At 33.2% G+C, this 288,358-nt stretch overlaps 5 protein-coding genes and 1 long non-coding RNA gene across 13 annotated transcripts; 3 read left to right on the plus strand and 3 right to left on the minus strand.

The window, feature by feature from the left end:
* Nucleotides 1-28,185: 28,185 nt before the first annotated feature.
* LOC127700919 (small conductance calcium-activated potassium channel protein 2-like) lies at nucleotides 28,186-103,615 on the minus strand. 4 transcript variants are annotated; one of them, XM_052204641.1, is made up of 2 exons: nucleotides 103,387-103,615; nucleotides 28,186-32,835 (listed from the first exon to the last, which is right to left on the minus strand). In XM_052204641.1, exons 1-2 carry the CDS (start codon nucleotides 103,438-103,440, stop codon nucleotides 31,447-31,449), a joined length of 1,443 nt encoding a protein of 480 aa, XP_052060601.1. In that variant the 5' UTR covers nucleotides 103,441-103,615; the 3' UTR covers nucleotides 28,186-31,446. The 4 variants fall into 4 exon arrangements, with proteins under 4 accessions (XP_052060601.1, XP_052060602.1, XP_052060603.1 ...); XM_052204642.1 differs by lacking the exon at nucleotides 103,387-103,615 and adding an exon at nucleotides 51,443-51,572; XM_052204643.1 differs by lacking the exon at nucleotides 103,387-103,615 and adding an exon at nucleotides 48,564-48,639.
* Nucleotides 103,616-106,770: 3,155 nt separating this feature from the next.
* Nucleotides 106,771-163,691, plus strand: LOC127700920 (WD repeat-containing protein 89-like). Its single transcript, XM_052204645.1, has 13 exons — nucleotides 106,771-106,977; nucleotides 109,369-109,454; nucleotides 110,355-110,439; nucleotides 111,733-111,782; nucleotides 114,314-114,428; nucleotides 117,479-117,542; nucleotides 118,379-118,510; nucleotides 121,744-121,821; nucleotides 123,855-123,905; nucleotides 155,537-155,613; nucleotides 157,449-157,548; nucleotides 160,493-160,576; nucleotides 163,213-163,691. The coding sequence occupies exons 1-13, from the start codon at nucleotides 106,862-106,864 to the stop codon at nucleotides 163,261-163,263; spliced, it is 1,089 nt and encodes a 362-aa protein (XP_052060605.1). The 5' UTR covers nucleotides 106,771-106,861; the 3' UTR covers nucleotides 163,264-163,691.
* A 10,267-nt stretch (nucleotides 163,692-173,958) lies between these two features.
* LOC127700924 (serine/threonine-protein kinase H1 homolog) lies at nucleotides 173,959-189,772 on the plus strand. 5 transcript variants are annotated; one of them, XR_007981772.1, is made up of 3 exons: nucleotides 173,959-175,182; nucleotides 182,167-188,692; nucleotides 188,740-189,772. XR_007981772.1 is itself a non-coding variant. In XM_052204653.1 (2 exons), exons 1-2 carry the CDS (start codon nucleotides 174,316-174,318, stop codon nucleotides 182,512-182,514), a joined length of 1,215 nt encoding a protein of 404 aa, XP_052060613.1. In that variant the 5' UTR covers nucleotides 173,959-174,315; the 3' UTR covers nucleotides 182,515-189,772. The 5 variants fall into 5 exon arrangements, 1 of the variants encoding a protein (XP_052060613.1); XR_007981773.1 differs by having other exon boundaries at nucleotides 182,167-188,645; XR_007981774.1 differs by having other exon boundaries at nucleotides 182,167-188,598.
* Nucleotides 189,773-193,429: 3,657 nt separating this feature from the next.
* Nucleotides 193,430-241,893, minus strand: LOC127700922 (probable ATP-dependent RNA helicase DDX27). The gene is made up of 21 exons (XM_052204651.1): nucleotides 241,775-241,893; nucleotides 239,966-240,046; nucleotides 236,818-236,934; nucleotides 233,770-233,866; nucleotides 233,315-233,385; nucleotides 228,163-228,255; nucleotides 227,432-227,537; nucleotides 226,635-226,808; nucleotides 226,351-226,501; nucleotides 224,978-225,077; nucleotides 222,678-222,819; nucleotides 204,258-204,394; nucleotides 203,673-203,771; nucleotides 202,524-202,606; nucleotides 201,768-201,862; nucleotides 200,638-200,835; nucleotides 199,674-199,744; nucleotides 198,553-198,661; nucleotides 196,901-197,000; nucleotides 195,858-195,920; nucleotides 193,430-193,626 (listed from the first exon to the last, which is right to left on the minus strand). The coding sequence occupies exons 1-21, from the start codon at nucleotides 241,865-241,867 to the stop codon at nucleotides 193,614-193,616; spliced, it is 2,193 nt and encodes a 730-aa protein (XP_052060611.1). The 5' UTR covers nucleotides 241,868-241,893; the 3' UTR covers nucleotides 193,430-193,613.
* On the minus strand, nucleotides 216,542-219,559 carry LOC127700931 (uncharacterized). The gene is made up of 2 exons (XR_007981777.1): nucleotides 219,281-219,559; nucleotides 216,542-217,791 (listed from the first exon to the last, which is right to left on the minus strand). It is a non-coding gene; the product is annotated as an uncharacterized LOC127700931 (long non-coding RNA).
* Nucleotides 241,894-248,704: 6,811 nt separating the features above from the next.
* On the plus strand, nucleotides 248,705-271,141 carry LOC127700925 (flap endonuclease 1-like). Its single transcript, XM_052204654.1, has 13 exons — nucleotides 248,705-248,868; nucleotides 258,769-258,871; nucleotides 259,481-259,583; nucleotides 261,089-261,152; nucleotides 261,866-261,975; nucleotides 263,269-263,405; nucleotides 264,133-264,199; nucleotides 264,456-264,587; nucleotides 267,282-267,314; nucleotides 267,692-267,745; nucleotides 268,984-269,048; nucleotides 269,707-269,821; nucleotides 270,447-271,141. The coding sequence occupies exons 1-13, from the start codon at nucleotides 248,787-248,789 to the stop codon at nucleotides 270,507-270,509; spliced, it is 1,128 nt and encodes a 375-aa protein (XP_052060614.1). The 5' UTR covers nucleotides 248,705-248,786; the 3' UTR covers nucleotides 270,510-271,141.
* The last annotated feature ends 17,217 nt before the right edge of the window (nucleotides 271,142-288,358 follow it).

Consider the following 288,358-nt stretch of genomic DNA (forward strand, 5'->3'; position numbering starts at 1 on the left):
TGTCAATGCTTTAATTGTTTAAAGCGACATTGGTACGAACTAATATATCTGTTATAGTTGATAATTTAATATTGGATAATTTGATTTTAAAGGCAAGCCTAAAGAACTTATTTTACTTCGGAACGAAACACATACTGAACTCGGGAAAGAATGGGTTGTGCAGTTATCTGTTGTATCTAATCCGAAACCAAACGTCACATGGGTCAACAGAACCGGCAATCTATGGGAAATAATAGAGATGGAAGATTTCAGATTCAATTTTACTTCAGTTTTAAAGGCTAACCAGCTGTCAGATTACGGAGTGTATGAAATAAAAATCTGCAACATTATTGGATGTATCGAAAAATATGTCGTTTTAAAACCAAAAGGTAAGAAGAAAAACGAAATTTCAGGTAGGCATCAATGAAATATGCTTCGAGATACATATCGCAAAATTGATCAAATCGAGTAATGTTCAATGCGACAGAATAAAATGTACCTTCCAAGCAATGAGTATTCGAAAGAATAACATGTTGAAGTCATTGAAAAACAAAAGAGTACCACATTACAATGATTGATTTAAAGATCGGGACAATATGAGCTTAAATTACAAGCGGTTATAAAGGGATCAGGGGTTGATATTGATATTTCATACATATTTTGACGTGTGCAGCAGAATATGTATGAAATATCAATATAAAGGGATCAGGGGTTGATATTGACATTTCATACATATTCTGCTGCACACGTCAAAATTGGTTTGAAAATTAGGAGACGTTCATTTGATATTCGAGGGAGGAGAAGAAGGATTTTGTGAATGGATATTCTATGGTAAGATGGTATTAACTAAGAAAAAAATCGTGATTGCCTAAAACAGGATGTCAAAATGAATCCAAGTCCGCCCAAAAATAATAAGACAAACTCACAATGGCGGAAATGACTATAATGTTAGAAAAAAAAATCCCCCCCCCCCTTCCGAAAATTAATTGGTCGTCCCCTTATTGAAGTTATCACGAAAAAAGCAAAACGCATTCACTTTTACAAGATAAATCCTAAGTATAAAAGTAGGAATGGTGTAGTTTAGAAATTAACAATGTGACCGAAGCTATCGTTCTAACAAATTACTAGGTCTTCTGGTTAAAAAACAGTACCCTTATTCAACTTTATTTCTTCAGATCGACTACCGAATCAGACATTGACAACCGTGCACTTCGGAAAATATGAGGCAAAACTATAAATTTTCTAAAAAATAAAAAAAATAATAATTTTATTTTCTTAGTTATCTAATTATAACACGTGATATCTTTGATGAGTTTTATAACACCATTTTCGAAAATTAATATACACCGTAACAATATCCAAGTGTTTCTAATGATCCGCTTTACATTTTCAGAAAAGATAAAATATCTAGTGTATGCAGTTTCTGGTGGTGTAGCAGTACTGCTCTTCATATGTTTAGCCACATGCTGGTTTTGCTGTAGAAACAGACGACAGAAAAGCAAAGCAACCAAACCGCAGGCTAAAAACATCCGAGAGAATGATGACCACGAAAATAGTGAACATTTATACGACGACAATATTATCCCTCCTAGCTATTTTCCGAATGTACATTACGTTAATTCAGGACATGAAGACACCAACGCATTCACTAATCTGGGATATGTAAACTTACAACATCTAAAGCAAGAAGTGGCTAATCGTAATAACAAATACGACCCATTGCCAAGAAATTATGTGAATAAAAAATAGTAAAAACAGTTAGCTTACATGGAACAGAACAGCAGTGTAAGCTATGTAGTCACTATACATTTTCCCAACTATTTTGTATTTGTGGTTATACCTTAGTTTGGTACGATTTGATTTGTCTATTGCTTTATTTTTTTTTTAGCTTTTATCATTGAGCAGTAAACATACAAATGACGAAGCAAAGTGGTTGAAACAAATCTGAGAGAAAACCTGCAGAATTACAAATGTAAGCATAAGGATATATGTTACTATTGCCAATAAGACATCTATACACCAGGAGTCGGTTTCACAAAAAAACTTACGACTAAGATTGATCTCAAGTATACTGAATTGTTCATGACTTACGATCAATCTTAGTCGTGAGTTATTTATTTTTGTGAAACCGACTCAAGAGTCCAAATGACGTAGATGTAAGCAACTATAGGTGACCGTACGGTCTTCAACAATGAGCGAAACACATACTGTATATTAAGCTATAAAAGGCCGATATGTGAAACAATTCATAACAAAAAAACAAACGGCCTGATTTATGCTAAAACGATAAACGAAAAACACCACATATGGTAGACAGCAACAAACGACCACAACTGGAATATCGGTATAGGTTACGCACTTAGGACAGGCATATAAAGAATGTAACAGTATTCAGCATATTTGTGAGCGTCCAATTGCCCCCCCCCCCCCCCCCCCCACCACAATTGGGACAGACGTGAAAATGAACAGCACAACTTAAGAACAAACTGTAAAAATTGGATGGCTTAATATGTTTAGTTTTATTATTTCTTTTTTATTTCACATTCCTCTAAATTGAGCCACAAAATTTCATCAGTACTTAGTATTTGAATTAATGCAAAGGAAACATACATAATAGTCTATGTTCTGATATTTAATTAGATAATACAAGGTCAATGAGACCGCCAACTAACAACACACAACCAAAAGACATATCTGGACATTTTTTAGTGTGGTGTAGGAGTAAGTTAAGGGGACAACATAAGCCATATGTACATAAATGACTTACCAAATTATTTTGATACATCATGTGACCCAGTTTAATTATTATCAAAATCTATTAACGCTTTATTATATGCTGGTGATGTTGTCTTATTATCGAGATCAGCAAAGGGGCTGCAAAACTATATTGATAAACTAGCAGACTTTTCCAATGAATGAAAGATAAATGTAAATCTTTAAGAAAACAAAAGTCCTAGTTTTTAACAAAGCTGGACGTAAATCAGACATTCAAATTAAAAAAAAAATGAAATTATTGAAAATGTTCAACAAAATAAATATTTAGGAATTATATTAACTGCACCTGGAACTTTTTTCTGCAGCTAAAGTTATTTGTACACAAAAAGACTTCAAAGTATTATTTTAGGTTAGAAAATCATTTAATAATGTCACTCCAAATGCAAAAATTCTATTACATATTTTTAACCACACTATTAAACCAATTACATTATATGGTTCTGAGATATGGGGCTATTCCCCTCCAAATAAATGTGTATAATGTAGAAAAATATATTAATAAAGAGACTGATTCACTTGTTTTAGAAAAGCTTCACACTAGATTTTGTAAATAGATATAGGAAGATGTGGTATGAGTGCCAATGAGACAACTCTCCATCCAAGTTACAATTTATAAAAGTAAACCATTATAGGTATGTATTAGGTCCTCAAATGTTGGATGTAGAGGAGAATTAGGTAGCCTACATATATTACTCTGTTTTAATTGATTTGATAAAATATTGGTGTCATATAGTTAAATCTGTTCTTTGCTACTTGAAGCTTTTAATGTGTCTAGTTCAATGGCAAACGAAAATAAAAACCAAAGGGTGGATATGTGAACGCAATATTTAAATATTTTAACATGGAATTTCTATCTAAAAATCCAGAAAAATTCAAAATCAATTATATTATTAATAAAGTGAAATTTAATCTACGTTCTAAATTTGTTAACATATGGGAAAATAACTTAGTCAGTGATAAAGGAAAGTCTTTGAACTCTGGAATCAAGTTAAGACCATATAAAACTTTTTAAAGTAACTTTGCTTTTGAAGGAAAGGAATACTGGAGAACAAAAAATCAAAAACTCCAGATATACCAAATACTGTTTAGTTTGACTATTTCAAAGATTTAAATAAGGGAGAAAATGTAGAGAACGAAAATCCTACAGAAAGCCATGTTGATGTAAATAGTTTGAATGTATATATTAACTCTGTAACTACTGGGGATGAAGTTGAGAATGCTTTAAAGGGTCTTAAGAATAATAAAGCATCTGCTAATGATATAATTGTTAATGAATATCTTAAGCATTCATTTAGTGTTATGTCTGATATTTATGTAAAACTTTTTAATGTTATTTTTGATACAGGTATCATACCCGAAGAATGGCTCTGAGGCGATATAATTCCAGTGTATAAAAATAAAGGGTATAAATTTGATCCAATTTTTTTTTATTTATTGATAGATCTATCACCATAATAAGCTGCTTTGTGAAATTTTTCACATCTGTATTAAATAACAGATTAAATAAATAGTCGAAAGAATATAGCTTGATATTCGAAAACCAAGGAGGCTTCCGGAAAGGAAACTTCACCACTGATAATTTATTCATTTCATATTCTCTCATTAAGACGATGAAAAACTTAAAGACGAAACTTTTTTGTGCTTTTATCGATTTTGCTAAAGCTTTTGATACCGTTTGGAGAAATGGCCTGTGGCAAAAATTACTATTAAATGATATAAATGGTAAAATGTATAATGTTATTTTTAACATGTATAGTGATATTAAATCTCGAATTCATTTAATGGTGAAACTAACGAATACTTTCCATGTAATATTGGTGTTAGACAGGGAGAAAATTTATCCCCTTTTCTTTTTTCTTTGTATCTGAATGACTTGGAAGATTTTTTTCATAGAAAAGATGTATTAGGTCTTAACACAGTAACAAATGAAATAGAAAAACAAATTAATTATATTTACTTGAAAGTTTATGTAATACTTTATGCAAATGATACTGTTTTATTTTCTGAAATTGCACAAGATCTTCAGCAGCAGCAGCTAAATACATTTTATGAATACTGTGAAATATGGAAACATAAGGTTAATCCAACCAAAACAAAAACTGTTATTTTTGGTATGGTAGATTGTCAAACAATCTAAATTTTACACTTAATGGTAATGATTTAGAAATTGTCAAGGATATATCATATTTAGGCATTATTTTTTCCAAAACGGGTAGTTTCACAAATGATTAAAATCAACTCGTTAGTAAATCCATCAAAGCTATGTATGAATTCCTAAAAAAAAGGCCGTTTACATAACCCGATAATTAAATGTCAGTACTATTTTTTTGATACAATCGTTAGACCAATATTGCTATACGGCTGTGAGTTCGAAATTTGGGGATTTAGTTATATATATGTTAGTTCATTCTGAGTTTCTACTGAGTCCTGATTTTCTGAATAACGTTTGTTTCTTATACGTTTTCTTTCCTTAACAAGCTTCCTAAAATTGTCCAACGCAATAAATAGCCAACTAGTTATTTTCTTCAGTTTCTTCCATTCTGAGAAAAGAGACAACAGTCTATCTAACCCATGATGTTCGTTTGACAATATTGTAGTGTTTACAACTCGTTTCACTTCTTTATCTTCATCAATAATAGTCTTGTCTATGTGCCATTCTGGCCATTCTATTTCTGGTTTCTAAAGGCACTTTGGTCCATTGAACCAGTCTGGATTTGATTCAAACTTTGAAACCGACATTCCTCTAGATGCATAATCGGCCGGATTAAGCTTTGTATTAATATACTTCCATTGATCAACATTTGTAGCTTCATGAATGACTTCTAAGCTGTTTGCAACGAAAGTATGGAAACGTATATTCTGATTGCTGATATAGCGTAATACTGACATACTGTCTGTCAAAAAGAATGTTTTGGCTAAGTTTTACTGCACGTGTTGCGGCTGTAAGCTCCATCCTAGGTATAGTTACCTTTTTCAATGGTGCTACTCTAGACTTGCCAAGTACAAAAGAACAATGAATCATTCCTTCATCATCAACAAGGCGTAAATAAAATACCATTCAGTAGCAAATCTCACTAGCATCCATAAACAATGAAGTTGAGCTGAAACAACTTTTCCAAAGTTTAAAGGTTTATAGCACCTGTCGATTCTCACGTTCTCAAGGTCGGAGAGCTGATCTAACCAATCGTTCCACTTCTTTAAATCAGTTCCTGTAAGTTCTTTATCCCAACTTAATCCTTGTCTGCACAAACCTTGTAGAAGAGATTTAGCATTCAGCAAGTACGGCGATATAATTCCTAAAGGATCGTATACTGAACTAGTAATTGAAAGAATACTTCGTCTAGTCGCTACCTTTTTTGCAATTAATTCTGAATTCAAGAGTGTCAGTCTCTATAAACCATTGCACACCTAATGCACGTTCAACTGGGAGGTCATCTTTAAGACTCCACTGCTTGACCTCTTTTGCACGTTCTTCCTCTGGTATCGATTTAATTACGAGTGGGCTGTTACTGATCCATTTTGTCATGTGAAATCCACCCTTTTCACATAAAGAAGTTACGTTCTTTATCAACTATATGGCTTCATCGTCAGTTGATAACGAAGAAAGACAATCATCAACATACATGCTCTTAGTTTTTGTATGTGCTACTACTTTGTTATAATGTTCACCGAAGTCTTCAGCTGTTCGTTTCAGTGCATAATTACAGCAACTTGGTGATGACGTGGCACCGAACAAATGTACGGCCATTCTATACTGTTCAGGTTCATTCTCAAAGTTACCGTTCGGCCACCAAAAGAATCTAAAACAGTCTCAATCAAGTGACGGTACTTTCACCTGGTGAAACATAGCTTCTATATCTCCCAAAATTGCAACTTTCTCTTCACGGAATCTTATAAGAACACCTAGAAGGTTATTAGTGAGATCTGGTCCCTGTAAGAGTTGTTTATTCAGAGACACTCCCATATATGTTGCTGAACAGTCAAACACAATTCTAATTTTGTCTGGTTTCTGACTGTGGTAAACACCATGATGTGGGATATACCATACTCCTCCATCGTTTCAGTCGAACTGTTCCTTTGGGACGTGTTCCATGTAACCTTTTTCTAACAGTTTGTTCATAATATCAGAATAATTCTGTTTGAACCTAGGATTCTTAATAAACTTGTTCTTAAGACTTCTCAATCGCTGCAGGCCCGGAGAAGCATTATTAGGCAGTTTCACATTGTTGTCACGGAAGGGTAGTGGAATATAATACTGTCCCTTTTCAAAATGAATATTTTTATTCACATAATCTAAGAAAGTATTGTCATCTACTGAGTTTTCATTCTTATCGTCAATAATGCGTTCAGGGAAATCAAAGTTCATAGATTTGTCAACTAGCTCGTTAAGCCTTGAATACTCTTCTTTGTGAATCGCAGACATCTGTACTCGATTAACGACTTTATTAGTTTCTGGACATTCTCGAATCATATTCCATATAATCCATCCCAATCTAGTGCGTGTGGCACGTGGGGATCCACTGGGTCATGTTGCTACTTCAAATGGTGTGTAGGCATCTGGGACATTATTGCCTATCATAAGTCTAATACTAGCATCGAGCTTAGGCCATTTAATTCCCGACAAGTGACCCCATTTTGAGATTTCTTCTTCTTTCGGAATGTGAGCCACTGAAACTGGCATCTCATCTTTTGTGTAGACTTTTGGGAGTTCTACAATATCATTCATTTCTAGGTCCAATACTTGTAATCCAAAAAACGGCATAAGTAGTCATCTTGTACGGTTCTCCCAATGGTATTCAGTGTAATCTGCATTCTTTTACGATTTCCACCGAGCTTATGTAACAGATTTTCTATACAGAGTGACACGCTACTTCAAGAATACATATGCCTCTACACAAGGTGCTTTATTCTTCAGTTTTACCATTACTGGTATTATAGCCATCGCACATGACATATTTCCGGCCCCTAATTGGCTGTTAGTATCTGATAAATAGCTTGTGAATGCGCTGGTCTTGTTTTCAACCTCTGTCGAACTTTCACTCTGTTTCATTGGTGTAATATCTCTTGGTACTTTGTCTTTGTCGTGAAGTAAAGTTGGTTGTCTATTGTTACAAATGAGGCATGTGGGTCGCATTCTACAGTTAACTGTCCTGTGTCCTATTTTGAGACAACCAAAACAATGACATTTGCTCTTTAAATGTTCATAACGGTTTTGAATATTCAAAGATAGTATGCCTTTGCAATCTTCCAATTTGTGACTACAACTTCCACAGAAGGTACATTTCAGTTCATTTACATTCTTTGCATGTTCGTTTGTAACATCTGTGGCAAAACTCATCCTTTGGGTTTGTTTCGATTTATTATCAGTCACGTTTTTAGCCTGTTGGCCTCTTGAATTATTCTGTTTTGTAGAAACTGCTAAATTTCCATAAGTTGGATCGTTGGCCTTTTTAGCTTCCTGTTTCACAAACTGCACAAAGTGTGTAAATGTTACTGACTCTTTCTTTTCCTTTGTTCGCATAACTACATTAATTTTCTCCATCGATCATGAAAGTAAAATGGTAATTGAATCATAAGCCGTTTAATGTTCTCAGAGTATTCTAGAATACGCATAGCTTCCATGTTTTCACATTCAATCAAAAATAAAGAGAAATCCTCAAGTGACTTTGAATCTCCAGCTTGTATGGTAGGCCACTCCAGTGCTCTTTTAATGAATGCATTTGCAATAACTTCTCTATCTCCATATCTTTCTTCTTATTGTTTTATTGCTGCACTATATGCATGTTCGCCTAATAATTGAATGAATCCACTTACTACTTTGCTTGCTTCGCCATATGTAAATTGTTCCAAATGAGTAATTTTCTCCTCTTCGTTATCCGTATTTACAACTATAATTGCCTGAAATTGTCTATAAAATGTTCTGTATTCTAAAGGATTTCCTCCAAATTTCTTAATATCAGGTGCAGGTTTTCGTAAATGTTTCACTACTGCTGACATACTATTTTCCACTGTATTCATATTATCGTCATGTTTTATGCTAGATATCATAGTCATATTAGGTTCATTTATAGGTTCTTGCAAATTCGTGTTGTTTGAGGTAGTAACAATTTTATTGACCTTAACTGGTTGAACAGGTCTAATATCGAGTACTTCATTCATGTCGTTCTGAGGAAACAATGGTTTTGCATTTACATTATAATTCGCTGGTTGGTTTTGAACAATTTCAGATTTCTTTCGTTTTGATTCTTCTTTGGAAACGTGTGTACTATTTGTTTCTAATTTGAGGTTTTCATACTTGTCCAATATCTTTGTTTTAGCATCTGCTATTGCTATATCTGTGTCTAATTGCAGTTCGTCTTCGTCTATTTTATTTTTGGCTTAGCTAACTCCTTTTTTCTTTTTAGTGCTGCCAATTTTGTTTCTAATTCAACTCCTTTTTGTTCTTCTTTTATCCTTTGCGATGACAAACTTGATCTTGATAGTAGTGATGATCTTTTACTAGTGACGCTTTTTGACCTCTGTCTATGTTTTTTTTTTCTTCGCAAATAGCGTTAAAATAATTTTCTATTGATCTCTTTATATCGCGTAAAGATTCATCTTATCATATATGATTCTTTGTCGTCCTCGTGACCTATCTTAGGCATAATGTTTTGGTGTTGTTCAATGAACATCTCATATTTGTCCATCCACATTGAATACTTTCCTTTGATGGTAACATATGGTGCCTTGTTCGATATTATATCAATTATGTTTTCAGAAAGACGATTTAAGCCAACGTAACTCTGGGATAGTTTATCAAATTCGTATTGTTGTCCCCTTTCTGATAATATTCTTGCTCTGGCACCATCTGTATGATCTGATTCAGAACAAGTTATACTGGTCGTTTCTTTCTTTACATTCGTGTTTATTATATTTGCACTTTCTTCATCTGCAATATCTTTGGTGTCGCTTGACGTTATGAAATCTATGTCAATATGTTAATGATATGATGTGTATACCAAAAAATACTAATTCCTTCCGTTCAAATCATTTTATTCAGGACCGAAAAGATTAACTACAAAATAAAAGATAAAACACACTAAATTCTACTATCAAAACTAACAATTTTCTGAAGTATAATGTTATACAAAAGTGCAATTATTAGAACATTTACGGTAGTAACATACACGTGTTCTCTTTCGAAATAGTAATATTATGAAGATTTACTGTAAATAATTGCCAAAATATCAATTTCCAACTTTTAACATGTAAGATAATTAATCTGTAATAAATAAAAGAAACATACCATATTGGTTGACTGTGGTATTCCTTATTTTCATCATAATCAAAGATTTTCAGCAATCACATTTCGTGCAAATTCCATAAGGGGGTTCATTAAGGTAAAGGGAGAGTAACTTACACCTTATCTATTAATAGAATATAACTAATTACTAGTACCAAAACATACAATAATAGGCAACAATGTTTTTGTTCTCAAATTTGGCCGCTACATTGATCTCCTTCAATATACGTCAGAACTTAAAGGAAAAAAGACAAATTTGAAAAATATGATTTGTTGTATTTTATCGTAATTGTAAAGCCTTGTCATACATTAAAGTTTTTGTTAGAAGAACGGAAAAAACTGTTATCGTAGCCAACAATAGCTGCTTTTTGACACATTAAGATTCGAATAAAAACAAATTTTCTGATCGAAACTCTGTTAAAATTAAATTTGTTCTAGTTTTAAATATGTTCCATTCGTGACCTATACACTGTCCTGTATTTCGTGACATTTAATAAAGAAATCTCATTGTGCATAGAATGTATTAACACATGTACTATATATTTCTATTTTGAAACTTATTATAATTGCTCTGTGAATTTTGGGAATGTTTTAAGGTGACTTTAGTCAATCAGTTTGATGAAAAAAATTGTTTTTATGGTTAAAATGGCACTGTTTGAGGCCACTAGAAGAAAATAGAATAGAGAATGAAAACCGGGAATGTGTCAAAGAGACAACAACAGGACCAAAGAGCAGAAAACATCACAAGCCCACCAATGGGACTTCAACGCAGCGAGAAAATCTCGCAACCGGAGGCGGGCTTCAGCTGGCCCCTATAAAATAATATATACTAGTTCAGTGAAATGGACGCCATACTAAACTCCGAAACATACAAATGAACCAAAATTAAAAAAAAAACACACAAGACTTACAAAGGGTTGAGGTACCTGACCTAGAACAGGGGCAAAAAATACGACGGGGTTAAACATGTTTTGTGAGATCTCAACCCCTCCCCTTATACCTCTAGCCAATGTGAAATAAACAAACATACAGCAATATGCACAGTTTAACTCAGTTTTAAAGAAGTCTGAGTCAGATGTTAGAATAGGTAACGTAAGAAACTAAGCAAAATGACCATGATCCCTCCCGTAAGGAGTTTATTATCATGCCATCATAAATTATACGAAAAGAACATAACCCTTATCATGCCAACATGGTTTTAGAATAAATGTGTTTATTTTCAATGCAAAGACCCTATGAGTGAATAAATATTAATTCCAAAAAATGCCATCTTAAAAGACTTGACAACAGTATCGTAACTATATCTCTTGTGAATAAGTCTGTTTAAAGGTTTGGTTAGCTTATGAGGTGATTGAAGAAATTGTTGTGCTTTGTTTAGAATATAACCATAAATGTATGATCTGAAATACCTCAACGTACAAGATGTCTGCACGTTGATTTATATTAATAAATTATGTCCTTGTACCGATGATCAAATTTAAATAAAAGTTTGTCATATCGATAACCCTGGTGTAATAATTTTTCAGTCATGCAGAAATATACATTAATGCCCATGATCCTTAAACCTCATCAAGTACTAATCTGGCTCATGACAAGTACTGATCAGGCTCATGAAAACTACTGATCGGACTCATGACAAGTACTAACCAGGCTCAAGACAATTACTGATCAGGCCCATGACGCGTACTAATCTGGCTCATGACAAGTACAGATTAGACTCATGGCAAGTACTGATCAGACTCATGATACGTACTAACCAGGCCCATGACAAGTACTGATCAGACTCATGACAAGAACTGATCAGGCTCATGACAAGTACTGATCAGACTCATGACAAGTACTGATCAGGCTCATTACAAATACTGATCAGGCTCATGACAAGTAATTATCAGACTTGTAACAAGTACTGATCAGACTCATGGCAAGTACTGATCAGACTCATTACAAATACTGATCAGACTCATAACAAGTACTGATCAGGCTCATGACAAGTACTGATCAGATTCATGACAAGTACTGATTAGGCTCATGACAAGTACTGATCAGGCTCATGACAAGTATTGATCAGACTCATGACAAGTACTGATCAGACTCATGACAAGTTTCAATCACTTATAACAAGTAAAGAAAGTATCGTTAGGATATTACTGATATTACTGATCAGGCTCATAACAAGTACTGATCAGGCTTATAACAAGTACTGCTCAGACTCATTAAAAGTACTGATCGGACTCATGACAAGTACTCATCAGACTCATCACAAGTACTGATCCGACTCATAACAAGTACTGATCAGATTCATGACAAGTTTTGATCACTCATAACAAGTAAAGACATGTATCGTTAGGATATTACTAATATTACTGATTAGGCTCATAACAAATACTGATCAGGCTCATAACAGGTACTGATCAGGCTCATAATAAGTACTGATAAGACTCATGACAAGTACTGATCAGACTCATGACAAGTACTGATCAGACTCATCACAAGTACTGATTAGACTCATAAAAAGTACTGATCAGACTCATGACAAGTACTGATCAGACTCATCACAAGTACTGATCCGACTCATAACAAGTACTGATCAGATTCATGACAAGTTTTGATCACTCATAACAAGTAAAGACAAGTATCGTTAGGATATTACTGATATAACTGATAAGGCTCATAACAAGTACTGATCAGGCTCATGACAAGAATTGATCAGACTCATAACAAGTACTGATCAGACTCATTACATGTACTGATCAGACTCATGACAAGTACTGATCAGGCTCATGACAAGTACTGATCAGACTCATGACAAGTACAGATTAAACTCATTACAAGTACTGATCAGACTCATGACAAATATTGATCAGGCTCATGACAAGTACTTACCACACTCATAACAAGTACTGATCAGACTCATGGCAAATACTGATCAGACTCATTACAAATACTGATCAGACTCATAGCAAGTACTGATCAGGCTCATGACAAGTACTGATCAGATTCATGACAAGTACTGATCAGGCTCATTACAAGTACTGATCAGGCTCATGACAAGTATTGATCAGACTCATTACAAGTACTGATCAGACTCATGACAAGTACTGATCATGCTCATGACGAGTACTAAACAGGGTCATGACAAGTACTGATCAAGCTCATGACAAGTATTGATCAGACTCATGACAAGTGCTGATCAGACTCATGACAACTACTGATCAGGCTCATAACAAGTACTGATTCGGTTCATTACAACTACTGCTCAGACTCATGACAAGTAATGATCAGACTCTGAACAAGTACTGATCAGACTCATGACAAGTGCTGATCAGACTCATGACAAGTACTGATCAGACTCATGACAAGACTCATGACAACTACTGATGAGACCATGACAAGTACTGATCAGACTCATGACAAGTACTGACCAGGCTCATGACAAGTACTGATCAGACTCATGACAAGTACTGATCAGACTCATAACAAGTACTTATCAGACTCATGACAACTACTGATCAGGCTCATGACAAGTACTCATCAGACTCATGACAAGTATTGATCAGACTCCTGACAACTACTGATCAGACACATAACAAGTACTGATCAGACTCATAACAAGTACTTATCAGACTCATGACAACTACTGATCAGGCTCATGACAAGTACTGATCAGACTCATGACAAGTACTGATCAGACTCATGACAAGTACTAACCAGGCTCATGACAAGTACTGATCACATTCATAACAAGTACTGATCAGACTCATTACAAGTACTGATCAGACTCATGACAAGTACTGATCAGACTCATGACAAGTACTGATCATGCTCATGACAAGTACTAAACAGGCTCATGACAAGTACTAATCAGACTCATGACAAGTACTGATCAGACTCATGACAAGTGCTGATTAGACTCATGACATGTGTTGATCAGGCTAATGACAAGTACTGATCACATTCATAACAAGTACTGATCAGACTCATGACAAGTACTGATCAGACTCATGACAAGTACTGATCAGGCTCATGACAAGTACTAAACAGGCTCATGACAAGTACTAATCAGACTCATGACAAGTACTGATCAGACTCATGACAAGTGCTGATTAGACTCATGACATGTGTTGATCAGGCTCATAACAAGTACTGATCAGACTCATTACAAGTACTGACCAGACTTATCACAATTACTGATCAGGCTCATGACAAGTACTGATCAGACTCATGACAAGTGCTGATTAGACTCCTTACAAGTACTGATCAGACTCATGACAAGTACTGATCAGGCTCATTACAAATACTGATCAGACTCATGACAAGTACTTATCAGACTCACAACAAGTACTGGTCAGACTCATGGCAAGTACTGATCAGACTCATTACAAATACTCATCAGACTCATAACAAGTACTGATCAGACTCATGACAAGTACTGATCAGAATCATGACAAGTACTTAACAGGCTCATGACAAGTATTGATCAGACTCATGACAAGTTCTGATCAAGCTCATGACAAGTATTGATCAGACTCATAACAAATACTGATCAGACTCATTACGAGTACTGGTCAGACTTATGACAAGTGCTGATTAGACTCATGACAAGTACTGATCAGGCTCATAACAAGTATTCATCAGACACATGACAACTACTGATCAGACTCATAACAAGTACTGATCAGACTCAAAACATGTACTGATCAGACTCATGACAAGTGCTGATTAGACTCATGACATATACTGATCAGGCTCATAACAAGTACTGATCAGACTCATTACATGTACTGATCAGACTCATGACAAGTACTGATCAGACTCATGACAAGTACTGATCAGGCTCATGACAAGTACTAAACAGGCTCATGACAAGTACTAATCAGACTCATGACAAGTGCTGATTAGACTCATGACATGTGTTGATCAGGCTCATAACAAGTACTGATCAGACTCATTACAAGTACTGATCAGACTCATGACAAGTACTGATCATGCTCATGACGAGTACTAAACAGGGTCATGACAAGTACTGATCAGACTCATGACAAGTGCTGATTTGACTCATGACATGTGTTGATCAGGCTCATAACAAGTACTGATCAGACTCATTACAAGTACTGATCAGACTCATGACAAGTACTGATCATGCTCATGACGAGTACTAAACAGGGTCATAACAAGTACTGATCAGGCTCATGACAAGTATTGATCAGACTCATGACAAGTGCTGATCAGACTCATGACAACTGCTGATCAGGCTCATGACAAGAACTGATCAGACTCATGACAAGTAATGATCAGACTCTGAACAGGTACTGATCAGACTCATGACAAATGCTGATCAGACTCATGACAAGTACTGATCAGACTTATGACAAGACTCATGACAACTACTGATGAGACCATGACAAGTACTGATCAGACTCATCACAAGTACTGATCAGACTCATGACAAGTACTGATCAGACTCATAACAAGTACTTATCAGACTCATGACAACTACTGATCAGGCTCATGACAAGTACTGATCACTGATGACAAGTACTGATCAGACTCCTGACAACTACTGATCAGACTCATAACAAGTACTGATCAGACTCATAACAAGTACTGATCAGACTCATGACAACTACTGATCAGGCTCATGACAAGTACTGATCAGACTCATGACAAGTACTGATCAGACTCATGACAACTACTGATCAGACTCATAACAAGTACTGATCGGACTCATGACAAGTACTGATCAGGCTCATGACAAGTACTAACCAGGCTCATGACAAGTACTGATCACATTCATAACAAGTACTGATCAGACTCATGACAAGTACTGATCAGGCTCATGACAAGTACTGATCAGGATCATGACAAGTACTAAACAGGCTCATGACAAGTACTGATCAGACTCATGACAAGTACTGATCAGGCTCATGACAAGTATTGATCAGACTCATGACAAATACTAATCAGACTCATTACGAGTACTGGTCAGACTTATGACAAGTGCTGATTAGACTCATGACAAGTACTGATCAGGCTCATAACAAGTACTCATCAGACTCAAGACAACTACTGATCAGACTCATAATAAGTACTGATCAGACTCAAAACATGTACTGATCAGACGCCTGACAAGTACTGATCAGACTCGTAACAAGTACTGATCAGACTCATAACAAGTACTGATCAAACTCATGACAAGTACTGATCAGACTCATAACAAGTACTGATCAGACTGATGACAAGTGCTGATCGGACTCAGGACAAGTACTGATCAGGCTCTTGACAAGTACTGATCAGACGCATGACAAGTACTGATCAGACTCTGAACAAGTACTGATCAGACTCATAACAAGTACTGATCAGGCTCATGACAAGTACTGATCAGATTCATGACAAATACTGATCAGGCTCATGACAAGTATTGATCAGACTCATGACAAGTACTGATCAGACTCATGACAAGTACTGATTAGACTCATGACAATTACTGATCAGACTCTGAACAAGTACTGATCAGACTCATGACAAGTACTGATAAGACTCATGACAAGTACTGATCAGACGCATAGCAAGTACTGATCAGACTCATGACAACTACTGATCAGACTCATGACAAGTACTGATAAGACTCATGACAAGTACTGATAAGACTCATGACTAGTACTGATCAGACTCATGACAAGTACCTGAAAGCTTTATACCTCCATCTTTGGATAACATAGAGCCACCTATAATTTCTTATTCGTATAAAAAAAAAGTAAAAGTTTAATTTTTATATGAAACGTCCGTTACATCAGACGTCAGAATATAAAATAATGCTCCGTCAACAAGAGACTGTGAAACATCGAAGTTTAAATATGATCCTTATGGTTATGTAATTATAGGGGACCTCAACATCCTTCAAGACTGAAAGGTTAAAAGCTTTCTGAAAAAGGACCAAAATATCGTCCAACGATCGAAAATAAATTGCGTAATGTTCGTTTTATTTTGTCTGTATCTTCGTCTTTTATGTTTTGTTTAACCATGGCATTGTCTGGCGTTCATATTGTGATATTTGTTCTCCCTTAGTATATTCCTACTTTTCCAACTGTACGTTTAAAAGGAGAGTAAGGGTATCCGCCAATTTGACAGCAACCCAATGCTAAAAAAAAAGTTATACTCACGAAATGCTGATACTGTATGACGATTTCAAGCATTGATTATTTTTTCCAATTGAACTTTTGTGGTCTAGTTCATATTTTAGTTTGTTATAAATTAAATTAAACAGATAAAAAGTTTAAGTCAGTAATGAATATGGCTGCTACTGCCCCTTTGAAATTATTGAAATTCTTCAAACGATTACCAAGCACTCTGCTGACCATTATTTGAAGCAAATAGTTAAATGATTGTTAAACAAGACTAAATTTTCGTTACTCTTCCTATTGGGTTCCATACTAGATGATTATTTGCTATAAATTATTAATTGAATATAAGAGACGTTTATAACAGCACATTTCTGCCACTCTCTTGAGAGAAAAGAGCCGTTACAGCAATGCATGTCGTTTCTTTGGCATTGTGAAATGTGAAAAAAAGCCATGGTTTTTTTTTTTTTTTTTTTTGCTTAAATATTTAGTTTACGTGTTTTATTGCAGTCCAATTATTTTTTTCACTCTGTATATTCGTATATTCGGAGCTTGAATTCTGAACCTAATGCAGTTGCGCTGTATCTTCTAAAAGAGAGGCGAAAGATACCAAAGGGACATTCAAATTCATAAGTCGAAAATAAACTGACAACGCCATGGCAAAAGAAGAAAACGAACAAAAGATAAACAACAGTATACAACAAAACACAACATAGAAAACTAAAGGCTGAGCAACACAAACCCCCACCAAAAACCGGAAGTGATCTCAGGTGTTCAGAAAGGGTAAGCAGATCTGGTTCAACATGTGGCAAGTATAAACCCGGTGATAAGTCTAATTCGGTATGTCACGTTCGGGAAAGGAGGACGGGATTGTGGATACGACGACTGGAACATATCTGTTGTCATCTGTGAAACAGATATTCAAAAACAAACAATCAACTCGTTTTGGCATCCGTAAAATTTTCGAAGGGATGATTTCAATTTCACCACTTGGAACTCTTGGTTTAATAGCTTCTTTGTGAGCAACAACCCATTATTAAGGTAATCATGATATTGTTATTGTTATTTTCTTGCTGTAGGACTAGGCATTGGTGTAGTTAGATTTATCGAGATTTTCTTTTGTCTCAATTTCTATAATGGTGATATTAGAACATAAACCAGAACCTAATCTGACAACCTTTCCTAGAAAATGTGAATTATTAATAAACACATGTCTGACATAGGGAATTGTACACCATTAATTGTGTTGACATTATTACGTGTCAGTGATTGGTATAATTGACACTGTCTTTTTAGTTAAATTCTATCTTCACAATCCGTGTTCTTTGACTATAAATAAACACGCACACACTGTGCAGGGCATTTTATTTTTATCATATGGCTGTATCGAGAGATTGTATTAGAACATAAATTATCTGCACTGCTTGCTTGATTAAAATATCTGACAGCCCTTATAGGAAAATGTAATATTATTAATACAATATGTCTGGTATAGAAAATTATACTTGAGCAGACGGTTAAATGTCTGACATTATTTACGTAATATGCCTCTTTACAACATGCCTCAACACCATATTATTGCTATTTCTGATTAATTCCTACCCGTTTCATTTAACTTTAATTAGCCAAGAATTCAAACTTAACAAACAAGCATAACGGTATAATACTAAACCCCTAACAGTAGGGATTGTGCCTGATATTCATATGATGAAGACATAATCTTTCAATCAGTTTAATTGAGGTCTGGAGCTGGCATGTCAGTTACTGCTAGTAGTCTGTTGTTATTTATGTATTATTGTCATTTTGTTTATTTTCTTTTGTTTCCTATTCTGACATCGGACTCGGACTTCTCTTAAACTGAGTTTTACTGTGCGTACTGTTGTACGTTTGTTTTTCTACATTGGCTAGAGGTATAGGGGGAGGGTTGAGATCTCAAAAAACATGTTTAACCCCGCCGCATTTTTGCGCCTGTCCCAAGTCAGGAGCCTCTGGCCTTTGTTAGTCTTGTATCATTTTAAATTTTAGTTTCTTGTGGAGTTTAGTATGACGTCTATTATCACTGAACTAGTATACATATTTGTTAAGGGGCCAGCTGAAGGACGCCTCCGGGAGCGGGAGTTTCTCGCTGCATTGAAGACCCATTGGTGGCCTTCGGCTGTTGTCTGCTCTATGGTCGGGTTGTTGTCTCTTTGACACATTCCCCATTTCCATTCTCAATTTTATTAGACTTTTCCCCCTTTTTTCGTGATTTACACCAATGAAAACAAAATTATGTAAAATTCAAAACACAAGTCAAAAGAGTAGCGTTGAGTCCTTAAAAACTACTTTTAAAATTTCCCGCAATATTTTCACGTACCTGTTCAAGTCACGATTTTGTCTTTAGATATAATTTAAACGATAGAGTCATTAAAAATAATGGACAAATTAATCAAATCAATACCCTTATTGATGTATTTTAGTTTAAGAAAATACTTTTTAAGATCGTTAGTATAAAGATAAGGAGATATGGTATGATTGCCAATGAGACAACTGTATGTGATGTCTTGTCTATATGTACGTTCAGTATTATTTCAATGGCTGTATGTGATGTCTTGTCTATATGTATGTTCAGTATTATGTCACTGGCTGTATCTGTATTCTTGTCTATATATATGTTCAGTATTATTTCACAGGCTGTATGTGTAGTCTTGTCTATATGTATGTTCAGTATTATTTCACTGGCTGTATGTGTAGTCTTGTCTATATGTATGTTCAGTATTTTTTCACTGGCTGTATGTGTAGTCTTGTCTATATGTATGTTCAGTATTATTTCACTGGCTGTATGTGATGTCTTGTCTATATGTATGTTCAGTATTATTTCACTGGCTGTATGTGTAGTCTTGTCTATATGTATGTTCAGTATTATTTCACTGGCTGTATGTGTAGTCTTGTCTATATGTATGTTCAGTATTTTTTCACTGGCTGTATGTGTAGTCTTGTCTATATGTATGTTCAGTATTATTTCACTGGCTGTATGTGTAGTCTTGTCTATATGTATGTTCAGTATTATTTCACTGGCTGTATGTGTAGTCTTGTCTATATGTATGTTCAGTATTTTTTCACTGGCTGTATGTGTAGTCTTGTCTATATGTATGTTCAGTATTATTTCACTGGCTGTATGTGTAGTCTTGTCTATATGTATGTTCAGTATTTTTTCACTGGCTGTATGTGTAGTCTTGTCTATATGTATGTTCAGTATTATTTCACTGGCTGTATGTGTAGTCTTGTCTATATGTATGTTCAGTATTATTTCACTGGCTGTATGTGATGTCTTGTCTATATGTATGTTCAGTATTATTTCACTGGCTGTATGTGTAGTCTTGTCTATATGTATGTTCAGTATTATTTCACTGGCTGTATGTGATGTCTTGTCTATATGTATGTTCAGTATTATTTCACTGGCTGTATGTGTAGTCTTGTCTATATGTATGTTCAGTATTATTTCACTGGCTGTATGTGTAGTCTTGTCTATATGTATGTTCAGTATTATTTCACTGGCTGTATGTGATGTCTTGTCTATATGTATGTTCAGTATTATTTCACTGGCTGTATGTGTAGTCTTGTCTATATGTATGTTCAGTATTATTTCACTGGCTGTATGTGATGTCTTGTCTATATGTATGTTCAGTATTTTTTCACTGGCTGTATGTGTAGTCTTGTCTATATGTATGTTCAGTATTATTTCACTGGCTGTATGTGTAGTCTTGTCTATATGTATGTTCAGTATTTTTTCACTGGCTGTATGTGTAGTCTTGTCTATATGTATGTTCAGTATTATTTCACTGGCTGTATGTGTAGTCTTGTCTATATGTATGTTCAGTATTTTTTCACTGGCTGTATGTGTAGTCTTGTCTATATGTATGTTCAGTATTATTTCACTGGCTGTATGTGATGTCTTGTCTATATGTATGTTCAGTATTTTTTCACTGGCTGTATGTGTAGTCTTGTCTATATGTATGTTCAGTATTATTTCACTGGCTGTATGTGTAGTCTTGTCTATATGTATGTTCAGTATTTTTTCACTGGCTGTATGTGTAGTCTTGTCTATATGTATGTTCAGTATTATTTCACTGGCTGTATGTGTAGTCTTGTCTATATGTATGTTCAGTATTATTTCACTGGCTGTATGTGATGTCTTGTCTATATGTATGTTCAGTATTATTTCACTGGCTGTATGTGTAGTCTTGTCTATATGTATGTTCAGTATTATTTCACTGGCTGTATGTGTAGTCTTGTCTATATGTATGTTCAGTATTTTTTCACTGGCTGTATGTGTAGTCTTGTCTATATGTATGTTCAGTATTATTTCACTGGCTGTATGTGATGTCTTGTCTATATGTATGTTCAGTATTATTTCACTGGCTGTATGTGATGTCTTGTCTATATGTATGTTCAGTATTATTTCACTGGCTGTATGTGTAGTCTTGTCTATATGTATGTTCAGTATTATTTCACTGGCTGTATGTGATATCATGTCACTGGCTGTTTGTGATGTCTTGTTTGTATGTATGTTCAGTATTATTTCACTGGCTGTATGTGATGTCTTGTCTATATGTATGTTCAGTATTATTTCACTGGCTGTATGTGATGTCTTGTTTATATGTATGTTCAGTCTTATTTCAATGGCTGTATGTGATGTCTGGTCTATAAATTGTGTTAATGGACTGATTGCAAGGTTATGGTTTTTAATTGATTGGGAATCATTTCCTGAGAAGTATTAATGACAGTGCGAATTAATCTCTCCACGAATGATTTCATTTTTCATTTCCAATTTCAGACACCTTATCAAACAAACAGACGTTACATTCTGCACTAAAGATGGATGATAACTGGTAGAACTATATAATTAATCTGTCTAAAAAAATACAATCAAACAAAAAGTTAGAGAATAAAACTTAATGGATAACTAGAAATAATAACACCCACAGACATCCAACAAAAATGGATTTAACTACATCAAATAAGAATGTGTCTCAATACAACAGAGGTGGAACTATTTTTAAGAACACAAGGTTCCGATCAAGGATTTCAATATAGTCCGATCTGATTACTTAAAAAAAATACAAATTACTGCTGTTAAATGATGCTTGTCATAATGAGTCATTGCTGTCTTTCCAAACATCCCCTTCTATCAGGTGTGTGTTAAATAGAAGATGGCAAACATTCCAATAAGACGCCTCCTGTCGTCTGTAACGTAACACTTCTTGTATTTGTTCAAATAAATCACTTTCGTTTAGACTGAAATAAATCTTTGGTTGTAGACTGTTAAAATCATTTTGTAGGTGGAATGATTGTCTGATGAACGGAAGATCACACATTTTTCATCTTTGATCTAACCGGAATAAATAAACGAAATTTGAATTCCCAGTTGTCCATCGATTCTTCAGTCTGTGTGGACAGTAAATATATATATATAGAATCTGACATTTACAGAGATTGTCTGAAGAAGGAGAAACGTCCCATCATCACCGTTACAGCAGTGAACATTGATTTGATATGTACTTTTATCTTCAGCTGTATACGATACATATTTTAACTCAGGTAACGTAAAAAGCTGTATACATTGGTAGAGTATGTAATTTTTGATGACATAGCCACAGTAGATGTAATCATTGACGGGTTATATAGTTTTACCTGACGCAACCTCTTCTGGTGTATTATATAAGGGAGCTACCATTTGATTTTTATGGGGGGGGCTAGGATGAAATTTGAAAAAAATAGGCAGGACAGGAGTTTTGAGTAAAAAAAAAGGCAGGATGAGATTATTTGTAAAAAAAAAAATGCAGGATGACAATTTATGTAAAACAAAAAAGTCAGGATAAACTAAAAAAAAAAAGGCAGGACCGAATAGAGTGAAAAATAAAAAGGCAGGACCGAATAGAGGGAAAAATAAAAAGGCAGGACAAAATTTTTCATCCTAGCCCCCCCCATAAAAATCAAATGGTAGCTCCCTAATTATGTTATTCAATATGCATTTTCACCTGATGCTACTTTATGACGTAGCTGTAAACATTGATGTGATGTGTGGTTTACCATTAATTACACTGCAGTAGGATAAAATTTGAAAAAAGGCAGGACAGGAGTTTTGAGTAAGAAAAGGGCAGAATGAGTAACTTTGCAAAAAAAAGGCAGGTTGACAATTTATGTAAAAAAGTCAGGATAAACTTATAAAAAAAGGCAGGACCGAATAGAGTGAAAAATAAAAAGGCAGGAGAGAGATTACAACTAACAAAAATGCAGGACAACATTTTTCATCCTAGCCCATCCCAACCTGCAGCTGTATACATTCATCTAATGTGTGTCTTACTATTTATTAACGTGCAACTGTAAACATTCATCTGATGTGTTTTACCTGTTATTACCCTGCAGCTCTTTACATTCATCTGATGTGTGAATTACCAATTATTAACCTTTGCAGCTATCTGCATTCATCTGATATGTGTTCTACTATTTATAATCCTGCAGCTGTTAGCATTCATCTGATGTGTGTTTTATCATTTATTACATGGCAGCTGTTAACATTAATCTGATGTGTGGTTTACCAATTACAACCCTGCAGCTGTTTACATCATCTGATGTGTCTTTTACTATTTATTACTCTGCAGCTGTTTACATTCATCTGATATGTGTTTTGCCATTTACAACCCTTCAGCTGTTAACATTCATCAGATTTGCGTTTTACCATTTTTTTACCTACAGATGTTAACATTTATCTGATGTGTTTTTTACCATTTATTACCCCGCAGCTGTTAATATTCATCTGTTGTGTTTTACCTGTTATTACCCTGCCGCTGTTTACATTCATCTGATGTGTTTTACCTGTAATTAACCTCTGCAGCTGTTTATATTCACCTAATGTGTGGTTTATCATTTATTACCCTACAGCTGTTTATATTCAACTAATGTGTGGTTAACCATTTATCACCCTAAAGCTGTTAAAGTTTATCTGATGTATGTTTTACCATTTATAACCCTGCAGCTGTTAACATACATCTGATGTGTGTTTTACCATTTATTACCATGCAGCTGTTAACATTCATCTGGTGTGTGTTTTATTATTCATTACCCTATAACTGTTTACATTTATCTGATGTGTGTTTTACCATTTATTACCCTGTAGCTGTTTACATTCATCTGATGTGTGTTCTACCATTTATTACCTTGCAGCTGTTTTAATTCATCTGCTGGATTTTACCTATCATTACCCTACAGCTGTTTACATTCATCTGATGTGTGTTTTACCATTCATTACCATGCAGCTGTTAACATTCATCTGGTGTGTGTTTTATAATTCATTACCCTACAACTCTTTACATTCACCGCATGTGTGTTTTACCATTTATTACCCTGCAGCTGTTCACATTCATCTGATGTGTGTTCTACCATTTATTACCTTGCAGCTGTTTAAATTTATCTCCTTTGTTTTACCTGTCATTACCCTACAGTTGATAACATTCATCTGATGTGTGTTTTACCATTTATTACCCTGCAGCTGTTAACATTCATCTGATGTGTGTTTTACCATTTATTACCCTGCAGCTGTTTAAATTTATCTGATGTGTGTTTTACCTGTCATTACCCTACAGCTGATTACATTCATCTGATGTGTGTTTTACCATTTATTACCCTGCAGCTGTTAACATTCATCTGATGTGTGTTTTACCATTTATTACCCTGCAGCTGTTACCATTGATCTGGTGTGTGTTCTACCATTTATTATGCTGCAGTTGTTTACATACATCTAATGTGTGTTTTACCATTTATTACCCTGCAGCTGTTTACATTCATTTGATGTGTTTTACCTGTCATTACCCTACAGCTATTTACATTTATCTGATGTGTGTTTTACCATTTATTACCCTGCAGCTGTTTAAATTCATCTGATATGTGTTTTACCATTTATTACCCTGCAGCTGTTTACATTCATCTTGCGTGTAATCTACCATTTATTACCCTGCAGCTGTTTACATGCATCTGATGTGTGGTTTACCATTTATTACCCTGCAGCTGTTAACACTGGCATGTGTTTTATCATTCATTAACCTGCAGCTGTTTACATTCACCTAATGTGTGTTTTACCAGTTATTACCCTGCAGTTGTTTACATTCATCTAATGTGCATTTTATCAATTATTACCCTATAGCTGTTTACATACATCTAATGTGTGTTCTACCATTTATTATCCTGCAGCTGTTAACATTCATCTGATGTGTGTTTTACCATTTATTAACCTGCAGCTGTTTACATTCACTTGATGTGCGTTTTAGCATTCATTACCCTGCAGCTGTTAACATACATCTGATGTGTGTTTTTTTACCATTTATTACCCTGCAGCTGTTTACATTCATCTGCTGGATTTTACCTGTTATTACACTACAACTGTTTACATTCATCTGATATGTGCTTTACCATTTATTACCCTGCAGCTGTTAACATTCATCTGATATGTGTTTAACCTGTTATTACCTTGCAGGTGTTAACATTCATCTGAACTGTGGTTATCATTTATTATCCTACAGCTGTTAACATACATTTGATGTGTGTTTTACCATTTATTCTCTTCAGCTGTTAACATTCATCTGATGTGTGTTTTATCGTTTAGTAACCTGAAGCTGTTAACATTCATCTGGTATGCGTTTTATCATTCATTAACCTGCAGCTGTTTACATTCACTTGATGTGTGTTTTACCTGTTATTACCCTGCAGCTGTTTACATTAATCTGATATCTGTTTAACCTGTTATTACCCTGCAGTTGTTTACATTAATTTGATATCTGTTTAACCTGTTATTACCCTGCAGCTGTTTACATTAATCTGATATCTGTTTAACCTGTTATTACCTTGCAGTTGTTTACATTAATCTGATATCTGTTTAACCTGTTATTACCCTGCAGCTGTTTACATTAATCAGATATCTGTTTAACCTGTTATCACCCTGCAGCTGTTTACATTAATCTGATATCTGTTTAACCTGTTATTACCTTGCAGTTGTTTACATTCGTCTTATGTGTGTTTTACCATTAATAACCTATATAACTCATTCCATTTCCTTATTTACTGTGGATTCATTTATTTTCGTGGGTATCAATTTTCGTGGATAGAGAAAAAAGACGTTTCGTGGTTTACGTAAATTCGTGGATCGCTGATTACAAAAAAAAATTCAGATACGTAATTCGTGGATTTCTTTTTCATTTAGGAGATCATATAACCTCCTTGATTTGATCAATAATAAAACAAACAAAAAAGAAGGAATTCATTGAAAAAGTTTTGAATCGTCAAAATCCTTGCTTGGTCATTCTAGGTTACAGTGTTCATTGAAAACTTCTATTGAAACAATGGACAGAGACAACTAATTATTTGTTTGTTTTACAATTTATAAAATCTTGTCGACATTTTATAAGGCGTTCAAAACTTTATGATTGAAAGCTCATTTCCGTAATCACAATATTATAAACAGTCATATAAGTAAAAGGTGTGAAAATAAATGTTCCTGTCATAAACAATATTACATACGGGCTGTATATACACGTACTTAATCCTATTGATTTTTAATCACCAGTAAACCAAACTATGACACGGTAATTGACAACTTGCAGTTATTTTCCATGAACAGTTTTAATCAATTTTAAAAAGTAAATTATCACTGATATTCAACATATTTATTATTGATTTAATCAAAATACTTGTATCTTCTTTCAATAAAAACATGTGTTATGTTACAATGTATATCGCTAGTCAACACTATACTAGAACTGCATGACATAACCGGAAATAAACGCGCGACTCTATACACATTTCTCGCGATTATTCTTCGTTGAATTCTTAAATTCGTGGTTCGCTGTGACCCATGAAACCCACGAAAATTGGTATACCACGAATAAAAATGAATCCAGTAGATACTTTTTATGTTTATTTGAGGGAAGTCGTGTTGTCTGTTATTACCTTGTAGGTGTTAACATTCATCTGATGTGTGGTTTATCATTTATTATCCTGCAGCTGTTTACATACATTTGATGTGTGTTTAACATTTATTCTCTGCAGCTGTTAACATTTATCTGATATGTGTTTTATCGTTTAGTAACCTGCAGTTGTTAACATTCATCTGGTATGCGTTTTATCATCTCTAACCTGCAGCTGTTTACATTCACTTGATGTGAATTTTACCATTTATTACCCTGCAGCTGTTAACATACATCTGATGTATGTTTTACAATTTATTACCCTGCTGCTGTTTACATTCATCTGCTGGGTTTTACCTGTCATTACCCTACAGCTGTTTACATTCATCTGCTATTAGATTTAAGGGAGTACAGAACACTTAAGTGAGTTTACTCTCTAAAAATCAGCTGAACGCTTTAATCTACTTTTATCATTTAAGAGAAATCAAGCTTCTCAATGATCAAAATTAGTGTAATTCAAATTGCAATATATCCAATGAAATTATTCCTGTACATTGTGTGGTTCAATTGTCTTGATTTTTTTAAAATTTTTGCAACAGGTCAAAATAAATGTTTTGTCAAAATTAAATTGAAATTAAACGAGCCAAATCTATTTTAGTAAAAGTGTTGTAAAAATCTAACTAAGAATATATCTTTTTTTTAATATGTATTGTAAATGGTACACGTTTGTATGTATTTTTTATTGTTTATTAAATTATCTCATGTATTTGGTAGCAATTCCATTGTTTGGATTTTACTCTAATAAATATCTCTATCGTTGGGTTTTTAGTAAAATTTAACAGACAATAGTTATTATTGGGTTTTTATGAACATTCATAGATTGAAAATTGAATTTGAATGCAGATATTTGATATTTAAATTTGAATCGATTCAAAACTTTTGTAGACTTGTAAACCGTATGTTTTAGTTGTTGGGTCGATGCCTTAGTAAAGTCTTCCTATTTATTCCTGAATATCTATAAATCAAGATTTCCAAAAGTTAGTTATTTGTTCAAGGTTGCCTAGGAAACGCTGGAAACAACAACAACAACAAATTAATAAAATATTTTCAATTTTATTTTTTTAACATTTATGTGACCATTTGAGCATAATAACCAACAAACTATAATTAACAGTAATTGACATACAAACATACATACCACGAATTTAAGAACGCAAACTTAACAGTTCAGCATAGCTTAAACTTAAAAGATTTCATGTGGGATCCCTGATTTTCCAAAGACAAGACATAATTATGCACAAAGAAATCTTACTATTTTCAGACATGCTTACAATACGGAACAATATTGCCTGACAAGAGTGCAGATTTTCTAAATATATATCTTTTTTTTATATTAATGAAGTATGAAAAACTTCCGCCATCTTGTATGGTTAAAATAGCAGAAAACAATCGGTCCAGATTTTTAATGAAGACTGCAATTTTTTAGACAGGAAGGCTTTCTTTTATTAGATTTTCATTAAAAGAAGAAAATTGTGTGATTTTATAGTATTGTTACGATTGTTTTTACAAATAAAGAATATTGTTTGACTGATTAAAAAATCAAAACTTAGAGAAGGGCGATGACTCGAATAATAATTTTTTCCAGGAATGTAGAGTAAGTTTTTCTATTTTGTAGTATCCAGGAATGTAGAGTAAGTTTTTCTATTTTGTAGTATAGAACTATTAAAAGCATGGTGATAACACTTTACTCCCTTAAAAATATTTTATAAGAGCCATTTTCTTATATTTTATTCAAAAATTCTGTCATTTTGTCTTTTTCTTTTCACACAATAGTGTTTTTTCCTGTATATTAAATACAAAATGTGACCATTTATCCCCACCTTTAGCTTGAAAACAAGCTGAGTGCCCTATGACTTTTATTATATTTTTTGGGGGGAAAAACAAACGATGTAAACAACATTGTGATAAGGTATGAAATAATTCAGTCATTCCCATACTACTTTAATATTTACCGCTTATAAGGTTTTCTCCATATTGATACTGTCAAATATCAGCAGCAAATTACAAAGTGAAGCTTTCAATAGAGTGAGAGCAGCGTTCAAAAAGGCTTTATATTGTGTCTAGCAGCTAATATTTTACAATATCATTATTATGAAAATCTGAAAATCGATTTTTCGGATTGTATTTAAGTGTTTCGTGATAGAACCAATAGTTTTTCTTTGCTTTACATGCAAACGGGAAGTTGACTTGATAAAGTCTTGCCAATTATTTTGACGTCGGTGATAAGACCAGGGTGAAGTTGTTAAGGCTGGGCCATGTGTATTTGTAGTCACAAAGCCATGATATGCAATTTGATGTAAGGTGATTTAGATACAGGGAAACCAACAAATCAAAGTTGTTACTTTTAAATTATATACATACGTTGATTTGTCTTTCGCAGGACATTACATATTATGCACAATATCCAATCTAATTACATACATACAGAGCTATATGCAACAATGTAACATTATATCAAATACAGCGGTAGTAAGACTTCAAGTCATCCATTACTGTAAAAACAGTAAAAATAAATTTCCATTACCGCAGCGACAAAAAACTTTTTTAACTGTAGCATAATTTGCATGATTGCCAAATAAATAGTGGTCATAAATAGACATTACAATTCCAACAATGACAGTTGGTCTGTGGCTCTATGTTAATTGTCTAAACCTAGAATTAATCCACAGACAGAAATCCTATTCTATACTTATTTCACACAATATTTGTTATATAGGGATGATTAATTGCTCAGAACGTTTCGGCAGTAAGGAATTTTGAAAAATGGTGATTTGCTATAGCTTTCTGACAAATCAAATTATAGATTTTTTTTTTTTTTATTATTTTTAGCCTTATCTGATTAACAAGTGTTAACAACGACAAATTTACATGGGCGGAACTAAGTAGTTCAAAAATTTTCCAGCAAGATTTAATTTGTGACATTATTTAAAAAAATCAATCAATTTGTTTTGTCGTCAACTACGACCATTTAAATATAAAAAAAGCATGTTAGTGTACAAAGAATTAATTATAGAAAACAAATATTATTTGAATTGATTTGTTATTTTGTATTAATTTGAGGTAAAATAAGAATATATTTGTTATTTTGTATGTTGTTTTTTTTAATTTGAGGTAAAATATAACTATAAAAGCATTTCTTATAGTTAACTGTTCTATATTTGTATTACTAGTCTATACAATGATACTCATGGTTCTTTTTATCTATTTGCACTTATAACTGTTATTGTTTTAATGAATCTATTAATTCTTGGTGTTGCATGAAAGATACCAAGTATGTAAATACGAAATATATTGGATAAGTTCAATGTTTATGTCGCATATCTGTCTTTCACTACAAATTCTACCCGCATTATCCAATCCTATATCTAACCTTCACCGAAATTAAGTAGACCTATGTTGATTAGAACTCGGAAGCTCAATCATTATAATGCTGAAGTTCTAAAGAAGTAAATATTGTAAACCATCATCTGGATGTTAACCTGGTCGATAAGTCCCGACTACTCTTTGTGATCGATAAGTTATGACTTATTTTTGTGGTCGATAAGTTTTTTTGGTCGATAAGTTTCGACTACTCTTTGTGATCGATAGGTTATGACTTCTATTTGTGGTCGATAAGTTTTTTGTGGTCGATAAATTCCGACTACTTTTTGTGGTCGATAAGTTCCGACTACATTTTGATGTCCCAATGATATTTATACAAACTAAATGACTCTGTGAACATACCATAATAATGAGGATCCCAACTTGGTGAGAATGTTTACTTAAAATGTTTCACTAATACCGGTGCATCGAAAAAAGAAGAATTAAATGTCTGCTGATTAATTTAACAGATGTTCGTCATAAAAGCCTTTCTTCATTTCAGGTCTCGAACTGCTTATTTGTTTCCCTGTTCCTTTCGTCCAACTAATTTCCATCAAGTTGCAATTTATCTGCTGCAGTTCTATACATATTACATACATGTATGTTAGTTTAAGATAAAGATTAGGGACTAGGTTTGATGAATCCATCCTTTTTACAACTGGAAAATGTTGCAAAACAGTTCAATTCGACTACAAGATTTTCAAAATTTCCATATACAAAAATTAGTTCTATCTTTGCCACTTGACAATTCAATTGTTCTTTTTACAGGAAACAGAATGGCGATTTAGGTCTTAGCCATTTCATTTGACGCATGTTATATTTCACCTGAATGGTATTTGGTGATATTGATAAACGGTATTTGGCGAGATATGTATGATTATGTTTATGATTCTAATGCAATGAGTTACAATCTCAAATCGTTCAGATAACTTTATTATTTTCTCATCATGGCTGTAAATAAGGCGTCCATTTTAGTTGACATTTCTGAAAGTTTTGATTCCATATTGTTAACTTGATCTTTCAGTTCTTTGTTCGAATCCTCCATTTTTTCCACGATATCATAGACGTCATTGACAGATTTGGATATTTCTATAACACCTATAGCACTCTCGCCAATGGATGATTTCTCATTTTTAGCTTCTCTCATATTGGAAATAGCTTGCAACAGTTTTCCATGTAATCGAATTCTTTTTCTGTCGCTAACTTCGCTGTGTTTTTTCATTCGCCATAACTGTATGACGTATTTAATAACATCTGATGCCGCGTGTTTTCTTTCTTTATCTAACTGAGCCCTATAAACAAAATTGTGTACATATTTTTCAGCTCTAGATTGTTCTAATTTCTGAGCTAGGACAGCAACTAACAGCGCAGTTGTTCCTACGCCCATTAATCCAGTCGATACAGCGACAAACCTGCCACAGTAAGAGTTGGGGTAAATATCACCATATCCAACTGTTAAAAAGGTAATGGCGATCATCCACATGCAGTTGAAAAATGTTGAGTGCTCTGGGTCAGGATGGTAGTATATTTCGCAGGTGCGCATTGCCCACGTGCTAGAAAGAAGAATTGCAAGCATAATAAATATTAGGATCGTACCTGGCATTGTTGACATTAACGCTTTAAAAATAAAAACTGTATTAATCTTGACTTTGTTTAATGCTCCCAGACTTTGTGTAGCCGTATTGGTAAGAAGTCGACTGTGCACCACCAGAAATTTCCCTACTAAATAAAATCTCATCAGCATGAGAATTGATAAAATAGCATCTATAGATACATCATGTCCTTCACTCTTAGGATCGGTCACGTGAGTTGTTATATTGCCTGGAATTGGATGAATGGCACAAACCATCAGCTCTATTAAGATTTTCACAAATGTAGCCGGAAAGTTTACTGCTAGTCGCCAGTCTTCTAGACTATTGTCAGTCATGTGCAGTTGTATGCCAATCACGTGATATCCAATTACAGCCATTAAGAGTAAAAGGGTCGATACAGATATACCACTCTTTAAAAATATTGATACGGCATCTGATTTTGTTATCTTATGTGCAAATATAAGTTCATTTTCTACTAGCATGACAATCATTCCTATCAATGCCAGTGTGCATTCTATATTTACACAAATCCGACGTCGTTTGATTAGTGACTTTCGTCGACTAAGTCGATAACTAATATTATCAAATTTTCCAGGAGGTCCAAGTGCTGATAAATCTGCATGACTTCCGTTCTGACTGTCATCTTGCACGTATTTATTATATTTCCCGTTCCGGCGGTCTACTAGGGGAATTCCCGGATCTTCCACCACAGTACTACCACTCATTTTATTCTGAAAGACAAAAAAAAAAGAAAATAAAGAAAAAAAGAAAAAGAGCTTTCAATTTGAAACGTGTAATAAACAAAATATAAGATCATGTTACAGCTTAGTTTTTTTCCATCAAAACAATTGACAGTTTTTTTAAATTTTAGTTCATTTATATGTTTTGGAGTTTAGTGTGACGTCCCTTTTCTTTGAACTATAAAAAAGAAGATGTGGTATGATTGCCAATGAGACAACTCTCCACAAGAGACCAAATGACACAGAAATTAACAACTATAGGTCACCGTACGGCCTTCAACAATGAGCAAAGCCCATACCGCACAGTCAGCTATAAAAGGCCCCGAAATGACAATGTAAAACAATTCAAACGAGAAAACTAATGGCCTAATTTATGTACAAAAAATGAACGAATAACAAATATGTAACACATAAACAAACGACAACCACTGAATTACAGGCTCCTGACTTGGGACAGGCACATACACAAGTACACATTTTTGTTTAGGAGCCAGCTGAAGCCCGCCTTCGGGTGCGGGATTTTCTCGCTGTATTGATTGGTGGCCTTCAACTGTTTTCTGCTCTTTGGTCGGGTTGGTGTCTCTTTGACACATTCCCCATTTCCATTCTCAATTTTAATATAAGAACAAATTATGAATATTTCCTATTTCAGTTGACACACTCAAAACGTCTTATTTCTTTTATTTAGTCACTGCAATACACACATACCTATGTAGCAGTTAAATAAATTTATTCTTTTATTGACCGTTATCATTTAAAGGCACGTGACACCATTGATACACAGTAAATAGCAGATGAATATGAAGGAATGTCAATAATATTGATAATTTACTATAATCAATAAATTGTTTTAATATTATCTACTAATTCAACAACTGAATTAATTTTGGTCCATATCTAAAATCAATAAGAGAGCAATTGAAGAGACACACTTATAAGTACGCTCGTTGCGCTTCGTGCAAAGTGTCTTCATAATATGTGCTAGCTAGGACACTTCATTTCAGATGTCTTAGAATCACCATCGATACATATATCAAATCTACTATATTTATGCCATAATGGTGTACAATTATATTTTCTAAATTTAAAAAAATAAATCCAATTTTGTAAATGAGTATTATATACCAAAATAAATTCAAAACATCATAAATCATACTAACTACGTCATTTTTTTATATTTAAAATCTGCTTGTTCAGCATTTACTAATCTGTAACAGCTGTATCAGTTCAATATTTTAATCTATATTAGAAAACTGTTATAACGTGGATGTAAATGTCAAATTAATTCCCCTGTCATGAAAACCTATTCGATCTCCAATTTGAACTGGTATAAAACTGCTTTTGATACACAGTAAGAATTCTATATTCACATTAATCTGTCTTAACAATTCCTGTCGTTTATTTACATTTTATTTTCTATATTTTTCCTTGTGTGCATATGAATTGTGTTCAACTTAAATCTTTGTTATTTTGTACTTAATATCATCCTTAGAAAACGAATGCTGAACTCCATGCTCCTTCGTATGAATAATTGTACTCTGCATCAAATCATCCATGCGGAACAGAATTAGTAGATGTCAGGACAGCATGTAGTCTTCAGATTCTCAAGAAACATAGACATATTATATACATAGAAATAAGGAAATAGCGACATACTCTTTGAAAACCTGTATCTATTGTTTCAATGACACCAGAAAGTATGTCCTTTTTCAAATTCACAGTATCAATTTCACAATACAACAGGATAATAATTTTGGTTCCGGGGAGGTTCAATTTCATCACTTGTTTACAAAGGATCCTCTGTCCATAGAGAACCAAACATTACCATAATTTATACAAGGTTATTTTCTAAACTGCGATACAATATTTTGAAACAGAGAGATATTTCATTTTCTTGTGTCTTCAACAAGGGTCAAATAACTCTCGTCTGTTCAGGAGTAAAGTGATAAATATCACGGGCACATGATGTCTTAATTATTTTATTATAACTGTATGTTTGGATAAACAATAAGAATACGGCTTATGATTTTACATGATACGTCCATTGGGTATTTGTGTTGACCCTGTCAATTATTGACAATAGTGCGAAAACAAAAGTGCAATAAGAATTTATCAGCACATAAGGTTAACTATAAATTTTCATTCAAATAGGAGATGTGGATATACATCAAGGAGAGAGCAACCTTATAGTACAAAAACTAAGGTTGTTTCTTAAATTCTTTCTAAACTAGGTTAATTTTTGTTATTCAGTATTTATTATCATCACTAGTATTACATGTATAATCTATAATGGTTTACTTTTATAAATTGTAACTTGGATGGAGAGTTGTCTCATTGGCACTCATACCACATCTTCCTATATCTACATAAGTAGTAATACAGGAGGATCATCACTAGTATTACATGTATAAGTAGTAATACAGGAGGATCATCACTAGTATTACATGTATAAGTAGTAATACAGGAGGATCATCACTAGTATTACATGTATAAGTAGTAATACAGGAGGAGTAGGAAGAGTAGTGGGAGTAGAAATAGGTGGTAAATGAAAATGATTAGATGGAGGAGAGGGAGTTGGAGTAGTTAAAGGATACACTACAAACCAGTAAAAGTCTGAAATGGCCTATATCTGTACTCGACTGTACTAATTTTTACTCGACCAGTTTGAATTGGTCTGAAATTTACTTGATAATACTCGACTGTAGTCTGAACCATACTTAACAGTCTGAACTTGTACTCGACCCTTACTCGACCAGTACTTAACCATTTTATACGCGTCTGAACCATGCTCGACCTAGTCTGAACCATGCTCGACCTAGTCTGAACCATACTCGACCTAGTCTGAACCATACTCGACCTAGTCTGAACCATACTCGACCAAGTCTTAACCAATCTAGACCTATTTTTTGTATATATCTTTTGTATTTCATCAATTTAGGAACTGTTTTTAACAACAGCTATTCCCCCTAACTAGAAATTTGAACAACAATTTGAAATTAAAAATGTATTCAATATAGCATTGAAACCAAAATTTCACAATAAACATAATATAACTTCATCACCATTTTCATCAACACTAATCTTATATACATACATATATATCTATCACCTTTAAAATAAAAATATAACAAGCTGATCAAATAATCTCAAAACTGAATTGTGACTAATATTTTCAATGTTATTCAAAATTTTTTGAATGTTTCAGACATATTTTATGGTTACTGGACAATTTTCACCATTAACTTAAGCCTTGTATAGATTTATGGTGTCACTTGAGTTTAGTTAGTAATGCAGTGAACATTTTTTTTATTAAAATATATATAAAATAGCATATAAAGCAACTTAATAAATTTAAAAAATGACACCTTTGTTTTGTTAAACCAAGAATTTAATATAATCATGATAATAGAACTTCCATAGTAATCCTGTGATAAACTTTTAAAAAAGGAAATGTGTTCCAAAGTTACAGTAAAAATTTATTTCAATTAAATTTAAATAATTTTTGTCAAAATTAAAGACATGGCATACAAGAAGCACTTTAATAAGGTTTAATTACCTCAGTACATGTGTGTTTTACAGGTAAAAAGAAAGCCCTATTTTTCTTAAACTCGTGTATTACTTATCTAGTGAATTCAAAAGGCCTTGCGATTTAAGTTTCACAGGATGTTGCAATTTTGAATGAATGTTATTTAGAATTTAATACTCTCTGACCAGGTGTGATCTTTTTCATGAGTTTGCCAAAAGCAGGAGGTATTACTTTATACTTCACCACTAATCAGAAGAACAATTTTTTTAATTTCTTTAATTTTTATCCCTTTTTGCTTTATATTGTATATAATATATCCCAAATTATAATAATAGATATATTTCTAATAAACAATTTCAGTGATTTTGTTGGCTGTTGTTATCTCATTAAAAAGATAATTATATAACTATTGTACATTTTTTGTATGTAACCATGAAACCTATGTAGTTTTTATTTAGGAATTTAGGAAAATTAATTTTTTTTAAAAACACATGCCAAACAAGAAGCACCTTAATAAGGTTTAATTACCCTCAGTATAGGTGTGGTTTTTAGGTAAAAGAAAATCTTTTTTAAAAAAAAACTCTAAAACTTAAAATTAATATAATTAAATTATTATATAAGATAATTTGATTTAACTATCTCATCGATAAATCTGAGAATCATGTAAGAATGTAAAAAAACTGTTTTTATAATATATCTTTATTTTATTGTGGCAGTTGTCATGTCAGTTAAAAAGAAATTTATTTTAACAGTTAAAATTTAGAAAAAGTAGAGGTTATTTGGTCAAGTATGGTTCAGACTGGTCGAGTATTGTTCAGACCTTTGGTCGAGTATGGTTTAGACTGAAAAAAATAGGTCGAGTACAGGTCGAGAATGGGTTAAGACTGTTTCAGACTGGTCGAGTATGGTTCAGACTATTTTCAATGGCAAAGATAAGGGTCAAGTACAAATCAGTACAGTCGAGTATGGTTAAGACTGGGGTCTAGTTATGTCAAGTAAAATTCAGACCAATTCAGACTGGTCGAGTAAAAATCAGTACAGTCGAGTACAGATATAGGCCATTTCAGACTTTTACTGGTTTGTAGTGATAGTAGTAGTAGACGGCGAAGGATTGTGATTACATTAAAGTAAGGAACTCATCAAAAACAGTTTATAGGATATCAAAGTACTTTCACTATGTGTTAAAGTACAGTAAAATAATTTCTCAATTATTTTGAAAACTAGAATATTTTGATTATATAGTACTTTATATTATTACTATCATCACTAGTATTGTTATTACAGTAGTGGTAGTTGTAGAAGTAGTAGTAGAAGGAGAAGGGGTAAGAGAATGAACAGCAGTAAGGAAATGGAGAAGTTTTGTTCAGTGTATGTTCACTGGTGTTAATATGTCTTTTGATTGAGTTAAGCCATTTCAATTGATATTTTATAGTGTGTCTTTCTATGTTGTGATGTTACACTATTGTTTCAGATAAGAGTGAAGGTTTGGTACCATTAAAACGTTTAAACCCGCTGCATTTGTTTGCACCTGTCCTAAGTCAGAAATCTGATGTTCAGTAGTTGTCGTTTGTTGATGTGGTTCGTAGTGTTTCTCGTTACTCGTTTTTTATATGGATTAGACCGTTGGTTTTCCCGTTTGAATGGTTTTACACTAGTAATTTTTGGGGCCCTTTATAGCTTGCTGTTCGGTGTGAACCAAGGTTCCGTGTTGAAGACCGTACTTTGACCTATATTGGTTTACTTTTATAAATTTTGACTTTGATGGAGAGTTGTCTCATTGGCACTCATACCACATCTTCTTATATCTTAGTAGTAGTAGATGAATGTACAGTAGAAGGAGTATACGAAAGCTGAAAACAATTAGTAGAGACAGGAACCCATCAAAAACAGTTTATCGTTCATCAAAGTAGTGCGTAGTCTGCTTTCACTTGTACAGTAAACTAAATTAACATTGATGTGAATTATTATTCTAAAACAGATTACTTCCAGGGGAATTTAGAGTATGATATAGCTTTAATCTTTTAGTTCTTGTTTTACATAATCATAACGGGTGTGATTAGATAATACTAGAGGAAGTTAATTCATGTAAAAGTACCAGTCATAATACTAATGCATACCAGGTTAATTGCAGCATATAAAATGTTATCAAAGCTTTCATGATTTAATTTAAGCTGGTTATATCAAATGCAGGCCAACGGTTGATGGTGGTATATACAAGATGTTAAATCGGAACTGAAATGTCAACTGAAAAACAATTTTATTTCCATTCGTTGATCTGAAAAGCTATTATATTTTGAAATATGTCTCCAACAAACAATCTCTGTCAGAATTTAGCATGTTACATGACTAAATGACTACAGCTATTAACTTGCATGTCAAATATGGCTAAAAAGTAATATGTGCTGAATAATTGATCCTGACTTTCGATTGTTATTACTATTAGTTTTAAACGAAAACTCCTTTAATGTATAGTTCTGGACATAACGCTATAATAACTTATGTTAGAAAATCCAAACTTACATTATATTATAACAAAATCTTCCCAATCATTCTGTTGTGTTTTTTCCACTTCTTTTTTGTTTAATAGACAATATTTTCTTCAATTACATGTGAAATAAAAATCTTGAAGAAACAAACCTATTACCCCTAGTATGCACCTATTTTGACATCGGACTCGGACTTCTTTTAAACTGAGTTTTACTGTGCGTATTGCTTTGTGTTTCTTTATTCTACATTGGCTAGAGGTATAGGGGGAGGGTTGAGATCTCACAAAACATGTTTAACCCCGCCGAATTTTTGCGCCTGTCCCAAGTCAGGAGCCCCTGGCCTTTGTTAGTCTAGTATGTTTTTTAATTTTAGTTCATTTATATGTTTTGGAGTTTAGTGTGACGTCCATTTTCACTGAACTAGCACACGATTTTAGTTAGGGGCCAGCTGAGGACCACCTCCGGGTGCGGGATTTTCTCGCTACATTGAAGACCCATTGGTGGCCTTCAGCTGTTGTCTGCTCTTTGGTCGGGTTGTTGTCTCTTTGACATATTCCCCATTTCCATTCTCAATTTTACCTAATGAGGCATTGTGAAAGCTTTCTATGTCTCATCGTTGCGGTTGTTTTAATTATTTGTTTTTGTCTGTCACATCCTAAATGCCTTTTAAATATGTGAAATTTCATTTATTATAAAAATAACTAAAGTTCTCGTCCTTCGCATGGAATATGCCTTTCATAAAAATTCTTCATTCAAAGATTTCCGTAAGCTAAATGGAGTTTTACCCTCTTATAAGCAAACTGGTCCATTGATAAGGGGGCGACCATTTGATATTCTGGTGGGGACCGGAGGATTTAGAAAATGGATATTCTGGACTGGTAAGAACTAAAGTGAAAATAAATTTTCACGCGACAAGCCCACGCAAAAAAAAAATATCCGAGACACGCTAAAGGTGGGGATGTATATTCTGTCAGATAAAACTCCCCCCTTTTTATACTGGTGTAGAAGGATTTTTCATACGAGTACACCCTTTTTATCTATCGAGAGCTCCGTTTACTGATATATGATAAACTCGTCCAATATTTACGATTTTATCGGGGACCTAGTCTAATACTTGAATTGTCGTCTTTTAAAAAGGTCATAAGCTACGAGATAAAAAAAATAAAGTATGATTTTTTTGTTCAATCATTAATGGAAGTGAAATAGTGAAATACTAATTCGCTTTTAGCAGCAGGTTTGGATCAATTTTGTCAAAATAAGCTAAGAAACATCTCTGATGAATTATTCACTTGCAAGTGAATAATTCGACCTCATTAAATCCGTATTCATGTGACCTTCAATTTAACCCCTTAGCTAGAGATGGGTTACGCGTGAATTAGGTGTGTTCAGTTATTAAAAGGAAAATAATGTCAACATTGAAAGTGAAAGAAGAGTAAACCATTTGATGGACTGATTCGATCCACAAAAAAACTCATTCTTATACAGGTAAAAACGGTGATTAACATATATTTTTGACCTATAATATGAAATCAATCAGACCTAGAAAAATCTAATTGCACGATTCGCTATCTATTTATATCTATATTCATGTTTATATCGAGTTATATGACCGTCAGCAGTCTTCGGAGGTCACCTCGATGGTTTATTAGATGGCGTCTAGACTAAAATACATACGAAATGCCGATACATTTTATCGAGCCCATGCATTGTAAATTGTTTATTTTAGACTTTTTATAATTTGGATATACGTTTTAGTATGTTATATATCAAATATGAGAGTTTGAGTCAAATCAGTGAACATGAATTTGACAGCTAATGCCCCTTTAAGTAATTTTATAAAATGTTATAAACCGAACATTTATTGTTTGTAGTTTCCGTTTGATAATTAGTTACGATTTTTTGATATGACGTCATGTTTAGTACATCGTCACAGCACCTTTTTAAAATATATATATTCTAGGTATTGAAACCATATGATTCTTCAGTTATTCGCGATATACTTTTTTCTTATTTGAATCGACCGCAGGCACTTGTCTCTGTATGTTTTTCCCCATTTATACCACTTTAATATGTTATAAGAAGGTATATATGATTTTTTTTTCAGAGACAAGTGCCTGTGCGCTCAATCCCTACACATTCACTAAAACATCAGGTTTGGACATGAAATCTATGTAAATACTTGTAACCTCCACGCTTCGACACATTTACCAGCAGAAAGTCGGCATCACGAAGTACATTTTTAAGAAGGAAGGGCTTGCTTGTTTTAACTCACGACGGCATTTCAGGTGGCTCACGCCAAAAAGGGGCGTTCACAAATTATGTAGATCTTTTTTATGCTGAATCCAAAAATGCAAAGAAAAAAGGGGATCATAAGGCTCGTTTTTTTTTCTCAAAGCGAAACGAAAGCAATTTTGACCATATTTTCAAACATTCCCAGCCTTTTGATCTCTCATTTGAATTATGTTTGATTAATCACCTGAGTGTCGTCAACAATGGAGTACTTCAACATTACTAGAATTGCAAATTTTGTTACCCTTAAAATCCTTTAAAGATTGTATGAGAAATAACTTTTAACTTCTTTGTTTAAAGACGACAATTCATGTATTAAATGGCATTGTTATGACTCTATCTCCAATAATCAACATAAAAAGTAAAAGTTAATAGTCGTGTTTATTTATTCCCATCATAATTACGAGATGTAATGTTATCTAACGAAAGTCAAAATTAATAGTCCTAAATAGATCTTCGAGGCAAGACTATTAATAGTCCTAAATAGATCTTCGAGGCTAGACTATTTCGTAAGACGATGTTTAAATAATTAAATGGCAATATCAGAGCTTTAGAGATATGGAATATACATTTACGAACTTTTCAAAGACAATATTTAGACTATACCTGAGTCGTTGGAAAAGAGAAGGAACAGGAACAATTATTTCTTAAAGAATACGGGGTAGACCGTATAGGAATCTTTATTTTTTAAGATTTGAAACACGTGATATTTATTGATATTTTCATTGATAAATGCATGCGTTCTTATTCATCAACGTTTAGACGATGTCGGAGCTACATGTAAATTAGAATAAAAAATGCAGCTCTTACATCAACTTCGTTTGAACTCTGGTGAATAGTTGTCTCACGGGCAATCATACCAAATCTCCGTATTTTTTATATTCCTCACATACGCAATATCTATATCATTACCATGATTACCTGTCATTTGTAAAAATAAAAAAAAAACAAACAAACAAAAAAAAAACAAGAAACTCTTTTAGCTTTTATCGCTCACCAGGTATTTCTGCATGAATACAATGCAGAAGCATTTCTGTTGAATGGAAATTGTGTGGGTCAATATCTAGTTGTTTTGGGTTTTTCATAGGAGCAAAAAAAGGAGTTCGTCCTTTGTCAAGCAAATTTCAGATAACATTTTTTTGGATTGTTTGAAGTGCTGCCATTCTCTCTGGACTGTTTAAAAAGTTCTGGATGTTGCGAACATTCAGTCAGATATCAAAGCTTTTAATGTCTTTGTAGGTCCCTGTTTTCTGGGTTGTTTTTTTGTAGGTAACAAGGTATCACTCTAAATTAATAAGCAAGTACAAGTCATTGTTGACGTTATCCGTCACACACATTTGTTGTGACAAACTTTCTTGACTTTTATATGGTGTAACTGGTTGGATCTAGTTGCCAAAGGCTTGTCTTGCTAATCATTTTTGCTAATATCTACTTCTACGGGAGTGTTTAACTATCTTCACTACCCAGAATCATATAAGGCCCTTTTCAGGACCGTCCAAATATAATATAACACAAATAATCATAAATCGTTCAATTCGTTATTTCTGTTTATCTATTACAGTTTCAATATATTAGTCATTTAAATTGGTCAAAATCATGATTTAAGTGCAATACATCCTATAAGGAATCGGTTGAAAGTTTCAGTTACTTGAATTATTTGTAGATCATGTCTTAATGACCATTTTTTGCTGCTTTGAGTTCTTCTCTATTTACTATAGTTTTAACCAAAAACACAAAATTGGAAAAACCACTTTTGAAGGTAGATAACCCCAAAAGGAGACGATTTCGGCCTTTTTGACTTGTTTGTATAGATCTTGTTTTGCTGGGATAAAAATTCCCTTCGACCTACTATTGGAAAAATGAATAAAAGGTGTCATTAAAAAGCAATAATGCCTATAAATTGTTGTGTGACAATTTTAATCAAATGAGACAGTAGGGAGATTTTGAAATTCTGAACATTTTGCTTCTGCAAGATTTTCTTTATCTATAACTGTTTTCTAGATATGAGTTTTAGTCTCATTTCCCTCAGTGTTCTATGTTATGTTTGTCTGCAGGCAGAAGCATTGCATATCTATTTCATACTAGATATCCCAAGGATAATTTAGACTAGATATCCCAAGGATAATTTAGACTAGGAATCCCAAGGATAATTTAGACAAGATATCAAAGGATAATTTAGACTAGATATCCCAAGGATAATATAGACTAGATATCCCCAGGATAATTTGGCTAACTTTGGTTCTACTGTGAATTGGCCTATATATATATAAAAAAAGAAGATGTGGTATGATTGCCAATGAGACAACTCTCCACAAGAGACCAAATGACACAGAAATTAACAACTATAGGTCACCGTACGGCCTTCAACAATGAGCAAAGCCCATACCGCACAATCAGCTATAAAAGGCCCCGAAATGACAATGTAAAACAATTCAAACGATAAAACTAACGGCCTAATTTATGTACAAAAAATGAACGAAAAACAAATATGTAACACATAAACAAACGACAATCACTGAATTACAGACTCCTGACTTGGGACAGGCACATACATACAGAATGTGGCGGTGTTAAACATGTTAGCGGGATCCCAACCCTACCCCTAACCTGGGACAGTGGTGTAACAGTACAACATAAGAACGAACTAAAAAATATCAGTTGAAAAAGGCTTAACTTATCAGATGGATACAAATACAAATAATACAAATACAGTGTGGACGTGGCAGGGTTCTTCTACATCCAAACAATAAAAAGACACTAAGTACAGATCTGAGAGTACTCGCAGTTACTGACAGCTAGTTCGAAGCCACTAACAACTAATAAAAAAAAAACATGCATCAAAGACTAAATTATCAATCCGTACACATCCAACATCCAATGGATTTAGTGTAAAGACGTCATAAACAGTCAGAGAAAAACATGACCTTGTGCAATGCCAAGATACAGGTATCGACAGATTGTAGATCAATAAATGTGTATATGTATATAACAATAATATTTAGTTTGCTTTTAATTTACTGATAACAAAATCAATATTAGTACCAATAAAAACAATATTTAATGATCTAATTACAGTGTTGAATTGGTAACCTTTTAGAATAAATTTATTGAAAGGATCGATAAGTTTACAAGGATCGTTTCTAAATTTCCGAACACGGTAAACAATATTGCCGTAAAAATGAGGATGTGCAATCCCGTTTGAAATAAGTTTTCTACATGTACAACCAAACTTCAAAACCAAATCTTTATATCTGTGGAAGAATTTAGGAAAGGTTTTAAGTAATTTGTGGTAACGAAATCCCTGTCTTAATAATTTACCAGTAATACATAGATTACGTTCGTTAAAATCAAAAACGTCACAACACACACGGGCATAGCGAACGAGTTGTGAAATATAAACACCGTAAGATGGTGCCAAAGGAACATCACCATCCAAAAAGGAAAATTAACAATAGGGAACGAAAAATCGTCCCTTTTGTCGTAAATTTTAGTGTGGAGTTTTCCGTGTAAAACCGAAATATCTAAATCTAGGAAAGGAAAGTTGTTTCCGTTTAAATTTGATTTATTTAAAGTAAGTTCCTTTGGGTAAATTTCGGCAGTATATTGAGAAAATTCTTGATTATTTAACGAAAAAATATCATCAAGATAACGGTAAGTGTTGTTGAATTTATCAATTAAATGCAATTTAGACGGGTCTTTACTGAGTTTGGTCATAAACTGTGATTCATAACAGTACAAAAACAAGTCTGTTATTAAAGGGGCGCAATTAGTGCCCATAAGAATACCTACAACCTGTCGATAAACTTTGCTGCCGAAACGTACATGAATATTATCAAGGAGAAAATTAACAGCTTCAATCATCTCATCACACCTCCAGTAAGTATATCTAGCATATTTACCTTTCTCATTAGAGAAGAAGGCTTTAAATGAGTTACAGCAAATATATTTGCATTCAGATTTACCAAACGATCATTTAATTAAATAGTCAAATTTTTGTTTGATAAGATTGTGTTGAAGTGTAGTGTAAAGAGTAGAAAAGTCAAAACTGTCAACAGAATCAAAAGGACCATCAAAAGCACGTCATTTATCTAAAACATCCAAAGAATTTTTTACACTCCAAAAATAGTTAATTCAACTATTTTCATATATTTTATTACAATAGTTTATGATAAGCTCTTTTACTAACTTTAAGAGGAGCACAGTTTAGAAAGTCGACGGACGACAGATGCGAAAAAAAAGGCAATAGTTCAAACTGGTCCTTATGACCAGGTGAGCTCAAATTAAACGACCATCATATTGCAGGTTGTTGGTTAATGTAACCTTTAATTGATTTGATATAACGACTAAAACAGGTTAATGATTTATGTACTGTGATGGGATTTTCTGGAGTACAATGTAATAATAATTGTCTACTTGGTAAATATTTGGTTATTTCAATTATTTCATCAGAAATATAAAGGAGAGTATTTAGACAATCAAATGTAAACAATATTGAAGTAACATGATTGATTTTCTGACGTTTATAGAACATAACAAACGAATCAAAAGTTATCAATGGAAGGCCATAAACACAATCGTTCCTGATAACACACCTTTTATGGACACATTTACTGGATATTAATTAAGACTGCAGTGATTATTGTAGCTTAGAAATGCCATTATCTGCATTTATTTCAACAAATTTGATTTTTGCATGACGTAAACTTTAAACGTTTTTCTTCTAATTTATGTCTTTTTTTTTTTTTGTAGATTGGTTGTCGTCTCATTTACGTTTACTCCATTTATACTTTTATTGCTATTAACATTCAGAGAGCACTAAATTGTTCAAAATCTCATTTTCTGTAAATGTAAATTTTAAATTTCAGATGAAGTTAATTTCACGATATGATAGATGAGTTTATGAACTACCCTTAAAAGAATCAGATGTAACATCAGTGGAAATACTTTGTTAATAAAGAAATCGTTGACCACAATTCCTGATAATATTGGACATCATAGTGAATCACAACCACACTGCCTAAAAGTATCAGAACTTCTCAAAGATCATATATTTTTTTTTAAATTGTCAACATTTTCAGATTTAATAGAGATAACAGGAATAGTAGCGGGACTAGATGTGGTTCAATGGTAGCGGGACAGGGTGGTAGTGAAATGTGGTTCAATGGTAGCGGGACAGGGTGGTAGTGAAATGTGGTTCAATGGTAGCGGGACAGGGTGGTAGTGAAATGTGGTTCAATGGTAGCGGGACAGGGTGGTAGTGAAATGTGGTTCAATGGTAGCGGTACTGGGTGGTGTTTAAATGTGGTTCAATGGTAGCTGGACTGTGTAGTGGTTAGATGTGGTTCAATGGTAGCGGGACTGGGTGGTGGTTAAATGTGGTTCAATGGTAGCGGGACAGGGTGGTAGTGAAATGTGGTTCAATGGTAGCGGGACTGGTTGGTGTTTAAATGTGGTTCAATGGTAGCTGGACTGTGTAGTGGTTAGATGTGGTTCAATGGTAGCGGGACTGGGTGGTGGTTAAATGTGGTTCAATGGTAGCGGGACAGGGTGGTAGTGAAATGTGGTTCAATGGTAGCGGTACTGGGTGGTGTTTAAATGTGGTTCAATGGTAGCTGGACTGTGTAGTGGTTAGATGTGGTTCAATGGTAGCGGGACTGTGTGGTGGTTAAATGTGGTTCAATGGTAGCGGGACAGGGTGGTAGTGAAATGTGGTTCAATGGTAGCGGGACTGGTTGGTGTTTAAATGTGGTTCAATGGTAGCTGGACTGTGTAGTGGTTAATTGTGGTTCAATGGTAGCGGGACTGGGTGGTGGTTAAATGTGGTTCAATGGTAGCTGGGCTGTGTAGTGGTTAGTTGTGGTTAAATGGTAGCAGGACTGGGTGGTGGTTAAATGTGGTTCAATGGTAGCTGGACTGTGTAGTGGTTAGATGTGGTTAAATGGTAGCGGGACTGTGTGGTGGTTAAATGTGGTTCAATGGTAGCGGGACTGGGTGGTGGTTAAATGTGGTTTAATGGTAGCGGGACTGGGTGGTGGTTAAATGTGGTTCAATGGTAGCTGGACTGTGTAGTGGTTAGATGTGGTTCAATGGTAGCGGGACTGGGTGGTGGTTAAATGTGGTTCAATGGTAGCTGGACTGTGTAGTGGTTAGATGTGGTTCAATGGTAGCGGGACTGGGTGGTGGTTAAATGTGGTTCAATGGTAGCGGGACAGGGTGGTAGTGAAATGTGGTTCAATGGTAGCGGGACTGGTTGGTGTTTAAATGTGGTTCAATGGTAGCTGGACTGTGTAGTGGTTAGATGTGGTTCAATGGTAGCGGGACTGGTTGGTGTTTAAATGTGGTTCAATGGTAGCTGGACTGTGTAGTGGTTAGATGTGGTTCAATGGTAGCGGGACTGGGTGGTGGTTAAATGTGGTTCAATGGTAGCTGGACTGTGTAGTGGTTAGATGTGGTTCAATGTTAGTAGGACTGGGTGGTGGTTAAATGTGGTTCAATGGTAGATGGAGTTGGTAGTGGATAGATGTGGTTCAATGGTAGCGGGACTGGGTGGTGGTTAAATGTGGTTCAATGGTAGCGGGACTGGGTGGTGGTTAAATGTGGTTTAATGGTAGCGGGACTGGGTGGTGGTTAAATGTGGTTCTTTGGTAGCGGGACTGGGTGGTGGTTAAATGTGGTTCAATGGTAGCGGGACTGGGTGGTGGTAAAATGTGGTTCATTGGTAGCTGGACTGGGTAGTGGTTAGGTGTGGTTTAATGGTAGCGGGACTGGGTGGTGGTTAAATGTGGTTCAATGGTAGCGGGACTGGGTAGTGGTTTGATGTGGTTCAATAGTAGCGGGACTGGGTGGTGGTTAAATGTGGTTCAATGGTAGCTGGACTGGGTAGTGGTTAGAAGTGGTTCAATGGTTGCGGGACTGGGTGGTGGTTGAATGTGGTTCAATGTAAATGACGCCAGAATTATTTGTAATGTTTAAAAATAATCATAAAACAAAACCACATATCTTAATTTGCAGTTTTATTTAAATCTTGAAGGTTGTAATGTTCCATAGTCTCAACACATTACGATAAGACCGTTCAGTGAATGAGAATAGCGTTTGTAGCACGTTTTGAAATTCGTCAACTGTATAATATATTTGGATAAACATGTACATATTACATCTATTAGTAAAAAAAAATCCAGAAACAATATTGACGGGACTTCATACAAATTCTCTCATTCGTTGATCGTAAATACACATTACTGTTTATATATTATTATTATCATATTAGCTAAAACCGATATGGATATTCACGAAGTAAGTCTAATTTATCAAAGGGAAATAAGGACTACACAATTCATTCAATTAACTTACGACCAACTTAAACAGTTAAAACCATTGTAATCTTCAGTAAGGCATGTCTAAAGCTATAACTTGCTTACCACGTCACGGGCGGACATCTTTTTCCTGACGATAAATGAAAATCTTTAATGAATTTACATAGTGTCATCGTGGTGATTTTTCTATGATGAAAATCTAACTAACTATCTATCGTATGTAACAGCTGTATATTCCTTTAAAAAGTTTACATACATAATAAAAAACATTGTATTGAACATATGGTGGAAAGGAAAGAACATTTATTTTTAGAAGGCGGGCCCAATCTTAAAAGTTATCAATTATTGATTGATTGATTTATTGTTTGATTGATTGATTAATTGATAAATTAATTGATTGATTGATTGGTTGGTGTTTAAAAACGCCACATTCAGCACTATTGGCTATTTCTTTGCCGTCTGTTTTATTGGTGGAGGAAGCCGGAGTGCCCGAAGATAATCACAGACCTTCGGCAGGAAAACTGACAAACCTAGTCAATTAAGATTGGAGTCGAACGCACCTGCCACATCCGGTGTTCGAACTCACAACCTCAGTGTTGACAGGCTAGTGATACAGGGGCGTGTTTTATTGGTCTCTTCTGTACATCTCCAGAATGTCTACTGGTGAAGAGTCAAAAAAAAAAAGGAATCTGGACATCTGGAGATATTTTGTAGAAGAAGCAATAAAACAAGAATTAAATTTGTCATCTAATATAGCAGATTTTTTTATGCTGGATGACATAAATGAAGTTTACGATGATAATAAGAAAATTAAGATACGTCAGTTCCGATTCGGTAGACATGACTCTAATAGTGTGCTCTGTTTTTGGCATTTGGTGTAATTAAACAATAAGTGTAAAAACAAAGTAAATTGGTCTGAAGAAATCGCTGTGTTCATGACATTTTTATGTCCCACCTACGATAGGTCCATTCGTCCGTCTGTCCCGCTTCAGGTTAAAGTTGTTTTTGGTCAAGGTAGTTTTTGATGAAGTTGAAGTTCAATCAACTTGAAACTTAGTACACATGTTCCCTATGATATGATCTTTCAAATTTAATGCCAAATTAGAGTTTTGACCCCAATTTCACGGTCCACTGAACATAGAAAATGATAGTGGGAGTGGGGCATCCGTGTATTATGGACACATTCGTTTTTCTTTATGCTTTCCTAACTCAATTTTGCTAACAAATCGAACTTAAATAAAGCCCCGACCATTTAATTTTCAGGAATAATCTTAAACTGCACAATAATTTGTCGATGTTTGTCTGGTATATGATCGAAAAGGACATCTTGTCTATCAAATTATTTTTAGCAACCAAACTGGATTATTTTTGTTTAAAGCAAAGATATCGCAGAGTTCTCAAAATCTTTTTTCCCTGGTGGTCCTTGAAGAAACTCTGCTAGTCCTAACTATTATTTCTATTGCAAAATTTTAATGGTCAGAACCTTCGGACCACCACTTTTCGAATACCTGAATTGTAGGTGCTTGTATATAAAGTGTACAAGGTCATGGCGTTTTTCAAACAGTTTATAACTAAATCTGTTGGTTGTGTACTGATTGATACTTGAGTCTGAGAGAACAAGATTAATTTCAGTTTTAGTGTAATTAGCTTTGAACAAACTTTCAGTAACTGCAAATACTCTTATTTCGGTGCTGTGTGTCTATTGTCTAAATGTAAGTAGTTATTTATTAGTGTCTCGTACCGATCTTTTGAGTTAATCTAATTGCAACTGATTTTTACAGTTTGTTCGTATGTTGTACTGTTACACTACTGTCCGAGTTTAGGGGAGGTTTCAGCGCTCACAAACATGTTTTATAGTTCGTTCTTATGTTGTACTGTTACACCACTGTCCCAGGTTAGGGGGAGGGTTGGGATCCCACTAACATGTCTAACCCCGCCACATTCTGTATGTATGTGCCTGTCCCAAGTCAGGAGCCTGTAATTTAGTGGTTGTCGTTTGTTTATGTGTTACATATTTGTTATTCGTTCATTTTTTTGTACATAAATTAGGTCGTTAGTTTGCTCGTTTGAATTGTTTTACATTGTCATTTCGGGGCCTTTATAGCTGACTGTGCGGTATGGGCTTTGCTCATTGTTGAAGGCCGTACGGTGACCTATAGTTGTTAATTTCTGTGTAATTTGGTCTCTTGTGGAGAGTTGTCTCATTGGCAATCATACCACATCTTCTTTTTTATATTAACTCTGCCATATTCTGTATGTTCCTGCCCCAAATCAGAAGACTATAGTTTTTTTTTTGTATATAATTAGGCCGTAATTTTTTTAAATATGAACCTGGTGGCCTTGTAAGAGCTGAAAAAATAGACATCCACTTCATATGAACTTTGGTGGATAGTTGTCTCATTGGAAATCATACCACAACTCCTTATTTTTATAATGATTAGCGACAGATTAAAATGAATAATAAATCCGCAAAAAATCCGTTTGTCCCCCTCCTCCTCCCAAGAATATCAAATAGTCGTCCCCTTACTGTTATTGTCCGTGTATTCTTATACATGTATTTATCCAGCTTATCGTCCCTACAGTGATGTCGTACTAAGGCTGCCATACCATAAAAACGTTTATCACACAGCTCACTATCTATTATTTCTACATTCATAAAATTAATGTCATTAAGACTAAACGACGCCATCTTTGTTATGTGCCTCTGCCGTCTAAGCTCCTATTTAAAAAGAAGAGGTAGAAGAGAGCCAGAAGATCTTCCCAATGGAAAAAACAGAAATGGACCTCTTCTGGCTCACTACCGAAGAACAAAAAAAAAAAACACACCCCTGTAGTTGAATTACTCAGACCATTCTGCCACCGAAGTCCCAGTTATCAATCAAAAGTGGTTAAAAAACCATAAACCATACAAAAAAACCCTACCTATTTACACTGAATATGAACAGATCTGTTGTCTTACAAACTTTATGTTGAAAAATTCTTACCACTAAGACTTGTTCTACACATTTGTACATAGCAACAGCTTTTATCCATGGAGAAGTCCTGGGCAGTATCAGTGATGTTCGAAGAGTATAACTGACAAAATGTAACCAGACTCAAGCTAGCGACCAATACTATATCATGCACTGTTTGGTCGAGTGCGCCTTCTGTAAATGATAGATCAGAGACCCGAAATCCTACCAAAATGATTATAATATAAGGTAATCGGTGCAGGTATATATCGGTTATTAACCTATATACTAGTTACTTGGTCGCTTCCCTTTCGTTAAATGTGTGACCAGTACAAACCAGTATTCCAATACATCTTATAGGGTGCGCTCGACTTTCGTGACGCTGCATGAGGGTTTAGTTTTATTATAAAGGTCTATAAAGTATTTTAGCACTTTCATTGATCATGAATAAGCAAGTGAGTAAGCTATATTCAAAGTTTTTAATAGAGAATAATCCCTGTAATAAAGTTTGTTGTTTTCTACAAAGTCCACAATTCCGATTAAATGAACCAAAAACAGAATCTTGCTGTGAATGTTGTTTCTTCATGGTATATGTTCCATGGACGCATGAGCCTGGTGGCTTGTTTCCTCTTGATATATGAACCTTTGACGTAGGAGCCTGGGGGCTATGTTTTTGTTTCCCAAATGTTTTGCCAAAAAAAGGACTTGAAAATAAAAAAAATGAAAATGGTAGAGGACACTAATTGACTGGTAAACTATCAAACTATGGATTTCTTTTTTTGCTTGGCACTTTCAGTAGCCCCTCCCCCCCCCCCCTCCAAGATAACTTTGCTTGGCACTTTCAGTAGCCTCCCCCTCCAAGATAACTTTGTTTGGCACTTTCAGTAGCCTCCCCCCTCCAAGATAACTTTGCTTGCCACTTTCAGTAATTTCGATAACAGTATAATTCCTTAAATGTTAAATAAAGGGGGTTAGTTTAAACAGTATTTATTATTGAAAAATTATAACAATTTACATAGCGGTCAAATATGGGATTTGGAAACAAGTTTAAAAGGGGTTAAAGGGGATACACTATATTTCCTATCAACTGAATATTCTTGAACATTTTTAATTATATTATTATCTAAATGGCAGATAACACTCACGTTAATCGTACGGATGTGGCACAACAGTTAAACGACGCGACGTCAATGTGCTTAATAAAGTCGCCGAAAAGTAACAGAATTTTCTTATGAAATCCAAACTTCCATAGGATTTAGCTTGAAAACTAGCACGGTTGCTAGTGACTTTCTTTGCACAAATAGATTCGTCATTCATTTTTATATCATATATCAATTAAAGAAAAATTGTGGACCAATAAATTAGAAAATGCTTATAATGTATAAAAGATATCTACAGATTTTGATTATTTTCCTTTTATATCATTTGTATCTGAAGCCTATCCAAGCTTTTAATTTCAAGAGCTCGTATCTCAAAAACTATTTGCATGCATCTGGCGTAAATTTGTAAGCACTTTTCATAATATGTAATTTTTTAAAAATCTGTGGAGTTCATCACTGTCACTTTACCTTATTCTATAAAAACAATCGTCATAAAAAATAATTCATCAACCACAGATTAAAACCTGAGAGGGAAGAAATTTTCTGTTTCCGGTTTTCATCATGCTAAGGTTTACTCTAATTAAATAAAACTTCACGGTTTTCTAAAGTGTTTTAGGTGTGTATATATTTGTTCTAGTTGTTTCGGTTAATTGTTCTGTTATTACGAATTGATTATGTGGTAGATACTAATTGATTATGTGGTAGATACTAATTGATTATGTGGTAGAATCATCAAAGTCAATTTATTTCACTCAATATCATGTTTATATAGGCATCACTGTTTATTGTTAGGGAGTGTGTATATGTCGGTGGGTACAAACTGTACCCCATTAATAACAAAAAGATTTTTACAATTATGCATTGCAGTTTACTCCTACCCAATATGCTAATCCAAGGGAACCTCACTTTATAGATATTTTAACAATTTCGGTTATAACTGTATCCTATTATAATAATCCCCAGTTGTCTAAATATACTCATATCAACGTTAACGTTAACCATATAAGGAAAGCCTCAAGAGAACTGTCAAATATACCTACTCTTCGGTAACACCTGCCTGAAGGAGGAATTAATCAATAGTGTAGATGAAATTCCTTTATTTAGACACTGCATTTTTACATAAACATATCTTTTAAGCATGTCAGTGCTAATTGGACGATCAACACTGGATATGTTTGGTTAGTCTTAATAACTTGTAAAACACACTTTTATAAAAGTAAACACAACAAAGGTTTGTGCTGCTCGATCTTTTATTTTTTTAAACATTGCAAATATTGACTGTTGTCTTTTTGTTCGTTTTGTGTGTTGTATTTTTGTTGGTGCCATGGAATTATCCATAGGATATAGTACCCCTCTCGCACTACCACATTTTCTGTTGGTGCCATGGAATTATCCATAGGATATAGTACCCCTCTCTCACTACCACATTTTCTGTTGGTGCCATGGAATTATCCATAGGATATAGTACCCCTCGACACTAGCTACCACATTTTCTGTTGGTGCCATGGAATTATCCATAGGATATAGTACCCCTCTCCACTACCACATTTTCTGTTGGTGTCATGGAATTATCCATAGGATATAGTACCCCTCTCTCACTACCACATTTTCTGTTGGTGCCATGGAATTATCCATAGGATATAGTACCTCTCTCCACTACCACATTTTCTGTTGGTGTCATGGAATTTTCCATAGGATATAGTACCCCTCTCGCACTAACACATTTTCAAGTTCAGTCAACATGAGATCAAAACATTATTTAGCATATGTTTTTAAAAGATTACACCATAATGTACATATATATTAAATTTATATTGACCCCTCTCCACTACCACATTTTCAAGGACAAAGAAGTTGCAATCGCTATGATCCAAAGAGATGACAATCCTTGTCATGGACAAAGAAGTTTCAATCGCTATATTCCAAAGGGGAGACAATCCTTGTCAAGCACAAATAAGTTGCAATCGCTATATTTCAAAGGGGAGACAATCCTTGTCAAAGACAAAGTTGCAATCGATATATTTCAAAGGGGAAGCAATCCTTGTCAAGGAAAAAGAAGTTGCAATCGCTATGATCCAAAGGGGAGACTATCATTGTCAAGGAAAAAGAAGTTGTAATCGGTATAATCCAAAGGGAAGACAATCCTTGTCAAGGACAAAGAAATTGCAATCGTTATATTCCAATAGGGGGAAAATCCTTGTCAAAGACAAAGAAGTTGCAATCTCTATATTCCAAGGGATGACAATCCTTGTCAAGGACAAAGTTGCAATCGCTGTATTCCAAAGGGGAGACAATCCTTGTCAAGGAAAAAGAAGATGCAATCGCTATAATCCAAAAATAGAATTTGCAATCGCTATAATCCAAAGGGGAGAAGCAAGTCAGTAAACCTCTATTCGCTATGTTAAATCAAGTCAATTTATACTGTCATAGTGAACAGTAAATTTCAAACCGACTTCGTGCAATGGCCTTTTTGTACAGTTAAGCGAACCATGATCATGAAATAAAGAGATACAAATTAAGTTGTTAAATGGACATGCATAGTTTCGTGTGGAAACCTAAACTTCTGTGTGTATTTCAATGTCCCAGTCACAATTACTATTCCTGGTAGACACGTTTGTCTGAGAAACTACATCTTGTCTTGTCATATTAACATTTCTGTCTCGTTCAAGCCAACGTAAGTAACATTTATTGAGAAAAAATTTGCCATATAAGTAATTACTTCTTAAGACATAAGCTGAATATTTTCTGACAATTAATTTAACATATAATACCATCGAACCATTTAACTTTATCTATTCTAGAAACTTGGATGATTACATCACTGGACTGAGATGGTAATAAACAAAACACTTGTATATGAAGAACGGGTGCTTGATTGATAAATGTATTAATTGTTGAGAACTAATGACTGATTAAGACTTAAAGTTTGAAAAATTAAGTGTTTTTAAAGTTTTTTTGTTGAACGCCGTCGGTAACCTACAGTTGTTAACTTCTAGGTCATTTGGTCTCTAGTGGAGGGTTGTCATTGGCAATCATACCACATCTTCTTATTTTTGCATCTTCTTTTTTCACTGGTACATAAAATAAGAAGAATGGGTTTGATTTCCAATGGGACAACAATCCACAAAGGTTCAGAAGATGTGTAATTGGGCCACTATAGGTCACTGTATACAAATCAATATACGAGTTGTTTTCTGTTGTGTTGTAGGTTTGTGTGTGTGTTTCTCTCGGGTTACTGTCTGATTGATAATAACGTATACACCACATTTCCATTTAATCATAATAGGTACCAGGTAAAGCTTAGAACTATGGGATAATGCAAATGGGTTTTTATCTTATTGTAGAAGTCCTGGTGGTGACTTATTGTAGAAGTCCTGGTGGTGACTTATTGTAGAAGTCCTGGTGGTGACTTATTGTAGAAGTCCTAGTGGTGAATTATTGTAGAAGTCCTGGTGGTGACTTATTGTAGAAGTCCTTGTGGTGACTTATTGTAGAAGTCCTAGTGGTGAATTATTGTAGAAGTCCTGGTGGTGCCTTATTGTAGAAGTCCTTGTGGTGACTTATTGTAGAAGTCCTCGTGGTGACTTATTGTAGAAGTCCTCGTAGTGACTTGTAGTTATTCACATCTTATAATGGATATTTGTCTCGTTGGAAAGCATACCACATCTCGTTTTTCATATTCAAACTTATGTATTTAAAATTATAACTACTTGCAATTACCCTCCTTTCTCCAAATCTTTCTAAAAAATGACGACCTTCAGCAAAAGATACGAAGGTGCTAAAACTCCTCGTTTTCATCAATGAATTTTCCATATTGCGTACTGACACTAAAATCATTAATTCAATCTTTATCAAAAAGTTTACACTAAAGGAATCAAAATGAAATAGAAATAGTAATGTAGTGCTGAAAATATGAATTAAAAGATAACTACATTGAAAGAAACAAAAATGTATTATCTATCATCAGATTTAGAATGGTAAAAGACAATCAAACACACCTAAGTACAGAGAAGTATGCGTGCACTCAATAGAATAAGCCAGAAGCTAATGCCAGAATACAAGTGGATAATACAGCTTGCACATCAAAAATGATTTATGGTAAAAGGAAATTGATTTTGTCAAAAGAACATAGTCGGTGATTAACTCGGTGACAATCAAAATAACCATTACCATAAGTGTCGCATTTTCTATGGAATCAATATCCGGATTATCATCATATAGTTCAAGTCATTTTGAAGGATCGAGTATAAACACCCTTAAAGGAGAAAAAAAACTTCCCACGTCTCGCGAGAAAACAAACAATGTTTGGCTAACTCATTAAGGCACCACTATTTAAGTAGGTAAAAATTTAACGACACACACTTATACGTTCTTGATAACCATTGGAAGAGACTAAGTCAGACATTAAATCTTAATTGTCAAAAAGGGGATAGTTATCCCGATCAAGCTTCTGACACCAGTAAAACTCAAATGCGTTTTTGTTCAATCGAAAATGTTACTTTGTCCAATAGCCAATGCTTTAATGCTGATAAAGTATATTACATCTAGCAAGAGGAGATATGCCATATACGTCAATTTAGTTTATGACTATTTTATTTGATCAATGATACAAATAGGATCAGACATACGTCTTAACAACTTATGAAGTCTTCTCCTGTATACGATATGATAACAGTATTAAATTAAATCGAGCATGCACATACCAAACTAATAAGTTCTAACAAGTATATAAGTAAACCTATCATTGGAATGGCTACAGATATTGGTTTTGGAAAGTCGCAAGGTTCAAAAGAAAAAGTGGATGAAAAGTGAAACTTTGGAGGTTGGATGCAGGAAGTATTTTACTGTAGTTGTGAACTAAGAAACCGTTTAGATAATTTTTTTATATTATAAGTTATATGGTTTGCTACTGACCCCCTACAGATCCATAGAGGGTTAGTAAAATCCATAGGGGTGAGGGCGAAGGCCGAATCTCCTATGGATTTTACTAACCCTCTATGGATCCGTAGGGGGGTCAGTCGTGAACCGTATAACGAATTTATCGCACACGGGAAGTTATATATAAAAATACGCAATGAAATACAAAAACATTCATCGATGACGTCACCATTAATAGTAAACGTGACGTCATGAACCCCATATGAAATCTACTGACTCCACACGGATCCATAGTGGTCACCACGTGACGGCGTTAAACCAATCATAACGTCATAATTTATCCGAGGTGCGATAAACGATAATGCGACAGCAAAATAACACACCTATGATTTCTGTATCGGGGTTTTAGCTCTTCCGCGATAGCTATTTTCAGAAATATGTGTGCTCATGGTGTATCGAATTAAATTCTAAACTATGTAATGTGTATTAACATATGACCTAGAATGCAGAGGATACATTTAACACATGACTTAGAACACAGGGTAAACATTTAACACATGACCTTAAACACAGAGTAAACATTTAACACATGACCTTGAACACAGAGCATACATATTAACATATGACCTCAAACACAGTATACATATTAACACATGTCAATAAACACATAGTAAATATATTAACACATGACCTTGAACACAGAGTAAAATTAATAACATGACCTTGAACAGAGTATGCATGTTAACACAAGTCATGACCTCGAACACAGGCTATCCATATTAAGATATGACCTTGAACACTTGGTGTACATATTAAAACACGACCTTGAAAAGAGAGTATACACTTTAACATATGACCTTGAAAACAGTATACATATAACCTTCAACACAGATTATACATATCAAAATATGACTCTGAACACAAAGTATACACATTAACATATGACCTTGAACACCGAGAATGTTTCAATTTCAATTCTATAGCTTTCAAGCTTTATATCAAAACACAAAACTTTCGTAAGAAACCTAAATTTTCACAAACTTTTATTATTATTTAAAAAAATAACAAGAAGTAGGTTGGTTCTTATAATCAAAGATAAATACGATTATCAATAGTCTTAGGTCAATTCAAAAGTGGAAAGATTCGGTAATGGAAAACGCGATATATATTTGATTTCAGTCGCGCAGTGTATGTGAAGGCTATACTGTCACAATAACAGAGAAACTTTAATTTACCATGTAAGCATTTGACAAATTAACAGTGGTTCCTGTGTTCGCATATCAATGGTTAAAAATTTGAGTTTATTCACACTGTACTAAAAGTGTTCTTCATTATTTTATTATGAATGTCATTTTAATTATCTGAAAATCTCATTCAATAAAGAATTTTCCAAGGACAACAGAAGACAATTAAATATTTCTTTCGTTGTTGATAAAGATTGATGGAAGCTTATGCTTAATGTATTGGAAATGACATTATAATGGCGAATTAAAAACTCGCCAGTTAACTGAAGAAATTAAAGACGTTATAGAAATTTTAAGAGGAAACGAGTTCTTCCATCATGTATCCCTTGGGCTGTTTAAAAAATGTTATTTAGATTTTGAATTGAAGCAGAAAATAGAAAAGAAAGAAAATAATAGCCTGCATCAAACTGCATACGATTCTATTGTGTAATCATTTCTCGTGGTGCCTTGGAAATGGCTCAGAAATCGAAATGTGTATTCTTTGGTGGGCGGGGACATCGGATCGATGTTTGTATGGAGTATGCTACGTTATCCAGATATTAACAAGTATCTATTCGATCGCGTTGGATATTTAAACTTTTACTACTTGAGATCGGGGGCTTGTGTTGAATTTTGTCGATTTTGATGTTTTAAGTTCATTTAGATGTAAGTGTTTAAAACTTGTAGTAGTCAAATTGATTTCCAAGCTGTTTGTCGTTACTATAATTAAAAATGGAAATCCATTTTAGTTTTTATCCACTATTTCAACTTTTAGTTGCATTTACAGTTCAAACAACAAGAATATAAGGTTTGGTTAACCATATGCACACAGGTACTATTACCGAGGAAATTCAGGAAGACACGAAATAAACAATCTAGTATATATACTATCATTGAGAACTTGGGTATTTTTTAGTTGTCAAATAATTGAGTGTTAATCGGCAGTTTGTCATTTAATATTATTAATAGTAAAAAACAATATAAAAATAAGGAGATGTGGTATGATTGCCGATGAGACAACTATCCACCAAAGTAAAAAAAAATTATGTAAGCAATTATAAGCAACCGTACGGCCTTCACCAATGAGAAAAAATATGTTTATTCTATAAGAACATCGAAATTCATGGTAAACTGAAAATGTAAAGAATTCAACAGATCGAAATTTCGTGAGAACAACAGGGTGGGATGGGGGTAAATTTCAGACAATATTTGGTAGTCATTATATTGTGTCCAGTATATAGTCTTAAATACCTTGTTAGTGTTAGTAGTTTTTCTAAAACCTAAATTTCATCTACTTAAATCATATATGTCAAGGGTTGAATACAAAATAAAAAGATTCGAGGGTAAAATGTTAATTTAAAGCTATTACACAGAACATTACAGCCAACACTTAAATTTTGTTTCTTGTTAATAGACAGCCTTCGGATAATTCTCAAATGCTTATATTTTATAGTGTGATCTAAATGTGATGCAGTATTCAACAGTATTCTATTACACGTCATAATATTATAATTTAGCTCTGATTCCTTCTCCGGCTTTGGCTATACTTTTTTGTCCTTTTTGGTTTATAGCTCTTCATCTTTTTAATAAGCTTTGGATTTTTAAATATTTTGGCCTCGAGCATCACTGAAGAGACATCGATTGTCGAAATGCGCATCTGGTGCAGAAAAATTGGTACCGTTTATGTTATTAGACATTATTTTTTAAATCAAGAAAACGTAAAAGAAACTCATCTACAGGGTAGAAGTCTTGTGAAGTTGGTATGATAATTTTAAGTAAAATATTATCAAATTAGGTAGTAAGAGAAAAAATGGATGAAATACGAACCTATCAAACATAAAACAGTTATGGTCATAATATATTTAGATGTATCATGCTGTATTTAGTTTTAAAAACTCTGCCAGAAACATGTGGTACAACTATACAATATGTGTAATAGAGCATAAGGATAAAATTTTCACTCCGTGCTAAAGTAAATGTTAGAATTAAAACATGTGACAAATTGGGGAGGATACCACGAAGACAATCAAAAACCATAACCCAATGACCAACAGGCAGCACCAATGTCAGAAGAAAAATTCTACAGATAAACAACAGTCTAAAATACTACACATGAAATTAAAGATTCAGTGACATGAACGTTTTAAAAAAAATCGTGTTAATTTGAACCCATGTGCCCAAGATAAGTCTTGAGCATGTGTCATGCGCATTGACATCGGTATTATACGTTGATACTCAAATTGAAACGTCATTACTCAAATTGATACGTTAAAACTCAAATTGATAGGGACGTTATTGTACCAACGTTATGACTGCAGGTCAACCTATAAAAGTCATGTTCATGACTATTAAGATACAGTAGCTGTTTTATTCACTTCTTCGAAATTATATATTAGTCTTATAAGAAATAACAGTACAGTGACTTACAATTGCATTAATAAAAACTTGTCTGATCCTTAGTCTGACGTCCATATACTTCTCCATAATTAATTTCTGACCAGGAATCCGAGTATCTTGTATATCTTGAAACAATTTATTTAGATTTTCTAGAATTTCCACAACACACTAATGAAATACTGTCGATATGTTTCAAATTCGCCAGAATCAGATAAAAGTTAAGTTAATATAATACTAGGTGTCCCGCAACGTTTATTCCATAATTACAAATTTTGGCACAAATGTTTGAATTAAAGTGTCGATTTCACAAAATTCTGTCATTTTTGTTTATAAATTATGTAAAACTCACTTTAAAAAATATGTCCAAATTCTAAACTGAAGTCGACTTAGATTTCAATTTCAGCACTGTTTTATCAGATTTATGAATGGAAATTGATTTTGATATCGACATAATTCGTGCCATGCGCCTGAGAAAATGCCTCTCAAAAGACCATAATTAGCTAGTAACGGAATCTGAAAACTAAAACCAATACCGATTCTTTGTGACAAATTTAAAATCAAACAAATACTTTATAATTACGAAAATTTCCAATACAAGTTTACGTTAACAAATTGAGTTTTCTAGCAGGTGCTTGTTTTACAGAAACAACATACCTAACTATGAAAATAAAATCAGAGACATGTTATGATTAATATTTAATTGACATATAAGTAGATTAGATATTTCATTGTAGACTATTTTGATCCCCGGATATGTCTTCAGTGAGATATTACTACAGAATATATTCACTTCATAGAAAGATCCAACGGGTAGCTTGATCCTTGAGTAAAACATTCTGATTGTTTCACCTCTATGACATTAATAACTTTTTTGAAGTCTTTAGAAGTAAAAGAGGCGTTAGAGGACAATAGCAAAACATTATTTTTTTCATTTTTTGCAAACAATATACGCCTTTGCAATAAACAATGATATGTTTTCAGAACTAAGAGTTAAAAGTCCCGGTGGGTGCTAGAAAACAGTCAATAGTATTCTATATGTATGTGGACTCTGTGGTCTTTTTTTTTTTGCCATGATGTTTTCTGTTGTCCTTATGATATCTTTTGCATAGTCTTAATTCTTAGGGAGCCACCATTTGATTTTTATGGGGGGGGGGGGGGGGGGGCTAGGATGAAAAATTTGGTCCTGCATTTTTTTTTAGTTGTAATCCCTGTCCTGCCTTTTTATTTTTCGCTCTATTCGGTCCTGCCTTTTTTTTTATTAGTTTATCCTGACTTTTTTTTACGTAAATTGTCATCCTGCCTTTTTTTTGCCAAGTTGCTCATCCCCCCCCCCCCTAAAAATCAAATGGTAGCTCCCTTAACCTTATATGACAGATATTAACCTTGTATGACAGATGTTGTGGTTGTCCAGTGGCGATTTGTGTTATATGATATGGTTTGTTACATATTTAGACGTTTGTTAACAATACTTCATATGTTGGGCACTATTTCTACCTTTACGATATAAACAGCACTGAAAACATGATGAAACGTACGATTATCATGGTAATAGTCAACAGTGTATTGACTCTTGCCACTTATAAGGCATTTCATTATTGAGGCGCATTTTTAGGGTCTATGTGGTCGATTGTGCTAATGCTCATGGATTAATGCATTCGGTATCGACTCTAATGCTCAGGGTTTAATGCATTCGGTATCGACTCTAATGATCAGGGTTTAATGCATTTGGTATCTACTCTAATACTCAGGGTTTAATGCATTCGGTATCGACTCTAATGCTCAGGGTTTAATGCATTCGGTATTGGCTCTTTTGCTCAGGGTTTAATACCAGCAGTATCGTCACTAATGCTCGGTGTTTAATACTTACGGTATCATCAATAATGGTCAGGGTTAAATGACAGAAGTATCGCCACTCATGCTCAAGGTTTAATTCCAGCAGTATCGTCACTAATGCTCAGGGTTTAATGCTTACGGTATCATCAATAATATTCAGGGTTTTTGCCAGCGGTATCGTCACTAATGCTCAGGGTTTAATGCCAGCGGGATCGTCACTGATGCTCAGGCTTTAATGCCAACGATATCGTAACTATTCTCAGGGTTTAATGCCTGTGGTATCGTCACTGATACACAGGGTTAAATGCCAACGGTAACGTCACTAATTTTCAGGGTTAAATGCCAGAAGTATCGCCACTAATGCTCAGTGTTTAATGCTTACGGTATCGTCACTAATGCTCAGGGTTAAATGTCAGAAGTATTGCCACTAATTCTCAGTGTTTAATACTTGCGACATCGTCACTAATGCTGAGTGTAATGCTTACGGTATCGCCATTAATGTTCAGTGTTTACCTTAATGCTTACGGTATCCTCACTACTACTCACGGTTTAATGCCAGCAGTATCGCCACTACTGCTCTCAAGGCACACGACTTACACACGAAATCATTTACTGTGCATATTCAGTAGATTTTGGCCTATTACTATATCGATTGCTCAAAGAGTTTACCAAATTGCAGTTTGAATTCGATCCACAAACTGATCAACTGGTAAAATATTTTAAGTGATTGCATTAGTGATAGGTTGTAAGTGTGAAGTGAGTGCAGTGTTGACATGAATTATAATTCATATGGTCAAAATTTTCTACCCCGGAGGATTCGATTACTTATAAGCATTATTTGGCCAAACCTTTCAGAATTTTGTTTCCTCAATGCTTTTCAACTTCGTAAGTACTTAATTTGGCATTTCAAATTTTGTAATTCAACTTCACTGATGAGTCTTCTGAAGACAAAACTTGCATCTGGCGTACAAAATCATCAGCCTGGTATCTATGATTAATTTTTTTTTCACAAAGACTGAATATAAATTATTCCCCTTTAATGCCAGCAGGTCAGTAATTATTATAGAAAAAAATATCAACTTACAATTACACAATAACTCCCTGTTAGAAAACAAAGCAATAAAGTATTGACTAGCCAAGCAGTTGTAAGAACTAATTATTTATACAATGTCATTAGGATAGAAGTTTTCATGTCAAAATCAGACCTTTTTAAACCAGTTCCTTATATTATACTATAGTTGATTATTTAATTTTCATAAATTTAAACATATAATTAAATAAATGACGTTGGATGGAATACACTAAGGGGACTTTTTTTTTTACCAGAAATGGCTATAGTGGAGATGATACAAAATGTTACTAATCATTGTATTAATGTAAACAGATTTAATATTTTAAAAGTAATTTTGCCTAAAGAATGGACTGAAATTATTCATAAAAATGTTCATAGAAGAAATGTTTCTCGCTCTATAAATATTAATGTTATTTTCAAAGACAAATTGTCAGAGTTTTCTATGTGTTCTACAAAAGAATTTTATTTAGTACTTACTGGTAAATTATGTCAGCATCCTATTTGCTATAAAATGTGGACGGAAGTTTTTGAGATTGAAGAGAATGATCTTTGTAAAGTATGGAAAAATGTCAATTTTTATTGGAAACCATCTATATTAATGGATCTAGATTTCAAAATAGCACATTATTGTATTTTCACTCATTCTAAACTTATGACTATAAAACTTATAACTTGCAATGTATGTGATGTATGTGAAGAGGAAGTAGAAAATATCACTCATTTATTTTTATTATGTTCTGAACTAGTAGAATTTCATCTGTTTCTGCAACAAAAGTTGTCAGTTTTATTTGATAATGTTGATTCTGACAAAATTAATAATGTAATGTATGAAGAGGTATTCATGTTTGGTTTAATCGGATCTTTCAAAGGCGTAAATGTAAGTTTTGTCAATTTCATGTTATCTATAGCGAGATATTGTATCTTCAGAAGAAGGAATTACTTAAAAATTTAAACAGTAATGTTGATCTTATCAGACTATTTAAATACACTGTAAAACATTATATAACTTACCTGTATGAATATTTGTGCGGAGTAAGATGTATGAGAAATGTTTTTGAGAAACACCTTTTAAAGAACAATATTCTGGTGCAAGAGACTGAAGGTGTCATAGCATTTAATTTCTGATTATTGTGTTGATGATATATGTCATTATACTTTAAAACATTTTCTTGTGATATTTTTGTGAAATGTGTAATTTATCTATTGCATATAAATGTTGAATAATTGAATAAAGATAAAAAAAACATTACTTCGATGTTACTGCACTAACTTCATAATAACCTTTCACTGAAGCAATAGGCTAAAATATTATACCAGTTGATCATTATGTGGAGATGAATTCAAACTATAATTTGGTAAACTATTTGAGCAATTGGTATTGTGATAGGCCAAAGCTTTCAGGATAACCACAGTAAATTGAAAAGAATTTAATAAATTGGAGCAGACAAGAAACCAGTTTCTCTACAAAATAGAACAACCCCCCCCCCCACCTCAAAGAAAAACCCCACCAACAGAAATTATTTATTACAAATTTGCACTTTTCCATATTTATGATTGAAATAATCATGATACAATACATTTTTCTATAGCTTGCGTAATATTCTACAGATACTAGTAAAAAATGAAAACAACACGTTATAAATTTTGTGAGTCCGAAACGCTTTTCTGGAGTAACTTGCACTTTTACCGAGTTGATTTAGAAGTCAGATGATAAATTGTAACTATCTAAACCCCAAGGATTTCCCTCTTTTTCACTAGTATCATTAAAGGTTATTAGCAATGCGCACTTGTTCATTATAACGAATTACAACAAAAAGACCTGTAAAAACGTCAGGGAAAAAGATAAAGTATGTCCCTTGTGATCCTGACTTCTAGTTTTAACAACCAATTCTACTCCTGAACAAAAGATGATAATAAAATCAGGCACAATTTGGTAGATTTAAATTGACGAGAGCAGAACCTTGCAATTAAAATACTCAAATTCTTTGGTTTTATAATGTTAAGTTATAATATCGATTACTTTCTTCTCGCCAGACATTTCAATATTTCCGATAATACCCTCAAATAGTTATGAAATATACATCAATTACTGATGTGAAGTTGCCAAAAGAAATATGTACGATCAAATTGTAATTTTACCATTAACCGTTCACGAAGGAAAGTACAGCTGTGTTTGACAATTCATTCATTTCCTCGAAAATAACTATTCTTTATTATGAATTTAAATAATCAAATTATCGAATTAGATTGCAATTCTTTCATTGCTCAGAGCTTAGGCTTAAATTTTCATGTATCTATTTTGAAAAGGGAAAACTAACTTAAACATTATTTAAACATAGTAGGATAAATCGGTTTCCCTAGTTACTATTGTATAGTATTGCTTTTCCCAAGTGACTTTGGTATAGTATCGCTGTAAATTTCGGATTTATTTTCGATATTTTTAACGTTTTGTTTTTGAATTACATTTCTTAATGAAAAATGAGGGAAATAAAATGTTATAAAGCGAAAAAAGGGCAAATAAGACAAAGTACAAGTAAAAAGGACAAAAATGCTACCATCAGACCACAAAACACAACTCCGAAAACATAACACTAAACCGGGTCTGAACTTAGGTTCTCTAGAAAGGTACATTCCTCCTGCTTTACTTGTGGCATCCGTCGTGTTGCTCAAAGCAAGTACAAATCAAATGATCAGTCATGAACAAGGTAAGGAGGACGGGCCTGGGGTTACGACAAAATGGAACTTATCCAACGTCATTACGGCAATCGTAAAACTTCCGAAAATATAACTTCGATGTTCTATTTAAACACTCTAAGTTCAGTAGCTCTCTTTTTAGAAGCATCTCTTTTTAAACAAATTCGTAATAAAGAACACGGGGAATATAGTATCAAGTGTGACATATATAAACCAATTGCAAGCGTTGCGGTGCGTTGCTACATGCAAATGGCAAGTTTACGATTGAAAAATTGAAGTTATCTTTTGTCGTAAAGTTTATTTCTCAATCCCAGTGTTTCTTCTTTTTTTTAAATATAAGTTAGTATACCGATGATAAGCTAATGTATTGAAAATTCAAATATAAACATACAAACAGGGGAGATAACAAGCAGAGATTAGATGCGTCGACACGGTAAGCATCTCCGGCTCCGCATGCAGCACGTGTCAATCAATATCAAAGTCAAAGTCAGGAACATGATGAAACTGGTAATAATGTCAAATGAACCACGATGGATATGTTTCATCTATAACAACGTTTAAAAGTCACTCCACCTCTTGATGACGACTTTTGAAATGGTTGTTTCAGTAGGTCTTCTTTGCCGGATGATTGTCTAAGTAATTTTGAAAGAGTTTTCGTTGGTGTATTAAGCAGATACAATAATAACAATAGATATACACGATATTTTGGGGACATAATCTACAATTATTTGTCAAGGGGTTAAAACAGGTGCCTAGAATCATTTTGGTTTTTGAAGAAGTATTCATAGACCCGTTAAGTTTAATTCTATGGTCTCTTTTATGGTTTTGCCCATTGTTTTGCATTATCCTCACCAGAATCCATTTGGATTTTTAAATTGAGCTCCCGGTTTCTCGATTTAGTCTCGTGGTACTTTGGTTCTTTGCTTCAACGTTTTATATTGACGTAACATTGACGACCAGAAGGTAGCTTCAGTGGATAATTGTGCAGGTTGATAGTTTACCTCCAAATAACACAGCTACACAACAAGGACAATAATGAACAAATTTCTGAACAGAAAACGAAAATTAAAACACACGAAAACAAATATAACAACAAAAGACGTAAAATGAATGTCCAACCAATCTAACGCCAATTAAACTAACATTACTTTATCTTACATATTTAGAATTATCATTACACTGTTTCGTATAAATCAACCACTAACTTTTGGATGAAGTCGACAAGTCAATCAGTAATGGTAAAGACACAGAAGCAGTAATAAAAGTTATAGATACCGAATTCATAATCTTGGTGCTTTTCTGGAATAATCTAATCCTAGATATCTAAATCCTGTACTTGTATGAACTTACAATACCAATTGATCACTTTACTAACGTTTTTGTCTTACACGAACAATTACAGAATATTTCACAACTGGGATTTAGATTTGTGCATGGTCTTTCTGACTGGTGTGTTTTATTCGCTGACCATCGATTTGATTTATGATCGGAACTCATTTTTTGTACTATTATTATAATGAACATGCGAAAGTCACACGGTTTCACCTTATTTAAGATTTGGTGCACTGTCTGTTAATGCGTAACTTTCATGGTAAATAATAAATAAGATAAAATGCTCTTTCTATCATTTCAAAAAAAGACAGCAGTTTCTGTTTTACCTGCATATTAGTATCATGCTTCATATCATTGAGGTACGCCGGGGACGTTTTCTGAACATAAAAAATAAATGTACAGTTATTACATAGTAAAGTAAAAACGGGATAAGTTGAACATTACCAAGTAAATTCTAACCTTATTTTTGGTACATTTACATAATTGAGGGTCTGGATGGAGGGGGGGGGGGGTCCTTCATTTTTAGGCCTTTTTTCTCTATTCTTTATACTTTTTGCCCATTATTCTCTATTCTTCATACATTTTGCCCATTATTCTCTATTCTTTATACTTTTTGCCCATTATTCTCTATTCTTTATACTTTTTGCCCATTTTTCTCTATTCTTCATACTTTTTGCCCATTATTCTCTATTCTTTATACATTTTGCCCATTATTCTCTATTCTTTATACTTTTTGCCCATTATTCTCTATTCTTTATACATTTTGCCCATTATTCTCTATTCTTTATACATTTTGCCCATTATTCTCTATTCTTTATACTTTTTGCCCATTATTCTCTATTCTTTATACATTTTGCCCATTATTCTTTATTCTTTATACATTTTGCCCATTATTCTCTATTCTTTATACTTTTTGCCCATTTTTCTCTATTCTTCATACTTTTTGCCCATTATTCTCTATTCTTTATACATTTTGCCCATTATTCTCTATTCTTTATACTTTTTGCCCATTATTCTCTATTCTTTATACTTTTTGCCCATTATTCTCTATTCTTTATACATTTTGCCCATTATTCTCTATTCTTTATACATTTTGCTCATTATTCTCTATTCTTTATACATTTTGCCCATTATTCTCTATTCTTTATACTTTTTGCCCATTATTCTCTATTCTTTATATTTTAGCACTTCATTATTCTCTATTCTTTATACTTTTTGCCCATTATTCTCTATTCTTTATACTTTTTGCCCATAATTCTCTATTCTTTATACTTTTTGCCCTTTATTCTCTATTCTTTATACTTTTTGCCCATTATTCTCTATTCTTCATACTTTTTGCCCATTATTCTCTATTCTTTATACTTTTTGCCCATTTTTCTCTAATCTTCATACCTTTTGCCCATTATTCTCTATTCTTTATACATTTTGCCCATTATTATTCTCTATTCTTTATACTTTTTGCCCATTTTTCTCTATTCTTTATACTTTTTGCCCATTTTCTCTATTCTTTATACTTTTTGCCCATTTTCTCTATACTTCATACTTTTTGCCCATTATTCTCTATTCTTTATACATTTTGCCCATTATTCTCTATTCTTCATACTTTTTGCCCATTATTCTCTATTCTTTATACATTTTGCTCATTATTCTCTATTCTTTATATTTTAGCACTTCATTATTCTCTATTCTTTATACTTTTTGCCCATTTTTCTCTATTCTTTATACTTTTTGCCCATTTTCTCTATACTTCATACTTTTTGCCCATTATTCTCTATTCTTTATACTTTTTGCCCATTTTCTCTATACTTCATACTTTTGCCCATTATTCTCTATTCTTTATACTTTTTGCCCATTTCTATTCTTTATACTTTTTGCCCATTTTTCTCTATTCTTCATACTTTTTGCCCATTATTCTCTATTCTTCATACATTTTGCCCATTAATCTCTATTCTTTATATTTTAGCACTTCATTATTCTCTATTCTTTATACTTTTTGCCCATTATTCTCTATTCTTTATACTTTTTGCCCATTATTTTCTATTCTTTATACTTTTTGCCCATTTTTCTCTATTCTTTATACCTTTTGCCCATTTTTCTCTATTCTTCATACTTTTTGCCCATTATTCTCTATTCTTTATACATTTTGCCCATTATTCTCTATTCTTTATACATTTTGCTCATTATTCTCTATTCTTTATATTTTATCACTTCTCTATTCTTTATACTTTTTGCCCATTTTTCTCTATTCTTTATACTTTTTGCCCATTTTCTCTATACTTCATACTTTTTGCCCATTATTCTCTATTCTTTATACTTTTTGCCCATTTTCTCTATACTTCATACTTTTTGCCCATTATTCTCTATTCTTTATACTTTTTACCCATTATTCTCTATTCTTTATACTTTTTGCCATTATTCTCTATTCTTTATACTTTTTGCCCATTATTCTCTATTCTTTATACTTTTTGCCCATTTTTCTCTATTCTTAATACTTTTTGCCAATTATTCTCTATTCTTTATACTTGTTGCCCATTTTTCTCTATTCTTCATACTTTATGCCCATTATTTTCTTTTTTTATACATTTTGCCCATTATTCTCTATTCTTTATACATTTTGCCCATTATTCTCTATTCTTTATATTTTAGCACTTCATTATTCTCTATTCTTTATACTTTTTGCCCATTTTTCTCTATTCTTTATACTTTTTGCCCATTATTCTCTAGTCTTTATACATTTTGCCCATTATTCTCTATTCTTTATACATTTTGCCCATTATTCTCTATTCTTTATATTTTAGCACTTCATTATTCTCTATTCTTTATACTTTTTGCCCATTTTTCTCTATTCTTTATATTTTTTGCCCATTATTCTCTATCTTTATACTTTTTACCCATTATTCTCTATTCTTTATACTTTTTGCCCATTATTCTCTATTCTTTATACTTTTTGCCCATTATTCTCTATTCTTTATACTTTTTGCCCATTTTCTCTATACTTCATACTTTTGCCCATTATTCTCTATTCTTTATACTTTTTGCCCATTTCTATTCTTTATATTTTTTGCCCATTTTTCTCTATTCTTCATACTTTTTGCCCATTATTCTCTATTCTTCATACATTTTGCCCATTAATCTCTATTCTTTATATTTTAGCACTTCATTATTCTCTATTCTTTATACTTTTTGCCCATTATTCTCTATTCTTTATACTTTTTGCCCATTATTCTCTATTCTTTATACTTTTTGCCCATTTTTCTCTATTCTTTATACCTTTTGCCCATTTTTCTCTATTCTTCATACTTTTTGCCCATTATTCTCTATTCTTTATACATTTTGCCCATTATTCTCTATTCTTTATACATTTTGCTCATTATTCTCTATTCTTTATATTTTAGCACTTCATTATTCTCTATTCTTTATACTTTTTGCCCATTTTTCTCTATTCTTTATACTTTTTGCCCATTTTCTCTATACTTCATACTTTTTGCCCATTATTCTCTATTCTTTATACTTTTTGCCCATTATTCTCTATTCTTTATATTTTAGCACTTCATTATTCTCTATTCTTTTTGCCCATTTTTCTCTATTCTTTTTACTTTTTGCCCATTATTCTCTATCTTTATACTTTTTGCCCATTTTTCTCTATTCTTTATACTTTTTGCCCATTTTCTCTATACTTCATACTTTTTGCCCATTATTCTCTATTCTTTATACTTTTTACCCATTATTCTCTATTCTTTATACTTTTTGCCATTATTCTCTATTCTTTATACTTTTTGCCCATTATTCTCTATTCTTTATACTTTTTGCCCATTTTTCTCTATTCTTAATACTTTTTGCCAATTATTCTCTATTCTTTATACTTGTTGCCCATTTTTCTCTATTCTTCATACTTTATGCCAATTATTTTCTTTTTTTATACATTTTGCCCATTATTCTCTATTCTTTATACATTTTGCCCATTATTCTCTATTCTTTATATTTTAGCACTTCATTATTCTCTATTCTTTATTCTTTTTGCCCATTTTTCTCTATTCTTTATACTTTTTGCCCATTATTCTCTAGTCTTTATACATTTTGCCCATTATTCTCTATTCTTTATACATTTTGCTCATTATTCTCTATTCTTTATATTTAAGCACTTCATTATTCTCTATTCTTTATACTTTTGCCCACTTTTCTCTATTCTTTATACCTTTTGCCCATTATCCTCTATCTTTATACTTTTTGCCCATTTTTCTCTATTCTTTATACTTTTTGCCCATTTTCTCTATACTTCATACTTTTTGCCCATTATTCTCTATTCTTTATACTTTTTACCCATTATTCTCTATTCTTTATACTTTTTGCCATTATTCTCTATTCTTTATACTTTTTGCCCATTATTCTCTATTCTTTATACTTTTTGCCCATTTTTCTCTATTCTTAATACTTTTTGCCAATTATTCTCTATTCTTTATACTTGTTGCCCATTTTTCTCTATTCTTCATACTTTATGCCCATTATTTTCTTTTTTTATACATTTTGCCCATTATTCTCTATTCTTTATACATTTTGCCCATTATTCTCTATTCTTTATATTTTAGCACTTCATTATTCTCTATTCTTTATACTTTTTGCCCATTTTTCTCTATTCTTTATACTTTTTGCCCATTATTCTCTAGTCTTTATACATTTTGCCCATTATTCTCTATTCTTTATACATTTTGCCCATTATTCTCTATTCTTTATATTTAAGCACTTCATTATTCTCTATTCTTTATACTTTTTGCCCATTTTTCTCTATTCTTTATACTTTTTGCCCATTATTCTCTATCTTTATACTTTTTACCCATTATTCTCTATTCTTTATACTTTTTGCCCATTATTCTCTATTCTTTATACTTTTTGCCCATTATTCTCTATTCTTTATACTTTTTGCCCATTTTCTCTATACTTCATACTTTTGCCCATTATTCTCTATTCTTTATACTTTTTGCCCATTTCTATTCTTTATATTTTTTGCCCATTTTTCTCTATTCTTCATACTTTTTGCCCATTATTCTCTATTCTTCATACATTTTGCCCATTAATCTCTATTCTTTATATTTTAGCACTTCATTATTCTCTATTCTTTATACTTTTTGCCCATTATTCTCTATTCTTTATACTTTTTGCCCATTATTCTCTATTCTTTATACTTTTTGCCCATTTTTCTCTATTCTTTATACCTTTTGCCCATTTTTCTCTATTCTTCATACTTTTTGCCCATTATTCTCTATTCTTTATACATTTTGCCCATTATTCTCTATTCTTTATACATTTTGCTCATTATTCTCTATTCTTTATATTTTAGCACTTCATTATTCTCTATTCTTTATACTTTTTGCCCATTTTTCTCTATTCTTTATACTTTTTGCCCATTTTCTCTATACTTCATACTTTTTGCCCATTATTCTCTATTCTTTATACTTTTTGCCCATTATTCTCTATTCTTTATATTTTAGCACTTCATTATTCTCTATTCTTTTTGCCCATTTTTCTCTATTCTTTTTACTTTTTGCCCATTATTCTCTATCTTTATACTTTTTGCCCATTTTTCTCTATTCTTTATACTTTTTGCCCATTTTCTCTATACTTCATACTTTTTGCCCATTATTCTCTATTCTTTATACTTTTTACCCATTATTCTCTATTCTTTATACTTTTTGCCATTATTCTCTATTCTTTATACTTTTTGCCCATTATTCTCTATTCTTTATACTTTTTGCCCATTTTTCTCTATTCTTAATACTTTTTGCCAATTATTCTCTATTCTTTATACTTGTTGCCCATTTTTCTCTATTCTTCATACTTTATGCCAATTATTTTCTTTTTTTATACATTTTGCCCATTATTCTCTATTCTTTATACATTTTGCCCATTATTCTCTATTCTTTATATTTTAGCACTTCATTATTCTCTATTCTTTATACTTTTTGCCCATTTTTCTCTATTCTTTATACTTTTTGCCCATTATTCTCTAGTCTTTATACATTTTGCCCATTATTCTCTATTCTTTATACATTTTGCTCATTATTCTCTATTCTTTATATTTAAGCACTTCATTATTCTCTATTCTTTATACTTTTTGCCCACTTTTCTCTATTCTTTATACCTTTTGCCCATTATCCTCTATCTTTATACTTTTTGCCCATTTTTCTCTATTCTTTATACTTTTTGCCCATTTTCTCTATACTTCATACTTTTTGCCAATTATTCTCTATTCTTTATACTTTTTGCCCATTTTCTCTATACTTCATACTTTTGCCCATTATTCTCTATTCTTTATACTTTTTGCCCATTATTCTCTATTCTTTATATTTTAGCACTTCATTATTCTCTATTCTTTTTACTTTTTGCCCATTATTCTCTATCTTTATACTTTTTGCCCATTTTTCTCTATTCTTTATACTTTTTGCCCATTTTCTCTATACTTCATACTTTTTGCCCATTATTCTCTATTCTTTATACTTTTTGCCCATTTTCTCTATACTTCATACTTTTGCCCATTATTCTCTATTCTTTATACTTTTTGCCCATTATTCTCTATTCTTTATATTTTAGCACTTCATTATTCTCTATTCTTTTTACTTTTTGCCCATTATTCTCTATCTTTATACTTTTTGCCCATTTTTCTCTATTCTTTATACTTTTTGCCCATATTCTCTATACTTCATACTTTTTGCCCATTATTCTCTATTCTTTATACTTTTTGCCCATTATTCTCTAGTCTTTATACATTTTGCCCATTATTCTCTATTCTGTAAACCCCATCTACACCATAATAATTTAACAAATTATATGTATCCTGTAAGTCATCCCTATACTGATGCATGGGGTAATGAACTTATATCTATCAAATATTTATTTCTATTGTTAACTTATATCTTAGGTAATCAGTTTGAAACATCATGTCGAACAAACATTTCATGGCTCATTTCTTCCGTGACTCACATACAAATTAATCACTTTCTAAATCATATACAGTTTGTCAATATCACTTCTTTACCATTGCTGATTAATTATTAAAATTCAAAGAAATTTAAAACTAATATCAAAGCACGTCTTAAATGTCAAATTTCGTTACAATTGTAAATAGCTAATAAAGACAAAAAAGAAGAAATTGTTCTGCGCTTTCTGACATCCATCATGTTAAACTGCAATATTCCACGAAATCAATATTTTATAATTTATCATGAAATCAGTGATACTATTCCCTGAAAGATCTATGTGTCAAATCAAAGGACTGAATGTTTGAAGGATAGACTTGTATTACATAACCAAGATCTAAATCTATATAGTTTCATCCAAAAAGGTCAATATGTCGTTACTTAATATTAGCGCGATATCATGATTTAGCTGAAGTGGAAACACAAGTTCTCAGCCTTTGAATCGTTTAGTTGGTATAATCTAAAATCCACTGAGTCCGAGAATTCGTACTCAGTGGAATGTGAAAAGAATATACTACATGTATGACTCGGAACTGTTATCGGTTTATTCATGTCCCAACGACAGAGGAAAATCATTTATTAAATAATTTTCAAAATGTGGTATAAAACGAATTCATAACAAAAAAAGTACAAAATATAGTTCATTGCATTTTTCATTTACTGTGACTCTACTGCAATTTATTTATCAAACCAAACTGTTCAACTGGTTAGAAATTTAAACAAACTGCTGTAGAAAAACAGTCCAGTAGAAGAAAGTACAAGGTGATAAATAAAGCATTCTTACAATCCTATTAGACTTTGATTCCACTTCAATCTGTCTAACAATTTCTATGCAAATTTTATTGTAATTGTCATGCAAAAGGTGATAGGTGGTAATTTTTGAATTGCTAAAAAAATGTCCAAATTTAAGTTTTTGAATTATTTCTAATAAAATGGTGTTTTTATATGCACGCTATACCGCTTTTCTTTATCAATTTCTAAAATACTTGGTGAAATATACTTAAAGCTTAAATATATTCTCAAGAAGTTTTAAAGGGAGATAATATCAATATTTCAAAAGATCAATACTTTTTCGATTATCTCCCATGAAAACTTATTAGCAACGTATTGTAATTTCTCACATAAGATTTTTCAATTCAAATGATGTCTGATTCTTATGAATATAGAAGACTTTTCTAAAGAAAAATTGTATGAAAGCTTAGATAGGACATTTTTATAGCAATTCAAAAATTACTATCTATCACAGTTAGCATGATAATTACAATAAAATTTGTATAAAAATTGTTAGACTGATTTTTCATAATACCAATGAAGTGGAATAAAAGTCTTATAGGATTGTAAGTATGCTTTATTTTATCACCTTGCATTCACCACTTGACTGTATTTTTCTATAGCATTTTGTTAAAATTTCTGACCAGTTGAACAGTTTGGTTTGATAAAACAAATTGCAATTTGGTCAGAATTTTATATAGTGAGCAACACTTATAGTCATTAGCTCAATGCCCATTACTAGCTCTCCCAAAACAGAATATCAAGCATATATATATATATATATATATATATATATATATATATATATATATATATATATTGTTTTCAATTTAGACTTGTATATATATATATATATATATATATATAAAAGTCTAGATGGAAAACAACGTTCAAACCTATGATTCCGTTGGATAATAACCGCACTTTTTATACGTGTGCATGCAAAACAAATTTCTTGGTAGAGGGGTCTAAATACAGCACAAACAACATTTTCCAAAAGACCAAAAAAGTGAAAAAGTCTATTTAAACAAAACGCATTTGACTAACAGGTCGAACAACGGATGTTCTTATACCCTGCTGACTGCCATTGGCGATTGCCAAATAAACAGATCACAAGATGTAACAAAATGGATCTTTATTATTAATTTAATACCAAACAGAAAACAATAAACTTGCGGAAAAGATGGTATACCGCAAACATGAGGTGCAAAAATGTGTACATCATATCCAGATTTCGACAATTAATGTCTCTTCAGTGATGTTAGGAATCGAAACGGTATTTGGAAAGCCATATAATTTACCTCAATTTAGGATAGACTCTGGAATTTTAAAGAGTCGAAATAGGATGAACGGATCATATAAATCCGAAGGCAAATATAATACAAGCCCAAACGAAAAAATAAATATATATACAGGAGAAGGCTTCTACAAGCATACCAAAAATATATCAGAATATAAAATGACATCAGGAGTAATGAGAGAACCTTTCATTCGTACAAAAACAAATTGAGAGAAAAAAATATTTTGAGATTCCCAAACTCAGATAGGCGAATACTTATAGACAACAATACGAGGGCTAAATATTTCTTTAAAGATTTTGACAAACGATTAAACTTAAAACTTGGATTATTTAACTTTTGTATTCTACTTTATAACTCCCTATACGAGGTACATTATATCTAGAAGAATTAAACAGTGAGCAATGGTTTCAGTTGTGCCATAGTTATAGCGATTACAATTTCGGCACTTTACACAAATGTACCAGGTTATAAAAATGTACCAGGTTATAACTGTTAATGACTGCATGCTATTCTCCTGGTCGGTAGTAAAGGAAAAAAAGGTACCTAAAATATCTGATTTACTCGTCGTACCGTTGAAGCTATCGTTTATCATTATTGTTTTAAATGTAAAAAATAGTTAAATTCTGACTTAAATCAAATATTTTTAAAGTGATTTAAAGCAAATTATGTAAATGAAACTGGAAATTATATTCAAGTATATAATTAGATATTGATTTCTGGTGTGAAAATGTGTCTTCAATTCCATTCATTTCATTCATATACATATAAAACGAAGACGAATTGTTTTATACTACATAAAAAATTCAACAGACAATTCCGTTTGGGATATATTTAATACCTCTACATTAAAAGAAAATTAAAATCTTTCACGATTTTTAGACGAATAGTAATCGATCCACTTAGTAAATTCAAGAGTAAAACATTATACATTATGCATATTACAATGGGGCGTAGGACATTTTAGCGAAAATAATTTGAACTACTAGGAGACATTTTAGCGCAGACAATATAGCCCATTTAAGCGCAGGATTAATCCGTTCACCTGTATTTTTGATAGCCCATTTTAGCGTAGGATTAATCAGTTCACCTGTATTTTTGATAGCCCATTTTAGCGTAGGATTAATCAGTTCACCTGTATTTTTGATAGCCAATTTTAGCGTAGGATTAATTCGTTCACCTGTATTTTTGATAGCCCAGTTTAGCGTAGGATTAATCCGTTCACCTGTATTTTTGATAGCCTAGTTTAGCAAAAACTTAGCTGATTGAATAATACTCATCATACTAACACCATGGACAGTAACTTATGATGTCGAATAATGCTGACCATACTAACACCATGGACAGTAACTTGTGATGTCGAATAATACTCACCATACTAACACCATGGACAGTTACTTATGATGTCGAATAATACTCACCATACTAACACCATGGACAGTAACTTATGATGTCGAATAATACTCACCATACTAACACCATGGACAGTAACTTGTGATGTCGAATGATACTCACCATACTAACACCATGGACAGTAACTGATGATGTCGAATAATATTCACCATACTTACACCATGGACAGTAATTGATGATGTCGAATAATACTCACCATACTAACACCATGGACAGTAACTTGTGATGTCGAATAATACTAACCATACTAACACCATGGACAGTAACTTGTGATGTCGAATAATACTCACCATACTAACACCATGGACAGTAACTTGTGATGTCGAACAATACTCATCATACTAACACCATGGACAGTTACTGATGATGTCGAATAATACTCACCATACTAACACCATGGACAGTAACTTGTGATGTCGAATAATACTCACCATACTAACACCATGGACAGTTACTGATGATGTCGAATAATACTCACCATACTAACACCATGGACAGTTACTGATGATGTCGAATAATACTCACCATACTAACACCATGGACAGTAACTGATGATGTCGAATAATACTCACTATACTAACACCATGGACAGTAACTGATGATGTCGAATAATACTCACTATACTAACAGATGGACAGTCACTTATGACATCGAATAATACTCACCATACTAACACCATGGACAGTAACTTATGACGTCGAATAATACTCACCATACTAACACCATGGAGATTAACTTATGATGTCGAATAATACTCACCATACTAACACCATGGACAGTAACTTATGATGTCGAATAATACTCACCATTCTAACACCATGGACAGTAACTTATGATGTCACTCACCATACTAACACCATGGACAGTAACTTATGATGTCACTCACCATACTAACACCATGGACAGTAACTTATGATGTCACTCACCATACTAACACCATGGACAGTAACTTATGATGTCACTCACCATACTAACACAATGGACAGTAACCTATGATGTCACTCACCATACAAACACCATGGACAGTAACTGATGATGTCACTCACCATACTAACACCATGGACAGTAACTGATGATGTCACTCACCATACTAACACCATGGACAGTAACTGATGATGTCACTCACCATACTAACACCATGGACAGTAACTTATGATGTCACTCACCATACTAACACCATGGACAGTAACTTATGATGTCACTCACCATACTAACACCATGGACAGTAACTTATGATGTCACTCACCATACTAACACCATGGACAGTAACTGATGATGTCGAATAATACTAACCATACTAACACCACGGACAGTAACTGATGATGTCGAATAATACTAACCATACTAACACCACGGACAGTAACTTATGATGTCACTCACCATACTAACACCATGGACAGTAACTGATGACGTCGAGTAATACTCACCAAACTAACACCATGGACAGTAACTTATGATGTCACTCACCATACTAACACCATGGACAGTAACTTATGATGTCACTCACCATACTAACACCATGGACAGTAACTTATGATGTCACTCACCATACTAACACCATGGACAGTAACTTATGATGTCACTCACCATACTAACACCATGGACAGTAACTGATGATGTCGAATAATACTAACCATACTAACACCACGGACAGTAACTGATGATGTCGAATAATACTAACCATACTAACACCATGGACAGTAACTGATGATGTCGAATAATACTAACCATACTAACACCACGGACAGTAACTGATGATGTCGAATAATACTAACCATACTAACACCACGGACAGTAACTGATGATGTCGAATAATACTAACCATACTAACACCATGGACAGTAACTGATGATGTCGAATAATACTAACCATACTAACACCATGGACAGTAACTGATGACGTCGAATAATACTAACCATACTAACACCATGGACAGTAACTGATGATGTCGAATAATACTAACCATACTAACACCATGGACAGTAACTTGTGATGTCGAATAATACTAACCATACTAACACCACGGACAGTAACTGATGATGTCGAATAATACTAACCATACTAACACCATGGACAGTAACTGATGATGTCGAATAATACTAACCAAACTAACACCATGGACAGTAACTGATGACGTCGAATAATACTAACCATACTAACACCATGGACAGTAACTGATGATGTCGAATAATACTAACCATACTAACACCATGGACAGTAACTTATGATGTCACTAACCATACTAACACCATGGACAGTAACTGATGATGTCACTAACCATACTAACACCATGGACAGTAACTTATGATGTCACTCACCATACTAACACCATGGACAGTAACTTATGATGTCACTCACCATACTAACACCATGGACAGTTACTTATGACGTCGAATAATACTAACCATACTAACACCATGGACAGTAACTTATGATGTCACTAACCATACTAACACCATGGACAGTAACTGATGATGTCACTAACCATACTAACACCATGGACAGTTACTTATGACGTCGAATAATACTAACCATACTAACACCATGGACAGTTACTTATGACGTCGAATAATACTAACCATACTAACACCATGGACAGTAACTGATGATGTCACTAACCATACTAACACCATGGACAGTAACTGATGATGTCACTAACCATACTAACACCATGGACAGTAACTGATGATGTCACTAACCATACTAACACCATGGACAGTAACTGATGATGTCACTAACCATACTAACACCATGGACAGTAACTGATGATGTCACTCACCATACTAACACCATGGACAGTAACTGATGATGTCACTCACCATACTAACACCATGGACAGTAACTGATGATGTCACTAACCATACTAACACCATGGACAGTAACTGATGATGTCACTAACCATACTAACACCATGGACAGTAACTGATGATGTCACTCACCATACTAACACCATGGACAGTAACTGATGATGTCACTCACCATACTAACACCATGGACAGTAACTGATGATGTCACTCACCATACTAACACCATGGACAGTAACTGATGATGTCACTCACCATACTAACACCATGGACAGTAACTGATGATGTCACTAACCATACTAACACCATGGACAGTAACTTATGATGTCACTCACCATACTAACACCATGGACAGTAACTTATGATGTCACTCACCATACTAACACCATGGACAGTAACTGATGATGTCACTCACCATACTAACACCATGGACAGTAACTTATGATGTCACTCACCATACTAACACCATGGACAGTAACTGATGATGTCACTCACCATACTAACACCATGGACAGTAACTGATGATGTCACTCACCATACTAACACCATGGACAGTAACTTATGATGTCACTCACCATACTAACACCATGGACAGTAACTGATGATGTCACTCACCATACTAACACCATGGACAGTAACTGATGATGTCACTCACCATACTAACACCATGGACAGTAACTTATGATGTCACTCACCATACTAACACCATGGACAGTAACTGATGATGTCACTCACCATACTAACACCATGGACAGTAACTGATGATGTCACTCACCATACTAACACCATGGACAGTAACTGATGACGTTATATGTGATTCTATAGTTATAGGATAAACAGAATATAGAAAGACCAGGAAATAGTGTAGAAATAGTGTAGAAATAGTGTAGAAATAGTGTAGAAATAGTGGAGAAATAGTGGAGAAATAGTGTAGAAATAGTGTAGAAATAGTGTAGAAATAGTGGAGAAATAGTGGAGAAATAGTGTAGAAATAGTGTAGAAATAGTGTAGAAAATTCAAAAAAAATGGGTTAAGTGCTGAATACAAAGAGGATGAAACAGATGAAGGCAAATGCATGGCTGAAAGGTTTATTCGGCATAGCATTTGTAGGATATCAAGATGTGTCTGATTGTTAAGTAGAAGATTTCATGTCCATTGCGCCAGCAGATAAGAGACTTGTCGAATTCGCAGATTATCTGACCGAATACTATGAAACTGAAAATTCATTGTTTCTACCTTAGCCTTGGACAGATATTTCATGTAATTCAAAACGAACAAATAATGGTCCAGAGTCTTTCCACATTATAACGAGCAATTTTACAGTTGTTACCCAGTCATTTACGTTTTTCTGGATACATCACCAAATGGCAAACAACAACATATATCAAAATAAGAAGTATAGATGAATGTGGCCTCAATCTAGACAAGATAAAATGAAGGAACAGTTCCTACTTTAACTTTTATGAACAGTATTGTACAAGGAGTATATCAAAAGCCCATTACGTACGTTCTCTATGATATAAATTCTAGGCTAGAATGGGCAATGACAATTTCACTTTTCGCTAATATGGTTAAAAATCTTGCACTAAAATGGGCACTAATAAATTCCTTTTTTTCGCTAAAATGGGTTAAAAATCTTGCGCTAAAATAGGTTATACTTTGGCGCTAAAACGTCCGATTTTTTTCGCTAAAATGTCCTCCGCCGATATAATCACCAAACCTTGCGCTAGGATAGCACAGTAGTTTTTTTTTCTAAAATGGGCGTGCCTAATTTGTTTCAAGCGACGTACTTTCAAAACTGATAATTCAATAATCCATCGTTAAGCTTTATTTCATGGTTTTTTTTCAATTTTAGATAGGGTTCGTTTTGATTTTTATGTTTTTGCGAATTGTTTTGTGAACTTTTCTTTTTGTTATTGTGATGTTGGTTTTTTTTTTGACATTTTCTTTTTCATTGCCCACTTGATATCTTGCATTCCATTCTTTTTTTATATACCTAATCATATAAGTGACATGAAAGATCCAATAAGGAAATATGTCAAAGTATATACATCTGAGCTATTTTTACGCACAAATTGTATTTATAGATATTTCTAAATATAAGAGATGAACATACAAAATCTTAATAACGTTTTTTAATAATCATAGAAGTTCTATTCCAGGGATATTTTTAAAGAGTTACTTCCGTGTTCTACATTACTTATAAAAATAAGAAGCCAATGAGACAACTCTCCACCAAATGACGTAGAATTTTACCTTTATTTTTATTTCTTGCAGGTTTTAATTAGTCAATCGTCAGCTGTTTGTGTGGATCTGTATTGATTAATATATATATATATATAATCTTGTACAGAATGATATATCTTTTATATCGTAAGATGATATTAAAGATCGATATAAACCTTGGATGTCTATGATTGATAGACCAGATGATGATGGTTGTCGGTGGATGGTTTAACGTCCAGTGGCAAACTAAATGCATATTCAGGACCAGAACATGTTAATGTAATATGAATATAAATCCTGCAGTTTACAGGAAGACAAGTATCCCTACTTGGACTCATTATTCGGACTCAGTTTTTGTATTTAAACCTTAATGCTGTATACGCACTTGAATACTTGTAAAACTTTATGAACGAAAGTGACCTTAAAACAATAGCCAATCATCCTAAGGTCAAGGTTGCCTGAGAGAGAGTTGGAACCTTAATTATTCCTAAAATTAGCAACGGAGAAATTAAGAAATGTTTGTAATTAATCGTGTCAGTACCGAATCATGTGTCTACTGGGCTGAGTACACTAGGAAATAAACAGTCCACCACTAGCGGTATCGACACAGCGCTAGAAAATGAAAATAACGATAAAGGTCAAGGAACAGTAAATGGACTATGTCACAGATTTTGTGAGAATTTTGCATACAACTTTTACATGCTGATCTCTTACTGAAAATAGAAAAAACCAAGATATAGATGTAGAGGAAGATGAAAAATCGGGTAAAAATGTTGTCAAAATTGTCTTTAAAAACTCCTTTCTCTGTCCCCATTGCGTAAATTTGTCTTAACGTCGATATGCTGTTGCCAGATAAATTTCCGCTTTAATGATGTAAAATAATTGAAGGTTTCACTGTCTTTGTTTTTGTTTTTGTTTCTGTGGGTGGAGGGGAGTATACTTCAAAGTGTCCTGGTGCAAAAATATCAAATCTAATTCTGCATTCTTGAACACCAACAGGTGTGCATTCAATTTCACGATCCTTCCTTTTTTATACGCCCGTTTACGGGACGTATTATGGTATACCGTTGTCCGTCCGTCCGTCGTCAACATGTCGGACAATAACTCAAAAACGTTTTAACCAATTTGCATGACACTTTGGTGAATTGTTTATATCTATTGACGTGAGCTCCCTTTCGATATTCATAAATTATAGATTTTACGTTTCCGAGTTATGGGGTTTTATTCATTAAAAAAGGGGAATTTTCCAGTTTTCGGACAATATCTCAAAAATACTTTGAGTAGTTTTCATAAAACTTTGGTGAATTGTTTGAATCTATTGACGTGAGCTCCCTTTCGATTTTTATAAATTTTAGATTTTACATTTCCGAGTTATGGGATTTTATTCATTAAAAAAAGGGTATTTTCCAGTTTTCGGACAATGACTCAAAATCACTCTCACCAATTTGCAAGAAACTTTGGTGAATTGTTAATATCTATTGACATGAGCTCCCTTTCTATTTTTATAAATTTTAGATTTTACATTTCCGAGTTATGGGGTTTTATTCATTAAAAAAGGGGAATTGTCCAGTTTTCGGACAATATCTCAAAAATACTTTGAGCAGTTTTCATGAAACTTTGGTGAATTGTTATATCTACTGACGTAACCTCTCTTTCGATTTTTATAAATTTTAGATTTTAGGTTTCCAAGTTATGGGATTTTATTCATAAAAGAGGGGTGGTTTTCCAGTTTTCGGACAATATCTTTAAAAGTGCTTTGAGCAGTTTTCATGAAACTTCGGTGACTGGTTTATATCTATTAAAATAATGTTAATTTGTTTTTTTTTATAAATTTCTGATATGACATTGAGAAGTTATTGAACTTTGTTCTTTGAAAAAACGACGGGTGTATCATGCGCTCATGGCGCAGCTGTTTATTTCACATGTAATAAAATTTACAAACAAAATATTTTTAATCTTATTTTATTTTTCCAATGTTGGTCTTCAAAGCAAATATATAGCTGCCTGTAAATTAGGTAATTTTAAACACATCAAGTTCTATGTAAAAATAAAGAAAAGTGGTACGATTGCCAAGGAGATTTCTGTCCACCAAAGGCCGGGTTTATGGCGAAACTATGAATAAAACACAAATATTACAGTCGGCAACCAACGACAACCACTGAATTATAGATTTCTGTATTTGGTCTATTTTAGGAAGCATATATACTTGCTAATCAATTATCTAAACAAAAAAAAACAAAATCCAAGCTTTTTTCTCCACTATATTTATATTTCTGTGCACAAATTTACCATTGACATTGTCATAAATTGAGATTTTTTTATTTACTATATAGTAGGTTGTAACAACAAATCTATTTACAAGAAGAGTCGTAGGTGTTTGAGTGGAAGATGGCATTGGTGCATAGTCAGTTACTCAAAGTCATTAAATTTACTTTAAACCGCTGCTGGAATTTTTTGTCTTTTTTTATCATCTGTTACACCGATAATTGCCTTTTTGCACTAATTTGTATTGTGTGTTTTTTTTAAACACGTGTTGTCCTACTGGTCGACATTATAGTGGGAATTGGTACTAAAAACTAAAGTTTATGTGCCTGTCCTAAATCAGGAATCTGGTCAGTGGTCGATGTCATTTTCATTTTCATCTAGCTAGAATCTCATATTATTTCCATGCAAAACTTCTCTGAACTCACTTATAAACAGGACAAGAAAGTTTATATTGTCAAAAAATGATTTAGCCCAACAACATGAGTTTAACAGGGGAAAAATACATTTAAAAATCATCATTCGACCTTCAACGATGTAAAATAGCAAGCTCTCAATCAACCTGAATCTAAGAAGTTCAAAAGGAGATAGTAATCTGGTATCAACACTAAATTTAAACTAGACAAAAAATAAAGAGAACGGTAACACCGACAAGGCTCCTGGCTTAGAAATCCATACGAAATAAATAGATTTTTTTTACATTTCCTTTTATTTATGCAAAGAATACACAAGAACATTTCAGTACACACTATCTTAATAAAATTATTAGATTTGTCATATCAGACACTCCTTTTCTTTTATCATTCTGGCGTGATCAGTTTCACCAAAAATCTTACGAGAAAAAATACTCGTAAGTCATGAACATTTCAGTATAACTTAATACGATCGATTATCGTCTTTAATTCCACCCAGATGCCTTCAGAAGAAACGATTAAAAGAATAAAAGACTATTTTGAAGTATTACTTATTTTACCTACGAAAAGTCTCTTTATAGAAGTTATTTAGAAGAAAACTACATTTATAACTTTAAATTTCTTATTTGTTTCTCAGTAAATTCATTTTAGTTGAAATCTAGGGTATATTCGCCGCACTACAAAGCAGAGGTTAGAAATAGTTATATCTTTTCATTGGGTTATATACGTGTTCATTTATATAAACTTTACGGACTTGAGGTTTTTTTACTTACAAATTTAATCCAACCAACATGGATTACAAAGGTGACAAAATATGTATATCAAAGCAAGAAACATTATTAAATATGCATGTCTTCTCCATTACACTTTATTACAGTGAACCAGTATTACGTACAGGGAAGCAACAAAACTGGAATCGGTTTTCATGGTTTTATTATTTTAAAGCGAAACTTGAATTCGTAATTTGGGCAGAATTTTGGAATTTTATGAAAATTCTGATACATTTAGAATATAATAACAAAAACTACATATGTAGCATTATACTTACCTAGATACATCAAAATTACGATGTGTCAAATAGATCGATAACTGTATTGAATGCACATAAAAAGCGCCGCAAAAATTAACTTTTTTTATATCATATTCCTATTTTTTCGAAATTCCGTCAATAGAGTTTTGCTTTGATATAAAAGTCTTCGGACAGTTTTTCGAGAAACGCAATTTAAAAGAAAAGATTTTTTGTAGATTTTTATGTGTATTCTATACGTTTAAAGACTTTGATTCATACATTTTTAATATGATTGTTTATGTCATTTTTCCCGATATTCATACAGATCAACGCGTTCTAGTTGCATACAAAATTTCATAAAAGTACGAAATACGCGACCCAGTAACGTATACTTCGTACTTCGCCTGAAATAATCATAATGATAATTAATAGTAATCCATCTAGCGGTGGACTTTATGAGACTTTATGTTTTCTTTAGGGTTTGACTTTATAAACATCGTTGAAGATATTGTGTGTTTTCACTGTGTAGATTTTTGATATTTTCTTTTGTACTTACACCTCGTAAAATCAGTCTATTTTTATATCAGTTAATAAATTTAAATACTAAACAAAGTCTTAAAATAAACAAGTGCATGCTATTCACATGCAGTACGTGCAAAGGAAAACATATACTAAACAATCACACGAAGAGCTTACCGGCTCGGACATCCCGTCCTTCTTTTTGCCGTCCAGTCCCAGAATACCAGTCATCCTCTGACCAACAGTCAGATAAACATATGTCTAACTTTATGTTATTGTTACATCTCTGGTTGACATTTAACATATACAATTCTCGATCAATTGATATATTTTTCTTAACAACATGTTTTGAGGGTCTTGACGTTTTACAAAAATGAAACAGTTTGAAATTAAAAAAAAATGTGTATATGTATTAACACCATACTGTAATCAAATATAATTTGATATCCTACATTTATCATGCTTTACCATGAAATGATGTTAAATTGCTGATAGACACAATCCTAAATTATTGAAAGTATCAATAATCATTTTTCATTAACCATAATATCATGGGCCACCTGAGATACACGAAATCACATGGGTTATCATCATTTAGTATAATAAGTATTATACAGCATTTAATAACACACATCTTTCTGTTTATTTGAAAAATATATTTTAACAGATAAATATTGTTTATTATATGAATTAAGAATATGCCTGACAGAATCCGTCATTATTAGCTACAAACCGAAGGCATAAAAATTAAAATTTTTATATCTGGTACTCTATTTAACGAAAAGGTTTAAATACATTCTGAAGTACCATTTCTGACGATAATCTAATTTAAACTATAGTAAATTAAATAGTAATACTATTCTATTATTTGTTCTATATTTGATAGTCCTAATTATAATATTGTAAAAAAATTATCTTGACATTACGTAATTATGGGCTTGTTAAATATTTACAGTAAAAGCTAATATAATTTATAAAATATATCAGTCTGTAGTGTTTCAATAAAATAATTGTAGATTGAAAAGGGGTAAAGAAATAGTTATGTAATATTTGGGTATATCTTCAGATATTCCTACCTGTTAGAACTAACGTCCGTAATCGAAAACAGTAATTAGCCATTCCTTTTTCTTCATGTATCCCCATTGTCAAGTTATAACCCATATATCACAGTGCGTTCTTCGCCTATTTGTAAGATGTTGTTAATTTCAGGTCCAATATAACCACAAATAACGTCTCATGGGGACACCGTTTTTGTCGGGTTTGACTACAGCTAATGTAGAAATAATTCTATATTGCATTATAGCGTGTTTTAAGTGTGTTTTATCAATAATTAACTTCTCTGGGCATATTACGTGGGAGATAATGTAATAAGACATTGGACCGATTAAAAGCAATATTACCATATTTTTTATAATATAATAGTCCAAACATCAAAGATTAAAAAAATGATTATTGCTTAACGTCCAGTGGCAATTATTTAATGCATGTTCGAGACGAGAAACCTTGGAACAAATTAAACTAAATAATGTGATATTTTTCAAAAGACAGAAAAGAATCGTATTTACTACAGTCCAAATTACAGTGTTTATGAACAAAAAATATAAAAAGATCAGAACATACTAAGGACCAATCAAAAATAACAAGCAGAAGACGAACCGCACAGACAACATCACAAACAGACGAAAAGACAGACAATAGTCTACAATCTTCCCACAGAAAAGTTAATACGGACTAATTATGAATCCTATAACATGTAATAACTTGGAAATCGATATGACCATCAGTATAACACTTAGATATAAACATTATGTACCAACGTCTAAAAAATTCAAATTCTATGAAACTGATAATATAAACGGTACCAATTTTACTGCACCAGATGCACATTTCGACAATTAATATCTCTTCAGTGAAGCCCGAGGCCAAACTATTTGAATATCCAAAACCTTATAAAAACGTAGAAGAGCTGATCAACCAAAAGGACCTAAAGGATAGCCAACACCGGACAAGGAATCAGTGCTTTAATGAATGTGAGGGAGATATATTCCTAAATTTAAAATGATTTCTTTAATTTTATAACAAGAAATTTCAATCAAAACAATATCCGTATTTTCATGCCAGTACCAAAAAACTTGCTACTGGGCTGGTGATGCCCTCTGGGACTAACAGTCCAACAGCAGAGGTATCGACCCAGTGGTAGTAATAATATAAACGGTAATTTTACTGCACCGATTGTGTCTTTAGTGATGCCAATATAAAAACTAACAAATCTTGATCTTCATCAAAACATTTAAGGGGAACAGAAGTCATATTTCTAACTTGGTTAATACATTTGAGGGGAACAGTGTCATATTTCTAACTTGGTTCATACATTTGAGGGGAACAGTGTCATATTTCTAACTTGGTTTATATATTTGAGGGTTTTAAAAGTGTCAAATTTTTTACTTGGTTCAAATATTTGAGGGCGAAAGTGATATATATCCGACTTGGTTCGAACATATGAGGGGAAAAGTGTCATATTTGTTACTTGGTTCAAACATTTGAGGGAACAGTGTCATATTTCTAACTTGGTTCATATATTTGAGGGTTTTAAAAGTGTCAAATGTTTTACTTGGTTCAAATATTTGAGGGCGAAAGTGATATATATCCGACTTGGTTCGAACATGTGAGGGGAAAAGTGTCATATTTGTTACTTGGTTCAAACATTTGAGGGAACAGTGTCATATTTCTGACTTGGTTCATACATTTGAGGGGAACAGTGTCATATTTCTAACTTGGTTCATATATTTGAGGGTTTTAAAAGTGTCATTTTTTTTACTTGGTTCAAATATTTGAGGGCGAAAGTGTTATATATCCGACTTGGTTCGAACATATGAGGGAAAAGTGTCACATTTCTTACTTGGTTCAAACATTTGAGGGAACAGTTTCATATTTCTGACTTGGTTCAAACATTTGAGGGGAACAGTGTCATATTTCTAACTTGGTTCAAACATTTGAGGGGAACAACTACAACTGTCATATTTCTGACTTGGTTCAAACATTTGAGGGAAACAGTGTCATATTTCTGACTTGGTTCATATATTTGAAGGGAACACTGTCATATTTCTGACTTGGTTCAAACATTTGAGGGGAACAGTGTCATATTTCTGACTTGGTTCAAATATTTGAGGGGAAAGTTTCAAGCTAAACAGGGACAGCCAGAAAAAATATATATAATTAAGTGATTTGACAAATAATAAAACGGCAAACAAATACCATTATAACCAACCAAGATAATACAAAAATTCAAATTGATTTTGTATAGATGAGTTTAACTACCATTTAAATTTGTTAATTGCTTTTTCCTGTTTCTGCACATTTGGTAACACACACAAAAGGGAATTTGCTATAAATACACTGTTTTACAGATGAATTTTAATCTGATTTGAATCATCTGATAGAATGAGTCAAGCTCAATTACACAAACAAGAGGTTTGGACGTCACATTTCTAGCACACTGTCAGAAAATAAAAAGAGTAAAACAATAGGAAGGTTTGCCATTGTTATCTGGGTATATATCATAGGTAACTTAGTTGGGATGTATTGAAAGAAAATGTTTATATATGTATATGGAGACTAATCATTTTATATTCGTAATCAATAAGGGAAAAAATGTTTGGTAGTAAAATTCTGATCAGCTTTGTCATCCTACTTTTACCGTTAAATTATTTCGATTTTTCTGGGTTTTGTTTCCTAAATCGCATAGTATACTGTCGACATGTCAATTGCAATTCCCCATTTGATTGGAACAGCATAATTCCTAAATGAGCAGTAATAACAAAAACAATTGCCATTATACAAGAGCAAAAAAACATTGTATTGCATATCAAAGTGAAAACTGCTAAACAAGAGGCACCAAACTCAGCTCAAAGTATATGCCTAGCAATTTGTGCGAGACAAGAGTCGAATTATCAAGATAGTAAACAAGGGCAACTATCACCGCACATTTCGCTGTTGATTCCTATAGTGCTCTTATTATAACCGAAAATTAATGAAAATACAATTATCAGTTAAAACAAGCTTGTTGTTACATTAGTACTTGCCGGGAAATAATTTGGCATTAATAATTACTAGTACTAGTACTTGATCAGAGATGACAAAGGGCACCAGATGATTTATTGACATTGCATGCAGTTTTACATCGATACAACTATAAAGAAGAATAGGTGGAACTAACTGATTGTAAAACTACATTTACACAAATACAATTTCATTTATGTATCATATTCGTGGATGTACACTTTCATGACATTTATTATATGTGCTTTCAAGTGTTTAGGATAGGTGTATTTCATTTGCTCGCATTTTGTGATTATTTTTTTACGATTGGAAACGCAAACCGTTATAATCGAAAGTTGCGCGCAATTGTAATGATGTTTTCGCTCAAATGTTATTCACCGTTTACAAAGGCCAGTGTTATACTATAAAATTGAGAATGGAAATGGGGAGTGTGTCAACGAGACAATAACCCGACCAAAGAGCAGAAAACAGCCGAAGGCCACCAATGGGTCTTCAACACAGCTAGAAAATCCCGCACCCAGAGGCTGGCTTCAGCTGGCCCTAAACAAAAATGTGTACTAGTTCAATGAAAATGGACGTCACACTAAACCCCAAAACATATAAATGAACTAAAATTAAAAAAACATACAAGACTAACAAAGACCAGAGGCTCCTGACTTGGAACAGGCGCAAAAATGCAGCGGGGTTAAACATGTTTTGTGATATCTCAACCCTCTCCCTCTACCTCTACCCAATGAAGAATAAACAAAACACAGCAATACGCACAGTAAAACTCAGTTTAAAAGAAGTCCGAGTCCGATGTCTGAATAGGTAACAAAAGAAACTACTAGTAAGCAAAATGACAATGATACATAAATTAACAAAGGACTACTACCAGTTACTGACATGCCAGCTCCAGACCTCAATTAAACTGATTGAAAGATGACGTCTTTATCATGTGAATATCAAGCACAATCCCTCCCGTTAGGGGTTTAGTCTCATACCATCATAAAATATATGAGAAGAACATAACCCGTATCATACCAACAACTGGTTTGTGCAATGCTCAAAAGACAAGAAAACAAGTAAAAACATGTGGTTTTGATAAAAATTCATAACATTTAGTACTGATATTAATGTTTTCAATCCATGTAACTTGGAAGTTATATAATAAACACATTGAAAACTGACCATTACGTAGTTTTATATTGCTATTAGACGTGTTACGAAAAGGTATATACTCGACGCTGAGGTTGACAAATTTGACTTTAAATGTGGGGACTGTCAAAACATTGATTATCGATTAAAACAGGTAAAATTCAATTTGCGCGATGGTGACCAGGTATCCTACACACATCTTCCGTTCATTTGAAATTATATTAATTAGAAAGATTATAATCTGATATCATTGCTCATGATTATAGGACGGGAAAGGTGTACGTGCGTTTGTGTGTGTGTGTGTGTGTGTGTGTTTTGGGGAAAAAGGGGGGGGGGTGATGGTAATTCAAGTATACACTTCTAGATTTGACTAAACCTTGTCCTGAAAATGCATTAAAGATTTGTCACTGGACGAGCAACAAACAATAATCAATCGATCTCTACTAAACCCGCACAAAGCTCCACAGTCTGGTCTGGTTGATTTTGAGTTTGAAAGTTTTTAAGCGTCTAACAACATATACCCGAATTCCCGAACTTTTTACATTATATTCTTTCTGCTCTTGGTCTACATGTAGCTCTAAGTTTACGACGCCTAAGTTTACAAGGGTAACGAGCGGAGAACGACATGCGGTATATTTTATTACCTAAAATGACAAAATCCTGGGGGAAATCTAATTCCATACCTGGTCAATTGAAGTCAGTAAATTAAACTGTTGAGCATCATCCTGTTGTCCTATGAAACTACTGCATGTGAATTTTACAAAAATAATGTACATGGTTCCTATATATTGTCCACAAAAACATGCGTATATATGCAATGCCGGTATCTGGAATAAAACTATACCCGAGGCTCCGTGTGTGGTCTGTTAATGACATGACAATTGCTGTCAATTGCCCCTAACGTTTTGGGCATTATATGCCACCAGCCACGTAGTTGTCGCAATTTTTCTACGGTCGACTAAGAAGTATTTAGTGTAGATATTTCACAAAGAATTGGTATCTAAGCATGTATTTGTGCACTTGAAGCATGAACAGAAACCTCAAAGAAAAATATGCTTAAATATGTAATTAGGATGTCAAACAGGCGAAAAACGAGTCACAGAACCCTTGTAAGAGGAATTACAATTTCAGTTTAAACTTTTTTTCCTAAGACTTAGTTAAAGTTTAGTTAAAGATAAAGAAATAAACAAAAAACAAAATGCCTTAGACTTTTCGGACTGTTTGAATGGCTGGTCAAACGGGTAAGACAATTTCAGACCTCAAAACTACAATTCGAAATGTTTTAATACTGTACATAAATATGTATAGGTCTTTTTCTGCATGAAGATTATCATTTCGTTGGGTCGAACCAGTAACATTTTACATGAAAATAATATAAGGGAAATTAAGCTTTTCCTGAGTAGGCGTTAACAGATTATTATATTATAAAATCATTCCCAAGGTATAATAAGGGCAAGCGAAGCTATAGAGGTGTCATGTTGGTCATATGCATGATATGTACAATTGCCAAAAATTCACGAAGGTTCAAACTCCGAAAAACAAGGCAATCTATATCCAAAATGAATCCATAAAAGGAGTTGCACATTTTCTCTGTATATAAATACCGCGGCATTGTACACAGTTTAGAAGCTCCTAGGTTAGGAGTTTATTACCCAAACTGACAGGTACCCTCTTCTCCCGCTCGCCTGTACGTCTGCGCGCCCGCCAGTTGGACTTTCATCATATTATAAAATAAGTCGGTTCTGCATTGTTCACAACACGTCCAAAAGTTCTGACCTCGGGTAAACATACTCTCCGTCGCTGCTGATTTGAAAACTCAAAAAAATAAAAATAGCAAGTAAATATTGATTTAATTTATAAGGGTTGGTAGGGGACGGGATAAGGGTTGTTTCTTTCGTTTATTACTTCTTTTTCTCGGCTTTCTTTCTATCTTTTCTTCTGGATTTTATATTCTTCCTGCAATACTCTTGCCTCCTGTCAGTGTTCCAAAAGGAAGAAATATTATGGGAATCATTTTTATTCCTCAAGGAATTTTTGTTATGGACTTTTTGTTCCATTATGAATATTTATAATGAAATGTCAATAATAAAGAGGTCAACGGGACGTCTGTTATACATGCATTTTAAACACAAAATTCATTTGGTACACTTTATATCATTTTTATGTTTTGATACGATACCCGCATTTAAAGTCGAATTTGTCAACCTCAGCGTCGAGTATATGTATATACCGTTTCGTAATACGCCTATTCCGAACGACAAAAACTTATACACTGTATAACCAAGTTTATATACCCAGAATAGATCAAGCCCATAACACAGGTACCACTCAAAATTTTACTACCACATTCGCTGGCAAAATTATGTCAATGGACTATCGATCATATAAAATGATAGTGAGGAAATCTTTAATCCCGGTTTGTCAGAAATATAATGAAATAATAATATTGTAACCAAAAGAAAAAGAAACATTTTTTTTAATCTATTCCCTGAACGATTATCTAGATACTACAACAACAAAACGACAAAAAGTTGCGAGACTACCCTCGGTGAACTCGCTGTTTTCATTAGTCTCAGCTTTAGCTATAGAGATATTGCTGCCTAGTCTTTCATAAATAAAAAATCATTTATCAGTATCAAACATGAAGTGGATGTCCGGCAGATCTGGACATCAGTTAAACGGTGCAACTCAATATTACTGGCTCTAGACCAAATATAAAACTGTTTCACTGCAGACGAAGAAAACATGGACGAAACTTCCATGCTTAGTGGGTATAATAAGAAATCAAAGCATCGTTAAACAGGAAGTGACCTCCTGGCATATCCTAAAATCAGGAAAAAGGGTATATAGCTCCACTTTATAAAGTTTATGTCCAAATATCCAATCATGCATTCCCTATCAATCATTGTGATTTGTTTATAAACATTCATACAAACAATCATCATACATAACCAAGTCAAAAGCCATTGTAAAAAAGAGGGGTCCATGTTGACTAGGTGAAAAATAGCATGTATGCAAATTTTCGTAATAAAAAAAAACACCGTGGGATCAAAACTGTATCGTATGCCCTTAATAAAGAAGTATAACTAGTAACAAGAAAAAGAACGGACAATAGTGTGATTGATCATTGAGAATATCATCTACTCTGTGGGGGTATAAAGCGTTTGAATATGCTCAGCAAGTCAAAGATAATTGAAGTATGTCTACCATAAAATGCCTCATTTCTAGGAGTTTTATAAAAAGAGCACACGTGTTTAGTATAATGTTAACAATTTAAAAAACGTGCCTGATTACCTCTTCGGAATGTTATATCCTTTTCATTACAAAACATTTCTAAATGTTCATTCAACATTTGATTAAATTAAGTATATAACAATGTATGGAGCCTCATTTGATAATAAAAGCAATACAAAGTTGTGATTTTTTATACAGATGTTACCTTATAGACATTATATAGAGAAACATCAGATGGCTTGGTCAATACACATCACCGTTGACCTTCAATCTTAAGTCATTAATAGAAACTTTAATGATTTTTTTCTGATTTTTTATCCATTTTTAACGACTGCGATGTTATTTAGTTGACCGAAATGTGGTAAAGCACAAAACAAACATACGAAATGAAAATTGACAGAAAATGTCAACGATAAAAAAAATCGGTCATCATTCTAAATAAATACATTACTTGCTTGTACTTCACTATGAATGATGATTGATGCAAATGTGTATGAAAAAATATGCTTTCGTTTTCAATCCCGCAATACCTTTGTGAAGACGTTTTTAAAATGTGGAAATTGCATCCTTTAATTTTGATTAAAATTCAAGCCAGAGATGGGCAACAGCCGTCCGATCCTCTTACTCCGACAATTCGACAAAACGAAGCATCCCCTGGTAATCCGACAATACGAAGTATCCCCTGGCAACCCGACAAAACGAAGTATCCCCTGGTAATCCGACGAAACGAAGCATCTCCCATGGCAACCCGACAAAACGAAGCATCCCCTGGTAATCCGACAATACGAAGTATCCCCTGGTAACCCGACAATACGAAGTATCCCCTGCAACCCGACAAAACGAAGCATCCCCTGGCAATCCGACGAAACGAAGCATCCCCTTGCAATCCGACAAAATGAAGCTTCCCTGGCAATGCGACAAAACGAAGCATCCCTTGGCAATCCGAAAAATTGACCCCTAAAGAAAGTTGAATTAAAGATCAATAAGGATTATTCTACTCCGTAGGGATTCTATTCCTATTATAAAGATTAACAATTTCAAGGCTGAAACGTATGTCTAAACAGTATAGTCACAAACATTACACTGAAGGGTTTTGACCTGGTCCATTGATTTCTACCTTTGACTAGATTGTCTCATGTCTCATTGCTCATAATATAAAGTATAATGAAGTTTACATGCACAAGCGGTTTAGGCTGTGAAATGGTGGCTAGGTTTTAAATCTCTGATCTGGACGTATAGTTTGACCGTTAACCTTAAAAGTCAATAAACTTTTTCAATGATGATAAAAAATGTAATGCTTCATGCTTTACCCTGCAATTTGTTCCGTATCGTTTTGACAATACTTTGACCGCGACCCATGACCTCTTCATAAAACCAAAATAGTTGTTAATTATATACCAAAACTTGCATGACATTAGAAATGTGTGTTTGGATGAATTGGCAGCCCACCTAATAGACCATCGTTACTTCATATTAGTATCAAATGATACTGGACAGAATCTAAGATAGTTCAGTTAGTTCATCGCTAAATACTATGTAAAACATGCGAGAGAGAACAGTAATGAAGGGCTGTACCATTAATATATTTATTTATTCATAGTTCATTCATAGTTCATGATATTTGTTTTCTCATATCTATTTCACTCCGTATCATATAATCTAGATCTTCTTCAAAAGGAATACGAGTACTTTTCCTATGCCATATGTCGTTATTGTCGAATGTAACTATGGACTTCTACTGAATTCCCTTTAAAATATTATCGGATGTAACTATGGGCTGGTACTGAATTTCCACTTAAAGTATTGTTTTATCTACTCATCTTTTTAACAAGTGGTCATTGATGGGGGAACCTTTAACTTGTAATAAAATGTAAAGCAACGCATAAAATATTTTGTCGTTTGATGAGACTGAAGATAATTGACCATGAAAGTAAGTCCTTGTGGAATATATTAAATAATTGTCTGTTTTACATCAGTTAGCCTTTTTGTAATCCACATTTCATTACCAAATATATAATAAGTTTGATTTACATGAAATTGATAACTTAAAGTTCAAAGAAGGTATTTGTTTTCCAATAATCATTATTTACGACAAGGTGATTTATGATAGGAGAAAACTGATTTGTTATTCATAAAATACTTTTATTTCAGTATTTTTAGCACACGTCATTTGCAGATTATATATTTTTGCTTACACTGGATTTTTCTATTTAAGACAAGAATCAAACAAAACTTGTATCTTTTGCAGCAGTGCATCTATAAACGGTAACATCCAGGTTAATGCAATCTGGTTTGCCTATTTGTCAGAAAGGGTTTTAAACTGCTTTTATAATTTTCTTATATTTTGCTCAAACGTACATTTTACTATGCTTTTTTCAATATTACAATAAAAATGTGGGTCCATGCAGTTGCTACTTTTCAGGCTATAAGTCGCGCAAACTTGCCCAATTTTGAATAGATTATTCATGAAAAACCCTTTTTTATGAATAAAAAGAAAAACTTCTCAGAGAGAATTTTTAAATAAAATATGAGTAGATTAGTTTTAAAATATTCTTTAAAAGTATAAAGAAAACGTTGTGTCACCGTACGTGTTTTCTTGCTACAAGTAAAAAATGAAAATTTCATAAACTATAAGAGTTATTTCCCTTTATATTGCTAAGTTAAACCAATAAAGTCTTACACATTACTTTCCATTTTGTCTCAAAATTTTAAGATTTGCAGATTTCAGCAAAGAAGCGATTGTGTACCGCTATTTTATAATACAAGATGGTGGTATACACACATATAGCAGATATTCTATATGAAGTAGTTTTAATCTTGTTGTAAGGGTGAGCACTTGAGTTTGATATTTGTCTCATGAATTAGAGATGGTAAGCCATGAAATACGGTCTAAAACGGTTTACAATCACATAAAGCATGCAATGGAAACAACTGGAAAGTTGACACCTCTCGTCAGACAGTAACCCTTGCTAGGGGACGTTCGGCTGTATAGAGAGGATGTATATGAATCTTACTTCTGTCTATTTTAAACGGGTTCGTTAAATTTGATAATCCGAACTTGAGGAGCGATAGAAGAAACGCTTGTGACACCTTATTGACAGGTCCATGAATAAATTGTTGCAATGCACAATATCTGATCCTACAAAACATTTTTGACCCATTCTTTCATCCCATTCGGCATACTTTGAAGAACATAGCTTACTTCAATACTAGTTATTTGTCATATTGTATATGTCATCATGTATGTTGTACACTTGGATTACGCAATTTATCATATTTGTGCTTTATCTAAATTTGAATTTTGAATTTAAATTTGTAAATCGGATCTCGTCTTGAAATGCATGAAGTATTGGCAACTTTATACGCAAACAACCATGCATAAAGTATTGGCAACTTTATACGCAAACAACCATGCATAAAATATTGGCAACTTTATACGCAACCAACCATGCATAAAGTATTGGCAACTTTATACGCAAACGACCATGTATAAAGTATTGGCAACTTTATACGCAACCAACCATGCATAAAGTATTGGCAACTTTATACGCAACCAACCATGAATAAAGTATTGGCAACTTTATACGCAAACAACCATGCATAAAGTATTGGCAACTTTATACGCAACCAACCATGCATAAAGTATTGGCAACTTTATACGCAAACAACCATTGCATATATCAAGCAGTAAATCAGGATATAATACCCACTGTACAAAATCTTCTGGGTATATTCAAAATCAATGTATAAATATATTGGTCATATTGGGAAATCACCTTTTCAAACGTTTATCTTCGGGTCAATAAGTAACTTGCTTTAGAACAACCTCCGTGCCAATGAAACTGGTGGGTTGATCTAGGCCAGCTTTTCAGGCACCTAACATCCCATGGTTATATCAGTCATTAATGGGGGGAAAAAATCAGTTTTAAACTAATTCACATTACTTCACTTACCATCAAAGATGTCCAGATTCCAACCATTCATTGATACTTCGCTACTCCAAAAACTTATAAACAACAAAGTTGTCCTTTATATTTGAATTTATTATGAATGACATGACTAGTTACATATTATGCTACAATTGCTACGCTTGCATTTATTTCTTTACATTTAATACACCATTTTATTCTGTTTTATGAGATTTGATTACGGATAGGTTGGCATGAATACCAAATATTGCATGCACCAGTGATCTTAATACTATGTTGTATTGATGCTCTTATACTAACATCATTCTGTCTGTGATGCAGAACGTCTCATAATAATACTTTGTGACTAAAACGCTTCAAAAATATTAATGAAAAAAAATATACGGTTGCTCTAACTGAGGGCCGGATTGGACAGCGGTCCCTGATCACCACTTTCCTACCCCCTAACTCCCACTTCCCTCCCCCTTACTCCCAAACAAAAATCGGTAAAAAAAATTTCCTAGATTGCAGAATATCCCAATTTTTCGCCCCCTCTTCCCCAGTTCCCACACCCTGACTCCCACTTCCCTCCCCCCGGACCCCTGCTCTTCCCCTGACTTCCGCTTCCCACCCATTCATTCCCATGTTCCCTAATCCTTGTCCATTCCCTCCTAACTTGTATATGGAGCAATGAAAGAAGTCCCGATTGAAACGATAAAAATCAGAAAACTGTGAAAAAAAATCAAATCGGGCTTCTTTTTCCGTTGTCAGATTGTGATCGTTAAACGTCAAAAGAGATGACTGAGTTTGTCATTTACAAATCTTGCTCAGCAGCTTACCTGTAATCGACGACCTTCTTTCAAGGAAATCGTGATAGTTACTGCATCAACTAAGACATTTACACCAAGATGTCGTTAAATGAAATTAGATACTCTGCATTTAACATGCTTTTCAATAACATATGGTCAAATCGCTGAAAGACCCCCTCCTTAATTATTGAAAACTATCATTCTGCATAGACAATACTAATATTGGTGTAAATTAGACAGGGGCGGATCTAGCCATTTTAAAAAAGGGGGGGGGGTTCCAAAAATAAGATGTGGTATGATTGCCAATGAGACAACTATCCACCAAAGTTCAAATGAAGTGGATGTAAGCAATTATAGGCAACCGTGAGAACAACCAATACCGTATGGTCGGCTAATTTGTTTTTGTTTTTCCCTAATTATGTCACGGAAAAAAGGTTCAGAACGCGTTTTAAAGATGAACGACAACATCTGATTTTTGTTTTATTTGATAAAACTAAATATAACATGAATAGATGTCGTATGATTGCTATCAAGCAAATTTCCATCAAAGACCATAAAAACAGGTCGTATACCGATCGATCGCTACTAGTAATACTTACACCTCCATGTGATATTCTTAACTTGCATACACCTAAATGATCTATTCCTAACTAGCATACACCTCAATGGTCTATTCCTAACTGGCATGCAACTCAATGATCTATTTTTAACTGACATAGACCCCAATATGCTATTCATAACTTGCATTCAACTCAATGTACCATTCATAACTTGCATTCACCTCAATGTGCTATTCCTAACTTGCATTCACCTCAATGTGCTATTCCTAACTTGCATTCACCTCAATGTACTATTCCTAACTTGCATTCACCGCAATGTATTATTCCTAACTTGCATTCACCTCAATGTACTATTCCTAACTTGCATTCACCTAAAAGTACTATTCATAACTTGCATTTACCTCAATGTACTATTCCTAACTTGCATTCACCTAAAAGTACTATTCCTAACTTGCATTCACCTAAAAGTACTATTCATAACTTGCATTTACCTCAATGTACTATTCCTAACTTGCATTCACCTAAAAGTACTATCCCTAACTTGCATTCACCTAAAAGTACTATTCATAACTTGCATTTACCTCAATGTGCTATTCCTAACTTGCATTAACCTCAATGTATTATTCCTAACTTGCATTCACCTCAATGTACTATTCCTAACTGGCATTCACCTCAATGTACTATCCCTAACTTGCATTCACCTCAATGTACTATTCCTAACTTGCATTCACCTCAATGTACTATCCCTAACTTGCATTCACCTCAATGTGCCATTCCTAACTTGCATTCACCTCAATGTGCTATTCCTAACTTGCATTAACCTCAATGTATTATTCCTAACTTGCATTCACCGCAATGTATTATTCCTAACTTGCATTCACCTCATTGTACTATCCCTAACTTGCATTCACCTCAATGTGCTATTCCTAACTTGCATTCACCTAAAAGTACTATTCATAACTTGCATTTACCTCAATGTACCATTCCTAACTTGCATTCACCTCAATTTTAACTTCACCAACGAATTTATTTATTACTTACTTCGTGATCGTATAAACTACATAATCTTTCGGAATTGTTTGTCTTTAATGCTCTTGCACTTCGTACTTTATTTGGCATTTTAACCTTTTTTTTATTCGAGCGAGTAGAATCTTGTAGACGAAACGCGCATCTTGCATACAACATGATAAGCCTGGTATCTTTTGATGAATGTTTAACCACAGATCATCAACCGTGCTACCCATCAATCACAGATCACTAACTGTGCTACCCCGCAATTACGAATTGTGCTTCTCCAAAATTTGATATACTTACTATACACATGTTTCATTTTGCTATTTCGACAATCTCATGTTTTTACACACAGATACTTAGGAGATAAAAGTATTGTATTTGAAGATTCCGGACTTCATTTGCCAAGTTTGATGGTAGCAAATTTACTAAACGGATATTTGCGACCATCAAATCAAAAATGGATACCCGCAAATTGTCAAATTCAATACTGTTAACTTCATTCTAAAGCACCTGATAGAAAACATCGATAAATCATATTTTAAAATCAGTCATTCAATGCACTTCCGTTTAAATTCAGACCATCAATCGTGGAATTAAGGTCTGAAATTTTAATATTTACAATCATAGTTTTATCTCCATTGAATTGCAAATTAATAATCATAATTTTCGACTTTAATCTATCAATTAACTATCATTTTAACCTTCTTCGCTGTAGCGTCATGCTATACATTTTTTTTTAAATATACTATATATTTTCACTTTATAAACTGTATATCAATATGTACTGGTGGAATACAATCACTTATTCATGATGCATTCATCTTAATCCATGTATAAAGGGGAGATATATCTGATATCATTGTGCTTTAAATAGCAATGTCAAAAAACAGGACGAAAGCTGGGCAACATTAAAGTATTACATGCATATAGTATGCTGTAGAAGAGGTCTATAACAATCAGCGAACATTGCTGTACATGTAAGGAAATCTTTCAATACTCGATGAGATCAAAATGTTTGCCTTTAAACTATTTACTACTTACAAAGTCTTCAATATCTGACCATGATCGCCTTTGATCATCCTGTCTTATAGTCATCTCAATGTCCACTTTTCTTCTTTTTTCGTTCACCCCTCTTTTAAGGTTTTCATGACCCAATAAACACTGTTTTTATGATGAATAAAAGTACACGTTTACAATTGTAAAATGTCACTAATCCGAAATAAAAATAAACTGTCCTGGTATTAAATTGTCACCCACAACCTGTTTCTAAATAAAATATAGCATTTTTTAAATAAAGACAACAAAGAAAGTGTGACGTAGAAATGTATCGTTGTCATTGATCATTTTAAATTTACTTTTGCAAAAGAAACGTGATCATTTAATTACGAAATAAGACAGATTTCTCAAGGGTTCTTAAATACTATATTTATAACAACTCATTACATACAATTTAAGCGCTTTATGAAATTTTTGTTGCCAAAGATTTTGGAAAGTTTTGAATTGCTAACATAGGCTATAGCATACATTGAAATAAACCTTGTAGATATTCTTCAAGATGAGAGGAATCATGTTTAACAATCAGTTTTGAAATGTCGTTCATTCAAGTTATGAATTGCAAATTATTACATCCCTTGTTCCTTTTGTCAAAAATTGTGTGAAGTGAGAAATATGAAATAATGTTGCATTTCTTCTTATGCAGTTCGTTACATGTATGCATTACCCTTCGGTTCTTATTTTTGTCGAGCCTTCGACTTTTGTCGAAAAAGCGAGACATAGCGATCCTACATTCCGTGAGCGTCGTCGTCGTCGTCGTCGTCGTCGGCGGCGGCGTCCACAAATATTCACTCTGTGGTTAAAGTTTTTGAAATTTTAATAACTTTCTTAAACTATCCTGGATTACTACCAAACTTGGACAGAAGCTTGTTTGTGATCATAAGATAATATCCAAAAGTAAATTTTGTAAAAAAAAAAATCCATTTTTTCCGTATTTTACTTATAAATGGACTTAGTTTTTCTGCCAGGAAACATTACATTCACTCTGTGGTTAAAGTTTTTTAAATTTTAATAACTTTCTTAAACTATCCTGGATTTCTACCAAACTTGGAAAGAAGCTTGTTTATGATCAGAAGATAGTATCCAGAAGTAAATTTTGTAAAAAAAAAATCATTTTTTCAGTATTTTACTTATAAATGGACTTAGTTTTTCTGCCAGTTAACATTATATTCACTCTGTGGTTAAAGATTTTAAAATTTTAACAACTTTCTTAAACTATCTTGGATTTGTACCAAACTTGGACAGAAGCTTGTTTATGATTGAAAGCTAGTATCTAGAAGGAAATTTTGTTAAAATTTTGTTCCATTTTTTCCGTATTTTACTTATAAATGGATTTAGTTTTTCTTCCAGTTAACATTACATACAGTCTGCAGTTTAAGTTTTTAAAACATTTATTAGATTCATAAACTATCCTGGATTTTTACCAAACTTGGACAGAAGCTACTTACAATCAAAAGATAGTATAGAGAGGAATATTTTTATTAATTTTTTTCCTCTTTTTGGTGAGCCTGTGATTAACAGCAAAAGTAGGCGAGACACTAGGTTCCGCGGAACCCTTACGAATTTTTATAAAATTTGAATGTATGTGTACATGATCGACATGATACTTATCTTTAGAAAATCTAGTGCTAGAACATTACCTCCCCTCTAAACACTAAAAAACGGCACCAGAACATCTACGTAGTTGAATCGCAAGGGGTCTAAGTCCCATCACGCAGGTACTAAGTCAGCCTCGTTCAATATGGTGCCCATTTAAACATATTTACATGCTCAGCTTAGGCGTTTCTTGCGTGGCTGTACTGTTTGAATCTTGATGACGTCTTCCAAGTTATGCCCGTTCTACGTGAGGACGCTACTGACTATAACGTTGTGGTAAATAGTAATAATGAAAAAAATAAAACAAAAACAGAATTACCATATTGTTATCATATCTCTCATAAATAAGCAAGCGATGAGAATAGAAGGCTATATGAGTTTTGTGTAAATTGATTTGAAATGTTGCTTTTGGAATAAATTCATCACGTACAAACCACAACTTATTTTTTACTGCCTGTAGATATCGCTAGAAATGCCAATGCTACAACATGGACAAAATCGTCAATAATTATTAATGTAATAGAAGTAATTGCCCTTAAAAAACGTGTTTACCCATTTTTGCGCGATTTTTTTTTAAAGAAAAATTGGAGAGCAAAATGTTTAGCAAATTAAGAACTACAAATTAGTCAAACAAGCCAGAAATCATTTCATAGAGAAACTTTAAATAGAAAATGTCGAAAAATGTTCAACAAAATGAGTCAACATGGACAAAATCGTCAATTGACCCCTTATAGAAGTTATTGCCCTTGTAAAATTAAGAAGGTTTTAACCATATTTGCATTTATTTTGCAGAAACCGTTATAAAGAGAACTTGATTGTAATTGACAAAGACGTTAAGCATAATACGATCTATAAATAAATCAACATGATCAAAATTTGCCAACTGACTCTGAAAGGAGTTATTGCCTCAGAATGACCATGTTTACCCAACGGTTATGATTATTTTGGCAGAGATTATGGTAGATAGAGAGCAACAATAAAAAGCAAACATGTTCAGCAAAATAAGATCTACAAATAAGTAAACATGTTTGAAATAATAAATTGATCCCTTAGTGGAGTTATTGCTCTTGAAAGATGATTTTACCCATGTTTGTGTAATTTGCAGAAACTATACTTGAAAAGATAGAGAGGAAAGACAGAAGCAAAAATGTACAGCAAAATAATTTCAACAAATAAGTCAGCGTGACCAAAATTATTAACGGGTTCCTTATATGAGTTATTTCCCTTGAGTGGTGATTTTTACCAATTGGCTAAAACTTTAGTGGATAGGGATGCGCTTTAAAAAGCAAAAAATATCCATGAGCAAAATAAGATCTACAAATGTATATTGACCTTAAATGGCGATTTTATTTCTACCAATTCCTACGATTTTGCCAAGTATTTCGAAAACTTTAATAGATAAGTATAAACTGAGACTAGTCTCAGGTATACACTGTTAATAGTAAAAATTATTATCAACAAATGATCTTCAAAACTGCCAATAAAGAAGATTTACAAATAAGTAAACATAACTGATTGTAAATTGCCAACAAATTGTGAGCGATTCAGGAGCGTATACACAATTTTACAAATATGTGCCGTGTAGAATGAAAAACTAAAGCATGTGTGTGTGTGTGGCAGCCAACATTCATCACTCTACTCTTGAATAACTTAAGTTTTAAATTTTATTGAGTGTAAAGAGTGTCTATATGTTTAATAGTTTCATAGACTTTATCAAATTTACACTCAAAGAAAGAAGACATGTGAAATTTTTCGGCAAAGGGGAGATAACTTGATTTCGAACACGTGGGTAAACAAAACAACATTTGAAATATATACAGTAAAATAACATTACAGCATAACAAGTAGGACATTATGGTAAAATAGTATGGCAGACAGTGATATAAGACATTTGTTTGAACAGTTGAATCTGACGGAAAAGACCGCTTTCTCCCTGGAGAAAACCAAAGAGGACTACATATTAGATATCTCTGTGCAAGAAAGGTATTTGGTATCTCTGTATACAAGACTCATAGAAAATTTGTCATTCGTTTAACATTTGAATTCGTGGTTCACCGGTTCCCACGAAACCCACGAAAATTTGTACCCAACGAATAATAATGAATCCACAGTAGTAGGTTTTTCAACTTCATAGCAAGTACAATGTTTTTTTATTTACTTGTCTTATACTTAAAACATGTAAAAATTACGAATTGTCTCCATAACTCCATGAATTAAGCAGACACTGAGACAGTTACTGGTACATGTCTTTATTTACCGGCCTATATGTAAAAAAATATAATAGCCTTTCAAGACGTCATAATTATTTGGACTAACCGGCATATATCCCCGGACAGTAACTGATTACCTTTCTAGAGCACATACCATCACCCCTGGTTTTTGTTGGGGTTAGTATGGCTAATTTTTTAGATTTTAATTTTTATTTGTGGACTTTTCTTTTCGTTGTCTTGCGTTTCTTGCCATGGTGTTGTCCACAGGCACTTGCCTGTGGTGTTGTCGGTTTATTTTTGACTTAAGTTTTGAATGTCAACTAGGTATCTTCCACCTTTGACATGCTTGTTGGCATTTCATTTTTCGAAATATGGTAAATAGTGTTGAACAAAGTTTTGTCATCATTTAAAAGGGTGAAGTGTGAGTCAGACTCTGCTTCATTTCCATCACATTCAATATCAGAATCAACTTTGGCAATGTGTAAATTTTTGTTAATGATATCCATATGTTTAATAAATCAAATCAAATCAAATCAAATATTTTATTGTCTATAAACTTTACAGTTTGTGACCAACATGTATAACACAATAAACATATATACATACATATATCAAACAAACACAATAAAAACAGCAAATTTTTCAGTAATACAGAGGTTTCTTTCGTTAAAATCAAATACGTTGTTACATACTCGAACAAATCGAACAAGTTGAGATATATAAACACCATAAATATGTTTACGAGGGATACAGCTTTGAGCTAGGGACAATTCCACCTGGGACCCAGATCTGCTATTTGATTTAACACTCTAGTTTTATAACAAAAGTAGATTTTCTAATATTACAAAAATAGATTTAATTTTCCGTGACAACAATTTATCGATTAGGGTAAATAACTTCAATGTAACAAAAACAGTTTGAAATTTTCATTCTTTAGCCAAACAAACAAAGTGTGGAATAAACTACCACCTGAAATCTCAAACCAAACCTCCACAGACAACTTTAAGGATGCACTCACTCATGAAGTCCTCCTTAAAACATTCTCTCACCTAAACTAAATGTGCCTATTGTTTTTATCTTTTTACGGAAAAATATATAAAAAAAGTAAAAACTAAAAGTTAAATTAAAATTGTAAATTTTATAAATAAAAAAAAAATTGTAATTAACTTAAAGCAACCTCATACAGGCATGCACCGGAAAGTAATCCTCAAAACGTTGATGGTATTCCGTATATAAAGAAGAAGAGAAGAAAAAGGAGATACCTGTTACCAGGTTACCTATTCTGTTAATTATATCTTTATCAGATGAACCATCTCCAAGTTTAATTCTTGGACTGTGTAGATTCTCTTACTTTAATATCAGTGTCACTAATAGCATTCCTCATACGAATGGTTAAAATATTGCCAAAATATGGTAAACACATTTAAATGGAAGCCTTTAACATGTTTAAGAACAGAGGAAAAGAAATAGATTATGCATGCTATTCAAGATCCAGCATGATCTAATCTACATAGAAGTTAAACAATATCTGACCCCAAACGATCACCTGACAAGAGGTAGAAACTGGTTCTCCAACATGTCCAAAGAAAGAACAACTATAGATGCCTACAGCCAATCTTTCATTCAAAGGACCACCAGGGATTGATATTGGAACAATCAACCAACATTGTTTGTCAACACAGTTGAGGGATTCAGGGGTGCCTTGAAGACATGTCCTGAAACAAACTATGCAACACCAAGATGTGCATAGTTGTAATTGTAAAATATTGCGAACCTTTTTAATGTAAATAGCCAAAAGAGAACTTTCTGGGCAAAGTTTTTGCTTGAAACCAAGTACATTAAAATTTTGAATCCTGTTCCTTACCTGGAAGAAAAAGAACTGAGATTTTCTGATTTTCATATCATACATGTATATATGTATATTCATAATTCCTTTTGGAATTCTGTGTCCAGAGGGATTTTTGATTAGGCTGCCCAATGACCCCCATATCATAGCCACAAAAAGCAGACTGGTGAAAATTCATACAATTTACCATGCCTTGAATTGGTGATTTTTTTCATGGACAGAAACTTACTGTATTACCAAAGCTTGTTGGCACTGAAAAGTTGACAGATTTGCCTTTTAGAGCATGCATGTTAAACTATGTTTTACTGTATTTTTCAGAAGTAACACATTAGCAGCAACAAGCAGTAATAAATTTATCAGATTGTTTTCCTACAGTAACTTAGCTACCAAAGGAAGTATTGATGGTATGATATGAATAAGATGTAATATGGGGTATACATCAACAGAGAGCAACCATATGTAAAATAAAACACAATAGAATGAAGCGGTAAAATAGACAAACATCTATGCAATATGTCAAGCACTACCAAAATCAATACAGGGAATGAATAAATTTAACAGAGACTGTAAAGGAGCCGCCAAAACACCAAATTCCATAAATGACAAAAACATGTAAGATTCAGAAAAAGACAACCACAAACAAGGTTCCAACTTATGGTCTCCAGGGGGCCGTGGCGTGTTGGCAGAATGGTACAAGTAGTCGAACTACTGTATCACTAACCTGTCAACACTGAGACTGTGAGTTTGAATCCCGCACGTGGCAGCTGTGCTCAGATGCAATCTTAATTGACTAGGATTGTCAGTTTTCCTACCGAAGGTCAGTAGTTTCTCAGGACACTTAGACTTCCTCCACCAATAAAAACGGACTGCCACGAAATAGCCCAATAGTGCTGAGAGTGGCATTAAACACCAATCAATCAATCTAAATCTAACACAGTTGTGAATGAATTTATCATAGACTATCAAAGACCTCCAAACCTCACCAAATTCCCCCACTGACCAAAACATTATATAATTAAGATTAAGCAAAGACAACCATTGACATAGTTCCTGACTTGGGACAGGCACAAGTGAAACAAGGTTTTACGGTACATTAGACATGTTAGATGATACATTAAAAAGACTGATCTTAAATGATGCAGTGGTTGACTTGATTTTAACAGGTGGTTACAGTTTAACTAGTTTTTACACGAGTTGACACCTATATTTAAAGACTATTTTGTAGGACACAGTGGCCTAATTACAGGTGGCACAGTTTAAGTAGTTTTTACATGAGTTGACACTAATATAAGACTGTCTTGTAGGTCACAGTGGCCTAATTACTGGTGTGAAGTTTGCCAATACAGAGAGTGATATTTTGTTTTCATCATCTGAAGATAAAACTATTAAGTAAGTACATCCACTTCATTTGAACTTTTGTGGATAGTTGCCTCTATGGCAATCAGACCACATCTCCTTATTTTTAAATTAACCTATATTATTGGAGTTTCATAATTTTCATAAACCTGATCTTATGATAGTTTTAAACTTGTATCACTGAGTCAAAGATCATATGGGCTTTTGTCATCACTTGCAACCTTTTGTCAATCGTAAAAACTATGAAAATTTACAAAATCTGGAAGCAGTTGAGACCAGACTATGTAGAAATGTTCCATAAAACATTTTGGCTGCAGTTTGATAACAAATATGACATAGGCTGCCAATAAAGGAAAGATTGGAAATTCAAAAGACTTTTCTTGAAAACCCCTGAACAAGATTAGACTAAATATCACAGAAAGATACCTTTTATGGGAATTGGGTTAAATAGTTTGTGCCAATAGTCAAACTGAAATGAATGTCAGTGGGGGACTATTTCTACAGTAAAAATGTAGACAAATCTTCTTAATGAAAACTGCTAGCATTGAACATAATGAAAAAGAAAAGATTTACTCTGAAGTCTTTCTTTTAAAACTAAATACGACAGACATGTTTTCTGTATGCTTACTTAGGGTTGTTTCTTTGTAACTAATCAGCCAAATCATTTTCATTTGCAATGGGAATCTTGATTAACATAATGCTAATTGTTTAATTGGAACCTAATAATAGTACATGTATATACAATACAACTTTCTTCTCTAGCAGGAACAACTAAATAAAAGAAAGAGATATGATACAAATGTTTTAGCATGATACCTAGTAATATTAAAACAAAGAGGTGTGGTTTGATTGCAAAGTCTACTTACTAAGGTGTTGATCTACCATCCAATATGGCAACCAGCAGTGACTTTATCTGTTTATGGTTGATAGATAGATAGGAAAGCGTTTAACATTAAGTTTTTATAATAAGTATGTCATTTTCATGTAATTATTAATTAAGCTATATATCTGGTGGTTGATGAAATACCTTTTTATACCCCGCTGTAAAAAAGTGGTGGTATACTGTTTTATCTCTGTCTGTTCATCCATTAGTCCATCTGTCCTTCTGTCCCATGAATATTTTTCGTCGCATCTTTCTCAGGAACTACAATACAAGGATTTCTGAAATTTGGTTTCAGGGTTTATATAAGTTAGCTATACCGTGTGATGCGTTTTCAAATTCATCACTCAACAACTTCCTGTTTACTGAAATATTTGGGCGGGGTATCATCAGTGAACAGTAGCTCGCAGTTTAATTTGTTCTTTTAAATTTTTATTTATTTACAGATGCTGGGATGTGAGAACAGATCTTAAAAAGCCAGTTTCTGTATTTGAAGGTAATATTTAATAGTTGTCCATAGAACAAAGTACATAATATGTACATGTAGTACACCCTTAAAAAGGCTACATATATATATATAGTATGCTGTACATGATAGTTTGATAGATTAATAGTTGATGTTTAATATAACTTTCAGCACCCTTGGCATAATGGAAGCCAATTTTTATTTGTGGAGGAAGCATGAGTACCCTGAGGGAACTACAACCTTCAACAGGAACACTAGCAATCTTGGTCAACAATGATCAGGGTTGAACACCCCTTGCCACCAGTAAGGTTTGAACTCACAACCTCCGTGTTTACAGGCCAGCGATCACTGTAGATGGATTACTTAGACCACTCAGCCACCAAGGTCCTGCTGTACCCGTCAAATAAAATCAAGTCAAAGAAGCTTTATTATATCTATTGTTACAAAGTTGAGGCCAATATAATGTTTTAACCTTTTAAGTCGTTTGTTCTTTACAGGCACTTCTGCTTCCAACACCAATAAAAACTGGCCACCACAATATTGCAAAGAATATTGAAAGTGGTGTTAACCACCAACAATCAATCAGTTAGTCCATCTGTCTTTGTTATTGCATTCAGTAGATGCAGTATGATTGCCATTTTGTTATCACTTCATTATTTACTTGTAATTTCTACCATTTTTGGAGCAAAGACATATTTGTTAGGGACAGAAATTTGGCCTTACAGCAATTCTCCTAGGTACAGGTGCAAGTGTTTAAATATTTTGTCATAATTAAGAGGCCATATAGCATGTATAGTGATATGAATTTGAATAAATCTTTGATTATAGTCAAATACTATACATACAGAAATTATTTTTTTCAAGACATTAAGAAAGGAGAAATCTTTATTTGTGTTGGATTTGAGTGCATTTAGAATTTAAAAAAATAATAGTTCTGAGGATTTGTTAGATAATTATATGCACATTACAGATAGTTTATAAGCCTAAAACTGACTTTCAAGCAGTTCTGTGATTAGATCTTTTTCTTTTGTAATCAATGCAAAAGAACATAAAATGTCAGGTCATTAAAGATTGCATATTTTAGCTTTAATATTGATTCACTCATAGGGTCTTTGCATTGGAAATAAACACATTTATTCTAAAACCAGTTGTTGGCATGACACGGGTTATGTTCTTCTCATATATTTTATGATGGTATAATACTAAAACCCTAACAGGAGGGATTGTGCCTGATATTCATATGATGAAGACATAATCTTTCAATCAGTTTAATTGAGGTCTGGAGCTGGCATGTCAGTAACTGCTAGTAGTCTGTTGTTATTTTTGTATCATTGTCATTTTGTTTATTTTCTTTTGTTTCCTATTCTGACATCGGACTCGGACTTCTCTTAAACTGAGTTTTACTGTGCGTACTGTTGTACGTTTGTTTTTTCTACATTGGCTAGAGGTATAGGGGGAGGGTTGAGATCTCAAAAAACATGTTTAACCCCGCCGCATTTTTGCGCCTGTCCCAAGCCTCTGGCCTTTGTTAGTCTTGTATCATTTTTAATTTTAGTTTCTTGTGTATAATTTGGAGTTTAGTATGACGTCCATTATCACTGAACTAGTATACATATTTGTTTAGGGGCCAGCTGAAGGACGCCTCCGGGTGCGGGAGTTTCTCGCTGCATTAAAGACCCATTGGTGGCCTTCGGCTGTTGTCTGCTCTATGGTTGGGTTGTTGTCTCTTTGACACATTCCCCATTTCCATTCTCAATTTTATTGAGATAAAAAATGTTTTTTGTTGAATATGAAGAAAATAAGATGTAGAGCTCAGTATATATCAATGAGACAGCAACCCAACATTATAAAACATAAAAAAAAACGAAATTGTTTCCAGAACCATTCATGCCAACACACCAGTTCTAGGAGGGAGTCCCTCTTTTTCCTTTTAAAATTTGAAATCTCTTTCTTTTGGTACTGTCTCCTGCAAGGAAGGTCAATAACTCTCTTTGACAAAAAATCACCATATTTTCAGCCGTTTTTATCATTTGAGTGTTTTTGATAATATTTTCTGTGTTTGTTTTTCACTGTATTGTAAAAGCAATGCTTAATTGCTCATTGAAAAGACATCTTAAGTCGTCAAGAATGTTGTTTCAACTATTAATTAAATCCATGTATAGATATTTAAATTTTTGGTGATGAGCTGAAATATTAAAATACTTTGGATTCAATATTATTTGTTGGATACCAATTTTCGTGGATTTCGTGGGTACAGGTGAACCACGAATTTAAATATTCAATGAATTGCAAATTTACTATAGGTTTGTATGCAGGCTTTGACAAAACCACAAAAATCAAATATCCATGAAAATACAGGCATTCCTGAATCCACAAAAAACTGGTACCCATGAAAAATAAATGAATCCATAGTACCGCTACTTCCTATTTTCTTACACATCTTTGAATGAAAAAATGTTGTTGTGCATTATCTCCCCCTTAGAGGAGCTGTAAAGGGGAGATCTTCCATTTTGTAACTCTGAAAGTTTGGCAAGTATGCAGAGCTTTGATTGTATTTTCAGGTTATGAGGAATCTAATAACATATTTACAAGTTTTGATGTAAGCTGTAATGACAGAGTTATATGTGCTGGCTGTGCTCAGAATAAAAAGTCAGAAGATGTACATTTACTGTTTTGGTAAGTGTTTTGATGTAAGCTGTAATGACAGAGTTATATGTGCTGGCTGTGCTCAAAATAAAAAGTCAGAAGATGTACATTTACTGTTTTGGTAAGTGTTTTGATGTAAGCTGTAATGACAGAGTTATATGTGCTGGCTGTGCTCAAAATAAAAAGTCAGAAGATGTACATTTACTGTTTTGGTAAGTGTTTTGATGTAAGCTGTAATGACAGAGTTATATGTGCGGACTGTGCTCAGAATAAAAAGTCAGAAGATGTACATTTACTGTTTTGGTAAGTGTTTTGATGTAAGCTGTAATGACAGAGTTATATGTGCTGGCTGTGCTCAAAATAAAAAGTCAGAAGATGTACATTTACTGTTTTGGTAAGTGTTTTGATGTAAGCTGTAATGACAGAGTTATATGTGCTAGCTGTGCTCAAAATAAAAAGTCAGAAGATGTACATTTACTGTTTTGGTAAGTGTTTTGATGTAAGCTGTAATGACAGAGTTATATGTGCGGACTGTGCTCAGAATAAAAAGTCAGAAGATGTACATTTACTGTTTTGGTAAGTGTTTTGATGTAAGCTGTAATGACAAGAGTTATATGTGCGGACTGTGCTCAGAATAAAAAGTCAGAAGATGTACATTTACTGTTTTGGTAAGTGTTTTGATGTAAGCTGTAATGACAGAGTTATATGTGCTGGCTGTGCTCAGAATAAAAAGTCAGAAGATGTACATTTACTGTTTTGGTAAGTGTTTTGATGTAAGCTGTAATGACAGAGTTATATGTGCTAGCTGTGCTCAGAATAAAAAGTCAGAAGATGTACATTTACTGTTTTGGTAAGTGTTTTGATGTAAGTTGTAATGACAGAGTTATATGTGCTGGCTGTGCTCAAAATAAAAAAGTCAGAAGATGTACATTTACTGTTTTGGTAAGTTATACCTCCCAATGGTGAAAGCAGATCTAGTAACTGCTCGTCTCCATCTGTCCGTCTGCCCTCTGGAATGACCATTGATAGAAACTTTCGTCAAAGTTTTCATGGCTTACATTAAAGGATATGATCAGTTATGCTTCAGTATACATGTTACCTCAATCAATTGCATGCATTGCCCCATGTCCAGACCTGATATTGGTCTTGGTTTAATTTCACACAATATTGTGAAATAGCAATAAAATAAAATGGGAACCCCATTTTCCTTTTAATTTTTTTTAAGTAATTGATCTTAATAATATCTACCCCGAAAATCATAAATTTACAAAGATATTTTTTTCCCCGAAAGAAGGAAATTGCCTTATCATGCTTATATAATCTGTTTAAAATTGTTAAATGTTGAACTCCTTATCTCTTGAAATAAGCAGATTACTCTTTTAGGTCATTTTTTAGTAGCAATAAACAAAAAAACTATGTCAATTGGACATGCTTTGATACTATATATGCCCTTGAATTTTTACTAGATAACATTTTTGTTCGCTTTGGAGATTCCGTATATCGTCAGGTTATCGGAATTCCAATGGGAACTAACTGTGCACCACTTATTGCGGACCTTTTTTTGTATTGCTATGAGTTACAATTTATGACAAAAATCAGCAAAGACCCATCGAAACAACATCTGATACACAAATTTAATAATACTTTTAGATATTTGGATGATATTTTGGCTCTCAATAATGACGACTTCAGTATGTATACTAAAGGAATTTATCCTGTTGAACTTACTTTAAATAAAGCTAATACTAACAATGACCACTGCCCTTTCCTCGATCTTGATATCTATATCATTAACGGAAAGCTTAATACTAAAATATATGATAAAAGAGATGATTTTTCATTTCCTATCGTTAATTATCCATTTTTAGATGGTGACGTTCCCTTGTCACCATCTTACGGTGTTTATATATCTCAACTTGTACGATTCGCTCGTGTATGTAACAATGTTTTAGATTTTAACGAGAGAAATTTATGTATTACTGAAAAATTATTACACCAGGATTTTCGATATCACAAACTAGTCAAAACATTTACTAAATTTTATCATCGGTATAAGGACATCATTCGTAAATATAGCTCAACATGCAGACTTCTTATACGTTCAGGTATTTCACATCCAATTTTTTATGGAAATATTCTTTATAAAGCACAAAAATGTCAGTATTCACCTCTGAAGCTAACAAAACCTTTAAATAGACTTATTAAGAAGGGATATAGTTACGATACTGTTGTCAGGTCATTAAAGATTGCATATTTTGGCGTTAATATTGATTCACTTATAGGGTCTTTGCATCGGCACTAAACACATTTATTTAAAAACCAGTTGTTGGCATGACACGGGTTATGTTCTTCTCATATATGTTATGATGGTATGATACTAAACCCCTAACGGGAAGGATTGTGCCTGATATTCATATGATGAAGACATAATCTTTCAATCAGTTTAATTGAAGTCTGGAGCTGGCATGTCAGTTAACTGCTAGTAGTCTGTTGTTATTTATGTATTATTGTCATTTTGTTTATTTTCTTTGGTTACATCTTCTGACATCAGACTCGGACTTCTCTTGAACTGAATTTTAATGTGCGTATTGTTATGCGTTTACTTTTCTACATTGGCTAGAGGTATAGGGGGAGGGTTGAGATCTCATAAACATGTTTAACCCCGCCGCATTTTTGCGCCTGTCCCAAGTCAGGAGCCTCTAGCCTGTTAGTCTTGTATTATTTTTAATTTTAGTTTCTTGTGTACAATTTGGAGTTTAGTATGGCGTTCATTATCACTGAACTAGTATATATATTTGTTTAGGGGCCAGCTGAAGGACGCCTTGGGTGCGGGAATTTCTCGCTGCATTGAAGACCTGTTGGTGACCTTCTGCTGTTGTCTGTTCTATGGTCGGGTTGTTGTCTCTTTAACACATTCCCCATTTCCATTCTCAATTTTATAACCTATTTTGGATTAACCTTAAGAAATATATATGCATTAAACTCTAAAATTTTTCAAATTCTATAGTTAGTGTCTTAATGCCCAGTGTCTACTGTAGATTTTAAATTGATTGACATTTAGTTTTGTTTGACCATTGTAGGGATAGAAGAGGAAAAGAATTATTAGGATGTTATAGTGATTCACATCAAGATGACATTACACAGGTATATATAGACATATTTTCGTTTGGGGAAAACAGGTATATTGTCTCTGGCTAGTCAGCTATATTTCAATCTCTTTTCTTCCTGTGTTTTGTGAGTATGCACAACATAGTTTAGTGAATGACCATTCTGTAACAATAGAATGATTTTCTTTCAAGACGACCAGCATACCAGCCAGGAATTGAACACAAGATAATTGGCACAATAAGCCACCTCAATACCAATTGAGCTGAAGGTGAACTCCACTAGCACAGCTAATTGAGGGCAGTTATATTTTTACTTGGTCAAGGGTATATACGTAGTACCCCTACACCCCCCCCCCCCCCCCCACTACTTGAGTCATTGTGGGCATATTAGTGGGAGCCCCAGTTGTAATATATCTCAGATATTCTAAATGATTTGTATGTGTATAGCCATACTTTTCAAGAAAACAATATTATTACAAATTACACAAATTGCAGAAAGTAGAGCATGATGAATGGATTGATCTATTCTGCCTTATAATTTTATGGACAAAGGGAAGTAAGAAATATTTCTTTTTATAAGTTAATATTTAAATTGAAAGCAATCTTTGTTCATTAACTTTAAACTGAAAAATATTTAATATGGGTTTACCATGATTTCCTTTTCTGTAATGTATTTGGATGGTACTTACTATCATGCCATAACCAAGTGATAAAACAGGCATTATTACATGTATTCACAACCATCATTCAGGGAGCATTAGTTGACACTTTGAGTTATGTATAATTCCTACTCAAAGATGCTGGCATTATTACTGATTATAATAATATCTGAAAATTGACATAACAAGTATAAGCAGGGTTCTTGTTGTTTAGGTATGTTTCCATCCGACAGAACCTGACACATTATCAACAGGATCAACCGATGGTTTGGTTTGTGTGTTTGATATAGGTCAACCAACTGAAGATGATGCTATAGTTCTTACACTAAATTCAGAATCATCTGTGGTTAGTATTGGTTTGTCAGCTGTTTAGTTTTTTAGGATTGCATAAAAATGAGATTTTTTTAATACTGCTTTCACATGCAGTAAATATAGCCTATAGCATGAAAATAAGAAGATGTGGTTTGATTGTCAATGAGACAACTTTTCATCAGAGACCAAATGATGTAGAAGTTAGCTACTATAGATCACTATATGGCCTTCAACAATGATCAAAACCAATACTGTTCAGCAAGCTATTAAAGGCCCCAAGATGGCAAAATGTAAAACAATACAAAGAGAAAACAAATGGCCTGTACAAAACAATAAACAAAAAACTAATTTTATATACAGCAACAAACAACAACCACTAAATTACAGGGTTCTGTCTGTAGCAGTTAAAAGCAAATAAAAACACAAAAAGACTGTCAAAACTAACTTAAGCCATTCATATTATCTTTAATCATTATTGTTGAATTATTTACAACTGATAACTCGTAAAAACCTGAATAATGTGAAACATGTTTTGAAGGTGTAATACCACCAAATCATAGTACGTCACATCCGGTTGCATACGAAAATAGGTCGAAAAAAAATATTCCCTTGAATTTGACAGTTGTAGGTAATTGATCCTACATTTCATTGCAGTAAAACATTTCTGGGTCATAAACATATATCTTGGGTATTTCAAAGCACCATTATTTTTTTATTTGGGGTTTCTATAGAATATTTTGGAAACTTGAGGTTACATGGTTACTAAAGCTTGTATACAGGTTAAAAAAGGGGGAAAATTTGATTGGTTAACTTCCAGTGATGGTTATTTTCTTATATGCAATGAAATGTTATGTGAAATTTTTTCTATAGTACTGGACAGGATCAAACTTTACTCATGCCAAGTATTTCTTTATTTGAAACAAAGATAAATTCTGCACAATTTTTTGAAAAGTGCAAATTTAACAAAGACTAATAGGGGAAAATCAATGGTGGTATTACACCTAATATAGGAAGCTGTACATGCACCTTTGACCTTGTGAGTACTCTCATGTGTTAAAATTTCTTGCTATTTAAGTGAAATATTACTAATAATGAAATATTCTGAGTGGATTGAGTCTCCAAAACACATTTTATGAGAAAATTTCCTTGAAATAGGACTTTACCATGAATATTAGTTGACAGAATAAGCCATACTTAGAGTTTTGGGGAGCTTTTTCTCCTTTTTTCTTATATTCTGCTATACTAGAAAAAATTTTCCTAAGAAATACTTTAATAAATATATAGTTTTAAGTAAATGAAATTATTTTTAAAGCAGTAACAACAAATTATTCACCAAAAGAGAAGCTTTTTATGTCCCTCTCTGGAACGCGGCGTAAATTTAAGTTTTACGTAAGGACTTATTGAAACCTCCTTGGAGACAGTAAACTTTTATACGGATAGTTCATTCAGCTTGAATACTTCAAAAATCATTTATTATAACATTTCTATCATAAATGAGTGAAAGTTACCCCAAAATTTTTATTTATTGGCCTATAAAGTAGAAATTTTGAGGAAATGAGAGGTATAAATGGACCAGAAGAGACCTTATAAGGAAGACAAAGAGGTCCATTGGTAGTATTTATCATCCTAAAGTCATCTTTTGTATCATATTCAACTGTTTGTAGGCAGATGAGATAAATATTTGATCATTTATTGGTCCACACTATATTCTATCATGATGCGGCTTGGTTTGGATTTTTCGAAGAAATTTAGCTCGAATCGCTGCAGATGTCGTCTTACATTATACTAGATTTTTCTCAAACTATTGAACTGATTATGACAAAACTTGACAGGAATGCTTGAAATAACCAGTATAACAAAGGAAAAAAGTCACATTCAGTTTATTTAACAAAAAAGTCTTCTTTAGGTGTAATACCACCAAATCATAGTACGTCACATCCGGTTGCATACGAAAATAGGTCGAAAAAAAAATATTCCCTTGAATTTGACAGTTGTAGGTAATTGATCCTACATTTCATTGCAGTAAAACATTTCTGGGTCATAAACATATATCTTGGGTATTTCAAAGCACCATTATTTTTTTATTTGGGGTTTCTATAGAATATTTTGGAAACTTGAGGTTACATGGTTACTAAAGCTTGTATACAGGTTAAAAAAGGGGGAAAATTTGATTGGTTAACTTCCAGTGATGGTTATTTTCTTATATGCAATGAAATGTTATGTGAAATTTTTTCTATAGTACTGGACAGGATCAAACTTTACTCATGCCAAGTATTTCTTTATTTGAAACAAAGATAAATTCTGCACAATTTTTTGAAAAGTGCAAATTTAACAAAGACTAATAGGGGAAAATCAATGGTGGTATTACACCTTGAAGCAAGGATGTTGTTTGAGTTGTGGGATTGCTGTGTTATTGACAAATTCTCCCTATCTCTTACAGCTTAGGCCCGAGAACACAGTTATTTCGTAGTGCATTTCTTTTAGACAATAAATTCAAATTAAAAAAATCGCACCTGCTCTATCTCAAAAAGATTTTTACAGTGTAGTGTACTACTATCGATACAAATAATATCAAAATTATAGAAACTTCTACCAGCTCTAACTCAAAATATTGACAATTCTGTGTTAAGGGGGGCTAAAATTCAGTTTGACAGCTTCAGACATTCTAATTTTTGACCTTTTTTAACTGGACCAAATCACTACTTAACATAAAGATTCAGCACCCAAATTTTTTTAACATGTAATTTCATCCCCTTACTTAATATTTCATGCATAAAATATCAAGAAATAAATTGGGAAAGTGTATAAAAAAAAAATGCAAGTTATACACTGTTCACACTAGGGACTATATTTGTAGACAACGAAAACCAAAGGACGATAACTGTGTCCTTGGACCAGCCTTACTTGTACATATTGATCATGAATAAGTAGTGACTCCTTGTACTTGCACTTATGTGTTATTTAAATTACCAGTTATGATTTTTTGTACTGTAAATTCAAATTTCATGGATTTATTATTGTGAATTTTGAAGAATGAACAATAATGCAAAATTAATTATTGCGATTTCAAGAAAATCTTCATATAGATATATGTATCAGATATACAATGCAAGTGCTTATTATTGGTATACTCACCCAGTTGCATTATTCGCATAAATAAAAACTTGCTTTTATATATATAAATTTCTGAATTTACAGTACATTTTATTGTTTATCTGCAACATTCAAATTTGTTTTCTTTGTTTATCGCTTAATCTTTAATTACAGGATAAAATTGGTTGGCATGGTAACAATTTATACTGTGTGACACATATAGATACATTCTACTTATGGGACACAAAAAAGGTAAATATGTGTTCTTTTATTTTTACATGTATATTGGGACCCACATACAAGGAATTGAAATTTTTTCACAACTTGAATTTGTCATCCCTTTGCTGAACATCTTTTTTGTTTCCTACAGGAATTGTTTGAGATTTTTTGGCATGCCATGACATCAAAATTGTATAAATTGCATTTCTGTTTAAAAAGTAAATGATTTATTTGAAGGTCTAGATTTTTTTAAAAGCTGAAAAATATAAATCATTTTAATGAAAAGAGAAGGTATATTAGAGCCCTTTTTGAGTCCTTGTCCTTTGAAAATCACAAAGTATTTTTAAATTTATCAACTAACATCATTCAGATGTTCACAAGGTATATAAGCATTAATATACATGCATTTTGTTTGACAAATTTGCTTCAGGCTTTCAAACTTCTTTCATTTATTAAAGGCAATATTGCTGAACCTTTCTTAATTTAGAGATCATTTTTATGCCCTTGTCACTGCGGAGGGGGCATTAAGTGTTGCCCTTGTCTGTCTGTACATCCCAAAAATGGTTTCTGTTCTGGGGACATCACCTGTATCCCATGGACACATTCTCCATTTATTTAGGTAAGATATCTAAATATTAATGGAAAGCAACAGTCTTACCCAAATTGATATCTTTCTAAAAGATGTTTTATACAAAGATGTTGATGTTTTATCATATTATACCCCACTTATGGAGTCTGTGTTATACTGCAACACTTTGTTTGTCTGTCTGTCCATCAATCTTTTTTGTATCCAGTTTCTGTATGAAGGTATGATTTGATATTTGGTCTTGAAATTCAGAAAACAGTCAAACCTTTTATAATAATATATTAATCAAAAACAAGTTTTATCAGGTCATCCTCTCCTCTTTCTACTGTTATTAATACCAAAGCAGTTTCAACCATTTAAGACAATACAGATCTGCCATGCAGTCACTTCCTGTTTAACAATACTTATTTTATAATTTTGTTTATACCCACTGAGGATGGAATTTGTGTACAATTATGTTACAGTGACATCACAAACGATATTTCTGCTCTAAAGTTATCATCCTGTTCATTTAAAAAGCAAGACTCAGACATACTGTTTCTAGAGAAGGTGGATCCAACAATTGTTAAAGATTGTGATTAGGTCATACGGCAAGACATCTATGTGTTTATCATTGAAAGGAGGAGGGGCATTAAGGGCCGGTTTTGGTCCAAGAAAATAGTTTTTGAGAACTGTTTCAAATATGCAAATAAAATTTGGAAATGCATAAAATCAAGAAATATAAAAGAATTACATAAGATTTTTAATGTTATGACGTCACAATTACGTCATAATATAAATCGTTTTCATGAAAATGAAGAAAACTGCAGAATTTATGCAGTTTTCAGTTGTTATTTCCATTGTGGAAACATCGTGCACATCCAAGAAACAACTAAATAATTTAAGAGAAGTCTTATAACTATTGACATAATCTCACCAAATATAAAGTTGTTTCTTAGGTGCACACATACTTTTCTAATCTAATATATACTTACAAAATTACAGATTTCATCATGGTTTGTTGCCATGGTAACTCGTTAAATGTGAAATTTGTTTTTATTTTCTGAACACCTTGTACTTTAGTGTAGTTTGGACAAATTTCAGAATATGTGTAGAAACTTTTTAATTTGCACTAATATTTGGGCCAAATAAAGGCCTTATTGCCCCTACTCCTTTATTTACAAAGAATTGAAAAATGATGCTGTTTTATTTCAAACATGGCTCTGATTGTGCCACCTGCCTTCCAGTAGCCTTTTCTGCCTACTTGAATAGGTTACTTTTGGAATAGAGATTTGAAAATTGTGTTTCATATTAATAAACAAAGATCAATATTTGTAAACAAACCAGTGTAGTTTTCATCTGACAAAAAATTTCCAAACATTCAAGTACATGTATCATATGTATGGTATCCTTACATTACCATGGATCATAGTTGATATTTTCAGGTGCTTTCCTCAAGGAGTAGGTAATATATTAATAACTTGTGTGTACCTATTTTCAGGAGGAAGATTTATTGGTACTTACAGATATCAAAGACAAAGACAACTTGCAGGTAGAGAGACAGTTTTTTTTTATAAAAATAGTACCCCATAGCTATATTATTGAGCTCTGACAGCTCTGCTGAAAATCTGACAACATGGCTTTGAGACTTTAAAAAGAATTCTGTGCTATGGAATTTTAATGGTTTTCAACCATTTGGAGCATGTCTCAAGATAAATTTTCATCTCACCTGAGCTATTAGTATGATTAGGGTCATGTAAGCTGTTTCCAGGGTTTAAGCTAGGATTTTGAGGGCTTTAGTCACTTTTGCGCGAGATGAAAATCAACATTATTTTGGGTAACAGCAAGGGACCAAGGATGTATGTATATTACTAACTATACATCTTTGTCAGACTTTGAAGGACTAATTGCAGGATTTGACTGATGTGTCACTCAAATATGAAGATTAGGATATAAGATCTGAAAATCTAGTTCAAAATTTTACTTCAATTAGTTTCAGGGGACATTCCTGATCAACAAAAGTTGGGTTCCTTTTTTTTTATAAAAACCAGGAATCACAGTATAAATGAACTTGTTGAACTTTGTAAGACTATTACACTGCATAATCATTATCCTTATAAGACGTTTAAATCGATATTTTGAATTAATTTCTATAAAGTTGGAACCAAGGATTTGTACAAATTCACATGGAACGATTCCAATAACTGTAAATTAATCGAGAATTGATCACGTTTACTTTCGATTTTCATATGAAATGTAAACGGGAAGTGACAAGTAGATAATAAATTCAGAATGAATCCGGATTCATCTACGGATTGGTTCGTGTTTAAAAAAAAGGCAGGAAATTATCATTTTTTTTATTTCAATTTGCTTAGTAAGAACTATATTTGTCTCTCTCATTTATTTTGGCACTAAATTTATTTCGTATTTTACGTTTTAGTGTCTATAAATTCATAGGAATACTTTCACGCAGTATATCGTAAAGAAAGCACCTGTTGGACTCGTTGATGATGATGGAAGTTTTTAACGTGAAAACATTTCTGAACGTTTTGAATAAAGATCTATCTTTTTAATCGAAATTGAATGTTTTATGTCAAAGATGACGAAAATACGATCATCTGACGAAACTACGACGAACGAACTGCAAGTTATGATCGTTTTAGAAATATTGAAATTAAAAAGCGAATTGTCTGGGGGAAAACAATTTTGTTCAAATGACGAAACTATGACAAAAGAAATGCAAATTGTGGTCGTTGGCCTTGAGAAATATTGAAATTAAATTGCAGACTGACTAATTTTACTGGGGAAAATAATTAACCGGATTAGTGACCCATCCGATGGCGATAAGCGGATTAGCTGTAATCACAACTTTATAACACCTGTTGTAAATGTTAATTAGCTGAGGGTCATAAACTTTTCAGAAATATGTAATACAGGTAGAACTATAGTATTTTCATGCGAAAATATTTTTACACTTTCCAAATTTAAGTGACGAAATTGATTTGAAATACTTTCATCATTTTGAAAACAGTTTCGTAAATTACGAAAGTGACGAGCGCTAGAAAAATCACTGCTGTTTCAATCAGTTGTGGTCCTTCATCATCAGAAACTTTAAAATAAAATTCCTCTGAACCCACAATATGACACCAAACTTGGCCACAATTATCCTTAGGATATTTTTTTAATACCATCTAACCTCCTGACATGGCTGCTGTAACAAGGAATAGAAGATTGGGATCAAGTCTATTTAATTATCAATTAGTCTGAAGTTATGCAACTTATTACTTGAATGAAATGGTCCTGAATATAAACTTAAATATTCATCTAGAAAATTTCTATAGCGGGAGATCACCCACTTTGGAGATTAGAAAAGTTGATTGATTGATTGTTTGATAAAAGTCTAGTCACAATAAAGGACAAGAACATTTTTTTTTTTTTAATTTTTTTTTTTAATTTTAATTTTTATTATTTTCAAGAATTACAACAAATACAACACATCAAACATACATACAGAAATATTAGCAATACATTTGAATATCTATTTATTTATAACAATAAACATTGTTGTAAATTCATTTTTATGTATATATGAAAAGAGAATAGAATTACGGAAAGTAAAGGATAATTTGAGTTAAATGTGTATGTACCACATGAGAAGGGTAAAGTATTTTATGAAAAAGGAAGAGGTTAAAAAATATCCTGTAATATTTCAGTACATAATAAATTGTGCTGTAAGATAAAATAATATATTATGTTATTTTTGACAATAAGTATTTGTAAAAGAAAAATGACAAAATGAATTATTAAAATAATTCTTTAAATGCATTCCACATGGTATCAAAGTGATCTTGTCTTTTATTTTTGACTGCCATTATTTTTTCTAAATTGTACATATATTTTAGCTGGCACTGAGTGAAAGATCTTTTGAAAAACATCTACTGTTGTATATATATGTTTCATGTATAGAAAAATCAAATTATATGGGTCACCTTTTCGAACTTTTGATATATCTCCAAAAATAAAATTTAACTTATTCAATGGCAGGCTTACCCCACCAGATAAAAACCAATAATCAATATCTTGTAAAAAATTTTGGATCATCTCACAATTCCACAGAATATGTTCAACAGTTTCATCTTCTAATTTACAAAAAGTACATAGAGGGTTATCAATAAGTTTGATTTTACATAAAGATTTATTTGTGGCAAGAATTCTGTGTTTTAATTTGTACTGAAGCTACTGTAGTTTGGTATTGACAGTGACTGTAAAAGGTAGTTTGAATATATGTTTCCAAATGAGATCTTCGCCTAATATTTCACCCCAGTGAATGACAAGAACAAATTAACAATTAATACTAAAGGTAGATTTTGTAAGGTTGGGGTTAACTGGGTTGAACAGCAGGAAATTTGGACTGCCACTGGAAAATGAGGGTGTTTGGGTAGAAAAGTTACCTTGTATCAGACCACCTATAGACCTCTCAGTTGTTGCAAGAGTTCTTTAGTATGTATAAGGCAGCCCCTCATCTTGCATGAGACATCAGATTTAACATCCAAATTCCAATCAGATGTGATTGTGCATTTATACGGGAACAGGTTTAGGCCAGGTGACCATATTTCTATACCCCAGGTAACCCTTGGGTTTTAAGATAGTTTACACCTTTTATTAAACTTTATTGCTTTTCTTGTGAAATAAATATTTTACATCTAGCTTTCTTTGTATTCAATGAAGACATGTGATTAGAACCTAGTACAATTTTATTGGTTCTCCATGTTAATTACAAGTGAACAACAGTTACAAAATCTTCAACATGATGAAGGGGAGGTAACTCCACCATTCCTAAGTTTTGTAATAGACATTAAATATGAATTAAAGAAAAGGAAATTACACGTTAGTCAGTTTTTGTTTTGTATTGTTATCATATTTTAAGTAAAAATGTGAATTAAGTTTCTGGTTTCATGAGAAATTCAACACCTTTATAGAATTATTCAAATTTAGAATGCAATCAAAAGAGAACTTACAATAAAATGTCAATAAAGTAGATATAAGATACAATAAGTGTTGACATTAACATCATTCTATGTTATATCACGTTATATTGAATTCCTTAAAGAAGGGTACAGGAGGTTTATCAATACACATCAAATGCATCATGATTTTTTTTAGGAATTTGCAAAATAGTACACCATAAAATTCTCACGAACTTGAATTTTAGTGTAATTTATTTAAATTTTCAAGAGATTATATTTGAAAGTTATATGGATTTCAGGTTACCATGGTTACTGTCCTTTCTTTATTATTCATCTGCAAATAATTTGTGACAGGAATATTGTATTCCAACATTATATCAATCTGTCCTTAACAGTTAACACTCTGGTAGGTAAAATAGTGCTTCTGTTGTGTCATTAGGCCTCATTAGATTTGCACAGTGCATTGTCATAAAAAGAACAAAATGTCTTACTCTATTTTAATGGACAGTGGTAATAGTCACAGGATGACATAACATACAAAAACCTGAAAGCAAAAAAGGACCTTTTGTTTTCCATATAATGATCATAAAACTTGGTACAGGCTGGATCAAGAAAGTTAAGGAATCCTTTTCAAATTCAAGATATGAGGCTAAAGATCAAATTAACAAAAATGTTGAAAGATAACAAATAGACAATTAGTAGAAAAACCTACCATTGAAAATACCAACAGAGCTTGAGTTACTTTAAACATAATTTATTGTTAAAACAAGAAGAATGACAATGGATGAATTACAAGTTATAGATTTTCAAGGTCTTTTCAATTATTCAATATATTACATAATATATTACACAGTACACATGACACAGAAATGTATGAAATAAAGAGAAAAAATTGCACAACAGTCTTGTGATGTGAAGGAGTGTCTTCATCAGTTCACATGAAACTTTGATCAGTACTTATTCATGGCAAAACCATAATAAGGTTATATGTCATGTTCTCAACTTGTTCCACTGTAGTGGAAGGGCGCATTAAGGTTTACCCTTGTCGGTATGTACATATGTCCATACGTACGTCCCGAAATTGACTTCAGTTCTCTAACTTTAGTTTGCCTCAACCAAATGTTAAGAAACTTATACACAATGCTTATTACCACAAAACTCAAATCAAGTTCGAATTTGGGTGGTGTTACTTTTACCGTTCTGGAGTTATGCCCCTTGATAAAGTTACATGCAAGCGGAGGCATCATATGTGTCCCATGAACACATTCTCCATTTATTTTTTAAAAGTAGTCATTTTAAATAGGTGAAGTCAGAAGGGGCACCTAAATTAAGCCAGTATCAAATTGAAATGTTAAAAGAGACCATATCAGATCTGTTACAAGTCCAGAGACTAGTTGAAGCTAAAATGAAGAACCCTCAGCTCCTGCCTCCATCTATATTGTGTAAGAAGTGTATACAACCTCAAATGCCTTACTTTGTATACAATCAGGGTTACTTGTATCTCACAAAATACATCATTAAACAGGCCATGTACAAGAACAAAATTTTACTCACACAAAGGCACAGCCTAAATCAGATTTAGGTTAAGATTTTTGCTTCTTTAAATATTATATTCCAATGCATTTAGGAAATAGAGTATCTATAAACAAAAGTTATAGATGCCAAAGTGTAGTTCATATTGATCATAGATATAAGAAGATGTAGTATGAGTGCCAATGAGACAACTCTCCATCCAAGTCACAATTTGTAAAAGTAAACCATTATAGGTCAAAGTACGGCCTTCAACACAGAGCCTTGGCTCACACCAAACAGCAAGCTATAAAGGGCCCCAAAAATGACTAGTGTAAAACCATTCAAACAGGAAAACCAACGGTCTAATCTATATAAAAAAACAAGAAACACTTATGAACCACATCAACAAACGACAACCACTGAATATCAGGTTCCTGACTTAGGACAGGTGCAAACAAATGCAGAGAGTTTAAACATTTTAATAGGCGCCAACCTTCAGCCTACCTGAAACAATAGTGTAACATCACAACATAGAAAGACACACTATAAAATATCAATTGAAATGGCTTAACTCAATCAAAAGACATATTAACAAAAACAAGTGAACATACACTGAACAATAAATTTGATCTATGACACAATGTAAATACAAAATTAATCACAAGGTATTTCCAAAAATTTCAAAAGAAAAGTATAGATTGTTTTACATGTTTTCAAGCTACATGCAGTTTTGATCAAAGATGGTAAATACGCCAATGCTACCTTGATATATCACTTAGAAATAAGTGGTTATATATTTTGTATGAGAGTAAAAATATTGACTCTTTAGATGTAGGTTAAAGTTCCATAAAGACGATATTCACATAGTATAATGTTATATTTGTGATTGTTAGTTTGTAAAGATGATATTCACATAGTATAAAGTTATATTGGTGATTGTTAGTTTGTAAGGAATAGAAGTGTTTTATTCATAAAATCCAAATTTTAAATCAGTATTTTTCTATTTATAGAACTAGCCAATGGTCATAATATCACTTGTCTTGGGCTTTACTGGAATCAATTGGTTGTCAAAATATATACATACATCACAGGATAATATTTGAAAAGTAGTTCCAGTCAACTACGCAAATATTAAATTAAAAGTTTAAGTTAGTTAAAACGCCAACTTCATTAAATTGTTTATTATCACGACATTTTACATTATTGGAAATTATATTTAATTTGACTATACTTGAAGTGGTTGCCATAAACTAAGTAACAAAAGGAAAATAAATAAACTTTGAATAAATTTGTCAATCTGAAATTTGAATGTGATTTTTGTCCTTCATTAAACCTGTAGATAAGGACTGTAGTTATTACAGTATATTGAACACAGCTGGCAGGTCCTTTGTCTCACTGCTATTTAAACTCTTGTCCTTGGTAGTAGTTAGCCCACAGAAATTCGGTCAGTATTTACCTTGCATGTCTAATTATTATACAAAGTAATCAATAGTTTGAGAAGATACTTATATGATTTAAATGTGACCTTTAAAGTTCAATTGAACTTCAATTTAGATATGACAGAATTAGAGTATAGGTAAATTGATAATTAGTTATGTACACTTGCACTGATATGATGGTAAAGACATATTTAATTAGAAAACTGGGAAAATTAATTCTAAGTAAAAACTTTTTCAAAACTGGTCCTAGTACACAAAATGTATTACTGATATCTTGAATACTTGAAATACCATACACATATATCAAAGGAACAGCAATTATATTGCTGCACTTCATAATGTTGCTGGAAGGTCTAAAGAACTTTACTCAGCAGCAATAAGAAGATGTGGTATGATTGTCAATGAGACAACTATCCACCAAAATTCAAATGAAGTGGATGTAAGCAATTATAGGTCATTGTACAACCTTCAACAATGAGAAAAATCCATGCCATATAGTCTGCTATAAAAGGCCTTGACATGAAAAATATGAAACTATTCAATTGAAAAATCTAACAGCATAATTCATAACAAGAAAAGATTAGTATGGCACAAAGCATCAACTTTGCTTTCAACACTTAGTGAAGTGGGCCATATGGTGGTCGCTGTTTTCCATCCGTTCATCCATTCACACTATGCTACACCTGTCAAACCAGTGATTGGATTTCCATGAAACTTACACAGAATCTTCATAACTTAATGGCAGTTTACATCACCTACACTTTTTATTGTTTTGCTTCATTAGATTTTTTGGGGTTTCCCATGGTGTCATAGACTTCCTCCCACCTTGAAAAGGGGGTATATGACATCTATAACTTCTTCCAAAGCATTGACTGGTGCGAATGAAATTCATAATTCTATTTGCATCCCATTTGCATCTCCTATTTTAATTTATTATTCAAAAACTTTTGGGGTTTGAAATCTAAATAAAAAAAACACTTTGTCATATCTATACAAATATAGGATCATCGGTATGAATTATTTTTAACTCTCCTCTCATTTTTAGTTCCTTTTTTTACAAAAATCTTCTCTGAAACTACTGGGTTAAATTCAACCAAACTTGGCCACAATCATCATTGGGGTATCTAGTTTAAAAAATGTGTCCAAACCCCTCATTCCAACCAAGATGGCCAACATGACTAAAAATAAAGAAAAGGGGTAAAATGCAAGTTTTGTCTATTATTTTGAAAACCGTTATAAATAGAGAAAAGCTGACAGTAGCAGAAATGTTCAGAATGTTGAGCTCTACAAATTGTTCATATGTCAAAACTGTCAGACGACTTCTTATAGGAGTTATTGCCCTTAAATGACAAATTTTACCATTTTTTTTTTCCATTTTTGCCTATTATCTTGAAAACTATGATAGATAGAGAGAAAATTTAAATTGCAAAAATGACCAGCAAGACAAGTTCTACAAATGAATCTGCTTATTGAAATCATCAGTTGACTCCTTTTTGGAGTTATTGCCTTTTGATGACGATTTACCAATTTTTGGCGTTTTTATGCCCCACCCAACATTCTTGTTGCCTTTCATCTTAAGAAATATAATAGATAGATAGAAACTTAAACAAGCAAAAATGATCAGCAAGACAAGACCTACAATTAAGTTTATAAGGAGGAACCGACCACTCCTGATTGGAGTTATTGCTCTTTAATGATGATTTTTACCATTTGTTTTTGCGTTTTGCCTTATATGATAAAAATTATAATAGATAAATAGACACTTTAAATCACAAAAATGATCAGCAAGGCAAGATCTACTAACAAGTCAAATTTTGTCGATAAAGTTAGTAGACTGTCACTCTTTATAGGAGGGATTGCCCTTAAATGAGGATTCTTTTTTACCCTCTTTTGTGTTTTGAGCAAAAACTAAAGAAGATAGAGAAAAACTAAACAAACTTAATGATCAGCAATACAAGATCAACAAAACAGAGATTTATGTCATGAATTCTATTCTCATCTACAATGTTGGAGAGTGTCCTTTGTTGAATATGCACATAGACCAAGGTGAGCGACACAAGCTCTTTAGAGCCTCTAGTTGGAAATTCATTGTTAAAATTGTGTGAAGGGATTTATATTTTGCACATTTATTTCTTAGAAAAAATCCACAGAAAAAGTTGCAAAATAGAAGTTTTACTTGGAATATTTAGGTAACATAGAATTATGAATTAACAAACACACACAAACAAAACTATTCATCTTAGCATGTCAAAGAAAATCAGAAAAAAGAGTTTCTTATACTTGTGAAATAAATCCTTAAATATTTAGAAGTGAAGATTTTTAAGTTGCTGCTATTCACAAAAATAACATTTGGTATTTCCTTTTATGAAAACCAATATCTCTATGGAGAGGTTTATATAAAATGTACTTGACTTCTTTTGTTTGTTGACAGTGTAAATCAAATCTTTACAATAACATTATCAAATTATTTAAATATCAGTTTGACAGTCCGCTCCTTTAAAGTAAAATCTTAACTGTTAAATAGGTATGATCATAATCATGAGAAATATTTGAGTTTAACTTATATGTATACATATATTTAGATATGTAAAAGTCATTAAGAAAACAATGAACCAGCAAAGGAGAAGTTAAGGACTAGTTTTGGCCTATAATTCGAAGTACATCTGATGAAAGATTTTTGACATTTTTTAAACACTTAAGTGTCTACTTCAGTTGATTCAATTAGTTAATGTAAAAGATTTGAACTGATTTGGTCATTAAAGATGCTCAAATTCAAGCTTAAATATGAAAATCTATCTAATATGCCATAAAACGTCACTTTTCAAATGGTTTTTGTCTATAATGTAAGTGTCCGCATTCTTGTTCATTCTCAACCTTTATATATGTTATGTATTATCATCAAATACAACATATATCTAAATATTTAGACTGAACACAAATGTGGCCACTTCCATTTTAGACAAAAAACATCTTAAAATTAGCACAAATGCTGAAATTGTGAAGATTTCATTAATTTTGCATAAACTTATGATGCTAGTACCTGATGCATGTGCATTGTATTGTCAAAAACAGCCCATATTTTTGTGACAAAAGTATTCTACTTGCCAATAAAGAGCTAAAAGTTTACATTTCAACAAATTAGTAATAATGCTATATTTTGGGGCCAAAAAGGGGTATTACCGAGCCTACCTCTTTAATAGGTACCAGGTCACCAAAAATTGAGGACACAGTACAAACAGCAAAAAAAAAGTAAAAAAAAGTCTAAAGACTTATACCAGTATATGTAGATGTCAAGCAAAAAGAAGTATGGTACCCTTTCAACTGTTTGTTCTATCTTATTTATATAGCTTATCTTAAAGGGATATATTAATGTTAAGGCATCTGTTAATACTATTCATAAATTTCAATACACTCAGAAGGCAAAAAAACTTTTATAATTTAATGTCTTGAGTTTCTCTTAGACGAAAAATTTTTCTTAAAGAAAACTGAGCAATGAAAACAAAGTTTAACAGTTATACTGGAGGTCTTGTGAATAAATCAGACATGTCTTTATAATGCATGAAGGTGGTTATATAAACAGGCAAACCATACCCATCAATAATAACATGTTTATTTATATACATGCAAAGTAATGGTTATGTAAATACTCAATATCTATTTATAAATCGTTATACAATAGTTTAGTTTTTATCCTTCAAGCAATTTTCCAAATATAGACTTTGAGAGGATCTTTCTTTTATTCTCTATCTGTATTGAATTTCAATACACATTGTTGGTATTCAATTATAGAATTTAAATTTTAGCATATCAGTGTAAACAAAACTGATCAATTTTTGTTATGAGAATTTTATGTGACAGATAATGAAGTTAGTGCTACAGTAAAAATACAAATTTAAATAGATCCTATTTGTCATTCTATGATGTGATTTATATGTCACCTAATTAAGCTTTGATTTTGGCCTTACTTGCAGAATTGTTTAGACGTTTGTCAGTTTCAGTCATCTTGGTACAAAATTTTCTTGATGTTTACATTTTTGCATTTTTTTCCTTTTGGGGTCTGTTACCTTTGGTATTAAGGAATGTTAGTCCTTCTTCTGTTACCTTTGGTATTAAGGAATGTTAGTCCTTCTTCTGTTACCTTTGGTATTAAGGAATGTAAGCCCTTCTTCTGTTACCTTTGGTATTAAGGAATGTAAGCCCTTCTTCTGTTACCTTTGGTATTAAGGAATGTTAGCCCTTTCTTATCATTAGTCAGGGAGAGTTGACTCTTCTGTTACCTTTGGTATAAAGGAATGTTAGCCCTTTCCTATCATTAATCAGGGAGAGTTAACTCTTCTGTTACCTTTGGTATTAAGGAATGTTAGCCCTTTCCTATCATTAGTCAGGGAGAGTTGACTCTTCTGTTACCTTTGGTATTAAGGAATGTTAGCCCTTTCCTATCATTAGTCAGGTAGAGTTGACTCTTCTGTTACCTTTGGTATTAATGAATGTTAGCCCTTTCCTATCATTAGTACGGGAGAGTTGACTCTTCTGTAACCTTTGGTATTAACGAATGTTAGCCCTTTACTATCATTAGTCAGGGAGAGTTGACTCTTCTGTTACCTTTGGTATTAAGGAATGTTAGCCCTTTCCTATCATTAGTCAGGGAGAGTTGACTCTTCTGTTACCTTTGGTATTAAGGAATGTTAGCCCTTTCCTATCATTAGTCAGGGAGAGTTGACTCTTCTGTTACCTTTGGTATTAAGGAATGTTAGCCCTTTCCTATCATTAGTCAGGTAGAGTTGACTCTTCTGTTACCTTTGGTATTAATGAATGTTAGCCCTTTCCTATCATTAGTACGGGAGAGTTGACTCTTCTGTAACCTTTGGTATTAACGAATGTTAGCCCTTTACTATCATTAGTCAGGGAGAGTTGACTCTTCTGTTACCTTTGGTATTAAGGAATGTTAGCCCTTTCCTATCATTAGTCAGGGAGAGTTGACTCTTCTGTTACCTTTGGTATTAAGGAATGTTAGCCCTTTCCTATCATTAGTCAGGGAGAGTTGACTCTTCTGTTACCTATGGTATTAAGGAATGTTAGCCCTTTCCTATCATTAGTAAGGGAGAGTTGACTCTTCTGTTACCTTTGGTATTAAGGAATGTTAGCCCTTTCCTATCATTAGTCAGGGAGAGTTGACTCTTCTGTTACCTTTGATATTAAGGAATGTTAGCCCTTTACTATCATTAGTCAAGGAGAGTTGACTCTTCTGTTACCTTTGGTATTAAGGAATGTTAGCCCTTTACTATCATTAGTCAGGGAGAGTTGACTCTTCTGTTACCTTTGGTATTAAGGAATGTTAGCCCTTTACTATCATTAGTCAAGGAGAGTTGACTCTTCTGTTACCTTTGGTATTAAGGAATGTTAGCCCTTTACTATCATTAGTCAAGGAGAGTTGACTCTTCTGTTACCTTTGGTATTAAGGAATGTTAGCCCTTTACTATCATTAGTCAAGGAGAGTTGACTCTTCTGTTACCTTTGGTATTAAGGAATGTTAGCCCTTTCCTATCATTAGACAAGGAGAGTTGACTCTTCTGTTACCTTTGGTATTAAGGAATGTTAGCCCTTTACTATCATAAGTCAAGGAGAGTTGACTCTTCTGTTACCTTTGGTATTAAGGAATGTTAGCCCTTTACTATCATTAGTAAAGGAGAGTTGACTCTTCTGTTACCTTTGGTATTAAGGAATGTTAGCCCTTTCCTATCATTAGACAAGGAGAGTTGACTCTTCTGTTACCTTTGGTATTAAGGAATGTTAGCCCTTTACTATCATTAGTCAAGGAGAGTTGACTCTTCTGTTACCTTTGGTATTAAGGAATGTTAGCCCTTTCCTATCATTAGTCGGGGAGAGTTGACTCTTCTGTTACCTTTGGTATTAAGGAATGTTAGCCCTTTCCTATCATTAGGTATGGAGAGTTGACTCTTCTGTTACCTTTGGTATTAAGGAATATTAGCCCTTTCCTATCATTAGTCAGGGAGAGTTGACTCTTCTGTTACCTTTGGTATTAAGGAATGTTAGCCCTTTCCTATCATTAGTTAGAGAGAGTTGACTCTTCTGTTACCTTTGGTATTAAGGAATGTTAGCCCTTTCCTTTCATTAGACAAGGAGAGTTGACTCTTCTGTTACCTTTGGTATTAAGGAATGTTAGCCCTTTACTATCATTAGTCAAGGAGAGTTGACTCTTCTGTTACCTTTGGTATTAAGGAATGTTAGCCCTTTCCTATCATTAGTTAGAGAGAGTTGACTCTTCTGTTACCTTTGGTATTAAGGAATGTTAGCCCTTTCCTATCATTAGGTATGGAGAGTTGACTCTTCTGTTACCTTTGGTATTAAGGAATGTTAGCCCTTTCCTATCATTAGTCAGGGAGAGTTGACTCTTCTGTTACCTTTGGTATTAAGGAATGTTAGCCCTTTCCTATCATTAGTTAGAGAGAGTTGACTCTTCTGTTACCTTTGGTATTAGGGAATGTTAGCCCTTTCCTATCATAAGTCAAGGAGAGTTGACTCTTCTGTTACCTTTGGTATTAGGGAATGTTAGCCCTTTCCTATCATTAGTCAAGGAGAGTTGACTCTTCTGTTACCTTTGGTATTAAGGAATGTTAGCCCTTTCCTATCATTAGTCAAGGAGAGTTGACTCTTCTGTTACCTTTGGTATTAAGGAATGTTAGCCCTTTCCTATCATTAGGTATGGAGAGTTGACTCTTCTGTTACCTTTGGTATTAAGGAATGTTAGCCCTTTCCTATCATTAGTCAGGGAGAGTTGACTCTTCTGTTACCTTTGGTATTAAGGAATGTTAGCCCTTTCCTATCACTAGACAGGGAGAGTTGACTCTTCTGTAACCTTTGGTATTAAGGAATGTTAGCCCTTTCCTAGCATTAGTCAAGGAGAGTTGACTCTTCTGTTACCTTTGGTATTAAGGAATGTTAGTCGGGGAAAGGTGACTCTTCTGTTACCTTTGGTATTAAGGAATGTTAGCCCTTTCCTATCATTAGTCAGGGAGAGTTGACTCTTCTGTTACCTTTGGTATTAAGGAATGTTAGCCCTTTCCTATCATTAGTCAGGGAGAGTTGACTCTTCTGTTACCTTTGGTATTAAGGAATGTTAGCCCTTTCCTATCATTAGTCAGGTAGAGTTGACTCTTCTGTTACCTTTGGTATTAATGAATGTTAGCCCTTTCCTATCATTAGTACGGGAGAGTTGACTCTTCTGTAACCTTTGGTATTAACGAATGTTAGCCCTTTACTATCATTAGTCAGGGAGAGTTGACTCTTCTGTTACCTTTGGTATTAAGGAATGTTAGCCCTTTCCTATCATTAGTCAGGGAGAGTTGACTCTTCTGTTACCTTTGGTATTAAGGAATGTTAGCCCTTTCCTATCATTAGTCAGGGAGAGTTGACTCTTCTGTTACCTATGGTATTAAGGAATGTTAGCCCTTTCCTATCATTAGTAAGGGAGAGTTGACTCTTCTGTTACCTTTGGTATTAAGGAATGTTAGCCCTTTCCTATCATTAGTCAGGGAGAGTTGACTCTTCTGTTACCTTTGATATTAAGGAATGTTAGCCCTTTACTATCATTAGTCAAGGAGAGTTGACTCTTCTGTTACCTTTGGTATTAAGGAATGTTAGCCCTTTACTATCATTAGTCAGGGAGAGTTGACTCTTCTGTTACCTTTGGTATTAAGGAATGTTAGCCCTTTACTATCATTAGTCAAGGAGAGTTGACTCTTCTGTTACCTTTGGTATTAAGGAATGTTAGCCCTTTACTATCATTAGTCAAGGAGAGTTGACTCTTCTGTTACCTTTGGTATTAAGGAATGTTAGCCCTTTACTATCATTAGTCAAGGAGAGTTGACTCTTCTGTTACCTTTGGTATTAAGGAATGTTAGCCCTTTCCTATCATTAGACAAGGAGAGTTGACTCTTCTGTTACCTTTGGTATTAAGGAATGTTAGCCCTTTACTATCATAAGTCAAGGAGAGTTGACTCTTCTGTTACCTTTGGTATTAAGGAATGTTAGCCCTTTACTATCATTAGTAAAGGAGAGTTGACTCTTCTGTTACCTTTGGTATTAAGGAATGTTAGCCCTTTCCTATCATTAGACAAGGAGAGTTGACTCTTCTGTTACCTTTGGTATTAAGGAATGTTAGCCCTTTACTATCATTAGTCAAGGAGAGTTGACTCTTCTGTTACCTTTGGTATTAAGGAATGTTAGCCCTTTCCTATCATTAGTCGGGGAGAGTTGACTCTTCTGTTACCTTTGGTATTAAGGAATGTTAGCCCTTTCCTATCATTAGGTATGGAGAGTTGACTCTTCTGTTACCTTTGGTATTAAGGAATATTAGCCCTTTCCTATCATTAGTCAGGGAGAGTTGACTCTTCTGTTACCTTTGGTATTAAGGAATGTTAGCCCTTTCCTATCATTAGTTAGAGAGAGTTGACTCTTCTGTTACCTTTGGTATTAAGGAATGTTAGCCCTTTCCTTTCATTAGACAAGGAGAGTTGACTCTTCTGTTACCTTTGGTATTAAGGAATGTTAGCCCTTTACTATCATTAGTCAAGGAGAGTTGACTCTTCTGTTACCTTTGGTATTAAGGAATGTTAGCCCTTTCCTATCATTAGTTAGAGAGAGTTGACTCTTCTGTTACCTTTGGTATTAAGGAATGTTAGCCCTTTCCTATCATTAGGTATGGAGAGTTGACTCTTCTGTTACCTTTGGTATTAAGGAATGTTAGCCCTTTCCTATCATTAGTCAGGGAGAGTTGACTCTTCTGTTACCTTTGGTATTAAGGAATGTTAGCCCTTTCCTATCATTAGTTAGAGAGAGTTGACTCTTCTGTTACCTTTGGTATTAGGGAATGTTAGCCCTTTCCTATCATAAGTCAAGGAGAGTTGACTCTTCTGTTACCTTTGGTATTAGGGAATGTTAGCCCTTTCCTATCATTAGTCAAGGAGAGTTGACTCTTCTGTTACCTTTGGTATTAAGGAATGTTAGCCCTTTCCTATCATTAGTCAAGGAGAGTTGACTCTTCTGTTACCTTTGGTATTAAGGAATGTTAGCCCTTTCCTATCATTAGGTATGGAGAGTTGACTCTTCTGTTACCTTTGGTATTAAGGAATGTTAGCCCTTTCCTATCATTAGTCAGGGAGAGTTGACTCTTCTGTTACCTTTGGTATTAAGGAATGTTAGCCCTTTCCTATCACTAGACAGGGAGAGTTGACTCTTCTGTAACCTTTGGTATTAAGGAATGTTAGCCCTTTCCTAGCATTAGTCAAGGAGAGTTGACTCTTCTGTTACCTTTGGTATTAAGGAATGTTAGTCGGGGAAAGGTGACTCTTCTGTTACCTTTGGTATTAAGGAATGTTAGCCCTTTCCTATCATTAGTCAGGGAGAGTTGACTCTTCTGTTACCTTTGGTATTAAGGAATGTTAGCCCTTTCCTATCATTAGTCGGGGAGAGTTGACTCTTCTGTTACCTTTGGTATTAAGGAATGTTAGCCCTTTCCTATCATTAGGTATGGAGAGTTGACTCTTCTGTTACCTTTGGTATTAAGGAATGTTAGCCCTTTCCTATCATTAGTTAGGGAGAGTTGACTCTTCTGTTACCTTTGGTATTAAGGAATGTTAGCCCTTTCCTATCATTAGTTAGGGAGAGTTGACTCTTCTCTTACCTTTGGTATTAAGGAATGTTAGCCCTTTCCTATCATTAGTTAGGGAGAGTTGACTCTTCTGTTACCTTTGGTATTAAGGAATGTTAGCCCTTTCCTAGCATTAGTCAGGGAGAGTTGACTCTTCTGTTACCTTTGGTATTAAGGAATGTTAGCCCTTTCCTAGCATTAGTCAGGGAGAGTTGACTCTTCTGTTACCTTTGGTATTAAGGAATGTTAGCCCTTTCTTATCATTAGTCAGGGAGAGTTGACTCTTCTGTTACCTTTGGTATTAAGGAATGTTAGCCCTTTCTTATCATTATTCAGGGAGAGTTGACTCTTCTGTTACCTTTGGTATTAAGGAATGTTAGCCCTTTCTTATCATTAGTCAGGGAGAGTTGACTCTTCTGTTACCTTTGGTATTAAGGAATGTTAGCCCTTTCCTATCATTAGTCAGGGAGAGTTGACTCTTCTGTTACCTTTGGTATTAAGGAATGTTAGCCCTTTCCTAGCATTAGTCAGGGAGAGTTGACTCTTCTGTTACCTTTGGTATTAAGGAATGTTAGCCCTTTCTTATCATTAGTCAGGGAGAGTTGACTCTTCTGTTACCTTTAGTATTAAGGAATGTTAGCCCTTTCTTATCATTAGTCAGGGAGAGTTGACTCTTCTGTTACCTTTGGTATTAAGGAATGTTAGCCCTTTCTTATCATTAGTCAGGGAGAGTTGACTCTTCTGTTACCTTTGGTATTAAGGAATGTTAGCCCTTTCTTATCATTAGTCAGGGAGAGTTGACTCTTCTGTTACCTTTGGTATTAAGGAATGTTAGCCCTTTCCTAGCATTAGTCAGGGAGAGTTGACTCTTCTGTTACCTTTGGTATTAACAAATGTTAGCCCTTTCCTAGCATTAGTCAGGGAGAGTTGACTTTTCTGTTACCTTGGTATTAAGGAATGTTAGTCCTTTCCTAGCATTAGTCAGGGAGAGTTGACTCTTCTGTTACCTTGGGTATTAAGAATTGTTAGCCCTTTCCCTATCATTAGTTAGGGAGAGTTGACTCTTCTGTAACCTTTGGTATTAAGGAATGTTACACCTCTCTTTTCGTTAGTCATTGAGAGTTGACTCCTCTGTTACCTTTGGTATTAAAGAATGTTAGCCCTTTCCTAGCATTAGTCAGGGAGAGTTGACTCTTCTGTTACCTTGGTATTAACGAATGTTAGCCCTTTCCTAGCATTAGTCAGGGAGAGTTGACTCTTCTGTTACCTTGGTAAAAACAAATGTTAGCCCTTTCCTAGCATTAGTCAGGGAGAGTTGACTCTTCTGTTACCTTTGGTATTAAGGAATGTTAACCTTTTCCTATCATTAGTCAGGGAGAGTTGACTCTTCTGTTACCTTTGGTATTAAGGAATGTTCCCATCATTAGTCAGGGATAGTTGACTCTTCTGTTACCTTTGCTATTAAGGAATGTTCCCATCATTAGTCAGGGAGAGTTGACTCTTCTGTTACCTTTGGTATTAAGGAATGTTAGCCCTTTTCTATCATTAGTCAAGGAGAGTTGACTCTTCTGTTACCTTTGGTATTAAGATATGTTAGACCTTTCCTATCATTATTCGGGTAGAGTTGACTCTTCTGTTACCTTTGGTATTAAGGAATGTTAGCCCTTTCCTATCATTAGTCAGGGAGAGTTGACTCTTCTGTTACCTTTGGTATTAAGGAATGTTAGCCCTTTCCTATCATTAGTCAGGGAGAGTTGACTCTTCTGTTACCTTTGGTATTAAGGAATGTTAGCCCTTTTCTATCATTAGTCAAGGAGAGTTGACTCTTCTGTTACCTTTGGTATTAAGATATGTTAGACCTTTCCTATCATTATTTGGGTAGAGTTGACTCTTCTGTTACCTTTGGTATTAAGGAATGTTAGTCCTTTCCTAGCATGAGTCAGGGAGAGTTGACTCTTCTGTTACCTTTGGTATTAAGGAATGTTAACCTTTTCCTATCATTAGTCAGGGAGAGTTGACTCTTCTGTTACCTTTGGTATTAAGGAATGTTCCCATCATTAGTCAGGGATAGTTGACTCTTCTGTTACCTTTGGTATTAAGGAATGTTAGCCCTTTCCTAGCATTAGTCAGGGAGAGTTGACTCTTCTGTTACCTTTGGTATTAAGGAATGTTAGTCCTTTACTATCATTAGTCAGGGAGAGTTGACTCTTCTGTTACCTTTGGTATTAAGGAATGTTAGCCCTTTCTTATCATTACTCAGGGAGAGTTGACTCTTCTGTTACCTTTGGTATTAAGGAATGTTAGCCCTTTCTTATCATTAGTCAGGGAGAGTTGACTCTTCTGTTACCTTTGGTATTAAGGAATGTTAGCCCTTTCCTAGCATTAGTCAGGGAGAGTTGACTCTTCTGTTACCTTTGGTATTAAGGAATGTTAGCCCTTTCCTAGCATTAGTCAGGGAGAGTTGACTCTTCTGTTACCTTTGGTATTAAGGAATGTTAGCCCTTTCCTAGCATTAGTCAGGGAGAGTTGACTCTTCTGTTACCTTTGGTATTAAGGAATGTTAGCCCTTTCCTAGCATTAGTCAGGGAGAGTTGACTCTTCTGTTACCTTTGGTATTAAGGAATGTTAGCCCTTTCCTAGCATTAGTCAGGGAGAGTTGACTCTTCTGTTACCTTTGGTATTAAGGAATGTTAGCCCTTTCCTAGCATTAGTCAGGGAGAGTTGACTCTTCTGTTACCTTTGGTATTAAAGAATGTTAACCCTTTCCTAGCATTAGTCAGGGAGAGTTGACTCTTCTGTTACCTTTGGTATTAAGGAATGTTAGCTCTTTCCTAGCATTAGTCAGGGAGAGTTGACTCTTCTGTTACCTTTGGTATTAAAGAATGTTAACCTTTTCCTATCATTAGTCAGGGAGAGTTGACTCTTCTGTTACCTTTGGTATTAAAGAATGTTAGCCCTTTCCTATCATTAGTCAGGGAGAGTTGACTCTTCTGTTACCTTTGGTATTAAGGAATGTTAGCCCTTTCCTAGCATTAGTCAGGGAGAGTTGACTCTTCTGTTACCTTTGGTATTAAAGAATGTTAACCTTTTCCTATCATTAGTCAGGGAGAGTTGACTCTTCTGTTACCTTTGGTATTAAGGAATGTTAGCCCTTTCCTAGCATTAGTCAAGGAGAGTTGACTCTTCTGTTACCTTTGGTATTAAGGAATGTTAGCCCTTTCCTAGCATTAGTCAGGGAGAGTTGACTCTTCTGTTACCTTTGGTATTAAAGAATGTTAACCCTTTCCTAGCATTAGCCAGGGAGAGTTGACTCTTCTGTTACCTTTGGTATTAAAGAATGTTAGCCCTTTACTCTCATTAGTCAGGGAGAGTTGACTCTTCTGTTACCTTTGGTATTAAGGAATGTTAGCCCTTTCCTATCATTAGTCAGGGAGAGTTGACTCTTCTGTTACCTTTGGTATTAAGGAATGTTAGCCCTTTCCTATCATTAGTCAGGGAGAGTTGACTCTTCTGTTACCTTTGGTATTAAGGAATGTTAGCCCTTTCCTAGCATTAGTCAGGGAGAGTTGACTCTTCTGTTACCTTTGGTATTAAAGAATGTTAACCCTTTCCTAGCATTAGTCAGGGAGAGTTGACTCTTCTGTTACCTTTGGTATTAAGGAATGTTAGCCTTTTCCTAGCATTAGTCAGGGAGAGTTGACTCTTCTGTTACCTTTGGTATTAAAGAATGTTAACCCTTTCCTAGCATTAGTCAAGGAGAGTTGACTCTTCTGTTACCTTTGGTATTAAAGAATGTTAACCTTTTCCTAGCATTAGTCAGGGAGAGTTGACTCTTCTGTTACCTTTGGTATTAAAGAATGTTAGCCCTTTCCTATCATTAGTCAGGGAGAGTTGACTCTTCTGTTACCTTTGGTATTAAAGAATGTTAACCTTTTCCTATCATTAGTCAGGGAGAGTTGACTCTTCTGTTACCTTTGGTATTAAAGAATGTTAACCTTTTCCTATCATTAGTCAGGGAGAGTTGACTCTTCTGTTACCTTTGGTATTAAAGAATGTTAACCCTTTCCTAGCATTAGTCAGGGAGAGTTGACTCTTCTGTTACCTTTGGTATTAAGGAATGTTAGCCCTTTACTCTCATTAGTCAGGGAGAGTTGACTCTTCTGTTACCTTTGGTATTAAGGAATGTTAGCCCTTTCCTATCATTAGTCAGGGAGAGTTGACTCTTCTGTTACCTTTGGTATTAAGGAATGTTAGCCCTTTCCTAGCATTAGTCAGGGAGAGTTGACTCTTCTGTTACCTTTGGTATTAAGGAATGTTAGCCCTTTCCTAGCATTAGTCAGGGAGAGTTGACTCTTCTGTTACCTTTGGTATTAAAGAATGTTAACCCTTTCCTAGCATTAGTCAGGGAGAGTTGACTCTTCTGTTACCTTTGGTATTAAGGAATGTTAGCCTTTTCCTAGCATTAGTCAGGGAGAGTTGACTCTTCTGTTACCTTTGGTATTAAAGAATGTTAACCCTTTCCTAGCATTAGTCAAGGAGAGTTGACTCTTCTGTTACCTTTGGTATTAAAGAATGTTAACCTTTTCCTAGCATTAGTCAGGGAGAGTTGACTCTTCTGTTACCTTTGGTATTAAAGAATGTTAGCCCTTTCCTATCATTAGTCAGGGAGAGTTGACTCTTCTGTTACCTTTGGTATTAAAGAATGTTAGCCCTTTCCTATCATTAGTCAAGGAGAGTTGACTCTTCTGTTACCTTTGGTATTAAGGAATGTTAGCCCTTTCCTATCATTAGTCAGGGAGAGTTGACTCTTCTGTTACCTTTGGTATTAAAGAATGTTAGCCCTTTCCTATCATTAGTTAGGGAGAGTTGACTCTTCTGTTACCTTTGGTATTAAAGAATGTTAGCCCTTTCCTATCATTAGTCAAGGAGAGTTGACTCTTCTGTTACCTTTGGTATTAAGGAATGTTAGCCCTTTCCTATCATTAGTCAGGGAGAGTTGACTCTTCTGTTACCTTTGGTATTAAGGAATGTTAACCTTTTCCTATCATTAGTCAGGGAGAGTTGACTCTTCTGTTACCTTTGGTATTAGGGAATGTTAGCCCTTTCCTATCATTAGTCAGGGAGAGTTGACTCTTCTGTTACCTTTGGTATTAAGGAATGTTAGCCCTTTCCTAGCATTAGTCAAGGAGAGTTGACTCTTCTGTTACCTTTGGTATTAAAGAATGTTAACCTTTTCCTAGCATTAGTCAGGGAGAGTTGACTCTTCTGTTACCTTTGGTATTAAGGAATGTTAGCCCTTTCCTAGCATTAGTCAAGGAGAGTTGACTCTTCTGTTACCTTTGGTATTAAGGAATGTTAGCCCTTTCCTATCATTAGTCAAGGAGAGTTGACTCTTCTGTTACCTTTGGTATTAAGGAATGTTAGCCCTTTCCTAGCATTAGTCAGGGAGAGTTGACTCTTCTGTTTCCTTTGGTATTAAAGAATGTTAACCCTTTCCTAGCATTAGTCAGGGAGAGTTGACTCTTCTGTTACCTTTGGTATTAAGGAATGTTAGCCCTTTCCTAGCATTAGTCAGGGAGAGTTGACTCTTCTGTTACCTTTGGTATTAAAGAATGTTAACCTTTTCCTATCATTAGTCAGGGAGAGTTGACTCTTCTGTTACCTTTGGTATTAAAGAATGTTAACCCTTTCCTAGCATTAGTCAGGGAGAGTTGACTCTTCTGTTACCTTTGGTATTAAGGAATGTTAGCCCTTTACTCTCATTAGTCAGGGAGAGTTGACTCTTCTGTTACCTTTGGTATTAAGGAATGTTAGCCCTTTCCTAGCATTAGTCAGGGAGAGTTGACTCTTCTGTTACCTTTGGTATTAAGGAATGTTAGCCCTTTCCTAGCATTAGTCAGGGAGAGTTGACTCTTCTGTTACCTTTGGTATTAAGGAATGTTAGCCTTTTCCTATCATTAGTCAGGGAGAGTTGACTCTTCTGTTACCTTTGGTATTAAGGAATGTTAGCCCTTTCCTATCATTAGTCAGGGAGAGTTGACTCTTCTGTTACCTTTGGTATTAAGGAATGTTAGCCCTTTCCTATCATTAGTCAGGGAGAGTTGACTCTTCTGTTACCTTTGGTAGTAAAGAATGTTAACCTTTTCCTAGCATTAGTCAGGGAGAGTTGACTCTTCTGTTACCTTTGGTATTAAAGAATGTTAGCCCTTTCCTATCATTAGTCAAGGAGAGTTGACTCTTCTGTTACCTTTGGTATTAAAGAATGTTAACCCTTTCCTAGCATTAGTCAGGGAGAGTTGACTCTTCTGTTACCTTTGGTATTAAGGAATGTTAGCCTTTTCCTAGCATTAGTCAGGGAGAGTTGACTCTTCTGTTACCTTTGGTATTAAAGAATGTTAACCTTTTCCTATCATTAGTCAGGGAGAGTTGACTCTTCTGTTACCTTTGGTATTAAAGAATGTTAGCCCTTTCCTATCATTAGTCAGGGAGAGTTGACTCTTCTGTTACGACTCTTCTGTTACCTTTGGTATTAAGGAATGTTAGCCCTTTCCTAGCATTAGTCAAGGAGAGTTGACTCTTCTGTTACCTTTGGTATTAAGGAATGTTAGCCCTTTCCTATCATTAGTCAAGGAGAGTTGACTCTTCTGTTACCTTTGGTATTAAGGAATGTTAGCCCTTTCCTAGCATTAGTCAGGGAGAGTTGACTCTTCTGTTTCCTTTGGTATTAAAGAATGTTAACCCTTTCCTAGCATTAGTCAGGGAGAGTTGACTCTTCTGTTACCTTTGGTATTAAGGAATGTTAGCCCTTTCCTAGCATTAGTCAGGGAGAGTTGACTCTTCTGTTACCTTTGGTATTAAAGAATGTTAACCTTTTCCTATCATTAGTCAGGGAGAGTTGACTCTTCTGTTACCTTTGGTATTAAAGAATGTTAACCCTTTCCTAGCATTAGTCAGGGAGAGTTGACTCTTCTGTTACCTTTGGTATTAAGGAATGTTAGCCCTTTACTCTCATTAGTCAGGGAGAGTTGACTCTTCTGTTACCTTTGGTATTAAGGAATGTTAGCCCTTTCCTAGCATTAGTCAGGGAGAGTTGACTCTTCTGTTACCTTTGGTATTAAGGAATGTTAGCCCTTTCCTAGCATTAGTCAGGGAGAGTTGACTCTTCTGTTACCTTTGGTATTAAGGAATGTTAGCCTTTTCCTATCATTAGTCAGGGAGAGTTGACTCTTCTGTTACCTTTGGTATTAAGGAATGTTAGCCCTTTCCTATCATTAGTCAGGGAGAGTTGACTCTTCTGTTACCTTTGGTATTAAGGAATGTTAGCCCTTTCCTAGCATTAGTCAAGGAGAGTTGACTCTTCTGTTACCTTTGGTATTAAAGAATGTTAACCTTTTCCTAGCATTAGTCAGGGAGAGTTGACTCTTCTGTTACCTTTGGTATTAAGGAATGTTAGCCCTTTCCTAGCATTAGTCAAGGAGAGTTGACTCTTCTGTTACCTTTGGTATTAAGGAATGTTAGCCCTTTCCTATCATTAGTCAAGGAGAGTTGACTCTTCTGTTACCTTTGGTATTAAGGAATGTTAGCCCTTTCCTAGCATTAGTCAGGGAGAGTTGACTCTTCTGTTTCCTTTGGTATTAAAGAATGTTAACCCTTTCCTAGCATTAGTCAGGGAGAGTTGACTCTTCTGTTACCTTTGGTATTAAGGAATGTTAGCCCTTTCCTAGCATTAGTCAGGGAGAGTTGACTCTTCTGTTACCTTTGGTATTAAAGAATGTTAACCTTTTCCTATCATTAGTCAGGGAGAGTTGACTCTTCTGTTACCTTTGGTATTAAAGAATGTTAACCCTTTCCTAGCATTAGTCAGGGAGAGTTGACTCTTCTGTTACCTTTGGTATTAAGGAATGTTAGCCCTTTACTCTCATTAGTCAGGGAGAGTTGACTCTTCTGTTACCTTTGGTATTAAGGAATGTTAGCCCTTTCCTAGCATTAGTCAGGGAGAGTTGACTCTTCTGTTACCTTTGGTATTAAGGAATGTTAGCCCTTTCCTAGCATTAGTCAGGGAGAGTTGACTCTTCTGTTACCTTTGGTATTAAGGAATGTTAGCCTTTTCCTATCATTAGTCAGGGAGAGTTGACTCTTCTGTTACCTTTGGTATTAAGGAATGTTAGCCCTTTCCTATCATTAGTCAGGGAGAGTTGACTCTTCTGTTACCTTTGGTATTAAGGAATGTTAGCCCTTTCCTATCATTAGTCAGGGAGAGTTGACTCTTCTGTTACCTTTGGTAGTAAAGAATGTTAACCTTTTCCTAGCATTAGTCAGGGAGAGTTGACTCTTCTGTTACCTTTGGTATTAAAGAATGTTAGCCCTTTCCTATCATTAGTCAAGGAGAGTTGACTCTTCTGTTACCTTTGGTATTAAAGAATGTTAACCCTTTCCTAGCATTAGTCAGGGAGAGTTGACTCTTCTGTTACCTTTGGTATTAAGGAATGTTAGCCTTTTCCTAGCATTAGTCAGGGAGAGTTGACTCTTCTGTTACCTTTGGTATTAAAGAATGTTAACCTTTTCCTATCATTAGTCAGGGAGAGTTGACTCTTCTGTTACCTTTGGTATTAAAGAATGTTAGCCCTTTCCTATCATTAGTCAGGGAGAGTTGACTCTTCTGTTACGACTCTTCTGTTACCTTTGGTATTAAGGAATGTTAGCCCTTTCCTAGCATTAGTCAAGGAGAGTTGACTCTTCTGTTACCTTTGGTATTAAGGAATGTTAGCCCTTTCCTATCATTAGTCAAGGAGAGTTGACTCTTCTGTTACCTTTGGTATTAAGGAATGTTAGCCCTTTCCTAGCATTAGTCAGGGAGAGTTGACTCTTCTGTTTCCTTTGGTATTAAAGAATGTTAACCCTTTCCTAGCATTAGTCAGGGAGAGTTGACTCTTCTGTTACCTTTGGTATTAAGGAATGTTAGCCCTTTCCTAGCATTAGTCAGGGAGAGTTGACTCTTCTGTTACCTTTGGTATTAAAGAATGTTAACCTTTTCCTATCATTAGTCAGGGAGAGTTGACTCTTCTGTTACCTTTGGTATTAAAGAATGTTAACCCTTTCCTAGCATTAGTCAGGGAGAGTTGACTCTTCTGTTACCTTTGGTATTAAGGAATGTTAGCCCTTTACTCTCATTAGTCAGGGAGAGTTGACTCTTCTGTTACCTTTGGTATTAAGGAATGTTAGCCCTTTCCTAGCATTAGTCAGGGAGAGTTGACTCTTCTGTTACCTTTGGTATTAAGGAATGTTAGCCCTTTCCTAGCATTAGTCAGGGAGAGTTGACTCTTCTGTTACCTTTGGTATTAAGGAATGTTAGCCTTTTCCTATCATTAGTCAGGGAGAGTTGACTCTTCTGTTACCTTTGGTATTAAGGAATGTTAGCCCTTTCCTATCATTAGTCAGGGAGAGTTGACTCTTCTGTTACCTTTGGTATTAAGGAATGTTAGCCCTTTCCTATCATTAGTCAGGGAGAGTGGACTCTTCTGTTACCTTTGGTATTAAAGAATGTTAACCTTTTCCTAGCATTAGTCAGGGAGAGTTGACTCTTCTGTTACCTTTGGTATTAAAGAATGTTAGCCCTTTCCTATCATTAGTCAAGGAGAGTTGACTCTTCTGTTACCTTTGGTATTAAGGAATGTTAGCCCTTTCCTATCATTAGTCAAGGAGAGTTGACTCTTCTGTTACCTTTGGTATTAAGGAATGTTAACCTTTTCCTAGCATTAGTCAGGGAGAGTTGACTCTTCTGTTACCTTTGGTATTAAGGAATGTTAGCCCTTTCCTAGCATTAGTCAGGGAGAGTTGACTCTTCTGTTACCTTTGGTATTAAAGAATGTTAGCCCTTTCCTATCATTAGTCAGGGAGAGTTGACTCTTCTGTTACCTTTGGTATTAAAGAATGTTAGCCCTTTCCTATCATTAGTCAGGGAGAGTTGACTCTTCTGTTACCTTTGGTATTAAAGAATGTTAGCCCTTTCCTATCATTAGTCAAGGAGAGTTGACTCTTCTGTTACCTTTGGTATTAAAGAATGTTAACCCTTTCCTAGCATTAGTCAGGGAGAGTTGACTCTTCTGTTACCTTTGGTATTAAAGAATGTTAGCCCTTTCCTATCATTAGTTAGGGAGAGTTGACTCTTCTGTTACCTTTGGTATTAAGGAATGTTAACCTTTTCCTATCATTAGTTAGGTAGAGCTGACTCTTACTATCCTAACCCACATGTTGATGTGCTTGTGCTGTGAGGAACTTTGTCAGTTCTCAGTGGTTGTCTTTCTTTCTATTATAATGGGGTTTTTTTATATGCCAGCAGTAGACACAATGTTTTATAGTACCACTTAGTCTGTCCATCAGAACTTAACTCAACTCGTACGATAATTCAGACTCACTTTAACAAATTCTCATGAAATTTTAACACAATATTATGATTGACTGAAGAAAGCTTCCTTTAGATTTATTTATGTTATACCAGAGGTAAGGGACTTTAATTGCCTGAATTAAGGTGTTTTTTAATGAGGGGGCATTAAGTTTTACCCTTGTCCGCCTGTACGTCCGTCCGTCCGTACGTTCATTAGTTTCCGTTCTCTAACTTTTAGTTTGCCTCAACCAAATGTTATGAATCTTATACACAATGCTTATTACCACAAAACACAGATCAAGTTTGAATTTGGGTGGCGTCACTTTTACTGTTCTAGAGTTATGCCCCTTTACAAATGGAAAAATTACTGAATTTTTGGTTTCCATTCTCTTACTTAAGTTTGCCTCAACCAAATGTTATGAAACTTATACACAATACTTATTACCACAAAACTCAGATCAACTTTGAATTTTTTACGTTATATGCAAGCGAGGGCATGATCTGTGTCCCTTGGACACATTCTCCATTTATTTCACTAAAGTGCGCACTAACTCCAGTATGCGATGAATTGCTGTCCTTAAAACATTATTCTATTGTTGGGATTGATAAAAGGAACCTCCATTTCAATTTTGATAAATTTCCAGTTTGCCTTTCCAGAGTTACAGGACTTAAACTGTTAGGTTTAAGTAAATTTTTCACTCATGCATGTTTTCTACAGAGACTTTTTTTCTAATTTCTGATTAGAACCTAGACTTTAAATGCTTTTTTCTTATTTAATTGTTTTGTTAGGTTTCTGTCTCATTGACACATACCGGTACTCAACATCTACCTGATGTAAGTGAGAATAAGCAGTTTGTTGAATATTAATTTTTTTTTTTTTTTTTGGTCATGTTTGTCTATTTCTTTCATGAATATAATTTTTAAAATAAAATGGCTGATTATTAAAATAGAAAGTTAACCCTTTACCACTGAAATTTCATCAGATTTTTATAATTATATTTTTTACTTTAGTTGCATCTTAGAAATGTTTTGTGTGTTAGCATTTATGGTGTGCCTTTGTTATGCAAACTCTTTTCATATTTTATTTCATTTGTACCTCACATGACCAGTGTGGGGTATTGTCTGTTTTCTGTTGTTTGTTGATGTCCCTTTGTTAACTTTGAAAATTGCAATATTTTCCAGAATACTGGGAAAGGAGACTAATATGTTGGTATCAGTTTCGTGGTTTATTGGAACATTATTTTAAAAATTCATGGTTTTCTGATTAAATTTTTTTTTCACATTCAAGCTTTTTTATGCCACTGCCGTCACAGGAGGGGACATTAAGTGTTACCCTTGTCCGTTGGTATGCCTGAAATTGGTTTCCGTTCTAACTTTAGTTTGCCTCCACCAAATGTTATGAAACTCATACACAATGCTTTTTACCTCAAAACACAGACCAAGTTCGAATTTGGGTAGTGTCACTTTTACCGTTCTCGAGTTATGCCCCTTTATAGGTTGCACTTTGTAAATACAGCTGTTTCACAAACCATGCCTCTTTTGGGGAGATATATAGTATTCATCGATATTTTGTTTTGTTTACATACTGGTTCCCAGATATGATCTCTATGTTTCATCTCATAGAGACATAACTTGGTAATGTTACCAGTATAAATACACATGGATAGCGGCAAAATTTAATTCTGAGGAGGACCAAAAGTGAAGGCAGGGGTAGTACAGAATTTTAGTATATGTTTAAACTCTTAGAAGATCGGGGCATATAAATGTTGAAAATATGCCGCACAGCCCTATATTTTGACCTTTCAAAAAAAATTGTAGCACAATATGAACTTTCCATTCTAGGATATATTTTTTTTACGAAACTTCATAGTAAAAGTGGCACAGTTTTAGCCGTAAAAGGAGTTCCTTTGGGAAATTGCATTGTCTATATTTACAGAAGTGTAACCTATAACATTTTATGCAAGCAGGGGCATCATCTGTGCCTAATGGACACATTCTCCATTTATTTTTTCCTAATTTTAGTCTGTTTACAATACATCATTTGAAGAAGTTAACATAGATTTATAGGTCATTCCTGTTTTCACTAATACGGTTGAAGAGACATGATTTTGCGGTCGTATATTGGTATGACGTTGGTGTCATCGTCCGAAGACACATTGAGTTTCGCACTCTAACTTTAGTTTAAGTGAATGGATCTCTATGAAATTTTACCATAAGGTTCAATACCACAAAAGGAAGGTTGGGATTGATTTTGGAGGTTATGGTACCAACAGTTAAGGAATTAGGGGCCAAAAAGGGGCCAAAAATAAGCATTTTTGTAACTTCCAGACATAACTTGTGTGTTAGTGTATGGATCTCTCTGACATTGTACCACAAGGTTCCATATTACAAAGGGAATGCTGGAATTGATTTTGGTGGTAATTGCCTGAAAATTTTAGGAATAAGGGGCCAAAAAAGGGGCAAAAACAAGCATTTTTCTTGTTTCATGATAATAACTTGTGTGTTAGTGTATGGATCTTTCTGAAATTGTACTACAAGGTTCCATATCTCAAAGGGAAAGCTGGAATTGAGTTTGGGGTTAATTGTCCAAAACGTTTAGGAAAAGGGGGCCAAAAAGGGGCCAAAAATAAACATTCTTCTAGTTTCCAGACAATAACTTGTGTGTAAGACTGTATGGATCTTTATGAAATTGTACTAAAAGGTTCCAGATCACAAAGGGAAAACTTGGTTTGAGTTTGGGGGTAATTGCCCTAAACGTTTAGGAATTTGGGGCCAAAAAGGGGCCTAAAAACAAGCATTTTTCTAGTTTCCAGACAATAACTTGTGTTCAAGTGTATGGATCCCTCTGAAATTGTACTGCAAGGTACCATACTACAAAGGGAAGGCTGGGATTGAGTTTGGGGGTGATGAATCATAAGGGGGTTCAAAAAATTTGGGGGAGGGATTTTTTTTTCTTTAAAATTTTCCATTTTAAATTGGTTATTTCTGATTTATATATAAAAGCAAATAATAATGATATGGTTTGAATGGGTAAATTAAATTTTTTTAAGTTCTTAGACCACATTCATTCTGTGTCAGAAACCTATGCTGTGTCAAATATTTAATCACAATCCAAATTCAGTGCTGTATCAAGCTTGAATGTTGCGTCCATACTTGCCCCAACTGTTCAGGGTTCGACCTCTGCGGTCGTATCAAGCTGCGCCCAGCTGAGCATTTTATTTTTATATTTTTGAATACCACCACTCAAACACAGACACACAGACACACATTCAAACCTAATTTTCTTATCACAACGTCAAACATTTTGACAAGTCCAAAGCTGTGCAGATATTGTCTCATAGATCACTTCTTCTTATCACTTTTCAAAGATTTTTGTGAAGAAAGGAAAGAAATAGTTTTGAACATAACTGAGCAGAATTCTTATTCCTTTTTTTCATGCTAGGTCGAGTATTTGTTTGAGACACTTTTCAGGGTAACATTCTCTGGAAGATAAATTTAAGTCATGTCTATGGAATTTCCATTTTATCAAAAGGAAATATGATACAGATTTTGATATGGAAGCGGTCTGTGTTTGATGTTTATTTCTGGCCAAAATTGTATAGATTTTAAAAGATATAATGACATACCACTTTAATAAATTGATTTAAATATTGAAATGCCTGGGACAGAGATATGACATAGTTTAATGCTGTTGAATTCAGTATTGTCATGAAATCGGATGAATAAGCTATTTTGATAACTAATTCCAATAATCACTATAGATAAAATTTCATAATGCATAGTGATATCAGATAGGTAAATGTACCTTTATTTCCCAAGGTTCTGTATACTAGATATAAATCATGTATATTTTATTAGTTAATTTATATAATAGATATATGAGAAATTTTTACTTTGATAGTAATTGAGGGTGTTTTACTTACAAAAAAAAATAACAAAGAAGGTATACATATGGGACAAACTTTGTCAAACCTTCATGGATAGTAACACAACTTATACAGAAGCTTTTTCATGATCAACTATATTGGTATAAAGAAGATCAATGAACCAAATGTGATCAAACTTGGAAGAAATTTATACATCACACCAAGTTTAAAGATTTTTGTTATATGAATCAAAATTTGGTATGGCTATCTATGTTTTATCATTTATCATTCACTTCTGTCAATAAACCATTGTATACATGGAGCTTTTCTGGTGTGTGAAAGTTTCTTTGGACATCCTGTTTAAAATGCTTCCTTCTTGTGTCAATTCTGCTTCAAAGTAACCACTGTTAGTTAAGTGAATTATTTTACCTAAAACCTAGTTTTAAAAAAATCTATGCTGTTTTTATATGCCCCAATGAGGGGCATTATGTTTTTCGGTCCATTTGTACGTCTATTCGTCTGTCTGTCCCTCTTCAGGTTAAAAGTTTTTGGTCACAGTAGTTTTTGATGAAGTTGAAGTCCAATCAACTTGAAACGTAGTACACATGTTCTCTATGATATGATCTTTCTAATTTTAATGTCTAAGTAGAGTTTTGACCCCAATTTCACGGTCCACTGAACATAAAAAATGATAGTGCAAGTGGAGCATCTGTGTACTATGGACACATTCTTGTTTCTTTGTAATTTAAAAGAATTTATAATAAAAATCGGTACTGTAACAGAAAAAAACCAGTATCACAAAGCATGTAATTACTTCAAATATTTAACCTGCTGATCTCATGCCTTCCGATATTGGTGGCTGTTGATGAACAAGTTCAACTTTACAAACCTCCTTGGTTCGATTGTACAGAGTTGTGTCTGACTCATATCTTTTGAATGCCATGAATATTATTATTGCTACTTGGTTTGATTTTTGCTCACCACTGTAAGAAGACCTATAGTTGTCCTTTGGTTTGTGTTGTTAGTCTACTGTCTATCTCATATCCTTTTATTGTTGATCCTATGAAAAAGTCACAGAAGCAAATTTTAGCAATCCTTCATTCTGACATCCTCAACACTTTTTCTAGACATCAATAACTTTGTCAGACCATCTTGGAATTTTGGGAAACTTGCAAAAATGGTTCTTCATAACACCAGACCATCATGGAATTTTGGGAAACTTCCAAGATGCTTCTTCATAAAAGATCTGTAGATATCAATAACTTTGTTAAACAATAAAAGCAACCAAGTTTTACTAATACCATAGAAACATAATTTCCTCTTTATTGCATTTCTGTTTTTCTAGGGAAAAGACTCCATTGAATATCTGATAGATGGATTGGTTGTTAATGACAAGCTCCATCTAGTGGCAGGAACACATAAGTAAGTTTGTAAATGACAAGCTCCAATCTAGTGACAGGAACACATAAGTAAGTTTGTTAATGACAAGATCCAATCTAGTGACAGGAACACATAGGTAAGTTTGTTAATGACAAGCTCCATCTAGTGGCAGGAACACATAAGTAAGTTTATTAATGACAAGCTCCATCTAGTGACAGGAACTCATAGGTAAGTTTGTTAATGGCAAGCTCCATCTAGTGGCAGGTACTCATAGGTAAGTTTTTTATAACAAGCTCCATCTAGTGGCAGGAACACATAGGTAGGTTTGTTAATGACAAGCTGCATCTAGTGACAGGAACTCATAGGTAAGTTTGGTAATGACAAACTCCATCTAGTGGCAGGAACACATAAGTAAGTTTGTTGATGACAAGCTCTAATCTAGTGACAGGAACACATAAGTAAGTTTGTTAATGACAAGATCCAATCTAGTGACAGGAACACATAGGTAAGTTTGTTAATGACAAGATCCAATCTAGTGACAGGAACACATAGGTTAGTTTGTTAATGACAAGATCCAATCTAGTGACAGGAACACATAAGTAAGTTTGTTAATGACAAGATCCAATCTAGTGACAGGAACACATAGGTAAGTTTGTTAATGACAAGCTCCATCTAGTGGCAGGAACACATAAGTAAGTTTATTAATGACAAGCTCCATCTAGTGACAGGAACTCATAGGTAAGTTTGTTAATGGCAAGCTCCATCTAGTGACAGGAACACATAGGTAAGTTTTTTATAACAAGCTCCATCTAGTGGCAGGAACACATAGGTAATTTGTTAATGACAAGCTCCATCTAGTGGCAAGAACTTGCAGGTAAGTTTGTTAATGGCAAGCTCCGTCTAGTGGCAGGAACACCTAGGTAAATTTTTATAATGACAAGCTCCATCTAGTGGCAGGAACACATAGGTAAGAAATATATCATTTTTTCTCTTCTGGATATTTCCTATCCTGTTTTATCAGGCCCTTGTTTCCCAAAAAAGTCTTATGACTTAAATTGATCTTAGATCATGAACAATTCAGTATACTTATGATCAATCTGTTCTAGATTTTTTTGTGTTATACAGGCCTGGTTTTCTACTATCAGTAATATTTTTTCTGATAAAAATTTTGACACCAAAGAATTTAAGAACACTATCCAAATCGATCATCATTTTGTCTGTCAACATGGTCAATCATGTCAAAGTAAAGCAAACTATTTTTGTTGGGTTCCATCTGCATCAAACAAGATATGGCTTATGAGACAATGAGACAACAACCCAACAACACAATGAGTTCAATATAAAACAAACCTAAAAACTAGAGATTGAGTAGCCTTGACAGCACAATAATTTTACTAATATTTTCAGTGAAAGGCAACATTTGTCCATTTTCTTGCAAAAACGTAGGTGGATTTTTAAATAGTTTTCTGACTTGAAAATTTTGGCAAAATCCAGTATAGGGTAAATTGCCATGAAAGTTAAGGGAAGTGATACATATATGATCTCCATAAAAATATGATTAAAAGAATGGTCGTCATACAAAAAATTATTACTTTCCCCAAAAATCTGGGAAAAAAATAGAACATGTTTGAAACTTTTGAAAAAATGATGTCATTTATTTGTAATTGTTTATGACTCCAAATGCAATAAATATGACTGTCATTGATGAAGGCAACCTAGTTGCTAAATATAGAAATTCAACAATAATCTCATGAAATAATTAAGTAAAAGAAGAATACCTATAATCACTCTTTATTTTATTAGAAACACACTGTTTTTTACAGAGTAGATCATTTTCTTGAGTATTTTAAACACAGTTCTTTTTTTTTTCTTTTCAGTGGATCATTGAGAGTTTTGGATGTTTCTGGAGATTCCCCAACAGTTGTCCAGTCTCTAATAGGAGGACATACATCAACTGTTAGGTGTTGTTTATGGAGTGTAGGTAGTTTTAGATCCATGTGGTTTATGGAGTGTAGGTAGTTTTAGATCCATGTTGTTTATGGAGTGTAGGTAGTTTTAGATCCATGTGGTTTGTGGAGTGTAGGTAGTTTTAGATCCATGTGGTTTGTGGAGTGTAGGTAGTTTTAGATCCATGTGGTTTATGGAGTGTAGGTAGTTTTAGATCCATGTGGTTTATGGAGTGTAGGTAGTTTTAGATCCATGTGGTTTATGGAGTGTAGGTCGTTTTAGATCCATGTGGTTTGTGGAGTGTAGGTAGTTTTAGATCCATGTGGTTTATGGAGTGTAGGTAGTTTTAGATCCATGTGGTTTATGGAGTGTAGGTAGTTTTAGATCCATGTGGTTTATGGAGTGTAGGTAGTTTTAGATCCATGTGGTTTATGGAGTGTAGGTCGTTTTAGATCCATTTGGTTTATGGAGTGTAGGTTGTTTTCGATCCATGGTGTTTATAGAGTGTAGGTAGTTTTAGATCCATGTGGTTTATAGAGTGTAGGTAGTTTTAGATCCATGTGGTTTGTGGAGTGTAGGTAGTTTTAGATCCATGTGGTTTATGGAGTGTAGGTAGTTTTAGATCCATGTGGTTTATGGAGTGTAGGTAGTTTTAGATCCATGTGGTTTATGGAGTGTAGGTAGTTTTAGATCCATGTGGTTTATGGAGTGTAGGTAGTTTTAGATCCATGTGGTTTATGGAGTGTAGGTAGTTATAGATCCATGTGGTTTATGGAGTGTAGGTAGTTATAGATCCATGTGGTTTATGGAGTGTAGGTAGTTTTAGATCCAAGTGGTTTATAGTTTATGGAGTGTAGGTAGTTTTAGATCCATGTTGTTTATGGAGTGTAGGTAGTTTAAGATCCATGTGGTTTATGGAGTGTAGGTAGTTTTAGATCCATGTGGTTTATGGAGTGTAGGTAGTTTTAGATCCATGTGGTTTGTGGAGTGTAGGAAGTTTTAGATCCATGTGGTTTGTGGAGTGTAGGTAGTTTTAGATCCATGTGGTTTGTGGAGTGTAGGTAGTTTTAGATCCATGTGGTTTGTGGAGTGTAGGTAGTTTTAGATCCATGTGGTTTATGGAGTGTAGGTCATTTTAGATCCATTTGGTTTATGGAGTGTAGGTAGTTTTAGATCCATGGTGTTTATAGAGTGTAGGTAGCTTTAGATCCATGTGGTTTATAGTTTATGGAGTGTAGGTAGTTTTAGATCCATGTGGTTTATGGAGTGTAGGTAGTTTTAGATCCATGTGGTTTATGGAGTGTAGGTAGTTTTAGATCCAAGTGGTTTATAGTTTATGGAGTGTAGGTAGTTTTAGATCCATGTGGTTTATGGAGTGTAGGTAGTTTTAGATCCTTGTGGTTTGTGGAGTGTAGGTATTTTTAGATCCATGTGGTTTATGGAGTGTAGGTCGTTTTAGATCCATGTGGTTTATGGAGTGTAGGTCGTTTTAGATCCATGTGGTTTATGGAGTGTAGGTCGTTTTAGATCCATGTGGTTTATGGAGTGTAGGTCGTTTTAGATCCATGTGGTTTATGGAGTGTAGGTCGTTTTAGATCCATGTGGTTTATGGAGTGTAGGTCGTTTTAGTTCCATGTGGTTTATGGAGTGTAGGTAGTTTTAGATCCATGTGGTTTGTGGAGTGTAGGTAGTTTTCGTTCCATGTGGTTTGTGGAGTGTAGGTAGTTTTAGATCCATGTGGTTTATAGAGTGTAGGTAGTTTTAGATCCATGTGGTTTATAGAGTGTAGGTAGTTTTAGATCCATGTGGTTTATGGAGTGTAGGTAGTTTTAGTTCCATGTGGTTTATGGAGTGTAGGTAGTTTTAGTTCCATGTGGTTTATGGAGTGTAGGTAGTTTTAGATCCATGTGGTTTATGGAGTGTAGGTAGTTTTAGATCCATGTGGTTTATGGAGTGTAGGTAGTTTTAGATCCATGTGGTTTATGGAGTGTAGGTAGTTTTAGATCCATGTGGTTTATGGAGTGTAGGTAGTTTTAGATCCATGTGGTCTATGGAGTGTAGGTAGTTTTAGATCTATGTAGTTTATGGAGTGTAGGTAGTTTTAGATCCATGTGGTTTATGGAGTGTAGGTAGTTTAAGATCCATTTTATGAGAACACTCTGCAGCAGAATGATGCAGAACAAGTAGAAGATACTGGGTTATTTACTTTATGTCAAAAGGGATGTCAGCAGTCAAAATCCAGAGTACAGCACAAGAACTAAAAAAATATATTTTTTAGCTGATTTGCAACAAAAAAGAACTTGGCTTATAATATCTGAATATGATGCATGCTGCTGGCCATAAATTATTTGAGACGATTTTAACCGTAAACAATATCTTTTTTTCCAAACTTTGATTACGGTACCAATATTAAGAGTTTGAATAAGAAACTCTGTTCATCTTAACCATTATTTCTAAGTTATTTTGAAAATTACATGAAACCTGTTTTACCCTCATGTTTTTAATATTCAACAGAAAAACAAGAGCTGACTCCCTACATGTCATTCATTGTCTGTAACACAATGAATTGAAGGAACCAAGGCGTCAACATTTCTTTATGGCTACATGGAATTTTATTAGGATTCATTAATAAGATGTTTATCAAAATGGTTGGCCTATTTCCCTTTTAGGGAGGGTGACCCCTATTAGCATTTGTATAACTAGGTCAAAAAGGTCTAAGTCCTAGTAGCTATTTAATGATTGTTACAGGATTCTATCATTTGAATCGTACATCCAGTCTTTGCCTCACATTTGTGAAAAGTTATTCCAAGTGCAGATAAATAATTTTCTGTTTGCAACTCAGATAATGTGTTTTGGACTTCTGAAATTAGGATTTTTTTTACAAAAATAGAAGTAAGAATGAAAAATGCAATTTATGCAAAAATATATGAGAATCTAGCCATCTGTTAAATTCACCTTATATGACTTTTTCCAGGATAACATGTTAGTAAGTGGAGGTGAAGATTCTATGTTGTGTTTATGGTCTCACAGAAAAACTATTCCTAAACTAGAACCAAAGGTAGGATATAAACATGTTAGTAAGTGGTGGTGAAGATTCTATGTTGTGTTTATGGTCTCACAGAAAAGCTATTCCTAAACAAGAACCAAAGGTAGGATATAAACATGTTAGTAAGTGGTGGTCAAGATTCTATGTTGTGTTTATGGTCTCACAGGAAAACTATTCCTAAACAGGAATGACAGGGAAGATATAAACATGTTAGTAAGTGGTGGTCAAGATTCTATGTTGTGTTTATGGTCTCACAGGAAAACTATTCCTAAACAAAGCCTTAGGTAAGATATAAACATGTTAGTAAGTGGTGGTCAAGATTCTATGTTGTGTTTATGGTCTCACAGGAAAACTATTCCTAAACAAAGCCTTAGGTAAGATATAAACATGTTAGTAAGTGGTGGTCAAGATTCTATGTTGTGTATATGGTCTCACAGAAAAACTATTCCTAAACAAGAGCCTAAGGTAAGATATAAACATGTTAGTAAGTGGTGGTCAAGATTCTATGTTGTGTTTATGGTCTCACAGAAAAACTATTCCTAAACAAGAACCTAAGGTAAGATATAAACATGTTAGTAAGTGGTGGTGAAGATTCTATGTTGTGTTTTATGGTCTTACAGGAAAACTATTCCTAAACAAGAGCCTAAGGTAAGATATAAACATGTTAGTAAGTGGTGGTCAAGATTCTATGTTGTGTTTATGGTCTCACAGAAAAACTATTCCTAAACAAGAACCAAAAGTAAGATATAAAACTTCTCATCCTTACTATGTCTATATCAACATTTGAGAGAGTGATTTAATACTTGTTTGAAATCCCTTCTTGTTTCCTTATTCTGAAATCTCACATTGAACATTACTTACAATTAATTGTTTTCAGCAGTGCACTGTTCTCAAAGCATTGGTTTTTATACAAAATCTGTGGTTCCCTGTTGCAGTAATACTAACCACTGTAATTTGATATAAAAAAGAACTAGATATTGGCTAACATTTGAACAGTTGTCTGTAGTTCTGAATGCAGACTTACCACTGAGTGAAGATATTTTAAAAGCTTTTAGATCATCTCTCAGAAGTGAAAGATAATAAGAGCCTAAATACTAATATGAGGTGAGGTCACAACTGAAAAAAGTATAGCAGCACCTATCAAAAAATTACTATTATAAATAGTTTTCATTAGTTTCTCTTTTTCTTTGATTCAATGTGGGGGCTTGGGTGGCCAAGTGATAAAAGTAGTTCATATGCTGTATCACTAGCCTGTCAACACTCAGATAGTGAGTTTGAACCTTACACGTGGCAGGTGCATTCAACCCTAATCTTAATTGACTGGATTATCAGTTTTCTTACCAAAGTTTGGTGGTTCTGTCGTGGGACTCTGGCTTCCTAAGAAATGGCCGCCAGGAAATTGCCAATTGTGCTGAAAGTGGTGTTAGACACCAAAAATGAATCAATCAATCATTTGACACAATGCAGCTATTTTTGTACTAAGTCCTTCCAATGAACAGTGAGTGTAATCGACACTTGATATTATGTTGAAAACATTACATGTTATGCTTCAGCTAGATGTTATTTAAAAGGAAATGTTTTAGCAAGATTTATCAATATAGTTGAGATCTCTCAAAACATGTTTAACCCCGCCTCATTTTTGCACCTGTCCCAAGTCAGGAGCCTCTGGCCTTTGTTAGTCTTGTATGTTTTTTAATTTTAGTTCATTTATATGTTTTGGAGTTTAGTGTGACGTCCATTTTCACTGAACTAGCACACAATTTTAGTTAGGGGCCAGCTGAGGACCACCTCCAGGTGCCGGATTTCGCGCTGCATTGAAGACCCATTGGTGGCCTTCGGCTGTTGTCTGCTCTTTGGTCGGGTTGTTGTCTCTTTGACATATTCCCCATTTCCATTCTCAATTTTATTTTATGATTTGTTTATTTATCCACATTTCTTTTATTTGAAAGTATCCACATTTCTTTTATTTGAAAGATAAAGTAACTTTAATTCTGTTTCATATTTTTCGATACTCAATGGTCTGTTATGTTTTACTTTGTTTTTATCACACTTATCAAAGTTGTCAGTTATTTGAAACGTTATCAAAGTTGTCAGTTATTTGAAACGTTATCAAAGTTGTCAGTTATTTGAAACGTTATCAAAGTTGTCAGTTATTTGAAACGTTATCAAAGTTGTCAGTTATTTGAAATGTTATCAAAGTTGTCAGTTATTTGAAACGTTATCAAAGTTGTCAGTTATTTGAAATGTTATCAAAGTTGTCAGTTATTTGAAACGTTATCAAAGTTGTCAGTTATTTGAAACGTTATCAAAGTTGTCAGTTATTTGAAACATTATCAAAGTTGTCAGTTATTTGAAACGTTCTTGTTTGTAAACTTTCATCACCAGATTTTTTTATGCATATTCATGATGAGAACTAGTTGCACAATAAAGCATTGAAAAAGATTCTAAAAATTGGATGGACTAAGTGAATTGTCAGAAATTTTTTACTGCTGCCAGACAAAGTAGAGCATCTTGGGTAGTCCATTGTTTTAAAACATTTTTCTTAGAATTTGGACTCATAAGTTTAACCTGTATTTTTATAGTAGGTATGCTGTAATTTTATGAATGAGAACAAGGTTTACAAATGATTAATATAAATTTTATTGTAGGGCAAGCTGAAAGTAAAGAAATCAGTGACAAGAAAATCACAACCATATTGAATACTAAGCAACAGAGAATAAGTGTGGAATAAAGTTCAAGGAGTTTGTTTAATGATACCAGTATATACTGTCATGTATATATTTATTCTATCAGGTCACTATTTTATAAATAATTATGCAATTTTAGATAAAGTGTGTTATGAATAAAGATTTTTAATTCCAATAAATAAAGAATTATTATACAAATAGTGTTGATTAAACTCCCTTGTTCTGAGTAAAACTTATAATCTATTTAAATTCAAATCTTGAATATTTACAAGGTAGTTCATGATGCCTTCTTAAGGTCTATGCATGGTGTGAGTGTATCTTTACTTCGTGTGTTTGTATGGATGTATTTTACTATCTCAGACTTGAACTTTATTTTGGTTACAATGGTAGTGTTGGTATATATATTGACATTTGTTTTATTTGAATAAAATTAAATTCAAGTAAGATATAAGTAAATAATTTTCTGACGTTTTTCTAGTGAATGTCCTTTGATCAATTGACAGAATATTGAGTGAAGTCAATAGGTGGTATTTAAACTGTTATCTTGTCTTGATTATAAATCATGAGTTCTACATGTCAGTGTTATTGATTTCATGTATGTGATGTATGTTTGTGGTTCCAACATGGTCAAATCCAACCTGCGACTTTGGAGGATTTAGCGGATGACCTTGCAACCTGACGTCTCATTTAAAAGGATCTGTAACCAAAAAAATATTTTGAATTTTGTTATGTGGATTGCCATTGCCTTCAAATTTGTTTAAAAATGACCTGGTGACCTGACACAATTTTTAAACATGAACTTGTGACCTAAGGGGGTACGCTACTGGAGCCCCATGTATGTACATGGGTAAAAAACATCCAGTGCTTATGAATTTGTCCTTTGATGTGTCTCTTTTAAGTTCCTGGTACTGTACTGTAAAAATATTCATTTATTAATTGGCATCTAGTTAATTTCTTTAGTTTACCTGGCCCAAAGGACCAGTGTCAGCTATTGGCATCCCTTGGTATGCATTCTATGTCAATTGGTCTCTGGTCCCATTGGTAATCGTACCACATCTTCTTATTTTAATATTGTGTTAACCTTTTCCAAAGATCCTTTCTTCTCAAACCATCTGGGGTAAATCCTGGTGTACCAAAGGGTGAGCAGTTCTTCCTTCACTTGTGTCAATTGTCATGTTACTGATGATAATTACAAATCTGTTGATAAGTGGAATTCAAGTGATGTATGATGTTCTCTGAAGAGTTAGGAATAGTTTTTAACATTAAAGGAAAATATGAAAACCTCTGATTTCTGTAAATAATCTGTATACTGGGTAGAAAATCAAAGTCAAACAATGAATTTGACTTGCTGCGGCATAGCATTTGTGCTGACAATGCCTTGAGCCGCCAATAATGAATCAAACTTAATTAGTGTAAAAATGCTGTTTATTCAATATATCTTAATCAGGTATCCTCCAATCCAAACTTTTAGATTACCAATGATCCTTAGATTTATGTTAAGATAAAGGACCTTTCAAGCTTTACTCTGACTTATAAACCAATTTTTGGGGGAATTTTCTGTTTATGTAGATGTATACGAACCTGTGATGAGTTAGTGTTGTCTTGTGGGTGATATATGGTGTAGTTATATGAATGAAAAACAGTAAGAAAGTACCAAATGATAATCAAACAATGTAAGTCTAAGAAATAAAAACAACACTATGGTCAAAAGACAAAAGGACAAACAATTGTCCACCTGAAGATTAATGTTTGTTGTTATCCTAAAAATCATGTGATGTCATTTGATATTTTATGATCAGTGTCATCGGGACGGGAAATTCGTGGTATGATCTGTTGAATGATTTTTGCTTTCATTGGATGGGTCATGTATAAGGTCATCTGAGAAATGGTGTCAAAGTCAAATATTTTATTGGAATGAAATCCAAACTCTGGATTGTCATCAAACACTAAATAATACAATTATTAGTTATTATTATAATATATATATACATGTATATTTCAAGATCAAAAAAAGGATATGATCTGTTGTTTAATGAATGGTGTTATCTGAAGGAAATACATGGTGTAAACTGTTGAATGACGTTTGTTTTCATCTAAGGAGTTATACCTGGTGTCATCAGATGGGGAAATGCATGGTGTAAACTGTTGAATGATGTTTGTTTTTATCTAAGGAGTTATATCTGGTGTCATCAGATGGGGAAATGCATGGTGTAAACTGTTGAATGATGTTTGTTGTCATTTAAGGAGTCATGTCTGGTGTCATCTGATGGGAAATGCATGTTGTAAACTGCTGAATGACGTTTGGTGTCATCTAAGGAATTATGTCTTGTGTCATCTGAGGGGAAATACATGGTGTAAACTGCTGAATGATGTTTGATGTAATCTAAGGAGTTATGTCTGGTATCTTCTGATGGGAAATACATGGTGTTTTTGTCATCTAAAAAGTTATATCTGTAGTCATCTGATAGGAAATACATGGTGTAATCTGCTGAATGATGTTTGGTGTCATTTAAGGAGTTATGTCTGGTGTCATCTGATGGGTAAATACATGGTGTAATCTTCTGAATGATGTTTGTGTCATCTAAAAAGTTATATCTGTAGTCATCTGATAGGAAATACATGGTGTAAACTGCTGAATGATGTTTGATGTAATCTAAGGAGTGGTGTCTGGTATCTTCTGATGGGAAATACATGGTGTAAACTGCTGAACGATGTTTGTGTCATCTTAAAAGTAATATCTGTAGTCATCTGATAGGAAATACATGGTGTAAACTGCTGAATGATGTTTGGTGTTATTTAAGGAGTTATGTCTGGTGTCATCTGATGGGTAAATACATGGTGTAAACTGTTGAATGATGTTGTTTTCATCTAAGGAGTTATACCTGGTGTCATCAGATGGGGAAATGCATGGTGTAAACTGTTGAATGATGTTTGTTTTCATCTAAGGAGTTATATCTGGTGTCATCAGATGGGGAAATGCATGGTGTAAACTGTTGAATGATGTTTGTTGTCATTTAAGGAGTCATGTCTGGTGTCATCTGATGGGAAATGCATGTTGTAAACTGCTGAATGACGTTTGGTGTCATCTGAGGGGAAATGCATGGCGTAAACTGCTGAATGATGTTTGATGTAATCTAAGGAGTTATGTCTGGTATCTTCTGATGGGAAATACATGGTGTTTTTGTCATCTAAAAAGTTATATCTGTAGTCATCTGATAGGAAATACATGGTGTAATCTGCTGAATGATGTTTGGTGTCATTTAAGGAGTTATGTCTGGTGTCATCTGATGGGTAAATACATGGTGTAATCTTCTGAATGATGTTTGTGTCATCTAAAAAGTTATATCTGTAGTCATCTGATAGGAAATACATGGTGTAAACTTCTGAATGATGTTTGGTCATCTAAAGAGTTATGTCTGGTGTCATCTGATGGGATCATGCATGGTGTCATCTGCTGATTATGTCTGGTGTCATTTAATGGATAATGTATTGTGTTATTTGATGAAGATATCTGATGTCATCTGATGTTTAATGAATGTCACCGGAGGAGTTATGGCTGATGTTATCTGATAAGTAATGTATAATGTCATCTATCAAAATATGCCTGGTGTCAACTGCTGAATGATATTACGTGTCATCTGATGGTTAATGCGTGGTGTTTGATGTTATTTGTTTAGTAATGTTTTGTGTCAGCTGGTGAATGATGTTTGATGTCATCGGATTGGAAATGATTGGTGTCATATAAGGGATAATGTCTGATGTCATTCATTGACTTTTGTTTTGTGTCAGCTGCTGAATGATGTCATGTGTCATCAGATGGATAATATATGGTGTCACCCGAAGGATGATGTCTGTCATCTGTTGAGTAATGTTAAGTTTCAACTGCTAAATGATGTCTTGTGTCGTCGATGGGTAATGTATTATTTCATTTGAGAGTTGATGTCTGGTGTCATCTGGTGAATAGTGTATGGGGTCATTGAATGGGTAATGTATGGTGTTATCCGTTAAGTTATATTTTGTGTTCGCTACTGCGTGTTGTCTTCTTATGAATGGTGTGATCTGAGGAATGGCGTTTGTTGTCATCTGTTGAGTAATGTTTTGTGTCAGCTGCTGAATGGTGTCTAGTGTCGTTGGATGGGTCGTGTATGGTTTCATCTGATGTCATATGGTGAGTATTATTTTGTGTCAGCTGCTGAGTGCTGTCTCGTGTTGTTGGATGGTCGATATATGGTGTTATCTGAGTGATGATGTCTGGTGTCAACTGTTGAGTAATATGTTATGTCAGCTGCTGAAATAATGTCTAGATGTCTTTTTCTTCTTCTTTTTGAGTGTTTGAGGGGTGTTTCTAATGTATTCTGTTAAACTGGAAGAACTATGGTGTCTTGGTGAATGATCTTCCGATGTTATCAGTCAAATGAAATTATTGACTTCGGGATAAACTATGAATAATTCTCCCGAAGGAATGAGCACTCGAGTTTCTAATGAGCCCTATATTTATATAAATATTTTGTTAAAGTACAAGCTATTCGTATATTAAACTCCAGTGGCGGATCCAGAACTTTTCATAAGGGGGGAGGGGGGCGCTGACTGACCTAAAGGGGGGGGGGGGGGGGGGCCGCTCCAGTCATGCTTCAGTGATTCCCTATATAATCAACCAAATTTTTTCCACGAAAGGGGGGGCCCGGGTCCCCCCCCCCCCCCCTGGATCCGCCTATGAACTCCTTGGTTAGAACTGTGCCAAATCGTTTGAAAATAGCAACTAACAAAACGGGACTATTGGTAGATTAAACCTTGTCCTTTTGTTCTTTCCTTTTTACATCTAGTAGCCTCATATTCCGATGAATCGTCTTGTATTGATTCGTTTTTGTTGGTATATAAGATTTCTTGTACATCAATACGACATTGTCTACCGGTACATATAAATGCCGCTTAGGTAAAAAAAAGTTCATGTTTATATCGATAAACTTTCAGATAAATATGTTATATGTTTACTCAAATATGGTGTGAAAAGGCTTATATATTACTAAAAGTCAAGTTTTGTCGTTTGTTTAAACCTTATTCTCGTGTTTTACATACAAAGGATCTTGGTACTTCTTATAAATGTATACATAGGCTTTTTAATTTATCCACTATCGTTTTATCATGAAGTGTTTTATTATATGAGCGGACTTCAGATAACAAGGCAGCTAGATTGTTGATAGCCTCAATAAAGACAATTATTTGAGAAATATAAACTTGTACAATCTAGTCGAACAGGTCAATTATATAGAAACGATAGAATAGACATGATCATCGAATTTGAAATTTGTTAAAAGCTCTGGCGTTAGTAGACTGTTTTAGTTTGAATCGACAGTTTCAATGATTCTGTATCGCCTCGACAGTGTTGGTCGTTCAGAGGAAGTTGGAAGAAGTTCCTCAAACATTGACTAATCCAGCGACACGCTTAACGTCCAGTGGCAAGTTTTACATGCATATCAGGACGAGAACATGTGGATGTGTTATGAAGACAAATATAAACTCTTCTTTGTAGTGTTAATATGCTATTGCTCAACTTGAAGAGTATCAGTCCACAAGAAGACGGTGTCATCCTACTTGGGAATATTAATTCTGCCTCCGACCAAGCATGCAGTATCTGGTGGTGTTCCTAAATGCCACATGCTTAGTGAAGAAGCAGCAAATACCAATTTTAAGTCGACTGGGGACCTAACACTCCCGCGACAAGACCACCTATAGGCGGTTGAATGAAATATAAGGTCCGATGTATGAGCTACGACGTCATACCGAAATTATACTTGACTGTCAATCAAAGTCTGGCGTTACACGACAAGTAAGATGATGCTATAAGTTATCTACGAAGCCGAAGGGTGTACAGGGTACTGAAGGGTGTTAAAATATCCATATCTACGGATATGAACGTAGATAACGAATTTATCCCCGGTCTTAGTCCAAATCTTGCGATTTTTAGAGAAATTCAACCACAAAATTAAACGTGAAAGCAAGGTTTTTTTTCATTTTTTAAAAATCTTTTATTGAAATTTTGGAATTTGACATATTTTTAACGGGGTGTAGGCAGCCAAGTGATGCATTTACTAAAATGAGTGCAAATGATCGACATAATAAGATAAAATTGTTAGTTGATTCAATATTTAATTACAGACATTATGGATAATCTACAGAATTCGATATTTCACAAGGAACAACCATGGAACTAAGGAAAACGCGCGTGATGTTCCCCGTTGTAATGGGTAGCAACGTCCGGGTATATGGGTTAGCAACACCCAGGGGCTATGGGTTTTGTAACGACGTGCGTTAACCAATCAAAATCCTAAAAATATACTAAGCCGGGGATAAACATCTTTATAAGAATGTAATTCTTCCTTTAAATAAAAGTTATCAAGGCGCATATCTGCATGTCAACGAAGACACCCGATTGTGACCGACCTCAAAAGGTATCGCGGCCTGTACTTTTTAAAACTTCAAGTTAGAGTATCTTTTTCTCCAAATCAGATTTAAAAAATTATTCCAAAATTCAGATTAACCATTTTTAGATGCCTAAATAACAGTGTTGTTCTTACTATCTGCGAGCGCTTACAATGCTGTTCAGAGTAATCAAAATATCCTGTAGCCGAACACTACACAGTCACGTGCGATGATTAGTATCATATCCCTACTCTAAATGGTGGACTACCGGTATATTGCAATCATATCGTTCGTCCGCTAGCCGTCTGTTCGCCCGTCCGTCGTTCGTGCAACAAATATTTTCGACATACATTTCCCAGAAACTTCAAACAGAATGACTTCATATTTGGTAAACAGCTTGACGGTCATAAGTTGAAATATGTGCTTGATTACTTTTTTGGATCTGCCAGATACCTGCACCCTGTGTTCCGATACTTTTAATTTTGCAATATGTTCAATGAACTGAAAATGTTTTATCACACATTTATCCAATACTACATAACAGAATGCGGACTTCATATTTGGTCAGCAGTTTTACAATGATGAGTTATAATGTGTTAGCGCTTTTTCCGGGATCTGTCACACACTTACTACCTGTTTTCCAGTACTTTCAAAAACGATTTGGGTATGACTAGCACGAAAACGCGTGCATTCTCGTTTAACCCGTTTAACCCCCTTGACACATTACATAGACACCAAAAGTTGGTTGTTGTATCATTGTCGTACATCCCACATCTCTTTTATGTATACTAGATCTAAATATCTGTATATTTTAATAACGGGTGTTACCTGACTCCCATGGGAGTGTGGATGGGGGTTTACATATAAGAGAAAATGGTCAAAAAATATAAAGAATAGAGAATAATGGGCAAATGGTAAAGAATAGAGAAAAAGGTCTAAAAAGTTCAAGAATACAGAAATGGAGGACCCCCCATCCAGACCCTCTACTATGTATCACTATAACAGAAGAATTACATGAAAGTATTATGTTGCTGTAGAGAAGGAAGCATTTAGGTAAATGTTGGGTCAGAGTTGACAACAATAAACCGTCAGTTTACTTAGATGTACAGTGTTAATGTTCTTTTTGAAGACTAAGTTAAACTGGTTATTAAAATTGTTTATATTGATTTATTAACCGAAATTTTGATAAATATAAAGAAGTTCAAATACGAATAAAAATACTATAAAAACTTCTGAAACATCCTCTTATGTACCAATGTATACCATATGTAATTGATGCATGAGGTCTCTGTATTGTTTGTTCAATTTAAAAAGTAAAAAAATAAATAATAAAAAAAAAGATAACCTTCCCTCCCCTCCCCGACTATAAAAAAACCTCGAAAACGGGATTTTTTACCAAAACTTTTGTTTGCAAAGTAAAGCCCCCTTCTTAATCCAGTAAAAGGATGATTAATAGTAGATCGCCTTCATTTGTTTCACTTTCAGGGTCGAAATTAAAAAGTCACTCAAACCTAGTGAATTATGAATATCAAACCTAGCGAATTATAAATATCAAACCTAGCGAATTATAAATATCAAACCTAGTGAATTATAAATATCAAACCTAGTGAATTATAAATAACAAACAGCTTCGATAAAATACTTTATATTATTTTCAATAAATTTTAAAGTTTTAAAAATATTTTTTAGATTTTACTACAAATTTTGCAAGTTTTGATGATAGTTTGAATCTAAGAACACTTGCAAGAATTGGCCAAAATGAGTACGATTTGTATTTGAAACACAATACGAAGCTTTACTTTCAACAGAATTTACCCATTGGTTATGGTTGAGAACGTCGTGTTAATTTTTGTATGCTTTTTGATACTAACTGACCGAAAATCTTTCAAAATTGCACCTATATGAGCCACAATTTAGCAAACAAAGTTGCATGTTACATAACCTTAAACTTACACATGGGTGTATCCATGCATGTGGCAAAGTTAACTTTACGCAAGAATGTGAAAAACCCGTGTGTGAAGTTACGTCAGGAGATGAACATTACAGATTGTTGTTAGTATCGGGGACTTATACACGAAACATTTATATATTGGTCCCAGGTTGTATGAAACATCATTCAGTTGTTTTGCAGTGGAATATACATATCAACTTGGACAAATACGTCTTATATTGTCTCAGATCATTAACTATATAAAAACAAGGAGATGTGAGTATTATTGCCAATGAGACAACTATCCAACAGATGTCAAATAAATGGATACATGTATTAGCAATTATGGTCACCTTCAACAATCAGAAAACCCCATACTGTTTAGTCCGCAGCGCAATACGAAAAATGTGAAACAATTCAAACGAGAAACCTAACGGCCTAATTTATAACAAAACAATTTACGAAAAACAAATATGAAAGTGAACCAACGGCAACCACTTAGCTACATGCTCCTGACAGAACAGGCACATACAGACTGTGGCGGAGTTAAACATGTTTTTGAGCGTCAACCCTACCCTAACCTGGGACAGTTGTGTAACAGCATAACATAAGAACAAACTGTAAAAACAATAGACACAAAGCACTGATATAAGCAGAGTACTCGCAGTTACTGAAAACTTAATGTAGTTCAAAGCCAATTACAACTAATTTCAGAAGTATTTTGTTGGGAGGGGCAGGGAGCCGGTGCCCCTTTATGGGGCGTCATATATGATAAATATAGATTATAACATGGCGTTTTTCATATCAGACCCCTTATCAGCCCTAGGTCATGATATCAGCCCGAGAGCCGACAGGCTCGAGGGATGATTTTGACCATGGGCTGATAAGAGGTCTGATATGAAAAATGACATGTTATGTTCTTTTTATCATATACTTCAGCAGAAGACATACAGACAAGAACTATTTTTTAAACTTTGAAAAATGCATTTACTGTATTATTTGTTTTGCATTTTTTAATATATATTTTCCTGATTCCTAATAATTTTTTTTTATCCAACTTAGTTATGTTTTTCACGAAAAACGTACCATTGAGGTCTATTTTCCGGAGTTTGCCGAATGACGTCGAAATGCCATGCGATAACGTTACAGAAAGGCATGCGATAATAACCGGAAGCAGTTGATAACAAAAGTCATATCACACGGCTAAGACAATTCTTCAAATTTAATGAATAAATATATGTACAAATTAGTTTTATCATGGGGTACAATTATACCATTATTTTCCATAAGTATATGATAAATGCATATACTTTTTACAAGTATCACCCAAACGATGGTTTGCAACCCCTCCTCTTTTCAAAATCTTGGACCCGCACCCGAATTTTCATAGACGACACGAAGTATCAATTAGTACACATCCAAATGATTTAAGATAACGAACTCATCAACAGTCTGAAAAACGCCTGACCTTGGCAAGTACAATGAACGACGAAGCACAAAAGCAACTAACATAAAAACAACCGTTGAGACACAAAGCACTGATATAGGACTGGAGTACTCGCAGTTAGTGAAAACTAATTTCAGTCAATTATAAATAAATCATGTTCTTCCAGACTAAAGTATCAATCAGTACACATCCAACGTCATGATTTAGTGTAAAGACGCCGGTCATGTGATGCTTAATAATGTGGTGGAATCTGAGGGTGGAATATTATTTTATATATCTATGATTATTATTTATTAATTTATTAAAATAAATACCACTCTATATGAAATCTGTCTGATTTGGGACATAATTACCTAGGAAAGTATACTGGTAATATATTATGTCCCAGGTTATACTATTACCAGGTGTGATCTTTAAGTTTATTTAAACTGTACATATACCTATATAACTATACATTTTTATTGGAAATAAAACATATATACCTTCATGAAATAAGGGGGGATCAAATTGATTTCAAATATATGATATTGATAAAGAAATAAAAAAAAAAAAAACCAAAGAAAAAGAAAAAACACGTGCAAAGTAAATCCGTAGTTATTGTTCTACGGACAGATGAATGAACGTTATTGTAATTTAGCAAGGTTCTAACTGGGGTTTTAAAAACAGCATTGCTATTCGTGAAATTAAATTTTCTCCCTTAAGAAATAATTATATGTTAATGTTTTGTTCGTCGTTAAATTTGACCAGAAGTTTTAAAGTTGCAATCTCAAATGTTTATCAGAGTGATTGGTTTTAAATACAATCCCACAAGGCACCCTAAGTAGTTATAACAACTTCTGACGTCTGGATCACTTGATCACGTGCTAATAATAACCGAAAACAAAAAGCAATACACATAAAATTTGAATATTATTACGCGGAAGGATTGCAGTACGATCGAATAAAAACATCTTTTAATTTAATAGATGATATTTATATTGATTTAAAATTTATCAATATAAAAGTTTTTGGTAAAATGATATTCGAAATTTGAAAGATTTGTTTGTGCAAATAAAATGTTCCCGATCTATATTGAGCAGCGGAATACACATCACGACCAAGTGCCCGTCATCCATGTTTGTTTCATCGGAAGAAAATGGAGGAGCAAAAGATTATTTACATGAAGACTAAAGCATGATTCTTATCCCTTACAGTTTATTGCATGAATGGCCCTCTTGGTTAACCGCGAGGGAATGACAGTATCATGTGAATTATTATTTATTTTGTAATGGGATGTCCAAATAGTAAATTGGTACCGGAGGGTCCGACTGACCAAAATGTTGTCGAAGTTTTTGGCAGTAGAACTCAAACACAAACACGGTCTGATAGGCCAAGGGAAAGAGACCCTCGAGGAACAGGCCCACCGCCGGAGGGTGAGCGTCAAAATCGAAAAGTAAAAAGATATCGTGACAAATTTGATCCTAGAGTGACGGCAAAATATGATATCAAGGCTTTAATAGGGCGAGGAAATTTCAGCAAAGTTGTGAGAGTAGAACATAAAAACACGAAACAACCATATGCTATCAAAATGATAGATCGGTTAGAGGGTAAAGAAGTCTTTGAATCAGAAGTTGCTGTCTTGCGACGAGTGAAACATACTTATATAATACAATTAATTGAAGTGTTCGAATCAAAAGACAAAGTGTACATGGTTATGGAACTTGCCACAGGCGGGGAACTTTTTGACCGCATTATAGCCAAAGGATCTTTTTCAGAAAGAGATGCAACTAGGGTATTAAAAATGGTTTTGGAAGGTGTTCATTATTTACATGGACTGGGAATAACCCATCGGGATTTAAAACCGGAAAACTTATTGTATTATCATCCAGGGCATGATTCAAAAATAATGATAACAGATTTTGGTCTCAGTGCAAGTCGAAAAGGACCAGAACAGTTTATGCGGACTACATGTGGTACGCCTGAGTACATTGCTCCTGAAATTATTGCAAGAAAACCATACAACTGTCAAGTTGATATGTGGGCAATAGGTGTAATTACATATATTTTACTCAGTGGAACTATGCCATTTGACGATGAAAATAAAACTAGGCTTTACAGACTTATTTTGAAGGCAAAATACAGCTATGTAGGAGAAGTGAGTTATCAGTAGTATTTGTTTCTTGCAGTCTTTATTATAATGAACAAAAACCTGTGTTGGGGACAACCTATCAAATGGGGAACTTTTCCCAAAATCAGTCTTAATCCTGCAATTGAGTTATAGTTTGATGTGTTAAAATTGAAATTAGTCATGGCACTAATATATAGAAAAATGAAAAAAATGTTTCTAAAGAACCATATTATTATTTGGGAATTTGAAAATGTTACTAGCCTTGAAATTTGTCAATTTATTGAAAGTAAATTCTCAGTAAGTCAGCTGAGTATAGAATATAAAAATGAGAAGATGTGGTATGATTGCCATTGAGACAATCTTCACCATAATCTAAATGACAAAGACGTGAAAGAAGTTAGCAACTAAAGGTAATTGCACAGCCTTCAACAATGAGCAAAACCTATACCGCATATATATAGTAAGCTATAAAAGGCCCTGAAATGACCAATGTAAAACCATTCAAAGTAGAAAAGTAATAGCCTGATTTATGTACAATTGAAAAAAAAAAAACAAAAAAAGTACATGTTTACAGCAACAAAAGACAGTTAGAACTATTTTTCTTTTGGAAACAGTGCTGCATTTATCATGAATATGTGCCATTTGAAGTGTACATGTAAAATGTGGATAAAAGAGTTATCGTTAGAAGAATATTTCTCATTTGGGAAAATACAAATGTATTTCCCGTTTGCTGGTTGTCCCCTGCACATGTAAAGATAGATTATTTTTACCTGAATACATGTAAGATAAGGAAATTTTGCATAACCCATTGGCATTACATGTAGCATGCCAGATGAGTAGAATTATGGTTGATCATGTTCATTTTGTCACAGAGATGCAGATAATTTTTTTTTTCTGTCAGACTGGGTCTTGCATGTAAGACAGTTTTGCCAGACCTACAAAAATGTACTTTATTGAAAAAAATAATAACTAGTTCCCAGTTGGATGAAGATACATGTACACCTTTAAACCTTGACTAGAACGACCAGGTTAAATAAGGATATGACCATGGGGTGGTTTAATGACTGAGACCACATTCAATTTAAATTGTCCTGCAACATCAAATACAAAATGTAGATAAATGAGAATGTTATACTACGTACACTTGCCAATAAGACAACCATTACAACTGTTCATTAACTTTATGGATAGTTGTCTTATTAATTTGCATAAGAACAATTAGATCAAAAACGTCAAAACGAATATGTGTGTTCACACATTAACTAAAATGAAAAAAATACTCTTAAGATAACTAAAATAATACTTGTTTTTGTTTAGTTTAATTTACATAAATCTGGTCATTTGTTGTCCATTAATAAAACTTTTGGTTTTCAATTCCTCCGGGTGCGGGATTTTCTTGCTGTGTTGAAGACCCATTGGTGGCCTTGGGCTGATTTCTGCTCTTTGGTCAGGTTGTTGTCTCTTAGACACGTTCCCCATTTCCATTCTTAATTTTATTTTCAACTACATAATTGATGTGGCCATCTATTGTTCCAACTCTTTTAATTCATGCACCACTGATTCGTCATATGGAGACGAAACCTGTGTTTGTCATATTAATAACAATGTTCTCTTTAAGTAGCGTATTCACGCTCTGGAACAATTGCTCTGGAAGCATCGATTTTTATCTGGACGTGCCATTGCATGAACCGTGTGTCCGTGGGACTTGTCCTGATAACACTTACTGAGTCTTGTAATCATCAGAATTATCCCTCGGCTATCAAAAAGAAGCCGAAAACATGCTTCTATTCAATATTTTTACCGGATATTTTCTTTCGCTTTCATACAATTCTATGTGTAATGATAAGTCCAGAGAAATACGAAAATAATTATTATCACATGACTGACCCTAATTGCTTAAACGCAGAGAAGATAGAAATCTATTTACATGAGCACATGCACATATTATCAGCAATAAATGTGTCAGAACTATTGGTTTTCAATGCTATTCAACTACGTAATTGATTTTGAAGCCAAGGTAACCAAGACCAAAAGAAAATTTCAATTTTGATGGTCCCATACAGTAAAAATATTTGCCGGTCATTGGGTCTGACACCAAGACGTCATTTGCCTGATCCTCTAAAATTCAGCCCCCTAGGTCCGACAGGTCCGACAATTAGCTGCATCACTGTTGTCATCAGCCATGTGCCAAAGCTAAGAAAGCATCAGGCAGGAACAGAGATTGACGGGAATCGGTATTGGTACATTTTTATGTATATATAAGAACAGATGTGTTTCAGGACTCAGCTGACATGAGAATAATTATGTATACTAGAAGCATATTTATATGATTTATTTAAAATCCCTTAGGTGAAAATGTTTATATATATTAATGCAAATGTATTGATTCAATTCTTTTATACATTTGTACTGCACCTTCATTAATAAGAAACAGTCATGGCTGTCAAGATCAATAAAACAAAATTCATGGTTTATTTTTAATTAAAAATAGTTGCTTTTTATACGACCGCAAATCGTATATTGGTATGATGTTGGCATTGTCGTCGTCGTCTGGCGTCGCCCGAAGACACATTGGTTTTCGCACTCTAACTTTAGTTTAAGTGAATGGATCTCTATGAAATTTTACCATAAGGTTCAATACCACAAAAGGAAGGTTGGGATTGATTTTGGGGGTTATGGTACCAACAGTTAAGGAATTAGGGGCCAAAAATAAGCATTTTTGTAACTTCCAGACATAACTTGTGTGTTAGTGTATGGATCTCTCTGACATTGTACCACAAGGTTCCATATCACACAGGGAATGCTGGGATTGATTTTGGGGGGGTAATTGCCTCAAAATATTAGGAAAAAGGGGCAAAAAACAAGCATTTTTCTAGTTTCATGACAATAACTTGTGTGTAAGTGTATGGATCTTTCTGAAATTGTACTACAAGGTTCCATATCACAAAGGGAAAGCTGGAATTGAGTTTGGGGGTAATTGCCCAAAACGTTTAGGAATAATTAGGGGCCAAAAAGTGGCCAAAAATAAGCATTTTTCTAGTTTCCAGACAATAACTTGTGTTCAAGTGTATGGATCTCTTTGAAATTGTACCACAAGGTTCCATATCACACAGGGAATGCTGGGATTGATTTTGGGGGTAATTGCCTCAAAATATTAGGAATAAGGGGCCAAAAAAGGGGCAAAAAACAAGCATTTTTCTAGTTTCATGATAATAACTTGTGTGTAAGTGTATGGATCTTTCTGAAATTATACTACAAGGTTCCATATCACAAAGGGAAAGCTGGAATTGAGTTTGGGGGTAATTGCCCAAAATGTTTAGGAATAAGGGGCCAAAAAGGGGCCAAAAATAAGCATTTTTCTAGTTTCCAGACAATAACTTGTGTTCAAGTGTATGTATCTCTCTAAAATTGAACTGCAAGGTACCATACCACAAAGGGAAGGCTGGGATTGAGTTTGGGGGTGATGAATCATAAGGGGGTTCAAAAAATTTGGGGGGGGGTTCCTTTTTTTTCTTTTTTTCCTTTTTTTTTCTTTTAAAATTTTCCATTTTAAGTTGGTTATTTCCGTTTTATATTTAAAAGCAAATAATAATGATATGATAGGAGATACACACCAAACAGGATGGAACAGGCTATTATTTGAACTTGGAATTATTTTTAATTATGGAATTTGCATAATTTCATGTGTTTGAAATTTTTGATAAATTCCATGTTTATTAAGTATTATTATGTTTTGAGCGGTGCATCACACTTTCCACACAATGTATTTTGTATAGATAGTGTTGTGCGCGGCACAGTACATTCTAATGAAAATGTGCTATCTTCTTTGTAATAGAAAGTGTTGTGCGCAGCACAGAACATTATAATACAGAATAAACATGGAATTCATTAAAAATTTCAAGCACAAGAAATAATGCAAATTCCATAATTAAAAATAATTCCAAGTTCAAATAATAGCCTGTTATGTGTAAATTATTATATAATAAGTATTGTGCAATAGCAAGAAATTTTCAATTGCACAGTATTGCACAATAGCAAGAAATCTTCAATTGCACAGTATTGTGCAATAGCAAGAAATATCCAATAGCACAATATTGCGCAATAGCAAGAAATTGTCAATTGTACAGTATTGCGCAATAGCAAGAAATATTCAATTGCACAGTATTGTGCAAAAGAAGATACTTCGTATAAATTGCTTATTTCTTGACCAATTTCAATGGGGTTTTATTCTTTAATTCTTGGGGTTCTTTAATATGCTGATTCTAACCGTGTATTAAGTTTTTGGATTTTGGGCCCCGTTTTTAAATTGGTCCACATTGAGGTCCAAAGGGTCCAAAATTAAACTTTGTTTGATTTCATCAAAAATTGAATTATTGGGGTTCTTTGATATGCCGAATCTAACCGTGTATTTAGATTCTTAATTTTTGGTTCCGTTTTCAAATTGGTATATATTAAGGTCCAAAGGGTCCAAAATTAAACTTAGTTTAATTTTAACAAAAATTGAATTCTTAGGGTTCTTTGATATGCTGAATCTAAACATGTATTTAGATTTTTGATTATGGGCCCAGTTTTCAAGTTGGTCCAAATCGGGGTCCAAAATTAAACTTTGTTTGATTTCAACAAAAATTGAATATATGGGGTTCTTTGATATGCTGAATCTAACCATGTATTTAGATTTTTGATTTTTGGGCCCCATTATCAACTTTGTCCACATTGAGGTCAAAAGGGTCCAAAATTAAACTTTGTTTGATTTCATCAAAAATTGAATTCTTGGGGTTCTTTGATATGCTGAATCTAACCATGTATTTAGATTTTGGATATTGGACCATAATAGGTGAATGTCCAATTTAAAATGTTTAAGTTCTTAGACCACATTCATTCTGTGTCAGAAACCTATGCTGTGTCAAATATTTAATCACAATCCAAATTCAGAGCTGTATCAAGCTTGAATGTTGTGTCCATACTTGCCCCAACTGTTCAGGGTTCGACCTCTGCGGTCGTATCAAGCTGCGCCCTGCGGAGCATTTTATTAACAAATAAGCTTTTAGTTGAATTTGCTACATTGTACATGTACATGTACCTGTTATATTATGGTACACATGTCTAATAAGTGAAGAAATACATTTGTACAATTGTTAATGTGTTACTGAAATGTATAAAAGGATACATTGTAATATGTATGTACATGTATGAATGTCTGGCAAACATTGCTGATATAAAACTTTTGATACAAATTTCATAACACTCCTGAAAGAAATGTGACTCGAGAGATCTTCCAATTGCAATTTTCCACATAATTTTTGTTTCCAAGGAAAGTTATTCCTTTATAAGTAGTTGTTTGGTACTGACTTTTTGAAATTATCTCGGATACATGTATTGCATGTACAAATGTATTGCTTAATAATATAATATAACCTTTGTCTTTAAATTTAGGGTTTTTAGATAATTTTCTGATATTGGTATGAAAAACTGATTGATAGGCTGAAAGTCTGTAAAATTTCGTTATTCATTTAATTATATTTTTAAAAAAAAGATTAAGATATCAGTAAAGGGTTTACCTACAATTAGACAGAACATTGGCAAAAATTTGGAGTTTTTGACATCTAGTACAAAGGTCTTGTCAAAGGTTAAATGTAATATTTTACCACACACGATTCGTGAGAGAAGGACAGTAAAACATGTCATTTGGTGTTACTAATATGTTTAGTCATAGGTAGACAGATTCTTCAAGTGTAATAAGAATTTAATTAAATTATAACAATTTATCCAGTACAAGTGAATTTATTAAACATTGCAATACACAATAAAGGATATTGTGTTTTGTTATGAAAGAAAAGTATTGTGGAATTGAATTGGTATTGTTATTAGTTCTATTTAACTATTGACCTTATTTCTTTATAAAGTAATTTAAAATTTACAAATGGTATAATACATATTATATGGGATTACAACAGATTTTTTAAAAGCATTGTTTAGAGGTTAAGTTAACAGTGAACATGTACACTGTATGCCACAACACTTACATGTACCTTTACTATGCAATGATGTTAAAGATGGTGAAAAAAAACCCAATAGTTTCCATATCTTCATATATTAATATTATTTAATATATTTTTGGTGATAAATTTAAAATTGGTTACGTGCATATATATATATAGACACAAAATTCACAACAATTTGACTCAATCTGGACCTACATGTATATGATTGAGTCATATATATAATGATAATCAGGAGATGTGGTATGATTGCCAATGAGACAACTATCCACCAAGTTCAAATGAAGTGGATGTAAGCAATTTTTGCATTCGTACGTGTATGGCCTTCAGTATAATTGTTTATAAAATTCTATTCTATACATCTCTGGGGTATTACAGAAAATTTTAATAATACTGTGAATTTACTTATTATATATTGCGGGTAACAATTTCAGAAATTATAGAAAATGTGTACTTTTTTGAACATTTAAATTTATGGTTGACCTTTACCCTTGAAATCTGTGAAAATTGTATCTAATGAATCAACATGTACAGTATTCACCATTATAATTCACTCTAAAAATGACAACTACATATATTATACCCGTACTCACAGAGAGGGTGGTAAACTGCATAAGCCTACATGAACAAAATGATGTAGCCGGTAAGTTAATCTGTCTGAAAATGTTGCATTTTATGCTGGACATTAAGCAGCCATCTATGATCATCATATTGTGTTACTCTACTACTGTATTATGGAATGATTTGATATTTGATCTTGATTATTATAATGATGAGGATTACCATGATTACCGTGTAAGTGATTTTCAGATTTGCTGGGCAGTCACTTCATTTTTTGCATACTTGAAATTTTCGTCAATGCCTTATAACAATGTATAATGAGAGGAGATTTGCTTTAAACATGTTAAACTGCACAATGTCATACATTTTTGGGGATATTTTGCAGCATTTGAAATGTGAATAAATTTTCAGCTTTTAAAGAATATAAATGAGATTTTGTTTCTACTTTCAGCATTGGAAAGAAGTGTCAGATATAGCCAAAGAGTTTATTAACAAATTACTAACAGTTGATCCAGCGGATAGAATGATTGCAACACAGGCGTTGAACCACTCATGGTTAACATCGCTGGCCAGTAACAAGAATCTACACCGTACAATTTCTCAGAACTATCTCCATCGCATGTCTACACGTGCTAATAGCACGAAAAGTGCCAAATCTACAAAGTCTACAAAAAGTAACAAATCTAATCGTTCAGGTCGTTCATTACGTTCCGAACACCGGCGTGTTCAACCAGAAGAAATAGATGAACTGCATCGTAATCCAGACGTTCAAGCTGACATAGCCTCACTGGGTAATTAAAATGAAGGTTAATTTGTTCACTGGATATTATGCTTCAATATTTCATTTTGTATTTTAGTGCTATAGGGTTTTAATTTGTTAAAAATGATCAGAATTTATATTTCTTCATTGATATGTTGCTTTGCCTTGAAGTCGAGGACAAATGACAAATGGAGAAATGCATTTCAACTGTAGCTCTATCATTGTCTATGTCTTAAATTCTTTAGTCTTCAATTTCTCAGAAATATATATGCCTATATTACAACCAATTTATGTTCACAGTTTTCTGTAGACAAAGTTCAATGAAGTTATAGAAACTTTTTTTTTTAAATCCAAAAACTATATATGTACTGTTTGTTTAACATGATGAAAGATAGTTTTTTATTTACGTACTTAAATGGAGATGATAATCATGTTATAATTAAATATTATATTTCTGTGTAGTTTACGCTGTTCAATGCAATCAGTGAAAATTTGAACCTTTTGCTACTACATTTATATCTGCTGAGTTAAGTTGATCGCACCAACTATGGATTATTTGTTCTTAGGCCAAATAAAAAAAGATGTGTGTTTCCTATTACCTAGAGCTACCCTCCCTAATTTTTAAGCTCAAAAATAGCCTATCCTAAAGTTTTTTTTGTCATTTTTCAATAAGCATTGTTAAAGTCAGAATGTCCCTCCCATAGACTCAATGTAAAAAAAATATGGTAAAATAAAAAAAGATCTACCTACCTACTCTATTTTTTTTCAAAGATGTAATAGGAAACACACATATTATTTTTTTTGCCTTGTGAGTTTTTCTAACAGAATATTACCATATCATGATAACTGAAAAATAAAGAAAAAATTTCAAAATTGAAACACATTTAATTTGATAAACTTTAAAAAGTAACCTATAGAAAATTTTAAAATTATTTTATCATAGTTTCTCTAGCATGTCTAGTATACATATATGTCATGAATTAGAATTAATACAAAAAAATTGAAGAAAGCTGAAAAGGTTAGCATTAAACATATCTGCCAGCACCAGGATCATAACATCCAAGTTTAAAAAAATATCTATACATGTATACGGAACATTAAATTGGTTGTAATTAATGGTTTTTAGAAACGAAGCTTCGTAGGAAGTTATTTCAAAGAGGATGAAATGTAACAAAATCCTTTTTAAGTATGCTATTTATTGTTATAATGTATGTATGGTAAAACCTCATTATTGTTGCTGTACTAAGTTTGTATGGTCTATAAAAGTGCTTAAATTAGTTGTGAATGGTAAAGAGATACTGTTTTTGAAAAAGTTGAATATTATATGAATAATAGTCAGATTGTAGTGCATGTTTAAATAACTTCTGTTTACATTGTAGATATATTCTGATTCAACCATTGCAATTAGTAAAAAAATAATATTTCTAAAAAAAGGTTTAATTTTCAATAAAAATTAAGGGCAGTCTTTATTTGAGAATTCAGAAATGTTGGCAAAGATTGTCAAAGGTCAACTGCATAGAGGTCGAGTTCAATTCAAAAACAATTTAGGACATTATGTAGGCAAATTCTGACATAATTTCTGGTTATGTTCTTTCTGTGTACCTCCATTATCGATTGTGACTTTTATCATACTGTTACAAAAGAAAATATCAGAGAACAACGACAATATTTAATGTTGTGAATGAATATTCCAAAATGAAGAACTGAAAATAAGTAAAACGCATGTTGCTTATAAAAAATATATATATGAACATCTAATCTGAAAAGTTTAAATCAATAATAAATAACAGGATGTATATATTTAAACTAATGATAGACTTTTGATCCTGCATGAAGTCTTATATAGTACATGTATGTACAAATATTTATGCAATGAAAGTTTGACAATTTGCCTGTCTGTCTTTACATGTATCTGAAGAAAATGTCTTAAGAAACATGAATCCATAAAAAAATGAGGTTTTACTATACATTTGTTTTCTTGTGCCAAATTACTTTTGATAATCTTTGTTAAATGCTGTTATTACTTAATCACTGTTATGTTAAGAGGTGCATAAAAATACATAATTTTTAATCATTTGATAAATTTGACTTGACCTATATTCATGATATTATTGAGTTCAACACTTAAAAGTTTGGGGGAAAATTTTGTATTTTAGATGGTATTTGATCAATTATTAAAATAAAATTACTATGTCCACACTCTGCTTACATGGATCTGACAACACTGCATTCTACTTATGAACATTATTATGTCAACCAACAGTTTTAAATGGGTATCATGAAAACAAAACCTGAGGATCCCAAAAAGGTTTTAAAACTGCAAGTAAAATAGATGGTTGTCACTTTCGTGTAATTGAAGTGGCCATATTAAGCAAACCCTACATTTGTATTACTAACTAGGACTTTAAATGTCATATATTGATGAAAATATAGATTCTACCACAATGGCTATGGTATTTATTACATTGAGACGGTTAAAATTTCAAAATTTAATATGCAATGGAACCTCTTTCTTTAATTATCTAATGAAAAAAATTTGCAAGTATAATATTCTGAACATCTCAAGTGTTAATGTTCAGTTTGCCACAAATATATCAATCTGGTCATCAGAGCTGATCTACAAAAAAAAATGTAAATGCACAAAGAATTTTATGATTATTTGCAACTTGTGTTTCTGCTGATTTAAAATTTTTAGATATTATTGCAGCCTAAATCATCGTCTCCTCTTAAATTTCCCATAAAAAGTGACAAATGGAATATTTTTTATTTGTGAATTTCCTCTTTCTTTATTATTTATAAAACTGAATAAATAGCTTGATTGAAAGGTACGGTGAATAGATCTTGTGTTAAATTGTGCCACAGTGAAATATTATGAATAAAAAACTGTGATATTTTGTATAGTGTGTGAACAACTTAAAGTCTAGTCATTTTATGTTTGTTGTATAGTGCTAAATATTGACCCCTTTATCAGAATGTGCTTTATTTATTATCATACTGTATATGATGTGTATATACATTTTATGTCAATTATGTACAAACTTGTGTATTTACATGAATTATTTAAGGCCAGACCAAGTTTTCATGTTTCTTTCGTAATGGGATTAAATTTAATTTCGAAGTCTATGCATGAACTTTACATTGTATGTGCAAGTTACCAATGTTTCTCACACGAGATAATAAATACCGGAATTTTTTTTTTAATGCTTATAGTGAAAGTTATTGAAAAAAGAAATACTTGTAATATTCTCAAATATATCAAACAATGAAACGTGTAAAGATTTAAGAATTAATTGTACTCATTTATTGTATATTTTGAAGAATTAAGGAGAAGTTTTTCGATTTGTCCAAATTTTATACATTGTATTATCTGTTGAACAAATGGTTTTTTGCTTTGTAAAGAAAATTTAATGTAACTGTTAGTTGTGGACAGTAGACAATGGTAGAGAAAATCCAAACTAATTTTTTTGAAATATTTTATTCACTACAGACCCTTGATTTGTCATGTTGCACTTTTTACCGTCCTTGAAGAAGATTGTCTGTGATTAGGATAAAGCCAAATCATGCATTTACTATGTAAATTTATTTGTGTAAGCCGTCCAATTTGTCAGTTTTTAAATTTTTTTTATACTTATATATATGATTTATGCAGTTTTGTATCTTTCTATCCAGAATTGTTTTATTAGAGTTTAATTTACATTGAAAACAAACCTAGTTAGATCTTATGTTTTCTTCTTTTAATGATGACTTCCACTAACATGTCTAAAGGCTGTTTGATATCGTTATGGTAAACAGGGATAATTTGGGAACTAATAGTACAAGCAATTTTAACATTTTACAGCACTATAATTTTGTAAGTAGTTATATGTACATCATTACTGATACAATAAAGAATTCATAAATAGATGTCAATGATGGACAGCCCTCATCATTTGATGACATACATTTGTATCCTTGAAAAGACTCCTCAGAGTGTATTGAACATAGTGTATGCTACAGAAATGGCATAGTGACGTAAAGTTCTACCTCAGTTATCCTTCCTCTCCCTCGGAAATTTGTAGAAATATTTCTTAGCATATAAATTAGCTGCATTTTGATATTATGTCTGAACCTCAGGGACTGTAAAATCATGGCTGAATAGATTAATAACCAATTTAGAGACAAACATGGGGTCAAAATAACATAACCTGTTCAGAGTATTTGTTCACTATTCAACAAGATCAACCTTTTAAATCAGTTTAATTATCTGTCTCCCAATAGATAGATTCAGTAGATATACATATGTACAAAACATCACAAAATCAAAGATTGGCATCCTTGATTTATAGAAATATTTCCTAACTGAAAGATTGAAATTGGTATTGACCTGAAAAAAGTACCGGTACTGAAAATTGTCATAATAAATGATTTTGAATATAGAAAATTGATATAGAAAATTGAACAACTGATTTATTATGATTGAGTAAGTGAATTCAGACAAAACATGTATATGTTAAAATGCAGGTATATTTTTATTTAAGAAAATAATCATTTTCTAATTTATCACCATATTAAAGTTATTTTATATCATGTTTCATTTTCCTCAATTGTATTAAATACACTGCTGAATTCATCAAGAATATTTTTACTTTTTTAGAAATGTTATGTTTTTGTAGATACTTTGATGGTAAATACTAAATTTCTTTCCCTAAATCTAATGCATTTTTAGGTAAATTCGTATATTGCATAACTTTGCAGTTTGTTGATTGTTACCCAAAAGCAGCATACCTTCTTAACCGTGATGCAAAATAAGCCATACTTCTTTAATTCTGCAACAGCCAACTACATACTATATGCATCTTTTTACAAATTTGTGGCAATTGCCAAATACATGTTAATTATCTGTTTTGTGTGCATTATATATGTTAAGTGAATTATGATCATTTTCATGAAGAATATAATAATATTTTACAAGATTAATATTGTAAGTTATATGGGTTCCATATTATACAATTTGTTAGTATTTTTGTTTTGTTATATCTGATTTTTAAGTTGAAAGTGCTTTTTATAAAGAGTTGTGCTGGAAGTGATAAAAACATCCTCAGTTGAAATGTATTTTTAACAACTAAAGCAATAAAATTTGTATATTTAGACAATCTATATGCTATCTTTTTTTTTGCTTGCTCAGATAGGACTCTTCTTAGTTATATTCTTGCTGTAAATATAATTTATAGGCAAATATGGGCCTCTAGTTGCAACATTATTATCTCTTGTTCCTGTTTGGAATTAGGTTTTAAATTATGTCTGTCCAGTCTTTATGAAATCAATTGCCACTTGACATTAACCCAGCAACACTCAAAAATCTTTATAAAATCGGTGATAATTTGTCCTCTTTATATAAAAACCAGTTGTGATTTTTTTCAGTTTAATATAAGAATACTTTATTAACCTTGCTATTGAGTCCATGAGTAGAAACCTTTCTATTAAGTACATGAGAGTAAAAACCTTTTTATTGAGTCCATGAGAGTATTTGTTTTTACATAATATCAGTATTTATATGAACCCTATTGCTGTATATTTTGTTAATTTTTGTACTTGTTTCATTTTATTTGTATTAATTGTTATTAATTATAACTCATTTGAAGGTTAGAGAATTTTTATTAATTATATATTTTGGATCTTTAGGTTGTCAGAAAATTCATCCAGTAAATTTTAACATTTATGAAATATTTAATATACTGAATGATGTTGATTATACTTGTTGGTTGTTGAGGCTATAGTTGGGTTGTTTTTTTTCTTCGTTTCTTTTTAATAATTGACTTTAAATGAAATTTTTGACCTTTACAATTTACCACATGCTTTTTATCCAAAAAATCATCTGTTTTATAGGTAGTAACAAATATAAGAACAAAAAATGAACTCCATCAAGCATATGTAATAATTTATACTTTTGTATTTATCTTTTAAGTCTATGAATTTTAGCTATTTGTGTTCTTTTTTCCTTAAGTTTCAAATCAGGAACACACTAGTATTTTACTATCAATTTTCCTTAAGTTTCAAATCAGGAACATACTAGTATTTTACTATCAATTTTCCTTAAGTTTCAAATCAGGAACATACTAGTATTTTACTATCAATTTTCCTTAAGTTTCAAATCAGGAACATACTAGTATTTTACTATCAATTTTCCTTAAGTTTCAAATCAGGAACATACTAGTATTTTACTATCAATTTTCCTTAAGTTTCAAATCAGGAACACACTAGTATTTTACTATCAATTTTCCTTAGGTTTCAAATCAGGAGCACACTAGTATTTTACTATCAATTTTCCTTAAGTTTCAAATCAGGAACACACTAGTATTTTACTATCAAAACAAACTTAATTTCCCCCTTCAGACTATTTGTTTTTAAATATCACAACTATGGCCTCGACACCATTTTTTTATAACTCCACAGGCTTTGTCAGTTGATATTTTCTTTAGTTTATTAATTGTCATCAGAAGTTTTAATAATCATTTGCCATACAATAGATGATATTGTAGATTAATATTTTCATTTCTTTTAAAAGTTATAATCACCAACAATCAATAAGAAAAGAATCGCATCTTATAACAATAAATCACGAATTGTTACATCTAGGAATATATGTCAATCATCCGTGATGACAATTTGAATATAAAGAAATTAAGTTAAAAAAAGTCTTTTATGAATATATGCTTTGTAACAGACTAAAATAATCGCCAAGTAAATCCAAGAATTGGAAGAAGAAAAAGAAAATAAAAATGGCAGAAAAATCAGAAATTTTTGTTTAGAAGTTTGCATTTCCAATTCGATATTTCTTGTTTTACTTAATGCTAAATTAATTTATTGTTGAAAATAGCTATAACCATTGGTTGAAAACAAAATTTATGTCTAGTCACCAGCAATCCGGATGAAATCCTTTAATAAATAATGACACTTTTTATCTCTAGTCACCAGCAATCAAGATGAAATCCTGTAATAAGTTGTTGCACTTTTTGTATTGTATAGTAGTAGAGAAAAAGTTAAGCAAAGTTTTAAGTATAAGTGACCCAAAAAAGCCATCTGATTTTAAAGAAATAATTCCAACACTGGTTAACATTTAACAAATTGTAAACTCTACTGATCAGTCTGATATATTTATGTCTTCACACAGATTAATCCGTCCTAAAACTTTTACGATATTTTTATGACAGATATAGTTCAGTTGTTGGTGTATAGAGTTACCTCTTGATCATTTTATTTGTATAAACTATCAATTTTTTAGATACAGTTGAAAAAAATAAAGGCTTTGCCATCATAATTCTGTATTTTTTATATAGCCACTTTTGTATTTCCACTGAAGAATTTATAACTATTGAAGTTAAATCATCAGTGTACAACACTGAAATCTTCCATTATTCATTCGGCATCCTAGGTGAACCAAAATATCTTGAAAGACAGCAAAATCCCAATCCTGATGTAAGGCACCCACTTGAAAATTTTGGCAGGTTTGAACACAGCTTTTTAGCATACTTCTACTTGAATGGGTTAATGTATATGGTACATAATAGGGATTGTAATTTACAGATATCCACAATGCTGGACATGCGACAGCTTTTATGTGTGATCAATAGAAAAAAAAAGAAAAAAATCTGATGATATGCACACCTTTTGACTTGTGTTAAATAGAAATGCTCTAGCTTGAAAACTGTCAAAGGAGTTAAAAAGACAAATACCTGAACAAAAAAATAAAAACTCTTCATATAAAAAAAAAAAAAAAAACGATACAAGAGTATTTATGCAAAAGATCATTTTGTTACTTGTATTCTTACCCCAAAACTAATAGAAAAAAAATTTAAGATGAAAAAGGTAACACTGCTAAAAAACTAAATCCTGGAAGGTAAATTGAAAGTAAATAAATATACCAGACAATGTTAAACAACAGAAAGAAAATAAGAACATGGTTTATTTTAGCAGTATAAAACTTTGTACCAAATATCATGAAGGTGTCATTTGTACTTGCTGAGAAAAATGTGAACAAAATGTCTTCTATATGCATCCGTTTAAAGATGATTGATGGATGCTTGTATAATGCCCAATGGAAAATTGAATGCATATTCAAGACGAGAACATGATAATGTAACTGTATTGAACATACATTCATCATGAAAACAAAGTAGATAAGTTACAGATCTGAAAATGCATCACACCTTATAGCTTACCAATATTAAGCTTGGTACCAGATCTCTAGAAACTTGGTACCAGATATCTAGAAGCTTGGATTGGTAATGTGAAACACAAATTTCTTAATGTGCATCAATGTGAATGAAACATATTTAGGCAGAAAATAGGATGTAAAAAGAGATTGAAAAAGGTTAGTTTCAAATAAGAGAATTGGTTTGTACTTTCTGTGAAAAATGTGATGAAAATATGTTGTAGGCATATCAATTTGATGTAAGCAGGTCATAGTTATGTGTGTCTCACAGTATAGTTCCCCATGAATAAGAGCTCAGTGCTAAATATCAAGAAACACTGATATCTAGTTGCTGAAAAATGTGTCAAAAAAATGTGTTGCAGACCGGAAGAAGGATGTTCAAAGGTAGACCATGTCTCATTCTACCTTGGAGCAGGGGTATAATTATAAAATTTTAGTCATTTCCGGGGATTAAGGTACCTTTTCTTGCTATGTCCTGTCACACTGCATTATTGCATGTATATTGTCCAAAGATCTAATTCCAACTGCAGGTGGATTTGTACTCTCAACAATTAAGTTACTAGATATAAAAAGTAGAGGCTCTAATTATCATTAACGGACAATAACTCCAAAACGAGTCGACAGAAGATTTCGGCCATAATGGCTCATTTGTAGATTTTATCTTGCTGATCATTTGTGCTATTTAAAGTTTCTATCCATCTCTTACAGTTTTCGAGATAACCTGACGGATGTCGGATCACAAAGTGATGAGAAAAGCTCACTTGGCCTTATGGCCATGTGAGCTAAAAAAACAAGAAATGAGCTTTCAAATTTACAGAAAACAGGGTTGTCTGTATTTTGAAGGTAACCATTGTTAAAAGAGGGATGCTAGTACATATAAAATCGATGTATTCTAATGTATGGCTCTTTCAGGCTTCTTCAACCTGCCACTTTGATATGTGCCTATTTTCCAATCTATCTGGGACCACAACTAGATGGTAAAAATAAAAATAATTAATATCAAACTTGAACTCCATTTTGTCATCATTAACAACAAATTAAAATTTGAAAACCATTGGCTGATCAGTTCATCAAGTTTATATTGCATTGAAACGACACAAAATGCTATTTTCCCCATCTTTCAAGGACCATTACTCTTGAAAGGCAAAAACGAAAATTGTAAATACTGAAACCGGACCTCCATTTTGTCATCAGTAGCAACCAATTCAGATTTGAGAAAAAGAATTGGTTCAATGGTTTATAATTTATTGCACTGAAACGGTAGACAATGCCATTTTCCAATCTTTCAAGTTCTGTTCTGTTCTGTTGTAATATTATTCATTCACTATCTTGGAGAATCATTGTGTACACAATGTAATAAGTTCACTAATATGCTATATTTATGAATTGAAACACCATCTAACCGTCCAGGGAAATACCAATTAATAATAATAGAAAATTCCTAAAAGATAAATTCCACAATTTCGCAGAATGCTACAAACTTTTGCTACGTACAGTTTCTCTCTATTTACTATTTCTGTATGCAAAAATTAAAAGCATGAAAAAGGGTAAAATAGAACGACAATTTCAACCATGCTAACTAAATTGTAGATCTTCCTTTTTGATAATTTTTACTGTCCACAGTTTCTCTTTATCTGGGAGTTTCCACAAAAAAATGCAAAAATGGATGAAAATCACAGAACTATTAAGGAGTATATTTACTTTTTTGGACAATTAACTTACTTGTAAATCTTGTTTTGATGATCATTTTTGCGGTTTACTCTTTCTCTCCATCCACTATGGTTCCCACAAAAACACCAAAAAGGGTATAATTCGTCTTTTAAGAGCAATAACTCCTATGAGGCGTCCACTGATAATTTTGACCAAATTGACTTACTTGTAGATCTTTTCCTGCAGATTATCTGTCATTTACAGTTTCTTTTTATGTTATACTTCAGAGATAATAGCCAAAATTGAAAAAAAAAATGGTAAAAATCATCGCTTAAGGGCAATAACTCTTATAAGCAGTAATCCAGTTTTGGTCAAATGGACAGTAGGCATAGTAAAATATTATTGCCCCTATCAGATTTTTATATCTATAACAGTTTAAAAGATAAAGTGCAATACCTGTGTTTTAACCCCATGGGTTATTTTTAGCCTTGGGTGCCATTTTGGTTGGCAAGTGGGATCATTGGATACATTTTTTAAACTGGATAAGCAAAGAATGATGGTGGTTAAGTTGGTTTCCAATTGGCCAAGTAGTTTCAAAGGAGAATATTTTGTGGCCAAGTGAGCTAAACATTCTATTTTTAGTTATTTAGTAACGGTGACTTTGATCTGTTGACCCCAAAATCAAGTCTTCTTCCCCTTCCTTATATCTTCCATCTGTCTATTAAAGATTCATACCAATCAAGCCAGGGAAACTCGAGTTATTTGAAACCATTTTACCAAATTTTATTTAATTTCAGTACATGATCTTGTCCTTTGATCTATTGACCCAAAGATCAAGAGGTTTCTTCCCCATTGTCATCTATCTGTATAAGTTTCATTCCAATTAAGCAAAGGAAATTCAAGTTACCACCTGGAAACCATTTTATCCAAATTTTTCTATATTAAGTAACAGTGTTCCTGACCTTTGACCTATTGACCCTTAAATCATTAGGCCTTTTCTTCTCCCCATCCCTTTATCTTCCATTTGTATGTTTCGTTCGTATCAAGCAAGGAATATTCAAGTGATCATCCTTTTCTTTTTTGTCTGGATGGACGGACAGACAAAGCAATTACTATACATGCTCCTGAAATTTATTCTGGAAACATAAAAAATAACCCAAATCATAACAGAAACATTATGTCAACTTGAAATAAAAACAAATTTAAGCATAAATGAGATAAAAGAAGTGTTTAATGTACATAATGACAACAAATGTTCATTTCTCCAATCTTCCCCATAATCCTTTATTGCACACTGTCACCGTCTTTTTCTACAAAACAAGAAGAAAACCATTTTTAATATCAGTAGTTATTCTAGCTCAAGTTACATCAGACATGAAAGTTTGGGATTATCTCTTAAATAAATAAATGTGGATAGTGTCCACATGTGGACACAGATGATGCCCCTGCTTGCATATCATATAGTTATAAAGGGACATAACTGAAGAACGGTAAAAGTGACGCTACCCAAATTTTAACTTGATCTGAGTTTTGTGGTAATAAGCATTGTGTGTAAGTCTCATAACATTTGGTTGAGGCTAACTTAAGTAGAGAACAGAAACTAAAAATTCAGCAATTTTTCTATTTGTAAACACGCATAACTCTAGAACGGTTGTGTATAAGTTTTACAACATTTGGTTGAGACAAACTAAAAAATTCAGCAATTTTTATGTTTATAAAGGGACATAACTCTAGAATGGTAAAAGTGTTGCCACCTAATTTCGTACTTAATCTGTATTATGTAGTAATAAGCATTGTGTATAAGTTTCATAACATTTGGTTGAGGCAAACTCAAGTTAGAGAACTGAAACAAAAAAATTGTACTTGATCCTTACTGAGTTTTGTGGTAATGAATATTGTGTATAGGTTTCATAATGTTTGGCTGGGGAAAACATCAGTTACAGAATGGAAACTAAAAAATTTTGCAATCGTTCTATTTATAAAGTGGCATAACTCAATAATGGTTAAAGTGACACTACCCAAATTCAACTTGATCTGTGTTTTATCAGTGGAAGTCAAAATTAAACATTGCATTGTATAAAGCATTGATTGTAGTTGATTCAACTATAATCATGGTCAAAGGAAGATAACTCCAATTTTAAAAATATATTATATAAACTTGATATTTAGAAGAAAATAAAAATTTTGCAATTTTTCCTTTTATAAAGGGGCATAACTCTAGATTCTTTAAAGTGACACCACCAAAATTCAAACTTGATCTGTGTTTTGTGGTAATAAGCATTGTGTATAAGTTTCATAACATTTGGTTGAGGCAAACTTAAGTAAGAGAACGGAAACTAAAAATTTTGCAATATTTCCTTTTATAACGGGGCATAACTCTAGATCAGTTAAAGTGACGCCACCAAAATTCAAACTTTATCTGTGTTTTGTGGTAATAAGCATTGTGTATAAGTTTCATAACATTTGGTTGAGGCAAACTCAAGTTAGAGAACGGAAACCAATTTCGGGACGTACGGACGGACGTACGTACAGACGGACAAGGGTAAAACTTAATGCCCCCTCCGCTACGGCGGGGGCATAAAAAAAAAGAAGACATATTTGCATATTACAGATGCAGACATATTGTATAGGATTTACAATAAAAAGATTATTTATAAGATATGATTGATTGTTGGTTTTTAACGCCACTTTCAGCACTATTGGCTATACCATGTGGTCAGTTTTCATTGGTGTAGTCTGAGTGCCCGGAAAAGAACCACAGACCTTCAGCAGGAAACTGGAAATCCTAGTCAATTAAGTTTGGAGTCAAACGCACCTGCCACGTGCAGGGTTCAAACTAGCAACCTAAGTGTTGACAGGCTTGTGATACAGTAGATTAATAAGTTAGACCATTCAGCCAATGAGGCTATTGATATGCTGTTTATATAGTTTTTATATATAATAAATATGCTTGTTAAATCTTTAACAGATAATCTAAGAAAAACAAGAAGAAACCAAGGACAAAAATTTAATCCTCAAAATAAATACAGAATATCATACGACTTTTTCAATATCGCACACAGACAACACAGTATCAACCCTCAACCAATATAATCCCTCGAGCAGAACTGGTGGGATTATATTGTTGTTTTGGGTTGATATGGATGTGATATTGAAAAAGTCGTATGATATTCTCTATTTATTTTGAGGAGTATCTGTCTGAATATGATGCATATGACTTTGACCTTATATTCATGCTCCATTTGTCAGGTTTAAGTTTTAGGATTAGGTCTGTATCTCAGTTATCTTACATGGCAAAACAATTCAACACTCCTCCCCTCCACCAAAAAATCTCCAGGATCATTAAATAAAACAGGATGTGTATAATGCTCTTATATACTGAAGACATTTTGAAGTTTTCATTGAAATCCACTTAGGTACTGGTTTCTGAGCTGTTGTTTGCAGTTGTGGACCAGTTAACAGATGAATGGACACAACTATCATAAATCCCATGCTCCCATAAACAGGGAATTTAATAAATGACTGCATTATAAATACTTGCGACTGTTTTCCTTTAGGTTTCTTTCCTACCATACCCATCTCCTTTCTTTCTTGATATGAAGGCCTGTAAATTATCAATAGACTCATAAATATGCAACAATATAATCTTTTACTGAGGGTATGTGATGGTCAAATTGACTATATATTGGTTAACTTCTATAACCTGTAGGAATCTAATTTAGCTCAGATCAATTACACCAAAAACAATTTAAATGTTTACCAAGATTCCTAAAAGTGGTCTATTATATTTTGACTTTATCATAAATCATGCTTGAAATAAAATTAAATTGCTTTGGGGAAAATAGCTTGATTCAGGTGAATATGACTGAGATTTACTAAAGTTTAAACTTGCACAATTATGGTTTCAGCATCTATTCTTTATATAGGTAACTCTTGATAATTGTTTTTTTTTTTTTAACTTTTTTTTTTTTTTTTTTAATGCTCTTGATAATTGTAAAATAAAATTCATTACTTGCAAGAAAATTAGATAACACATTAATGATTAAACAGGTTTGTGCTGTAAAAATAAGTGTGTGTTTGAGATATGGAGATAGGATGTACCTTTCAATGATGCAGATACACAACAAAAGAGAATAATTGAGAACGCAAGATCACTGCAGAGGCAAAATGTACAAAAAAATTACTAGTGCTGCATTAGACAACGCTATTGATTTTTTTTTATGTTTAGTACACAAAATGTATTGTGACGTTATCATTTTCTGTGGGTTATTGTAAATTGAGTATTTTAACATGGGGGATAACAGAATGCCAAAATAGGATGTCATATATAGCAGGGATATAGCTCGACAAAGAATTGATGGATTTTATGGAAAAGTTAAGCTAGAAATGCAACTTAATAGGAATTATATTTGATATCTCATATTTTATTATTCAAATTTAAAATAAATAGACCTTACATTTCCTTTTTTCCTGTAAAAATTTGCAAAATTAAATTTTACAAAATGTATGCCCGTAAGAAACTGTGTACCAGTTGATCCATTCCAAAAATATATACTTAAAGAGTACTTGTGTAAAAATACCAACCCAGCCCTGAACTTTTTCAAAGCTGTCCTGCCAGTACTAGTTAGTTCTTCATCAAATGCAGACTTCTTTATCTTTTGTTTCTTCTTTTTCTTAGATTTATCTGTGAATATACAAGCAAATTTATTATACATGAAGTATATTACATTCAGTAAATCATATATATCTGAGTTCTGGCTTACTCAGATTACACTGTTATTAGGATCTAGTCCTATCCTATTCCTGTTTTTTCTTTTAATAAAGAGTTTTGGTATTGAGAATGAAACAGATAATACAAATCTTGATCTCGGTTGTATTTTTAAAATAGTTATCCTTTTCTTGATTTAGGGTAAGTTATGGTTTCATAATAAAGAAATTCAAACCATAACCATGGAAACAAATCATCTGATTCCTGATTGTATTGACATTTTACTGCAGATTTAGCAAGTTTCACTGAAACAAGACGATGAAATAAAATGAATGCAATAAGTAAAATGAACCAGTTTTTTTATGTTTTTACAGGATTTTCATATATAATGAATTCACACAGACTGTTAGGCATTTCACTTTTGATTGGAGAAAAAGAGACATGAGAATCTTCTCAAAATATATCCTCGTGTATTGTGTTTTCGACCTACTTACATATTTATCAATATTTCCCCTTTAATATGTTTGAACATATACATGCCTAATATTTTTTAGAGTCACTAGTATACTTATACATTAAATAATTGTATCTAAAATATATTTCGATCTTAAATATTTTTTTTATTTCAGTTCATTAGATCGATGGCACCTTTGTTGACAAAAACTAGCGTCTTGTGTTTTCGACCTATCTAAGAAACGGGTCCAAAGTCGGAAATGACATGTCGTACAAATCCGGAATTGGTTATAATTTGATGCCAATGTTTATATCAAATTATTTAAAGTTTTAGAGGCGATCAAACTTATGAATTAATGAATTAAATGGTGACATATACAACTATAAGATATAAAATATTATTTTGATATCTTTATTTGACTAGTTGTACACATTTCACATGAGGCACTTTGGAAACCTCGTAGATCCTTGTAGGACCTTGTATACAGTCATGTTTCTGTTCAATATACTTTAGTGAAGGCATTGTGAAGTGAGGTTGGTGAGTATTGTCTGTAATCTCCCCTGTTTCTGTGAATTAAAATTAATTGATATTTTATTTTTTTCAGCAAAAAGCTGTAAGGATCATCCACATTTCCGTATTAAAAATAACTTTTAAGTATATCACCTAACCACATGACAGTCATGTGACGTAATGACCTTGATGTTAACTTCACATGCTAAAAGTCTTCGGCCATATTTCTAGAATATTTGTTTATTTTTGATAGATTCTTTTGGAAGGTAAAAATAGTATTAGTGAAAAGGTACAAAAATGTGATATCAAATAAAATAACGTAAATACTTAATTATAATAACTTTACTAGAAACATCTTCACCACATGTGGTATTATTTGCTATTGTTACTAAATATAGCAGCCAAATGTGACGTCACACGGGCATGCGCAGCATACGGGAAGTGAAAGTAGAATTAGGTCGAAAACGTAAGACGGTCGAAAACACAATACGAGACGATACTGTAAATAGTTACTTATAATTTCATTAAAGCCATACTTCACTAGGACAGAGTACAAACACTTACCTATATGTTCCCCAAATGCTCTCATCTTTTTAGGTTTACGTTCTTTCTTTGCTATTCTTGCAGCATACAACTCAGATTTTAATAACTCATTCTTCACTCTGTCTTCTGACTGTAATATATACCAGTAAATAATATACTACAAGGCTATATAATATATGTAATAAATAGAAAACTGACCATAACTACATACTTTCACCCTATGTGTACTTTTTTAAACAAAATAAGGACTGCCAAAACATGAAAATATGTCTGAAAATTAAGAATCAACTATCACAATTCTGCAACATGTTACCATTGGCTTCACAAAAATGAAACTCACATTCTAAATTTTGTTAGTATTATTTGTAAGCAGCATTTTATTTCTGTAATCAATGTATAAATTGATCTCACATATATTGTCAATTGTACAACAATTGCAATAATCAATATCAACAAACATTTTTAAAATTGAGAATGGAAATCGGGAATGTGTCAAAGAGACAACAACCCGACGAAGAGCAGAAAACAGCCGAAGGCCACCAATGGGTCTTCAACACAGCGAGAAAATCCCGCACCCGGAGGCGCATTTATTAAGTAGGTAATTTTACTGCCCCAACAGACTTCAGGCAACATAAAAGGGGAGTTAAGCAATCTTTGAACTTTTTTTCAATTTTTCAGACAAGAAAGGGCCACAACTCTTTTCAATAATAAATGTTAAATAAATCATATCTGTATTTTATAGTTTAAGATATTGTGTAGTCACAAAATGCCATTGTATATCTTCAGAATACTTGGTGTTTCCATCTCTCATATATCTATTATATATTATGGAAGATGTTTTTTTGTGCCATTGGGTTACTATACCCACCCCACTTCTTCATTTATTATGTTTATTCATAAATGGAAATATTTATGTTACAGAGATTTCTGACTTTTGCTATATAAATGATGTGGTGCTTTCCTTGGCCATAGTAGATACACGTTTATGATAACATGTTCCATTAGCTACATAAGTGAAGACTGCCTCTGGCTTATCTAATAGCACAGTGGCATGCTGTGATTGGAATCCCATGGTTTTCTTCTTGTGGTACAATTTTTTTAAACCAAAACCATGCACTTATATTAAATGAAGAAGAACTCACCGTCACAACTTTTTTTTCTTTCTTCATATTCTTTTTCTTGGATAACGAAAATTCACCAAGTCTCTGATCAGCTAGAAATATACAGATTATTCGAAATGAAGGAAGTTTTATTTGCTTCTTTTTACAAATGTTTTACCTACAACTGGAAAAAACTCTTTCATCTGATGATGGTTTATACCCTGCTTCTGAATAAATATCTAGAGGCTCTAAGACCCACCTGGATCTATGTGCATTGGCCACTCTCCAACATTAAAGACTAGCATATATTTCATGACTAAGATCTATGTGCATTGTTGATCTTGTATTGGTAACAATCTTATGTCTTGGGGTCAACTATAATTACTTATATCCATATCATTTGAACTCTGGTAGATAGTTGTCTCATTGGCATTCACACCACATTTCCTTATTTTTATATTACTTAGTGTTAGAAAGATGACTGCCACTGTTGCTAATGATTTTAATGGTGCATGTTTTTTGCCAGGTGAGTAATTCAGACTGCTGGAAGCCTCTAGTTTTCTGATCTATTTACTTTTATTGACCTGAGACAATTGAGAGCTTGTTATATTGTTGAGACACCTTTCTATTGTTGAAGATGGTATGTTGCCCTCCAAAGATATCTTTGTTTATTTTTGTCATTGGGTAGCTATCTCATTGACATATCCTTCAGATCTCCTTTTATTAAAGCTGTAAAAACAAGACGCCATATACAGAATTTCTCTTGTACTCTGTTTATACTATAACAAAATATAACACATAAAACAATTATCACCTGAATTAAAATAATTATGTTCAGTTCTGTACCTGCTTTGTATTTTATTCTAAAAATAATTATAACATATGGTGCATCCATTTTTGAATTGATTTGTACATCTTTATCTTTGATATAGTTTCCTTACATAAGGTATTATGTAAACCCTGTAAATAATCAAGACTGGTTTTCATTGATAATAATTGCTCCTACCCTTTTCTTGCATTCTTTGTTTGTGAGTCTGGAACCAGTCACGTTTGTGTTGATCCCCTGGATTTTCCAGCAGATTATTTGCTTTATTTATCTGGTTTTCTGTTGCTCTCATTTCTTTCTCCTCCTGTTCTGTCCATTCTATTTCCTTCACATCTAATTCTAACTTGCCTATTTTGTCTCTGTACTTTCCTATCACTTCTGTTAGAGAAAAAGGACATAGAAATGAAATTTTATGTCTGAAATAGATGAGTAGGTTTTCAGTCAATATAACCATGACCTAATTGCATCTTATCGATAATTGTACCTTTTTGGTCAATAGTCAAACTGAAATGTGTTTTCATATTTAGTGTACATTTTATTTTCTATATCAGACAGTAGGGGTTATTTTTCAATTTTATCTTGAAATAAAACATAAAATCTACTAGGGTTTAATAAACTGGTATTAAACATAATATTTTTGCATATCTCTTTTTTCATTTCCATTTAGGCTACTGAAGCATAGAATGTAAAGTAACTAATATTTTCTATGAACTTTGACCATAAAAGTATAGTGTTCTTGTATTTTAATTAGAAATTCTTGAGATATTTTCAGTTTCCCTAATCTTGGTTCCTTTATTGAAATTTTATGTTGACAAATTCATGTTTACATCGATTGAATTAAAGTATCTAATTACATTTATCAACTAAGGAAGGCAAAGAAGATGTAAAGTTCAAAGTTCAGAATCAAACTTCAAAGCAACTTAAGTACAAAAGCTAGTTGCATAGAACATCAATTGATTTATTGGTGGCTGCTTAACATCTAGTGGCAAATAATTCATGCATATCTAGAAAGGTACCATGCAAACGAAATATGAATATACCCTGCTTTGTAAAACACCAGAGTCTGATTTTTAACATGCTTCTAGTGCCAACCAGTCTTTATTCTTATTCAAACATAGAGCAGGCCTGGTGGTGAAGAAGTTTATATCAATTTAAAAGTCTTTGGCATTCCAGGGAGCAAACCCATACATGACCTTTCACACTCAAGGCCAGTATGCTACCTTGAAACCACCAAGTCAATTGGTATACAAACAGGAGGCATACCATCTACACTAAAATTATTATGAACCTCCATAAACCAATATACGAACCTTGAGGTATCACCCGTGTTTTTAATGGTGTTTTAGCATGTTTCACTACTTCTTTTAACATTTTTCTTTCTTGCTCTCCAACAAGTGTCACTGATCTTGAAGAAAAAGAAAAAAATTAAACTATAAAATCTCTGGATATAAAAGATATTGGGTTAGACAATGAGATTTCTTTTATCTGCATATAACTATGGTCAAGTCTTTGTCTAAAACAGTTGGAGGGTACAGTTTGAAAGAAAGTAATGATTAAATTTAAAAAAAAAAGGACTTCCATCAAAATCTAAACTGCTTTATGATCAGTAGTTAAAGCTTCTCTAAATTATTTAGTGGAATACAATTATCAAAAGAGAAGGATGGATAATTTTAGATTTAATTTTATGTCAAACTTATTGAAAAATCTTAATATATAAATAAATGAAAGTTTCCACCAAAACATTATAATGAAAACATTAAACTACATGTATAGAGCTCTTAAATTAAAAAAAGTGTGCCTACTACTTTTAATTCGGCAATCCATTTTCTTGAATCAGTGTTAAAAATGTAATAAAACAATCTTATCCTTTAATAAACAATATTAGTGTCATCAAAAATATATGACATCAAAATGGACATTGGAGAAATAGTTTATGAAAAAAAAAAAAAAATTATTGACAGTAAAAACTACCTAAGCAGTGATAAAAAATACACCTCCCTCTGCCAATTTATGATTAATACCTAGAGCATTATTTTCTATGCATATTGGCTTTAAGCAATACATACCTCCCTTTTTTTCCCGCTCTGGCAGTTCGACCCACTCGATGTACATAATGCTTCAATGAGTTGGGCATGGTAAAATTTATCACCTGAAAATAGAAAACCAATCATAAAAAGTGATAAATAAAATGAAAATTACAATAAAATAAAAGGGTAAATTCAGTTCATCTGCCTAGAAAAAAATCAGATTTTTATTTGCCAGTACATTTATATATTATTTTCACTGATTTTCATTATGCAACTTAATTTTGATAATGGAAAGCATATTTTTCTATGGTGATTCCTCTAACAATCATATAGATGATGTAGGGGAAGACTTTCCAAATAAAAAGTAGGTATGCAAATTATAATTAAAGTTTAAAGATTCTGGTAATTCTTCAAAATAAGTGTCAGAACCTGAAGATGTCATATTAAAATAAGATGATGTGGTATGATGCCAATGAGATAAATATCTACCAGAGACCAAATGAAAGAAGTAAGCAACTATAAATATGACTATTGTAAGGAATAAAATAGATATATTTCTTTATCTCTGAAAGTTGTATTTCTTATAGAATATTTAAAGCTGTACAACCTTCATCATCAGAATTTATAAATTTGTATCAATCTTGGGGCCATATAAGACTATTAATGTCACCAGTCTTTAGAGCAACTTCCCTGCAAACTTTTGCATCAGCCCTTGTACGACGGGTACAGTTTTTTTCTTCTGCACAGCATTAATTTTTAAACTAATAAAGCTAAAATAATTACAGCTTGTTGATGAATGATTCTTGATCTCTCATGTCTCACAATATTGTTAAAATTGTCAGAGTTTTGCAAGAAAATAATTTCTAAAGGCAAAATTGAACCAAATTTCCCATTATAATTACTTATTGTATACAGCAAAATTTTTATGCCATCCTCTTTTGCTGTTTTGAGGTTGGAAATCGTGTCGATATTATTTCATGTTTTTCAAAATGTCTTTGTTAATTTCACAATAGTTTAAAAAAATGCACTGTGAAAGTAGCAAAAAATAAAACTGTCAAATATTATTTTACTGTTTTCCATATTACCAGAAAAACATGTAAACATAAATCAATAATTCTAATCAAAGGAAATTATGTTTTTATTTCTTATCATCTTCCTCTAATTTTCTTGATATGAAGCTAAACTTACAGTTTTAACACCCTCTATATCTAAACCTCTAGCTGCCAGATCTGTCGCTAATAAAACATCTATCAATCCTTCTTTAAACATCTTTAAGCTTTCCAACCTCTGAAACACAATATTTTTGTTATTTCCATCATCACATTTAAAAATACTATCCAGATATACTGTGAATTCAATTATTTTTGTAGGAACCAATTTTGGTGGAGTGAGGTAAAACTTGTATTTTTTTTTATGATATTTGATTTCATGGTTTTGAAAAAAGTCTGCATACAAGCCTATAGAAAATGGGCACTTCGTTGAACATTTAAGTTTGTGGTTTACATATATACCAACAATATCCATCAAAATTGGTATTCCTCAAATAATAACAAATCCACAGAAATGGCATTTTAGATATTGATTTTGAGGACTTTCAAATATTTCTTACAATAAAAACTGGCAGCCACAAAATAGCCAATAGTATTGAAAGTGGCATTTAACACGAAAAAATCAATCTTCAAAACATTAAATCTATAAGAATTTCCTATGAAGTTCCCAGTTGTTTACATCTGTTATACCATTACTGTGCACATGTTGTGCCTGGATTCTTACCTGAGCTTGAGAGAGATTTCCATGGAGCTCTCCAACATTTACCCCCAGTAATCCTAACACTATATGCATTCTGTGTGCTTGTTTCTTTGTTTGTATAAACACTATACAGTGATCTCTAAATGTTCTGGCTACAAGTCCTACAAAACGATAAATAAATAGTATACAGTGGTTTTAAATGTCCTTGCTACAAGTCCTACAAAATGATAAATAAATAGTATACAGTGGTCTCTAAATGTTCTGGCTACAAGTCCTACAAAACAATAAATAAATAGTATACAGTGGTCTCTAAATGTCCTTGCTACAAGTCCTACAAAACGATAAATAAATAGTATACAGTGGTCTCTAAATGTCCTTGCTACAAGTCCTACAAAACGATAAATAAATAGTATACAGTGGTCTCTAAATGTTCTGGCTACAAGTCCTACAAAACAATAAATAAATAGTATACAGTGGTCTCTAAATGTCCTTGCTACAAGTCCTACAAAACAATAAATAAATAGTATACAGTGGTCTCTAAATGTCCTTGCTACAAGTCCTACAAAACGATAAATAAATAGTATACAGTGGTCTCTAAATGTCCTTGCTACAAGTCCTACAAAACGATAAATAAATAGTATACAGTGGTCTCTAAATGTCCAGGCTACAAGTCCTACAAAACAATAAATAAATAGGATACAGTGGTCTCTAAATGTCCTTGCTACAAGTCCTACAAAACGATAAATAAATAGTATACAGTGGTCTCTAAATGTCCTTGCTACAAGTCCTACAAAACGATAAATAAATAGTATACAGTGGTCTCTAAATGTCCTTGCTACAAGTCCTACAAAACGATAAATAAATAGTATACAGTGGTCTCTAAATGTCCTTGCTACAAGTCCTACAAAACGATAAATAAATAGTATACAGTGGTCTCTAAATGTCCTTGCTACAAGTCCTACAAAACGATAAATAAATAGTATACAGTGGTCTCTAAATGTCCTTGCTACAAGTCCTACAAAACGATAAATAAATAGTATACAGTGGTCTCTAAATGTCCTTGCTACAAGTCCTACAAAACGATAAATAAATAGTATACAGTGGTCTCTAAATGTCCTTGCTACAAGTCCTACAAAACGATAAATAAATAGTATACAGTGGTCTCTAAATGTCCTTGCTACAAGTCCTACAAAACGATAAATAAATAGTATACAGTGGTCTCTAAATGTCCTTGCTACAAGTCCTACAAAATAATGAATAAATAGTATACAGTGGTCTCTAAATGTCCTTGCTACAAGTCCTACAAAACGATAAATAAATAGTATACAGTGGTCTCTAAATGTCCTTGCTACAAGTCCTACAAAACGATAAATAAATAGTATACAGTGGTCTCTAAATGTCCTTGCTACAAGTCCTACAAAATAATGAATAAATAGGATACAGCGGTTTTAAATGTCCTTGCTACAAGTCCTACAAAACGATAAATAAATAGTATACAGTGGTCTCTAAATGTCCTTGCTACAAGTCCTACAAAACGATAAATAAATAGTATACAGTGGTCTCTAAATGTCCTTGCTACAAGTCCTACAAAATAATGAATAAATAGGATACAGCGGTTTTAAATGTTCAGGCTACAAGTCCTCTAAATCATTAAACAAATATTATACTGTGGTTCAAATTGTTCAGGCTACAAGTCCTCTAAATCATTAAACAAATACTATTTAGTGGTTCAAAATGTTCATGCTACAAGTCCTCTAAATCATTAAACAAATACTATATAGTGGTTCAAAATGTTCAGGCTTCAAGGCCTCTAAATCATTAAACAAATACTATATAGTGGTTCAAAATGTTCAGGCTACAAGTCCTCTAAATCATTAAACAAATACTATATAGTGGTTCAAAATGTTCAGGTTACAAGTCCTCTAAATCATTAAACAAATACTATATAGTGGTTTTAAATGTCCTGGCTACAAGTCCTCTAAATCATTAAACAAATACTATATAGTGGTTCAAAATGTCCAGGCTACAAGTCCTCTAAATCATTAAACAAATACTATATAGTGGTTCAAAATGTTCAGGCTACAAGTCCTCTAAATCATTAAACAAATACTATATAGTGGTTCAAAATGTTCAGGCTACAAGTCCTCTAAATAATTAAACAAATACTATATAGTGGTTCAAAATGTTCAGGCTACAAGTCCTCTAAATCATTAAACAAATACTATATAGTGGTTCAAAATGTTCAGGCTACAAGTCCTCTAAATCATTAAACAAATACTATTTAGTGGTTCAAAATGTTCATGCTACAAGTCCTCTAAATCATTAAACAAATACTATATAGTGGTTCAAAATGTTCAGGCTACAAGTCCTCTAAATCATTAAACAAATACTAAATAGTGGTTCAAAATGTTCAGGCTACAAGTCCTACAAATCATTAAACAAATACTACATAGTGGTTCAAAATGTTCAGGCTACAAGTCCTCTAAATCATTAAACAAATACTATATAGTGGTTCAAAATGTTCAGGCTACAAGTCCTACAAATCATTAAACAAATACTACATAGTGGTTCAAAATGTTCAGGCTATAAAGTCAACTATTTTGAAAGGAAATTGTTGCTTACCTTTATCAATGAAAGAACTTTAGTGAGCAAAGTCATAAAACCCCACGCAAATAACTTATTTCTAATTTTTAAATCAATGCAATCTTGCTCCCCTGATATGTTACCACATATCCAAGTTTTGTTCTGATCCAATGTAAGGTCCTGGAGTTATCATCAGGTAACATCTTTTCTGCACTTATTTCTGTTTATCTTTATCAACTATGACCTTGACATATTGATCTCAGAATCAATAGGGATCCTCTCATTACATTTGACCATATATGCAAGTTCGGTTCCATCTTATTTAAAGTTCTAGAGTTATAATCAGGAAACTCTCTACTGTATTAATTTAAGTCTACTTCAAGTAACTACGACCTTGACCTTAAATTAGGTGCCCTTAAAATCAATTGAGATTTTCATCTCATTATAGGTGACCATATATTCAAGTAAGGTTGCAATATGATATAAAGAATTTGTTTATCATACTGAAACCAAGATGACTGACAGACTGGTTAAAAACTATTACCCCTAGTACTTCGTAGTGTATGATATAATGATTTTAATATTTCAATAATGAAAGTATTTGCAAAAAGTTTTCAATTTAAAGTAAATATGCTGACATGTATACACTCCAGTGGCAGGAAATAGTCTGATGATTAAAATTCTGCTCATGCTGAATATCAAAAAAACTTATAACTCAGAGACAAGTCTGGCTTCCTGGACAATGTGTTGTTCATTTTTGTTTGTCTTGGTTTGTGTTTTTGTTGTTGTTTTGGAGGAGTCAGGTATTGGTGGTTGGTAGGGTTGTTGTACTGTTATATTATTGTTGGTGATTTATTTATCCTTTTTACATAGATTCATTAATATTCATTGGATACAAATTTGTGTGGATTTTGTGGGTATTAGCTAAGTTTATAACCATGAATTTAAATGTTCAACAAAGTACAAATGAAATATAGCCTTGGATGCACTCTGCCAAAACCATGAAATTAAGTGTCCATGAAAATATAATTTGTCCTCAATTCATGAAAAATTGGTACCCACAAAAAACTAGAGGCTCTAAAGAGTCTGTGTCGTTCACCTTGGTCTATATGCATATTCAACAAAGGACACTCTCCAACATTGTTGAGGATAGAATTCATGACAAAAATCTCTGTTTTGTTGATCTTGTATTGCTGATCATTTAGTCTGTTTAGTTTCTCTCTATCTTCTTTAGTTTTTGCTCAAAACACAAAAGAGGGTAAAATAATCCTAATTTAAGGGCAATCACTCCTATAACAGTCAGGGGTACTACTTGTACAAGTTATTTTTATTTACTTGAAGAAGTAAATTATTATATACTTATATAAGTAAATTTGTTATATTCATATTTTCTTATGAAGTTCGAATAATCTCCCCTTAATTTTCTCAAAAAATTTACTTGTATAAGCAATTTTTTTTTACAATCCCTAAAATTCTCAAGTTTTGGGATGTAAAAACAAACAATTTTTCTCTGGTTAGCCCATAATTTTTTATTAGAGTTCAATGTTTCATCTCATTCATTCAACAGAGAAACTAATTGTGCAAAGATCTTAAGTAATTGCGCAAGGCCTTCAAAAATTGCCCCCTGGAGGCTTGTAAATGAGCAGTATTTTGAAGATAACAGACAAATGAGATTTTCATTGTCCATGAAATTACACTTCAATAATTAGATAAAATATCTACAAAGGACAGACAATTAAAATTTCTATTAGAGTAAAGAAGTCCTGAGAAATTCAAGAAAGAAGATAGTATGACTTTTTTACTTGCATTTTACTTTTATTTTCAAAGAACTTATTGTGTGAAAAAAGGGATTTTTTACCATGAGGAGCCGCATCACGAAAGGATTTTCAGGGTGTGCTAATTTACGGAATCAAAGTGCTGGATAGCACCTGTGGAAAGTTTGCAACGGTAGATGTGTAATATTTCAAATAGGTTGTAAATGTGTAGATTGGGTGTTCAACTTTTTTTCCGACTTTAAAAAAAAATTACTTAATACAAGAAATAATTGTAACATGATGCTGTTACAAAGTCTCCCAAACAAAGCTCCCATAATTAGTCATTCCCAGGAATGGGGTGGGAATGGACCCAAGGGGATTCGCCTTTTATTTCATTTGATTTGTTTTATTGTCCCATACAAGAATATATATGGTTTCAGGGTGGGGATCTTGACCGTTTACAAGTTCTCAAAACAGGATGGGATGGGGGTGACACCCAGGGACTCCCCCTATATTTTATTTGACTTGTTATATTGTCCCATACAAAAATATATATGGTTTAGGGGTGGGGATCTCGACCGTTTACAAGTTCTTAAACAGGAAGGGGGTGGGAGTGACCCCAGGGGACTCACCTTTTATTTCATTTGATTTGTTTTATTGTCCCGTACAAGAATATATATGGTTTCAGGGTGGGGATCTTGACCGTTTACAAGTTCTCAAAACAGGATGGGATGGGGGCGACACCCAGGGACTCCCCCTATATTTCATTTGACTTGTTTTATTGTCTCATACAAGAATATATATGGTTTAGGGGTGGGGCAAATCGTTTACAAGTTTTCAAACAGGAGGGGGTGGGGCTGATCCAGAGGGACTCCCGCTATATTTCATTTGATTTGTTTTATGATCCTGTGATCATTACTGAAAACCGTGTGTGTCTATCACTTACTGTTTTCAAGTAATAGTCATTTGAAAATTTAAAAAAAATAAATCCCATAGGGATCTATAGTAAATCCCTCCCTTCTGTTGTCCCCTCAAAATACGCCTAAATAGACCTCAAGAAGAAAAATAATAAGAACTGAGCAAAACAATAAGTCTCCAAACTTTGTTTGGGAGACTTAATAGCAAGTAGTATAATTACGAATTTTGATATAGTCCGATTTTCTGATGCCAATTATGTAATCGGCCGAGTTTATTATAGTCTGAGTTTGTTGTGGGCCGAGATGAGATACCGGGATACTTTTGATACACTCGTGCTTTTACGTTTTTAATAAACATTGTAAAAATTGTAGTAAGCGTTGAAAAATGTTCATTCATTAAATATTTTAAACACGGTATTTATTTTCTCTTCAACCGGAGGACTGGAGGAAACCCCTGAAACCGGGATTATAGTACTCCCGTTGAAATGGATCTCACGCATGTCTGGGGAATACCAATAAAAGCATAACGTAGAAACTGCTGTCTCGTGTAGATGTGTATTGATTTTACTTTCCGCGCAGCGCAGATCCGCGAAGTAGTGTTAGTGATAACCATTTTCGAAATGAAATTGAATTATTTGAAATATCGATGAACATTCAGTACATTTTAATTCAAACTGTAAGCTAATCAAAATAGAAGTAAATCAAAATTTAAAAAGCATCTTCCGAGAATTAGTTGTCAAACACCAGTACTACATTATCTAGGAGTAGAACACACATCCTAAAGTAAGATAGTCTGTCACTTCCGGTTTGAGGCCGATGCCTTAGGAAAGTTTCCAAAATTGAATCAAAATTCGTACCCCAAAAATTTAACCACATATGTGAAAATGTCTCAGCTTTGAAACGAGCCATCATGCATATCCAAGTTTACGATATGGACTGAGCTACAGAAGAAAATGTTACCATTACTGCCTATGGGAAATCAATTACGCATACTGACCCAGATCTTGTCTTGCTGATCATGTTTGCTTATTTAAGTTTCTATCTATCTATTATAATGTTTATCATACAAGGCAAAACGCAAAAAAATTTAGTAAAAATCGTCATTAAAGGGCAATAACTCCAACAAGGAGTCGTCGAACGATTTTCAGCATATTGTCTTAAGTGTAGATCTTGTCTTGCTGATCATTTTTGCAATTTAAAGTTTCTCTCTATCTATTATAGTTTTCAAGATAATAGGCAATAAAATGCTCCTGGGCTCAGCTTGATACGACCGCAGAGGTTGAACCCTGAACAGTTGGAGCAAGTATGGACACAACATTCAAGCTTGATACAGCACTGATTGGATTGTGATTAAATATTTGACACAGCGTAGGTTTCTGACACAGAATGAATGTGGTCTAAGAACTTAAAAAATTTTAATTTACCTATTCAAAACATATCATTATTATTTGCTTTTATATATAAATCAGAAATAACCAATTTAAAATGGAAAATTTTAAAGAAAAAAAAGAAAACTAGAGGCTCTAAAGAGCCTGTGTCGCTCACCTTGGTCTATGTGCATATTTAATAAACAAAGGACACAGATGGATTCATGACAAAATTGTGTTTTGGTGATGGTGATGTGTTTGTAGATCTTACTTTACTGAACATTCTTGATGCTTACAATTATCTCTATCTATAATGAACTTGGCCCAGTAGTTTCAGTGGAAATTATTTTGTAAAAATTTACAAAATTTATGAAAATTGTTAAAAATTGATTATAAAGGGAAATAACTCCTTAAGGGGTCAATTGACCATTTTGGTCATGTTGACTTATTTGTAGGTCTTACTTTGCTGTACATTATTGCTGTTTACAGTTTATCTCTATCTATAATAATATTCAAGATAATAACCAAAAGCTGAAAAATTTCTAAAAATTACCAATTCAGGGGCAGCAACCCAACAACGGGTTGCCTGAATGGTCTGAAAATTTAAGGGATTATAGATCTTGACCTAATGAACAATTTTGTTTTGAAAGATTTGCTCGAAATGCTTTGGGTTTAGATATATGAGCCAAAAACTGCATTTTACCCTATGTACTATTATTAGCCATGTCGGCCATATTGGTTCAAGGGCGGGGTCATCAGACACAATTTTTAAACTACATACCCTAATGATGATTGTTTACAACTTTGGTTAAATTCATCTTAGTAGTTTCAGAGAAGATTTTTGTAAAAGATAACAAAAATTTACGAAAAATTGTTAAAAATTGACTATAAAAGGGCAATAACTCCTTAAGGGGTCAACTGACCATTTTGGTCATGTTGACTTATTTGTAGAACTTACTTTGCTGAACATTATTGCTGTTTACAGTTTATCTCTATCTATAATAATATTCAAGATAACCAAATACGGCAAAACTTCCTTAAAATTACTAATTCAGGGGCAGCAACCTAACAACGGGTTGTCCGATTCATCTGAAAATTTCAGGGCAGATAGATCTTGACCTGATAAATATTTTTACCACATGTCAGATTTGCTCTCAATGCTTTGGTTTCAGAGATATAAGCCAAAATCTACATTTTACCCCTATGTTCTATTTTAAGCCATGGCGGCCATCCTGGTTGGTTGGCCGGGTCACCGGACACATTTTTTAAACTAGATATCCTGATGATGATTGTGGCCAAGTTTGGTTAAATTTGGCCCAGTAGTTTCAGAGGAGAAGATTTTTGTAAAAGTTTACGGACGACGGACACAGGACGACAGACGCCAAGTGATGAGAAAAGCTCACTTGGCCCTTTGGGCCAGGTGAGCTAAAAAAGGAAAACCCCCCCCCCTCCCCAAATTTTTTGAACCCCTTCTGATTCATCACCCCCAAACTCAATCCCAGCCTTCCCTTTGTGGTATGGTACCTTGCAGTACAATTTCAGAGAGAGCCATACACTTGAACACAAGTTATTGTCTGGAAACTAGAAAAATGCTTGTTTTTTGGCCCCTTTTTGGTCCCAAATTCCTAAACGTTTAGGGCAATTACCCCCAAAATCAATCCCAGCCTTCCCTTTGTGGTATGGTACCTTGCAGTACAATTTCAGAGAGATCCATACACTTGAACACAAGTTATTGTCTGGAAACTAGAAAAATGCTTATTTTTGGCCCCTTTTTGGCCCCTTGTTCCTAAACGTTTTGGGCAATTACCCCCAAACTCATTTCCAGCTTTCCCTTTGTAATATGGAATCTTGTAGTACAATTTCAGAAAGATCCATACACTTACACACAAGTTATTGTCATGAAACTAGAAAAATGCTTGTTTTTTGCCCCTAATTCCTAAAATTTGAAGGCAATTACCCCCAAAATCAATCCCAGCATTCCCTTTGTGATATGAAACCTTGTGGTACAATATCAGAGAGATCCATACACTAACACACAAGTTATGTCTGGAAGTTACAAAAATGCTTATTTTTGGTCCCTTGTTGGCCCCTAATTCCTAAACTGTTGGAACCATAACCCCCAAAATCAATCCCAACCTTCCTTTTGTGGTATTGAACCTTATGGTAAAATTTCATAGAGATCCATTCAATTAAACTAAAGTTAGAGTGCGAAAACCAATGTGTCTTCGGACGACGACGACGACGCCAACATCATACCAGTACACAATTTTTTGCGGTCGTATAAAAATGAAAAAAAATGGTAAATTTGTCATTTAAGGGCAATAACTCATATAAGAAGTCGTCTGTTAGTTTTGCCATATATGCACAATAGTTAGAGCTCAATATTCTTAACATTATTGCCCTTGTCAGATTTTCTCTATTTATCAGTCAGAGCTCTGACATAAACAAGTCAGAATAAAATGACTTCTTCAAGTCAGAAAGTGTTTTGAAATTCTGACCTGTACGCGTCAATTTTTGTTTTGCGTAGTTTTCACTCGAGTCCGTCAAACCAGAAGTTATTTTGAATTTGCCGCCGATCTACGACACATACGATCACGTGGTTTTTTGCAAGAGATCACGTGTTTGAGAGTCGTTGTTTTGGAAGTGTCTCGAACGAGAAGTCATTGAATATTATATTGATTATTTACGATTTTTAGTGAAAATCTAGGTCATTGTGGGCATTTTTAGAAAGGTAATTCATATTACCTCCGTATTTTCATGGGCATTTTTATATTTTTTGCCTATAAAGAAGTTCCTTGCAAGTGATTTTTTTGCTATTTCATGAAGGCGCGCGACCTGTAAATACGGACGCGTGGTCTTTTAGATGACCTGGTGTTTGACAATTCTGACTTGTTCAGGTCAGAAATTGTTGTTATGATAATGAATTGTTATTTTCGGGAGATAACTCGTGTTGTCTTAAACAATATTAACATTATTAACCAGTCAGTGCAATTTAAAAAGTAAAATTATTGCTTCGAGCTGAACATCGTCACGTGATTTTTCTATTTTTAAACTCAATCACGAACTGATTTTTTAACCTTTCTGATTCGTTTCTCCCTATGAGAAAAACGATCATTGTGAATATTGATATGATGATAATGAAACGAAAATGGGAAAAATTTTAATAAAAGAAAAAGGAAGGGAGGGGTTTAACTAAAGAACCCAAGGGTTTTTTTTTTTTTATTTTTAAAGTTATAACTTGAGAACAATAAGTGATGCACACACCTGGTCTTCATTTATGATCATTGGACATGATAAAACAAATCAAATGAAATGTAGGGCAAGTCTCCAGGGATCACCCCTATCCCTGTAATTTCTCTATTCCTCTTTATAATGTCAAATTGATTTGAATGAAATATACCGGGCTAGTCTCCAGGTTTACCCCCACCCCTGCCATTTGCAAATGTTCTTATATTTTGTAAACGGTAGAGATCCCCACCCCTAAACCATATATATTCTTGTATGGGACAATTTAACAAATCAAATGATATGTTGGGGAGGTCCCTGGGGGTCACCCCTACCCCTCCTGTTGGAAAACTTGTAAACGGTCGAGATCCCCACCCCTAAACCATATATTTTCTTGAATAGGACTATAAAACAAATCAAATGAAGTATAGGGGAAGTCCCTTGGGGTCACCCCCATCCCCTCCTGTGTGAAAACTTGTAAACGGTCGGGATCCCCACCCCTTAACCATATATATTCTTGTAAGGGTCAATAAGACAAATCAAATGAAATAAAGGTGGAGTCCCTGAGGGTCACCCCACCCCCTCATGTTTGAAAACTTGTAAACGGTCGAGATCCCCAACCCTACACCATATACATTCTTGCACAGGACAATAAAACAAATCAAATGAAATATAGGGGAAGTCCATTGGGGTCATCCCCACCCCCTTTTTGAAATGTTCTGGATCACCACCCCTAAAGGTAAACCATATGATATTCCTGTTCGTCATTTCAAGAAGATTTGAATGACATGCAGGGTCAAACCCTAGGCGTCACTTATGCATATCACTTTACTAGACAAAACCAATTTGTACTGGAACTTGCCCAATGTCAGGCAACCATGGGAATGACGAATTATGGGAGCTTAAATTTGTTTGGGAGACTTCGTAACAGCATCCTGTTACAATTATTTCTTGTTTATTTTAATCTGCTGAGAGACCACCTTTACATATTATATTTATCAGTGTTTGTGCAAACAGAATTGTCTATTCAGTATTATTTTCCTCTCACATGCATCACATCTTATTAATTACATGGATATAGGAAGATGTGGTATGAGTGCCAATGAGACAACTCTCCATCCAAGTTACAATTTATAAAAGTAAACCATTATAGGTCAAGGTACGTCCTTCAACACGGAGCATTGGCTCACACCGAACAGCAAGCTATAAAGGGCCTCAAAAAATTACTAGTGTAAAACCATTCAAACGGAAAAACCAACGGTCTAATCTATATGAAAAAAAAAAAAAAATTTTGGCATATTTGTTTTCCTCTGAAATTACACATCTATAATTCTTACCCCAGATGCTTAGCCACATGAAGCATTTACCTCTTATTTGAGACATAGATAGTCTTTGTTTCTACAGAAGTGAGAAGAACATTGGAAGTCAGAATGTTCTGACTTATAAAAGTCTGAATGTTCTGACTTATAAAAGTCTGAATGTTCTGACTTATAAAAGTCTGAATGTTCTGACTTATAAAAGTCTGAATGTTCTGACTTATAAAAGTCTGAATGTTCTGACTTAATAAGGTCAGAAAGACTCAGAATGATCTGAAAATACTGACTTTTTTTAATGTTTAGAGTATTTTAGAATATGAATGCACTTGTCATGCTAGTACCATAAGAAACCCTGACAAGATTTTGTTCCCAAACAACAATTTTTAAAGATATTAAGAATAACAAGTGTACAATGGAACATAAATTACAAAGTTATAAGTGTTGTGAAAAAAGCTATTTAAAAAAAAATCAATAGATAGTTATCTTTCAACTTTTACATGTATTTAAAAAACAGTGAAAATATTATGGATTATATGTACGGCTTCTTGGAGGACAAAAAAGTCACCATATTTGGTCTGAATTTGTATGTTTTTTCTCCTCAAATGTTTTTTAACATTATTAATGTCGGCTTTTTTCTTAACTAATTTTAAACATTCTTAATTATAATTAAATTTCCCCAACATTTTGCTTACAAACTCTTTAATTTCTAAAGTCAAATTGAAAGTTGTCTTCACAGATTCAATGTGTCTGAAAATGTTATATTGAAAAAACAATACTTTTATATCCTCAAATAAAATGGGTATACCATGACTTTAATGGTCATGCAGATATGCAATCCAGGATGTTAACAATCAGAGTTTAGATTACAGTCATATAGTAATAGGCAGAGTTTTTCTTATATAATCAATAACCAGAGTAAAGATAATTGATTAATAGAGGTTTAGTTTAATATAAGTAATAAACAAAGCTAATTAATACACTTGCAATAACATACATGTAGTTAAATTAGTAAATATAGAATATTCATAAAAAATTCAGACAGAAATACTGTAATAGGTCAAGTCATTAGGGACGACATCAAAAGTTCAATATAGGATAAAAAACTTAATTCACATCACATAGTTTTTTCACTGAACCCCCCCCCCCCCCCCCCCCCCCCCCCCCCCCCCCTCTTAACTTAATTTGGGAAAGATTGATTGACCAATATGGATTTATGTAAAATCGATTTTGGATAAACAAAACTTGCAGCAACTTTAACCCCACCCCCACCCCCAAACTATTTGATTTAAGTTTTTTTATCCTACATTGGTCTTTTGATGGCGTCCCTTAGAATGTGCTGACTTTGTACATGTTGTAGTGATAGTTATGGCACCCATACAACATATAGGAATCAGTCAAAAGGAGAGAAAAATTCCCGAAATTTGTCACATAGTGACATTTGTGAGTCGGAATAACAAAATATAGACTCATTAATCTCTCCATCTTTTCAAAACTTATGAACCAGATTTTATGCATATCCATTTAGTTTTTGACGGACTCTTTTAAGTCAGAACATGATTTGACCTGTTTGAGTCAATTTGCAGAACAAAATTTCCAATCAAAGCTATGTGTTCTTCCTCTTAGCCCCCTTCTGAATCTGCCACTGTTGAGTTTATTAATTGATTTTTCCATACATTATCATTACTATCAAATGGCAATGCCTGACTTAATAATTTCAATAAATTTAGTTTTTGACTGATTTTTTAAAGTCAGAACATGACTTGACCTGTTTAAGTCAATTTGCAGAACAAAATTTCCAATCAAAGCTAGGTGTACTTCCTTTAAGCCCTGCAATGCCCGGCTTAAATATTTCAATAAATTTATTTTAGTTTTGGACTGACTCTTTTAAGTCAGAACATGATTTGACCTGTTTAAAACAAAATACATTTAATATTGAATATACCAAATAAACTTTTTTATTGTCCTCATTATTGTGACTTATGGGGTCTTTATTCTCTCTGTCTTTTATCTGGCTCACCCATACATTTTTAAATCAATATGACAATACTATACTTAAAAGTTGTAATAAGTTTAGTTTTGTTTGACTCTTTGAAGTCAGAACATGATTTGACCTGTTAAAGTCAGTTTACAGAACAAAATTTCCAATCAAAGCTAGGTGTACTTCCTTTAAGCCCTGCTTCTGATCTGCCATTTTCGAGTTTATTATTTGATAAGTTTTTAGAAACAATTAAGTCAAATGGTTATTTATTTTAGGGGATCTTACATATATTTCCTGTGTCTTTTATCTGACGTTCCCATACATTCATTAAATAACATATGGCAATGCCCAGCTTATATATTTCAATAAATTTATTTTAGTTTTGGACTGACTCTTTTAAGTCAGAACATGATTTGACCTTTTTAAAACAAAATACATTTAATATTGAATATACCAAGTAAACTTTTTTATAGTCCTCATTATTGTGACTTATGGCTACCTTATTTCCTCTGTCTTTTATCTGGCTCACCTATATATTTTTAAATCAATATGACAATACTACACTTAAAAGTTGTAATAAGTTAAGTTTTGTTTGACTCTTTGAAGTCAGAACATGATTTGACCTATTAAAGTCAGTTTACAGAACAAAATTTCCAATCAAAACTGGTCTTTTCCTCTAAGCCCCCCCCCCCCCCTAATCTGAATATGCTACTGTTAAGTTAATTAATTGATAAGTTTGTTTAGAAACAATTCAGTCAAATGGATTTAAAATAATATTTTTTATAACCAAAAGTTCCATATGTTAACTTAACAGAAAAAAAGTCATAAAAATGCAGAAATAGAATAAAATTTTAAGATAATTTGATGAAATTTGTAAACAAAATACATTTGAATATTAAATATACCAAATAAACTTTTTTATAGTCCTCATTATTGTGACTTTATTATTGGGTGTCTTTTATCTGATTTTCCCATACATTCTTAAATGCATATGACAATTCCAGACTTAAAAGTTGCAATAATTAGTAAAAGAATAGTTTTTGACTGACTCTTTGAAGTCAGAACATAATGTGACTTGTTCAAGTCAGTTTGCACAATAGGATTTACCTCAATGAAATATTAAGATATCAAATATATACCAAATTAACTTTTATATAGTTCTAAAAATTGTGACTTAATATTTGTGATCTTTTTTCCTACTTGTATCCATACATTCTAACAATCACATCACAATCATGACAATGCCCGACTGTTACAGTTGCAATCCATTTAGTGTTTGACAGACTCTTATAAGTCAGAACATGATTTGACCTGCTTGAGTCAGTTTACAGAACACAATTTCCAATCAAAGCTATGTGTTCTTCCTCTTAGTCCCCTTCTGAATCTGCCACTGTTGAGTTTATTAATTGATAAGTTTTAAGAAACAATTAAGTCAAATGGTTATTTATCTTAGAGGATCTTGCATGTATTTCGTGTGTATTTTATCTGACTTTTCCATACATATCATTAATATCATATGGCAATGCCTGACTTAAAAATTTCAATAAATTTAGTTTTTGACTGATATTTCAGAAAGTCAGAACATGATTTGACCTGTTTAAGTCAATTTGTCAGAACATAATTTGACCTGTTCAAGTCAGTTTGCAGAACAAAATTTCCAATTAAAGCTAGGTGTACTTCCTTTAAGCCCTGCTTCTGAATCTGCCATTTTTGAGTTTATTATTTGATAAATTTTTAGAAACAATTAAGTCAAATGGTTATTTATTTTAGGGGATCTTACATATATTTCCTATGTCTTTTATCTGACGTTCTCATACATTCATTAATATCATATGGAAGTGTCCAACTTTAAAATGTCAATAAACTTAGTTTTGGACTGACTGTTTTAAGTCAGAACATGATTTGACCTGTTTAAAACAAAATACATTTAATATTGAATATACCAAATAAACTTTTTTATAGTCCTCATTATTGTGACTTTAGGGGACCTTATTTCCTCTGTCTTTTATCTGGCTTTCCCATACATTTTTAAATCAATACGACAATACTAGACTTAAAAGTTGTATTAATAAGTTTAGTTTTGACTGACTCTTTGAAAGCAGAACATGATTTGACCTGTTAAAGTCAGTTTACAGAACAAAATTTCCAATCAAAGCTAGGTGTTCTTCCTCTAAGCCCCCCCCCCCCCCCCCCCCTAAATATGAATCTGCTACTGTTGAGTTAATTAATTGATAAGTTTTTTTAGAAACAATTCAGCCAAATGGTTATTAAAATTTTATTTTTTTTTGGCAACCACAAGTTCTATGTGTAAACTTAACAGAAAAGAAAAGTCATGAAAATACAGAAATAAAATAAAATTTTAAGATAATTTGATGAAAATCTTTAAAAACAAAATGCATTTGATATTGAATATACCAAATAAACTTTTTTATAGTCCTCATTATTGTGACGTAAGGGGACCTTATTTCATCTGGCTTTTATCTGGCTTTCCCATACATTTTAAAATCAATATGAAAATCCTAGACTTAAAAGTTGAAATAAGTTTAGTTTTGTTTGACTCTTTGAAGTCAGAACATGATTTGACCTGTTAAAGTCAGTTTACAGAACAAAATTTCCAATCAAAACTAGGTCTTCTTCCTCTAAGCCCCCCCCCCCCCCCCCTTTTTCCCTTTATCTGAATCTGCTACTGTTGAGTTATTTAATCATGTTAATTGATAAGTTTTTTTAGAAACAATTCAGTCAAATGGTCTTTAAAATAATATTTTTTACAACCAAAAGTTCCATGTGTTAACTTAACAGAAAAGAAAAAGTCATGAAAATACAGAAATAGAATAAAATTTTAAGATAATTTGATGAAACTTGTAAACAAAATACATTTGAATATTACATATACCAAACAAACTTTTTTATAGTCCTCATTATTGTGACTTTATTATTGGGTGTCTTTTATCTGTTTTTCCCATATATTCTTAAATGCATATGACAATGCCAGACTTAGAAGTTGCAATAATTAGTTAAAGTATAGTTTTTGACTGACTCTTTGAAGTCAGAACATAATTTGACCTGTTTAAAACAAAATACATTTAAATATTGAATATACCAAATAAACTTTTTTATATAATCCTCATTATTGTGACTTTAGGGGACCTTATTTCCTCTGTTTTTTATCTGGCTCTCCCATACATTTTTAAATCAATATGACAATACTTAAGACTTAAAAGTTGTAATAAGTTTAGTTTTGACTGACTCTTTGAGGTCAGAACATGATTTGACCTGTTAAAGTCAGTTTACAGAACAAAATTTCCAATCAAAGCTAGGTGTACTTCCTTTAATCCAAGAAAGTCCTTGCTTTCAGACTGCTTCTGAATCTGCCATTTTCGAGTTTATTATTTGATAAATTTTTAGAAACAATTAAGTCAAAATGGTTATTTATTTTAGGGGATCTTAACATATATTTCCTGTGTCTTTTATCTGACGTTCCCATACATTCATTTAATATCATAAGGCAATGCCCGGCTTAACTATTTCAATAAATTTATTTTAGTTTTGGACTGACTCTTTTAAGTCAGAACATGATTTAACCTGTTTAAAACAAAATACATTTAATATTGAACATACCAAGTAAACTTTTTTATAGTCCTCATTATTGTGACTTATGGGGACCTAATTTCCTCAGTCTTTTATCTGGCTTACCTATACATTTTTAAATCAATATGACAATACTAGACTTAAAAGTTGTAATACGTTTAGTAAGTCAGAACATAATGTGACTTGTTTGAGTCAGTTTGCACAACAGTATTTACCTCAATGAAATATTAAAATAATAAATGTTTTGCTCTTAATACAATTTTAGCTTAAAGTGGATGAGAATATATCTTTTATTAACATAGTCTTATCATGAATAAGTGTCTTGTTTTTCCTTGGAAGATTTGAAGTATTGTCATGTAATGTATCCAATATTGTATTTTGTAAATCTTTTGATATTCAGAAAATTGTATGATCCATTTTTTCTCACCTGGTTTTTCTTTGTATTTTGAAATAATTGAAAGTGATGAGATAAATATATTATGTTTAGATTCTGGAAAGGAGAAGGTATGATGTCAGATGAGCCCCACTTTTTAAAACTCTTTAATTCGAAACTAGTAATCACCATATTTTTATGGAGATTGATAACAAAGTGGTAGTAATGACTGCTTCAAATCAGAACAAAAATGACCTCTCGAAGTCAAAATGCATTAAAAAGGGGCATAAATCTTATTAGAATATGAAGATATTAAGTCACAATATTTTGTGCAAAATCTGACCTGTGGAAGTCATTTTATGATAAATTAAAGTCTGACATAAACTGACCTGTACAAGTCATAATCTGTTGAGTGCAAGAAGGGAGACAACACTTACATCAAATTATATCTGACCTATGGAAGTCATTTTATTCTGACTTGTTTATGTCAGAGCTCTGACTGTTTATAATGGTTTTCAAAAATAATAGACAAAACTTGCATTTTACCCCTATGTTCTATTATTAGCCATGTCGGCCATCTTGATTGGAAGGTGGAGTTATCAGACACACATTTTTTAAACTAGATACCCCAATGATGATTGTGGCCAAGTTTGGTTAATTTGGCCCAGTAGTTTCAGAGGAGAAGATTTTTGAAAAAGTTAACAGACGACAACGAGGCACAACGGACATTTTTTTGTAAATTTGTTATATACAGTACATGATGAATGACAGAAATATCAGCTGTAATTGCCCCATATAACAACCTCTAGTTCGCCAGAACCTGTAAAATTTGAGTAATTCCACAGTGATTTATTGATACAATGAGATATGTACCTGCTATAAAAGCCTCCCTTTCTCCCTCCCTAATTGCTCTAGTTCTGACAAACTCCAGTCTGAGTTCTAAAGCTGTATCATGAGATATACATACCTGCTATGATAGCCTCCCTTTCTCCCTCCCTAATTGCTCTAATTCTGACAAACTCCAGTCTGAGTTCTAAAGCTGTATCATGAGATATATATACCTGCTATGATAGCCTCCCTTTCTCCCTCCCTAATTGCTCTAATTCTGACAAACTCCAGTCTGAGTTCTAAAGCTGTATCATGAGATATACATACCTGCTATGATAGCTTCCTTTTCTCCCTCCCTAATTGCTCTAATTCTGACAAACTCCTGTCTGAGTTCTAAAGCTGTATCATGAGATATACATACCTGCTATGATAGCCTCCCTTTCTCCCTCCCTAATTGCTCTAATTCTGACAAACTCCTGTCTGAGTTCTAAAGCTGTATCATGAGATATACATACCTGCTATGATAGCCTCCCTTTCTCCCTCTCTATTAGCCCTAATTCTGACAAACTCCTGTCTGAGTCCTAAAGCTGTATCTGTACTCTGGTTTATAAATATCTTGACTGGATTCTTCAGGGACACTGCAGCAAGATCCTTCACCTATTTTTAAAGTTTCAGTATTATTTTTTTGTTTTACTACTTTCTAGATTGCTTTATCGGTTTTTTGTTTTTTTGTGTGTTTTTTTTTAAATATTCGAAATAATACTTGTTTTCTTTGAAGGGTAATGGCAGATCTAAGTATGAATGGACAGAGTGAGCACTGCCCTTGTTTAAAAGACATCACACATTAAGCATACTTAATCATTATTTTGTACATAAATAAGGCTGTTAGTTTTCTCGTTTGAATTGTTTTACATTTGTCATTTTTGGGCCTTTTATAGCTTATGCAGTATGGGTTTTACTCATTGTTGAAGGCCATACAGTGATCTACAGTTGTTAATTTCTGTGTCATTTAGTCTCTTGTGGGGAGTTGTCTCATTGGCAATCATACCACATCTTCTTATTTTTATACTAAGCATCTTAATTTATTATTAAAAGAAAATTAATTTATTTCAACATCATAAACCAAGTAAACTGAAACATCTTAATTGTTAATTAAAAGAAAATTGACTAATTTCGATGGCCCATATGAAAATTATTCCTTAATTTAATATGCTCATCCATGTGTTTATTTGTCCAAATTGATTGCCCCCTAAACATGTCTGATTATTTTCCTCACTATACAGCCTTCAACAATGAGCAAAACCCATACCGTATAGCAAGCTATAAATACCCGAAATGACAAATGTAAAACAATTTCAAACAAGACAAAAGTATTTGCCTTAATTTTACAGTTGAAGTTCAATTAGACTTTAAAAACTTTTATGAATACTTATTTCAAATAAAACAGTATATTTTGTTTTATTCTTATATGAAATATACTACACTAACTCATGGTTTAGCTAGCTATGAAACCAGGTTTAACCCAACATTTTCTTTGGAAAATTGCCTGTACCAAGTCAGGAATATGACAGTTGTTTTTCACTATTCCGTTAGTTGATAACGTTTGATTTTGTCAGTTTTTATGGACTTACCCTTTTTTGAATTTGCCTTGGAGCTCGGTATTTTTGGTGGAAGAAAATTTTGGAAAATCTTAATCAAATATACTTGCAAGTACATACGTTAAATTACAAAACAATTAAAAAGAAGGATAAGGTCTAATCAAGAAACATTGAAGAATAACTAGAGGCTCTCAAGAGACTGTGTCGCTCACCTGTATTTACTGATGCTTTGGAAATCATGTAAAATAAGGTTAAAATCATAATTAATAGTATTGGATATTAGATATTATAATGATATCTAAGATATTAACAAAAAACTGCAAACTTTTGTAAAATTACTAACTCAGGGGCAGCAACCCAACAACGGGTTGTCAGATTCGTCTGAAAATTTCAGGGCAGATAAATCTAAATCTGATGAACATTTTTGCCACCTGTCAGATTTGCTCAAAATGCTTTAGTTTCAGAGATATAAACCAAAAATGCATTTTACCCCTATGTTCTATTTTTAACCAAGTTGGCTATGATGGTTGGAAGGCGGGGTCATCGGACAAATTTTTTAAACTAGATACCCTAATAATGATTATGGTCAAGTATGGTTAAATTTGTCTCAATAGTTTCAGAGAAGAAGATTTTTGTAAAAGATTACAAAAATTTACGAAAAATTGTTAAAAATTGACTATTAAGGGCAATAACTCTTAAAGGGGTCGACTGACAATTTTGGTCATGACAACTTATTTGTAGATCTTACTTTGCTGAACATTATTGCTGTTTACAGTTTATCTCTATCTATAATAATATTCAAGATAATAACCAAAAACTGCAAAATTTCCTTAAAATTACCAATTCAGGGGCAGCAACCAAACAACAGGTTGTCAGATTTGTCTGAAAATTTCAGGGCAGATAGATCTTGACCTGATGATCAGTTTTACCCTATGTCAGATTTACTCTTAATGCTTTGGTTTCAGAGATATAAGCCAAAATCTACATTTTACCCCTATGTTCTATTTTTAGCCATGGAGGCCATCTTGGTTGGTTGGCGGGGTCATCGGACACATTTTTTAAACTAGATACCTTAATGATGATTGTGGCCAAGTTTGTGCCAATTTGGCCCAGTGGTTTCAGAGGAGAAGATTTTTGTAAAAAGCTAACGACGACGGACGACAAGTAATGAGAATATTTCACTTGGCCCAAAGGGCCAGGTGAGCTAAAAATGTAACCTCTTCTGTCATTGTGGCTGAGAACAACATGGTCTGTCTGGTCTGTGAACTTTGTCTTATAATCTCCTTCATCTGTTCAGCAAAATATTCATCTAACATTCTGTAAAACATATAACATATTAAACAGATTTCATATTCATCATTCTGGACACACATTATGTAAACTTGTCCTGATGATGTCGAAACATGTTGACCAAATCAAGTGTAATTCATGCCATAACTAGGTTATTGTTGTCGTTATGTTTGTGATTAAGACAACAGCAGCAAACTCTTAATATCCAGGGCTCACACTACTTCAGAATCATAGGGAGAAGTGACTTCTCTTTTTGAAACTGAGAGGGAGAAGTAGTGAAATTTGAAAGAGAAGTGCTCGTTCGCTCACGGCGCTACAATGTTTGGTTTTACTATAATACAAAGGGCCATATGTATCTTATTTTTTTATATTGTTCAATTTGTACCTGGGAGTACAATAAAAGTAACAGTTCAAATTCAAAGTTGTTTAATTTTATCATATCTAGTTGCACAATCATATTAGTCTTCTTGTCAGAAAAAAACCAGTTTAATATCTAGCAATAGTAAAAAAGATTTTTTTTATATCAAAAAGGAAAAGAAAGTTGTTATTTCAATTTAAAATGTACTCTGTTATGTTTGTGAAATTCAGTGGTTAAAATTCTCATTTCAAAGATATATAAATTTAACACAGTTAAGCTTGGACATAGTATAGTAGTCCCAGAGTTGGGCAATTTTAATTAATAAATTGAAACAATTCATATACATGGAAATATATACATTAATCAAGTAGATCTAACCAAAAGTATGTTAATGCGCGTGGAATGCGTAATTTTTCCTTTTGGGATCAATATTCCTCTGTCAGCTGTGCCATTCATTCTTCAGTAGTCATTATCATAAGAATCGTATGAAATAACATGCAACCAACTTTAAAATTAATGCTTTAACCTCTTTTCTGAAGAAAATAAATCGTTTATGTCTTTGAATTTCTTTACTTTTTACTGAAAAATTGCTGTTTCATCGACTTCGTAAAAATTGAATATTGCCGATGACGAAAGCAACTGATAGCGAGTATCGTAAACAGGGCGACTGGATTTCGCTTTTGACGGTCGGGCAAAGCGCAGTGACGGGCGGGAAAGCGACTTTGTCGCCCCAGTCGCATGGTAGCGTAGCCCTGAATATCCATCTTGGTTACTCTACCTAAACTTATCGTCAGAAGATGTTGGTTCAATTTACCTTTTTCATCAGGACCTATGTCCCTAGCGATGTTTTTCTTCAACTCATGGTTTTTATTTCCCCCTAAAATATAGCATGAGACTACACCTACTGGCTTCATCCAGAATCAATATAGCTGATATCCTTACCTATCAGCCTCGTCTAGCACCAATATTTCTATATTTCTGAGTGTGAAGTTGGGAGAATTCTGTAAATGATCAATCAATCGACCTGGGGTTGCTATGACAACATCAGGTGATAACCGTAATGCTGCTTCCTGAGCTTTCAGATCAAGACCACCTTAAAAATAAAAAAAAAATATGAAAATACATCCTTCAAAGTTTCAAGCAATTCATATATGAATTAAGTTATCCTTCATGTCTAACAATAGATATGAAACAACTGCCTATCGGGTCCACTGATGTAAACTTACCAACAGCCAAACAGCATTCAACATTAGTGAACTGCGAGAGTTGTCTGGCTACTGTATGAACCTGAACAGCTAATTCCCTAGTGGGTACCAGTACAAGAACACGGGTCAGTGCTGTGTTTTTAGGTCTGTATAATAATCTCTCCAGGATAGGTAACATAAAGGCCACAGTTTTACCTAACAAAAATAAAACAATGTAAATAAATATCATTTATATGGTCTCTCAATAATAGGAAATCTTTGTACTCTACAAAAAAAATATAAGGACTAGCACCAATTGTTTTCTACTTTATCTTAACTAAGGGCTATTCCATTAAAATGTATGTGGGAGGGTAGGAAGGGACTTTCAAAATATCCCTACAACCAAGAACCATTTTTTAGATAATTTTGCATAATGGTAATAGATGCATACTGAAAAAAGACCCATGACCCACATTCAATAATCAAACTTCCCTTCCTAAACTCCCACATACATTTTAATGGAATAGCCCTAATGAACATGACTACTTTTGATTGGTGTATTCTGTTTTGCTATTCAGTTTGCAAAAAAAAAAACCCAAAACATTTTTAACTTATCTTAGAATAAAACATTTATAAATTCCAATGAAAAAACATGATTCCTTGAGCAAACTAAACCATCAGTATTTTTTCTGATAAAGAGTTATCACATATACTAAACCAAGGTTGGAGACTGATATCTATTTCTTATATATAATTGTATAAGCATGCTACAGGTAATAACAAATAATAATGTCACCATCAGATTGTGTTTTTGGATATGGCTTTAAGACTCTAATTACCTGACCCTGTAACAGCACATGCACAGAGATCTCTTCCTAATAAAGCTACAGGAATAGTAGCAGCCTGGATTGGTGTAGGTTTGGCAAAATTCATACGGCTTAATCCCTGAAAAAGTTATTAAAATTTAGAATAACAGAATTCAGTCCTATTCTAAGTCATATTGTAGGACTTATTCATGAATCATTTTGTCAAGTGCTATTTTACTGATGATAATTGGTACTTATATAATAATAAAGTAACATGATTAGGCTTCCTATCATCAATTTTTTTTTAAATCTTTTTTTCCACAATGCAAAAAATCCTTAATTCTTGGAACATTACCTTTACCTGATAACTGTGTTTGTATCTTCCTGACAAACTATAGTATGCTTACTAATATCTACATAACTTTAGAGTCCTTTTTGCTATATATATGTCCTAATAATAGGTTAGAATTAAGACAGAAAGGTTTTCATACATTCTGTCAAAATTTCCCTCGTAACTTTATTAAAAGTAAAGAAATGTTTCACTCACCCAGTCAATGACTATTCACCATTAATGTGTCAAAATTTCTACAAAGTAAGGTACGCTTACCAAAGTAATGGTGGTAATAGATGCTTGATAAATACTTAAATATGAAAATGTCTTAATGGACAGGCTGACCAGTCTAATTAACTTTTACCAAAACTGTCTATAAATAAGACAACAGTATGCCTATCCCACAGACCATTCATTCCTTGATGGTACATACTTTCATTATAGGTCTAGAAACATTCATGTCTTGAAATGTTGCCTTTTCATCATAATTGTCAATAGTCTCTGAGAATTCTACAAGTTCCTTCTCCTGTAAACAAAAACAACAATAAATGTATGCAAATGTGTTATAACAATAAGGAGATGTGGTTTGATTGCGTATTTTCACACTGGCATTACTTAGTCTTAGAGTATCTGTTGCATATTTTCACACTGGTATTACATAGTCTTAGAGTATCTGTTGCATATTTTTACACTGGCATTATTTAGTCTTAGAGTATCTGTTGCATATTTTCACACTGGTATTACTTAGTCTTAGAGTATCTGTTACATATTTTCACACTGGCATTACTTAGTCTTAGAATGTCTGTAGCAGATTTTCACACTGGCATTACTTAGTCTTAGAGTGTCTGTAGCAGATTTTCACACTGACATTACTTAGTCTTAGAGTGTCTGTAGCAGATTTTCACACTGGCATTACTTAGTCTTAGAGTGTCTGTAGCAGATTTTCACACTGACATTACTTAGTCTTAGAGTATCTGTTACATATTTTCACACTGACATTGCTAAATAAAATGCTTCGCTGGGGCGCAGCTTGATACGACCGCAGAGGTCGAACCCTGAACAGTTGGGGCAAGTATGGACACAACATTCAAGCTTGATACAGCTCTGAATTTGGATTGTTATTAAATGTTTGACACAGCATAGGTTTCTGACACAGAAAGAATGTGGTCTAAGAACTTGAATTTTTTTAATTTACCTATTATGGTCCAATGTCCAAAATCAAAATACATGGTTAGATTCAGCATATCAAAGAACCCCATATATTCAATTTTTGTTAAAATCAAACAAAGTTTAATTTTGGACCCCAACTTGGACAAACTTGAAAACTGGGCCCATAATCAAAAATCTAAACACATGTTTAGATTCAGCATATCAAAGAACCCCAAGAATTCAATTTTTGCTAAAATCAAACTAAGTTTAATTTTGGACCCTTTGGACCTTAATGTAGACTAATTTAAAAAACGGGACTTAAAATTAAAAATCTAAATATACGGTTAGATTTGGAATATCAAAGAACCCCAATAATTCAATTTTTGATGAAATCAAACAAAGTTTAATTTTGGACCCTTTTGACCTCAATATGAACCAATTTGATAGCGGGGCCCACAAATAAAAAATCTAAATTCATGGTTAGATTCAGCATATCAAAGAACCCCATATATTCAATTTTTGTTGAAATCAAAAAAAGTTTAATTTTGGACCCCAACTTGGACCAACTTGAAAACTGGGCCCATAATCAAAAATCTAAACACATGTTAAGATTCAGCATATCAAAGAACCCAAAAGAATTCAATTTTTGTTAAAATCAAACAAAGTTTAAATACTGGACCCTATCTTGGACCAACTTGAAAACTGGGCCCATAATCAATAAAATGCTCCGCTGGGGCGCAGCTTGATACGACCGCAGAGGTCGAACCCTGAACAGTTGGGGCAAGTATGGACACAACATTCAAGCTTGATACAGCACTGAATTTGTATTGTAATTAAATATTTGACACAGCATAGGTTTCTCACACAGAATGAAAGTAGTCTAAGAACTTAAAATTTTTTAATTTACCTATTCAAACCATATCATTATTATTTGCTTTTATATATAAATCAGAAATAACCAATTTAAAATGGAAAATTTTAAAGAAAAAAAAGGAAAAAAAAATCCCCCCCCCCAAATTTTTTGAAACCCCCTTATGATTCATCACCCCCAAACTCAATCCCAGCCTTCCCTTTGTGGTATGGTACCTTGCAGTACAATTTCAGAGAGATCCATACACTTGAACACAAATTATTGTCTGGAAACTAGAAAAATGCTTGGGTTTTTTGCACCTTTTTGGCCCCAAATTCCTTAAAGTTTAGGGCAATTACCCCCAAACTCAAACCCAGCTTTCCCTTTGTGATATGGAACCTTGCAGTACAATGTCATAAAGATCCATACACTTACACACAAGTTATTGTCATGAAACTAGAAAAATGCTTGTTTTTTTGCCCCTTTATGGCCCCTAATTCCTAACATTTTGAGACAATTACCCCCAAAAACAATCCCAGCCTTCCCTTTGTGGTATGGTACCTTGCAGTACAATGTCAAAGAGATCCATACACTTGAACACAAGTTATTGTCTGGAAACTAGAAAAATGCTTATTTTTGGCCCCTAATTCCTAAACGTTTTGGGCAAGTACCCCCAAACTCAATTCCAGCTTTCCCTTTGTGATATGGAACCTTGTAGTACAATTTCATAAATATCCATACACTTACACACAAGTTATTGTCATGAAACTAGAAAAATGCTTGTTTTTTGCCCCCTAATTCCTAAAATTTGGAGGCAATTACCCCCAAAATCAATCCCAGCATTCAAACCCTCAATCAGCATCATTTAACAGTAATATCTAAAAATGGAAATTACATAATAAAGGTATTAAAATAGAAAATGACATCATAGTCATGGCTAAAAATAAACAAAATCCTTAATCAGCAACATTTTACAGTAATATCTAAAAATAAAATTCCTTTGTAACCATAAAAGCCCATTTAAATACATCATGACAGATATTAAAATAGAAAATGACATCATAGTCATGGCTAAACATAGCAAAAACCTTAATCAGCATCATTTAACAGTAATATCTAAAAATAAAAATTTCTTTGCAACCATAAAAGTAAAATAGAAAATGACATCATAATCATAGCTAAAAATAAACAAAATTTTTTTTTATTACCAAATTTTAAATGGAGTTTATTAAACTAAAACAATAAATTTGCAACCATAAAACCCCATTTAAACACATCATAAAAGTATTAAATAATTCAACTACATCATAAGGCTATAAAAATAGAAAATGACTTCATAGTCAAGGCTAAAGGTAAACAAAAAACCTTCATCAGCAAAATTTTATATTGGCAAATTTCCAATGAAGTTTATTACACTAAAATTGTTGGCAAATTTCCAATGCATTTATTAACAATAAAGTTATTGGCAAATTTCCAATTTACATAATTTAAAAGCAGTGTAAGTGAGATATTTAAATGAGTTTGAATTACCAACCTTACACTGCTTTTAAATAATGTTTTGTACTTATTTGTCTATTAACCTGGAAACCCTTGTTTTTTCACCTTTTTTTCCCTTATTATTTAAAGGTTTGAGCCATAACCCTACCCCAAAGCCAATTCTTAAATTCCAATGTAACCTAAATTTACAATATACATAACTTCAATTTAAGTTTTTGATAAAATCAAACCACATCATTATTATTTGCTTTTATATCTAAATCAGAAATAATTAACCAACTTTAAGTGGAAAATTTTCACACATCACGCCCCCCCAAACTCAATCCCAGCCTTCAGTTTGTGGTATGGTACCTTGCAGTACAATTTCACAGAGATCCAATTACTTAAACACAATTAATTGTTGGAAACTAAAAAAAAATGCTTATTTTTAACCCCTTTTTTAGCCCCTTATTCCTAAACATTTGAGCAATTATCCCCCAAACTCAATTCCAACTTTCTCTTTGTGATCAGAATTAACCAACTTAAAATGGAAAATTTTAAAGAAAAAAAAAAAGGAAAAAAAATCCCCCCCCCCAAATTTTTTGACCCACTTCCCTTTGTGGTATGGTACCTTTAAGTACAATTTCAGAGAAATCCATACACTTGAACACAAGTTAATGTCTGGAAACTAAAAAAATGCTTATTTTTGCCCCCTTTTTTGGCCACTTATTAATAAATGTTTTGGGCAAACATTTTACAATAATATTTAAAACTAAAATTAATTTGTAACCTTAAAATTAAATAGAAAATGACATCATAGTCATAGCTAAAAATAAACAAACTATTGGTAAATTTCCAATGGAGTTTATTATATTAAAACAATAAATTTGCAACCATAAAAGCGCATTAAAATACATCATAAAAGTATTAAAAAAAATTTAACTACATCATAAGGCTATTAAAATAGAAAATGACATCATAGTCAGACTAAAGGTAAACAAAAAACCTTCATCAGCAAAATTTTATATTGGCAAATTTCCAATGAAGTTTATTATACTAAAATAATTGGCAAATTTCCAATTTACATAATTCAAACATAGTGCAGGTGAGATATTTAAATGAGTTTGAATTACCAACCTTACACTGCTTTTAAATAATGTTCTTTACTCAATTATTTGTCTATTAAAATGGAAACCCTAGTTTTTTAACCTTTTTTCCCCTTATTCCTTAAACGAAAAAAAATAATTACCCCTTTTTTGACCCCCCCCCCCCCCCTATGATTCATCACCCCCCCCCTTCCCCCCAAACCAAGCTCAATAACAGCCTTGCCTTTGTGGTATGGTACCTTGTAATACAATTTTAGAGAGATCCATACACTTGAACACAAGTTATTGTCTAGAAACTAAAAAATGCTTATTTTTCACCCCTTTTTAGGCCCCTTATTACTAAACGTTTTGGGCAATTACCACAAAACTCAATTCCAGCTTTCCCTTTGAGAAATGGAACCTTGTAGTAAAATTTCAGAAAGATCCATACACTTACACACAAGTTATTGTCATGAAACTAGAAAAATGCTTGTTTTTTGCCCCCTTTTGGCCCCTTATTCCTAAAATTTCGAGGAAATTAACCCCAAAATCAATCCCATCATCGACCCTTTGTGATATGGAATCTTGTAGTACAATGTCAAAGAGATCCATACAATAACACACAAGTTATGTTTGGAAGTTACAAAAATGCTTATTTTCGGCCCCTTTTTGGCCCCTAATTATTTAACTGTTGGTACCATAACCCCCAAAATCAATCCCCACCTTCCTATTGTGGTATTGAACCTTATGGTAAAATTTCATAGAGATCCATTCACTTAAACTAAAGTTAGAGTGCGAAAACCATTGTGTATTCGGACGACGACGCCGGACGACGACGCCGGACGACGACGCCGGACGACGACGACGACGACGACGACGCCAACGTCATACCAATATACGACCACAAAATTTTTTTGCGGTCGTATAAAAATTACATGGAACATTGTCTCATGTGTGTTCAAAAACATATTTTGTAATTTTTAGAAGTAATCATACGAAAAAGTTAATACATTTCTAGAACTTACTTCCTCATCAAAATCAGTTTTCTTATTCTTTCCCTTTTTCTTTTTCTTCTTTTCTTTTGTTCTGATGGAGTCTGCAAGAGTTATGTTCGTGTAATATTAAACAACTGGATGAAAGATTATTATTTAACTGACATTATATACTTTTATCCAAAAAATTCAATTAACATCTGATTTTATTAAAAAAAATATCAAATAAAAACTTATGTTTCATTTTAAAAGTTATCTTTGGTCATAACACATGGCAGGATAGTATAAGTGGTAAATAGAGAAAGGTATGAAAACAAGAATATTGCTAGTTTCACACGGACTTCCAGATAAAAATCAAGGCAAAATTTAATTTGTGAATATTGATTTATCACAAAAATGAAAATTGAAAAAAACCAAACTACAAACTTAATTATTTATTTGAAAATTTATCATCCTGTGAGACATTCCCTCAACATTAAGTTTTATACCAGCTGTCATTTCTTCATCTGAAGATTCTTCTTCCTCCATATCTTCGTTGTCTGAGTTATCTACATTTACTGGGTCTTCGTCATCATCAGCAGCTATCTAAATAAATGTATCACAAAATTAAAATAAAGAGCTGTGCAATGAGCGCATGATATGCCTGTCGCCTTTTTAAGGTAGTCATTATGCTTAAAATGAATTTATATGATCAACAAGAGATACTGTGAGCACTGCTCAAATATACTCCTACCCCAAACAAAAAAAAACATAAAACAAGAGGCTCTCAAGAGCCTGAATTGCTCACCTGATTTGTTAAAGCTTAATTCATTCATCAATCATGATTTTTATTTTTGAGTAATAATGTATATCGGTGTTTGCTTAAAAATGCACCTTTTTTTTTGGGGGGGGGGGGGGGGGGGGGGGGGGGGGTGCGGGGTGTCATATATGCCTCAAAATAAATATCTAAGTTACCGGTATGTTCTTAGTGCTTAAGAGATAAAATATAACAAGAATTCTGTGAGTATTGCATGGCAATACATAATCCCCTAGTGGTTAAAAATCATTGTATTGGAACAAAATTCTAAGTTGATCTATTATCTATAATTAAACCTGGTGAAAAGGAGTTGAACTAAGTCTTGTAGTTTCAGAGAAAAAGTAATGATTCAAGAAGAAAATTGTGAAAAATAAATCTTTCAAGGGAAATAACCAAAACTATAATTTCTCCCAAAAAAAAAATTCCTACAGTAACCCAACAACAGATTGGCAATTTGTTCTGAACACGTTCATGCAGATAGATCAATACTATTTTTCTCATTTACATTTTCTTCTTATCTACTATAATTTTCAAGAAAATAAACAAAATCTAAAATTTCTTATAAATAACTACTTCTAACAGTAACCCAACAATAAATTTTCCAAATTCTCCAATTGGCATGAAAATTTCATAATAGATAAATATTTACCTAATCATCACTCTAACTCTCTTTCACGTTTGCTCTAACTGCTTTAGTTTTTGAGATGTAAGCCAAAAACTGCATTTGACCCCTATGTTTTATTTTTAGCCATGGCGGCCATGTTTGTTGATGGATCAAAACTTCGGGTACAATTTTAACCTAGATACCCTAAGGAACATTTATTTAAAGTTTGAATGTATTTGGCCCAGTAGTTTCAGAGAAAAAGATTTTTGAAATAGTTTACGACGAGAGATGACGAAAATTACCAAATTAGTGGCAGCAACCCAACAATGGTTTGTTTGATTTGTTTGAAAATTTCAGGGCTGGTAGATCCTGACCTGTTTAACATTTTTATTATATGTCAGATTTGCTCTAAATGCTTTACTTTTTGATATATGAGCAAAAAACTGCATTTGACCCCTATGTTCTATTTTTAGTCATGGTGGCCATGTTTGTTGATGGATCAAAATTTCGGATACAATTTATAAACTAGATACCCTAAGGAACATTCATTTAAAGTTTGAAGGTATTTGGCCCAGTAGTTTCAGAGGAGAAGATTTTTTAAATAGTTTACGACGACAGACGACGGACGCAAAGTGATGGCATAAAAAAGGGCACTCAGAGGTACACATTGACACAAAATGACCATTTTTCAATGAATAAAGGTCCATAACTCCACAATTTCATATCAGAGATTTATAAAAAAAAACAAAAGGGAGCTTATTACAATAGACATAAACAAGTCACCAAAGTTTCATGAAAATTGCTCAAAGTATTTTTGAGTTATAGTCAGAAAACTAGAAAATCAACCATTTTTTTATGAATAAAATCTCATAACTAGGAAAAGTAAAATCTAAAATTTATAAAAATCGAAAGAGAGCTTACGTCAATAGATATAAAAAATTCACCAAAGGTACAGGAAGATTGGTGAAAGCGTTTTTGAGTTATTGTCTGAAATGTTGATGACAGGCGGACTGAGGAATTGGACAACAGTATTCCATAATATGTCCCGTCTTTAAAGAAAGGGTGTATGAAAAATGACAGAATCTACTCATGAGTCTCTTTATTTCAATTGAGCAACTACCACAATAAAATTAAATCTGATTAAAGTCCAAATTATCAAATGAATATATAATGATTGACATACTAAAATGTCTCACACAATGTTTCGACAGTAACATAATTGGTCAATAGACTATGACACTTGGGTCATTACACCTATCAGATAGACAGGTATATTTGAAGAAACTTCTCTTTCTGAGTTATTATTTATTCTATTATTTCATCTGTATTGTTTGTTTGAGTCAACACACATACTCATGGTCAAGTCTTTCTCAGACTGTTTATGAAGTCTTTCACTAAATCCCTTGAATGTGTAATGATTGATATTTTTAAGTTTCAAAAAATGATTTATTCATAAGTTGTAATTGGCTTTGAACTAGATTTTACTAACTGTGAGTACTCTAAGAGTACACAGATTCCACTGTACCACACAGCTCTTGAAGGGGTACTTCGCAAATCTGAGGAATTTACGTACATACATACTACATGTATTGGTACTTTGTGTGTTTAGTCTTTTTGTTAGTTGTTTTTTGTGCTTTTTGTCGATCTGAGGAGTCAAGCCTTTTTCCACAGATTTTCACATTTTGCTCTAATGATTTTTATGTCCAAGGTAAGGGGATGGTTGAGCCATCACAAACATGTTTAACACCCATACATTCTGTATGTGCCTGTCCCAAGTCTATCATAACTGTTTTCAATTGATTTTTTGTACATAAATTAGGCCTTTGGTTTTCTTGCATGTTTGAACTGTTTTGTCAGGATGACGCCTTTTATAGCTTACTATACAGTATTAGTTTGCTCATTGTTGAAGCTGTATGGTGACATATAGTTGATTACATCTTCATCATGTGGTCTCGGGAGAATAGTTGTCTCATTAACAATCATACCACATCTTCTTTTTTTTATATTCACTATTAAAATCAGACCTCTATTCCGCTTGGTTATCAAAACCTAAATTGACATCAAAGCATTGAAGATGTTCAAAGAATTCTAAAGGCTTTAAATCGTGGTTATAAAGGAAATGTATAATATGCTTACCTCTTTCTTCTTTCTTTTTCTAACTTTGGCAATCTTTTCATCTAGAGTGGTGGGTTCCCTTTTTCTCTTTGCAAATTTAAGGGCATGGTCGAAATTAAATGCTGATTGTGGATCAAACTAATTTAAAGAAAAATAAACTCTTTTCATATGTGGAAAGATTGAGTCATAATTGTCGAATATAAAGCTAAAAACAATCAGTGGCGTAGCTTCACCTGTGTTTCTAGTGAGAAAAAAGAAGTAAAGACCTCAGCGTGGGTCAAGGACCGCAATGCTGGTTGGGCCAGGGGGACAAAGCCTGAGTCAAACAAGACTTTTCAGCATTTATAGATGCCAAGGGAGATTTTTTATATTGTTTAACGTTCAGTGGCAAATACTTCATGCATTTTCAGGACTAGAACATATCAGCAATAAATCAAGTAGATTCTGAAAAATGGTGGAGTAGGATGAAGGGCAAGTATATTCTGACTTCAACTGTAAAGAGGATACATTGCATCTTGGAAAGAAGTATTGCAAAATTCCACCTACGGACTTCTTAATGCCACATGTGGAGCAGGATCTGCTTACCCTTTCGTAGCACCTGAGATTACCCCCAGTTTTTGGTGGGGTTCGTGTTGCTCAGTCTTTAGTTTTCTATGTTGTGTTTTGTGTACTATTGTTTGTCTGTTGGTCTTTTTCGTTTTTAGCCATGGCGTTGTCAGTTTATTTTCGACTTATGAGTTTGAATGTCCCTTTGGTATCTTTCGCTTCTCTTTTAATGAGCTGTTGCAGGTCGTTTTTTTATCGTGCAGAGAGCAAGATACACTGCCTACACAAGGCATCAAGTTTAACCCTTTTCTGAAAAGAAGTATACATGCATTATAGCCTAGGTGGTCGAGTGGTCTAGCGCGTCGGATACAGTGCAGGCGATTTGGTGTCACGATATCTCAGTAGCATGAGTTCGAATCCCGGCGAGGGAAGAACTAAAAATTTGGGAAAGCAAATTTACAGATCAAACATTGTTGGGCTGATGTTTAGACGAGTTGTATATTCAGAATGTACACAGCCATGTATCACCATCACTGGTGGTGATCCGATGGATAAATCTGTTGTAGAGTTGTCACTGTTTCAGACGTACTTATAAATATAATTATTTCTGTGACAGTATCTTGCATTAATTTGTAGGATCCTTTACAATAGATATTTCAGCTGATCTGTAACAATTCCATCTTCATGCCTTATATATCATGTACTGTATTACGACGCTAGATTAAAACTGACGAGGAAAGGTAACACCCAGCCACCGAAAGCTTTTATTATTTTTGTGAAGCCTAGGTGGTTGAGTGGTCTAGCGCGTCGGATACAGTGCAGGCAATGTGGTGTCACGATATCTCAGTAGCATGAGTTCGAATCCCGGTGAGGGAAGAATTAAAACTTGCGAAAGCAAATTTACAGATCTAACATTGTTGGGCTGATGTTTAGACGAGTTGCATATTTATAAGTATATATATGCCACATAGCCAACCAGAGGCTATCACTCTGCAGTTGCGTCATTCCCTCAATGGAAGCTTGGCCACTGACAATATACATGTAAATCTAAAGTCATTACAATCTATAAAATTATTAATAGAAATTTTATATTTTTTTGTGGTGCAGAATACCATTTGTGTACTGTAAAGTATCATAATTTCAGCAGACAAAAATACAACGAAAATTTCATACATGGCTGATTATGTGTAAGAATATGTAAGTATTGTATAAACATGATGAGCAATGAATCTGAAAATGTATCACATAATGTATATTATACTCATGTGAAGTTTGATAACAAATTTCAAGAAGCTCTGATTTGTAGTTCCTGTCAGATAAAAATGCAATGGAAATTCTATGGGATAGACAGACAGAAGGACAGAGATACCTACAGACAGACGTAAACCTGTATAGCACCTGTTTAGAAGTGGGGTAAATAAGGCATCTAGAACAACTGTAAATTCAGAAAATTTTGCCTGCATTCACAGGGACTAAACTTAACTCTTTTTCTCCAGAGGCCAGCTGGGCCCCCAAAATATTTTTTTCAGGGGCCCAGTTGAAATGTTAGGGGCCCAACCAATTTTTATACTAATAAAATAAAACTTAAATGTACTTTTCATATACTAATAAAGTCTTTTTAGGTAATCCTATATGTAACTTTTGAGTCTGGTTAAGATTATGTGTGATAACTTTATAATATTTGAATTATTGCCACCAGAAATATATCATAAGATTTGACAATATTGATTTTAGAACATTTCCCACCAAAATTGTCTCCCTTCAATTTGAACGTCATGTTGATATTTTGACGACAATATGGCTGTTTCTATGAATCATTGAATGCTATTTCAAATCCAAGCCATCATCTTATAGTGTTGATCAAAAATATTATTTAATTACTTTTTATTGAAGATTCAATAGCAACCTAGATATTTTGATATTTATTTACGAGATTTTGCGTTTCGTTTTGTCATTGAAGAACAAGTTGTGTATACTAGTTTATCGTCAAATACAGGCTTGTGATTTCCTTGACAACAGGAATACATCTTTGAAGCAATGCAGATTCAACATTGTAGATGAAAACACTAAAAAATAATGAAATAATCGTAGAAGCTTTTTAAAAAAGAGAGATAAGAAAACGTGTTTAGAGAAGGGGTATATGTCAAATCATCACTTCGCATTGAAAACTTAATTGTCAGACCGGGTTTTGGTTATTAAAATGAACTTACTGGTTTCCGGACTGGAAATCCTCCTTTTAATTTATCCCGCTTTGTTTAGACAATCAGGTTTCCGTTTGGGAACAGGTTTTTGTTTAAGGAAGGGTATAAATGGGATTCACTGCAAAATATTTTACAGTCGCACAATATGATAAAATATATTCGCCCAGCCGAAAATCTAGCCGCGTTTGGTGACTGGGCGACGGTTAAGTCCCTGATTCATTATTAGGATTGTTGAAATATGGACAAAAATGCAAGGTTGACTATTGTGTTTTAAGGAAATGTTGCATACAGACAATGCTATCTTCCATGGTTAACAAACACCAATACCCCAACCACCTGGGTTTGAATTATAACTGGATAAGAATATTTTTGTAAATAACATATATATAACATGCCTTTAAAGACTAAAAGACTAAAATTACCTGATCTGTAAATGAAAAACTTTGGTTAAAACTATTTATCTGTGATTTTTTCTTCTTTTTGACTTTTTCTCCTGCTGGAGCCTTTAAAAGACAATTATGAAAATTATCTGTGAGTAATAAATTAACATGACATTATCAGAGTTAATCATGTGTTAATCATGTGTTAATATGGTTAATGGAAAAGTCAAATTCAACATTTTACTAGTTACAAATTCTTTAACCTGTGGCATGTTCCTAAAGTCTGCTTGTTGTATAACATCTTTGAATATCTTCCAGCTTCTGTCCAGATGGAGAGCAGCAATAACAGTTATAATGGTTATTACTTATATTAAGTACAATTTATTTGTTTTGATTTGAATACACTATTGGTCTATGAGCAGCCTCACCATTTCCCTTTGTTTGCAATAAGATTGTTTTTCGTTAATTGTTCTTTCTTGTGTTGTTCTATTGTACCACTGTCCCAGGTTTAGGGGAGGGTGGGTTCCCACTAACATGTTTAACCCCGCCACACTCTGTATTTGACTGTCCAAGTCAGGAGCCTGTAATTAAGTGGTAGTCTTTTGTTGCTGTATATAATATTTTTTTACTTTTATTGTTCTGTACATAAATCAGGCCGTTGGTTTTCTCGTTTGACATGTTTGAATGGTTTTAAAATGTACGTTTGTCATTTCAGGGCCTTTTATAGCTTGCTATGCTGTATGGGTTTTGCTCCTAGTTGAAGGCCATACAGTGACCTATAGTTGCTTTCTTGTTCGTCATTTGGATAGTTATCTCATTGGCAATCATAATACATCTTCTTGTTTTTATATGGCTGTATCTTTCCTGCATTTTGTGGTTGGTTATGACACAATTGTCAAAACTTTCATTATAAAGTGTTAGTTGTTTTCCATATCAGTGGTAGACCAGAATGGCAAATGTTCACAATTTGTATTACAAATTTACTATGATTTTGGTAAATCTGCTCCCAAACACTTAAAAATTTATGGCAAATCAACATGGTAATGGCACATTTTCCATGTCAAGGTAGATTTACCATTTTCAGATTAAAGTTCATTAAACTGTTGACAGTGTTGTGAATTGTTACATAGTTCAGGAAGATTACCAGTCACATCCATATTGTATTATCAATGAAAGAGTAGTAATGGGATACCCCACATGACGAAATGACCGTAAAATATTTGTTAAAATAACAATAACGATAAATATTTTACTCCATTTGATGCTTAACAGTAGCTAGATAATTAAGTTTGACAAATGACAATAAAAAAATTTAGGCTCATTTGAAGCTAACAGTAGCGAAAAAAGGACGCTTGACGATAAAGGGCATTCCTACCCTCATGGAATTTGAGATTCAAAACAGCAGCTACACTAACTAGTCACTACTCAAAGAGGGAATGGAATGGAACATTATATAATACGGAACACTGTGTCTACAAAGTGAATGTGAAATAAAATATTAATATTTTATCTGCTTACACAATACAAAAATAAATACATTCTGGTAACTTATGCAGTTCATCTAAATTTTGTTGAATGTCCACCAACCCCCTTTTTTAAATGTAGCTGAATGTCTGAATTTTCAACAATTAAATATTTTAAATTGAATTGAATATTGAAAAGAATATAACCTGAAATAATTGAGGTTTTAAAAAAACTTTTCAACAGATGCCATTCAATGTTCGATGTTCAAACCACATGGTCTTCTGTGATGTACTATTTTTTCAGATCCTGTAATGTCGTACCTGTGGATTGTGTGCATTCTAAACTTGTTACCAATACTATTTTTATAAATGTTTGTTCCGTAAATACCTCATCTTCACTTGAAGAACTTTCTGGTGCTAGATTTAAAGAATCATTCTCTTCGATTGTAGCAATAAATCCAAGTTTTCGGAGTTCAGCCATATTGCTAATGCAACTGGTACAGCCATAGACCGAATATTTTACAAAAGAAAGCGCACCACAAAAAAAAGGCAATTATTACATAATTTATTGTTCAGTGGCGCTTTGGAGCAAATAATGGAAGACATCGATTCCAACTGAGATTACTGTAACACATTATAGAAATTATAGATTCCAACTATATCAAAATATTTACTCATTCTTAATCGAAGAAGAATACTATAACAAACTTATCAAGTTCTGGTTACCAATTCAACACTGTAATTAGATCTTTGACTTTTGTTTTTATCGGTATAAATATTGATTTTGTTATCAGAAATTTAAAACCAAACTAAATTTTATTGTTATATACATATGTACATTAACGGTTTTACCATCTGTGGCTACCTATATTTTGGCATTGCACAAGGTTGTGTTATTCTATGACCGTTAAAGACGTTTTTACACTAAATCCATTGGATGGTGGATGTGTACTGAGTTGATATTTGATTTTTAGACACACAAGATTTGTTAGTTTTTATTGACATTAAACTAGCTTTCAGTATATATGCCGAATATTGAATAATTGAATTCGTTTACGAATAAAAGTTTTCAAGTTGTATTTGAATATATTACATAGTTACATATGGGATATACTATATATATTCATTATATACTTAGTAGTAAAAAAGATAAATTGTATGTGTAATATGATCAATGGCAATTGTCCTGTATCGATCAGTCATCCGTGATGATATCGATATCAGTCACGGTTACAAAGGCTTTATCACACCCCTAATCTGTATGACGTCACGGTCATCGATATCAGTCACGCTTTATCAAACCCTTAATCTGTATTACGTCATGTCACGTGAAAAACATCTACTTGAGGTATATAATAAAGTGTATATGATCGGATATGTATACAATATATATAGTAATTTATAGAAAATATCATATGGCTTTTTCAACATCACACACCGTATCAACCCTCAACCAATATAATCCCTCGAACAGAGCTCTTGGGATTGGATGTGATATTGAAAAAGCCATATGATATTTTCTATATATTACTATTCCCAGTATATATTGAAATGCATTAACGTAACAATAACACAATTAACGTAACCGTAGACAAAAATATTATTGTTACGTTCATAGTTAATCATTTTTTAACCTAACCGTTGCTAGCATTCGGGCAATTAGTTTCCAACGTAACAATGAATTTTTGTTATTGTTACGTTTCCAACGTAATCGTAGCCAGTGCCTATATCAAAACTGAACTAGGACCAAAATGTAAATGTATCGGTCCCCGGTTTGAACAAGGACAACCACATTTAATTGCAGGTTTATAAAAACCTAGGGTGTTTTGTTGTTTTAACAATTATAGTTTATTTCGGAATTATAGTCATATTTTTTACCTTTATTACCGGCAATTATAGTGTCCAACGTAACAATGTTTATTTTTGGTATTGTTACGTTTCAGCGTAATCGTAGCCAGTGCCATTTAGATATAAACAGCGAACATCTGCATTCAAAAGACTTGTTCTTCTTTTCTTCGTATGAGCTTCCTCTATGAGGAACACCCCTATTTTGAGGGTAATATAGGTAAAGGTCTTTTGATTATATACACACTCCGTATATGTATACAGTTGCTAAAATCTAAAATAAAGTTTAAACTTTCTGAGGATGAGCGATAATTGTCAACAGCCATTACACACTTAGCAAATTTAATCTTGTAACACATATTTCTTGTTAACTTTTCTAGTTCTTCTATTTTGAGCCTGCTCTCACTGAATATATGAGTGAAGTTTGTACAGTCTACAATAAGAACTGTGATTTTATGTCTATGTATAAAGGTCTCTTTCCATTTCCATTCTCCAATAAATTGGGTAATATAAATTTTGATTAGCGTAAAGGTTTCTTTTCTGGTCTCACTTAACGCTGATCAGGTAGTAAGCATATGCGGAAGGTCTTCTGGTTCTTGATTACACAATTGACATGTTGGAGTAATTTCATATTTACTAAATTTATGTCGATCAACTTGTAGGGTATATGTTGTCGTCATCATCCTAATTTTGATAATACCTTTCTGAACATCTACAATTGTAGGTTGCAATGTAGTGTAGGAGATGTGCGGCTTTCCAATTTTAATACTCTTTACAGCTAAATATTTAAGTGATGTCTTCTGGACTGTATCAATTTAAAGAGCATTATTCCTGTAGTTTCACATTTTGATTAGGTTTACTGTTGTTTTCCATTTAGATTTTATAGGCAAATTGCTTTGAAATCCCCATATGTTTGGAAGACTGTATTTTTGAAGTGTTTCCATTGCACCAAAGAAGAAACTTTTTGGATTGTCAACGTTGATTAATGATTGGCGTTGTAAGAGATCGTGAATAGTTTGGTTTTTGGCCGATAATAGTGAATAGAGCATAGATAATTGACGCTTGTGTAGTTCTCCTTCAATTGGCATTGCTCCTAGTAGTAGATATATTGCTGATGTAGCTGTTCTTTGAGGCAGTGATTGGATATGTCTAAAGGTATTTTTGTGAAACTTTTCTAGTATTTCTATTTGACTTTTAGTAAGTGGTAGTATTTCTAAGCCATATAGAAGCCGTGGGAGAATATATGTCTTGTAGATGTTATATCCTGTGATTGGGTCAACCCCGTTTGTTCCATGGAGGCCTGAGTATTTTGTTCTTCTGGCTAGTTTAATACGGTCATCAATGTTGATTTCATTTTCTCGTTTATTTTTTCTTTGAAGACCTAAATGTGTTGTAGCATTTGTTGGTTCGATAATTTTTCCTTTCCATTTATTGTCAATGTCTTTCGTATTGCACTGTACGATTTTAGTTTTTGTTGAATGGATGTTATATTGATGTTGATCTGCATATCTACCTATAATGTCTAGCATTTCAGATTGTCGGACCTCAATAGGGCCTTAACATCTGCACATGTATGTGCGCCTATGTATATATTACCTAGGTGGAAGCCAATCGAGTTGTTTTTGAGTTCTTCAAGTTGGGTTTGAACGTACAGTTTATAAAGGTGGGTAGAGAGAATGCCTCCTGGTCTTACACATTGTCTGATATTAAAAGTGTCACTAGTGCCCCCCATCCATTTTACTTTTGATTCTAGATCTTTATATAATCCCTTGATTAATTGTAAGAGATCTGGAGGAATATTTTGGTCTAGTAGGTTGTGCCTTAGTATGATATGTTTGACTACATCAAAAGCTGATTGTACGTCTACTGTTGTTATGAATAATGGTATATTCTTTGGAAGTTTTTCACATTTTGCTTCTGTTATGAGTAAACTTGCCATGAGAGGACATAATCCTTCTGTGAAACCAAATTTAGATCTGGACCCGGTTGTAGTTGAACCGTCTTTAGTATGCATGGTTCATACACTTTTCCAATAATGGGAGTAACATTAATTCCTCTGTAGCTCTTTACATCTAGAGGGTTTTTTTCCACTCTTTATAACTGGAGTTAGAATTCCCGTTTTAAAGGCTTTTAGAATGGAGTTGGTCTCCTTGATCTCATTAAATAAAGTTGTTAAAACTGGTGTTAATACTATTTGGCATACTTAAGATGTTCGGCTGTGAGCCCGTATTCGTCTGGTGATTTCCCTATATTTAAGTTTTCAATTGAGTTTTGAATTTCCTTTTCAGTATGTGGGTCAGATGTAACTGGATTTTCTTTGTAAAATTTCTCAATCAGGTTTTGGCGTGTTTTGCAAAGTTCTATATAAGAGTTGTCATATTCAGATTCTTTTGGCATACTTAGATCTTAATAGTATTGAGCAAATACTTTTCTTCGGTTTGAATGAGAGTATTCCTTTTCGCCATCTATTTCTAAACAAGTTGTATAAATCCGATGTCCCGTGTTCAGGGAGTACCACGCTCTTTGCACGCTAAAGATCCTTCTCAACAAGCTCTTTTTTAGTGGTCCATAAAGTGACCGGTTGTTTGGCAAAATTATTTCATACTGGTTTTAGGTTTGATATATTTTTCTGTGGTTTATAATTTAACTAGTTGAAATTTGGTTTTCATGGTCTAACTTTTGTCTAAAATCTGTTAGTATTCCTACTTTGATGAGTTGAGTCTTTTTTCAATTAATGTTTTAAATTGTGTCCTTTTATGTCGTATTGTTACACCACTGTCTCAGGTTAGGGTGAAGGTTGGCGCCAGATAAAACGTTCAAACCCGCTGCATTTGTTTACACCTGTCCTAAGTCAGGAACCTGATGTTCAGTGGTTGTCGTTTGTTGATGTGGTTCATAAGTGTTTCTCGCGTTTTCCGTTTTTTATATAGGTTAATTAGACCGTTGGTTTTCCTGTTTGAATGGTTTTACACTAGTCATTTTGGGGGCCCTTTATAGCTTGCTGTTCGGTGTGAGCCAAGGCTCCGTGTTGAAGGCCGTACTTTGATCTATGAAATGGTTTACTTTTACAAATTGTGACTTAGATGGAGAGTTGTCTCATTGGTACTCATACCACATCTTCTTATATCTATGTAGTATTATTTCTTGATTTTCGGTTTCTATTTATTATCCTATAAAAAAGTATGGTTGTGGGTTTTTCCATGATATCTGCTGATTGAGATTTTTTTCTAGCAATGGCTTGTTCTATTCTTTGTGAGTTTCTTAGAAGTTTCTTGGCTTTTCTCAATTCAGTAGGTGTTGGATGGTTTTGTGGCCGTCCCTGATTTTTCCAATGGGAATAGAGTAATTTACATGATATCGATGTTTTCGAACAGTTGGTGTTGCTTTCCATTTTGGCCCTTGTAACTTAATTGGTTTCGTTGGAACTGCTAATTTTGTTGCTTTGATTAATTCATTTGTAATAGTTTGAAGTTGGTCTGAAGTTGATTCATCATATTGAATTTTAAGGAGTCCTTCTGATAACTTTGAGTTATATGTTTCAGTGTCTATTTCATCCCAGAGTAGTTTCTTCCGATGGTTTTCTATTTGCTCCACTTGGGATTTTTACAATAGTGTTTGTTTCTACTGGCACATGAGCTGAGCTATTTGTAGCTGAACGGTTCCAAATTTTGTATTGTTTGTTTATTGCTAAATTTCTAAGCAGAATGTAGTCGATTTGGGAGGATGATTCTCCAGAATGATGAAAGAAAGTCATTTTTGATTTATAATTTCCTGCATTTTGAAGGCCTAATTTTTGTACAAAGTTTTTCACTAGTTTATCATGTTTGTTCGATCTTGATTGTAATAAGGTTCCAATGAGATCCCCGCAAAAGATTATTTCATAGAGATCCTGATATTTTTGTATTATATCATAGGCTATATATAGACATGCAGAGTACTCATATGACGAGTCTTTGTCGTTTGTTGGTAAGTATGCATTGATTATGCATAGATTGTAGTTTGAGGATAGAGTAATTGCTACAATTCTTTCATTTCCCTCTTTTGATTTCTTTACCTTCCCACTCCAGGAGATTGGCCATAAAATAGAGACCCCTGATTGGCCTTTTGGAAGTTTTGTATATCTGGGTCTTCAGGTTGAGTGGTCTCTTCTTTCAAATTCACCATTTTTTGGTACAATGCTCTATGTTTGACTCAGTTGTACTAATTGTATGGTTTATATTGGTAGTTTGTAATTGCTCATGTTGGTTGGAGTATGTGCTACCATCTTTGTGTTGTTCAGTTGTCTTTGTTAGATTTATATTGGTGCCCTATTGTTCATAGGAAGACTATAGTTTGCCTTATAGAGGTTGACCGCAATGTTGTGGTTGGTTGAATAGTTGATGTAGATTGCCTTTGTTGATAGCTTGCATGGCTAGGCCTAGTTTGTTGTGAAGTCTGTTGTTCATATCTAGGCGGATGGATTGTTGTTGGCACTTGTGGAGCTGCATGATGTCTTGGTACATTTTTACCATGATTTGGCAATGTTAAAAAGTGAGGCATTCCTCCAGGATTTAGATAGTAAGCGGATTGTTTTGTATTGGATAGACATGTTGTGGAGTACCTTTTTGGTGCATGCGTCCTCCATAGAAATTGTTAGGAAAATGTGTAGCGTATCCCATTTGATTTAGATAGGCATATTGTCCATGAAATAGTGGAGGTTGTGCAAAAGGTATGTGGGTTGGTTGATGGTTTGCTATTCTCGATTGTAGAGAGACATGTAGGTTTATAGCAATTCTTAGACTTATATGATTTTCAAGAGAGCGTATACGTTGTTCCATTAGCTCTTGCTGGTGGTTGCAAGATTGTTGTCTAGCGTTGCACGCGTGGTTGTGACAAGTACTACAGTTACTATATTGATGAGTTGCCTTGGTATATTGTTTTGGCAATTGTATGTGCTAGAGTTGCTTCCATATCTTGTGTTTGGAGTTTCTGTATTATTGTTCATAATTGGTGATGTGTTTTGCATAGTTTCAATCACTCTTTTCATTTGTAGATTTTCATTTTCTAAACTCAGAACATTCGTGCTGTCTGTGAGTTTGATATATTTCTTTCCTCTATTTTTTATTGATTTTTCGTTACATTCTTCTTATTTCGAAAGTTTATATTAGATGTTACAGTATTCGCTGGTTTGCTTGTAATACCAGTTGTAGCACTTTATCTATATGGCGTATTCCATAGCAAGTTGAGCATAACAGCTCAGATTTATAGAACGTTGTGTTGTTATATTTTGATAAACTTTTCGGGTGGTCAATAGTTATATTGTATGAATTTCCAGCAATAGTATTTTAGCCACACAATCGAATATATTTCATCATTCAATTTTGTTTTTATTTTTATCTGAAAATTTTACTGCATTCCTATATTGAATGTTAAAGAATCGGAAAACAGTTTTAACATCGATTTTTATTCGTAACTAAGTATAAAGAACTGGTTCCCCTCACACTTTGTTTTTGTTTATTTGGCGGGAAAGCTGCTTAATCATCACTATTTTTACTGGAAATTCAAGTTGCCAAATCATGGGAATTTTAGGATTGACAAAATTGCTTGGTGATCATGCTCCTGGCTGTATGAAAGAACAAGAGATAAAGAATTATTTTGGTACGATTCATTAGAAAACTGTAACTGTTGTTGAGCTACATTTGTAAATTGTAGATTGATGTTTTTTTTATATAATTTTCCCTTATAATCCTAAAGGTTTGTCCCATTTAAAAAAAAGAAAAACAACATAAAAATTAAATATTTTAGTAAGGAGTTTATTTCCCAGGGGTTTGCAAGAACTGTCAATGTATAGAATAGAATAGAATAGAATATCCTATAGAATATCTTTCATTTCCATAAGAGTACCCTCAAGTTGTCGGCTCAAGGGGCAAAGTTCATATACATATATGACAATATATGTATATGTATTACATAAAGTTACAATTACAAATACAATAAAGCAGAACAGCAAAACAGTATCCTAAAGTTAGACATTATAAATATTGCTATTAAACAGTGTCACAGTGTTACATAATAAATGTTTACTCAAGGCAGGTGTTTTTGATAAAAAACCTGTACTCCTGAGCTGCCCAGGAGGCGAAGATTAACACGTGTACACTCTACTAACAACTGATGTACCCTCTTTCCACACTTCTGATCTCAAGCACAGGTATTTAATCGTAGTAAAGCATTAATTATACGAAAACACGGTGTGCCATACACGATCAACCATGGTACTAAAATACTGTATTATTGTACTACCTGTCTTATTCTCACTATTTAATATTCTTGGTGCTAAGACAATATGCAACATAACACCACATACAAGACCACTTGCTTATAACATATTATCACAAATTCCATCTAATCATTATCCCATCATAAGTGTATTTGCACTCCAGAAAAGTAGTTGGGGCAGGCCAAATTCAGTCCAGATATTGCAAGCATTGAAACCAAAGGCTCCGCAACAAGTGCAGTCATACTTATTCATCCTGCTAATTGCAAATTCCTTTGACACAGAAACAAACCCTGGTCCTAGGTGGCCATGTGGAACATGTCAAAAGGCTGTTACATGGAAACATAAAGCACTTTGTTGTGACAGTTGTGATGTTTGGTATCACATTGATTGTCAAGGAATGTCACCTCAACACTATGGCTGTATGAATGCCAGTAACATCAGCTGGGAATGCATACAATGTGGTATGCCCAACTTCTCAACTAGTCTGTTTAACCACTCGACAATTGAAACATCAAATCTATATGACACATTGAATGATAACTCAGTATTGGGGAGCCCAGGTGCTCCAAAAGCCACATCCTCACCGATACCTAAACAATGTAAAAATAAAAAGAAACAGCGTACTACAAATAAAAACAGAAAACCTATTAGAGTTCTTAACATTAATTTCCAGTCCATTCGAAATAAAAAACCAGAACTTCTACAATTGATAGACTCTGCAAAACCAGATATCATCCTTGGTACTGAAACTTGGCTTGACAAAAACTCATCCTCGTTCGAATACTTCCCTACAGATCTTTATAACATCTATAGAACTGATAGACCACCAAGTAAAAACAACCAAAGCTATGGAGGGGTATTACTTGCAGTCACCAAAGAATTTATCAGCACAGAAATCCAAGAACTAAAAACTGACTGTGAAATCATTTGGGCACAAATAAACATATCGGGTGCAAAAAACCTTCTTGTTGGAAGTTATTATAGACCACCTTCAGATGATGGGAACTCCATAAAACAATTAGACTTATCATTAAGTAGAATAAATCAAACTTCAAACAGTAACATATTAGTAGGTGGCGATTTCAATCTAGGCCACATTGACTGGTCTGTCCCTGAGGTAATACCAGGGAAACCAGATCAAGAACAGCATAATTCACTTTTAGAACTACTATATGATCATAATTTACACCAAATAGTTAACATACCAACACGAAAAGAAAGAATCTTAGACTTAGTACTCGTCAATAATCCATCTAACATTAACAAGGTCAGTACACTACCACCAATAGGCCTTAGTGACCACGACATTGTCTATGTAGAATCTGACATCTGGTTACGCAGGGTGAGAGAAAAGCCTAAAAAAAAATATTAAAATATAACAAAGCCAACTGGAGTAACATCAAGTCAGATCTAGAAAAAACATACAATGATCTACAAAACCTAGAGGACAAAACAAATGTAAATGATATGTGGAACATATTTAAAACAAATCTTACACAATCAGTGGAAAACAACATCCCACACAAGTTCTTAACATACAAAAACAGACTACCTTGGATTCATAACAACCTCAGGAAAATGATAAGTAGAAAAAATAAATTATATTATAAAATGAAACAAAACATCAAGTATGCAGACAAGTACAAACATCTGAAAAAACAAGTACAAAAAGAACAGAGGGAAGCATATTGGGGTTATATTGAAAAAATGATATTGGATCTACCCATAAATGAACCGGACCAACCATGTAACAATCAGTCAAAACCTAAAAAACTGTTCTCCTTTATAAAATCACTGCGCACAGATAACACCGGTGTAGCTCCTCTGAAAAAAGAAGGACAGTTAATAGCAGACACAAAGCAAAAGGCAGACATCCTCAACACACAGTTCCAATCAGTGTTTACAACCGAATCAAATAACAGCATTCCAGACAAAGGTCCAAGCTCACACCCCACAATAACACCACTAGAAATATCACTACCAGGTGTCAAGAAACTTCTACTCAACATAAACCCACATAAGGCAACTGGCCCAGATAACATCAGTGGCAGAATATTAAAAGAACTCAAAGATCAAACAGCTCCAATTCTTACACTAATCTTCAAAACATCACTTGAAACTGGCATAACACCAACAGACTGGAAACATGCCAATGTGGCACCAGTATTTAAAAAAGGGGAAAAATACAAGCCAGAAAATTACCGCCCAATATCATTGACATGTATTTCCTGTAAACTTATGGAGCATATCATCACCAAACACATCATCAACCACCTTGAAAAGAACAATATACTGTATGACCTCCAGCATGGCTTCCGTCAGTCACGATCATGTGAAACCCAACTCATTTCATTCATCCAAGAGCTTGCAGCAAATAACAACAACAACACACAAACAGACTTAATTATAATGGACTTTGCCAAAGCATTTGACAAAGTCCCTCATAAAAGACTTCTCTATAAACTGAACTACTATGGTATTCAAAATGAAACACTAAACTGGGTCTCTGCCTTCTTAAATGACAGAACACAAACAGTTGTCCTGGATGGAGAGTCATCTGACCTGGCTCCAGTCACCTCAGGTGTCCCTCAAGGCACAGTTCTGGGCCCAGTATTATTCTTGGTATACATCAACGACCTACCAGAATACTTACAATCCAGTAAGCTCAGACTGTTTGCCGATGACAGTATCATCTACAAAACCATCAAATCTCAAAGTAACTGTGATGAACTCCAGTTAGATTTAGATGCAGCTGCTAGGTGGGAACAAGACTGGTTGATGGCTTTCCATCCAGACAAATGCACAGTCCTCACAGTATCACAAAAGAAAAAACAGTTTAAACATGACTATATCCTTCACAATCACAAACTTGAACTAGTCTCTTCAGCTAAATATCTGGGCATTACACTTCAAGCAAACTTAAAATGGTCAAAACATACAGACAACATCATAGCTAATGGAAACAAATCTTTGGGCTTCTTAAAAAGAAATTTAAAAACATCATGTCAGAACATCAAAACCCAGGCATATCTGGCACTAGTTCGTCCTAAGCTTGAATACTCATGTTCAGTATGGGACCCTCACACAGCTGAACAAACCTCTAAAATTGAGATGGTCCAAAGACGAGCTGCCAGATATGTCTGTAACAGGTACCATAACATCAGTAGTCCTACAGACATGATAAACTCACTAAACTGGCCCACGCTACAAGAAAGAAGACTACGCACAAGATTGATAATGTTCTACAAAATAGTACATCAAATCGTAGCAATCCCATCTGCTATTCTCATACCATCAGACAGTAGAACCCGCAAAAACCATAGTTTCACTTTCAGACACATTATTACTAAAAAAGATACATATAAATTTTCATTTTTTCTGTACACCATAACTCAGTGGAATTTACTACCAGTCCACACAGTCGCTGTAACCACAGTCGACACTTTCAGAGAACAGCTCACACTAGCTGTTCTCCACAAATTCATTTAACTCATTATTAGCCTATGTACATAGTTTTAATCACAATTTAAAATTCTCACGCACTCCAAATTCATTTTCAATTATTTTTGTGTTTTTGTAAATATATATATAGGCCACGCAGCGCAAAACAGTATATAATCTTCAGATATTGAAGGACTACTGAAAACCGAAAGAAGAAGAAGAAGCCAAGTTGTTTCAAAATATTAATAGACACAGTTTAATAACCAAATAAATTTATTAACCATATCTAAGGAGTAAATATTTTTACATTCTTTAAATATCAGATCAAATAACAAATCTCTATCCTCAGAGTATGCAGGACATACTATAACAGTCAGGGGACTTACTTAAATGAGTGATGTTCTAAAACACTGATTCAAGTAACATTATGTCCATAAAGGTTGGAAGTAAGAGTTGTCTTTTTGTCGAGCCTTCGACTTTTGTCGAAAAAGCGAGACATAGCGATCCTACATTCCGTCGGCGGCGTCGTCGTCGTCGGCGGCGTCCACAAATATTCACTCTGTGGTTAAAGTTTTTGAAATTTTAATAACTTTCTTAAACTATCCTGGATTTCTACCAAACTTGGACAGAAGCTTGTTTATGATCATAAGATAATATTCAAAAGTAAATTTTGTAAAAAAAAAATCCATTTTTTCTGTATTTTACTTATAAATGGACTTAGTTTTTCTGCCAAGAAACATTACATTCACTCTGTGGTTAAAGTTTTTGAAATTTTAATCACTTTCTTAAACTATCCTGGATTTCTACCAAACTTGGAAAGAAGCTTGTTTATGATTAAAAGATAGTATCCAGAAGTAAATTTTGTAAAAAAAAAATTCCATTTTTTCCGTATTTTACTTATAAATGGACTTAGTTTTTCTGCCAGTTAACATTACATTCACTCTGTGGTTAAAGTTTTTAAAATTTTAGCAACTTTCTTAAACTATCCTGGATTTGTACCAAACTTGGACAGAAGCTTGTTTATGATTAAAAGCTAGTATCTAGAAGGAAATTTTGTTGAAATTTTGTTCAATTTTTTCCGTATTTTACTTATAAATGGGCTTAGGTTTTCTTCCAGTTAACATTACATACAGTCTGCAGTTTAAGTTTTTAAAACATTTATTAGATTCATAAACTATCCTGGATTTGTACCAAACTTGGACAGAAGCTACTTACAATCAAAAGATGGTATAGAAAGGAATATTTTTATTAATTTTTTTCCTCATTTTTGTTGAGCCTGCGATTAACAGCAAAAGTAGGCGAGACACTGGGTTCCGCGGAACCCTTACGAATTTTTTTAATAATCACCTATTTAAGTAGTACAAATTAATCACTAGACTAAGTGATTTAATTTTATTGTAGCTTTAAATATAGAATACTAATGATCCAGGGACTAATTATGTTGCTATAATTATCAGAACCAACATCTGTGTTGATAGGATGACCGGGTCATGTCAGGTGATGACCTTGTACTAAATCTAGGATAATGACATAAAAATCACTTGTTTAAGTATCATACCTCAATTTCCTTCCAAAAAATCACTTAAGCATCATTATTTTAATAACCCCCACTAATTTCAACACCCCAGAACAGTGAAATTTTGATCGTGAACAGTAGAATTTTATTACATAATCTATAAGATGAAACCTTGATTTTTACAGGAAAAATACTCCCACTGCTGGTAAAAATCTGTTAAGAAAGTATCAGTTCATTATGGAAAGCCATTTTTATAGCATTTTTTCGACTAAAAATAGAATTTGCAGCTAAATGATTGCATCAAAGGCATAAACCTTGCTGCTTAAAAGAAGCAAAAAGTTATTTTTTTTCAATTTTACTAATGAAAAGATATTATCTAAACCTATGTGATTAAAATTTTGGTAAAACTACAAAATCACAATATGTGACAAAACTTCGAATTTGCTACTTAAATAAGTGATTTAAAAATCACTTAATTCAATAAGTCCCCTGACTGTATAAGTTGTATAAATTTGTTCCACCCTATAGAAGTTCCCCTGGAAACTTTGTTATAAACCAGGTCTCACACTAGCAGGCAACTGGGGCGATTAAGTTGCTTTTCCATCTGTCACTTCGCTTTTCTCGACTGTCAAAAGCGATATCTAGTCTCCCTGTGTTCACAGTAGTTGCTTTCAGTTGCTTTAGTCATTGGCAATTTTCAATTTTTACCAAGTCAATTAATCAGCAATTTTTCATTTATAAGTAAAGAAATCCAAAGACTCTTTGTTTTCCCAGTTTGTGGATATTTTATTCTCACAGATGAGGAAAGAGTAATTTTGCCTGCCATCAACGCAGTTCAATCGGAACCACTCAGCGGTTTCAGATTTTCGTGTAGCAAAAAATTGCTGAGTAGTTCTGACTGGTAGCAATTAAGCATTAAGAAAGAAGACGAATCCGGATTGCTATTTCCGGTAATCAGAGTTTGGTCAGACGAAAAAAAATTAATAAAATAAAACCAAAAATTTGTTTCGTATAATGCTATCACGTTGTTGTCGTCGTTGTTGTCTTCTGAAGACTTTGGTTTACGGACAATAACTTTAGTTTAAGTGTATGGATCGCTATGAAATTTAAACAAAAGGTTCAATACCACAAAAGGAAGGTTGGGATTGTTTTTGGGGGTGATGGTCCCAACCGTTCAGGAATTTGGGGCCAAAATGGGGCCCAAAACAAGCATTTTTCTAGTTTCAGAACAATAACTTGTGTATAAGTATATTGATTGCTCTGAAATTGTACCATAAGGTTCAATACTACAAGTAGAAGCTCGGGATTCATTTTGGGGGTAATTGCCCAAATTGTTAAGGAATTAGGGGCCAAAACAAGCAATTTTCTAGTTTCAGATAATAACTTGTGTTTAAGTGTATGGATGTCCCTTAAATTGTACCACATTTTACAAAAAGAAAATTTGTTCAAATATTATTTTTTTTGGAAAAGGGGGTGGGTAAAAAATTGGGGGGAGGTCAATTTTTTTCCCTCCAGATTTAAGAAATCAATTTTCAAAAAAAAAATTGGGGGTCACAATTTATTTCGCTAATTCTTTGTATATAGTCTGAAAACTGATTTACTAAGTATTGTGCAACAGCACAGTGTATTGCACAACAGCAAGAAATCTTCAATTGAATATAAATTCAAATCATATAACCAATTTCAAGTTCTTTAACTACATTTATTCTGTGTCAGAAACTTATAATGTGTCAAATATTTAATTACAATCCATATTCAGACCTGTATCAAGCTTGAATATTGTGTCCATTTTTGCCCTAAATGTTCAGGGTTGGACCTCTGCAGTCGTATCCAGCTGCGCTCGGCGAAGTAGTTTATTTATTTTGGCCTCACTTCTCCCTATGATTCTGAAGTAGTGTGAATAGATAGATAGAAGATGTGGTATGAGCAGGGGCGGATCCAGGATTTTAGGTTGGGGGGCGGGGCGCAAACTTAAATTTTTTTTGAGGTAAAATTATCGAAATATTCTTTATTAAGCTGAGGACAACCCATGCTTTGCAAATTTTATGGGGGGGGAGGAGGGGGGCGCACACCCGCCACGCCCCCGCCTGAATCCACCCCTGTTGAGTGCCAATGAGAGAACTCTCCATCCAAGTAAATATTATAAACATTGCCATAGTATCTGTTCCTATTGGAACAAGTATTCTATACCATTAATTTTATAAGAAACAAATTCTGTAATATTTCTTTGAGTCATCCAGTGGAAATAATATTACAGAATGTTTCTTCTGTTTTGAACTTATATTATGAAGGAACTTTTATTTCATGACACTTAGCATTCCCGTGTATCTACTATCCAGTAACAACACACTTTGGCACCCTGTTCCGAAGACAATTAGATATTTTTGGCATTTGGACATCTCTTGACTAAGACAATTTGGCACCTTGTTTTATTCTTTATTTTTCTGTAATCAGTAAAAGTTAAATAAAAAATAACTATGATTTTTAAAACAAGAAAACAAGAATTTTGATAGTGTTATTTAAATCCTTAAATAAAAAAGCAACACAATATTTGATTATATTTGATCAAACATATTTGAATGTAGTTATGCATTAACCAATATTTTATGTACATGTAAGTTTACAATGAGTTTTGATAATTTCTCATTGAAGATCAAAAGTGTTCAGCTTGTGTTTGCAAATGTTGATCATTTAAAACCTATTATTCTAAAGAAAACATTACACATGTGAATTGATTTGATTGTTTTAACATTACAAGCCATAACTAAATTGTGTGCAAGCCATATTAAAGAAAGATCCAAAACCATTGGCATAGCTTGACCTCTGATATTACTGAGGTAAGGGGTCTGGCAGTGCAGCAAACAGGTCAAAAGGAACTAACATGATCAATTCTGTTAATATCTATATTGCTATTTATAGTTTTATTGATTTGATTTGTCAGTTGAAATAAATAGAGTAAATGTGTGACATGTATTTTATTATTTATTAGTGTATGCATGGTGAAGCCCTTAATCTATTAATTTTTTTTCAATCTTCCATTAACACCTAATTCTCCAAAATTAGGGAAACCCTTGTTTTGACAGTTCTTTAAATGTGCAATAATTTTGTGAATGCATTTTAAATTTTAATTTTGAATAAACATGAAGATTTTATACTTTAGAATACAGTTTAGTCTGCCATAAATTTAAACAATTTTATGTGAGGTCATAATTTCAATGGAAAAAGGTTAAATACATGTAGGTTAAACATGGGATTGTAATTATAAATGTATCAGTTATCAGTTTAACCTTTTCTGTCCCTTTGGAAGACTATACAATTTTCAAGAACAATTTTATTATGCTACATTGTGAATTCACGATACACTGACTCGATGATATGTATCAGCATACGTGAGTATTTTAGTCTAGACGCCATCTAATTATCCATCGAAGTGACCTATGAAGACTGCCGCATTCATATCACCTGATATAAACATAAACATAAACATAGATATACATGTAAATACATGTAGATAGCGAACTCGTGCAATTGGATTTTTCTAGGTCTGTTTGATTTTATATTATAGGTTTAAAAAATATGTCAATAATCGTTTTTACCTGTAGATCGAATCAGTCGACCAAATAGTTTACCCTTGTTTCACTTCCAATGTTGACATTCTTTTCTTTTTAAAAGCTGAACACGCCGTAACCCATCTCAAGCTAAGGGGTTCAATTGAAGTTCGCATCAATACAGATTTAATGAGGTTGAATTATTCACTTGATAATTCATCAGCAATGTTTCTTTGCTTATTTTGACAAAACTGAACCAAACAGGCTGCTAAAAGCGAATTATCATATCACCATTTCACTTTCATAAATGTTTGAACAAAAAGAAATCATATTTTATTTATTTCTATATCTCGTAGCTCATGCCCCTTTAAATATGTCTGCAAAGATTAACATATTAGATATAAAGTGTGCACCAGATTTAAGTTATCTTGTTTTGTAACCTTCTTCATTGTTCTTAGTCTAATTGTTAAAGAGTTGCAATTAACAAGAAGAATCATACAAGCTTACTGTAAAATACTTCCAATATTTATTGGAAAATCAGGGCAAGTAATTTTTTCCCAGACAAGTAAAATTTACAGTTTTACTTGCCCAGGGACAAGTGCTCCCAACAAATATTTCCACACTCCTTATTTTTACCCCCAATAACCCTTGGGAAAGCTGGTTAATCTAACACCATACACATGTTTGTTTTGTAGGAAGAAACTTCTTGTTTTTACCTGCAATAGGCCCTGGGGAAAGTTATTTCATCTTACACTGTATACCTGTTTGTTTTGTAGGTAGAAAAGTTGCTATTGATGCCTCCATGTGTATCTACCAGTTTCTTATAGCTGTCCGACAAGATGGCAGCCAGTTGATGAATGAAGATGGCGAAACAACAAGGTCAGTCACTATATTAAAATATTGTTCCTTCAAAGGGGTATTAGATGCCAATTTCATGCCCACGGAAATGATTCAAAAACTCAAATTGGATTTAATATATACTTAAATGCAAGTCAGAGCTGCATGGACAGAAGTTCCTTAGAAAACAATACACGATGTCTTGAATGTTATAAAGTATCAACATTTTGGGTGTATTACTGACTGGAAGCCATTTAATGAACCATTGACATGACCTAGGATAACTGTCAATGGGCATGTGACCCCCTTATAAACAGGTTAATATAATACAAGTAGGCAGGTAAGCACCTGCAACAGTATTATGAAGATTTTCTTAGTTCTGTGTGATCTCATTTCATAAATTAAAAGATATAATGTAAATCTCTTAATTAGAACCTATAAAAGACTGGTTAATGATTGCAGAAGGGGTAATAACGGAATAATGCAAAATGTGAAACATGACGTTCAATTTAATTTTTTTTTTCAGGATGATAAATTTTTGCGAGTAAAATTCAAAATTTGCCTTAATTTGAAAAAGGTAAAAACATTCTGGCTACAATTTCTCAGATATAGCTAAAAAATGTAAGGAAATGTTTTTTTTTTCAATTGCAGTCATCTGATGGGAATGTTCTATAGGTCAATCAGAATGTTAGAACATGGCATAAAACCTGTCTATGTATTTGATGGCAAACCACCAGACATGAAGTCAGGGGAGGTAAGTTTGTATAATATCTGTCTGAATTTGATGGCAAACAACCAGACATGAAATCAGGGGAGGTAAGTCTGTATAATATCTATGTATTTAATGGCAAACTAGACATGGAATCAGGGGAGGTAAGTTTGTATAAGATCTATGTATTTGATGGCAAACTACTAGACATGGAATCAGGGGAGATAAGTGTATAATATCTGTCTGAATTTGATGGCAAACAAGCAGACATGAAGTCAAGGGAGGTAAGTATGCATAATAACTGTATTAATTTGATGGCAAACCAACAGACATAGTTAGGGGAGGTAAGTCTGTATAATACCTGTCTATATATCTGATGGCAAACAACCAGACATAAAATCAGGGGAGATAAGTCTGTATAATATCTGTATTTGATGGCAAACTACTAGACATGGAATCAGGGGAGATAAGTGTATAATATCTGTCTGAATTTGATGGCAAACAACCAGACATGAAGTCAAGGGAGGTAAGTATGTATAATAACTGTATTAATTTGTTGGCAAACCACTAAACATGAAGTCTGTCTTCAATTTTTTCCATCAAAATGATCAAATGGAGAAAAAAAAGTGTCCCATTTTATACAGAAATTAGGAAAGTGATATTTGATTATATCAAGCAATTTATTTTTAGGTCCAATGGTTCAAATCATATTTTAATAAGGAAGGGTACATGATCATGACCATTTGAATTCTCTGGTGAAAGGTGGTCCTTAAGAAAGTCAACAATCCTGTATAAAGAATGAGTGTTAAGAATGGGAGGTCCTTGACTATTGTATTTCAAAATGAAAATTCCCATTTCAGGTATCATGTAAAAGCTTTTGGTCAAGGTAGTTTATCATGAAGCTGGGGTCACATCAATATGAAACTTAGTATGATCACATGTTTTTAGGACGCATGAAATTTTTTAAAGTGTTATTTTCATTCCTTAGTATGTGAATCTTTTAAAATATATACCAATTAAGGATTTTGACCCAGATTTTGCAGTTCACTGAACATGGAAATGTAATAGTGTGAGCGGGGCATGGTGTCTTATGGACACATATTATTGTTCACTAGTTGTTCACTAATTAGTAAAGAAATTTAAAGACAGAATTTATTTCTTACGAAACAAATTTTTGCAAACATAAGCATTTGGATACATACCAAATTTTACAATGAAGTCTTTGATATATATGGGAATAGAAATATATAAGAGGCCAGGATAATCTCATGCTTAAAGGAGAACACTGGTTTTTATGTGAATTGTCAAAAGTAAAGTAAATAGATTTTAAAATTCAAAATTCAATACACTATTTGCTTTGTAGATAGAAGCCCTGTGATTAGCTGTTGTTATTTACATCCTTGTTCTTTTGTGTTTGATGGATAGTTGTCTAATTTACAATATACATGTATCTTCCTTTCTGTATACATTGTTTTCTGCAAAGTACTAATCTTAAATTACACTACTGAAGCTTATACCTTATTACAATATATATGAATGTTGTATTACAGTTAGAAAAGAGGAAAGAAAGAAGGGAGGAGGCACAGAAAGCTTTAGAGAAAGCTGAGGAAGCAGGTATATAGTGTAATCTTTATATAAAACAAAGTAACATAATCACAAAAACTGCACTGAGTTTCATAGAATGTTAAAAGTAAGAAAAGCAATATAATAAGTATCAGTAATGTAACAAGCAGCTTTTTCTTTTAAGATTATTGTTGTATTTCCTTATTAAAACACATTTGTCTGCTAAATTTAGAATTTTTACACAATAAAGAATTGAATTATAGACATGATAGACTGCCTTCCAATTTTGCTACTTTTCACTTTTTTGATTTTGACAGTTCATGACTTTACAGAACTCTTCTCTGACAGGAAACAATTGATGTTTTTCCCACATTGTACAATACAATTCAAATTTACTTATGCACAAATGTTTAGGGTTAGTAATTTCTGTTTTGATTTTGACAGTTGTAAAAGCAAAAGGGTCTTGAAAAATTGGTTTTCACCCCACATTATTTAATGTTATTTCTGTCTGAATGTCACATTGTTTTAGTTAGTACTAGTGACAATAATGTCCATTTGATTGGAGATTTGTTTTTATGTTTGCCGTTTTATAGTTGTTGAACTTTGTAGAAATAGTGAAAAAATATCATTTTGCTTTCATCAGTTCCATTTGACTACATTTATTTTGTTGGTATATGCATTTTGTAAGCATTAACTTAATTATATTTGTTAAAAAAAAGACAGACATCAATTACTCAATTAACAAAGGTTAATACAATTTACAGGAGATGAAGAAAACATAGAAAAATTCAATCGTCGTCTTGTGAAAGTTTCAAAGCAGCATAATGAAGAGTGTAAAGAACTATTGAAATTGATGGGAGTCCCATATATAGAGGTAACAAATAGTATACAAAGTACATACTATATATAGAGGTAACAAATAGTAAACAGTCAATGCAGTGTTCTGCCCAGGATTTTTTGATAGCGCTCTGGTAAGCGCGCGATATTAAGATTGATTCACCTTTCACGTTTGCGACTTGATGTTACATTTATTTCTAACTGCCATGTTAATTCTATTATATATAATAGACAAAGACCTGCATTTTTTATACATATATATGCATTAACAGAAATAAAAATAAGGTAAATTTTATTATTTAGCTTTAAAAATCAAAATGCCTAGATAATTCAAATAATTTGATTTCATTACCACCCCTCCCCACCTTTTTTTTTAAGAGTAAGTATGTACAATGTAGCATAGTATATATATATCTTTTCTCTCACTTTTAGTTGTTTGACTGATAAACTAGTTATGTATTTCATTTACAACTTCATAATTGATACATTTAAAGAAAGTTTTGAATGAAAAAATTGGACTTTTCTCATTAACTTTTATTTACATCTTTCAAATTACAATTTTGCAACTAAATTCAGTATATTATTTAATATCGAAGAAAGAAATGGAATTACCCTTTCCATAGGTACTTAAATGTTATTAAGGACATGTTTAAAAAAGGCTAACATATTCCAAGATGCATCTGAAAGAAACTTCATTTTATTTTTTTTTTATTTAAGGTCATTTTTTTTTATTTATTATTTATCAATAAAAAATTAAATTTGCCAATTGAAACATTACTACAATGTACCTATCACCTTTAAAGGTTATGTTCGATAAATTTATAAATATTTGAATTATTGCCACCAGAATTATTTGACAAGATTTGACAATACTGGTTTTAGTACTTATTCCCCCAAAATTGTCTTTTTTTAAACTTCCTGTTTCTATTTACACTTTGACTAAATGGCTGTTTATATGATTTATCAAATGCCATTTCTTATCCAAGCAGTCCTCTGTTCATATTTCATATATTTCATCTTTACAGCAAGCTATAAAGGGTCCCAAAAATGACTAGTGTAAAACCATTCAAACAGGAAAACAAACGATCTAATCTATATAAAAAACGAGAAACGAGAAACACTTATGAACCACATCAACAAACGACAACCATTGAACATCAGGTTCCTGACTTAGGACAGGACTCAAAAACCAAGGAAACATAAATAAAGTATGAACAAAGTTTGTTTAAGATAATAATTGTTCTGATATGACTTCCACGTTTATGGGATAATCTTAACTGTAGGCTCCAGTCACATGACTTCCACGTTAATGGGATAATCTTTACTGTAGGCTCCAGGTGAAGCTGAGGCACAGTGTGCTGTTTTAGTTAAAGCTGGTAAAGTATACGCTACTGGTACTGAGGATATGGATGCTCTTACGTTTGGAACCAGTGTACAGTTGAGAAATCTAACAGTTGCTGAAGCAAGGTAGTGACTTTTAAACACACTTCATAAATTGTTTTTGTCATACATATCAGAGTTTTGTCCTTGTCTGACAATATTAAGTCAATCTTTGACCATAACACAATTATAACATTGAAAATCTCAAAGATAGTTGGGTTTCACAATTGTCTACATTTATCAGACATGACACCATTTATGACTCCAAATTGTTTTGTGTTACGTAAGGATGAGACAAACATGAAAAATGTGTAATAGAATTGAATGGAGAAAATGTGCGTTAGCACCAGGCTCTGAAATCAAATAAGCATCAAATAGGAGGAGTATTCTAGACGAGAAAATAATTACTTTGCTGGCTGTTTGTGTATATTTTGCAGGTGTGCAAGTGGTCTGGGTTTTGATTTTTTATTAATATTTGCTCTTTTGGGAGATAGTTGAACTTTGTCATTTTTGGAGTATATACTTGCATAAGAGGTGCATAGCGTTTCCGGATAACTCCTCCTACAGTGAACCATAGACCTATGTGCTCCCATGCTCAACTTTGTGTATTTTAAAATAACACTTTGCATCTGCAGGGGCATCATTTGTGACTCCCAAACACAATAATATCTCAAAGAAAGTCCTACATTGACAGTTACTTCAGAGTGGAGTGCGGGGGCATCACTTTGTCTAGTTTTTAATTGCTTCCAATATTTCCATTTGTTTCATGAGGACATTTATCTACATGTAGTTACATGTTATTTCTATATTTCAGAAAATTACCAATAAAAGAATTTCATTACCAGAAAGTTTTGGACGAATTAGGAATGAACAAAGATGAGGTATTCATATTATTCAATAGATTCCATTTTATAAAAAAAACCATGACCATAAAAGTTTTATGGTATTACTTGTAATATGTGAGCATTCAGATATGTCAGATAACTGCTAGAGCAAAGTGGTCTCTTAGTTTGGTGGTTAAAATTTTCATTCTATAGAGCATTGAATATTACATTTATACTTTCTGGTAGCTACTGATAATTTTTCATGTCTTCTTAATATTTGAGTTGCTTTATTGCTTGATATATTGAATTGCAGTTTATTGATCTATGTATACTACTTGGGTGTGACTACTGTGAATCCATCAGAGGAATTGGACCAAAGAGGGCTTATGATTTAGTGAAACAGCACCATTGTATTGAAGAAATTCTCAAACATCTAGACAGCAAGGTAACATGGTCAAAATAAGAACTAAGTTCGTTTGTCATAGACTTAACCCAACCTCATCTCATAAAAAACAAATTATAAATTATGGTAAAGTTTCAGCTTAAGTACAAAAATTGTTACTCAGAAGATCAGATATTATATCTTTTCTATAAGAATCTGTAAAATCCTGAATGTCAAGGTCAATCATGTGTAAGATAAAGACAATTTGGTATGTCAAATAGTTATATTAAAAAAGAAAAAAAAATCTTTGTGGGGTGACGGTTCATCTCTTGGAAAATTAAAGTTGCTTGATAAAATTTGATAAATATAAACAGTTTAGTATTATCTTTGTCTTAAAAAAAAAACTTGAGGGGCACATAGTTACTGCTTTATATGTTTGTCAAGTTTGATTGTCATTGTTGCCACAGGTTATTTTTCAGAGTTGTGCCACTTGACTGATCTCAAAATTGGGTAAAAAAGTTTCATGATAATAGCATGAAGTTTGGTATATGTAAGGAACTAATTATTTTGTGATATTAATAACTGTTGTGAAATGAGTTGCAGTGATATTTTTTGTATATGTGGTTAGAGTAATGCCTCTTGAATTGTCTCAAAATAGTAAAATGATTTTATGTAGTTTGCAGATGATTACTGGTATGAAATAGGCTGTCATTTTATTATACCCCTACCACCGCTTTAAAAAAGTGGGGGTATAATAATAATAATATTATTACATTGGTAGCAATGAATTATATTGATTTCCCAGTCAAATAAAAACCGATAATTTCACATGTGAAATAAACGTGGTTATTTCACTCTCTGACGTCATACAACAATAGGCGTTGTCAGGACGTCGATAACGTCGGATCAAAACAAATTATGAATGCGTAGAAAAAAGATATAGTTCCTTACATTTTCTACATTAATTTCATTAAAAAAAGCCATTTGCCAATGTAATAAAAAGAATAACTAATCAAAGAATTCAAATATCGAAAAATATTCAACTCGTGACCGAACAACATTGATAATTAACTCATGCGCTACGCGCATTCGTGAATTAATGTGTTGTTCGGTCACTCGTTGATTATTTTTCTCTATTTGAATTCTTCGATTAGTTATTCTATAAATAATAATAATAAATTCTTTATTTAAAGAGGGTAAACTCAGTTAGTTACAGTGAGCTAATCTTCCCTGAGGCCCTCACATACAAATTACAATACAATCAAAAACAGATATTTACACATAGTTAATTTACAGTCAATTAGTTCAATGTAATATTACTAACATGATAAGATATAAGGCTGTTCAAGATGTACATGTAGTCAAAAAATCAAATACAAATAAAAATAAAAGAATATACAAATACATTGTAGAAAACATAATCTTATCAGGACTGTGTTAAGTACTTCTTGATACTTTGTTTAAAAGTATAAGTGTTTTGAGCTTTACGCATTTTGTGTGGTAGTCCATTCCATAACACTGATCCAGAATAAACAAAAGATTTCTTAAATAGCTCAGCTTTTGGCTTAGGAACTATCAGATTACCTTGAGTGACGCCTCTCAGGGAGTAAGGATTATTATCTGATTTCAGTTTAAACTTTTGAACTAGGTACATTGGTGCTTCCATACGCATACATTTATATAGAAGTAAATATTTGTGGTATTTTATTCTATTGTCAACTGTCATCCACCCAAGTTCTTTAAATAAGGGGGCTGAGGGGGATAAAGGATCTGCATCTAGAATTAATCTTGCTGCCCTTTTTTGGAGTTTTAAAATTCTTGCTATCCCTTCATTTTTACATTCACCCCAAATAATACAGCAGTAGTCAATCAGGGGCAGAATATACCCATTGTAATATGTTTTCCTTGCATTTATATCTAAAAATTTCTTTATTTTAGAAAGAAGGTATATTCTGGATGATATATTAGCACAAACTTGGTCAATTTGATTTCTCCAGTTAAATGTGCTGTCAATTTTAACACCTAATAATTTTTCACATGAAGAATTTTGTAATACTTTTGAATCTATTATTAAGTTTGGTTGATAAGTCTGAATTGATAGTTTCTGCTTTGTTCCAGTAACCAAACATTTTGTTTTATTTGCATTAATGAACATGTTATTCGTTTTGCACCACTCTTCAACCCTGTATAAATCTTCTTGAACATCATCATGTATATTTTCTATGTTTTTCCCTGATTTATGAAGAGTGGTGTCATCAGCATATAGGTCTGTTTCACAATTTTCAATGCATAAGTGAAGGTCGTTTATAAATAGCACAAACAATAGAGGACCAAGTATAGAACCTTGGGGGACACCAAATTTTACATGTTGTTGTTCAGAGTAAACATTACAAATGTTTACCTGCTGTTTTCTGTTATTCAGGTATGACTTGAAAAAATAAATACTGTTTTACCTCTGTCTGTCCGTTCGTCAGTCCGTCCGTCCGTCTGTCGTCCCATGAATATCTTTCTCAGGAACTACACTACAAGGAGTTCTGAAATTTGATTTCAGGGTTTATATAAGTCAGCTATCCTGTGTGATGCGTTTTCAGATTCATCACTCAACAACTTCCTGTTTACCGTCAAGTATTTAGGCGGGGTATCATCAGTGCTCACAGTTTCACTAGTTATCACTTTTTTGTGAGCATCTGTTAGTTGTTCAAACATTTAACTTATCCTTTAAGCATTTGACTACCTTTCAATAATTTTACTCTACAGAAATACACAGTACCAGAAGATTGGATGTTTAAGGTATGTTATAGCCTGAAATCACCTTTGATTTTATAATTTTACAATTAAAATCTAATAAAGGGATTATTATTTGCCATCTGTGACTTATAAAACATACTCATTTCAGAATATCACATATTGCATATGTGTAGATTCATTTTATAATTTTTATGAATGCAAGTTTTTGTGGTGTAAAAATTAGTTATACCTGATTTTGTTGTTCAGAGATTTTCCACTTTAAACCTTTATTTGCATTTCATAAAATATTAAAATTTCTTTTTGTATGTCCATTAGAAATTAACAGATTAATGATGACCGGGTAGGTCAAATAATTGTCAATGCACACAATGAAGTACTCCTCCATTGGTTTATAATAAAACAAATTTTTAACTTTGCAGGAGGCAAGACGTTTGTTTCAGGAACCTGAAGTTGCAGACCCAGAGACATTAGATGTAAGTAACGTATAAGTCTTTAACACTTTTTGTGTTCATGATCTTGCATGGCATGTAGTGAATTATATGTGGGCTATGTAATGATCACTGCTGTTACAATAGCTACACTTGTGAAAGGAAAATATCAGTCCTCCTTTTTTAATGTGTATTGACTAAGATGGGTGGTATTTAAACAATATGAAATCTAACATCATTGTGTAAGGATATAATTAAAAGCAAGAAAACCAGTAACCTTTGTTTAAATGACCTGGAACGTGGAAGCACCAATTATTTGAGGAATACTAAAATCTGTAAATAGTAATGAATTGAATGAAATCACTGGCCTATCTTTACTTGAACAGAAAACAGAATGATTTGAAATAAACAGTGGATGCTTATTATTAGGGACTAGCCTAGTGGTGGGTCGCCCTATAGTGATCGTCTGTCCATCTGTCCGTCCCTCTGTCTTTAACAAATTGTGTCGGCTCTATATCTAGAGAACCGTTATAATTTAATACTTTATACTTCACATATATATTAACCAACACCAGAGGATGTGTCATAATGTTTGTACAACTTCCTAGGTCAAATGTCAAGGTCAAAAACTTTGGTTTCAGTTGACAACTGTTATTTACAGCGAGGCCCACAGAGATGGCTCCCATCTCAAAGTCTAGTTTTGTTGGAAAACAATTTTTGATGAGTTAATGGTATATTGATCAGGATTTGACATTAATGACTGTATGATTGCCCAGGACAAGTAAAATTCATCATTGGCCAGTAAAAGCTGTAGTGGACTTTACTGATTTGCAAGTAAAAAAAAATTCTTTACAAACCCCATTCAAAAAGCAATATAGATCATTAGTTTGCTTTAATTTTTCCCTATAGCTAACCCAGACTTTTCCCTCACGAAAATCCATGGACTTCTTATGATTCAGCTATTGGCACAATAAGTTAATAAATTCCCAGGATTTTTGGTGGACTTTCTCCTGATGCAGCTAATAGGTGGATTTTATCCTAATAGCATATGAATGTCTCCAATAATTTTAAAGCCAATTTTATATTCTCAGCGTGTGAATTTTGATGTTTTTATGATAACAAGTGATTGAAGCAGATATCTGCAAAAGATATATTTGGAAAAGAATTTTGGATGAGTTAATGGTTGAAGATAAATATTGATGTCTTACACATTATGGAAATCAGCAGTCTGGCCAGCTTTATATATTATTTATATGATTTCAGTATAAAATTTCTATTGACAGTTAAAATGGACAGATCCAGACGAGGAAGCATTGGTAGATTATATGGTGAACAAGAAAAATTTCAGGTAAATAGTATGAACATATAGAAAAAGGATATGGAGTAGATTTATTAATATTGTATTGATATGACTGAAAAATTACTATGTAATCTTTTTGCTGAAATAATACTTATTATACCCTTGTATGACTATCAGATTAAAAAGATTACAAAGGTAATGGCACTGTATGGTTTCTGAAAGTTTTAGTTGGTCCTTAAGGGCTATTCCATTAAAATGTATGTGGGAGGGCAGGAAGGGAGTTTAATTATTGAATATGTGTCATGGGTCTTTTTTCATTATGGGTCTATTACCATTATGCAAAGTTATCTAAAAAATGGTTCTTGGTTGTAGGGATATTTTGAAAGTCCCTTCCTACCCTCCCACATACAATTTAATGGAATAGGCCTAAATTAGTCCAGGAATAATCACGAGAACAAGTTTTGTAAATTATAATTTCATCATCAATTGATAATATAGGGAGTTGTGGTGTAATTGTACTTCATATAACAAAATGCTTTTTGGAATCTGGATAAAAATAAAATGCAAATTTGGGTTAAAAATAAACTGCCACATATAGTGGGAAAATATTGAAATACATTAAAATGTGTGGTTAATCATTTCTCATATACTTTTAAGAAGAGTATACGTATGATTTATTACTTTTTAAAATAAATATATATTGCAGTGAAGACAGGATAAGGAATGGTATTAAAAAGTTACAGAAAGCCAAACAAGGATCAACACAGGGCAGACTTGATTCCTTTTTCTCTGTTGTGTCTACAACAAGTACCAAGAGAAAGGTATGTTAAATCAAAACAGGGACCCAGTCAAGTAGTAATGGACTTTTGTGTATATACGAAAATAAAATAGGGAGATGTGGTATGCTTGCCAATAAGTCCACCAATTACCTTGTATCAAGAGTATGCATTCTTTAATTAGAAGATCCTCATCATACTGATTTATGTTATAATCCACCATACATTGTAAAGAGCTATTTTTAGATTCAATTTTCTTCCAAATCCTTGTAAATGTTATTGTGATCTTTTCATTTCAGAAATTTGCAGTTAAAGAATACAAGAATTGGCTGTCAAAGTCATATACAAATTAAGGTCAAAATTTTAGTTCATAAATACTGTGTTCCAAATTAAGAATTTCAAAAACCAAAAATACTGTAAGCCAACTAATTTCGATAGTGATTTATTTTCGCGAGTAGATAAATAACTTGAAAATAATTCATAGCGAATATATAACACTTGTGTCTTCTCTGCAAAATCGGCTGAAAAAGACTAAACACGAAATAAAGTATCCACGAAAATAAGTTGGTTTATTTACTTCCAACACAGGTAAGATCTAAGGACTTGATGATTGGAAATAAATAAATCAATGCTATCCAGAATTTATATTCTTAGTTATATTATATTATAGCAAGAAGAACAAAAAGGATCAGCAAAGAAGAAAGCTAAAGGAACATTCAAAAGAGGAAAATGAATAATGTTTATTTTGTCATGTAATGGACTAAAAGATTTTGATGCATTTTTATTGTGGACAGAACTCAAACCACTTGTGAAAGATTTACTTCAAAGATTTTTTGTAAACATAATACTAATGAAATGTTAGTAAAATGGAATCATGTACTCTTGTTGACTAAAAAGTTAAACGATTGTCAGTGAATAATTTAAAAATAATGTTCAACATTATAATGAATTTGGAATTATACAGAAAATGTCAAAGTTATGGACCGTGTCATAGGTTTTTCAAAATGTGAAGAATTAAAAATGAATTTGTTATGGACTGTGTCATAGTTTTTCAAAATGTGAAGAATTATGAGGAAACTGAGAATGCTAAATTGTTTTTAGGTTTTCAATGCCCTTTTAGATGTCCATCTGTGACCTAGTAGCTTGGAACTTTCTGTTGATCTCGAAATACCCTGTTTTAAAATTTGAAAACACATGTTTTTAAGAAATTAGTACAAGTAAAATGTTGTCCATTATGCAGGGAATAAGGTATATGCAGTTATATTTGTGTCCCTTGAAAAATGATGATTTTTCTGTTATGCCATTGTTGTGTACATCTTTATAAAGTTTACATGTATGGTAATAAATCGTTAAGAAAACTATCAATTCATGTTTTGATTGTTTATATTAGTGCACGTAAAGTATGTTTGTACTACATGTATGGTCAGGATAGTCAAAACATCCTAATACAAATTAACTAGTTGATAGGTGAAAGAAATGATATAAAGAGAGGAGAAAGATACCAAAGGATAATCAAAATCATAGGTAGAAAACAAACTGACAGAGCCATGTCAAAAAACAAGAAGTGAGGAAAAGAAAAACAGTACACAAAACACAACAAAGTAAACTAAAGACTGAGCAACACAAACCCCACAAAAAAAACCAGGGGTGATCTCATGTGCTCCGGAAGGGTAAGCAGATCCTGCTCCACATGTGGCACCCGTCTTGTTGCTCATTCATGTAAGTACAAACCCCGTGATAAGTCGAATTCGGTAGGTCACATACGAGGAAAAGAGGTCAGGATTGTGGTTAAGACATTAGGAACATATCCATCATCTGTTAAACAGATATTCCATGGTGTCCATAAAATTTTCCAAGGGATGATTTCAACTGCTTGGAATTCTTGGTTCAATAGCTTCCTTGTAAGCAGCAACCCTCTATCAAGGAAATCATGATAGGAAATGCAAGTTCTGGAATATCGTATCATTGGGAGTTATATACTCCATATGCAGGTTTCTTAGCTACACTAAATAGTTTTAGAATACCTTTTGATATGTCTTTTTGAATATTGATTACTGGCTGGTAATTCAGGATATATTCTAGTGACCTTGATAAAAATATACACCCAATTTCAGATCTGTGTTTATATTATAAGATTTTAAGTCAGAGTCCAGTTTAACCATCACCTTTTTTTACTGAATCTGTTTATTGAAGAGACTACTAACTGTCAAATTCGTTTCAAGCAAAAATGAAATTTTCAGTTAGAACTTTGGTGTAATTTTCTTTAAAAAAAAGGAAAATTGTTCAAATTGGCAAAGTTTCTCTCTAAATATTCTTCTTGACATTTTGTCCTTTGCATTGCTAAATGAGAACCATACATGGTGTAGATTGGTTTAAGTAGTTTAATTGTAATGAACACAAATTGAATTAATGTGGTTTTAAAGTCCTTGAATGAGTCCAAAGAAACTGAAACATCAATTGTACAGCTCTTTATGCACGCTTCCTATTAACTTCTTCAGCAATGATCAAAGCCCAATGAAGGGGCACCAAAAAAAGAGTGAATATTTGTTGAACTGTATATCATAAAAAATGAAAACAACACGCTATAAATTTCATGCGTCCGAAGTGCTTTTCTGGATTTACCTTCATCAGGAATTCTCACAGGCGAATATTTGAAAGCCAAGGAAGTTTATGATTGAAACATTTAAAGAGCTGTATGACAAAAAAAAAGGACCGTAAAAATAGCCAAATCAATCTAAGGTCAGCTTTGCCTGAGGGAGTTGAAACCTTAGTTTCTTTATAATTTCAAAAGCTATAAACGGACAATTTAATAAAGGTTTGTTTTAAATCATGTCAGTGACTACTGAGCTGATGGTACCCTTGGGTTCTAAAAATAATGACCTATTCAAGAGAACTCTGATAGGCATTATTGATACTATTTGTATTTATTTGTGTTTAAGGTCTGGTTTTGAGATTTAATATATATGGTAAAAAAATTGCTCAGATTGTAAGAAAAGCACTTAAAAAGTTTTTAAGTTGTTAGCTATTATAAGCTATGAATCAACTTCAAACAATGCCTTGTCCTGCTTACCAGATAACATCTTGTGAAGTGCATTCTACAAACTCTACAGGTAAACGTGTGCCTTGTTCTGCTTACCAGATAACATCTTGTGAAGTGCATTCTACAAACTCTACAGGTAAACGTGTGCCTTGTTCTGCTTACCAGATAACATCTTGTGAAGTGCATTCTACAAATTCTACAGGTAAACGTGTGCCTTGTTCTGCTTACCAGATAACATCTTATGAAGTGCATTCTACAAACTCTACAGGTAAACGTGTGCCTTGTTCTGCTTACCAGATAACATCTTGTGAAGTGCATTCTACAAACTCTACAGGTAAACGTGTGCCTTGTTCTGCTTACCAGATAACATCTTGTGAAGTGCATTCTACAATATTTATCAAAGGTACCAGGATTATAATTTAATACGCCAGACGCGCGTTTCGTCTACATAAGACTCATCAGTGACGCTCAGATCAAAATAGTTATAAAGCCAAACAAGTACAAAGTTGAAGAGCATTGAGGACCCAAAATTCCAAAAAGGTCTGCCAAAACCGGCTAAGTTAATCTATTCTTGGGATAAGAAAATTCTTAGTTTTCCGAAAAATTCAAAGTTTTGTAACAGGAAATTTATAAAAATGACCATATAATTGATATTCATGTCAACACCGAAGTGCTGAGCTGGTGGCGGCACCGACACTCTACAGGTAAAAGTGTGCCTTGTTCTGTCTATTACAGTGTATTTTACCCTAGCATGTCTTCTGTAATTGGACTTTAAATCTATACACAGTCTTTTTTATCATTTTCAAAGAGAAACAAAAAATGCTTTTCACGAATTCATCAACATTCCAACTGACTCATTTTCGAAAAATGAAATTATTAACAAACATAAACTTTTAGCTACCTCTTAACAAGCAGAACCGAATAACCTAGCAGTTCTAACTATGTACTGGCTTCCGAAGCTGCACAAGACATCTTACAAATATAGATTTATCACGTTATCAATCCATTGTACCACCACTGAACTGTCTTTTTTACTTAACTACTAAGTACACTTGTTTGTTGTGTTTGAGCTTTTAATTTTGCCATTTGATAAGGGACTTTTCCGTTTAAAATGTTTCCATGGAGTTCGGTATTTTTGTTATTTTACTTTTTGGTACAATCAAAAACCTGGTAATACATTTTTCAAACAAGGCCTAAGAAAATAGTGGAATTAACTACTTTAGGAGTATTAAAAATTCATTGGAAGTACTTGATAAATTGCATCCTCATATTGGTGCTTTCGAATCTGTTCAAAGTTTAGATTTGTCTACACTTTTTACACTTTGCCGCATAATCTCATTAAGATAAAATTCACATACCTAATTAAATGGGCATTTAAGAAGTCAAATTGCGAATATATATGTTCAAACTCTTTTAGGTCATTTTTTTAGTAACAATAAACAAAAGAACTATGTCAATTGGACCTGCTATGATATGATAACTGCACTTGAATTTTTACTAGATAACACTTTTGTTCGCTATGGCTATGGAGGTACCTTATATCGCCAAGTTATCAGAATTCCAATGGACACTAACTGTGCACCACTTATTGCGGACCTGTTTCTGTATTGTTACGAATTACAATTTATGACTTAAATCAGCAAAGACCCATCGAAACAACATCTGATACAAAAATTTAATAACACTTTTAGATAATGACGACTTCAGTATGTACACTAAAGAGATTTATCCTGTTGAACTTACTTTGAATAAAGCTAATACTAACAATAAACACTGCCCTTTCTTGGATCTTGATATCTATATCTTTAACGGGAAGCTTAATACTAAAATTTACGATTAAAGAGATGAATTTTCATTTCCTATTGTTAATTATACCTTTTAATATGGGGACGTTCCCTTGGCACCATTATTGGTGCTTATATATCTCAAATTGTTCAATTTGCTCGTGTTTGTAACAACGTATTTGATTTTAACGAAAGAAATCTTGTCTTACTGAAAAATTATTACACCAGGGTATTCAATATCACAAACTTTGTCAAAACTTTTACTAAATTATATCATTGGTACAAGGACATCATTCGTAAATATAAATCAAGGTGCAGACATCTTATACGTTCAGGTATTTAACATCCCATCTTTTATGGTAATATTCTATTCAAAGCACACAGATGTTGTCATTCACTTCAAAGCTAACCAAACATACTTAATCAGAAGGGACATAGTTACGATACTGTTGTCAAGTCTTTAAAGATGGCATTTTTTGGAATTGATATTGAATCACTCATAGTGCCTTTGCATGGGAAATAAACACATTTATTCTAAAACTAGTTGTTTGGTTGTGTTCTTCTCGAATAATTTATGATGGCATGATGAAAGAGTTGAGATCTCACAAAATGGGCTTAACCCCGCCGCATTTATGCGCCTGTCCCAAGTCGGGAACCTCTAGCCTTTGTTAGTCTTATGTGTTTTTTTTTAATTTTAGTTCATTCATATGTATTGAAGTTTAGTGCGGCTTCCATTTCGCTGAACTAGTATACATTATTGTTCAGGGGCCAGCCGAAGCCCGCCTCTAGGGTGCAGGATTTTCTCACTGCATTGAAGACCCATTGGTGGCCTTGGGCTCTTTTCTGCTCTTTTGTCTGGTTGTTGTCTCTTTGACACATTCCCCGTTTCCATTCTCAATTCTATTAATATATCAGGTTTTTGTCTTGACTTGAAAAAAAGTTGCAAAGGTGAAACTTGGGCATGTTGTTTCTGGTTGTAGCGTCTGCTGCATCAACAATTTATTTAAGTTTGTGATTTGGTCAGTTGTAGGGAAACCACTAATGGTAAAAAAAACGATAATTGGTATGCAGATGTATTATCATTGACACATCTCAATCTCATTTCCATGGAGTGATTCTTTGGCCTTGCCCCTCTACCCCCCCCCCCCCCTTTTCCCCCCTTAGTCATGGTCTATTGACTTCGAAACGTTTGCAAAGTTTACATGTTAAAAATTTAAAATTAGGCCAGTTTAAGGGGAACCACTTATAATATTTGATAGACAGTTATATTAACATCTTTTAACAGAGATTATTTGGTTCTGCATTCTCAGTCATGGTTCATCAACTTTGAATGATTTGCATATTTCATACGTCAAAGTATTTATTCTAATTTAAACATTTGCATTTTACTATCCAAATTACATACATGCGAAACATATATCTGTGTCAACAATTGAAATTACTCGCTTCATGGACAGACTATAACCTGTATGTCGTATATTTATGTGACAAACAAAGAGTATTCAAGATCTAAAGTACCAAATCATCATTAAATGTATTACCTTTTATTGCATATGATTCTACAGATGTCACTGGAAAAGAGACAGGTTTTAATGTTCAGGTGTCATCCTTCACACCTTATGTTAAATTTTCTAATCTTATTTTTAGGATCATTTCATACACGACCTTTGAACTTTTAAATGCTTGTTTTAAAGGAGAAACAGTCATTCCTCCTGTATCAATAGCAAACAGGGTTTAATGAATTTAATTGATTCTTTGACACAAATATTTGGCATCTCCTTTAAGTACGATGAAATGAGGACAAGTTTGTGGTAACGACAATTGGAACCTTTCCATCGTTATCTGTAATTCCATAACGGTCAACTAACTCGTATAAAATTTTCGAAGGGATGACTTCAACTTCACCACTTTGAACTCTTTGTTTAATAGCTTCCTAATAAACAACAACCTTCTATCAAGGAAATCATGATAGGACGTGCTATCTAGAGAATATCGTATCAACTAGAAGATATATACTCCATATGCAGGCGCTGCTAAAATGGTGCTACATAGAAATGGAAAGTTCACAATTGGGAAGCTGAAATTATCTCTTTTGTCTAAACTCTAGTTCGCAACCGATCTCCATTGTCAATTTTTTACTTAGCTGTATCTGTATCGTTTATTTCAAGTTCGATGGGGGTAGACGCGTTCAACATTGCCATCAAACCTTGAAATATTCAGAGAGGACATCATCTTTATAGCGAAAACTGAAGTTAAAATATAATGCTTTTCATTCTTCCTAAGAAGCTCACCTCATATGAATAAAAGAACAAGTCGCAAGATGAGGAACACAGTTAGTTTCGATTGAAATGCCGATTGTTTGTTGAAAAACACATCCTCCGAACGTAACAAATGTGTTGATAATCAAGAAAACTTCATGTTTAATATTTGAGTTTTTTAAAGTTGTTATAACACATGAGACAATGTTGTCCCAAATTATGTCTCTGTGAAGGGAGCAAAGCAAGACCAATTAGGATGATTTTAAGAGGTTAAAACCCCAATGATTGTTACACGCAGTTCTCTGAAACTGACATCGAGATATTCGATTCTTAATGAACACATTTTTCCACATTTGAAGGACTTTATTTTCGAAAGAAAGTCGACATTCTGATGTGAACCAACTGTGTTTTTCTTCTCGCTGACTTGCTCCTAGTTCCTTCATTCGTATAAGGCATATTACGTACAGGGGTTCGTTAAAAAGACTAGGTGATTAAGAATTAATCTTTCTACAAAAGACTTGGCTTCAATTTTCCTATTGTTAGCTGTCGTATATATATCTATAAAACATTCTAACAGCACCCGCATCATGGGTGTCCATCTCCATGTTGATGTGGTATTATACAGGGCGTGCGTTACCGATCATAGTATCTTTGAAGGAATATAGTTCTTTACAAGGAATTTACGAATGGTACTGTATTCTAAGGTTCGTGTAGCTCAATCTATAAATTTGTGTGTAATGGTATAGGTAAATAATAATAAAAAAAAAAACGAAGTCCATAAAACTATAAAAATCTAACTTTGGACTTTATCAACCAACGGAACGAATGAAAAACAACTGTTATATTCCATACTTGGTACAGGCAATTTCCGAAGAAAATGGTGGGTTACACTTGGTTTTATATCTAGATAAACTTCCCACTTGTATGACAATTGTTTATAATTCCATTTTATAGACAACATTGGGTGAGCAACCCCAAACAGACATACTAGGTTAACGTGACAATAATTGGGATCCAGCAGCCAAAACGGTGTAGACATACATCACAGACATACAACAAAAGTGACAATGGTAAACAAAATGAAACCAACACTGTAAAAACCTCTTGCGTCCGAATCTCACATCTGGAACCACCTGCAACAGGAACGCCCAAAGCCGAAATCATTATAGCTGGATGTATAAATACTGATTCACGTCATGAGTCATACGATCAAAATGAAAATAATAGCACAAAGACCAATAAAGGGAAAACTGTAAGGTAAATAAACAGATGCACAACTTCAGCACATAGAATTTTCAACTCAAGATCATCTAGTAATTTTGTGAAGTAGACACTGAATATTTATCTTTTAGGTCTCAGTACTTTCCGATGAGTTTTGAGAAAAAGTACGAGGCGCTCTTTGACAAAAACCTGGCCCATTAATCTTTTGTTCATGATGTTCTACAAGGTCCGAGTAGCAGCTGCAAGCTCTTGAATGTCGTATGATTTGAAAAAGTTATACTACATATGCTGGTAAAGTTGGTATATTGCTGATAAGGTGTGGAAAATTTGCTTTTGGTTATTGTGCTTTCTGACTTTTTTCGACTTATTATTTTTATAACACCCTGATATCTTTCTTTAAACTATTTTCCGAATGTTCTTAATATTAAATATAATAGATGGTCTGCGGACCCACCTATGAGGAGATGAATCTTTCATCATAAACGGACTTGTTGTCCCTTATTTGGTCTCCCAACTGGTCTGATTTGAGGGCCGCTGATGAGTCTTACGTAGACCAAACGGGCGTCTGGTGTACGTAATCATTAGGCTTGTATATTTGACGAATCTTTACAACAATTGGGTCAATGTCACTGCTTGTGGATGGTTCGATCCTATAGGGTATCACAACCCAGTAGTCCTCACTTCTGTAGTGACACGAAATATCATTGATAAGATCATGTTTCGTAAATTTACTATTCATTAAATGTTGAACTATTCAAAACGGTAAGGTTTTTCTCCCCCAGTAATAAATGGATTCAGTCAGATTTAGCACAGCTTTTTGAAGTATTGGTTTTCAATGCTCTTCAACCACGTGTTTTGTTTGATTTGGCTTTCCAACTGTTGTATTTGAGCGGCACTGGTGAGTCGTATGTAGGCGTAACATACGTCTGGCATGCTATATTATAAACCTGGTATCTTTGATGAGTATTTACTCATATAACTAATTTAGTAATGCTACACGTGATTCTTTTTTTTTATCCATTTATTAACAACTTGACGATTGTCTTTAAAGAAACATAAGATGACAATACACATTTTTCATTGAATACCATCACAATAACGGATGTATGGAAAAGTCAAATATAATGTGTTATGAAGAAAACAAAAATGTTAAAATGCAAGTCAACGTATGAAGTGAGCATAATTCAGGTTCATTCACAAACACACTCGTTCTCTTCATAAATTTTCTAAAGGCTGTGCTTCTGAAAAGTAAAAACAAATATTATAATAAATATGTCAAGTATTGTGTCAAGTCGTCCACTGTCGTCATTTCAGTTGAATAACAAAGACGATTATTATAGGAAATATCAGTACTCAAGTTAACCTTTCTGGAATAACCATAAAGTCTGCCCAGGTCATAAAATTTAGGAAACATAAACACAAAATATTTGCTAGCATTAAAACCAAGAATTTCTTAACTAAACAGCGGTAACATTGTATGAGGCAGTTGCAATTTTAATTATAACAAAATAAACATAATTTATTTCGTGGAAATCTACAACTAATTATTTTAAAAACTATGATTGTACTAGATTACATGCTATTGAGAAAAGGAAACCATTGGGCTACGGTAGTCCACCTATATTAAGCGGTACCTAACCTTTGACACTAGTAGCCTCCAGCAGGAAACAATACATACCCCGTCGTAGTTGTAAACGTATGATACCAGTTTCATTGCAATTCTGGAAACATGCTCTTGTTTTTTTTATATACATATATGTCACAAATTGACAACTATCGTCATGGCAGGTACTAATACAAAGCACAAAATAAAATATTCAATATATAAATGTGTGGTACTGATTGTAGTATGCAAAACACGTATTTCTATAATAATTACACCTTATTTAAGTATCCTGGATTTTGATTGGTCTAAAGCCTGTGTATTTTTTCGTGTATTTTGTTTTATTGAACATATTTTGTTTATATTTTACCACCGCTATCAATTTAGTACATCTAAAATTGTAACTTTTCTTTATTCAATGAGCGGTTTATACTTGTAGAAGATTTGATATAATCATACAGATAATTATAAAAATCCAGGAATAAAAAAATGGCTTTAACAAAAGATTGGAATAATAACGATTCAGAAGAGGTGTATATTCATACATATGTCTTACAGTCCACCAGCATAGGTATCTACCAAGTGGTAGTAATAACATTCACGGTACAAATTTTACTGCACCAGAAACCAAACCATTAGCAAATCCCAAATCTAATACAAACGCTGAATAGTTGATAAAACCAAAAGTTACCAAAAGTTGGTCAACCTGGACAAAGAAGCTTAGGGCTATACATGAGGGTGATACATGATGCAATCGTGATATCAGGAAAGCAGTCAAGTCAATAAACAATTTGATAGCAATATATGCCTCGAAATATTTATGCATTGATGCTGAGATTAATCAATGCTTTAAGATTTTCTATCATTAAAATTTCAATCGATTTACATGGTACTTTACAATTGAAACAAATACGTCACTGTTGACAACTATGTCAATATGTGGTAACAACAGACATTTTGTCAATATCTTCATAAACATTCGACAAAACATAAACAAATTTCAAATCATAAAAAAAAATGAATAAAAATAATTGAAAATAGATGGAAATAGTAAGACAACCAATAAATATATAAAAATGAAATGAAAATATTTAGATACAAAAGTAAATAAGATTTATATACTAATCATCTTTAAGATATGATTATAGATATTTTTGGTTAGATGGTTTAATCGATATTAATTATGGTTGAACAGATATATACATGGATTTGAATGAATGCATGTTGCACTGGTTGTCGTGTTCTAATGGGTCTCTTTTTTCACTGTGTGTTGATATTCATATACCTTAAAAACATCAATGATAAGTATTCCTTATGTATTATAAAATGATAGTCAAGTATGATATTTCTGAAATAGGCTATTAGTTTTCGCGTTTGTATTGTTTTACATTATCATTTCGGGGCCTCTAATAATTGACTATGCGGTATGTGTTTTGCTCATTGTTGAAGGCCGTACGGTGAACTATAGTTGTTTATTTCTATGTCATTTGGTCTCTGGTTGACAATAATCTCATTAGCAATCATACCGCACCTTATTACTTTTATATATACGGTACGGGTTTTTCTCATTGTTGAAGGCCATACGGTGGCCTATAATTGTTTATAAACACTTCATATTTAGCTGTCTCATTGGCAATCATATCACACCTCTTTCATTTTTATATTGATAGTTTTTCTTTGATATAGCTAACAGTTTACATAGACGACCAGCCAGTTGACATATAATCAAACAATTATTGCAATCTGGTCAATCTCAGTGTTTTATACATACCAAAAACATTTATAAAATCGTCATCATCTACATCAAGGACATAAAAAGCTTCCTCTACATTTTGTGGTATGTGGTCATGATTATCAAAAGTTGACTTAAAATACTCTGAAAGTTCTTTTCTGTCTAATGCACTATCATTATTGTTGTCAAATTCTCTCAATCGGTAGGGCAGTCGGCCACTTTTTTGTCGATCTCCAAATCGCATTGTCAATGATGATCTTCTGGTAGGAACACTCAGCACCATGGTGAATCCAAACACTACTAGTATGGAAGTCAGTACCGGTGGCATGGTAATAGTGTTTTTAAAATCTGTAAATAATCGAAATGGACTTTACATGAACTTAATAAAATCAATATTACAGTTATCAATTGGGTTGGTGTTTATATGACCATCGTATAATAAATCACTAAAGATGTATCTGTCAAACCAATTAATTTAAATGAAGTTCATACTAAAATTGTTTTTATCTGACAATAGTGTGTGATAAAAATGAATGATACAAAGGATAACATGAATCACAAAACATTTTGTTATATGAACATAAAAATTGTGTAACCTTTGATCATAAAATGTTTTTCTGAACGTGGTACGATTATATGTTAAGTGAAACTTTACCCTATAAGTTGACGATCTACCAATAGAAAGATACTTTATTCTCTAAAAACTTAGTACAAGCTTACAGAAAAACATACAATATTAATGAAAATACAATAAAGTTGAAGGTTAAAGAAAACTCGAACTTGGTGTAATAATCTTATTCCACTGACATAAAGTTACATAGTATATGAGAAATGGTAGAATATAGGGTAAATGACTGATACGAAGCCGAAAAGTAGATGCTATAATCAACTATGACCACTCGTTTATAGATTTTATATAAACAATAAAACGTGATAAAAATTATGATTATATCATTATGAAATATGAAGCTGATGTCAGTATGACCTCATACAAATGTTGAAAAAATATATTTCACTTGAAATTACAATTTTAGTAATAGCTTTAGGCAAAATGATACATAAGAAACAGTCTAATCCGCAAATTTATGTTTACTTTCATCATCATCTGTTTAAATAAACTCATCATAGATACCATAATAAAAATTTTGAACGCCAGACGCGCGTTTTGCCTACAAAAGAATCATCAGTGACGCTCGAAAAGTGAAGAAGCCAAATAAAGTACGAAGTTGAAAAGCTTTGAGGACCCAAAATTCCGAAAGGTTTTGCCAAATACAGCTAAGGTAATCTATTCCTTGGGTAGAAAATCCTTAATATTTCGAAAACTATTAAGTTTTGTAAAGGTTATTATATATAATTTTGACCATATGAATGATAACTCATGTCAAAACAGAAGGATATCATAAATCAATGTTGTTTTTATCAAGGTTGTTTTTCTCATCTAACTATTAATAACACGATCTTAAAATGAGACTATTTTGACAGATGTTGCATTATCCCTGGAATAAATGAAGTTTGAAGGCATAAAGCAAATGACACAAGACAAGCTTCGACAATATGAATATCTGGCCGACTAATAATGCCTTGTGAACATATAAAGGATGCCGATTGATAGATTTATAATACATTTTATTTTCGAAGTCATTGTGATACCTACTACTTTGATTATTTTTTTTTGCGGGAATTCAAAAAATGAACCAGAATAAATCGCAAACTAAATGTAAAATTGAGAATTTCTTTTTTGCAAACGATAATTTAAAGTAAACAATTTCACATATCGAAAAAATGTCATTTGTAGGATTTGATCTTTCTTACTAAAATGGGAATTTACATTTTAATATTTTTTCATATTATGACAAATCATAATATTGCAGACCGAGAAATATACCTCAGTTTGATACCACCGTCAGATCTCGCTATGTTAGAATGTCAATAAACGTTTCTGCACTTCGGCAATATTATAATCAAGTTATGGTCCTCTTCACAAGTAACTATTGTATAAATACTTGTTTGCTTTCACAATAATGTGTTCAACAATCAATTCCTATTTATTAATAATATAAAATATGGGGTATACACCAATACAATAAAAACCCGCCCAATAACATAATGAGAACCAATAAGACGTAGTTTATCCTTCCTTAAGTTAATGTACCAGTTCCACTCTAGGCTGTCCTTGTTTATATCCCAGTGTTTCGGTGCTGATAACAAATATTTGCTAGACTATCATTAAAGACCGTGTGAGGGTTATTATCTCATTAACGACACACATCCCACATTTCATTATTTGTTGAAATCCATTATTTGAAGCAGTGTATATTAGTGTTGTCAAATCGAACAGTTTTGCCTAATCGGTTACTCGGATAATCTTTCAACCGATTAACCGGTGAATCGATAATAAAGTTGATGTTTATATGCCTTTTCTACAGTATTCTACAAATGCACGGTTTTTGAAACGACGAATTGAAGTTTATCCTTGTGCTTTATAAGGCTTGGCTTTAAGCATTCCTGGTGAAGTTTTACTTTTGATAATGCAATCCTACCATATCTACTATGGCGTTTGCAATAAATTAATTCAGTTTGATAAGATGTATATTAAAATCAATAAACAAAGCAACAACTAAAAGAAAGGAAGAGATAACGAAGTGATTTTGAAACATTACGGCTCGAAATTTGGTTTCACACTATAAACACGCGAGATCTACATGCAATACAATTACTGGAGAATATTGAAGTACATGTTACTATATATGTTATCGACTGACAAGGCTAAATATAATACTGTCACGTTTAGCACCGATTATTACATATTTCACTCACATTATTACGTTTTCCTATCATTATGGCGAAGCAGTTGACGGAAATGTATGCTTCCTAAATGTTATGGAATTCAAAATCTATCGTCTTCATATCCGGAACATTTAGATAAATATACAAAACAATCCATTATAAAAAGTTGGTTTTCCATTGCGTCAATTCTTAAAACATAAACTGAAAAAAGATGGCGAATGACTTTCACAATGACAAGTTTAAACAAAAATACAATTGAAAATAAACGTGTTTTCTTGAAAATTGCGGAGATTTTCTCTCGTCTGCAACTTAAGTTTTATCATCAATAAAATATTTTGAACGAAATGCTACCCATAATAAAATTATTCAGTATATTTCCGATTATTAATCACCACGACAATATTTTGAATTAAGACTCGAATTGCATGATAAAACCCATATATATAAAAGGCTTAAGGTAATATCAATATATTCCACTCAACAATTTTCTAAGATTCTAACTACCATTTTTTTTTTTAACTAAAAGATTGATTTAAAAATTTTGTGATGAGATATACCCAACGAGCCCCGTCTATCAGATTTAAGATCTACAACAAAATCTTCGATCACAATCATTGCAATTTTGAAATAATACCAAACCCCTTGATGTTTACACACTCTGTTATACTTTTCCTCGTCCTAAATAGAAAGATTGACTTTTAAAACATGGAAATCGTAGATACAAAAAAAAATGGAAATGGTAGATACAAAGAAAAAAATGGAAATCGTAGACACAAAGAAAAAATGGAAATCGTAGACACAAAGAAAAAAATGGAAAATGTAGATACAAAGAAAAAAATGGAAACCGTAGACACAAAGAAAAAAATGGAAATCGTAGACACAAAGAAAAAAATGGAAACCGTAGACATAAGGTAAAAAATTGAAATCGTAGACACAAAGAAAAAAATTGAAATCGTAGACACAAAGAAAAAAAATGGAAATCGTAGACACAAAGAAAAAGATGGAAATCGTAGACACAAAGAAAGAAATGGATATCGTAGATACAAAGAAAAAAATGGAAACCGTAGACACAAAGAAAGAAATGGATATCGTAGACACAAAGAAAAAAATGGAAATCGTAGATACAAAGGAGGTATGATGAGAGTCATTATTTGGCCACTCAAAATGCAAAAGTAGTAAAATTTCCAAAGATTTTCAAAAATATGTTAAAATTGATAATAACGGGTTTAATCCCTAATGAAGGTTAATCTAGAAAACGCTACGGACGCACCAAATTCATAATGTGTTGTTTTTATTTTTCTTGCACTTCGTCAATACCACTGCTGGTGGATCGTTAGTGCCCGCGGGTATCACCAGCCAAGTAGAGTATGCTTCGCCACCAACATAATTTAAAAGATTTATTTCTAACAAAAGTTTGTTAATAAATGTATAGATTATACAAAGCTAAGGGTCCAACTCTTTCAGGCAAAGTTTACCTTCGATGATTTTGGCCATTCGTTTTGGGTTTCAATATTTCGAAGATAAGCATTTTTGATGAAGGTAAATTCAGAAAAACGCTTTGGTTGCACAAAATTTATAAACTTTTGTTTTAGTTTGTTCACTTTTTGACTTACAAAAACCAAAACACACTATTAAAACAAGCAGGGCAAAAGAAGCTTTCCACTACTAGTAAGCTATCTAATGTAGCTATAGCTACTTCTGTTCTATATATAGATATATTTTCTATCCAATTTAAAAGCAATCGGGATTAGAAATATCTTATTTCTAAAATGATAAGATTAATAAAACCCAGTTTCATTGAATAATTGAACAGATTGCGTCCCTTACCCTTAATATTAAAAATATGTTAAAGATTTGCCGAGTTTGCAGAGAGATTTAGGACATTTCAATAAATGGAAGGATGTAAATACCGTCTTATTTCTACCCATACCACCTAATGTTTACACATAAGATAGAGATAACACTTGAAAAAACTTGCCTACTTTGTAACTCTCAGAATATTGATTTACCTTAATTTCGTGAAAAAAATGTATAATCGCGAAAATAACCCCTCATGTAAACTGTGTTTTGATCAGAATCAGAATCAGAAATGGCTCGACAATAAAACATCACCAAAAGGTTTGGTCCTTGCAATCGCGAAATCTTATTTCCGACGAAATACGCCACCCGATGAAGACGACTGTTTTTGTATTGTTTTTATCATAAATCAGGCTGTTGGTTGTTTCATTTTTTCTTATGCCGAGGCCTTTTATAGATTAGTATACGGTATGAGTTTTTATGTAACTTGTTTTTGTACTCATATGACAAGTATGAAGCAGAATTCATACAGAAAATTCACATATCATGTGAGAGGTTAATCGAGCTATAAAACCAGGTTCAATCCACCATTTTCTACATAAGAAAATGCCTGTACCAAGTCAGGAATATGACAGTTGTTATCCATTCGTTTGATGTGTTTGAGATTTTGATTTTGCCATTTGATTAGGGACTTTCCTTTTTGAATTTTCCTCGGAGTTCAGTATTTTTGTGATTTTACTTTTTTTTTCTCAAAAAGAAAAAGAAAAAAACATCTTGCAAAGTTATTTAATTTGACTTTCAGATAGATTAATGATGTACTGTCACTCAATAATCCACATTTCAACGAATGCTTACATCTCATCTATCCTAGTGAACTTGAAATAATGGATATTTATAGAAAGTCTGCTTCATATCTTAATCTTTTCCTCGATATTGACACATATGGAAAACTTCAAACTATAATCTGTGACAAACGTGATGATTTCAACTTTCTAATTGTCAATCTAATTTTCTCATCAGCAACACATCCTCTGTACCATCTTATGACGTATACATATCTTTTAAATACGTAACGCCCGTGCATGTTAACACTATACGGACTTCATTAACAGGGTATGTTCCTTACACAAAAACTGCACCAACAGAGTTGTGAGGAAGAGCGTCTGAAATCGACACTACATAAGTTTTTCTCTAACGAATTGGTTGACCGATATGATATGTCGGTGTCTCAACTCATTAGCGACATGTTTTCCGGTCTTATATATTTAGGTACTAGTATAGTAGTCTAAGTTGTAATTTAAACGATTGTATCCTATTCCCGGTTGTTACATATTCAATGAGTGAGAATTCGCATGGCGGGTGATGAATGCATAGAAGGAGACGAATACTCTGTCGACTCGCCCAGTTTGCTCCTTTTGGAGTTCATGCCTCAGTTTCTGTTTGTTACCTTGATTTGTTTTTCCTAATCGATTAAAAAGATTTGAACATCGACAAACTATTATCGCCTTATTGTATGCAAGCATAGTCAAATGTTATCTTAAATATGTGGAATATTGTAAGATCATGTACTTTCATTCATGTACCATCTTTTGCAGAAGACAAGGCAAAATCAGCGTTGATTCAGGCGTGCCATTTGTGCGCTTTTTTATAATCACTTAGTATCAATTATTAAACATATATCTGTCTTAAAAAAGCATTATTTAGTATAAGTATACTTGAAATGCAAATTACAAGATTGTTGACCGAGTGTACATCCGGTGTTTGTAATACCATTCATGGATATCTCAGAATTAATTGATCAATAACCAACTGTTGACCATTTCCTGCTTGTAATAGCTGATACCACAAGTTACAGGAGTGTTAGCAATTAAGAATATTTATCGAAGACGGGATAACGAGTGTATCGTTCACTTATTGCTTTTTATATCATTTTACATTGGATAGGGTTGTTTACGATTATAAAAAGTGATACATTTGCACTTGTTGAAATACAAATAAAGTACAGCAATTATAACAATACCTAAGCATTCTTCTGAGGGATTGTTTGAATCAATTAATAGCTCTTGCGAAGATATTAAAGTTGATAAACACATAGCTAAAGGAAATGTTAAGATCATTAGAAGTGCGATTAACCAGCAAACTGACAGTAGAAATATAAATGTACGAGTATTATTTGGCACGTTATAACCAATGTAATTCAAAGACAAACATATGGTTATCAATAAACAATTACTTTTTTAAGTTTTCACACTATTTCTTCTATAAAATCTAGCACTCCTATATTCTGTATGAAAAAAATGTTAATTTTGCGATGACAAACGTTTGTTAAATAATTGTTTAGTCTTCATTGCAAATATCGT

The sequence above is a fragment of the Mytilus californianus genome, unplaced genomic scaffold (assembly GCF_021869535.1).
Source record: "Mytilus californianus isolate M0D057914Y unplaced genomic scaffold, xbMytCali1.0.p SCAF_5, whole genome shotgun sequence".
Taxonomy (NCBI): Eukaryota; Metazoa; Mollusca; class Bivalvia; order Mytilida; family Mytilidae; genus Mytilus; species Mytilus californianus.

Bases quoted from the DNA above. Each gene is read 5' to 3' on its own strand.
- LOC127700924 (XM_052204653.1), top strand. From the start codon at position 174,316: ATGGGATGTCCAAATAGTAAATTGGTACCGGAGGGTCCGACTGACCAA. The intron at 175,183-182,166 runs GTGAGTTATCAG...TTCTACTTTCAG, and splicing joins AATACAGCTATGTAGGAGAA to CATTGGAAAGAAGTGTCAGA.
- LOC127700922 (XM_052204651.1), bottom strand. From the start codon at position 241,867: ATGGCTGAACTCCGAAAACTTGGATTTATTGCTACAATCGAAGAGAAT. The intron at 240,047-241,774 runs GTATTTACGGAA...TGTCTTTTAAAG, and splicing joins GTTCTTCAAGTGAAGATGAG to GCTCCAGCAGGAGAAAAAGT. The intron at 225,078-226,350 runs GTAAGGATATCA...TATGTTTTACAG, and splicing joins GTGCTAGACGAGGCTGATAG to AATGTTAGATGAATATTTTG.
- LOC127700925 (XM_052204654.1), top strand. From the start codon at position 248,787: ATGGGAATTTTAGGATTGACAAAATTGCTTGGTGATCATGCTCCTGGC. The intron at 248,869-258,768 runs GTACGATTCATT...TTTGTTTTGTAG, and splicing joins AGAGATAAAGAATTATTTTG to GTAGAAAAGTTGCTATTGAT. The intron at 261,153-261,865 runs GTATATAGTGTA...TACAATTTACAG, and splicing joins AGAGAAAGCTGAGGAAGCAG to GAGATGAAGAAAACATAGAA.
- LOC127700919 (XM_052204641.1), bottom strand. From the start codon at position 103,440: ATGACTATAAGACAGGATGATCAAAGGCGATCATGGTCAGATATTGAA. The intron at 32,836-103,386 runs GTAAGTAGTAAA...TTTGTCTTTCAG, and splicing joins GGTCAGATATTGAAGACTTT to AATAAAATGAGTGGTAGTAC.
- LOC127700920 (XM_052204645.1), top strand. From the start codon at position 106,862: ATGGCAGACAGTGATATAAGACATTTGTTTGAACAGTTGAATCTGACG. The intron at 106,978-109,368 runs GTATTTGGTATC...TGTATTTTTCAG, and splicing joins GATATCTCTGTGCAAGAAAG to AAGTAACACATTAGCAGCAA. The intron at 110,440-111,732 runs GTAAGTACATCC...ATTTATTTACAG, and splicing joins TCTGAAGATAAAACTATTAA to ATGCTGGGATGTGAGAACAG.